General features: G+C 40.4%; 1 protein-coding gene and 1 long non-coding RNA gene across 2 annotated transcripts; one reads left to right on the top strand and one right to left on the bottom strand.

Annotated features, from left to right (window-relative positions):
* Positions 1 to 110,576: 110,576 nt before the first annotated feature.
* On the bottom strand, positions 110,577 to 114,642 carry LOC128059662 (uncharacterized). The gene is made up of 3 exons (XR_008200602.1): positions 114,554 to 114,642; positions 111,388 to 111,536; positions 110,577 to 110,821 (listed from the first exon to the last, which is right to left on the bottom strand). It is a non-coding gene; the product is annotated as an uncharacterized LOC128059662 (long non-coding RNA).
* A 684-nt stretch (positions 114,643 to 115,326) lies between these two features.
* On the top strand, positions 115,327 to 284,184 carry LOC128059575 (cytochrome P450 7B1). The gene is made up of 6 exons (XM_052651995.1): positions 115,327 to 115,451; positions 256,909 to 257,045; positions 264,557 to 265,144; positions 265,609 to 265,815; positions 275,159 to 275,334; positions 283,897 to 284,184. The coding sequence occupies exons 1-6, from the start codon at positions 115,327 to 115,329 to the stop codon at positions 284,182 to 284,184; spliced, it is 1,521 nt and encodes a 506-aa protein (XP_052507955.1).
* Positions 284,185 to 288,358: the final 4,174 nt, after the last annotated feature.

The following is a 288,358-nucleotide window of genomic DNA, read 5'->3' as shown; positions in this document are numbered from 1 at the left end:
TATAGCGTGTGAATATCTAAGAGGAAAGCTGAGGACACAGAGGATGTTCTTGGCATTCTGAAGGATCAGCAGAGTCACTGTGTGTAGGTCTAAGTGAGCTCTGTGAGGCCCTTGTTAGCCAAATCACCAGGACTTTGGCTTCTACTCTGAGCAAAGTAGAGAGCCATTGCAGGATTTGTAACAGAATGATATGGTATGACTTACATTTTAAAAGAAATACTTTTGCTGCTGTGTTGTGAATGGACAGTAGAGACACAAACTGGGAAACAGAGAAGCCTAGTTGAAAGGTCCTTGCAGTGTTTGTGATCAATGGGCAAGTGTGGTGCAATAGAGACAGCAAAAAGTGATTAGATTCAGGTAAATATTTTCAAGGTAAAGGACACAGAATCATATAAAATAATGATTATGAGCATGAAAGAGAGATAAAGAGGAATCTTAATTAACTAGAAAGTTTGGGACTGAGACACAGGAAGGGTAAAGCTGCTCTTCAGCGAGACAGAGAAAGCTATGGACAAGGCAGATTAGTGGGAAGAGTATCACGAGCTGAGTTTTAGTTTGAACTATGCGATTTTCAATAGATATTCAAATGAAGATACCAAGTGGGCAGGGGAACATAGGAACCTCAGAAGAAATATCCGAGTTAGAGATATAAATTTTGGAGTTTCTTTGCATAGAAATTACATTTTAAAACATGAGATTCAATGCCATCACCTGGGTGGGACTATAGAGTAATAAGAAAAGATAGAAATACGGGGAACCACAACATTAAGAGGTCATGGAGAAGCAGCAGCAGCAGCAAAGAAGATTGAGAAGTATCTAGCAGGTTGTTAAAACCAAGAGAGTATGATGTCCTAGAAGCAAAATGCTGAAAGTGTATCACAGAGAAAGAAGTTCTCCACTCTGGTAACTGCTGCTGATTAGTCAAGTATATAAGGACTGAAAACTGGTTATTGAGTTTATTTATTTATTTTTTTTTTAATTTTTATTTTTACTTTATTTTACTTTACAATATTGTATAGGTTTTGCCATACATTGACATGAATCCAGCACGGGTGTATATGCGTTAGAAATGTAAAGGTTATTGTCTGCTCAGATGCTCAGTAGAATCCGACTGTTTGTGACCCCATGGACTGTAGCCCTCCAGGCTCCTCTGTCCTTGGGTTCTCCCCCCAAGAATACTGGAGTGGGGTGCCTTTTCCTCCTCCAAGGGATCTTCCTGACCCAGGGACTGAGCCCACATCTCTTAAGTCTTCTGCATTGTCATGCAGATTATTTCACCACTAGCGCCACCTGGGAAGCCCATAAAGGTTACTGGAGACTTGGTAAGAAGAGTTCTGATGGGGAGAGTGGGGACCAAAGCCTGATCAGAGTTGACTCAGAGGGAATAAGAGAAGAGGAACAGGACACACTAGTTCAGTAAGAACAGGAAGCACTAATTCAGTAAGTTTCATCAAGAAGTTCATCAGTTAGGGAAGAAGAATGAAGGAATGGTAGCTAAAGAGGAAAGAAGAATCAAGAAAAGATTTTAAGATAAAAGAAATAACAGTACATGCTTTGTTGATGGGGAGGCTCCCTATTTGCAGGGCAGGAATAGAGACAGATGTAGAGAGTGCGCATATGGACATGAGCAGGGGGGAAGGGGAAGGAGAGGGTGGGACAAAGTGGGAGATTAGGACTGACGTATATATGTGACCATGTGTAAAGCAGGCGGCTAGCGGGAGCGGGAGGCATAGCACACGGAGCTCAGCTCTGACCCAGAGCGATGAGTTGGGAGGTGGGTGGGAGAGGGGTCCAAGAGGTGGGGGATGTATGTATTGGAAAAGATCCCAATGCTGGGAAAGATGGAAATGAAAAGGAGAAGAGGGTGGCAGAGGATGAGATGGTTAGATAGCATCACTGACTCAAGGGACATGAATCTGAGCAAACTCCTGGAGATAGTGTGGGCCAGGGCAGCCTGGAATGCTGCAGTCCACGGTGTCGCAGAGAGTCAGACACGACTTAGTAGCTGAACAACAACCACGTCCAGCTGGGTTAATGCTGGTATTAGAAATCTGATCAAGGACAAAGACACGGCATCTTTATCTAGGTAGCAGGGAAAATGAGCAAATTTGTGAGCCAGGCAGCTGCCCCAGAGCACTAGGATCTCAGGGACACATTGTTGAGGTGATGAAACACCGCTGGAGATGGAAAAAAAAAAAACACACAGAAAAATAAAATTTCCCCAAACTCTTCACAAGGGATTCTGTGGTTGTTAAAAAATATTCTTCTCAGATCTGAACTTGATTTTGTCAGTGGATCTTCATAATGGCTTCCTTCTACTCATTTTGATTTTGATTTTTAATATTATCTCTATGAGGGCTACTTAGGGATATATGGAGTTGTGAAGCATGGATATTTTAAGCAAAGCTCATTGTTTACAAGGATCCAAAATTCATTTTAGCTGACCCTAAAAATAAGGGATTTATTATAAAACAAACAAGCCAAAGAACATCTTTTCCCCACAAAAAAGAAAATCTCTCCTACACTCCTCATGGGTAGTGGCATGGGAAGAAACTCGAGGTTCTGTCTTGTCCAGCTCAGAAGCCATGTGGCTACAACCCTCTCTGATTCTTTCTACTCTTCCTTTCAGTCAATTTCATATTTACAAATGAACCAACCTGGCCTCCAGCCCTGGCCTGTTTGTCCTCAGAGGCCCCACAGAGATGCCACCGATGACCAAGGTCTTTGTGTCTCTCTATCAACCTTTTCAAGAGGGATCCTGTCTCTCACAATTACTCAGAGTAACTGGCTTGTCAACTGATAGGTTTCAGTAGATCAATGTCTACCAAAGGCTAATCTACCAGCTGTAAACAGAAAAAGCTCTGGTTACACAACCATGGGGCCATCAATGATGATTATTTCCAGAACAAAGGACTACAGATGCATAAACATGTCTATCACAAGAAAAATCAAAGGATCCCTTTTTAATATGCTTTCTATCAATGCCAATTTCATGTTTTTGATTAAGTAAGCAGGAAGAAATGTCTAAGCCATAACAATTCCACCTCTGGCCACTTCCCTTTCCCCTGGCCACTTCAGAATGAATTTTGTAAATTAGATTTTTTTTTGAGGTAACTTTGTATATAGACTCTCTGCTAAAGCTGTAGCCAATAAAGGCAGCAGAATTAAAATGAATCTAAGTTTTACCAAAAAGCTTCAAGAGGAACAAGGAACCCATGCAAGAGGTGGGGGTGTGGGAAAGTGCCTGAGTGAATATTTTAATTAACTCACATGTAATTTTAATTAAAAACATAATGTGTCAGGGAAATGAATAATGCCTTAGGGCAGTAAAATAGCTGAGTTTCTTGCTTAATCTTCTGCTTCATCTCTCTCATGGCAAGTGTATATTATTGTTAAGAAAAGATTTTCTTCTTCTCTTTCATAGTCAAAGAGAACCCCTGCTGACAAAATGAGTTGAACAAAATAACAAAGTTATACAGAAATATGCTGTGTGAGGGCTCTCCTTTGCTTTCTTAACTCAGAGTCCCTGGTTTCCTTTGGCTTGGTCACTTCCTCTCTCAGAACACACCCTTTCCAGAAAGCAGATAGCTGGATTTAACTAAGGCCTCTAACCTCATTCTTGACAAAATTTGTTATCCTTTTGTGATTAGGATTATAATGAAAAGGCAACAATCTCTTCCTTCACCCTAGAGGTTAAGCATCCAAGAATGTCTTGTTCCTAGTGTGGTTCAAAAATAAATAACCCTGACTTGGAGTTATATAATTTGGGTTTACGTCATCTCTTTTTGCAAATTCACTGTGAAGCTTCCTGAACTTTAGTTACCTACCAGCTATAGGGAGTAATTCCTACCTCCAAGGGCTGCAGAAAAGGGTATAAGGTACCATGGACATGGCAGTGGTCACCTCTCATTAAGGATTTTACACTGGTGTAATAGAAATATTTTGTTGCTTTGTTTTTGTATAACTCACCATTGCCTCCTAAGAGAGAGTGGTCTCAGTAACTGTGTCATTAATAAAGGGAGGAGGGGAACTCGGCAGAAGGTTCTGGGTACTGTGTGATGAAAGAACAGAGAAGAAAACTACTCTGGGTCCAGTTAGGGAGATGAAAGTTTCGAAAACAAACATATCCCATGAGCATTTTTAAATGATACAGTGTTGATATTTGTATAGTCTTCTCTTCTATTTCCCGGGTTAAACCTACAGAAAATTCCACATTGCTCACTATGGATCTACGGGTTGGTGAATTCCTTATGAAAACTGCATGGAGCTATTATACAAAGTCCTATCCCAAGAAGTCTGGTAGACGGACAGCTGACTTTTAGGTTTCACTAGAATTGTGATAAAAGCCTGACCCTTCTAACAGGAAGTGCTCACCATCGTGATATTCTGTCCTCTAACCCCAGCACCAGCACCTGTCGGCTTCCAGGGCCAAAGAAAAGGGGTTGTCCCTTACAGTCTTGCATTTTAGAGTTACTCTTGGTTCCTAGAAGTCCCAGGGTCCCTCTTCTACCACCTCTAGCAGCCAAATTATGGAAAATACAGTACTCAGCATTAATGATAGCCACTGTGATACTCGATTTGTCTCCAAAACTTGTGGTTAAGCCAGGAAGACAAATCTATGTTGTGTCTGTATAGTGCTTCTTCTTCTGAAAAGTTCTGAAGCCAGAGTAGAGTGAGCCTACCTAAACTGCCTACAACCACAAAGATGTTGCTACAAGAAAAAATGGACAAGATCAAAAGCTGCGCAGGATGTTAAGGCCTGAGAAATCAGAATTTGTGTCCACACATTGGAAAGTCTAAGAGATCCAGCCACCAGTAGTAAGTCAGGTCATTGAGTTAGCAATATGGGCTCCCAAAGGGTTCACTTCCTAGGAGTCACAGCTCTATATTCCTTGAGGAACCAACCATGGTGTAGCCTATGGGTGGCTTGGACTTGAATAAAGGGCTAGCATCACCTCGTCAGCTATGCCCTCTAATTTTTTAATTTGTAGCCACCTGGCCAGGTCCTTACTTTGCACTGAGGAGGAGCACAGGCTTCCTGGCTCTCCCTAGGCTCAAGGAGAGCTCCTAGAGTCTGGAAGGATGTTCTCTGTTCCTTACTCTTCCTCTGACCTCTTGTGAATCAGTGAAGTAATCACTCCAGTAAACCCAGAGGACTTGAGAAAAACCCCTCCTTACTTCTTTCCACATATTATCCATAAAGCACTTGTTCCAATTAGTTCTCCCATCTAGATTAGTTACCCTAAACTCAACCTATATATACTAAATTCTATCACTTTCTCCAAATTTCCCAAAGGAGACATACTCTATCTTTAAGGAGATCGTAGGACTGCCAATGAGCATGCACATAGTCTATTCACTATGTTGTGATAGTTTCAAGTATGCTGCGGCTGCTTAGTCGCTTGAGTCGTGTCGGATTCTTTGCGACCTCCTCTGTCCATGGAACGCTCCAGGCAAGAATACTAGAATGGGTTGCCATGCCCTCCTCCAGGGGATCTTCCTAACCCAGGGATCAAACCCAGGTCACCTGCACTGCAAGCAGATTCTTTACCACTGAGCTACTTGGGAAGCCCAGTTTCAGGCATACAGCAAAGTAATTCAGATATACATATACATATATCCATTCTCTTTCACATTCTTTTCCCATGTAGGTTGTTACATAATATTGAGCAGAGTTCCCTGTGATCTACAGTAGGACCTTATTGGTTATCCATTTTAAATATAGAAATAAAAGTTGATCCTAAAGTCTCTAACTAATCCTTCCCCTCTGGTAACTATAAGTTTGTTCTTGGAGTTTGTGAGCCTTTTGGTTATCTTGGAAGGATTTGATTCTGGTCACACTGCAAATAACTCTTAGTTTTCAGTCTCTACTCTGTAGTGTATGTAGCTAAATTCCTAAAAATTTCTTGAGCTCAGCTTTTGGTAGAACAAAAGTAGTGTGTCAGGCTCAGTTGAGACAGAATAGGTAGACATGTCATGAAGAGAAATGGTAGGAATTGAGGCTGGGGACGATGGGACTTGGTATTCATCACAGTTTTGAGTATGACTAGCCTGAAATCAGGGACTTCCCCAGGGAGTTCCAGTTCAGGGGACACTAAGAGCTGCCTTAGAAGCCATTCAAGGCTCTCTGGGACAACCAAGGCTCAGGATGGTGCTTCAGGACACCCATAGCTCCATCCAATGTCTTATTGCAGATAAAGCATTGCCATTTACTAAGGTTCCTATTTTTCTCCCATTACCAGAGAGGATGTTGGTGAATGGATACATGTTTGTCTGTCCCTTGAAACCATAAAAATGTGAACTGCCCTAACCACCTGGACCACACTTATGGAGAAAGGGATGCTTAAAGAGAAAAGTCTAAGGTATAGAAATTGAGAATATTCAGGCTGCTTTGGGTGTGGATTCTCATCACTGCCGTGGCAATGGGAATAAAATTATTTTCCAACACCCAGGGGACTTTCCACTTCCACTAGATATAAAGTAATTTTTATTAGATTATTATCATTTTAATGGATACTAATCAGCTGGTAAACATACGCACAAAGCTTACATCAACACCTGTTCTCTGCTGGTATGGCGATCTCTTTGCAGCATTCCACATACACGGGCTTAGTTCATTAAATACTAAATACTATATTAATAATTGACTTCTTTGGAAACAAACTAGCCCCAATGCTGTGTGTTCTGTTTTAATTTTCCTTGTAGAGGAGCAAAAAACACAGAAAGCTTCTTGTACAGGGTATTTTAACCAAGTAATCACAATTATTACTGCAAACAACAGTTCTGATGCTTTTTTGCTGCTTTCCAGGGACTTGTGAAAAATTCCGCCGTTATTCCCTTTGCAAGACTACTCATTTCATTTAGCTTTTAAAGGCTATTTCTATCATGTTTCAACTGCAGCATCTCACTTTTTGAAGCCAAAATACAATCTACATTTCTTTCTTTCTTTTTTTTTAAAGGCAAATAAGAAATCAGAATCTTATCTACTTAGTTTATTAAATTTACTGTCTGCAATTTGGATTCAACATTTTTTAAAATAATATTTAACTCTTAATTTGATATTTATTTAATCTATAAGAATAAGGATAAAAGTAAGGAAACCAAATAGGGAAATAAAGTCAAATGAGGCCAGGAAAATAGGGTAAACTCATTCTTAAATTTTTATTGGAATATAGTTGCTTTACAATGTTGTGTCAGCTTCTACTGCACAGCAAAATGAATCAGCTGTTTCTTTTTTGGGTTTCCTTCCCATTTAGGTCACCACAGAGAACTGAGTAGAGTTCCCTCAGCTATATGGTATGTTCTCACTAGTTATCTATTTTACACATAGTATCAGTTCAATTCAGTTCAATTCATTTCAGTTGCTCATTTGTGCTGGACTCTTTGTGACCCCTTGGATTGCAGCAAGCCAGGCTTCCCTGTCTATCACCAACTGCTGGAGCTTGCTCAAACTCATGTCCATCGACTAAGCGAGGTCATACAACTATCTCATCCTCTGCCGTCCCTTTCTCCTCTGCCTTCGGTCTTTCCCAGCATTAGGGTCTTTGCCAATAAGTCAGTTCTTCGCATCAGGTGGCCAAAGTATTGGAGTTTCAGCTTCAGCATCTGTCCTTCCAATGAATATTCAGGACTGATTTCCTTTAAGATTGACTGATCTCCTTGCTGTCCAAGGGACTCTCAAGAGTCTTGTCCAACACCACAGTTCAAAAGCATCAGTTCTTTGGTGCTCAGCTTTCTTTTACTCTCACACCCATACATGACTACTGGAAAAACCATAGCTTTGACTGGAGGGACCTTTGATACATAGTACATAGTATCAATAGTGTAGGTATATCAACCCCAATCTCCCAATTCATCCCACCCTATTGGTGTACATATGTTTGTTCTCTATGTCTGTGTCTCTACTTTTGTTTTGCAAATATCACTATGCCATTTTCTAGATTCCACATATATGCATTAATATATGTTATTTGTTTTTCTCTTTCTGACTTCACTCATTTTTTAACCAGTAAGTCACTGTAAGTATGTTCCTCCTGGGCTCCCGCTGGGAAGCGTAATATAATATAAAAATACTAACACTGATGATGTGGTGACTCTACATAATATACACTGTGCCAGGGTTGTGGTTTACATTTTTTTGTTAAAGCCTGTATGGTAGCTATTTTTATCTCCATTTTTAAGATAAGTACACTTAGGTTTGGGCTTCTCTTGTGGCTCAGCTGGTAAAGAATCCACCTGCAATGCAGGAGACCTGGGTTCTATCCCTGGGTTGGGAAGGGAAAGGCTACCCACTCTAGTATTCTGGACTGTATAGTCTATGGGGTCGCAAAGAGTCGGACATGACTGAGCGACTTTCACTTCACTGGATCACCTAATGCTTAAGTAAGTCAAGTCGCTCAGTCGTGTCTGACTCTTTGCGACCCCATGGCCTGTAGCCCACCAGGCTCCTCCGTCAATGGGATTCTCCAGACAAGAACACTGACTGGAGTGGGTTGCCATTTTCTTCTCCAGGGGATATTCCCGACCCTGGGATCGAACCCAGGTCTCCTGCATTGCAGGCAGATGCTTTAACCTCTGAGCCACCAGGGATGCTTGAAAGTGAAAATGAAAGTTTGCTCAGTCGAGTCCAACTCTCTGCAACCCCACAGACTACACAGTCCATGGAATTCTCCAGGCCAGAATACTGAAGTGGATAGCCTTTCCCCTCTCCAGGGGATCTTCCCAACCCAGGGCTTGAACCCAGGTCTCCCGCATTGTGGACAAATTCTTTACCCGCTGAGCCACCAGGGAAGCCCCACCGGAGATGCTTAGTTGTGTTTAAAAGTGACTTACTTACATGATGTTCTGAGAACCATACTTGTATAACTTCAGTTCTGTGTGGTGGGGTAGAGGGCAGACACCACATCAAGGTGTCCCAGTGGTCTTCTCACTGCCTTTTTGGTCCCAGGTCTCCAGACCCACAGGCAGCCAACAGTGAGGCTTGCAGCTTTGGTCTCACTTTTGTTTGAACAACTCAGGTCTACCCAGAAGCACTCTTTGAGTAGCTGGAGCCTGCTGCTCCGATGAGTGAACCCAGATGGTGGCACCCTCCTACTGATTCTTCTCTGTGGGCCACAATTTCTTGTTGTGACCTTGTCACCGCTTCTACAGACTGCAAGCTACTTGGTGTCTGAATTATTGTTAAGCTTGCCTTAACATTTGGACGCTTTCTTTGGCCTCTTAGTAGCACCTCCACAGCCGTCTCTCAAACCTATTCAATTCTTGTGAGCTACATTCACTGACTCTGCCCAAGGCTGCCTCAATGCTCATTGTCTCAGTCTCAAGATGGAAAAATAACTCTGCCCTTCTCACTCCACCAGTCTTGAGCATCTATACCGCCAATATGAGTCCCATTGTTGTCATTTTTCTCCCCATAGCATTATTTTGCTTTGGCATTTTATTTATTCTTTTTCTTTTTAACAATTTTTAATTTCTATATTGGAGTATAGTTGATTAACAATGTTGTGTCAGTTTCAGGTATACAGCAAAATGTATTAATATATGCAGCTACCATTGCAGTTATTTTAGTACAATTATTTTTCTTCTTTTCTATTAGCCTCAGTTTTCCCTGACATATTTGTCAAAATGAAGATAAAGTAGTTAAAAATCTCTGAAGAGAGCCTCTCCATTTTGAGCCTGGTATAGCAGCTTAGTTCTCCAGTTACACTTCCATGCATCCAACTAACAAATGTGTAACAACACTCACCCAGGAGAATTACAGTGGACTGAGGCTGCCAATTTATCGCTGCTGCTAAGAAGGTGTGAGGCAGTTGCTGCCCTTCTAAGCTAGAGCTCAATGAACAAAACAATCTTTCTCTATGTCTTCACAGAGCTTGTGTGACTGGCAATATTATTTTTATTTAATTAACTTTCAGTTAGTATTTCTCAAGGGTAGATAGGAATAAAAATTCTAAAATTTTCTTATAAGATGTGAATAATTCCTGCAAATACTTTTAAACAGTAAGAAGAAAAAGAACACAACTTCAGTATTTCATAGCTTTAGTTGTCAGTTCAGTATTTGTCTGCCTCATCAAGTCAAACCCACAGCTTTTTGATGACCACTAGGAGAAGGCAATGGCACCCCACTCCAGTACTCTTGCCTAGAAAATCCCATGGAGAGAGGAGCCTGGTAGGCTGCAGTCCATGGGGTCGCTAAGAGTCGGACACCACTGAGCGACTTCACTTTCATTTTCATGCATTGGAGAGGGCAATGGCAACCTACTCCAGTGTTCTTGCCTGGAGAATCCCAGGGACGGGGGAGCCTGGTGGGCTGCCGTCTCTGGGGTCGCACAGAGTCGGACACAGCTGAGCAACTGAACTGAACTGAACTGAAGCAATGTATAAAGCACCCATTCTGTACAAGGCACCCACCATATAAAAGGCACCCACCTTGTACAAGGCACCCATCATGTAGAGTTCTGATGGGATACTCTCAACCTAAAGCTCTGCCTCCTTCAGGTCAAACATCTGCTTCCTCCTTGTTTTCTCACCATGATACTAACTGACATGGCTCTCTCTCTTAACAGTCACCATAGCACCAGGGACAATTTTTGGAATTTCAGCGGCCATGTTGGGGAGTTTTTAACAGGAAAGAGATTATTTAATTGACATTAGCTTAGAACCAAAAGCAAAGATGCTTTTATGAGAAAGTTGTTTCCTTTGCCTAAAAGATGACTTTGTTTAACAGAGGGGACGAGCTTTCCTCTGTGGATTTTTTTTTCTTTTTCTTAAAAAAAAAAAATATATTCAGGGATTAGTAAATGCTGGCTTCCCCACCCACCCACCCCATGTGGTTTGTGGGATCTTAGTTCCCCAGTCAGAGATTGAACCCTAGGACATAGCCATGAAAGGGCCAAGCCCTAATCATTGGACTGCCAGGGAGTTCCCAAATGCTAGCTTTTTAATTGTTATGATGAAATTGTCAAGCTCTGTCTAAACCAGTTGTGGATCACTCTCTTGTGTACATGTATGTCAAGCTGTTATCTATATCCAAACTTAATTTCCTTACGCAGGAAATGTAATTGCTTTTGTATATTAATCTTCTATCTTGCAACCTTGCTAGAATCACCTAGTAGTTCCAGCAGCCTTTGTTGTTGTTGTTGATTCTTTGGAGGTGTTTCCTACATAGATAATCATGTCATATAATTACTTTTTACAGCAGTAATTTCATATTTTTATGAAGTTGAATCCCTCTCATTTGTTTTCTATTCCTCTTCCTTCTTTTTCAACTCTCTTAGGAAACATTCAAGGTTAACTGATATAAAAAGTCAGTACCCACTCAAATATTTAGTCCAGATAAATAGTCTAAAATGTCCCAAAGAAAGTAAAAATTAGTTATTAACTGTGTTTCTCTTTGTGTTTTGTTTTGTGTTTCTCTTTATATATTTTGTGTTTCTATTTATCTATATTTACATGGTAGCTTCGGTTACTATAGTTACAAGATTTTAAAAAAGCTGTAGTTCTGAGACAAAAGATGTGCATTAGTATGATTAAAAGACACTAAAAAAATTAGCTTACTGTATAAGAATAATGTTACAGTAAATTTCTTAAGATTTAACCGTCTTTAATATCCTACAATAGTTTGGTGAATTAAATAGAGTGTCACTGTTTTCATAACTTGTTTAAAATTTAAAATTATATAAAATTATAATCAACTAAATGGAGTGATAATGATGAATAACTTCTTTAAGATTTACTTGTATGAAATTCTTACAGTCCTGCAAATCATATGATTTAAGGTGTTAACTAAAATTAGTAATTTCTAGATAATTAAATTTAGATTTTAAGCAAATGATTAGGTTAATTAATAAGTAATCTTTGGAAGCCAATAAAATTTCTAAACAAGCAACAGATGCAAGCATTGGGTAGTTGAGTCTAATTTTAATTTACTCTTATTTATTAAAATGATAATTGATTAACAAAATATGTAAATAATTTTGAATGATGTTATACATATTAAAATAAATAGACAAATAAATATTAAAGTAAATATAATTTATTTATATAAATAATTTAATTTTTTGTATAAATTATATAAATAATTTATTTATATTTTTATAAAATAACATAATTTTTGACTTCTTAAATAAGTGTTCATGTAATAGAATAGCTAAACAATTTCACGATCTTTTGTTCTCAGGTTTTCTGTTGTAATGGAGAGTAAAAAATTGCTCTTTTTCTAAATAATTATTTTGATTAAAGATAATCTGTATAAATGATTATTTAAAGTAGGTACAATAGCTATAGACAAAGGCATATGTGTGTACAAGTCAATGGATTTTTTCTAATTTTTAATTTTAAAACATTATATGATATACTTGTGTTTTGCTGTGTTATATTATACTGTGTGTGGGTGTGTGTGTGTTCAGCTGTGTCTGACTCTTTCAACCCTGTGGACTGTAGCCCACTAGGCCTCTGTCCATGGGATTTCCCAGGCAAGAATACTGGAGTAGGTTGCCATTTCCTCCTCCAGGGGATCTTCTCAACCCAGGAATCAAATCCATGCCTCCTGTGTCTCATGCATTGGCAGGTGGATTCTTTACCACTGCGCTACCTGGAAGGCCCATATTATACTTCACATAATATTAAATAATATACTAAACTTCCAAGGCCCGAAAATTCCATCTTTAACTTTCATAATATTAAGACCAATCCTTTCTAGGATGCACAAGTTATCTTCTACAATAAAAGAATTACTCAGGCTTTTGGAAATTACTTTCAACTGTAGATTCTGCCCCTTTTCAAGCTGATAAGACTAATTAATTCAATAGACTTGTATGATACCTAAGGTTTGTCAGCAGAAAGTAGAAACTGCCTTTCTAAAACACCCACCTAAGTGGTCTCTGCACAATATACAGATTTGATCTTTTGAAAAAGGCACCAGAGAAAAATTGCCCTTGAGCCTTGATGAAAAAGAAGCTAGCAGGTACTATTAACAACACACATAGTAGTAAAACTCCAAACTGTTAACCATTGGGAAAATGTTTGCCAGCCCAAAGGCATACATTGCTTCCTCTTTACTATTGGACATTCATTCCATAAAAGGATCTTAAACAGAAGATTCTCAGGAAATCTGTACAAGTGACAACTGCATAAGTAGAGATCTCCAATCAAAGCTTTGGAACAAGCTGGTGATTGCAAGAGTAGACAGATTCCATGCAAGACAATGAAATAAAGCTGATTTTCTAATTCTTCAGCACTCTTTTCTAAACCTTTGCTGCTGCTAAGTCACTTCAGTTGTGTCTGACTCTTTGTGACCCCATGGACTGTAGCCCACCAGGCTCCTCTCTCCATGGAATTCTTCAGGCAAGAATACTGGAGTGGGTTGCCATTTCCTTCTACATGGGATCTTCCTAACCCAGGGATCGAACCTGCGTCTCCTGCTTGGCAGGCAGATTCATTACCACTGATGCAACAGGGAAGCCTGAACAATGCATCCTATAATATATAAAAAAAAGGATGGATTAACCCTTGTACAGGAATTGACTATGGTCTCTGGACACCCTCCTGATCCTGACAGTCTTGACAATGGAGAAAATTTGAATATCATGGATTAATAACCCATGTTCTGTCTGTCTTCCTCTGACTGAAAAGGAGGACTGATAAAGAAAAGCAGGACCTAACAGCTGAAACCTGGCCTGGCACTATTCATCCTCTGATGCTGCTGGAACTGGCCAGGCACTCAAAGCTAGGCATTGATGTTTTCCAGTTAGACATAAGCCATTCCACAGAACACCCATATTGGATCAGGCCACTTCTGTGACCATGAAGCATCAAGACAAAAACAAGAGCACATCCTAATCACGTCTGGACACAAACACAACATGAACATTTTAAAACCCCATCATTATCAAGCATTCCCCTCTCATGACTAATATATGTAAGCACTGATACTTTAGCAATTACAACTTTAACAGCTGTCTTTATTTTCCCTCTTTTAGATGAGATCTTTTAAGATTGTCCATCAGAATTACTTCTATTTCAACTCAGTATCAAATCCAAAATAAAGATTTGCTTCCCCAAATACTCCCCCAAAGCAACTAAGACAAATCCAAATGTGATATCTATCTATCTATCTATCTATCTATCTATCTATCTATCTATCTATAGAGTACTCCCCAAGGGACATGTTAGAGTACTGCTGCTGCTGCTAAGTCACTTCAGTCATGTCCAACTCTGTGTGACCCCATAGATAGCTCACCAGGCTCCCCCGTCCCTGGGATTCTCCAGGCAAGAACACTGGAGTGGGTTGCAATTTCCTTCTCCAAGGCATGAAAGTGAAAAGTGAAAGTGAAGTCACTCAGTTGTGTCTGACCCTCAGTGACCCCATGGACTGCAACCCACCAGGCTCCTCCGTCCATGGGATTTTCCAGGCAAGAGTACTGGAGTAGGGTGCCATTGCCGTCTCCACGTTAGAGTACTAGGAATAACTATATATATATAGTTATAACATGCCCCATGGGGAGTATTCTTTCTCTCTGGAATAGCAATAAGACCAACTATGGATGTGTTCTTGGTGGTCACTGGGTAAAGGACATTGACAGGGTCAATAAAACACAACTCTTGATTTAAGACATGTTCAGTCCAATGTGGAAACATGCAACTATTTACCAAAATTTATTATATGCAGTTGGGGTGTCCCTGGTGGCTCAGCTAAAGAATCCACCTGCCAACGCAGGAAACATAGGTTCGATGCCTGGGTCTGGAAAAACCCCTGGAGAAGGAAATGGTAACACACTCCAGTATTCTTGTCTGAGAAATCCCATGGACAGAGGAGCCTGGAGGGCTACAGCCCATGGAGTCACAAAGAATCAGACGCAACTTAGCAACTAAACAACAACAATTACATAAAGGTACATAATATGATAGGTTAAACAGTAAAGTGAAGTGAAGTGAAAGTTGCTCAGTCGTGTCTGACTCTTTGCAACCCCGTGGACTGTACAGTCCATGGAACTGTCCAGACCAGAATACTGGAGTGAGTAGCCTTTCCTTTCTCCAGAGGATCTTCCCAACCTAGGGATTGAACCCAAGTCTCCCACATTGCAGGCAATTTCTTTACCAGCTGAGTCACAAGAGAAGCCTGGGTTAAACAGTAGTACTACTGAACTCAGGGACGAATAGGATATATGAATTGAAGATCCAGAGAGAACCAAAAGCTAACTCTAGCATGAAATCTGAGGAAGATATAAATCCCAATTTAGATCTGTTAATATTGCTGTATGTTGGAGTATTCACCTGAGTGTATGAAAAGGCTTCTGGAAATGCAGATTTGGAATTTGGAAGAGAAGACTAGCTTGGAGAAAGAGATAAGTATGGAGGTCAGAAATGAAGATAAAGGTTCTCATGAAGAGACAGTAAAGTAAGTAGAAGGTTGAGGACTGAAATCTGGAAATTTGGAAAATCCCATCAGTTAAGGGTCAGACAGAGATGAAACAGAATGTTCAGAGAGATGAGAAAGGATACCCAGAACAGTTTATGGAGTGTGGTAAACACACAGTATACTTTTTTTCTGAATGAATACACAAAAGTTATCATTTTCAATTACAATTTTACCTCTCAAAATATCAGCATTTCTCCATTTTTGGTAGAATTTACTATGCTTTTTCTGCCACCTTCTTTGGTTAATCTAAAAATCTTGCCATGATCAGTGTCAGACTTTTAGACTTCTCTTTGAGAAACACTGGCAAAGCAAGGATACTCAATCTTATTTTATTTTAAAAATTACTTGCCTGTGTGGTACTGCCTGAGTAGTCACAAGAACCCAGAATATTTAAAATCCATAAACAGAGAAATAGGAAATAGTTAAAGCCTGCTTCTGCAGCAGCTTGGTAAATTTGAATAATCAAATGCATCTTGGAGTAAACTCTTGTGCACATGGCTGTAAACAGCAATCTCCATTCTTTTAAAAGCACAAATCGCTTATTACAACAATTCATAATCATTCTCATTTCAGGTTCTAGATGAGAATAAGTCATTATGAGGGAATTTGTACTTTCCAATTAGAGTGGAGTTTTTTAAAGCAGAGAAACAAATGGCGAATTACTACAAAGGAAAGGAAGTCTACAGTCCATTAATTGAAGAAAAAAAAAAAGAGAACTTAAAACATATCCACATCAAATGAGATAAAAAGTTTCAGTCCCTGGGGAAACCCACAAAGCACATATCCTTTCTCCCAGAATCCCGTGGGACTTTGTATAACAGAGGTAAGACCCTAGCTTGAGCTGTTGTGGAAGAGGAATTTGGTGGGTTGGCCATGCTTTGAAAAGGCCTCCATCCTGGGTGTGTGCCAGGTTTCCTGAGCACCCAGTGCACACAATTACTGCATTTGCATGTGTAAATTGGGTAATGGCGTGCCTAACTATCAGATTTGTATGTGAAAATGCTATCAGCATATGCACTATTGGTTGTGTGCCCACTCAAAGAGGACTTTTAATGGGGTTGCTTTAGTTGGGGAATAAAATTTCTAAGAATTTGAGAGTCAGTCCTACATCCCTGGATCCAGTGTCGATGACCCTATGGATAATTGGCACCCCTTGATAATTACTTTTTTGTTGTATATCCTCTCAAATTCTATCCGGGGGAGGAAATTCATCAGAGGACCATTTGACCAATTCTAATTAGCACGGAGCAAAATTGTACCCAAGTTACTCTTGGCACTGCCTATCTGAGCCAAATGAACAGACTGCAGCGTAACCAATCCATCCATCTTGGCCATCTTAACGATCAACATGGATCTATGCAGAATCGACTTAGACTCTTTCTGTCCCCTCCCTAAGATACAATATTTCTCAAACATATTTTTTGTCACATCATTTTACTTTTCTGAAGACTTCAGTGGTTCTCAGTGACATCATAGAAGGAAACAGACAGATCTATTTTCCCATTACCTTCTGAAATAGGTAAAACATAACAGTAATTTGTTCACCCTACTTTAGCAGGTTTCTTGCTTCCAAAAGTTCTCATGCTTATTAATCAGTACCCTAGAATGCAAAACCTAATCTGTCCAAGAATTTGCCCAAGAAATATTGTAATTATATTTCCTGAATCAAACATTATTGGTCTATATGGCATGGGGATAATAGAACTGACTGTTTCAAATTGGAATTTGATCAAAAAAATTCTGAGAGGTTTGGCTGTTGTAGCTCAAAGATGCCTTATTCTGAGCAGATCCCTTCTGATAATCCTTGCTCCCCCTGCCTTCCAAAAAATCCACCTGGATATAAAGCAACTGTTGTAATACTAATACATCTCCTAGAGCCCAGCTTTCTGCTGTCTGCAGCATAAATCGCTCATCCCAACTCAGGATTTAATCTCTTAATATAATCTTCTGTCAGACTGCTTGGGAACAGACCGATTATGTATCATTTGATCTTCTTTTTCACCCATTCATCTTCCCAGCAGTCTTTCTCAAAGTTTGTTCTGAGTAACATTTAATAAGAAATGAAAAATGCAGATCCTATGCCTCCTTTCACATCGACTGAATTAGAAGTTGTGGGAGGGCTGCCCTGCTGGCTCAGCGGTGAAGAATCCACCTGCCAAAGCAGGAGACAGGGGTTCGATCCCTGATCAGGGAGGACCCCACGAGCTGTGTAGCTACTAAGCCTGTGTGCCACATCTACTAAACCTGTGCTCTAGAGCCTGGGAAGCCCAGCTACGGAAGCCCGCATGCCTAGAGCCTGTGCTCGGCAACGAAAGAAGCTACTGCAGTGAGAAGTCTGTTCACAACTAGAGTATCCCCTGCTCACCACAACTAGAGGAAAGCCCTTGCAGCAACAAATACCCAGCACAGACAAAAAAAATATAAAAGTAAATAATACATTTTTTTGAAAACTGGGGAGAGTGAGACCCAGGAATCTGTAATTTAACAAGTTCCTCTGGTGACTGTTGCAGACCAAATCATGCATGTTGTGCAGTTTTATCTTAGTTGTGCTGTTTTCCTTCCATTTAGCTATGAGGAGGGTCTCAGTATTGAGTTGCAACCTATCAAAAGCAGGCATTACATACCCCTCCTTTAATGCAGACGGGATTGTCATACTGGTTTGTAGTTATGAGAAGGAAATCTTAGCAAGAAAACACAACATGAATATTCAAAATAAATGTCATAACATAAAACGGTTCTGTCCAGGGAGATCACTGCCTGACTCAATCTGCCTGCTTCGCCTACAGATCTTGTAGAGAAATGACAGTCTGCAAGGCCCCGGATCATCCTTAACTTAAGGTCTGCCATGTAAAGGGTATCTCTCAAGCAGTTATCCCTGCCCCAAGAATGCATGCAGTAGGTGATAAGAACGGACTGATTTATGATCCCTCAATATCGGCAAGGTGTAGCATCCCATTTCACAAATAGTATTCTGCTAGATTAGAAAGTATCATAAACACATTGGAGAATCCCCAGCCCAGGAACTATAAACCACTGTATTTTCCCCTCCAACATTTTAATTTAGCTATCTGTTTTGGATTACATAAATAAAAACGAGCCTGTATTTTCTTTATAAAATAAATCAGTCGCTCTACATAGGAATCGCTAGTTAGATGGAACATCAGGGCATATATAAAATTACATGCTTAAAAAACACGAAAACATTTCTCAATGAGAGAAAGCTGCTCACGGTGACCTTCACGTCGAACAGCGGCGGGGGGTGGGGGGGGGGCGGTCAGCACGGCACTAAATCATTTTGATTCACAGATGAGATCAACATATTCATATTTGTTTGCCAAATGTGTATTTTAATTTAGGCTTTTCTGATTGATGCGTGTAATTTATGCTGCCCAGAACTAAGGCGTCATATTTTTCTTTTTTCCTAACTAACAGGGGGAGACTTTCTTGGAAACAGATAAAGGAAAGAGTCCAGTAATTTGTAGCAATGTGACTACAGCCACACATGTCCTAGAATTAATGTTCTTCATTAGGGTGGGTAGGATCAGCTGTATGTATACATCAGGTTTTTAATTAACTCAGTCCCCACAACAGGAATCATGATTCAAACTGTTAGCATTTTTTTCTAAAATCACAAAATAAAAAAATTGGATGGCACATCTTTTTCACACACGCACACACACACAAAAGGGAAGGGATGCTCAGAGAATTGAAAGGCTCTTTGTATTATACTGAGAGTGCTCAGAAGATCTTTATAATCCTGTGTTAATCAGATAAAGAAGAGCTTGGCATTGGGTGATTCCAAAGAGATGCTGAAAACTCGACCATGGTGACAGTTTTCTCTCAGTAGCATAGATATGATTTCAGTTTATTTCTATTGATGTCTTCAACATTTGGGATTTGTTAGATATTTTTAATGGTCTTGTTCTTGCAGAGCTGACCTAGTGGTATTTTAATAAGACACCACCAATGTAAAGAAACTTCAAGAAAGCAGCCTGAGGAGCTTAAATGAAGGGTGAGGGGAGAAACTTTTTATAGCAGCTTCATTCTCTGAGATCATATTAACATAAATTTGACAGTTAATCTCCATATTGCAAAAAGGCTGCCCAGACTTATTTAATTAAACTTAGGAAAAATGTGTTTCTTTATTTGCCAGGTACAGCTTTTATCTTAAAATACCCACTTCCAATTATGATGCAAGGCTATGGTTTGGGGCAGGACCATGGGGCAGAGGATGGTAAGACCAGCACAGGTGAAGGGGTAGGCAGCGATGTAGAGAGCCTTGGTACCAGCGATGTAGCTCTTGGTACCAATGATCCTGAAGAGTCCATGAGAGAGGCTGCTCATTTGTAAAAGTTATTTCTTTGCTTTAGATTTTATTTTATTTTTATTTTTTTAATTTTTATTTTTACTTTATTTTACTTTACAATACTTTATTGGTTTTGCCATACATTGACATGAATCCACCACGGGTGTACATGCGATCCCAAACATGAACCCCCCCTCCCACCTCCCTCCCCACAACATCCCTCTGGGTCATCCCCGTGCACCAGCCCCAAGATTTTAAATGACAGAATTAAAATTCAATTGAGATATTTTTCTCAAACACATTTAGAATCTATTCTTTAATAATTATTTGTTGGATAAACATCCAAACTATTTATCCAGAGAACTATGGAGGAATGAGCCAGGGCTTTTGACATCAGAAGGCAATGAATTTATGCTTCGGATCTGTCTGGTATTGAACAGCCAAATGATTTAACTTTTATGAACCTTGAGCGCCTCTTCTGCTGAGATTATCCCATCATTTTTTGGAGAGGATAAAATGACTCATTCATTCCAAAAGAATTCATGAGACACCGTCCCTCTTCTAAGCAATAGTGAACAAAGTAATATTCCTGCCTTCCTAGGACTTACATTCTAGTGGAGGAAACAGGAATAGATAAATGGATTTTACCATGTCAGGCAGTTTTAAATTCCATGAAGCGGCACCACAGAATCAGAAGATAAAGGGGCAGTGGCCATGGGAAGGTGGTGTTGAGATAGGGCTGGAAAGGTCTAAGAAAGGGATGTTTGAGCAGAATGGATGGAAGTGAGAAAGCAAAGCCTGAGGATTAGGGGAAGGGAGTTCTCGGTAGAGAACAGTTAGCTCAGAATTACTGACTTGGACCTGACTTGCTTAATGATGTAACAGCTGGGTGAGGAGTGGGTGAGGATCCAGCAGGAGGAAATAGGCTTACTAAACCTAACTCTGGGCTGACTTTCTCACCTCCTTTCCCACTACCAAACCTTGCAGCATTTGGTCCGCCACTGATGGGATACCATGGAAAGACTGATGGCAGGGAAGTGACAGGATCTGGTTGCATTTTACAAACACTGTTTAGGCAGCCATGTGGAGCATGGGCTTGTAATATGGCTGGGGCCGGGGGAGAACAGGAAAGACAGATGAAAAAGATGATTGCAGTATTTTTAGGCAGGCCTTTACAGCAGCTGAGACTGTGGTAATAAGGACGGAGGAGACTAAAGTGCTCATTTCAGGATATATTTTAAGGTAGAACTGACAGGATTTGCTAATGTATTAGATCCCGTTTCTCTTAAACAAATTACACAGATAAAGAATATATTTACTTAAGGTCACTCCACTACAAAATTAACCAATAAGAACGTCAAATTGCTTCAGAAATGTGGCAAACAGGCAAGCCTTCTTGAGAAAAGCGATAGTATCCCTCAGCCATAAAGAGGAACAAAATTGTGCCATTTGCAGAGACGTGGATGGACCTAGAGATGATCAAACAGAGTGAAGTAAGTCAGAAAGAAAAATACCAATATCATATACTAACACATATATGTGGAGTCTAGAAAAATGGTACAGATGAACCTATTTGCAAAGCAGAAATAGGGACGAAGACAGAGAGAACTAAGCTGGGGAAGCAGGGGTGGGATGAACTGGGAGACTGGAATTCCCAAGTACATACTACTGTGTACAAAATAGAAAACTAATGAGAACAGGGAGCTAATAGCACAGGGAGCTCAACTTAATGCTCTGTGGTGACCTAAATGGGAAGGAAATCCCCAAAAGGGGGATATATATATACATAAAGCTGATTCACTTTGCTGTACAGCAGAAACTAACATAACATTGTAAAGCAACTATATGCCAATAAAAATAATAAAAAAGAATGACAGATCAAGTGGACCCTATAAAAAGTCATATAGTTGGGTCTCACACAGGACTTGTCGCACGGTTACAGTGATGTCAGGGTGATAGAAAGCCTCAGCCTTCGTTCACCATGTTAGTATCCTAAAGTTCAATGAAACATTTGGAAAATTCCTGCAGGGCTTCCCCTGTATGCACATACTATTGTGGTAGTAAATGTGGGATTCCACACTGAGCAAACAAAAGCAGTCATCTGAAAGTGTTAGTTGCTCAGTTACGTCCGATTCTTTGCAACACATGGACTGCAGCCCACCAGGCTCCTCTGTCCATGGGATTTCCCAGGCAAGGATACTGGAGCAGTTTGCCATTTCCTTCTCCAGGTAATCTTCCCAACCCAGGGATTGAACCTGGGTCTCCTGCACTGCAGGCAAATTCTTTACTAACTGAGCTACCAGGAAGCCCTTGCCATCTGAAATCAGAGACAATTGGATGGAAAGAACAAGATGCTGGAGATAATCTTCCCGATTACTCAGGAATAAGAGGTAGGAATTAATTCTGTAGAGTTTTCATAGCAACAGAGGGCAATCCTCCATGTTATAAATTCCAGGAGACTGGGACTGTGTTTGGTCTTCACATCATCAGGGCCCACTTCATACTGTGTGTGTGTGTATTGTTAGTCGTTCATTCCCTCCCCCATGAATTTCTGAGCGTCCCTTGCGCTGTGCTGTGCTTAGTGGCTCAGTTGTGTCTGACTCTTCTGCAACCCCATGGACTATAGCCAGCCAGGCTCCTCTGTCCATGGGATTTCCCAGGCAAGAATACTGGAGTGGGTTGCCATTCCCTTCTCCAGGAGATCTTCCCAACCCAGGGAACAAACCTGGGTCCACTGCATTGCACGTGAACTGTTTACCATCTGAGCCAGCAGGGAATTGCCTACTTCATGCTAGATTGCCGTGAATATTTGTCTAAATGAACAGAAGTGAAATACAAGGATTTTATTTATTTATTTTTAGGAATACCTCATAAAACAACATTCAGATATCTAGTCTCTACAAGCAACACTTTGGGTTTTGGTGAGGCTTGCAGTAATTTGCCTTTACCAGTTATAGACACAAAATGTTTGTGGTCTTTTTATTCCTCTCAATAAAACATCCTTCTGTCATATCATAGCCTGGGTGCTTGCACAATTTGGAACCATTGCCAATCAATTTGGATGCCCAGTTTTCATATTTCTCAGTATGGCCAAAAGCCAAGGCAAGTGTCACTTGCCCACAGAATAACTTGAACCCTCCATACCACACATGTCTCCAGCATGTGGCTTCTATTACCCTAATCCCAGTCACCTAAGTGATGAGCTGGAAGTTTTAACCCCAAGGAGAGAAGATGCACTGAGAAGATGTACTAGAGGGAGGTGAGTATCTCCCTTCAAGACATGAGTGGCCGGTCATGAACTTGGCTGCCAACACCCTGAAACAGACTGATGAGTTGTAAGCTTTCTGCTCCTTATTCTCCCAACTTCTGATTCTCTTGTCTGTTGAGTTTCAAGCCCCCAGAAATACTCTAATCTTTCCATCATACAGAGGATTGGCTAAGTAATTTTCTGGGGACTTCTTAGCCTCCTTCAGAGAAACTAGGAGGAAGAAAGAGAATTTTCTCCCTTCCGTGGAATAATAGTGAGGCTTTGTGTCTTGAGAATACAGAAGAGGACAGTAGAATGTAAGAATCAGGAATAAATTAACTTTCCCACTTAGAATAACATCCAAAGCAATGCATTTATTGTTTCTCACCAATTGGTGAAATTAATCTGGGCAAACGGTACCTTTACCTTTATTTTTGTTGTTGTTGTTTTAAAGATTTTTTTAGGTGGACCATTTTTAAAGTCTATTGAATCTGTTACAGTATTACTTCTTTTTTATTTTTGTTTTTCTTTTGGCCATGAGGCATATGGGATCTTAGTTCCCTGACCAGGAACTGTACCCACACCCTCTGTATTGGAAGATGAAGTCTTCACTACTGGATCACCAGGGAAGTCCCTCCCTTTACCTTTTATAGCATACACCACTTTACATTTGACAGAGTAATTCTGCATGCATTTACTTGTTTGATAAGGGTAGATGGGATGGAAACTGTTTCTGAACAATTTAGCAATATAAAATATGTTCATCCAGAGTAAGTGACATGTCCAAGGATACATATGCTATAATGAGGCCTGACTCTGACGTGGGCGTCATACTTGACTGGGTCCAGAAACTTTGGAGGGCTTTGCAACATCTATTGATGAAAGTTACCATATCACTCAGGGTTCTTAGTAGCCTGAAAGCAGTTTTGGCTGATGGAAGCAGAAAGTTGATTTATTGGAAGGCTCCTGGGTGGCTCTCAGCATTGCCAAGAGGGCTGAGAAATGATCCCATCTATGTGGGGTTGCAGAAAGTCAGACATGACTGAGTGTGCACACACACATGTGCCCAAAATCTTTAATGAAAGATACTTTTGTCACATCCAGTAGTAAAACTACCTGGTCACTAAATATCTGCTGGAAGGAATGCTTTTTTCAGAGAAATATTTAATTCATGGATTAGCTGAACATAATCTATCTTTTCCTTCCCTCACATAGTACTAGGTGATTTTAAAGGCAGAGGAACTCAATGAGTTCTTTCCCCTTTTATTCCCGCTTATCTAAACCTATAGAAAGCAGAAGATTAGGTATCTTGAAATCCTTTGAGTCCCAGATCAACACTTACTGCCCTTGTGAATTCAGATTTCTTACATTTCTTATTTACTTCAAAGAGTCGATTGTTCATTCATTCATAACCTTGCACTCATTTTTACCTTCCTGATGATATTTCATATTTCTGGTCTCCCCTCCTGGATGGCAAGATTCCTTACCATAGTCATTCCTCCTTTAACATTTGAGGAGAATGCCAGGGCATAGTAGGTTCAGACTGTGCCACGTGCTCCAGTGCTAAGATGATGTGTACAAAGCAAGCTCTGACTTTGATTCTGAGCTGCAAAAAGCCTTCTCCCTCTGCCACTGCTCTGAGTCACATCTGAATTCTTTATAGCGTTCATTCAGGACCTTTCCTCATCTAGCCTTAACTTACCGGTGGTTCTTCCCAAAATTTCAACCTACTGTTTCTTTCCTGGGAAGTACCCCCATCTGAATAATCTCTATATTTCAAAGCCCAGCTCAAAGGCTAACTTTAAAATTACTCAAAGTAGGCACATGTCTTTGCCTTGTGAACAAATAGAAATGTCAGTGTCCATAATATTTTTACTATCATGAAGTCATCATTCATTTGATTTCTTTGTCATCTCAAGGAGATTTACCTTCCAGGAAGTTGCATCTCCTGTGTCAGGGTGCCACGATGTTTAGGACAAACTCCTGAACATGAGGAAAAGTGAAAGTGAAAGTTGCTTCTTCATGTCTTGACTGTTTGCAACGCCATGGACTGTAGCCTGCCAGGCTCCTCTGTTCATGGAATTCTCCAGGCCAGAATACTGGAGTGGGTAGCCATTCCTTTCTCTAGTGGATCTTCCCAACCTAGGAATCAAACCAAGATCTTCCACATTGCAGGTGGATTCTTTACCATCTGAGCCACCAGGGAAGCCCAAGAATACTAGAGTGGGTAAGCTATCTCTTCTCCAGCAGGTCTTCCCGACCCAGGAATCAGACCAGGTCAAAGAATTCCAGGTGGATTCTTTCCCAGCTGAGCTTCGTAGCAGTGTATTAATGCCTGGGCAATCTATAGATTTTTAGTTCTTAAAGCTTATTGTACTTTTTATTGTAACAACTTTTCAAAACTTTATTACTTACATTTTATAGACAAAAGAGTTAATTCATGCTATAATAAAATCAGGTAATTATGGACTGCAGAGATCCAACCAGTCCATCCTAAAGATATCAGTCCTGGGTGTTCACTGGAAGGACTGATGTTGAAGCTGAAACTCCAATACTTTGGCCACCTGATGCAAAGAGCTGACTCATTTGAGAAGACCTGATGCTGGGAAAAATTGAGGGCAGGAGGAGAAGGGGATGACAGAGGATGAGATGGTTGGGATGGCATCACTTACTCAATGGACATGGGTTTGGGTAGACTCCAGCAGTTGGTGATGGATAGGGAGGCCTGGTGTGCTGTGGTTCATGGGGTCATAAAGAGTCAGACACGACTGAGCGACTGAACTGAACTGAATGATGAAAACAGGATTCAGAAGCCAGTCTCCCTGGATGTGAACTTTATATTGCTCATATTCAGGTTTTGTCTGCATTTCTCCTTATACTTATAAACAGAAATAGTAGTGTGTGTCTGACTCTGTGACCCCATGGTCTGTGGCCCACCAGGCTCCTCTGTCCATGGGATTTCCCAGGCAAGAATACTGGAGCTGGTTGCCATTTCCTCCTCCAGGGGATCTTCCCAACCCAGGGATCAAACATGCATCTCCTGTGTCTCTTGCATTGGCAGGCAGATTCATTACCACTGCATCACCTGGGAAGCTTCAGATAGTAATAACTGCAGAAAAATTAATATCCACAGTTGATTTGGTTTGTAAGTGACTATGTTGCTCCATTATTTTTTTCCTTCTAGGCATGGTATCTTCTGCATTCTACTTCATCAGATTTCCATCTAATCTTTGCTAAGGGCACAGACTCTGAGAAGCAGGTCACTTTTCATGAATGAAAAGGAACTTCCATGCAGCTAGAATAAAGTATTTTGTTATACAAATAGCAAGTGATGTTAAGTCCTTAAGATTCAAGGAAGAGTAAGATGGGAGTGGATCACAGAATACCTATGGGGATTTTGTGGAAATTTTCCTTTCGAATTGATAAAACAAGGATTATGAATCTCTTCTATTGCTGTCCCTTGTTATCAGGAGAGACATACTCCTGGACACTTAAGACTGATATAATAAGATGCTACAGTAAATCTTCTCTACAACTGGAGACTATGCCTGGAAGCCCTTTTAGCAGGTAAAAACTGGGTTACGTATATTCTTTGTTTAAGAAAGTTAGTGATGGGCTTCCTTGGTGGCTCAGTGGGAAAGAATCTGCCTGCCAATGCAGGAGGCGCAGGTTTGATCCCTGGTCCAGGGAGATCCCGCGTGCCACAGAGCAACTAAGCTCATGCGCCACAACTATTGAGCTTGTATAGAGTCTGGGAGCCACAGCTACTGAAGTCTGTGCGCCCTAGAGCCTGTGCTCTGCAACAAGAGAAGCCACCACAATGAAAAGCAGCCTCTGCTTGCTGCAACTAGAGGAAAAGACCTTGCAGCAGTGAAGACCCAGCACAGCTAAAAATAAATAAATAAAATTATTTTTAAAAATTCATTAAAAAATTAAAATTTGGGGTCCATTTTCAGCCATCAGGACAGATATGATCAATACAAGAATGGGGAGAGGATTAGCATTTTGGAACTAGGATTTCGTATATGTCTAGTTACCAATACCAGGGAATGTTGTCAAATATTTCTGAGAAAGCTCACACTGTCTCCGTAGGTTGATTAGATGAGCTTTCGTACACTGGAAACCTGACTACTTTCCAACAACTTGATTTCACAAATGGAAAAACAGCATCTGTTTTCCTGCAGCTTCACATATGGCAATCATTGTTGCTAAGACAAGCTGAAGCAGGTAGTCGGTGCGACAGTGCCCCTCCGCAGCGCTGCCATCTCCTGGGACCAGATAACACTGGTCTGCTGTGAGGGGCTTGGGCTCCCCAGGCAGTGGAAAGTGCATATTTAATCAACATATGCAAAGCATCCGTATGAACAGCAAATTACAGAAAAAGTGATCAAATGCAATATTTAGAACCTCTCTGTTTGTATTTGCAGTGGCTGATCTGAGTAGGTATACTTCATGCCACATTCTTTGAGTTTGAGTACTTAAAGAAAACAACCCAGCCAGTGGTCTGCAGAGGGAATGGAATTGAAATGCTTCTATATATGCAGGAAGGTGGGTAGTACTTCTTACAAGAGAATAAACTTTGTCACATTAGCCAGCAATGAAAAATAAAAAAAGAGAATCCATGTTGGCCAGAAATGGGAAATATATTTTGCATATAAAAGAGCAGATTCCTCTACAATTTAATTAAAGGGGCTCTCTGTCCCTCTGATTGTATTTCAAAACCCTCAATGTATATAATATAAATAAGATCCCCTAATCAGTGGCCCATTTGAGGGGAAAATGTCGTGAAACTGAACCACCAAACTTTCCCCCCCTCTCCCAGGATCAGTGTTTGTGTTTTGAAGGTCAAGAGATTGGCAGCAGTAGAAACTAACTTCCAGTCTCCATCCACCAGCCAGGTACATTGCAAGCAAATGCTCTTTTTCTGAAATTGCCATGTCCAGTGGCCTTAACCCTGATTTGGAAGGACAACTCAATCAGCTACAGAAAGGATAGCCTACAAGGATTCTGGAGCCATCTTTGACTTCCTAGGTGGCACAGTGGTAAAAAACCTGCCTGCCAATTCAGGAGACACAGCAGACGTGGGTTCAATCCCTAGGTCAGGAAGATCCCCTGGAGGAGGGCATGCTGACTCACTCCAGTATTCTTGCCTGGAGAATCCCATGGACAGAGGAGCCTTGGCGGGGTATATATAGTCCATGGGATCACAAAGAGTGGGACTTGACTGAAGCAACTGAGCATCCATGCACGCAAACTTCTGAACCAGAGGATCACCAAATTCCATTTTAGATTCAGTAAATTAGTCTTTTATCCAATCATTTAATCTCATAATCTATCGTCACTTGAAAATTGAAGAGCTAGCCTTGTCTGATGAAAATGTCCAGGATCAAGGTGAATTATAAGCAACTTGAGAGCGGAGAATACACATTTTAGTTCCTGCATACACACACACACACACACACACACACACACATATATATATATAATTTTTTCATGGGTAAATTGTACTGCAGCATTTAATACAATTCAATAAACACAGAGTGTCTGTTTTATACCAAGACCTTCTTATTTCCAGGGATGCAAAGAAAAGTCAGGCATTCTAGAATAGATCCAGTGATTGAATATTGGCAGCATGAAGAAATGAATATAAATAAACAAGAGGGAGACCTCAGGGCAAAATTTTAGCAAAGTTGACATGAGATAAAGATTAGCAACCCACTTAATACTATAATGTATTTTATTATTTATCTAAGTTTCAATGAAAATTAAAAACCTAATAAGATTGACCACACTAATTTTACCTGAGGAAAATTTTCCTTTTCTGGGTTTTTAAAGCCTCATAGAGGTCCCACATGTTTTATTCTATCCATAAAAAAATAATTTTCATGTCTGAAACTATTTTACCTGAACCCTAACTACTCACAAAATTTACAAACAAGTTAAAGAGAAGTTATGATGTTTACAGTGTCCCTCTTGAACTCCTCTTTGAAATATCCTCTGAGCAACTGTCTGTTGACTGTCTGATGATCCATTCTGCTCTCTGCATCACTAAGAAAACTCCAAAGGAAAGCTTTTCAGTTCCATCAAGTCTTACCTGTCTACTTGTTTTTCAGCCAGATGACTCCCAGAAACAGTGTCATGTACAGATATAAAAGCATAGCCTCTGAAACCAAACTATTCTTCAAATGCTTGTTCTTCCCTGGTTTCCTAGCTGGGAAGAACAGATTACAAAATAGCACAGTCATCCTGGGTATTCATAGGGGATTGGTTTCAAGACCCACTGGGGGTACTAAAATCTGTGGATGATCCAGTCCCATAGTCAGGGCTCCGTATCCATGGTGACTGCATCTGGATACAGGGGGCTGCCTATTCCTCAGAGGCTGCTAGAGGATATAGCAGATGTAAAACACTCAGAGTGCTATTGCACTTCAAGTGTTAGTCACTCCATTGTGTCCAACTCTCTGCAGCCTCATGGAGTGTAGCCTGCCAGGCTTCTCTGGCCATGGGATTCTCCAAGCAAGAATGCTGGAATGGGTTACCATTCCCTTCTCTAGGGGATCTTGCCAACCCAGGGAACAAACCTGATCTCCTGCATTGCAGGCGGATTCTTAACCATCTGATCTACCAGGGAAGCCCTGCTCTTAAGAGCATTCTAAATGCCGCAGCTACTATTACCATTATCAAAATCTTTCCCAAAAAATCAGTGAGTTCAGTAAGGGGCATGATATCCACATGGAAGAGTTCTCATACCTGCTTTAGGAAACTTCCACTTTCAGGAGACTGTGGGGCCCTCTGGCTGAAGAGTGATCTTCCCAGTGTAGGAAATAGCAAATGCTGGGGAGTCAATGTGCTTGAGTACTGGTCCTACTTCTACTGCACTCAGGAATCCCCAGAGATGCTGTAAAATGCAGACTCCAAAGTGAAAGTGTTCGTTGTTCTGTCGTGTCCAACTCTTTGGAGATCCTATGGACTGTAGCCCACCAGGCTCCTCCGTCCATGGGATTCTCCAGGCAAGAATACTGTCCATTTCCTTCTCCAGGGGCTCTTCTCGACCCAGAGATTGAACCCTATGTCTCCTGCATTGGCAAGCAGATTATTTAGCACTAGTGCCACCTAGGAAGCCTAATGGGGCTGCTTGCTCACAAACACATTGTAGAAATTAAATAAGACAATGAATGGAACCCACAGAGCTGGACTGGCACAGAGTAAATGGGTATTAGGTTCTTTAAGCTTTGTCCATGTATAGAATTAAATCATCAGAAAGCACAGGCAAAACTTTTTGGACAGTGCAGATGTATGCATCGACCTCTGTTGAGGAGTAAATGTCTAGATAATTTTGTTTTTTTCCTGAATCAGGAGTCCTTCATGTGGTGGGCTTGAAGGTAGGCTGAGAGGACACCCATTCTTCAGTAGTAAACAAAGTATATTGATGAAACTATTTGCAGGAAAGGAATGGAGACACAGAGGTAGAGAACGGACTTATGGACACAGTGGGGGAAGGAAAGAGTGGGGTGCATGGAGGAAGTAGGATCAATATACACACACTACCATGGGTAAAAAGATAGCTGGTGAGAAGTTGCTGTTTAACACAGGGAGCCCAGCCAGGTGCACTGTGATGATGGAGAGAAGTGGGACAGAGGAAGGGAGGGAGGCCCACAAGGGAGGGAATGTATAATTATGGCATTGTTGTACAGCAGAAACCACACAACATTTTAAAGCAATTTCCCTCCAATTAAAAAATAAATATTTTAAAAGAACCATAAATTTTTTTTGAAAGAAACATTGAAAAAAAATACAGTAAGTAGTGAGGCTGAGAGTGTATTGAAACTCTTTGTTGTGCTGAGGCAGAAAAACCACTGCCCTAAATGGACATGTATAATTATTTTTCCAGAAAATATAACTCCTCCTAACTTTCTCATACACAATACATAGAATGTCACCTTTTGCCACCAGCAACACCCATTGACCTACATCTGACATCTTATGTATTGTGCATGTAGAAGGCCGTGAGAGTTGGAAGGATTAGAAAGGGAGAGGGTTGGATATAAGGGAAAGATGAAAGAAGAATTTTACTCTTCTCCCCAGAACTTCCCCTTTAACCCCAAAGAGAAAACTTAGAGCTTGGTGTCATGTGCACATTTTTTTGGTATAGAGCTACTGAGGATCAGCATACGCATTTACATGTGAGCTTTTCCCCACCAATTAAACCAGATGCAATGAGAATTTTTTTTTCTAGCATATTTGAATGTTGTTCTTGGGGGGAGAAAAGAGTATCCAGACACTTAACTGGCACAGAATGTTAAAACGAGAGAGAATTTGTATGCATTAGGCAGCAATATGCAAAGAGTCAATTCCCAATGCTCTATGCCAATGGAAGATGCACACTATCGCAAACTGTGGATGATCTACCAGCCATTTGTGCTTGGCATTCATATGCTTTTGTAATTTAGTTTTGCCAGACATTTTTTAGTTTAGGCAAAAATGAAAGTGTAGTATTTCTTGAGTATACAGGAATGATCCATATGAATAACAGGTTGAAATAGGATGATTCAAAGCATATAATCTAGTCCCCATTAATTTCTGATGGAGGGGAGGCAGAGAAGAAAGTCATCCTTGGATGGCTGTGCCTTTTACATTCAGTGTATAAGAAAATCTAAAAAATAATCCTAGGTTAAATTTGTCCATTTTGTTAGATGAGAAAACTGATTCTCAAACAGTTTAGTTAACTTATTTCTACCATTTTCTAGACCTTATGTCGGTGAGGCACTTTTGTTTTATTTTGGGATTATTGTTGTTTGCATGTGTTGCTTATCTACAAAGTATTGGGCTCTGTGTCTTTTTCTTCCACATCCTTTTGTCTTTCAAGCTCATCATTGTCTCAGAGTGGGTCTGTGAAACCCCAAGGGCTCCAAGGGGCAGAATTGAAAACTAGACTATTTTTCTCTAATTACAATATAACTCTTAAAGTATTGTTATGATTTAATTTGAGAACAGTTTTAGGTTCATTATAGAATTGAGGGGAAGGTAAAGAAATTTCCCATATCCCCCGCCAGGCACATGCATAGCCTTCCCCATAATGAACATCACTCTCCTGAATGGTATTAATGTATTTTTTGCCAAAGATAAACCCACACATCATAATCACCCAAAGTCCACAGTTTACATTAAGAGTCACTCTTGGTGTTGAATAGTCTATGGGTTTGTACAGATGAATAATGACATATGTGGCTCAGCTGTAAAGAATCCACCTGCAGTGTGGGAGACATGGGAAACTCAGATTTGATCCCTGGGTCAGGGAGATCCCCTGGAGAAGGAAATGGCAACCCACTCCAGTATTCTTGCCTGGGAAATCCTATGGACAGAGGAACCTGGTGGCTATAGTCCATGCGGTTGCAAAAGAGTCAGGCACAGCTGAGCAACTGAACAACAAAATTAGAGTGAGCCTTCACATAGTATTTTTAGAAGTATACGTTGATGTTTATTTTCTTATTTCATGTATACCTGATAAAATATTTGTTTTTATTTCTTCATTGAAATTTATAGAGTTAGCTTTTCCCTACAAACATTGAAGAATTGATGCTTTTGAACTGTGGTGTTGGAGAATACTCTTGAGGTTCCCTTGGACTACAAGGAGATCCAACCAGTTCATCCTAAAGGAAGTCAGTCCTGAATATTCATTGGAAGGGCTGATGTTGAAGCTGAAACTCCAATACTTTGGCCACCTGATGCGAAGGGCTGACTCATTTGAAAAGACCTTGATGCTGGGAAAGACTGAAGGCAGGAGGAGAAGGGGACGACAGAGGGTGAGATGGTTGGATGGAATCACTGAGTCAATGGACGAGTTTGAGTAAACTCTAGGAGTTGGTGATGGACAGGGAGGCTTGGCGTGCTGCAGTCCATGGGGTCACAAAGACTTAAACACGACTGAGCGACTGAACTGAACTGAACTGAACAAACGTTGTAAGTATCTATTGATTTTCTTTCTACTCATATATTGCGGGTGAGGTTTGAGGCTAACCTGATTCAATGGTTTTAAAGATAAGCTGTTTTTACTGCATGAGTCTTTAGAGAATATTTTCACTTTCCTGGCAGTCCAAAAATTTCAATAGGAAATATGTTGGTATGTGCCACTTATTAAATTGGGCTTCCCAGGTGGCACTAATGGTAAAGAATCCACCTGCCAGCAGAAGACCTGGGTTTGATCCCTGGGTCTGGAAGATCCCTTGGAAAAGTAAATGGAAACTCACTCCAGTATTCTTGCCTAGGAAATCCCATGGACAGGAGCCTGGTGGGCTATAGTCTGTGGGGTCACAATAGAGTCGGACATGACTTAGTGACTAAACAATAACAAAAATTTATTAAATTTACCCATTTTATGGTGGGGACTTGCAGTATGCATACTTTTGCCTTCCTTTAGCTCAGGAAATTTCCAATATTATGTCATACTTACTGATATTTAGTTCATCTTTTTTTCTTCAAACACATTATTTGTATATTGAGTCTCCAGGCTATATCTTTGAAAACTGTCCCATCATTTTTATTTTTTACTTTTTCTCTGAGTTCTAAGAAGCCTACACTCCGTATTACTGGCTCTATTTTCTGCCTTGGCAATTCTGCTTTTTATTGACCCCATAGGGCTTCCCTGGTGGCTCAGAGGTAAAAAATCTGCCTGCCAATGCAGGAGATGTGGGTTCAATCCCTGGGTCGGGAAGATCCCCTGGAGAAGGGAATGGCAACCCATTCCAGTATTCTTGCCTGGGAAATCCCATGGACAGAGGAGCCTGGTGGGCTACAGTCCATGGGGTCGCAAAAGAGTAGGACATGACTACGCGATTAAACAAATGATGATTTTGCATTTCTTCAGCTTAATCTTTACTTAAAAAGTAAACTTATGCAGTTTGTATATGAGTTTAGTAGCCTGTTATAGTTTATGTACATATAATTTATACAGTTAAAATTAATTATTTCCCTAAGCCCTGATTAACCTCAGCCTGAAGCTCATTAATGAGTTTTCTTTCAGCGCAGTGCATTAACTTCTCAGGCCTATACTTACTTATTTGTTGTTCAATAATTTAGTACAGTACAGAGAGAGGTTAAGAAATGGATGCAGTGAATTCAGGTTAAATTAATACAACTGACGATAGGAAGAGCTATTTAGAGTCAAATGTTATTGTGACTGTTCAGTCTTTACAAGACAACTGAAGAATCTCTTGTATTCTGGCTAATGGTAAAGTTAATTGAGGAGGGAGAGAAGAGGAAAATGGCTTTAGAGGCTCTTAACTATACAAGAACACAAAATCAGAAAGTAAAAACCTACATCATGCCTTGGTGATAGATATTAATGTGAATATCCCAAATCCCATAAGTAACTTAGAAAACTGCTACAAAAGATAGAAGCCTGGAGTTAGTTTAATGGGGACATCATGAAGAGATAACTTGGAAATTCATGATTACAAGATCATTTGTTATCATAGTTTGGCAGGATCTAAAGGTATAGGGGTTTTACCAGCAATCTCAGCATTACAACACATTCTATTAAATTATCCCAAACACTTATGGTGATGTTTAAGCAACCACAACATGAAAATCCCCAGCCTCCCTCTCTCCCCATGGAGAGAGTTAGACTTAGAATGGGCTTTAGACATTGGGATTGGAATTGCAGCCTACACCACAGCCTCTAGCCCCAAAGCTGGGTGATTTCCCAAGTTTCGAAAATACCCATTTTCGGCTCGTTGCCCTTTCTATGTCTATTGCTCTTTTACGTGGGAAGCTGGACAAATTTGTAAAATAAACTTCAAGTTTCTTGCCTTTCTCCCTCTGCTTATTGCCACCATTTGTATTCCTTATGGAGTAAATATTTTTGAATCTGAGCTGGGAGTTAAAACAACTGGGAAACACTCACAGACTCTGAAAGTCATTGGCTCGCTCCTTTTCCATCACATTCTTATTCCTGTTTAGACTCTCCTCATACTAGGAAGCAGGGAATGAATCACTTCTCCAGAACTTTAGTGCCGCCCTTGTGCAACTTGATAAGGGCCAGCCAGGATGGCAGAGATCCAACAAAAACAAAAAAGGGCTAAAATAGGATTATTTTAGGGTTTTTTTTTTTTGTCCAAATATATAGAGGAGCCAAAATGCACTTTCACACACTGCAGTTTTTTGTTGTTGTTGTTTGTTTTTTTTGCTTTCACTGCCTACATATAGGAAAACACCTTGTCTTTCAAAAGGGGACCTCCACCTCTGAAATTATGGAACACTGACACAGCATCATTCATCTTGGCAAAAGTTGACTGAGCAGATGATGTAGATCCACTTAACTTGGACTCAATCAAAGGTTTTGCTATTTTCATTTCACAGGCCAGATGTAGCTCATCATCGGTTGGAATCAATTCCAGAAGAGGTGTTAGAGTCTGTTGGTCCAAGAGAAAGTCTGATCCAGACGCTGAAAAGAGCCATGAGGAAAATGGATACCATCTCCACTGATCTCCCAGCAATTTAGTTAGTCCAATATTCAGTTCAGATTAAGCAGTGGGATAATTGAGAAGTGGTGCTGTCAATATTTTAGTTAATTTAGAAGTTACTCAGTCCCCAGTCATTGTGAAATCATCTCCTACATTTTCTCTCTGTGATGATGCTCTCATATCTGAATGGATAGGAAAACTGAATAGTTAATAATACACACTCTTGGTTTCAAAAAAGTGTAGGAAGAGCTAGAGACCAATTACATGCTCAGGATGTGTTTCATTGGGTTACTTGAGTCATCTGTGTCAACTTGAATCTGACCACCAAATGCTTCATAATTTGTTGCTGCAACTCCTGTATCTCAAAAAAAAAAAAAAAAAAAGTTTAACTTATTGAATAGAATACAATGAGTCAGCACTACGAGATTGAAATAGAAGTTTAGAAACTTTTTTTTTCTGATGCACGTTCCTGATCAACTGTCATCTCATTGCAGCTTTTCCTAATAGTCATGTCAAATGCTACTGTTTTTATTCTCCATCTTAATTATATTATATGTAAATATATTGGTTTAATGACTTTCTCTTTCAATAGAATGTAAGCTTCAAGAGGGTAATATAAGGTTTCCCTAGCAAAGAGGCAGTATTTTGCAAAGAGTGATAATTTAATACATATTTGTTGAATTAGGAGCCCCATCCAAAAATCTTATGGTTTAACTCAAAGATGTTCAGTGACTAATTTCTTGCCCCTATCCTTTTATTTTCATTTTTTGCAAGGCTAGAATAATTGGAAGAGATGAAGTGAAACAATAAATAGATTTTCTTGGCTGGAAGCAAGGTAAAAAAGGTACAGTACAGAGTCATTTTAGTTTTAACTTTTTTAAAAAAGGTGAAGAATAGGACTAAGTCTTTGGCTCAGAGGAAAAAATGTGAAACAAGAAAAAATAATGTATCTCACCTTCGATATCCTTTTGTAAAGATAAAGTCAATATTTTGAATATGATTCAAAATTTCTAAGTTTGCTTTACATCAACTGCATTTATTTTTTTCTTTTTGACACCCTTCACCCATTTCTGGGGATGTGTTTCATTGGATTATAAGCAAGCCAGTCCTGGCTCCATTACTAGCCTTGTTATCTTAACCTTTGTAAGATGGGATAATTAAAGCAATTAATTCCAAGAGCTTTTCTAAGGATTGGATCAAATAATGCAAATGAAGTATTCAATGCATAGTAAATGCTCAGCACATGTTAGTTAGCTGTTGTTAGTTAACATATGAAGAAACTAAGGCTAATAAGGACTTCTTTGGAGGCTCAGATGGTCAAGAATCTGCCTGCAATGCTGAAGATCTGGATTCAGTCCCTGGGTTGGGAAGATCCCCTGGAGAAGGGTATGGTAACCCACTCTAGTATGCTTCCCTGGAGAATTCCATGAACAGAGGAGCCTGGCGCTACAGTCCATAGGGTCGCAAAGAGTTGGACACAACTGAAGCGACTTAGCATGCATGCAAGGCTAAAAGGTTACTTGTCTTTCAAGGCTAGTAGGCTACTAAATGGTGGAGACTGGATTAAAAACAGATCAGTCCATGAGGTTGCAAAGAGCTAGACACCGCCGAGGGAATGAACAACAACTCCAGTTTTGGAGTTACGCTTTTTTCTTGAGAACTGTATCCAGACTTCTAAGTTACATACTTAATAGCACAGAAAAAAAAGAGCATGTACTTCAAACATTTATTATCAATATTACCTGCAATAGTCTAATCATAAGAGTGTGTACATTACAAATAACACACAAAATTATAAGTCAAAAGAAGGCTATAAGAAATAAATACAAATTTAGTATACTTTCACTTCATATTATCACTCTTACTATCTCTCGGTAGGTGTTTGTCTAACTCTAGTTTGTGTCCCTAACCCTAGTGTAAAATAAAAAGCCTTGCCTATAGCAGATGCTCAATAAGTATGGTGAATAAGAGTATGAGCTTTTACTTTATGTTGTTATGCTCTGTGCTCACTGCTGTAACATGCAAACATATTCGAATGCAAATATACTCAAAAGCAGTGTCCTTGAATTGATTTTTAATATATCTGCTAGCTTTCAGCTGCGAAAGGTCAAGCTTCAGTCATCTTCCTCAGAGCATTAGTTAAAAGACAGAGTTTGTTATACCAGCATGAACAGCTGGTATCCCAAAAGGGATATTTACAAGGAAAAGGAGGAAGGTCCTCAAAGGCCTCCATATCCCATTCAAAATTGTTTGCTTAATTCTCCTATCTGTATGCCTACAGAAAATAAATGCTGTAGCTATCTCTTTAAAAACTCTAGATATGCTGGGGAATTTGTGATTGTTTTCTAACCATGGCTCTCAATCATTTTTTTTCCAATGAATGGAATAAACGATAAGTATAGATCTTCAACCTGGAGGTGATTGCTTGTGGACCGGATGGAAGTGTGTGTTTTATTTCCTTCTCCACCAGATGAGAGGGTATAAAAGCAGTCACCTGTCAACCCAGTCCAGCCATGAAATTCAGCAGCCTATTGTCCCAATCACTGCTCTCAATCACTCTAAACGGCCTCCAGGGGCCATCATTATTATAGGACATGTTCCTAAGAGTAGATAAATGGAACTCCACCTGCCAGCCTGCATAGGAAAAGATGGACATTCTTGGCCAAAAATATGAAAGGGCCTGGAGCTTTATTGACATTTACATCAAAAATAGTTAGCAATGAAAGCAGCTGTTGTGGCGTGCTTTCACCACGACGTGTTTGGAATATGCTGTGAATTGAAATACAGACCTCCTGACAAGCAATTTACCTTCTGTCAGTCTCCATGTGCTTGCGGCATTACAGGGTACTCACTGTGATAGGCCACTTAAAGCCACACATGTGTACAGTTTGGATGAAAGATTAACTACAATTTGAGGCAGGAAGTAACGAATTGTGGAGTGTCATTCATAATGGCTGACATTGTCATCTGCAGGGTGACACCATAGCAAGAAGGTGCCTCTGTGGTGACTGCCTTATGGAATCAGATGTCATTCATTCTAATGAAGTTCTGACTGCAATTCTAATAAGCAGAGTGTAAGACAGCTCAGGACTGGAAGCATTAATCTGCCTTGTTTGTTGACATTACAGTGATGACTAAAATGCCATTATGCAAGAAATTCTTTCAGAAGTGATTCAACAGGGGCGATTGTAACACAATGTATAACGGGCCAGAACAAAGGATGTGCCAGGAGTTAATTTCTGTATTTATTCTTCGCAGTTGATTCAGTCCATTGAATTCTCCCTCCCTTTAAACATTTCTACTAGATGAAATATAAGGATGCCTCATAAGTAAAGTACTGGCTGCTTTGGCTAAGCAAGATCTAGAATATCAGTCTTTTCAATACACAGTTCTGTACCAAGTTTTTGTGACAGTTTCAGAAAGCAGTGTAGCACGACAAATAAGAGTAGATTAAATATTTAGCTGTTCTTTCTCTAAAACTGTTGCCCCAAACCATGCTATCTGCCACTCTAGAAATAATCTTTAGCGAAATCGAAAGAGAATGCTAGGGGTAAAGAACCCACCTGCCAATGCAGGAGACATAAGAGACTCAGAATCTGTCCCTGGAGGAGGGCATGGCAACTCACTCCAGTATTCTTGCCTGGAGAATCCCATGGACAGAGGAGCCTGATGGGCTATAGTCCATGGGGTCGCAAAGAGTCAGACATGACTGAAGTGACTTAGCATGCGCACAACTGATGGAGTTTTTCCTCACTTGGACAAGGAGTTCATTTCCAACCTGATAAACTGCTCAGCAGTGTAGGGATTAGTGGGCACCTGTCAAAGCTGGTATTTCTATAAGAATCGAACATCTCCTGAGTCAGTATCAACATCCTGAGTCATTACACATTTCTTTTGAAAAGAGGACACAGAGGCAGGGTGTCATTTTCCTTGCTTAGTGTTGAGAAGCTGCTCTGTATTTCTTCTCTTCTTACTAACATCGAATTCTTTGGGTTCCTGGGGGTAGTGTCTGATAAGGAAATGATTCATGCCTGTTCAGGTCTTCACAGTTCAGGTAGGAAGAAGGCATTTGGTACAAATGATGTCTCAAATATCCAATGCATTTGTCTTATGATCGCATATCCAAGGTCCCTACAGTTGATAATCAATCCATGAACCATTCCGCATACAATTCTATCAATTGTTACCCCCCACTTTTGGCCCTAGAATCACAGACTATGTGTGTCCAGGGTTTCTATTTCTGCTTCAGATCAAAGAGAGGTCTAAAGTCCTTAATAAGCTCAGGAATCTAGCCTTTTAAACCTCCCGATGCTAATAACCAAACTGCTCTGGGAATCTAAAACTATCAGCAAAAGCAATTTTTGTTGTTTTATACTCTATTTTGTCAAAAAAAAAAAAGAGGTGGATATTAACATTGATCTAAACTTACTTCAGGTATATATTCCTACTAATAACAATTCCAAACATGTTCCCCTGAGTATAAATATAAGCATGTATTTTGGAGACCATAAATTCACGGAATCATGTGCTACAATTGGTTCCTGGGTGTTAGGCAGGTATTGCTGGCTCAACCCAGAAAAATCTATGTGAGGTGGGTTCTAACAGGTCTGGGTATATCAGAGCAGAAGTGATATTGTGGGTGACTCACTTTCAGTGAAACTGCCTGCATTGAGTGTTCTGGTAACTTCCAGCCAATGAAAGGCTGAAGGGAACCCCAGGCAGCTGTCTAGCTGCTGGCACACCCAGACTTCTGAGGCCGTTATGCAAATTAGCATGTTCCTGGAGCCTCTCCCCCAAAACAAATAGGTTGCAAACACCAGCATTTCTTTTTTTGTTTGTTTAATATAAGTTTATTTATTTTAATTGGAGGCTAATTACTTTACAGTATTGTATTGGTTTTGCCATACATCAATATGAATCCACCACGAGTGTACACGTGTTCCCCATCTTGAAACCCCCCTCCCACCTCCCTCCCCATACCATCCCTCTGGGTCATCCCAGTGCACTAGCCCCAAGCACCCTGTATCATGCATCAAACCTGGACTGGTGATCCATTTCACATATGATAATATACATGTTTCAATGCCATTCTCCCAAATCATCCTACCCTTGCCCTCTCCCACAGAGTCCAAAAGACTGTTCTATACATCTGTGTCTCTTTTGCTGTCTCGCATACAGGGTTATTGTTACCATCTTCCTAAATTCCATATATATGCATTAGTATACTGTATTGGTATTTTTCTTTCTGGCTTACTTCACTCTGTATAGTAGGCTCCAGTTTCATCCATCTCATTAGAACTGATTCAAATGTATTCTTTTTAATGGCTGAGTAATACTCCACTGTGTATAAGTACCACAGCTTTCTTATCCATTCATCTGCTGATGGACATCTAGGCTGCTTCCATGTCCTGGCTATTATAAACATTGCTGCGATGAACATTGGGGTACATGTGCCTCTTTCAATTCTGGTTTCCTTGGAAACACCAGCATTTCTATTGAACAATTTACTTTTGACTGTTAACTCAGGCCTGTTCCTAATTCCTATTGCTTCTGTAATAATTTAGTGACTGAAAACAATACAAATTTATTATTTATACTTCTGTAGGGCTTCCCTGGTGGCTCAGAGGGAAAGAATCTGCCTACAACGCAGGTGACGCAGGTTTGACCCCTGGGTTGGGAATATTCCCTGGCGAAAGGAATGGCTAGCCACTCCAGTATTCTTGCCTCAAGAATCCCATGGATAGAGGAGCCTGGTGGGCTATAGTCCATAGGGTTACAAAGAGTCGGACACAACTGAGCACAACAATATCAAGGAGAAGTTAGCTGTCACAGAGAGGACCTGCTCTTGTTTGATGACTTTGCTGGTTCTTTCCCATACCAGCCTCTTCTGCTTGAGTTTTCGCTTTCTCTGGCCTGTGAAGCTGGGTTTAACAGATAACACATCTTTCACTTCCCTTTGTTAGACCTCCTAGTTGCTCTTGGCCTATGAAGCACTCATGTACCTTAATCTTTCATTTCCATTCATATAACAAGTATCTTAAAAACAAATATTACTAATGAGGTAGTGTATTAGATTAAACTTTCTGGTAGACTGAAGGCAAACATTCACAGTATGACAATTCCAATCGTAGAATCCTGAGACCTGGATTCAGTTTTCAACACATTCTTTTCTATCTGGGTGATCTTGGCCAAATTACTTTGTGCGTCTCTCAATCTTAAGGGCTCTTTCTTAAAAAGGTGATAACTTGGCACTATTATTAATGATTAAAAAGGATGACATATGATGGTACCAGGTGTGTGGAATGGTTAACACATGTTTTTCTCCTTTTTCTCTCTTGTTGTCCAAGATAAACAGGAGAGCTGAATCATGGAATGAAATTAGAGATATTTGAACATAAAAAAAAGAGGAGAAATTGTATTTGACAATATTTAACATTGGGAATAACCCTAAAAATTTGGAATCTCAAGCAGAATGGCAGGTGCAGAGGTGTTTCTCGGTGAGCACCTTCCAGCTATTTGTCAAATTTCGTCACATAGGTGTAGATCCCAGATTGCAGGGTATCACAGTCATTCTAATAAATTACATGGGCGATTACTTCAGATATATGATTACAAAATGACTGTGTAATAAAAATTTCTTTTCTTAATACAGGAGAACATAGGGAAGTGGAAAATAGTAAAACAAAAGTCCTTGTCCTATCTCCATTTCATTCATTCATTTTTTTGCTTATGCATTAACTCACTTGATATTTCTTAAACATGTACCTGCGCCACTTTCATGAACCTGGGAATACCATGATTAATAAAACTAGGCTGTCTCGCAAGACGGCATAGACAAGCGTTAACAACTAAGGACAGTGAATACTATGACAAATAATGTCAAGATGCTTTAGGAGCAAAATAGAAGGGCATCCATTGTAGCCATTAAGGTAAAGGAGTCAGGGATGTCTTCTTAGAAGGAGAAAATATAATATGAGATCTGATCGATAAGTAGGTAAAGAGAGAGAGGAGCAAGGGTATCCTAGGCAAAAGCAGAGCATATACAGAGTCGTGAGGAAGCGAGCACGTGCCATGTTGAGGCGAAGACAAGATGGTAAACATGAGAGGGATGACATTGTATACATGCATGCTAAGTCGCTTCAGTTGTGTCCAGCTCTTTTCAGCCCCTTGGACGGTAGCCCGCCAGCCTCCTCTGCCCATGGGATTCTCCAGGCAAGAATACTGGAGAGGGTTGCCAGGCCCTCCTCTAGGGGATCTTCCCTACCCAGGGACTGAACCTGTGTCTCTTATGTCTCTTGCATTGGCAGGTGGGCTTTTTTTTTTTTTTTCCCCAGCAACACCTGGGAAACCCATGGATGACATTAGGAAACTCCAGACTGTGAGAAACTATGGAAAAACCACCTGGATTCCTTGATAAATTTCATAAAAGGTGGGGGAGAAGCAGGATTGAACAAAAGTAAAAATTAAAAGATATTTAGAATATCAAACAATTACAATCTAAGTTCTTACTTGGATCCTCATTTCAGTTAACAAATAAATTGTTAAATATTTAAAATGGCTCTTGGCCTCAGGGTTGGGAGCTGTGGTTTTAATGCCCACCAAAAAGGTGAGTCACAGGCTTTGTGAACCAGGGAGGTGGAGCTGGGCTTTCTGCAGTCAGGAGCCACCAAAAATCTGCTGGTCTGTGAATTAAGGACAGGAAATGCCTCTACAAACTTGGGAAATGGTAAGGAAGCCGGTTAATCTGGGGAGCAGGGTGGAGATGTGTTTCAAATTCACTGTATCCAAAATACTCTGAAATATTTACCAGAAGATGAATGTAGGATACTTCTTTAAAAGGAGAATAAAAATGTTAATTAACCTTGGAGCTGTCCTGGGTATATATATATATATCAAAAGTTAAAAGCAGCCATTGGGAGAATGAACAAGTCATGTATAACTTCCAAAGAGAAGGGAGCTTTCAAGTAGAGGAAAACGGAAGACAGAAAAGTCCATTAAGTCCAATAAAAAATAGGAAAAGGCAACAAAGAAGAACGATGCTTTTTTTCTTTCAAGCAGAGTTGAAATAATTTTTAAAAAATGACCATATATGATGCCCAACAAATATATCACATGGTTCTAAAATACTGGAAATTTGTAATAAAGATCTACTCCCCCAAGCCCATATATTTAGAAACTAAAGTGAATCTAGCTAATTAAAGAGAAAGAAAAATCATACTAGAAATTTCAAATATTCAGATTTCATTAATTGGTTACAAAAGAAGATGAAACAATTTCCTTGTTCCTCAGTCTTTTAAGAGCCCACTGTTTTCCCGAGTTTCGGTTTAATTTGCATCTCAGTGCCTCTTTTCAAGACCTCCGCCCTATCCAGGCTGTAGGTCCCCCAGCTTCTCAGAGCCCTGTGGGAGCTCTGACGACTGCTCTCTTTATAGCTCCTGATCTCTTCTGCCCTACCCAGCAGAGGTTCACCCTGTGTGTGCCCAGATGAGTACAATGACCAATCCAGGATCCTATGTGTCCTGGAGCTCTTTCTCTGTGGCCCACACTCCATCCTCTCTGGTTCTCTGATCCACAGACTCCAGTTCCCCATCCTCCCCTCCCTCCAGACTCTGTGGCCCTGAGTCTGCCAGTCAGCCAGTGCCCTGCATGCCAGGTAGGAAAGTGCCTCCAGGCAGAAAGCCAGGGCAGTCGTTCTCTGGGATCACAGTCCTGCAGGGCTGTTACTCAATGGCTGAAAGCAGGCCCATATATTTTTGTCCAGTTTTGATTATTTATAGCAGGAAGACAAGTCCAGACCCAGTTATACTCTCCTAGCTAGAAGCAGCAGTGCGACCCGTATTAATTTTAGCACATAGGATGAGAAAAGGGCCCTAGTATGAGACGTTTTCTTTCTTGTTGTTCCCCGCCACCCCCCAGCCCCAGAATTTCAAGGCAATTTGAAATTTAACTTCTTTCTTAAAAATTGAAGTAGAGTTGATTTATAGATATCCCAAGTAGCTCAGTGGTAAAGAATCTGCCTGCCAATGCAGGAGATGGGGCTTTGGTCCCCGGGTCAGGAAGATCCTCTGGAGAAGGGAATGACAACCCACTTCAGCATTCTTGCCTGGGAAACTCCATGGACAGAGGAGGCTGGTGGGCTACAGTCCCTGGGGTCACAAAAGAGTCGGGTACAACTTATTGACTGAAAAACAACAACAATGTAGTTTGTTTACAATACTGTGTTAGTTTCAGGTATGCAACCAGAATTTGATATTTTTACAGATTATGCTCCATTTAAAGTTATGAGAAAATACTAACTATATTCTCTGCTGTATATTTCATCCTTGTATCTTATTTATTTTATGCCTAATAGTTTGTACCTTTTAATGCCTTTTCTCCATCCTGTCCATCCCTCCACCCTTATCTTGTTGGTTAACTACTAGTTTGCTCTGTAAAGCTGTGAGTCTGTTTCTATGTTATTTTCATACAGTATCTGTCTTTCTTTGACCAACTTCACTAAACATAATACCCTCTAGGTCTATCCATGTTTACAAATGGCAAAATCCCATTCTTTTTTACAACTGACTAGTATTCCATTGTGTGTACACATGCACATGTCACAGCTTTGTCCATTCATCTACTGATAGGCTGTTTCCATATCTTGACTATGGTAAATAATGTGACTCTGCAAATATCTTTTAAAATTGGTATTTTTGTTTTATTTGGATATGTATATCTAGAAGTGAAACTGCTAGATCATATGGCAATTCGAGTTTCAGTTTTCTGAGGAACCTTCATACTGATTTGCATAGTGGCTGCATCAATTTACATTTGTACCCATAGTGGCAGGGTTCCCTTTTCTCCACATCCTCACCAACATTCATTGTTTATACTCTTTTTGACGATAGTTACTCTGAGAAGTGTCAGATAATATCTCATTGTGGTCTGGATTTACATTTAATAGATAATTGCGTTAGTCATTCAGTTGTGTCCGACTCTTTGTGACCCCCATGGACTGTAGCTTTCCAGGCTCCTCTATCCATGGGATTCTCCAGGCAAGAATACTGGAATGGGTTGCCATTCCCTTCTCCAGGAAATCTTCCCAACCCAGGTATCAAACCCAGGACTCTCACATTGCAGATAGATTCTTTACTGTCTGAGCCATCAGGAATGCCCAATAAATGAGTAGTGATGCTGAACATGTTTTAATGTGCCTCTTGGCCATCCATATGTCTTCTTTGGAAAATATTTTTATTCAGGTCTTCCACCCATTTTTTAAATTGGATTGGTTTTAGATATTGATTATACGAGCTCTTTATATATTTTGGATATTAACCCCTTATCAGACCTACCATTTGCAAGTAGCTTCTCCCATTCAGTAGGTGGTGTGTGCACGAGTGCGTGCACTGGCAGTGGCTGTCTCTGGCCTGATCAGAGACAGGACTGGCATCCACCCAGCTCTGTTCTAAGTGCACACACTCTCTTTGGCAAAGCAGCCTCTGCCTTAGTGGGAAGCAGCGTAGGAGCCAGAGAGTCTGAAGCAGGAAACTACTGTGTGCTGGTGGGTGCTTGGGGTGGTCCTGGCCACCTGGCCAGAGCACCAGACAAATGCTTGAGATATTTTTGGTTAAGGTCATAATAGCTTATATCACAGATTAAGCTCCAACTTGGTACCAGATAAATCTTTCAGTTTTGCTTGCATATATTGTCTTTTGCCTTATTTTAGTGGGTAGGTAGCATTTGGGAAGGTTTCAAGTTAGAGATGATTGAAATATTAACAATTGACTTTATATTGTCCCAAATCATTTTCTTGCATTTGCCTAAAAGACTGAAATTATGGCCTACGTCCCTTATTATTTTCAATTCTTATGGAAGAGCAAAAAAAAAATGTGTAACTTGTATTTATATACTCTCCATGGTAAAACATGGAAAAAAGTTTCTGCAGATAGAGAATATTAAAGTATAAAAGGTACCAAGATAAAAAAAGACTATTTATTTACTTATGAATATGACAATTAGAATTGTCTAAACTGTACAGATTTTTTTCTTATGAGATTCCCAAAGAAACTTCACAATAACATTTGCAAATGCTTCCATAAGAAGGAAAGTTTATGAAACATGTTTAAATATTTATAGAATGTTAAAACTGAGGCATTAATTGGCAAACAACTTAATTAAAATGCTTTCTCAAGTAATTAGCAACAAATACTTCCCTATCTGTTTTGCATGCCATTTGTCTTGTTGTGTTTGTTAAACCCGCCTGTCAGTCAAACTTTGCTTCAGGTAATTTTTTGGCTCTATGGGGAAAATCTTCAAAAATTACATCTGAATTTAAAATATTTTGATTATCATTTTTATCTAACAAATCCTCTTTTTCACTTCATCTTCTATATGTCCCAGTAAACCACCATCCTGGGAATTTAGGGCCTGAAGATGAAATTCTGCATCAAGGCAGAACTGAGTTTCCAAAAACACTCTCCAGAGAACAAACTGAATCAATCTAGAATCAACAAACAGTGCAGTTAATTAATGAGAACACCATAAGGGAGCTTTTTTAAACAATGTTGACGGCTGCTGCCCCAGGACCAATAGCACCAGAAGTTATTGCTGGTTTGAAAGAAGTGACTCTGAGGGGTCCCCCAAGGCACCTTGTGCTTACATTAGCTATTTACCACAACTTTTCCTTTTATTTGCACCCAAGGGGGAGTACACTTATTTCCTAAATTACTTTTTAAGTGATGCTTCTTCCTGCCAGTAGCCTGAGGGGCAGCGAAGGTACCACAGAGTGAAGAAACACAGAAACCAAATCTGAAAAAGCACAGAACAGTCTACCGAAAAACCCCTGTACTAGAGGGTTGTTTTCTAAACCACAAGTCCTGAGATGGCACAGAAAGTATAGGGGCTCCTTCCTCCAGTCTGGTCTAACTGGGGGTAGCGGGGGGAATGAACAGAAACGGCGCAGCTGGAGGGAGCATCAGAGACAGGTGGTAGTGTGAGGTGTGATGGATTAGGAAGATGTAAATACTTAGCTCACCACTCAAGCCTTCTTAACACTAAGGCAGCTGAAAGCCACTTAGACCTCATAATGAAATCTCACTACATCTTGTGGTTTAGAGGCACTGATCCACAAAACTTCAGTTCAGTTCAGTCACGCAGTCGTGTCTGACTCTTTGTGATCCCATGGACTGCAGCACGCCAGGCCTCCCTGTCCATCACCAACTCCTGAAGTTTACCCAAACTCATGTCCATTGAGTCGGTGGTGCCATCCAGCCATCTCATCCTCTATCCTCCTCCTCTCCTCCCACCTTCAATCTTTCCCAGCATCAGGGTCTTTTCAAATGAGTCAGTTCTTCGCATCAGGTGGCCAAAGTATTGGAGTTTCAGCTTTAGCATCAGTCCTTCCAATGAACAACCAGGACTGATCTCCTTTAGAATGGACTGGTTGGATCTCCTTGTAGTCCAAGGGACTCTCAGGAGTCTTCTCCAACACCACAGTTCAAAAGCATCAATTCTTCGGTGCTCAGCTTACTTTATAGTCCAACTCTCACATCCATACATGACCACCGGAAAAACCATAGCCTTGACTAGATGGGCCTTTGTTGGCAAAGTAATGTCTCTGCTTTTTACTGCCCACACAATATAAGTGCCTCAAAGGCAGGCAGCTGTCATTGTTCACTGGCAAACCCCAGCTTCAGGAACAGTGCCTGGGGACATCCCTGGTGGTCCAGTGGTTAGAAATCTGTCTTGTAATGCAGAAGACACGGGTTCAATCCTGGGTCTGGGAACTAAGATCCCACATGCTGCGGGGTGACTAAGCCAGTGTGCTGCAACAAAAGATCCTGCATGATGCAGTGAAGCTCCAGGTGCTTCAAATAAGACCCAACACAGCCAAATAAATGTTAAAACAAAGCAACAGCAACAAAAACAATGCCTGGCACACAATGAACACTCAAACAAAGGTTGCTGAATGAACGATTAAAGGCTTACTGACTGCAGTGAGTGGATTTGGTAATCACTGCCAGTGATTCTCCCAGCAATTGAGAGGACCTAAAGAAATCCTGAGATTTTAAAATTAGTCATAATGGCAACCCACTCCAGTAATCTTGCCTAGAAAATCCCTTGGACAGGAGAGCCTGGCAGGCTATAGTCCATGGTATTGCAAAAGAGTTGGATGTGACTGAGTGACTAAACAACAACATCAAGGTCTAATGCATGCTACAAAAAATAAGACCTGCAAGACTCAGTCATTCCTTGTTGTTCAGCCACCCACTCGTGTCCGACCCTCTGCAACCCCACAGACTGCAGCATGCCAGGCCTCCCTGTCCCTCACCATCTCCCAGAGTTTGCCCAAGTTTATGTCCATTGCATTGGTGATGCCATCGTACTGGTGTAAAACCTAGTTGACATCATGTGTTTTGACAGATTTGGGGATCAATAGTGATTAAAAGGCAACATGGTTCCTGCCCTGAGTTTGTGGTCTGATCAGGAAATCAAATAACAATCTAATAATTATACCAATATATAGTTAAGAAAATGTAATCAATGCCTGAAAAAAATACTGGGGTCTATGAAAGCATATAAAAAGTGTTCGGAAAATTGGAGTGGTCATATAAGGCCATTTTCTTATATGATAAAAATATCTTAAATGCAGAACAGATAATTTAAGGAAAATATGGGGTTTCAGTTCAGTCACTCTGTTGTGTCCGACTCTTTGCGACCCCATGAATTGCAGCACGCCAGGCCTCCCTGTCCATCACAAACTCCCGGAATTCACCCAAACTCATGTCCATTGGGTCGGTGATGCCATCCAGCCATCTCATTCTCTGTTGTCCCCTTCTCCTCCTGCCCTCAATCCCTCCCAGCATCAGAGTCTTTTCCAATGAGTCAACTCTTCCCATGAGGCGGCCAAAATATTGGAGTTTCAGCTTTAGCATCAGTCCTTCCAAAGAACACCCAGGACTGATCTCCTTTAGAATGGACTGGTTGGATCTCCTTGTAGTCCAAGGGACTCTCAGAGTCTTCTCCAACACCACAGTTCAAAAGCATCAATTCTTCAGTGCTCACCTTTCTTCACAGTCCAACTCTCACATCCATGCATGACCACTGGAAAAATCATAGCCTTGACTAGACGGACCTTTGTTGGCAAAGTAATGTCTCTGCTTTTCAATATGCTGTCTAGGTTGGTCATAACTTTCCTTCCAAGGAGCAAACGTCTTTTAATTTCACGGCCACAGTCACCATCTGCAGTGATTTTCAAGCCCCCCAAAATAAAGTCTGACACTGTTTCCACTGTTTCCCCATCTATTTCCCATGAAGTGATGGGACCAGATGCCATGATCTTCGTTTTGTGAATGTTGAGCTTTAAGCCAACTTTTTCACTCTCCTCTTTCACTTTCATCAAGAAGCTCTTTAGTTCTTCTTCACTTTCTGCCATGAGGGTGGTGTCATCTGCATATCTGAGGTTATTCATATTTCTCCCAGCAATCTTGATTCCAGCTCGTGCTTCTTCCAGCGTAGCATTTCTCATGATGTACTCTGCATATAAGTTAAATAAGCAGGGTGACAATATGTAGCCTTGACATACTCCTTTTCCTATTCGGAACCAGTCTGTTGTTCCATGTCCAGTTCTAACTGTTGCTTCCTGACCTGCATATAAGTTTCAATACGGGGTTTAAGGGTTCACAAAGCTAGAATATTCATCTCCCATATTTTCTTGTGAATTCCAGTCTCAACTAAACCTCTGAAATACAGTTGTTCAAGATGTCAATTGTTTCAAACTATGTCATGCAATTCCAAAACCTTTCAAAAGTTGTACACCCACATAGGACTATTTTAGTAGACTAAGTAGGCATTAAATTCAGTAAGTCTTAATTCCTTTTCCTATAATTAGGATTTTTAAATATCTTAACAAAAAAGAGATTAATCCTTTAATTAATGAATAACAAGCTTCTAAAAGTTTTGACTTAAAAAAAAAGTTTAGGTTTCATACTAAGCACAGTAAAAGGGGGAAAAATACTGCTTTTTGTGCACCAAGAACAATGCTAGTTTTTTACTCATTTTAAATACTTAATTGGGCTTCCAGGTGGCAGTAGTGGTAAAGAATCCACCTGCCAATGCAGGAGATACTAGAGATGCAAGTTCAATCCCTGGGTGGGGAAGATCCCCTGGAGGAGGGCATGGCAACCCATTCCAGTATTCTTGCCTAGAGAATCCCAAGGACAGAGGAGGCTTAGCGGGCTAAAGTCCATATGGTCGCAAAGAGGCAGACACAACTGAGCAACTGAGCTCACACAAATGTTCAATCATAGTTTAGTTTGCTTTCTAGACAAGATTTCTGTTTTCATACTCTTCATTTTACTTATTTATGTATTTAACTATCTATTTAATGTAAGAATGAATGAAGTGAAATAGTTCACATGCTGGTGACCATTTTTAAATGTTTAAAGAAAAATATGTATACAGACAAAGAAGCATAAAGCATACAGATCAGTGCATAAAGCATTAGGCAAATAAAGATGCTCCATTTTGGAATCAATAAGTGAGTTATCTGGAGATCCTCTGGATTTGTTGTTGTTGTTGCTTTTGACTGTGTGTGTCTGCGTCTTTTCAGGAGAAGTAAGGATGGGGAGGGGAATAGACAGTTAGTGCCTTACTGCTCACACTTCATTCTTCCTAGTTTCTTGATTTTGTAGGCTATTTGCTACCTAATAAAATTAAATTTCATCAATGATATAAGCTACCAGAATAGGTTAGGAGCTATATTTAAAAAATGATGGTGCCATGAGAACCCATGGTGGACACAGGCAAAGGTTAGAAGAGCCTATCTTCTAGGCTAGCAAGCTTCTAGGAGTACAGAGGGGCTGGGGATGCCAATCTACATAAATTGCTCTAACTGACTCCACTTCTATTCAGAAATACTCAAGTGCTTACGTCTTGGTGAACATGGTACTTCTCTTCACTTTGGTAGTCACACATCCTCCTGATCTCTTTCACAAGTCTGGGAATTCCACACGGCAGGGCAAGTTACCTAAATTGATAGGACATTAAGATTGGACTTGAATCCAGGGAAGAAAAAATCAGTAAAAGCTGGAGAGACAAAGATCTTACTTATTAAAATAAGTGTTTTTAGAAATAAAAACATACCTATTTGGCCTCCAAAGAATCTGATGTGTACCATTCAATGACCAAAAGAAGACTGAAGACCATAGGGAAATAAAAAATGTGTCACAGAAAAGTGGACCTGGAGAAGAAAACTGAAAATTAAGGCATTTGAAAAATAACTTTTAACGTGACAATATTTAAGAATAGTACTAAATGAAATACCAGACCACCTGACCTGCCTCTTGAGAAATCTGTATGCAGGCCAGGAAGCAACAGTTAGAACTGGACATGGAACAACAGACTGGTTCCAAATAGGAAAAGGAGTACATCAAGGCTGCATATTGTCACTCTGCTTATTTAACTTATATGCAGAGTACATCATGAGAAACGCTGGGCTGGAAGAAGCACAAGCTGGAATCAAGATTTCTGGGAGAAATATGAATAACCTCAGATATGCAGATGACACCACCCTTATGGCAGAAAGTGAAGAAGAACTAAAGAGCCTCTTGATGAAAGTGAAAGAGGAGGGTGAAAAAGTTGGCTTAAAGCTCAACATTCACAAAATTAAGATCATGGCATCTGGTCCTATCACTTCATGGGAAATAGATGGGAAACAGCGGAAACAGTGTCAGACTTCATTTTTCGGGGGCTTGAAAATCACTGCAGATGGTGACTGTGGCTGTGAAATTAAAAGACGTTTGCTCCTTGGAAGGAAAGTTATGACCAACCTAGACAGCATATTGAAAAGCAGAGACATTACTTTGCCAACAAAGGTCCGTCTAGTCAAAGCTATGCTTCTTCCAGTGGTCATGTATGGATGTGAGAGTTGGACTATAGAGAAAGTTGAATGCTGAAGAATCGATGCTTTTGAACTGTGGTGTTGGAGAAGACTCCTGAGAGTCCCTTGGACTGCAAGGAGATCCACCCAGTCCATCCTAAAGGAAATCAGTCCTGAATATTCATTGGAAGGACTGATGCTAAAGCTGAAACTCCAATACTTTGGCCACCTGGTGTGAAGAACTGACTCACTGGAAAAAACCCTGATGCTGGGAGGGATTGAAGGCAAGAGGAGAAGGGGAGGACAGAGGATGAGATGGTTGGATGGCATCATTGACTCAATGGACAAGAGTTTGAATAAACTCCAGGAGTTTGTGATGGACAGGGAGGCCTGGTGTGCTGCAGTCCGTGGGGTTGCAAAGAGTTGGACATGACTGAGCAACTGAATGGAACTGAACTAAATGAAATATTTGCTGAAACAAGTGTTAAGTGCTCAAGGATGGTAGAAATGCATAAAATGAAGACTGTAGAATAATAGAAAGGATATAAAATGTTTCAACAAAAGTAAGAGAGGAAAGTATTAAGACATTATTTTGGGACTCTTTCCATTTATATAAAGTGATTCTCTGGTAAAGGGGAAGATGAATGGGATGCCAGTAAGCAATAAACATGAACAGGAAACAAGTGTGCTTCAACAGTAACAATAAAAAGTCATATTTTGGTGAAACTAGTAATGACTAAACACTGTCCTCTTCTGCAGCAACAAATTACAAATCAAGGAACTGAATTAAGTAGCAGCCGACTTTCAAAGAACTAAACAGTAGCATTCAACTATCACATATCTTGGCACATTAACATTCAGTCTAAAAAAGTAGGAAGCAATGCCAGACACCAGAGATAATCTACAAAAAGAAGAACAAAAATAGAACTATTAACTGCAATAATATTAACCCAGATGATGTTTGGCAGTCTGTGTAAATATTAGTGTATAACTAAGTACACTTAATCTTAAAATAGAAGTTCCCCAAAAGTTTTACATGACAAAAAACAATATCCAATGTAATTGTAATTCTGAAAAAAAATCAGTCCAATTCTATATCATTCTGCAGATTCATTCTTGAATATGAAGGCTAGTTTTAAGTGCCTAGGGACAAGTGCCTATGGGACAAGCCTAAGTTATTCTTATATTACAATCTGGGTTATATCTTCTCTAAATCCATAAGATTCTTTTCAGCTTGACAGCAATATGTGAATGGGGCTGTGGATTTGTATCAAATTAGATTCCCAGATAGCCTCTTTCTTTGTGGGTAACTTGCTCTTTTCTAGAATTCTCTCGTTGGTGCTTCTCCACAATTTAGCCAAACTCCATGGTGGCAAGGACATCTGGACGTTTACCTCAATGTGTTCAACACGTTGTCAGATCGAGAGATATATATGCATCACAGAATGGAAACTTTTGGTTTCACAGAGCACTGGAAATACCTCCTAAGAAGAGAAGTGTCTGTTTGGATTAGATGGTTTCCAGTGAAACAGATGGGGTATCAGCCTCCTGGGTTTAAAACTGGCAGAACCTTTTAGGGCATTCAATAAAAGAATCAACAGTGTTTAAAGAGGAAGCAGAAACACTGGGGTCAAAAACATGACATATTTTCACGTGCCAAATAATAAAGTTAACATATCTACAAGTTAAATGTGCCAATAAGTTTGATAAATTTGATTCTTTGACAGAGTACAATTGCTTGAAGTAATGGAAAATTTGATTTACTTTTTAAGATTTCAATATTTTTGTCCTGTAGTCATTCAATTTAGCATATAAATTTCAATTTTATAGAAAACATTTACTTTCCTATAGTCTAGAATTAGGATAAACTAACCTAGAGTGAGTTCAACCAAGGCTCAACCAAGAGTGAGTTCAGGTTAATTTAATAATCACATATTGGCTACTTAATATGCTCAAGTTGGTATGCTAGTTTCAAAAGATGAGTAACACTCAGTCTCTGACTTTAAGGATTCACCATTTAAGAATAAGTTCCTAGCATTTTTCCTGTTTCCACATGCAGCACATGGGCAAGACATTCCAGAAGTGAGTTATAACCTGGAGGTTTTATTTTCTTAAGAGTCTGACAGACTGTGGGCTTCCATATCCTCCAGCTTCTTATCTAAATATCATTGATCTATTAGAATGAAACCAATTTAGACTCAGAGGTAAAGAATCCACCTGCCAATGCAGGAGACATGGGTTCAATCCCTGGGTCGGGAAGATCCCCTGGAGGAGGAGAAAGCAATTCGCTCTGTATTCGTGCCTGAAAAATCCTATGGACAGAGGAGTCTGGCGGGCTGCTGTCCATAGGGTCTCAAAGAGTTGGACATGACTGAGCATGCACGCACTTATAACAAAGGCTTTCAGGTGCTATGTAGAAATCTGAATCAAACACAGTTGAGGGAAGACAATGAATTCAGTTTTATATGTGTTCTCTTTGATTCTTTTGGGATATCCACATACACTATCCAGCATTCCAGCGTTCTGGGATTCCAGATTGAGAGAACAGCAGGGTCAAATACCCAGAATCTGTTTCTTATACAAGATACTTAAGCAGGCAAGTGAGGATAGGACGAAATGAAGCGGATGGGGAGATAACTGGAGATGAGAAACGGGAAGGGCCAGTCCCTGGAGGATTTCCTAGGACAATTTAGAATTTTGGCCTTTACTCTGCAAAAGAGAGGAGTCCTTGAGGATTCAGAGTAAAGGAAACCCTTGGCTGAGGTCAGCACTGAGGAAATGCAAGTGTTATTCAAAGGACAACAGTGGCCTGCACAACAGTCTTGCTCAGTCACATTCATGAGGTTACGAAGGATGTCCTTCAAGAGAGCACTATACAAAAGCAGAAGACAATTTATATCAAAGAAGACTTTTTATATCAATTACTAATTTTTATATATGTGGAGAATGGCTTTTATTCTTCCATTGAGTTTAATCTTTTGCCACAATCATGTTATCAGACAAAATAATAAAGTTACAATCACAGGCAATATATAGACAAAGAAAAAGGTAACAAAGAGAAAAAGCAATCTAGGATCAAAATCACAGAAAAAAGTAAAGGAAATAAGTAAAGAGTACAGGGGAAGGACTTGCTTTATTAGGCAAAGAACACACCTTTCCAAAAGACAGGAAGAAAAAAAGAAGTAGGAAACAGATGTGTTTTTAGGCATGTTGATGGGAGAGTTAAGGAATTTCCATTAAGAAACCCTTACTCTCTTCTGTAACATATAAAAGAGGTTAATTTGCTCAGAGAAAGATTCTAGATGTTGGAATTGGGGACTTGAAGGGGTTGGCAAGCATTTGAAATAGCTGTAATGGGAAATGGTGCTGAGAAGGCAGCTGAAATTGAGAACCATAAAAATATAATGTCACCATTGCTCACATTTATGTGATTTTTTTTCTCTAGCGGCCCCCCAGCATCTCAGAAATAGAAGTAGAGAAGGCAGATGTTTGGATTAAACGAAGTTTCAAAAAATGCATATAACAAGGGACAGGCTCTGGGAGACTTGAACTTCTGGCCATGATGTACTAACAGGGATAGGGTTTGCCCTCACAACTTAAGAAACTACATGTGTGTGTGTTAGTCGCTCAGTCATGTCCAGTTCTTTGCAACCCCATGAACTGTTGCCTGTCAGGCTCCTCTGTCCATGCGATTTCCCAGGCAAGAATACTGGAATGGGTTGCCGTTCCCTTTTCCAGGGGATCTATGTTCCTGACCCAGGGATCGAACCCACGTCTCCTGCATTATAGGCAAATTCTTTACCATCTGAGCCACCAGCGAAGCCCCAAAATTTACAATAGCTAGCATCTAATAAAAGAAACCCAGTTCAGGCAAAGAAGCAAAAAAGTAGAATTCAAAACCAGAAGATAGATCAATCAATATTAAACAGACACGGAAATAGCATGTTGAGAAAATTATCAGACTATTTAACACTTTCAGATAGTGCTAAATCCACTCTCTCAGATCTATATAATAAAAAAAGGAACTCATGAGCATCATGAGAACAGTAGTGGAGTACATGAAAGAGACTTCTGGAGTGAAACATTCTCCATCTCCCCATGGGATTGAGGTGTCTAAGTTAATCGTCATGCACGTAAGTGGTGCACTGTGACTTTAAAAGATGCAAACTTTATCACTAAATGCAATCTCAGAGAAAGTAATATTTCTATTGAAAAATAGAGCCAAACCAACTGATACAAAACTATATTTAAATTCAGCTAAACTAAATCTAAAATTACAAACATTTTAGAAAGAAGTAGAAGATCTTTAGGCAAATATTTCTTCGATAAATCACTAAAATCACAATCCAAAAGGGAAAAATTGATAAATTGATTTTATTAAAATTAACAGTGGGACTTCCCTGGTCATCCAGTGGCTAAGACTCCATGCTCCCAAGGCAGGGGACCCAGGTTCAGGGACCTGGTCAGGGAACTAGATCCCACATGCCACAACTAACAGTTTGCATGCTGCAACTAAAAAAAAAAAAAAAAGATCCTGCATGCCCCAGTGAAGATTGAAGATCCCACATACTGCAACTAAGAACGGGCTCAGCCAAAGAAAGAAAGAAAGAAAGAAAAAGAAATATTAAAACAATTATTAAGATTAACAACGTCAGTTCTTTGAAAGAATAAAAAGATAAGTCACGGATGAGAAGAATACACTTACAAGTTACATTATCTGATTAAAGACTCGTGTTTAGAATATATAAAAATGCTCAAACCTCCAAAATAAGAAAACAAACAATTCAATAAAAATGGCAAAAGATTTGAGCAGAGATACATATATTATCTTACCAGAGATACAAATGGCAAAAATACACCCTCAAAGATATTTAACATCATTAGTCACTAGGAAATGCACATTATAAATCACAAGATACCACTTTACACCTATTAGAATGATTAAAACTCAAAAAACCAACAATAACAACAAAAACTGCCAATACCAAATTCTGATGAGAACATAGACCAACTAGAACTCGCTTTCATTGCTGGTGGGAAAGCAAAATGGTAGATACTCTGGAACACAGTTTGATATTTACTCATAAAGTTAAACATGTGCTTATCATATAAAAGGAAATTCTCCTTTTTTTTTTTTGGTATTTTCCCAATGAATACCCATGTTCATGCAAAAACCTTTAGGCAAATAAAACAGCTTCATTTATAAACACTAAATCCAAGGAAAATTCAAATGCTCTTCAGCTGGCAAATAGGTAAGTGCTGGAACAACTATACAGTTGCATATTACTCAGCAATACAAAGAAATAGACTATTGATACGAGCAACTAGATGGACGAACTTCAAATGCATGATGCAAAGTCCAAACGCTACATACAGTTTGGCTTCGTTTCTCTGATATCCTGGAAATGGCAAAAATAGAGGAGTGGGTATCTGGGGAGGGATAAGGGTTGATCTTAGCGGGGCGTGAGGGAAGTTTTGGGTTGGTGGAACAGTTTTGCGTCTTGACTGTGGTGGTGAGAGCATAGCCACACATATGCATCAAAGCTCACGGAACTGTATACTTCAGCAAGAGAATCTCACTGTAAACTATACTCCAGTATCGCTGAGTGGAAAAAGAATTGCTGTAGAGACAATTATAAACAAGTGTGTGCCCTCTAGGCCAAAAGTTTTTGTACTTTTAAAAAGTTTTAATTCACCTAATAAAAAGCACACCTCCCTTGATGATTACTCCTTGGAATCTTTGATATAGATATTAACAAAAACACATAGAAATGTAAGTATAAGCATGTTAATAAACATGTCACTGTTTGGATTAAGAAAAAATCAACAGTTAATGTAGTGAAACATAAAGGATGAAACAACAACCATTAGGAGAATGGTTAAATAAATTATTGTGCGTGCATATACACACATGGGCCTCCCAGGTGGCTCAGTGGTAAAGAATCTGCCTGCAAATGCAGAAGCTGCAAGAGCCACTGAGTACATATGCACAGCTGGTGGCATCACGGTCAGGAGCGTGGACCTGGGTCAGATCTTTCTGTCCAAATGCTGGTTCTCCTACTACGAGCTGTGTACCTTTAGGCATATTGCTTCCTCTCTGTGACTCAATTTTCTCCTCTGTAAAATGGAAATAACAATAACAGTTTTGAACTCTCAGGATTTTTGTGAAGATTAAATGCTAATATATGTCAGTACATATAAAGCGCTAGGTACACCACCTGATACATAAACAGTCAATAAACGTTTGCTGTTGTTAGTAGTAAAAACTGAGATTTCAGCTTGTTCTAGAATCTCAAGAGATAAGATCATGATTGCTTCAACTAGAGGATCAGAATCTAAGCAAGTCTCTTTTTCTTAGTCAAGGGAAAGATTGAAAGATTGAAAGATTTTACAAGGGAAAGAGTAAAAAAAAAAAAAAAATCCATATACCCAAAACGAATAGGACTGAAATTGTCTTTTCACAAAAAGGAAAAGTACTCTCTACTCGTAATGTAATCCTGTAGATTAAGCCTGACACTTTCCCCCCTTTCTTCACCTCCTTATCCAAAACTGTGCCCAGGTGCAGAAAAAGGATTTGAGCTAGTAGAAGGGAATTCATTGCCATCTAAACTCCATATGGTCACAAGAGATACCAGAAAATGAAAGAAGGTTCAGTCAAAAAGACACTCGCAGTAAAACTGAATTTTTAAAGCTACATCTGTCATATTATTTGTGCCACATGAATCATTTGGTTGCAGTGAGGACAAAAGGAACTCAGTGCTAGAACTACAGGATGTGTGTGTGTGTGTGCGCGCGCCTGTGCCTTTCCCAGAACATATGTCATCCCACTTGGCTTTTGCCAAAGGTGAAATTGGATCTTGTACTAAAATATAGCAATACACAATCAAAATGTTGGGGCTTAGTCCTCGTTGGGAGAAAAAGCATTTGATTTGAACTTGGGTTAGGCGGCTTTGTTGACATTTTCCTATGAATGAAACAAACAAAATGATGCTTTTATCTTCTCCATATTAGTGCCTCTTCTTTCTCCCTCCCCGCCTTGTTTGTGGCATTCCACAACAAGAATGGAAACTTTGCAGGCAATCAATGCAGCCGAACCATGTGAAAAAATAAATAAATAAAATGGATGGAATGGAATCACTGGGCAACTCGCATGATATGGCTACAGCGAGGCAGATCCTAGAGTTGGAATCATATCATTGTAGCATCTGCAGCGGCCTCCTTAGAGAGTACACAGTAATCATCTCTCTTCATGGTCAGTAACCACATAAGGACAACACCAGACGATGCCAGTGGTTTTGGTCCTGTAGCATTTATATGCTTCCCCGCGAAGACAGTCATGCCAGATAATATTCGTCAACCTTGTCCTTGGTCTTCTCTCTTGATGGAGGCAGATGTTTATTCTCCATCTGTACTATATGTCAGTGTAACTGCAGCCTTAATCTGGCAAAGGGTGCCTCTGATATGATGAGGCCATCACAGAAGCTGCTGGAAAGATTACTCTGGTGAATAAAATCAGTTTATGGCTAAAAACATTTATTCTTCATTTTGATAAGCTCTTAACAAATGGAAATTTGCCTTCCTACACTTTTGCCAAGCATAGGACTATGTTTATTTCTCGCTATATGGGTCACCGAGGATTCCCAGCTGTTAGCTAGAGTCAGTTGTGCATTGCTGCACTCAGCAACATCTGTTTCGCAAAAACAGTATCCAGCTTTTAGCGCTCAAATGGAGGTTATACCATATGCCGGCAGACCACTTAGTTTTTACCTTGGGAACTAACTTTACTTGAGTCAAGGTAACAGAGGAAAAACTGAATATTTAAATGTTACCCGGCTTCAGTCACATCTTCATGTGTGCCTGTCATTTCCAACTATATATAGTAAAGTTACTTCCAAGCATACACTGCAAGCTGTTCCTCTGTTTAATTATTAATCGGAAGAAAGTTTGTTTGCAAAACAGTTGAGATGTATTTTGTGATAGATGTGGATGTTGAAAGTAGTGCCATAAGGTGATTTTGCTAAGAGAGCATTCTGTTAAAACGTCAATTATTAGCTATGGACAAAGGCAGATCAAGTGGATAGCCCCTAAGGTGTGCCGTGATGGAAACCTACAGCATGCCAAATATTTTCTTACATTACAGAATAGTCTTCATTGCTTGACTTTTCCCTTGGTTCCCTTGTCTTAGCCCAACATACTTTCCAAAGGAAAATAGAAAATAGAACTTGTGTTTTCAGTTTATAAGAAATTTAAACTTAAAACATATATTCAAACCAATACAATATTATAAAGTAAAATAAATAAATAAATTAATTGAAAAAAAAACAAATGTGTGTTGGTTTAAAGTTTATATCCCTGTTACTGTTGTTGTTTAGTTGCAACGTTGTGGCTGACACTTGTGGCCCCATGGACTGTAGCCAGCCAGGTTCCTCTGACCTTGAGATTTCCCAGATGAGAATACTGGAGTGGGTAGACATTTCCTTCTCCAGGGGATCTTCCCCACCCAGGGATCGAACCTGGGTCTCCCACATCGCTGGCAGATTCTTTCCCTGGTCTGAGCCACTGGGGAAGCCCTATAACTTTGGTTACCTTCTATTTTAAAGAATTTTCTGTTTCAAAAGCTAAGTGAAGGACAGTCCTAGGTAGAAATGTGAATTTATTCATCTTGGCCCCCTCTGTACCTGAGCTTGTCTCTCCTTTCCTTGAAATCTAAAGTTATCTATCTTTTGAGTTACCCTCAACGAACTTCACTTTCAACTATTCGTCAATAAAACTTTTCTGAAACATTTGCTAACAAAATTCAAGCCCCTCCCACCCTTTTTCCAGGAATAGTATTTTTTTCCCCTCACAGGTAACCCTGGGAAGGGGCAATGGTGAGGATGAGAGTGAGAACGGTAATAAATAACTAATAGCCTTGTCCACAAACAAGAACCAAGACGACCAGTGTGGCTGTTAGATACCTACAGTTTGAAAACTTTGATTATAACAGTAGAAATCTCGTTGTATCCAATGAAGCCAAGGCAGGAAGAGCAGATAGATCTGACAGTGAACTCAAGGTGGGAACCAGAAACTAGAAATCGAAGTCCTCTCCATTTCTCTGAGGCCATGCAGCCTTCGCTTTTCTCTGCGGTAGTGCACGTGACTCACAAACAACACATGAGCATGCCCTGTGGGAAATGGCTGTGTAAGCCTTGACTTTACACAGCCTCACTGTACAGTCCTGGTGGGGTGCTGATGCCAAACTCCTAGGATAGAGAACCTTCCTGGCCCAGGTGGAGTCATGTGTCCAAGGCTGATCCATTCAGAGACAAATGACCTCATAGAAATAACATCAAGAGAAACTTTGTTGCTGTTCAGTCACTCAGTAGTGCCCAACTCTTTGCAACACCATGGACTGCAGCACTCCAGGCTTCCTTGTCTTCACCATCTCCCAGGGTGTGCTCACTCATGTCCGTTGAGTCAATGATGCCATCCAACCATCTCATCCTCTATCACCCCCTTCTCTTCCTGCCTTCAATCTCACCTAGCATCAGGGTCTTTTCCAGTGAGTCGGCTCTTTGCATCAGGTGGTGAAAGTATTGGAGCTTCGGCTTCAGTATCATTAGCTACTGATTAATCTTTTTAGGCTAAATCTGCCTCAGTGAGTATGGTTCTGACAACACTGCTGCTGCTGCTGCTGGTGCTAAGTCACTTCGGTCGTGTCCGACTCTGTGTGACCCCATAGACGGCAGCCCACCAGGCTCCCCCTTCCCGGGGATTCTCCAGGCAAGAACACTGGAGTGGGTTGCCATTTCCTTCTCCAATGCATAAAAGTGAAAAGTGAAAGTGAAGTCGCTCAGTCGTATCCGACTGTTCTCGACCCCATGGACGGCAGCCTACCAGGCTGTCCATGGGATTTTCCAGGCAAGAGGACTGGAGTGGGGTGCCATTCCCTTCTCCATCTGACAACGCAGAAAGCAAAAATATTTCATAGGTTTAATCCTGCTCTTTCACAAAAAATGTATATCTGTATACTTTGATATAATTCAGTTAATATTCAATTAACAACCAAACTTTTACTGACCATTTACTATGTGCTACTGAGTGTTCAAGAACATTCCTTCTCTGGTCTTACCCTTTGGGAATGCACCAGCTGCTGGAGGGGTGAGGAGGGGAGTAGGTGGGTGATGTTTACAACATAACACTGGATCCTGCACAAGGTAGGGGAGGTGTTAGAAGTTCTGTAGAAAATTCAGAAAAACCCTTTCTTATGAAGGTGAAAATACTTCTGCTACTTTTTTAGGCTCAATTCCTCTTTCATCAGGACTTCCCTGGTAGCTCAGATGGTAAAGCGTCTGTCCACAGTGCGGGAGACCTGGGTTTGATCCCTGGGTCAGGAAGATCCTCAGGAGAAGGAAATGACACCCCACTCCAGTACTCTTGCCTGGAAAATCCCATGGGCAGAGGAGCATGGTAGGCTACAATCCATGGGGTCACAAAGAGTCGGATACGACTGAGCAACTCCACTTCACTTCACTTCCTCTTTCATTGGCATAGGTGGGGCTGTATGTGCACGCACACCTCATAAAAAATATGATGGGAATTTTTTTTCTGAAGAAAGCAAAGAGAGGAAAGAACTCTGTGATAAAGCAATTGATGGGCTCTAAAGAATTTCTGATTTTCTATGAGGCTTGGGGGCCCATCTTGGTCCAGGAGGAGGCTCACAAGCTCCTCTTATCTGTAATAAAATCAACTTTATAGACCAATGGTCTTTCCTTTCTTTAGGATCATTGGGCCCATGATAATCTGATGAAGCTGGAAATCCTCTCCTCAGGAAGGAAAAAAACTGTCACCTAATTTTTGCATATAATTGGAAGAAAACTTTTTCCCTCCAAAATTCTAGAAGAGTATATGGGCTCCTTGATATCCATCCACAGAATCTTATTTAAGAACCCCTATTTCACACTGAACTCCCACAAGGTGGGGAACAGGTGGGGGATGTCATCATATCCTCTTTTATTCCTACATCCTGGCAGAGGGTCTCCAAGAATTTTTAACAAATATTGAATGATAATAATAAAATTGATAGTTAACATCTAGCATTTTTCAATGATTAGTAGCAAAATTTTTCTCTAAGCAAACTATACCTAATTTAATCTTTATCACAACTTTAGAGGTAGATTTTATTACCTCCCTTTTATGGATAAGAAAATTGGTCAAAGAAGTTGCATAAGACATAAATGAATTAATTAAAATCCTTTCCAGGTCTCTTAAACCTAGAAGGCCAAGGCTTAAGTTGTATCTTTAAGTTCTTCTTAAGTACTTACCTAAATTTAGTTAGAGATAGTAACTCAGATTTCCTATTAAAAAAAAATTCCCATAAAGGAAATAACTTGTATTATTTCACAGAGAATTTAAAAAAAGAGGAAGAATGCCACAAAGTCCCACCTCTTCTTGTTCTACAGATTATGAACACCAGTAACATCCCCACATGGTTTCTCATTCATCCCTTATTATTAAAAACAAAAAATCTGTCCTGTGATTACCAAGGCAAAACTTCCAAACACCTAAGATAAGCAAATCTCACTATGGAGTTAACTTTAATGGCAGATCACAGATTCTTTCAAATCGACTGTCTAACATTTCTCAGAGAAGTGTACACTATTATTTGATTTTTGACTCCATCTTCCTTCTCCATTGGTATTTTTATTATGATTTGTTGTTGCTTTATTCTCCTCATTTCTTGTTCTATATTACTTTCATTTAAGTTCTCCCTAACCTACAAGCTTGATGAGCTGTCTATAAAGAAAGCAGGAAAGATATTAAAAATAAGAGGATTTTCCAGGTGGGTTCTCCCAAGCTCTCGGCTCTCTCGTTAGAATCAAGATTTTACAGTTACATCTGCATAGTTCTTTTTTAAAAAAAATAAAAAGTTTTATAGAGGGGAAAAATAGAAAAGGGTCCGAGATACCTCATTGCTCTTCACCCACCACCATCCAGCTGTGCACTGGCATCAGAGGATAGTACAAAGACCCAGGGTGAAACCACCTACGAGTACAATGGATCAAAGGACTCCAGCTCCCTTTACACAGGCAACAGGAGCATCAGTCTCTACCTGTCAACACGCCAGGCTAAAAGTCTTCATCCCATATTTATATATTGTATTACATCTTACAGAGATTCGACTAGTTAATAAGAATTAAGGAAAGGGCTTTCTCAGGTGGCTCAGTGATAAAGAATCTACCTGCCAATGCAGGAGACACAGGTTCTATTCCTGGGTTGGGAAGACCCCCTGGAGGAGGAAATGGTAACCCACCTCAGTATTCTTGCTGGGAAATCCCATGGGAAAAAGGAGCCTGGTGGGCTACAGTGCATGGGGTGACAAAAGAGTCAGACATGACGTAGTGACTAAACAACAACAAACAGCATGCATTTAGTGTCCAGAGAAGTGAAAGAAAATAAGGTGAAAATCTGTTGAACTAACTTACTGAAATACTCTTTTTCTACCTCTAGAATCAGAAAGAAAGTGAAGTGTTAGTCGCTCAGTTGTGTCTGACTATTTGCAACCCCATCGACTGTAGCCTGCCAGTCTGGGATTGGCTCCTCTGTCTATAGAAGTCTCCAGGCCAGAATACTGGAGTCATTCCCTTCTCTAGGAGATCTTCCCAACCCAGGGATGGAACCTGGGTCTCCCACATTGCAGGCATTCTTTACTGTCTGAGCCACCAGGGAAATCCCTTTCAATACAAATCTGAGTGTTATTTTAAATACAAGGGTCGGAGCGTCTTATTTTAAATTACTGATGGGATATCTTGATGAATGCCAAAGACTTTACTGTGTAGGTAACAATACACTGTGGAAAAATCTTAAAGAGATGGGAATACTGGACCAACTGACCTGTCTCTTGAGAAACCTGTATGCATGTCAGGAAGGAACAGTTAGAACTGGACATGGAACAACAGACTGGTTCCAAATAGGAAAAGCAGTACATCAAGGCTGCATATTGTCACCTTGCTTATTTAACTTATATGCAGAGTACATCATGAGTAATGCTGGGCTGGAGGAAGCACAAGCTGGAATCCAGATTGCCAGGAGAAATATCAATAATCTCAGATATGCAGATGACACCACCCTTATGGCAGAAACTGAAGAGGAACTAAAGAGCCTCTTGATGAAAGTGAAGGAGGAGAGTGAAAAAGTTGGCTTAAAGCTCAACATTCAGAAAATGAAGATCATGGCATCTGGTCCCATCACTTCATGGGAAATAGATGGGGAAACAGTAGCTGACTTTATTTTTCTGGGCTCCAAAATCACTGCAGATGGTGACTGTGGCCATGAAATTAAAAGACGCTTACTCCTTAGAAGGAAAGTTATGACTAACCTAGACAGCATATTAAAAAGCAGAGACATTACTTCGCCAACCAAGGTCCGTCTAGTCAAGGCTATAGTTTTTCCAGTGGTCATGTATGGATGTCAGAGTTGGACTATAAAGAAAGCTGAGTGCTGAAGAATTGATGCTTTTGAACTGTGGTGTTGGAGAAGACTCTTGAGAGTCCCTTGGACTACGAGGAGATCCACCCAGTCCATCCTAAAGGAGATCAGTCCTGGGTGTTCATTGGAAGGACTGATGCTGAAACTGAAACTCCAATTCTTTGGCCCCCTGATGCAAAGAGCTGACTCATTTGAAAAGACCCTGTTGCTGGGAAAGATTGAGGGCAGGAAGAGAAGGGGACGACAGAGGATGAGATGGTTGGATGGCATCACTGACTCAATGGACATGGGTTTGGGTGGACTCGGAGTTGGTGATGGACAGGGAGCCCTGGCGTGCTTCGACCCTTTTGCTTCATGGGGTCGCAGAGTCAGACACGACTGAGTGACTGAACTGAACTGAACTGATCCTGATGAAATCTTTAAATACTCACCTATTGGGTTAACTGGGCTTCCCTCATAGTTCAGTTGGTAAAGAATCTGCCTGCAGTGCAGGAGACCCGAGTTCAATTCCTGGGTTGGGAAGATCCCCTGGAAAAGGAAATGCCAACCCACTCCAGTATTCTTGCCTGGAGAATCCCAAGGACAGAGGAGCCTGACAGGCTACAGTCCATGGGGTTGCAAGAGTCTGACACGACTTAGCAATTAAACCACCAACTAAACCACCACCAAACCATCAGGTTAATTTAAGCTCCTTGATTCAGCATATGGAGCTCTATGAGATCTAAACCCATGTCTTGATTTTATTCTCAGTTTCACTTTCCACCTCCCACCTCTGCTTGGAGTTCCCTGCACACCCCCACTGCTGCACACACCTTGCCTTTGCTCAAATCTCTTCTGCCTAGAGTCCTTTGTCCACCTTCGTCTACTTCTATTAGATTCAGCAAAGGCAATGCCTCCTTCAGGAAGTTCTTCTTCTCCTGTTCCATGCTGGTCAGGTCCACTTTATCTGTGGTCCAGTAAGACTAACACCTACTTCTATCACTGGATTTAAATTGTTTTTATAAATAGGTGCTATTATGTCTGTTCAGTTGAGGTCAGTGATGTCTATTTTGAGTTTGTATTTTCTGTCCCTGGTACAGTGCTAGGCATATAGGGAGAGCTCAACACCCTTCTTTTAAATCAAAGAAAGAAACATAAAGATGTTTTAAAAATAAATTTTCCAGATTTATTGTCTTCTTTTAGGGGTCCTGGTGCTACTTATGCATCAGGAATCACATCTGAAGTCAAGATTTTATTATTTTATAATATGAAGATTTTCCCTCTAATTCAAGTCTTAAAATGTTTCCCTGTTGGTTAAATTCTTGGGAAAATATTACAGTTGCTTATGTTGCAAATTGCTTTTCATAACATAGAGAACTTTTTAAAGCACTTGTTTTAAAAAATGAATCTTTTGAATGCAATATTCATAGTATTCCATATTAGATAGTGATATTTCATCATTTAATTTAATCCCAGCATGTTAATGTAAAAAGGTTTACATCTAATTGGGGAACTAATGTTCAATGTATCTTAGGAAAATGGGAGTTTATAAATTTGAAATTTATAGAGCATTAATTATCATGCTTAGTGCTTTACATAACAGATGTAATCTTCAGAAAATGTCCATTATTTGAGTTCCATTATTCTAATTTTACAAATGAGGAAACAGTCTTAGAAAGGTTAATGAACTTTTAAAAAAATTAATTATTAATTAATTTGGTTGCACTGGGTCTTAGTTGCAGCATGTGAGCGTCTTAAGTTGTGGCACGTGGGATCTAGTTACCTGAGCAGGGATTGAAACCAGGCCCCCTGCATTGGGAGCCCAGAATCTTAAGCCCTTGGACCACCAGGGAAGTCTCTGAACTTTCTTAATGAAGGATTATTTATCTTTTCTTTCAGTGGTTAGATTTGTTAAAGTAAATGAGCTTGTTCATTATTATCTTCTATGCTTCATTCTTACCTCTGAAGCCACCCATCCTAGCCTCTAACTTCCTTCTTTTTCTTTCCACTAGGAACCCGATTATAGAGATAGAAAGGGCTAGTGCATGCAACCAATTCTTAAGAAATTGGATAGAAAATAGCATTTATTATTACTTGCTTCCAGTAAGAATGCCTTTGAAAAAGTCAGATAGACCTGTCCTGTTTCGGTGATCAGTGGAAAAGTCACTCTCAGAGAAAGCATGCATTGAAGTCACTCTTCCTTCAACACATAAAAGGTCTTTCTTTACAAAAAAAATTCCATCTCTCTTATGCAGAGCTCAGATATTAGCAGTCTTGATCCACCTAAACACAGTCAGAAGCAACTAAAAATACTCTGCCCTTGTCCACGGAAACAAGCAGAAGAGAAGAGACTTATTGGAGTTCACTCGCTCTACTGAGCTGTCAACCTCCCTTGGTCCCTCCAAGTACATTCACTCCTTGCTTTTAGCAAGTTTCTTTATATTGTTTCCAAGTCCACTTCACATAAATAGCAGAAGGTCATCAGGAGAAAAGTAGTCAGTCCTCTCAGGTATACTGACAATCACAAGAGATGGCAGCTGAAAGCAAGGGAAGACCCTGGGACACTGCAGAGGTGTGTAGAATGTTAATATTTACGAGTGACATATTCAAGAAGTTTGTCTAGGATCAACACAGTAGACTGACTTTCAACTTGAAATTCTCAAATAAGGTTGTTATAGGAACAAGAACTTCTGGCCAGCGATTACTGCCTCAGCTCAGAGTGCCACACACGGGTCCTCACTGGAAATGCTAAGTTGAATTTTTAGTAAAACTGTTTAAGACCGAGTATAAAACAGATCTCGAACAGTCCTGCAGTATTACAGGTTAGGAGTTGCAGCAGATGACAAATACCTTTAATTAAATAGGGATGCAAGTGGTCTCAATCTGAGTTTGCAGTGAACCAGGCTGCAAACATTAACTTCACAGGCAAGGTCCTCTCGAACACAGTTTACTTTTCTCCTTTCTCGAGTTTTTTTAAGTAGCTTTCTTCCTCTGTATATTGTGTGCAATTTCAGTGTGTTTTGTTGTTTTAAAAATACTGTTCAGTAAGGTGGGTACATGAATGTTTGAGTGTGTGTGTGTTTAATTTTTTGGTGGCAAGGAACTGCTATCTCTGATGAATTGGTTTCATTTAGCCAAATTAACTCTGTTAGTTATATGAAAAATTAGGCAGTATTATCTTATGCCGGTATGCAGAGTTACACAGAAGTACAAAATGTACATCAAGGGCCAATTACACATGAAGAACTACTGATAATTATGAGAGTTGGTTAATATTTCTGAATTATTAAGTCTGATAGCGTAATCCTGCTTTCTGTGTTGTTTGGTCTATTGATACCAGATGCTTAATGCATGGTAAAATGTGACAGTGCAGTGAAAGTTAATGCTATTTTGCAAAACAAGGAAAATTACTCTGTAAAACATGAAATGCAGCAGGCAGAAGTTAGAATTAGTTTTAAACAGAAAGGTGGCTCTATGTCTGAAGCCGTATTAAACTTCAAACACTGTTAGATCTTATTTCAGCACGGAGTGGCAGTTAGAGGGCTGCAGTAACCTTCCACCATGACACCTCCTTAGATACTATCCCTTCCCAGTGTCACTGAAATGCTTTCATCTTTGAGGACAATGCTTTTGGGGTCATGGGTCATTTGCCATCACACTGATGTTCAACAGTAATTCGTGATGGTGATGGAAAACTTTTTTTCCTAAGTACTCAAAACCACTTTCTACAAAGCAGCACCAGAGATAAGAGGGAACCATGCACACCATGCACCAGAGGAGCTTCCCAGGTGGCTCAGTGGTAAAGGATCCAGCTGCCAATGCAGGAGACCTGGGTCGATTCCTGGGTCAGGAAGATCCCCTGGAGAAGAAAATGCCAATTCACTGCAGTATTCTTGCCTGGAAAAGCACAGAGACAGAGGAGCCTGGCGGGCTACAGTCCAAAGGGTCGCAAGGAGTCAGACATGACTTAGTAACTAAACAACAACAACAACAACAACAAGTGATGCACGAGAGAAAACTGCACAAGGCCTGATTATGCATTATACACGATAGATTATTATAAGAGCAGATTAATACTCCTGAATTATTAACTCTGACAGTACAATCATGTTATTTTCTTGTTTCTTCTGTTGATACCAGATGTTTAATGCAGAGCAAAATGTGACTGCAACATTATCTGTATGTGTAGCTAGAAAATACAAAAGTATACACTATCATGAATGTAAAGACATATAAAACATAGAAGACAAACCATATATTCTTCAGGCTTTTTACTCTCATTTAAAGTAAGTGGTAAGGGAATAGAAATGGTAAGGGAATTTTCTATGACAAATGAGATAGCTCTTTCTCTCTTCGATTATAAAATATGTCACTTTTGTTAATTGGGCTTCCCCCGTGGCTCAGCAGCAAAGAACCCACCTGCAATGGAGAGCGGCAGGAGCCATGGGTTAGAGTCCTGCTTGGGAAGATCCCCTGAAGAAGGAAATGGCAGCCCACTCCAGTATTCTTGCCTGGGAAATCCCATGGACAGAGGAGCCTGGCAGGCTACAGTACATGGTGTGGCAAGAGAGTCAGACGAGCCTTAGCAACTAAACAATAAACAAGTTGCAGAGGTATGGGATATGATGTATCAGACTCTGTCCACATAAACTGAGATTTCAGTTGGTATCAACCCTAGACAGTGAAATATCTTAATGATATTAGCTATGCATGAATGCATGCTAAGTCTTTTCAGTTGTGTACAACTCTTTTCGACCCCATGGACTGTAGCCTGCCAGGCTCCTCTGTCTTGGGAGTCTTCAGGCAAGAATACTGGAGTGGGTTGCCATGCCTTCCTCCAAGAGATCTTCCTGATGCAGGGATTGAACCTGCATCTCCCATGGTTCTTGCTTTGCCAGTGGAGTCTTTATTGCTGAGCCACTGGAGAAGCCCAATGTCATCAGCTAACTAATGACATAAAACATGCTAAGTATATTTATGCATGCTATTTGGCTCTTAAATAATAGTATGCTTACCAATAGTTAAGCATACTACATGTATTTACTTAATTTTTATAGTACCCTATGAGGTGAGAACTAGCATTATCCTCACTTTACAGATACAGAATAGACAAAACCCAGTTAAGCAAGTTAGCCAAGATTATTCAGATATTAAATGGCAGAACTGAGGTTTGAACTCAGAGAATCTGGTTTCTGAGGCCACAAACTTAAAATAAATGTTAAGTTGAGCAGAAGAAGATGGTGGAGGAGTAAGATGGAGAGTTTGCCTGCCTCCCCACAAATACATCATGAACTCAAAATAGGGAACAACTCCTACAAATCAACTTCTAAACAACAGCGGAAGATCCCAGGCCTCCAAAAAGGCAATATTGTAAAGCAATCATCCTTCAATTAAAAATAAATAACTAAATAATACATGTTAACACTATCACAGTCCCCAGGCTACCTCCGACACCCTCATTTGACTCTCCCTTACATTCAGCCTAACTGTTGTTTAGAACATAAAGTCATGGCTCTAGCTGATGGGAAGCCTCTAGCTTCTTGTTAATAGGACATGGGGATTAAAAAATATGCAAATATTCATACATTACTGTATGCTTTTAATTCTTTAACAATGGTTTTTATACTTCACAGCATAAATGAGCTCTTTCAGGTGAAACAGGTTCTCTTACTTACCAGATAATTCAATGGCTAGAAACTTAATCCTCAAGTTACAGTTTTAAAAGAACCTAAGCAATAATAGGAACAGAAAATGCAGAGACCAGAGATGTTGTATTAATAACTGGTGTCAAGGGATCTGTAGTAGTTTGCCCTGTATAAATGGCAACCCTGATTGTATCAGCATTTGTTTAACTTGAAATAAAACAAAATAATAAAGCTCCAAAGAATTCTAGGTTGTTTATACACAAGATAGTCAAATCCCATGTTTTTTTGCCACTTTTGAAAAGTATTTTGACAAAAAAAATAAAGTTTCATTTTAGCAAAGTATTTTAAATGGTTGTGTTTTTCTTTTTAAAAAATATTGTTTATTTACTTATGTATTTATTTTCGGCTATGCTGGGTCTTCATTGCTGCATGGACCTTTCTCTAGTTGCTGTGAGTGGGGGGCTCCTGCCCAGTTGCCGTGTGTGAGCTTGTCATTGCGGCAGGTTCTTTTGTTGTGGAGTGACTCCTGGTCTCTAGAACACAAGCTCAGTAGTTCTTGCACACCAGTTTAGTTTCTTCGTGGCATATGGCATCTACCCAGACCAGGGATTGAACCCATGTCTCTTGCATTGGCAGGTGGATTCTTAACCACTGAGCTACCAGGGCAAAGTATTTTAATAAAAATAATTGCTTGGTATTTATAAGAGGATTATATATAGCGTGGGCTTCCCTGGTAGCTCAGTTGGTAAAGAATCCACCTGCAATGGAGGAGACCCTGGTTTGATTCCTGGGTTGGGAAGATCCTCTGGAGAAAAGACAGCATACCAATTCAGTCTTCTTGGGCTTCCCTTGTGGCTCAGCTGGTAAAGAATCCACTTACAATGCAGGAGACCTGGGTTCGATCCCTGGTTTGGGAAGAACCTCTGGAGAAGGAAAAGGCTACCCACTCCAGTATTCTGGCTTGGAGAATTTCATGGACTGTATAGTCCATGGGGTCGCAAAGAGTCAGACACGACTGAGCAACTTTCATTTTCACTTTATACATAGTATACTCTTTCACTTTATATATAGTATGCATATATATATCAATACTTCTTCAAATTTCTTTTTATGTAGCTTATATTATTAGAACAACTGTCATCAGAATTTCTTTTAGGAATCGGGATGTCTTTCTAAGCAGGCATTCTTTAGAGGGGAAGGAAGTGGTGAATTACTAAAAGGAAGGAAGAAAGGATGTATATTGAAGAACAAGTAGCAGTTTCTCTCAGACAACACTCCTCTCACTCTCTCCCCTTATTGCCAACACGGTCAGGTTGTGTAATAACACTCAGGAATGCTCGTACAAGAATGTGAACATCAAAGAAGGACTCAGTTTTCAGCCACAGTGCACATGGTTCAGGCACAGGTAACAAGAGGCACAAGTTAAAGAGCCCAGAAGGGGACTTCTCTGGTGGTCTAGTGGCTAAGAATCTGCCCTCCAATGCAGGGGATGCTGGTTCAATCACAGATCAGGAAACTAAGATCCCACAAGCCACAGAGCAACTGAGCCTGAGCACCACAACAAAAGATCTCCGGGTGCTACGACCAAGATCAGAAGCAGAATTCTGAGGATGCAAAAATCTTAAAGAAGGCTTTCAGTCACTACAGGCCACCCAGGAATTAAAATGCTGGAGGCTATTTCCACTGACCCATCAGTATAACTGAGCAGGATACTAAGCGGTCTTTCAGGGACAGGCCCTTCCCCATATCCTCTGCTGTAGCTCCTCTCTGAAGCACTTAGATAATAGTATCTGATGCATACTTCCTGAGTTATTTCAATACAATTCAGTCACTCAGTTGTGTCTGACTCTTTGCGACCCCATGAACTTCAGCACACCAGGCTTCCCCGTCCATTACCAACTCCTGGAGTTTGCTCAATCTCATGTCCATCAAGTCGGTGATGCCATCCAACCATCTAATTCTCTGTCGTCCCCTTCTCCTTCTGCCTTCAATCTTTCCCAGCATCTGGGTCTCTTCCAGGGAGTCAGTTCTTTGAATCAGGTGGCCAAAGTATTGGAGTTTCAGCTTCAGCATCAGTCCTTCCAATGAATTTTCAGGACTGATTTCCTTTAGGATTGATTGGTTGGATCTCCTTGCTGTCCAATGGACTCTCAAGAGTCTTCTCCAACACCACAGTTCAAAAGCATCAATTCATTGGCACTCAGCTTTCTTTACAGTTCAACTCTCACATCCATTCATGACCACTGGAAAAACCATAGCTTTGACTAGATGAACCTTTGTGGGCAAAGTAATGTCTCTGCTTTTCAATATGCTGTCTAGGTTGGTCATAGCTTTTCTTCTAAGGAGCAAGTGTCTTTTAATTTCATGACTGCAGTCACCATCTGCAGTGATTTGGGAGCCCCTCAAAATAAAGTCTCTCACTGTAACAGATGCTAAAACCACCACCAAATGATACCACCACTACTTGATGAGCATGTAGCTCCCAGATATACTAGCCCCTAAGCTTTGATCATGTGAGAGTGGGACCATAAAGAAGGTTGAACACCGAAGAATTGATACTTTCCAACTGTGGTGCTGGAGAAGAATCTTTAGAGTCCCTTGGACAGCAAGGAGATCCAACCAGTCAATCCTAAAGAAAATCAACCCTGAATATTCATTGGAAGGACTGATGCTGAAGCTGAAGGTCCAAAACTTTAGCTACCTGATGTGAAAAACTGACTCATTGGAAAAGACTTTGATGCTGCGAAAGGTTAAGGGCAGAAGGAGAAGGGGGTGACAGAAGATGAGATGCTTAAATGGCATCACTGACTCAATGGACATGAGTTTGAGCAAACTCCGGGAGATAGTGAAGGGCAGGGAAGCCTGGTGTGCTATAGTCTACGGGGTCACAAAGTTGGACATGACTTAGCTGCTGAACGACAGCAAGCACCCAGTTAAATGCAACCTGGGTCCCCTTATCAGCATTTGGAAGATACTGCAGTTTGTATAGACAGGCATTTGTGGATATGGAAGTTTTAGGGTACTCAAAGAACAGTGAACTAGAGGACAAACTAATTACTAACGTTCTGTGAAGGAAAAAAAAAACAAAAAAACTTAGGATATTTGAGAATTGCTTCTCTCTGAGAACAATTTTATTTCCAGTATATTTAATGGCATAGTACACTGGGCAACTGCTGAATTTGGAGGGGTAGCTCGCAATACTGATTGAAAATTATATTCACCTATGACGAGGGTGAATAAATTGCCATAGGAAGTGAGGGAGCCAACCTAGTGAACACCTGAGAGGCAGTTAAGGGTACTTGGCAGAAAAGATAGAACGAGGGTGAAAGGAATTGGATACACAGTCAAGAGGGATAATGTTGGGTCTTCTGGCTTATAGTGAAAACTCTGACTTTCATTCTGCTGTTTTTCATAACAAAAGCATTTTATTTGGAAAAAATAAGATTAGACTAAAATAAGGAAAGCACTGTTTGTATTGAAAGAAGATAGTTGATAACAGAACAATTATAGCAGAAGCTGGTATCTGATACGGTCACAATTTGAACTATTATTTTAAAATTTATTTTTAACTGGAAGATAATTGTTTTACAACGATGTATTGGTTTCTCCCATACAACAATGTGAATCAGCCACAGATATACATATGTCCCCTCCCTCTTGAACCTCCCTCCCACCCCACCCCTCATCCCAACCTTCTAGGTTGTCAGAGTACTGGTTTGTGCTCCTTGTGTTATACAGCAACTTCCTACTAGCCACCTATTTTACATATGATAATTTATATGTGTCAATGTTACTCAATTTGTCTCACCCTTTGCAACCCTGTAGGGTTTCCCAGGGAGCTCATTTGTAAAGAATCCACCTGCCATTGCAGGAGACATGGGCTCGATCCCTGATCCAGGAAGATCCCTTGGAGAAGCAAATGGCAACGCACTCTAAAACCGCACGGAGCCTGGAGGGCTACAATCCAGGGGGTCACGAAGAGTCAGACATGACTTAGCAGCTGAGTTTTGGTTTAGCTCCTTCCCCAACTGTGTCCACAAGTCAGTTCTCCATGTTTGCGTCTCTTCTCAGTAAGAAAAGAATCTGCTGAAGAGTTTTACGCAGAGGAGACATAATCAGACTCACGTTTAACAGAATCATTCTGGGTATTGTGTTGAGCATGACAGCAAAGGGACACAGGCAGGGAGACCAACAAAGAAACAACTGCAGTCATCCAAGTGAGAGAGGACGGTGTCTTGGATTAGGGTGATTTCTGATGAGGGTCTGAGGACTGGTGTTACCTACTTATAAGCTAATACACTAAACTCTGTTTCACAGATTCTGGCAGAAAACACGAGACTCTTGGGTCAGAGACAAAGGACTTAATTGCTCACAGCATAACAAGCAGCATGGGCGTCGAATTTGTGTTGGTTCCCCTTGTCCTGCCAAGTCCCTTGGAGGCAATATGGGTGGGCCCAAATGAATGCTGCATAATTGGTGGGCATGTGTTGCAGCTGTGGAACACTGAGCTTAGGAAATCCATCTCTCTTACAGCACTAAGCAGTAAGCCAACCTGTTCTTTATCCCTCATGCCATGACATTGCCCCATCCCTTCAGGTTGCTCACTGCAAACATAACCCTAAGAAGTGTCGTAAGTGAGGAGTGGGCAGGACCTGCTACTCTTGGGGTACTTGGGAAGAATGTACAGGGGCCTTCAGGTGGGTGGCTAGCAACTTGGAGTGAGAAGCAGTCAGATCCTCAACATATTTTTTAAGTAAAGTTAACAAGATTTTTCTGGGGCCTTTGTTCAAAATATTTTTCTAAATGATCCCTCTTTCATTGGTTTATTTTGTTTGAGAATAGTTTCATCTGCAAAGCTCTGGGAGTATCTTATATTCATTTCCAGTATACTGAATACATCTCACCCCACCCAAATCTAAACTTCAAAATAGTGCATCCAGGTCACAACATGCTTGAAGATTCTCAGATGAAAGAACAGATTAACATCTGAATATTTTACTTTGTCAAAATCTGTCAACTAGTAAGATAATGCAGTAGAAACAATATAGCTTATAAAAAGTGGAGAAATTATAATTTAATTTTTCTAACTAAGGAAAACATTATTTTCTTGTCACAAATTCTACTACTTGTATCATCAGCTTCTAGAAGATACCCACTTTCAAACCATGTTTTACATTGGTGTAAATTTCCAATTATAACCTTCTTTAGTTTCACTAGAGATTCAAATATCCAAATTTGCAAGCTAATACTTGCATTGTCTTTATTGAAGGGCCAAATGTATAAACTTGCTGTGTCATGCACTTTAAAAAAATAACAGGAATGATTAATATTCAAGTTGTTACAAGCAACACTGCAGAAAACCAAGGTGTGTTTGAACTTCTTAGTTTCTTAGTCTAAGTTTTTTAGTTCTCCAGATTACAGTCATACAAAATCAAAGAATAATGAGAGCTCGACCACTGGAGTATGATCAGTGAAAATCCTTATTAATATGTTCCACTGAAGCATGTTGTCCTGTTAGAACATTACTTTGTGCTGTTGTTCTCAATACTGACTAGACATTGAGCCACTATCTTTGAAAAATGTAGTCTGCCACAATTTTTGGGCTTCCCAGGTGGTGCTAGTGGTAAAGAATCCACCTGCCAATGCAGGAGACATAAGAGATGCAGGTTCAATCCCTTGGTTGGGAAGATCCCCTGGAGAAGGGTATGGCAACCCACTCCAGTATTCTTGCCTGGAGAATCCCTGTGGACAGAGGAACCTGGTGGGCTACGGCCAATGAGGTTGCAGAGTCAGACACAACTTAAGCTACTTAGCAACACTGATTTTCAAAGAGTAAAGTATAAAATTGGGGAGCACACATTTAGCAGTCTTCACACAGCTTGAACGAAGGCAAAAGACCCTGATTTTACCAGAGAAGAGTGTTCCATTAATGAGAACTTGGACTTGACTTCGCTACAGGAAAAGTTTGTGTTTTTTCCCCCAGGGTAAAGGATATTCTCTCCTCAAAACCATCCATTCCCCAGCGCTTTCTTTTCTCCCTTCACCAAATCACACATTTATTTCACTATCAATGACTTCAACAGAGAGTTAAAGTATTTCCTGCTTGACAAAGAAAATTAACACACTCTTATTTTGATTCACATATTCATCTTTAGTCACTTTATTTAGAATGAACCTATTCTGCCTGCTAAGTCACTTCAGTCATGTCTGACTCTTTGTAACCCGTTGGCTGTAGCTCAACAGGCTCCTCTGTCCATGGGATTCTCCATGCCCTCCTCCAGGGGATCTTCCCCATGGAGGGATCAAACTCACATCTCTTATGTCTCCTACAGTGGCAGTGGGTTCTTTATCACTAGTGCCACCTGATCGACTCTGCTCCACAGAAAGTCAAATTTCTCCTTTTATAAAACCAGAACCCAGTGACCCCACTAAAAAGCTACCAGCTTGTGAGGTGCCATATCAGCAGCCAACTGATCTTTGATGTCATATTTATCTTACCTCAACTTAAGATTCTAGGAGTTACAATGTGTATCATATTTTCTTATAAAATAGAAGACATTCCCTGGGGAAGCTGTTCATGTAGATAACAGAAAAATGTATTCAGCGTAGTATGCAGCCATAGTCACTTCAGAGTCCATGCATCTGGTTCTAGGATTTGATTCACTGAAAGCTTACATTTATGGAATTCTTACTAAGTGCTAAGCATTGTAGTAAATGCTTCATATGCATTATCTCATATGGGTATGGGTTCTATTATTCTCAATTTCTTACAGATAAAAATAAAAGCTACAGAAAAGGTAAAGAAGTTGCTAAAAGCCCCTTGGCTACTAACGATCCAGTGATTCTACTCATCTAATCATTTCCCTATAGACTACCTCACTTTATATTTCTTCTTGTTTGCAAAACAAATATGTAATGCTCAAGAAAACAATAATTGACTATAAAACTGTTTTCACCTACAATGCTAGTGTCAGCATTCAGTGTGTTTTTTTATTTTATGTAAACATACACTATTGTAAATATATTTACATAGAAATAATGTATAATTGAGGGCTTCCCAGGTGGCTCAGTGGTAAAGAATCTGCCTGCCAGTGTAGGAGCCGCAGGAGACTTGGGTTTGATCCCTGGGTTGGGAAAATCCCCTGGAGAAGGAAATGGCTACCCACTCTAGCTTCTTGCCTGGAAAATCCCATTGATGGAGGGGATGGCTACAGTCCATGAAATTGCAAAGAGTGGGACATGACTGAACACACATGAACGAATGTATAATTATTTATAAAATATGAATATTCATAATATATTAAAAAAATTTAAAGTCTATCAAACCCCCAACTAAAGTTAGCTAATTAGAAATTCAGCTTTCTTTGCTAATGTTATTTACAAAAATTACTGAAAGGAAGAGATTCTGCTATTTCTTCTTTCAGGGTAGATTATGGTCTTGGCAAGATTAGCCTGCCTAATCTGTTTTGTTTATACTCTGCTAATCTGGGGAGAGAAAGCAGAAGTTTTACAGCAGCTTAATTTAGCAAAACATTTGATTAAACCAGTTACTCTTTTGTAGTAAAAATACAGACGCTATCAGAATGTATGGTATCAGTGCTCTGATAGGACTTGACCTCCATGGGTTTGGCCGGGATCTGAGAAACAGATCTGTCTGGTATTTGGTAGCTTTTAGAATTCTTCCCCTACTCAAAATGCTCTGTAATCAAGTTGGTGAGAGGAAGGAGTGAGTGCGTGCTCAGTCATTAAGTTGCATCCAACTCAAACCCCATGAACTGTAACCCACCAAGCTCTTCTGTCCATGGGATTTCCCAGGTAAGAATACTGGAGGACACAATCAAAAAAGATTCTTTATTCATAATGCTATTAATATTTGAAGTGATGTTCTTCTCTAAAAAAATGAAAGTGTTACTAAATTACTGCTATGTTAAGACGCAGTAACAAAACTTTCATTCAAACTAAGTGGAAAAGCACAAGAATTCCTAAGAATCTACTGACGATGTACATGGGTATACCTAACTGCTAATTCTTTGTTGGGCATCTCACATCAACTTCCAGGAACCTTCTAGTTGCCCACTGTACCCCTCAGTTTTGAATGAGACTCTATTTCTGATCCATTTCCATAGATATGATTGCTTGAAGTAGCACTGTTTTAGTAGGGTTTCAGCCTCCATATGGCTGAGATTAAAAATGAATACAACTACACATCTGTCAGATGCAACTCATTTTTTAATGAGGCCTCAGAATGTTAAGTGACGTTTGTTTGCTCGTTTTGTGGTATGGCATCACTTTTCTTACGAGCTCAGGAAAGTGAGTATTTTCTTGTATATCTCTATTTTCTTTCATTTATTTCCATTAGTCTGTTGAAATCGAGCATATTCTTCTTTCCCTAAGGCATGCAACATGTATAAGTATGCATCATCATTTTACCCTCTCCTTCCTTCCCACTCTCTCAAAGTACCCACTATTTACAAAAACTGACCACTTTTCAGTTATTGGGTGAAAAAAAAAATTGCTTGAAGATGCTCAGAAGACAAATATGCAAATAAGAATCCTTAGAGAGATCTCACATGTATTTTTTATTCATAAATGAACAAGTGTGTTTAAACAGCAAGTGATTCTGTGAGTAGTTGAAATGTATAGTAACTAGAGGCATGTAAAAACAGCAAATCTAGATAGAATGCTTATAATCCAAAAATCACATTGGAAAGGATTTAATTTTCCATTCAGGAAAGTCTTCCTGTACTGATTATCCAGCGCTTTGCGGAAATTGGGGGGAGCAGAGGCAACCCAAGGAGGAAATCCATGAAAATTTATTGCTATTCTTGCACAAATCAAATAAATTCTTCTGCATGATCATCAACAACAGGATATAAACAAACCGTCTTGATATCTTTCCTTTTCTCAATATCACTTGGCAGGAATCTACATTCCAGCTGATGAGGATCAATCAGTCTAACTGAATAACAGGCTTATTTAACTCCCCAGTGGCCACCACTGGAAGACTTATGTGAAAATGACCTTTGTCTCTTTCACGATGGCTAATCATGCCCTGAAGACTGAAAGAATGACTGTTTCCAGAATTCATAAGAGATGTGTGATGTGATGTTTATTTCAATTTCAGTTAACACCGCCCATCTTACAGAGAATTTGCTGTCAGTTTAAACTTTGGGAAAAACTGCTCTTTAGTCATGCTGACTTAATCTTTCTTTCTCAGCTTCTTACAGTGATTAACCTATGTTTCAGTTTAGTCAGTTCAGTTCAATTGCTCAGTCGTGTCCGACTCTGCGACCCCATGAATTGCAGCATGCCAGGCCTCCCTGTCCATCACCAACTCCCAGAGTTCACTCAAACTCATGTCCTCCAAAACTAATATGTAAGTCAACAATACTTCAATCAAAAAAAAAGAAAGGTAAGTTTTTCTAGCAATTACTCTTAGCAAACGTTCTTGTATTCAGTTCAGTTCAGTTCAGTCGCTCAGTCATGTCCGACTCTTTGCGACCCCATGAATTGCAGCACGCCAGGCCTCCCTGTCCATCACCATCTCCCGGAGTTCACTCAGACTCGTGTCCATCGAGTCAGTGATGCCATCCAGCCATCTCATCCTCTGTCGTCCCCTTCTCCTCCTGCCCCCAATCCCTCCCAGCATCAAAGTCTTTACCAATGCGTCAACTCTTCGCATGAGGTGGCCAAAGTACTGGAGTTTCAGCTTTAGCATCATTCCTTCCAAAGAAATCTCAGGGTTGATCTCCTTCAGAATGGACTGGTTGGATCTCCTTGCAGTCCAAGGGACTCTCAAGAGTCTTCTCCAACACCACAGTTCAAAAGCATCAATTCTTTGGCGCTCAGCCTTCTTCACAGTCCAATTCTCACATCCATACATGACCACTGGAAAAACCATAGCCTTGACTAGATGGACCTTTGTTGGCAAAGTAATGGCTCTGCTTTTGAATATGCTGTCTAGGTTGGTCATAACTTTTCTTCCAAGGAGTAAGCATCTTTTAATTTCATGGCTGCAATCACCATCTGCAGTGATTTTGGAGCCCCAAAAAATAAAGTCTGACACTGTTTCCACTGTTTCCCATCTATTTCCCATGAAGTGATGGGACCGGATGCCATGAGCTTCGTTTTCGGAATGTTGAGCTTTAAGCCAACTTTTTCACTCTCCTCTTTCACTTTCATCAAGAAGCTTTTTAGTTCCTCTTCACTGTCTGCCATAAGAGTGGTGTCATCTGCATATCTGAGGTTATTGATATTTCTCCTGGCAATCTTGATTCCAGCTTGTGTTTCTTCCAGTCCAACGTTTCTCATGATGTACTCTGCATATAAGTTAAATAAGCAGGGTGACAATATACAGCCTTGACGTGCTCCTTTTCCTATTTGGAACCAGTCTGTTGTTCCATGTCCAGTTCTAACTGTTGCTTCCTGGCCTGCATACAGATTTCTCAAGAGGCAGGTTAGGTGGTCTGGTATTCCCATTAAGGTCCTTTATATACATGTCAGCAGCATTTGAAGCAAGGCAGGAAAATTATAGTTACGTTTTGTGGTAGACACAAAGGAGCACCACCCAGACTCCCTCTAGGGATGACCTGCTGCCTCACAGAAGGGACTGTGGTCAACGACAGGCTCTGGATCTCAATGTCTTCAGGATCTCCCTCAGCTGCAAAGAGAAAATTGCCCAAGAGCACATGCTTCCCAAGCTGTCCACACCCAGTGTCAGTGGCGGGTAGGGCCATAAAGGCCTGGACAGTTTTGACCCAACAAGGGACACTCTGATGGTTGAACAGTCATTCAGATTCCCAATGAGTTGACCAAGACTTTGCAGGTCTTATATTGATAGCAACTGAACTTCTTGTTCTAACCCACGCTTCCTTCCCCCTTTCCTTCAGTTAGTTCAGTTCAGTTCAGTCGCTCAGTTGTGTTTGACTCTCTGTGACCCCATGAATTGCAGCATGCCAAGCCTCCCTGTCCATCACCAACTCTTCCAGTTATTGATCCCTAATAAACATCTTGTGCCCCAAACTACATCTCAGGGTTTTCTTCTAGAGAGCCCACTCCATGATAATTACTTTAGCTCTTCCTGTTTTTATTGAAGATGCTTTTCTTATGACCCTCAAATTGGTGATTGGTAACAAAAGCTGAGGACAAAGATGCCAACAGCCAATATCGATGAATTACGGACCAGACTGCCTTCTTCTCGGTCTGGCTTAGAGTGACCACACTGGCCTTGTTATACCAACCTATCACCCCAGGACCCTCTCTCTACTCAGCTTTGTAAGCTGAAGGACAGCTGGACAGGGAGGAAACTTCTGGGAGGGCTGCTGCTCCATTTTCATCCTCTCCTTTATGCAAGAGAGGAGGGGAATATGCCCCTTAGAGAGGGTACCAAGAAAATCAGTCATGGAGGTTCAGGATACTTGCAAAGTAGAGACTCAGAGTCTATCCCTCAACTTTTCTGTCATTGAGCTTCTTTAAGAGGCAGGAACACAGGAAGAGATAAAATTGGAAAATAAAATGAACAGCCTGAACTAACACATTTCAGGTTGGCAAGGATGTATGAGTTTCTTGTTGGTCAAATGAACATCATTTGATACCAGCCTTGGCCCATCTTATGAGTTTCCCATCCCATCAAGAGGGCTGGTCACCTGGAAGAAGACCTATCAGAGAAAAATCTATGGCTGAGACCTTAGGGAATGGGGTTGAGAGGGCAGAGTTCCTCCAGAAAACATCTTCTGCCCCAGGTGCTGGGGAGCAGGAGCTCAGGTAGTAGGCAAGATGAAGTGGCAGCCAGCAATGGGTGATTCCCTTGTAGCTTGGTTGGTAAAGAATCTGCCTGCAGTGCAGCAGACCTGGGTTCAATCCCTGGGTCAGGAAGATCCCCTGGAGAAGCAAATGGCAACCCACTCCAGTATCCTTGCCTGGAAAATCTCATGGACAGAGAAGCCTGGTGGGCTGCAGTCCATGGGGTCACAAAGAGTCGAGCACGACTGAGTGACTAACACTTATACTAAGTGATCAAAGAAGTAAATATATTAAGGATTATAGGAGCTGTGTTTCTCAGAGTTGCCAAAGGGGCTACAGTTACAGAAAGGGAGAAAACAAAAATGAATTTGGCACTATTGGACTGGAATTAGATGTATACATGTGGACTCACAGTGTTCAATATATCAACTCACACCCAGTGCTGACCACTGAGATTATCTGAGAACAACTTCCCAACAGCAACTGATACTTAGCAAACAGAAGTTGACTGCCCAACACTATCCTCCTCAAAAAGAAACCAGAGCTTCTTGGAGGGCTGAGGCACAGAGTGTACAAGAAAGCCTGGAACATCTTGTTTGCCAGAAAGCAAAGAAATGCTCAAAAAAATGATAAGAATGTATCCAAAGAACACAGATTCCATCTTGAAGTAGTTTCCACTGGCCAAATGTTAGATAATTTGAGTCTGAAAGAGTGACAGGAAGGGAAAATAAAAGAATGACAAGAACAGAGTATATGTCTTTTAATAAATTAGGAACCATGCATCTACACTGATCTAAATAAATCAACAAATGAATAAATAAAACTCTGACAAAGAGTCGGACACAACTGAGTGACTAACACTGAAATTCTGACAAGGAATATAATATTTACAGAGTTTCCAAGTTTCTGCCAATAATGTGCATGCATGCTAAGTTGCTTCAGTTGTGTTGAACTCTTTCACGACCCCATGGACTGAAACCAGCCAGGCTTTTCCGTCCATGGGATTTCCCAGGCAAGAATACTAGTGAGTGGCCATGCCCTCCTCCAGGGGATCTTCCTGAACCTAGGATCGAACCAGGGTCTCCTGCATCTCCTGCACTGTAGGCAGAGTCTTTACCACTGAGCCACTGGGGAAATCCAAGATAGCCCTTCAGTTCAGTTCAGTCGCTCAGTTGTGTCCGACTCTTCTCAACCTCATGAATCGCAGCACGCCAGGCCTCCCTGTCCATCACCAACTCCCAGAGTTCACTCAAACTCACGTCCATTGAGTTGGTGATGCCATCCAGCCATCTCATCCTTTGTCGTCCCCTTTTCCTCCTACCCCCAATCCCTCCCAGCATCAGAGTCTTTTCCAATGAGTCAACTCTTTGCATGAGGTGGCCAAAGTACGGGAGTTTCAGCTTTAGCATCATTCCTATAGCCCTTAGCAATGCCGTTAAGGACCTCTTTCTCTAATTATAAAAAGTAATAAGAATAATTACTTTCTTACAGTGATTTTAGGAGAATACAGACATATATATATATATATATATATATATATATATATATATATATATATATGAGAATATAGACAAGTATACAAATATTTTAAACACTTTAACCCCCACCAGCCACTGTTAATATTTTGGTATGTTTCTGTCTAATCTCTTACTCTGGAGATGTAAATCCCTAAAACATTTCTTCTGTTTAACTCATATGAGCTTAATAATTAACCCTAAATACAAGTACAGACCACTAACTTTAGAACTAGTTATCTTAATTTTTAAAGTTACTTTTTTAGATCTTTAAAATAAATTCAAGAAAAATATATAGACTTAAATACAAAAATAAATGCTCAGTTCATTTATTGGCAAATCTTTAAGCATGCTTGGGACATCTTGGGTATGTGAATCCACTTTTCAACTGTCATTTTTATGAAATCCCGATGCAAACTCAGCACGTTGAAAAAAATTTAACATTCAAAAAAAGCAGAGATTTATAAAGAAGAGAACAATGGTCATTTGTATTAATAATTCGATTGGGTTGGCCAAAAATTTGTTCTGGTTTATCTTAAGGAAAAACCAAATAAATTCTTTAGCGAACCCAGTCCTATCAAGTGATAATCATTGGCTCTCATAATTTAAATAAATCCTTACATTCAACAAGGAAAGTCCCCACCCTACTACCTAAAACAGTGCAAGTTATTAACGCTAGTGTTCTGGTCTCGCTCAGACCACAGGTAACAAGGGCTACTCCACTCACACAAGGCATTGGTAAGCTCCTGCTAATCATTTTTCTCTCAAGAGAATTTAGGTGAAATTTCTCAAAGTCTCACACCAAAGATGAAAGGGACAAGATGAAGGCATACAGAGGACAAATGAAATACTTTCCTGACAACCAGACAGCCCTAGTCACACTTAATATGATTTCCTTTGCTAATTCATCTTGGAAGTTGAAGTCTAGTCATTGAAAACCTATCATTAATTCTTTAAAATAAAACTCAGATCAGTTAATGTATATAAATACGGCACTCTGAGAATCAATGATGTGGAGATAACTTCCATGTCATGTTGGCCTTTTTGTTTTTTCAATTGACAGAAGTGCAGAATTTCACAAGAATGAGGAGGAAAAAATATATTAAGAATGATTGCTTTTTTTTTTTTAACAAAGTCTTAACAAGAAAGTTTGGGCAATATCTAGAAAATACAAGCAATTTCCTTGGCACACCTCACTTTTCACACTCCTTTTTCCAGTTATCAAGCATTCCCTCAGTTGTGCTCTGTACTTAAAACAGAATAACTTCTAATGACTCCTTTGTCACCATAACCATAATAATAATTATGCTCTAACCCCATAGCTGGGGCTTCCCAGGTGGTGTAGTGGTAAAGAATCTGCCTGTCAATGCAGGAGACACAAGAGACGAGGGTTCAATCCCTGGGTCAGGAAGATTCCCTGGAAGGGGAAATGGGAACCCACTGTAGTATTATTGCCTGGGAAATCCCATGGACAGAGGAGCCTGGCAGGCTACAGTCCACGGGATCACAAAGAGTCAGACACAGTGGAGCAACCGAGTGTGCACACACACACACACACACACAACCCTGTGGCTACTCTGAGTTGCTCCAGGAATGTCGGATAATAGAGAGTTGGGGACAGGGGTTAGCTTTACAAAGAAATATTCAGCAACACACTATCAATTCTGAGTACAGAGAACATGGAATTCAGCAAGAACGTGGAAATTTCATCTTATGTGTCATCAGTGAGAGGCTAATTCCTATAAATAAAGGGGCTGTATATTTAACTCCTTTAAACCACACACTATGAAAACAAATAGATTTTTCACCCAATTTTGAGAGTATGTTTGGAATGCTTTGATTTATAATCTAAACTATATACTACGCACAATCATGCAAATTATGTATGGGGGTTGAGGGAGCATAATTTTAAATATTTCCATTATTTATGCTGTACATATTAAAAAAAAAAAAAACCACTTTATGTTTTAAATGAAGAGAGCTCCAAATGTTCACTGATGTTCTAATACCATGAATTTCAATGTTCTTTTGGCTACAGTCATAAGAAATTATCCCAGACAAAAGGCAAGCTCAAAAATGAGTAAATCTTAAATTCACATCATCAAAAGCCTGAAAACAAAAGTGAGGATTCTAAGTGAGTCCGAAGGTGGTCTGGAAAGGATAATCTCTTGAGGACACTTGGTAGAGGCATGTTTTGCCAAAGACACTGAGGCTTGAAGTTTGGTGTAAGGAATAGCCAACCACCCAGTGACGGGCATCTTCAAGAACCACTGAAACCCAGGCATGCCCATGTGACTGCCAATCCAATGGGCTTGCCACGGGTAGTTAAAAGTCTAGCCTGAGGGAAATTTGGCGGCTACTCAAGAGAGACATGCCATGCATATTAAGATTCCATGGGCAGAGAAAACAAACAATGGTTTTAAATACAAGCCCGGAACCAAGGAATGCAATATTGGTTCAATGGCTGCAGTGTGTCATTATCTGTAAATACTGAAAATAAAAGATCAGTGCAAAGGTTCCACACTGAGGTCAATTAATGAGCTTCCAGAACTACTGAAACGGTTACTAATAGGGGAAAAAAAACAGAAAAACTTTTTTTAAATGACATCAAGATCAAAAACATTGTATGAACATAGGGTGTAGTAAAAGGAAACCAGTGTTTTAGACGCTGCCTCTCACTGCTTCCCTTGGACCAGTTTTCCCTTTGTAAACCTCGATGGTTTCCGTGGAGTGTTTCTTTCACCCTGGACATGAGCAGGCCACAGCACAGAGGATACAAACTGCAGGCACTGGCTGTGACTGAGTTGTTTCTGTGTGTTTACGTGCTACACAGTAAGAATAGCATCCATGTGTCAGTCATACAGCAAATGTATGTATGTATGAAACCAACTTTTATAAAACTATAAATTATTAACTCTATCTTAATTTTATTATACTTATAGAAAAATATAGCCTTGACTTTATTTTATATAAAGATGGTTGAGTATCTTTTCAAAGAAAGCTGGGCAGAATTGCCTAGATATAAAGAGAGAAAAGCTTCCCTGGTGGCTCAGATGGTAAAGAACACGCCTGCAGTGCAGAAGACCCTGGTTCAATCCCTGAGTCAGGAAGATCCCCTGGAGAAGGAAATGGCAGCCCACTCCAGTATTCTTGCCTGGAGAATTCCATGGACAGAGGAATTCTATGGTGGGCTATGGTTCATGGGGTCACAAAGAGTTGGACATGACAGTGGAAACTATCAAAGAGAGAGAAACAAGAGGGAACAGGAGAAAGAAAGAAAGAGGATGAGGGGGAGAGGAGCAAGGGAGACAAACAGCATTGTAGGTGCTGATTCAGTTTTTTTTAAAAATTTTGTTGGAGTATAGTTTCTTGACGATGTTATATTATTTTCTGCTGTACAGCAAAGTGAATCAGCCATATATAAACAAATATCCTCTGTTTTTTGGATCTCCTTCCCATTTAGTTCACCACAGAGCACTGAGTAGTGCTATACAGTCGGTTCTCATTGGTTATCTATTATATACACCATTGCGTTTGTTGTTCAGTTACTAAGTCATGTCCTACTTTGTGACCCCCATGGACAGCAGCAGGCCAGGATTCCTTGTTCTTCACTGTCTCCTGGAGTTTGCTCAAAATCATGTCCATTGAGTCAGTGATGCCATCCGACCGCCTCATTCTCTGTCACCCCCTTTTCCTCCTGCCCTCTCTTTCCCAGCAACATGGTCTTTTCCAATGAGTTGACTCTTCGCACCAGGTGGCAGCTTCAGCATCAGTCCTTCTAATGCATATTCAGGACTGATTTCCTTCAGGATTGATTGGTTTGATCTCCTTGCTGCCCAACGGACTCTCAAGAGTCTTCTCCAGTAGTACAACTGGAAAGCATCAATTCTTCAGGGCTCAGCCTTCTTCATGGTTCAACTCTCACATCTGTACATGACTACTGGAAAAATCATACGCAGTAGTGTATATATGTCAATCCCAATCTCCCAATTCATCCCACCTCCCCTTCCCCCTTTGATGTCCATACATTTTTTCTCTATCTGTTGTCTCCATTTCTGCTTTGCAAATAGATTCATGTGTATTTTTCTAGATTCCATATATATGCATTAATATACAATACTCATTTTTCTCTTTATGACTTACTTCACTCTGTATGACATTCTCTAGGTCTATCCACATCTCTGTAAATGAAACAATTTCATTCCTTTTTATGGCTGAGTATAATATACAATATTCCATTGGGCACATATTCTTTATCCATTCAGTTTTAAAATATAAACTATTAGAAACTAATGAGCTGATTTTCTATAAGAAGATGAACCAGATACAGATTTTAGTTCATGGTTGAAAATTAAAGTAGACATTCCTACCCACAATATATTTTCTTTTCCTTTCAGTAGAAACCCTGCCCTTGCTGTTATTTTTTTACCCTTAACAAACATCCTTTTTTTTTTTTTTTTTTGTACTTTTGGTGAAACTACCATTTACAGTCACACAACTATTCCCAGAGACAGAAACACAACACAAGCTACATCAACCATACTCACCCTTGTGGGCTTTAAATAAGAGCAAAGATCCATAGATGCATAAGGTGTCCATGACTACATGATCCAATGGAATTATTATTATTTTTTTTTTACTTTATTTTACTTTACAATACTGTATTGGTTTTGCCATACATCAACATGAATCTGCCACAGGTGTACACGTGTTCCCAATCCTGAACCCCTCTCCCACCTCCCTCCCCATACCGTCTGTCTGGGTCATCCCAGTGCACCAGCCTCAAGCATCCAGTATCATGCATTGAACCTAGACTGGCGATTCGTTTCTTATATGATATTATACATGTTTCAATGCCATTCTCCCAAATCATCCTGCCCTCGCCCTCTCCCACAGAGTCCAAAAGACTGTTCTATACATCTGTGTCTCTTTTGCTGTCTCGCATACAGGGTTATCATTACCATCTTTCTAAATTCTATATATATGTATTAGTATACTGTATTGGTGTTTTTCTTTCTGGCTTACTTCACTCTATATAATCAGCTCCAGTTTCATCCAACTCATTAGAATGGATTCAAATGTATTCTTTTTCGTGGCTGAGTAATACTCCATTGTGTATATGTACCACCGCTTTCTTATCCATTCATCTGCTGATGGACATCTAGGCTGCTTCCATGTCCTGGCTATTATAAACAGTGCTGCGATGAACATTGGGGTACATGTGTCTCTTTCAATTCTGGTTTCCTCGGTGTGTATGCCCAGCAGTGGGATTGCTAGGTCATAAGGCAGTTCTATTTCCAGTTTTTTAAGGAATCTCCACACTGTTCTCCATAGTGGCTGTACTAGTTTGCATTCCCACCAACAGTGTAGGAGGGTTCCCTTTTCTCCACACCCTCTCCAGCATTTATTGCTTGCAGACTTTTGGATCGCAGCCATTCTGACTGGTGTGAAGTGGTACCTCATTGTGGTTTTGATTTGCATTTTTCTGATAATGAGTGATGTTGAGCGTCTTTTCATGTGTTTGTTAGCCATCCGTATGTCTTCTTTGGAGAAATGTCTATTTAGTTCTTTGGCCCATTTTTTGATTGGATCATTTATTTTTCTGGAATTGAGCTATAGGAGTTGCTTGTATATTTTTGAGATTAGTTGTTTGTCTGTTGCTTCATTTGCTATTATTTTCTCCCATTCCCAAGGCTGTCTTTTCAACAAGGCTTATTGTTTCCTTTGTTGTGCAGAAGATTTTAAGTTTAATTAGGTCCCATTTGTTTATTTTTGCTTTTATTTCCAGTACTCTCAGAGGTGGGTCATAGAGGATCCTGCTGTGATTTATATCGGAGAGTGTTTTGCCTATGTTCTCCTCTAGGAGTTTTATAGTTTCTGCTCTTACGTTTAGATCTTTAATCCATTTTGAGTTTATTTTGTGTATGGTGTTAGAAAGTGTTCTAGTTTCATTCTTTTCCAAGTGGTTGACCAGTTTTCCCAGCACTACTTGTTAAAGAGATTGTCTTTAATACATTGTATATTCTTGCCTCCTTTGTCGAAGATAAGGTGTCCATTGGTGTGTGGATTTATCTCTGGGCTTTCTATTTGGTTCCAATGGAATTATTAAAAATAGAGTTCTCAGGTTCCTGAAGCTGAAAGCCACAGGGATAGTCTAGAGCTTATCTTTCATTTTGTCAAGCTAATCTAGGTTCTGTACATGGATCTCATTTTCTTGCTTAAGTTATAGCTCCTTTTGCTTTCATAAAAGGGTGATGTATCTCCATGGATGCAGGGACCATACTGAATTTTACTCATTGTTAGATTCCATGTGTTTGGCTCCACCGAGTTCTTGGTAGGCATTCAACTATATGCTGAATCATGAAAAAACAGAGTGAATAAGTTCACCCAATGCCTAAAAATATTTCCCGCCTTTGCAATTTAACATTTTAGGGGCTTCCCTGGTGGTCCATGATTCCACTGCAGGGGGTAGAGCTTCAATCCCTGGTCCAAGAACTAGGATCCACCATGCTGCATGGTGTGGCCCTGGAAATTTAACATCTTAAATCTAAATAGTTGAGGTAGTTTTCATTAAACATCTATTAATAAAATAATGTGACAGTTCAGTTCAGTTGCTCAGTCGTATCCGACTCTTTGTGACCCCATGAATCGCACCACGCCAGGCCTCCCTGTCCATTACCAACCTCCAGAGTTCACTCAAACTCATGTCCATTGAGTCGGTGATGCCATCCAGCCATCTCATCCTCTGTCGTCCCCTTTTCCTCCTGCCCCCAATCCCTCCCAGCGTCAGGGTCTTTTCCAATGAGTCAACTCTTCTCATGAGGTGGCCAAAGTATTGGAGTTTTAGCTTTAGCCTCAGTCCTTCCAATGAACACCCAGGACTGATCGCCTTTAGAATGGACTGGTTGGATCTCCTTGCAGTCTAAGGGACTCTCAAGAGTCTTCTCCAACACCTCAGTTCAAAAGCATCAATTCTTTGGTGCTCAGCTTCATTCACAGTCCAACTTTCACATCCATGCATGACCACTGGAAAAAACATAGCCTTGACTAGACGGACCTTGGTTGACAAAGTAATGTCTTTGCTTTTTAATATACTATCTAGGTTGGTCATTACTTTCCTTCCAAGGAGTAAGTGTGTTTTAATTTAATGGCTGCAATCACCATCTGCAGTGATTTTGGAGCCCCAAAAAAATAAAGTCTGACACTGTTTCCATTGTTTCCCCATCTATTTGCCATGAAGTGATGGGACCAGATGCTATGATCTTCGTTTTCTGAATGTTGAGCTTTAAGCCAACTTTTTCACTCTCCTCTTTCACTTTCATCAAGAGACTTTTAATGTGACAGAGGTGAGTATTAATATGAAAATTGGATTTAAAAGGGCAGAAAGTTTTGACAAAAATTTTTAAAAATGATTTTTGTGTTGTCCATTATATGTCCTAATAGAATTAAAGTGCAATCCTTACTTACTCTTTGATGAATAACATTTTAACATACTTCTTTTCATTATCATCTGTGTACATTATTGATTATCTGCACAAATTGTTTTTCCACAGCCATCAATTCACTATTTAATTTTGTAAAGCACTGTTATGGACTGAATGTTAGTGTCCTCCTTGCAAAATTCCTAAGTTAAAATTTAATTCTTAATATGATATTTGGAGGTGGGGCCTTTGGAGGTAATTAGATCATGAGGCTACAGTCCTCATGAAAAGGACTAGTGCCCTTATAAGAAAAGGCCAGAGAGCCTCTTTCTAGGATATGAGGATACAACAAGAATGTAGCCACCTACAATTCAGAAGAGGGCTCTCAACAGAATCCTTGATCTGACTCTGTCTCAAGAAGTAAGAGAAATAAATTTCTGTGGTTTATAAGCCATAGAGTCTATGATACTTTGTTGTAGCAACTCAAATTGCCTAAGAGACAAATACAAAGGCCAATAATTACCAAACTCGGTAATATGCCTCTGAGTATCCATGAAGATTTTTCAAGAACTATGTAGGCAGTAGATGAAAATCCATTTTCATATTCTCAACTTTTTGCAAAAATTGATCTGCCTGAGAATAGGTCTGGGGTCAAGGCATCAATTTAGTTTATTTTTTCCATTTCCTTCTAACAATCAAGCTTCCCTCATATTACAAAAGAAAGGGTTATGTTTCACCCAATCCAAATTTTAGGGGAAAGTATCTGAAAACTTCCTCAACCGAATCAACATAAACTTTTGATAAGACATTGGTAAGGCTTATCTTACCCTTTCTACTATGTTTTTGTCTTCCAGACAAACTAGGGCATTAGAAATAGGGCATTCTGCCCATGTTGGAATATTCTGAAATCAGATATATATAGAGAGAGTTGGGTTAAAGAAGAAGTGACAATCATCTCTAAAGATCTATTTTCTCCTATACCCCTAATTCCTGTCAACAAAATTGTGGATGATGAGGAAGATCCTGTGAAGAAAGCAACAAAAGTGTGTCAGTAATAAATACTGAAGGGTATTGTAGGCTATTTCTCATAGAAACTCATAGAAAGGCTGTAACTAATTATGTCCAATGTCTATTTCAGAATCAAAAAGTTAAGATTTGCAAACATGCATGGTCCCTTCCCTCTCCCTATCTGATTTCCTTTTAGAATAACTGAGTCCACACACCAGTAGTTAGGGCAGAGCAAAATAACATGAAGAGGGGAAACAGGACCACACGCCCAGCACTGAGTGTCTGTCTGAGCATCATTCAGAGGGTGTCTGCATGGTGGCCAGGGCTTCCCAGGTGGTGCTGTGATAAAGAATCTGCCTGCCAAGCAGGGAGACACAGGTTTAATCCCTGGGTGGGGAAGATCTCCTGGAGAAGGAAATGGCAATCCACTCCTGCATTCTTGCCTGGAAATATCCCATGGACAGAGGAGCCTGGTTGGCTACAGTCTATGGGGTTGCAAAGAGTTGGACAAGACTTACGACTGAGCATGCATGCACGCTGCATGGTGGCCACATGTAGAATGTCGGACCTGAGAGGTGTGAGGCGCTTATAGTGATAGGGCAGTCGTGATGGAAAACTGTCCATAGGCAGGATTGATCAGATAAGTAAATATTTTATGGATGATGGAATCCATGTTTCTCACTGTTAGAGGAGAGTTATATATGCATATATATTCATATATATTATACATACTGGTTTCCCTTGTAGCTCAGTCACAAAGAATATGCCTGCAATGCAGGACACCCGGGTTTGATTCCTGGATCAGGCAGATCCCTTGCAGAAGGAAATGGCAACCTACTCCAGTACTCTTGCCTAGAGAATCCCATGGACAGAGGAGCCTGGCAGGCTACAGTCCATAGTGTTGCAACAGTCGGACACAACTTAGTGACTAAACCACCACCATTATACATATTAAAATGTACATTTCTAACTAAATTGTACTTTCAAGGTTTACCTATCAATTTCTATAAAATACTAAGTTTTTTAATCAATAATAAGCCAATAATAATTGTAATGATAACTTAATCCAGATGAAGGAAGAATAGCACTTAGGTCCTCTGGTCACAGAGAATATAAAAAAATTAATTTCAATTTATATACCTAATTTTATAGCAGAAATATATAAAATATGATCAATAAAAGACCATCAAGCATAAAAATATGTTCGTATAAAATTCTGTAGGAGAAATGGAATGGAAATATGAGTTCAAGGAGAAAATGGGACAATGTAAAATTTCTGGTTGTTAAAGAAGAGCTTATTCATGGATTTTTAAAATGAGGATGGTGGGCATAAAGTCACTATAGCATTTAAATTATATTGATTAGAACGTTTGAAAGGATGGCAATATGATTTCTATATCAAATGTCAATAATTAAAATATGCTGAAAGTCATGTCTTTTGATACTTTACCGTATGATGAAAATGTTTCACTGTTAATTTAATATTTGGGAAAAAGGTAAAATAGTTTTTTTAAAATATCAGAGGCATGCAAGCAATACCTAAATGTAAATATTTCATATGTCTTTTCTAACTAGATAAACAGAAATTCACAAAAATTAATTAAGGGTCACAAGTTCACAATAGTAAATGATGAAAGCAGGAAAAGTCTCTTTGACTCTGATCTTCTAAACTTACCACTGCACCTTCAATTTCCCAGATTTTCCTCACTTCACTTCACTTCCTGGCCTGTTTGTCTTTCCAACTGTTGGCCTGGCTGACCCACAGGAACCCCAAGATACCCCCAATGCTGGAGTGCAGACTTGTAAAAGCAAGAGCCACACAGAGGCCCCTACTTCCCATACACTTCTTGTGAGTCCATGTGGGCAGATGCATCCATGACTTCTCTGTAAGCTCCACCACATCCACCTGCCACAGTGCTTCAGGAGGCCTGGTTGTTGCTTTTCTCAGTGGTCCTCTGAGTTTCCCTTCTGTGCCTTCACTTCCCTAGCTCCTCCCATAATCATGTAAAGTTTAATCAGATTAATAAATTTCCTACTCTCACAGTATGCATGAGGCTCTGCTTCTTGACCAACACAATTATTTTTACCTAGAATAATTCCAGAGTAACAGGATCTTAGTATTAGCAATCTAGAATGGGTTCTTTGATCTGGCTGGATTTAAAGACCATCATGATCTTGTTTCAGAGAAGGAGATGGCACCCCACTCCAGTACTCTTACTGGGAAAATCCCATGGATGGAGGAGCCTGGTGGGCTGCAGTCCATGGGGTCATGAAGAGTCAGACATGACTGAACGATTTCACTTTCACTTTCTACTTTCATGAATTGGAGAAGGAAATGGCAACCCACTCCAGTGTTATTGCCTGGAGAATCCCAAGGATGGGGGAACCTGGTGGGCTGCCGTCTATGGGGTCGCACAGAGTCGGACACGACTGAACCGACTTAGCAGCAGCAGGATCCTGTTTCCAGTTACAGTGGTAGTCCGTGGCATGCAGCGGGAAAACACTACCTATATTTAAAAAAATTTTTTCAGTTAATTTATTTTTGGCTGTGCTGAGTCTTTGTTGTGGTGTGTGAGCTTTCTCTAGTTGCAGCAAGTGGGGGCTACTCTCTAGGTGACGTGTGCAGACGTCTCATTGGGATGGCTTCTCTTGCTGCAGAGCATGGGCTCTGGGATACACAGGCTTCAGTAGTTGTGGCACATAGGCTTAGTTGTGGGATCTTATTAATATTAATAGTTCCTGGATTATGGACTGAACCCATGTTCCTTGAATTGGCAGGCAGATTTTTAACCACTGGACCACCAGGGAAGTCCTTAAAGAACACTACTTAAAAGTATCACCTCTAGCCACCTGGAAAGACCTTGCATATCCAAGTGGTTCCTGCCATAGGACAATTTAGTGGAAATAAATGTGAACCTACCATGGATTGATTTGGTTGTTTCTAAATGTGCTGGGCAACATGGAACAGGGGGAAATGGGATTAGGGCTTTAAATTCGTAAATCAAGGTCTTGGTAAGGAATTGAAAACTTCTATAATGGCTCTTAAGGTGAGTTTTTTAAATCCTCTGAAATCAAAGAATTGATTTCTAAAAACTAAAATTGTAGTCAAATAATTGAAATTTCTAAAAACTAAACCCCAAATTCAATCCTGTGGATGGCTGAATTGCAAGGCAAATTTAATTCTAAATTCTCAAGGTCTTTAAAATTAATTAGAAATTAATTAGAAAAGAGTGAGTTTCTGAAATTTGGGAGGAGGGCACATACACAAATTCCAAGAAAGCTGAGGATTTTGAAGACCCAAATTCTACCATTTTCTTTGACAATCAAAATGAGATTTCTACCATTTTCTGAGATTAGTCACCTTTTATCTGAAGAAACTGTAAAAGATCTCTTATTTTCAGGGCATTACTATCATCCTTAAGCCCTACTCCCATCACCTCTCATTGGTTCTGATTCTACTGCTGCTGCTGCTGCTGCTAAGTCGCTTCAGTTGTGTCCAACTCTGTGCGACCCCATAAACAGCAGCCCACCAGGCTCCCCCATCCCTGGGATTCTCTAGGCAAGAATACTGGAGTGGGTTGCCATTTCCTTCTCCAATGCATGAAAGTGAAAAGTCAAAGTGAAGTCGTTCAGTTGTGTCCGATTCTTAGCAACCCCATGGACTGCAGCCTACCAGACTCCTCCGTCCGTGGGATTTTCCAATCTGAGATGACTCCAGAGTTTCAGCTACAAAGTATGACCCATGAGGATGTCCTACTAAGGGGTAGGAGGGAGAATAAAATTATTTTTTATTATAAGGAATTTGCTCTACTTGTGAAACAGTACGGTGTTATTTGTAAGTGGTCTTGAATTAGTTGTAAACGTGTATTGCAAGTTCTAGGAAAGCCACTAAACAGAGTAAAAGGAAGAACTATAATTGATAGGCTGAGAAAGAGAAAATGGAAATTCATATGAAATATTCAATGAAAACCTCAAAAGGCAGAAAAAGAGTAGAAAACAAAATAGCAACAAGGGCAACAAAGAGAAAACAGTACCCACACTAATCCTAATCCAAAGAAAGCTATAATAATTTCTGACAAACTGGATTTTGGGACAAGGAAAGTTATCAGGGATAAAGAGTGACATCACATAATGATTAAGTGGCCAATTCTCCAAGAAGGCATAACAATCTTTAAAATGTATGTACCTAGCAACAGAACATCAAAATACATAAGGCAAAATCTGATGGCGCTGCAAGAAGAAACAGATAAATCCACTACTATATGTGGCTTTCCTGGTGGCCCAGATGGTAAAGAATGCAATCTGGGAGACCTGGGTTCGATTCCTGGGTCAGGAAGATCCCCTGGAGAAGGTAATGGCTACCCACTTCAGTATTCTTGCTGGAAGAATGCTATGGACAGAAGAACCTTGTGGGCTACAGTCCATAGGACTGCAAAGATTTGGACACGACTGAAGTGACTTAGCATGCAGGCATGCACTTTTATAGATAAAGGTTTCAACATCCCTCCATCAGAAATAGGTAGATAAAGCAGACAGAAAGAACATAGTTGAACTCAAAAACACTGTCAATCAACTGGGTATCATGGACAGCCATAGACTACTTCATCCAACAACAGCAGAATATACATTCTTCCCAAGCTCACATGGAACATTTGCCAAGATAGACCACATTCTGGACCATAAAGTTCACCTTAAGTGAAAGTGAAAGTGAAGTCGCTCAGTTGTGTCTGACTTTTTGCGATCCCATGGGCTGTTGCCTACCAGGCTTCTCTGTCCATGGGATTTTCCAGGCAAGAATACTGGAGTGGGTTACCATTTCCTTCTCCAGGGGATCTTCCTGACCCAGGGATCAAACCCGGGTCTCCCGCACTGGAGGCTGACGCTTTAACCTCTGAGCCACCACCTTAACACATTTATAAAGATAGAAATATTACAATGTCAGCTCTCAGATCATGATGAAATTAAACTAGAAATAAAAAGCAGAAAGACAGCTGGAAAATTCCCAAACACATGGAGATTAAACAATATACTTCTAAATAACATTTGGGCCAAAGAAAAAGATCGCAAGAAAAATTTTAATATATTTTGAAGTAAATGAAAATGAAAATACAGCTATCAAAATTTTGAGATGCAAAAAGCAATGTTTAGTGGGAAATTTATAGCATTGAATGCATATATTAGGAAAGAGGAAAGTTTAAAATCAGTCATCTAAGGAAACTAGAAAAAGAAGAGCAAATTAATCCAAAATAAGGAGAAGAAAATAAATAATAAGAATTAGAGTAGGAATCAATGAAAGTGTCAGCAGAGACAATCAATGAAATTAAAAGCTGTTTTTTTAAAGAAATCAACAAAATCTACAAGCCTCTAGCCAGGTTAACTAATTTAAAAAGAGACAGTATGCAACTCACTAACATCAAAAGTGAAAGAGGGGCCATCACTACAGACCTCACGGGCATTAAAAAGATGATTAAAGAACATTGCTGCTGCTGGTGCTACTAGGTCGCTTCAGTTGTGTCTGACTCTGTGTGACCCCATAGACAGCAGCCCATCAGGCTCCCCCATCCCTGGGATTCTCCAGGCAAGAACACTGGAGTGGTTGCCATTTCCTTCCCCAATGCATGAAAGTGAAAAGTGAAAGGGAATTCGCTCAGTTGTGTCCGACTCTTAGCGACCCCATAGACTGCAGCCCACCAGGCTCCTCTGTCCATGGGACTTTCCAAGCAAGAGTACTGGAGTGGGTTCCCATTGCCTTCTCTGTAATGAATATTATGCCTCATCAAAAACATAGAGAAGGTAGGAGTGGTAATTCCTACTGTATCCCCATTTCACTTGCCTATGTTGACTATGCAGGACACGGGTAAATCCTCAAGAATGACAATAGTGTACTGTGAGCTTAATAAGACGATGACTTGAATTAGAGCTGCTGTGCCACGTGGGCTTCCCTGATAGTTCAGTTGGTAAAGAACCAGCCTGCAATGCAGGAGACCCCAGTTTGATTCCTGGGTCGGGAAGATCCCCGTTGCAGCACATCAATACATCCCTGGACACAGCAGCTATTAATCACAGAAATGCAGTTTGCTTTCACCTAGAAGGGTCAGCAATAAACAGTCACTGTCCCATCTGTTATATCAAGTCTTTCAGTTCAGTTCAGTTGAGTTCAGTTCATTTGCTCAGTCATGTCTGACTCTTTGCAACCCCATGAATTGCAGCACGCCAGGCCTCCTTATCCATCACCAACTCCCAGAGTTCACCCAAACTTACGTCCATCGAGTCTGTGATGCCATCCAGCCATCTCATCCTCTGTCATTCCCTTCTCCTCCTGCCCCTAATCCCTCCCAGCATCAGAGTCTTTTCCAATGAGTCAGCTCTTCCCATGAGGTGGCCAAAGTATTGGAGTTTCAGCTTTAGCTTCAGTCCTTCCAAAGAACACCCAGGGCTGATCTCCTTCAGAATGGACTGGTTGGATCTCCTTGCAGTCCAAGGGACTCTCAGGAGTCTTCTCCAACACTAAAGTTCAAAAGCATCAATTCTTCAGCGCTCAGCTTCATTCACAGTCCAACTCTCACATCCATACATGACCACTGGAAAAACCATAGCCTTGACTAGATGGATCTTTGTTGGCAAAGTAATGTCTCTGCTTTTGAATATGCTATCTAGGTTGGTCATAACTTTTCTTCCAAGGAGTAAGCGTCTTTTAATTTTCATGGCTGCAATCACCATCTGCAGTGATTTTGGAGCCCCCCAAAATAAAGTCTGACACTGTTTCCATTGTTTCCCCATCTATTTGCCATGAAGTGATGGGACCAGATGCCATGATCTTCGTTTTGTGAATGTTGAGCTTTAAGCCAACTTTTTCACTCTCCCCTTTCACTTTCATCAAGAGGCTTTTTAGTTCCTCTTCACTTTCTGCCATAAGGGTGGTGTCATCTGCATATCTGAGGTTACTGATATTTCTCCCGGCAATCTTGATTCCAGCTTGTGCTTCTTCCAGTTCAGCATTTCTCATGAGGTACTCTGCATATAAGTTAAATAAGCAGGGTGACAATATAAAACCTTGATGTACTCCTTTTCCTATTTGGAACCAGTCTGTTGTTCCATGTCCAGTTCTAACTATTGCTTCCTGACCTGCATATAGGTTTCTCAAGAGGCAGGTCAGGTGGTCTGGTATTCCCATCTCTTTCAGAATTTTCCAGTTTATTGTGATCCACATGGTCAAAGGCTTTGGCATAGTCAATAAAGCAGAAATAGATGTTTTTTCTGGAACTCTCTTGCTTTTTCCATGATCCAGCAGATGTTGGCAATTTGATCTCTGGTTCCTCTGCCTTTTCTAAAATCAGCTTGAACATCTGGAAGTTCATGGTTCATGTATTGCTGAAGCCTGGCTTAGAGATTTTTGAGCATTACTTTTCTAGCATGTGAGATGAGTGCAATTGTATGGTAGTTTGAGCATTCTTTGGCATTGCCTTTCTTTGGGATTGGAATGAAAACTGACCTTTTCCAGTCCTGTGGCCACTGCTGAGTTTTCCAAATTTGCTGGCATATTGAGTGCAGCACTTTCACAACATCGTCTTTCAGGATTTGAAATAGCTCAGCTGGAATTCCATCACCTCCACTAGCTTTGTTCATAGCGATGCTTTCTAAGGCCCACTTAACTTCACATTCCAGGATGTCTGACTCTAGGTGAGTGATCACATCATCATGATTATCTTGGTCATGAAGATCTTTTTTGTACAGTTCTTCTGTGTATTCTTGCCAGCTCTTCTTAATATCTTCTGCTTCTGTTAGGTCCATACCATTTCTGTCCTTTATTGTGCCCATCTTTGCATTAAATGTTTCCTTGGTATCTCTAATTTTCTTGAAGAGATCTCTAGTCTTTCCCATTCTGTTGTTTTCCTCTATTTCTTCTTTCAAGTCTTTAGCCCTTGTCATAATCACAATTCTATTAGGAGAGACCTTTATTGGTTCTTCATTCACATTCACATATTCTTCATTCATTCCTGATCCACTACACTGATTGTTATCATGTTGATTTGACATTATGAAGAGGAAATTAGACTTTTCTAGAGATCCCATTAGACACATGTATGCCATCTTGATGGACTTTTTAAGGGGATGGTGATCAAGGGTCAAGAAAAGCAGGTTGCTGCCTCTGATTCCTCCTACCTCAAGGAAGAAGCAAAACAGTTACTGAACATTTTGGATTTTTAAGGAAAACAAGTGTCTCATTAGGGTTTGATACGCCAATATGTTTACTGAGTAACCCAGAAGCCTGCCAGTATTGATAGAATTCAGAGCAAGACAAAGTCCTGAACAGGTTCAGACTGTTAAGTAAGTGACTCTGCTGCTGGGTTCATTCCATCCAACAGGTCCAACAGTGTCTGAAGTGTCTATGGACAACAGAGATGCCCTCTGGAGCCAATGGCAGGTCTCTGAAGGTGAGTCACAGAAAAACCTATAAGATTTCAGAGCAAAGCCATAATTCTCTGCCTATAACAATTCTTTTGAAAAACTTTTGTCTTGCCTCTGGGTCTCATGGAAACAAAACATTTGACTATGGCCAGAAAATTACAATGCAACTTGAGCTGCCCATGGAGAATTGGGTCTGACTCATCGAGCCATGAAGTTGGATGTAGAGAGCAGTACTCCATCATCAAGAGTAACATGTATATATCAGGCTCAAGAAAATCGTAAAAGCACAATTAATTTCTAGAACCAATTCTCAGATTTCTGCTACATTACCTCCTTTCACAACCTACCACAATTTTGTGCAGTCTGATGACTTAAAAAGAAAAAAAAAAAAACCTCAGCCTGCTGTATAAAGAGTATTGCATGATATGGTGACACCACCCAAAAATAAATGGCTGCAACAGTACAGCCCATTTCACAACTGAAAAATGGTTTGAAAGTAAACCCTCTAAATGGACAGAACTTCAGGCAATGCACCTGGCGGTTTGTTCTTCCAGAAACAAAAGATGACCAGAAATACAGATCTTCACTGAGTGATGGGTATGAGAGTTCAGTTGTACAATCAGTTATTCAGAAGAAAAACGATTGGAAGACTGTTGACAAGAGGGCTAGGGCAGAGGTATGTAGATAAGCCTTGCCACATGGTTATTAACTGTAAAAGCATTTTTTTTGTTTCATATTAATAACCTCAGATATGCAGATGACACCACCCTTATGGCAGAAAGTGAAGAGGAACTAAAAAGCCTCTTGATGAAAGTGAAAGAGGAAAGTGAAAAAGCTGGCTTAAAGCTCAACATTATGGCATCTGGTCCCATCACTCCATTGCAGATAGATAGGGAAACAATGGAAACAGTGTCAGACTTTATTTTTTTGGGCTCCAAAATCACTGCAGATGGTGATTGCAGCCATGAAATTAAAAGACACGTACTCCTTGGAAGAAAAGTTATGACCAACCTAGACAGCATATTCAAAAGCAGAGACATTACTTTGCCAACAAAGATCCATCTAGTCAAGGCTATGGTTTTTCCAGTGGTCATGTATGGACGTGAGAGTTGGACTGTGAATGAAGCTGAGCGCCAAAGAATTGATGCTTTTGAACTGTGGTGTTGGAAAGGACTCCTGAGAGTCCCTTGGACTGCAAGGAGATCCAACCAGTCCATTCTGAAGGAGATCAGCCCTGGGTGTTCTTTGGAAGGAATGATGCTAAAGCTGAAACTCCAATACTTTGGCCCCCTGATGCGAAGAGCTGACTCATTGGAAAAGACTCTGATGCTGGGAGGGATTGGAGGCAGGAGGAGAAGGGGACGACAGAGGATGAGATGGCTGGATGGCATCACGGACTCGATGGACGTGAGTTTGAGTGAACTGTGGGAGCTGGTGATGGACAGGGAGGCCTGGCGTGCTGCGATTCATGGGGTCGCAAAGAGTCGGACAAGACTGAGCGACTGAACTGAACTAACTGAATGCTTCCCAAAGACCAACTTCAGCATATCTCAATAAACAGCCTCTTTTCTCAGCTATTCCTATTGTCAATCCATGAGTTCACGGACAAGATGGTCATGGTGCAGGAATGGAGATTATATGCCTGCAAGTTATTCATCTTCTTGTACCTGTTTTCTCATATTGAAAATAGAGATTATAAAAGTACTAACCCAGTGGGGTTATTGTGAGGGCAGATGAAAATACACACGACAGAACATAGAACAGTAAGCAACACATAAAAAGTGATTAATAGATATTGAGTGATTTTCTATCTATCTGTCAAATATGTATAAAGCACTGACTATACTGAAGGCCCTGTGTAAGGATGTTGTGAACTAGACAGTCAAAATCCCTGTTTTCTGAAGCCGACATTCTTGTGGAGAAGGTTTTCAACCGTTCATTACCATAACTGTTATTTAATGCTAATGTCATAAATGCTAGCAAAATGAAATTCAATACTCTAAGGAGGCAAAGAACAGGTTGAGATGTTTTCTTTCTAAAACAGATAGCTTAACTAAGCCTTAAGAGAGACTGTTGTTAATCATTCCTGTTATTTTGACAAGCAACTCTTGTCGTGTCTACAAACCATCTATTCTAGATGATTTCTTTAGAAAAATAAAACACACAAAATTACCCAGCCTCTATCCTTAAGGGCCCCTACTGTCTGTTCTTTTTATTTCTCAGAAACAACCAACCAAACCTACCCTTTGCTCCCTCTAAGCTAGTTCTGTAATCATGATGTTTTCCTCAAATTAAAGCTTTGATATTGTGTAAATATTGACCCAAGATCTAGAAATATCTCTTAGAAAAGAAGAAAAATCCTATGGTAGGTTGATATGCATTATACATAGTACATATTTATATTTTCTAGAAATAATCTAGAAATGCATTAAATATAGTGAGGCAACCCTACACAGTAGAAAACGTGCATAAAATTCAGATTTTATTGAAAATCCATTTGCTTGCAGAATCTAGCTCCTGCAGTTGGTCAACCTCATAGGAATATTGTGTAGATAAAATGTAGATGAAAATATTTAGATTGGTGATCAGCCCATTGTGGGTACTCAATAAATATTCATTCTATTTCATTTGTGAAGATTAGTTTTCCAATGTTCATTCATTTAACAAGTATTTATTGAGACTCTACTAAGTGGCACATACTCTGCCAAGCATGGTGTGTACACTGGTGAGACAATCAAGGTTCTTGATGGCAGGGAAGTTATCAGGTATGTGTGTCAAGTGAAGATAATAAGATTCAGCCAGCTAGATTGTCCAGTGGTCACATGAGATGATGTTTGACAAACCAGCAAAGAACTATGCTAGTTCATTTTCGGACTTCTAATGACCAAATAATTATGTTCTGATTCCTGATGCAGAAATGCAGAGAAAAGTAGGTGGGTAGAATTCTAACCTATTCCTTAATTTCTGTGTGAGCATAGAAAGTTCCTTAAAGCATTGTATTACACTTTTCTTGGCTTGGGGCTTGTATACATGCTAGAGGGCTAAGCGGCTTACTGAGAAATGGCAGATAAGAAATCTAGGTAAGGGATAGATTTTCAGGCTGTTCAAAGAACTGATACAGAAGAAGCGAAAACCCAGGAGACATGAGAAAAGAGTATGGGATTTTGAGATTCTAGAATACCAAAGGCAGAATGAGGAAATTCTGAAAAGCTAAACTGGCCCTTGGACCTTTGAGATTAAGAATTGTTAAAAGTGGTGGGAAGTAACAGGTAGAGAAAAGACATAATATGTCTGTAAGTGGGACTCTCTGAGACACCTACCAATGCAGAAGGGGCTCATGTGATTATTTGTCCACCAAGTATTCAGTGGATATCTGAATATTCACTGGAAGGATTGATGCTGAAACTCCAACACTTTGGCCACTTGATGTGAAGAGACGACTCGTTGGTAAAGACCCAGATGCTGGGAAAGATTGAAGGCAAAAGAGGAAGGGAGCAGCAGAGAATGAGACGGTTAGAGAGCATCACTGACTCAATGGACATGAATTTGGGCATACTCTGGGAGATAGTAAAGGACAGAGGAGCCTGGGGTGCTGCAGTCCATGGGGTCACAAAGAGTCAGACATAACTCAGTGACTGAACAACAAGGCGCTCTGATTGACCAATCACTGTCATCACAGTAACTTCAAGGATGGGAGAGAAGGAACATTATTATTCTCTAATTTCCTTAAGTGAAGTGAAGTCACTCAGTCATGTCCGACTCTTTGCGACACCATGGATTGTAGCCTACTATGCTCCTCCATCCATGGGGTATTCCAGGCAAGAATACTGGAGTGGGTTGCCATTTCCTTCTCCACTAATTTCCTTAACATTTACTTATATTTTTGAAAGACAGCATAGTTAATTTTGCTTTAAAATTTTTTTAATTGATATTTTGATGATGATAATTGTATTTTGAAAATATTATATGCTCATTGTTCAGAAGAAATTTTTTTATTGCTTCTTGACATGAGAGTGGTTGGCACAAATAAATGGTGTGAACTGAACTGCTCGGCTTCACAAAAGCAGGAAGTGTTTGATATTTGAAGAGGAAAATTCTGGAGGGAGAGAAGAACCAGAGAGGCTGGCCTCCATCAGGGGGAAGAGGAACGTATATAAGGTTGGACATTTTGGGTGTCCACTGGGGGTCCTCGAAGGTATCCCCTCTAGATAAGGGGCTTACTGCAGTCTACAGGCTTTAGTCTAAAGGTTTTTTCTTTAACATTAGAAGCATTTAACAAACATGATTGCTATATCATCACAGAAGCTGAGAGGCTAGTGTTATTCTGGTTCTGCTAGTAAGAAATAGAGCAACTCCAAAAGGAATGAATACAGGAACCATCACCACCTATTGCCACCTGCCCTGTTATATCTCTGTGGCACTGGAGCAGACACTGCATATGTACTGGTCACTGAATATATGGTGGACACTGTGTATTCAGTGGTCACTGTGTATGTACTGGACACTGTATTAGTGAATAATGCATATCTGCTCACTGGGTTGTGTCACTCAGATTCTGTCAGGGTGGGAGGACCTGTGCTCCCAGCTTCTGGGAGTGTCACCAGTTGCTTTAGGAACTGCCTTCAGATAAAGAGAGCTCCTTTCCAAGGTTTTCCCCCACCGCCCCCCCACCAGCCTTCCGTCACCCTGAGGGCAGTTCATAGCCAATGGCATGTTGCTACTGAGCTCTGAAAGCCTGGATCTTCACCCTAATCTTGGGACAATTCTAGGGGCAGTGTGGGCTCTAGATATCCTTGTGGGCTGAGTCTTTGATTTTAAAAAAATTTTTAATTGGGGACTAAATTGCTTTACAATGTGTTGGTTTCTGCTGTAAAACAACATGAATGAACCATAAGAATATATTAATATATATCCCCTCCCTCATGAGCCTCCCACCCCACCCCCAACCCCGAGTCTTTGGTTGAGGTTGCATCCCGAGCCAACTTCTCCCTCTGTCTGTCTGTTTCAACCCCCTGGCACTTATCCTCAGACTCTGTCCTAGTAAAGTCCTATGCTGGTCGATCTCTCTCTGTCTTCCTGGACCTCTTCTGTAACAGGGAGAAACAGCAGAACCTGGTGGTGGTGGAGAGGTGGTGTAGATAGACTTTATTTCAGACTAGGACTTTTGTGGCTTCTCTAAGAACCAGCCTGGCCCAAACCACCCAGAAAAGAGTTTTTGGGTGTCTATAACTTCCCCTTAGTGAACAGAGATAGTTGGGGGGCATGGGGGGAAATCTAGGCTCAGAGGCTAATCAGAAAATGAAATGTTGGAAAAGCCAGTGAATCAGAAACAGAGATGGAGTCTCAAATCTTGGCATGGGAAGTAGGGTCAGATCATGAGAATGAACTAAGGTTTAGCACGGGATTGTGAATTTATAAGCCAGAGTATTCAAAACTCAAGTGTGAATAAGGAATGCCAAGACTATTAAACAAGAAATGACAAAACTCTTGAATCTTTTCCTTCCTCTTGGAGATAATCAGAGCCATCTGTTCCACCATTTTCAAAGCTGCTTCAAAATAATTACATCCAGGCCTTACCTAAAATTGTACTTTATTAAGAAAAAGATTTACATTTAACAATGGTCTCTACTATTGGGTCACTCTTCAGTCAACAGCAATTTTTTTTTTTTCAATAAGCATTCTTGCTTGCCATGTCTGTATGTGTAAAGTGAGTGCTAGGTTGACATTATAAACTGGCTTCTTAGGAGAAAGAGAAACTAAAGGAAAAATAAGTGCAATTTTTTTAATTTTAAAGAAAGAATAAGAGGAAGCATTTGTGATTTAAGATATTTTTGGTCAGGTCCAGGGCCAACAGCTGAGGTGCCTTGCTATTTACTATGTGGTAACTAAACAATACTAACAGCAGTCTCAGGATATATATATATATATATATATGTATATGTGTGTGTGTATATATATATATATATACACATACTGTCTCAGATGTAATCAGAATAGCCACCTTAAGCAAACAAGAAATGGTACATTTTACATTTTAATTGGGCAGAAGTAATTATCAACAAGCTAACACCTTAGCTGGGCTGAACTTGTCTGATAAGCTCATTTCTACTTATACCCTCTGCCAATGGAGCAGAAGGTGCTCAAATATGAAAAAAAAAGGAGAAGCACCAGGCATTTTGACTGTCATTTATTTACTGCTCACAATTTCATTCTCATAAATCTACAAGGAAAGCAGTCTTCTGCCATTTTTCAGATGGAAAAACCAAAACTAGCCTCCAAGCTAATGAGAGAGCTCTAAGGTAGGCCCAAGGTATAAAGCAGAGAACCAATTGTCCTTGTGGGGTGCTATGGTTATGGACAGCTCAGGGTAAAAACAGTATCCCTAAAAATGGAGGCCAGAAGGATTGGGTGGGAAAGGTTCGTAAAAGAAAGCTCTAAAGAAGACAGGATGGTACTCTGGAAGGAGAGATGACTCTATAGTACAAGCTGAATAATCATGGGTAACCTGAAACTCTTTTGAGTCTTGGTTTTCTTTTTGTGTGCATGCTAAGTCGCTTCAGTTGTGTCTGACTCTTTGGGACCCTATCAACCGTAACCCACCAGGCTCCTCTATCCATTGGATTCTACAGGCAAGAATACTGGAGTGGGTTGCCATGCCCTCCTCCAGTGGACCTTCCTGACCCAGGGATTGAACCATGTCTCATGTCTCCTGCACTGGCAGGTGGGTTTTTTAACTGCTAGCACCACCTGGGAAGCCTAGTTTTCTTTTGCCTCTAACAAACAGTAATGTATACATCAGACGCTGGTTTTGAAGACCAGGAAAAACATGTGAGTAAAACACGAAGCAGTACCTGGCACACGCCAGGTCCTCATTTTCTTCCCTTCCTCTGCTTCACTCTCTGGCCCAGAAGCAGTCTTAATTCTAACAGGGGGCTAGGAAGTCAAGGTTAGTTAAGACAAAACTCATGAGGAAGGGGAGAATGGTAACTACAGTCATTCTTTTTTAAAGATATGACTCAAACTCAATCTACGTTTTATGTCAAAAGTTAACAGGAACTTGCAGGCTTGAGTACTCAAACCTGCTTCTAAAAGACTGCCAATTTTTTAAAAAAAGAGAATATGTGGAATTCTTCTTTGTCAGTTCCCACAGTGGGACTTTCAAATGTTTCCCAATAACTGGAGCCCACAAGCCCCCCTTTTCCCAACACATTATTTGTTTCCCAGGAACTCATAAGATTGCAGCCATATGGGTGCATGTTTTAAAATTCCCTTATCTCACCCCACAATCTCATGTTGACCAGCCTCCTTTCTTTCTTCCTTCCAATGTCAACCCTTCTAGTCCTCTTAGATCCAGCTCTTTGAAAGAAGAACAATCTCAGCCACTTTTACAGCTCTGGAAGGCCAGGCATAGGGCCATGGACACAATGTGCACTAAACAGAAGTTACTGACCACATAGGGGTGGACTTGGAGGTCTCAGTCACATAGGGGTGGACTGGGAGGTCTCCAGCCAATGTATTTGTATTTTCAAAGTCACAGCAGGACTGGGAATTCCCTGGTGGTCCAGGAGCTAGGACTCCAAACTTTTACTGCCATACAGCCTGGGTTCAATCCCTGGTTGGGGAACTAATATCCCACAGTCAAGCAGTCAAAAACAAAACAAAACAGAGCAGGGGGATTAGGACATAGACATTGAAATCCAGGGACATGGCCATTTTTCAAGTTTGGGTGATTTCCAAACATGCTTTATGTAAAAGAGAAGGCCTCAAGGGAAGCAGGGCCAAGATTCAAGCCTTAACCATAGATTAGAAAGAGGACAGCAAAAAAGGCAGACAGTTTAGGCCACCTGGTGGATGAGGGTCAGCTGGGCTGGAGGCAGAAGGCTTTGGGGTACACCCTGTCATCTGGACCTTTACGGCTGTTCCTTTAGAGACTCCAGTTTAGCACCCTCTCTCTTTACTTCCTCTGGTCCTACTTCTGTTTTTGCAGGTATTTTTCTCTCTCCATGTGATTCATAATCAGTATTTTCTGAAGATAGATGATTAGGCTGCTGCTGCCGCTAAGTTGCTTCAATCGTGTCCGACTATGTGCGACTTCATAGATGGCAGCCCACCAGGCTCCCCCATCCCTGGGATTCTCCAGGCAAGAACACTGGAGTGGGTTGCCATTTCCTTCTCCAATGCATGAAACTGAAAAGTGAAAGTGAAGTCGCTCAGTCATGTCCGACTCTTAGCGACCCCATGGACTGCAGCCTACCAGGCTCCTCTGCCCATGGGATTTTCCAGGCAAGAGTACTGGAGTGGGTTGCCATTGTTAGTTGCTATCTATTCTGAAAACATTTCCATATCTTGGTCTTTCAAAATCTAAAGGCCACCCCATGACCTTTAGACCTAACTGTTGATTCTGGTGTAATTAGCAGAGCCAATGTACATAAGACACTAATGTTGGTAGCCAGTGTTTGAAGGAGAAATTTTTGGCTGATTTCTGAAGGGGATGTTGGGCAACTAGAATTTTACTGTTGCCTTACATGGATGCCTTATGAACTCGTGTTGAAATTAAGCTAGTTACCGGATGTAGCAAAAAACACAAAGGATCCCATTAAATCTGAATTTCATATAAACAACAAACAACACTGAATGTAATATTTGGGATATACTTATACGTGCTCCAATGGCTGCCTGGCTTCCAGGCATAGTGTCTATATTCTAAATAGCAGAAAAGAGAACGGAAGTAAAGGGCCTGGCCATGCCTATTAAGGACGCTTGTCTGAAGTAATACCTTAAACTTGGCATACTGGTGAGAATTCGGTCACAGGGTTATATCTACCTACCTATACAAGGAAGGCTGAGAAAGCAGTCTTTGTAATGGACAGCCATGTGCTGAGTTAAAAATTGAGGACCCTTATGAGGAGGAACGGGCAGACATGGTGGGTCAACTAGTCATCTCTGTCAGAGAAGTGATGGAAATCGAGGCATGCTTTGGAAGTAAAATAAACTGAACTGGATTGAATATAGTGATGTTGACACAGGGTAACAAAAGCAAAAGGGGAATCAAAGAGGTCTTTAGATTTTATTTCAACCAGGTTAGTTTACAGTATGTGTGTGCTAGTCCCTCAGTCACGTCTGATTCTTTGCAACCCCATGGACTGTAGCCCATCAGGTTCCTCTGTCCGTGGGATTCTCCAGGCAAAAATACTAGAGCGGGTTGCCATTCCCTTCTCCAGGGGATGTTCCTGACCCAGGGATCGAACCCAGGTCTCCTGCATTGCAGGTAGATTCTTTACCGTCTGAGTCACCACAGAAGCCCCAGTTTACAGTATGGAGTCCCCTTTTAGCAGAAATGGCAAACCTAAGAGAAATACATATTCAAAATGTATTAAGTATATACCATAAAGCAGTGGTCGCCAACCATTTTTGGCACGAGGGACTAGTTTCAGAGTGGGGATGGTTTGGGGATGATTCAAGCACATTACATTTATTGTGCACTTTATTTCTAATTTAATGCTGTCACTGATCTAACAGGAGGTACCAGTCCAAGGCCTGGAGGTTGGGAACCCGTGCCATAAAGCATTCTAAGTAAGATACTATAGCGATATCACAGGAAGATGACCCAGTTGCCAACCATATTCAATGGGTTGACAGTGTAGTCTTCCTCCTTCCACCTACCTAAGACACTGTGATTAACTGCTGGCATTGTCTGTTATTAATGTTATAAAATAAAAAGTTTAGCACGGTGCCTTGTCCATGGTAAACATTCAATAAACTAATGTTGAACATTTTAACCTATCTTTTCAAACAGAAGAGTCATCCAGGAGTCAAATGAAAAACGGAAGTATAAAAGCTGAGGCTTCTTGTGAAAATTAGTGAGAGAGCTTTTCTTCAGTGGATACAGAAAGGTGAGGCATTGATACATACCATCCTGTAAACTGATTCTGCGGGCCAGGTAGCGATGGAAACCAATTTGCTTTTTCTCAGAGGAGACAGGATAGCTGTTGGCTCACTGTATGCTGACTTCCTGGAAAACTGAATCTATGACAGGAGATAGGAGGGGCAGTAGAAAAACCCTGTAATAAAAGCACAAGATAAAGAAGCTCAAAAACATTAGAGTTCTCCTGCTTGCCCAGACATTCCCAGTTTTAAGGCCAAGCACAGCAACACAAGTAATTCAGTTCTGGACCATGAACTAAGGGCCAGGCACATGTAAAGTCATTCCAACTATTAGGTTAGCCAAAAAGTTCATTTGTTTTTTTTTCTGTAAGATGATTCTAGAAGTGTTTTGTTGTCTTTAACTTCATTTGAAACAATTTTGTTAGACTGTATTGTGACAACAATATCAGCCTGCATTAAAAATAAAGGGTGAATTTTTGTATAACCATTTTAATATTGAAGGTGGAAAAAAAGCAACATTGATATATTATGCTTTATTATTTCTTGAAGGATATGGAGAAAGTGCGGTGACTGATCAAATGGGTCAAAAGTGGCGATTTCTCGCTGGTTGATGCTCCATGCTCCAGAAGACCAGTTGAAGTTCATAGTGATCAAATCAAGACATTAATTGAGCACAATCAACCTTATGTCATGTGGGAAATAGATGACATACTCAAAATATCCAGATCAAGCCCTGAAAATCATTTGCAACAGTTTCGTTAGGTTCATCACTTTGAATTTCTGTTCCAAAAAGTTCTTGATAGTATTTCTGCATGCAATTCTGTACTTAAATGTAATGAAAACATGTTGTTTTTAAATCAAATTGTGACAGGGGATGAAAAGTGGATACTGTACAAAAATATAGGACAGAAGAGATTGTGGGGCGAGCGAAATGAACCACCACCGACCACACCAAAGGCTGGTCTCCAACCAAAGAAGGTGATATTGTGTATATAGGGGATTGGAAGACAGTCTTCTAATATTCTGGAAAACCAAGGGCTTCACTGTGGCTCAGCTGGTAAAGAATCTGCCTGCAATGTGGGAGACCTGGGTTTGATCCCTGGGTTGGGAAGATCCTCTGGAGAAGGGAATGACTACCCACTCCAGTATTCTGACCTGGAGAATTCCATGGTCTGTGTGGTCCATAGGGTTGCAAAGAGTCGGACATGACAGAGCAACTTTCACTTTCTTTCTGGAAAACCAAATGATTAATTCCAACAAGTACTGATCCCAATTAGACCAAACTGAAAGTAGCATCGAAGAAAAGTGTCTGGAATTAACTGACAGAAAACACATAATCTTCCATCAGAATACCACAAGACCACGTGTTTCTTCGATGACCAGGCAAAAACGGTTAAAGCTTAGCTGGGAAGCTCTGATTCATCCAATGCGTTCACCACACATGGTACCTTCAGTTTTCCATTTATTTCAGTCTTTACAAAATTCTCTTAGTGGAAAAAAATTTCCATTCCCTGGAAGACTGTAAAAGGCACCTGGAACAGTTCTTTGCTCAAAAAGATAAAAGGATTTGGGAAGATGCAATTACAAAGTTGCTGAAAAACGGCAGAAGGTAGTGGAACAAAACAGTGAATACACTGTTCAGTAAAGTTCTTGGCGAAAATGAAAAATGTTTCTTTCATTTTTACATAAAAACTGAAGAAACCTTTTGGCCAACCTAATACATTATCTCAACTCCAGGGTCGGGGACCAGGGCAGTAAGGGGCAGAGTGTAGGTGCAGACAAGGTTGTCTAAAAGCGTGTTCTCACCTTCTATAGCAGGTGAGACAAAAGTAACTTGCCTTGGGAAAATGTGAAATGTGAAAATTCACACATGTGTATTTACACTCCACACCAAACTTGGAACGCAATTTTCAGCATTGTGTTAGAGAACATATAGGGTTTCCCTCGTGGCTCAGTGGTAAAGAACCTGCCTGACAACGCAGGAGACGCAGGAGACTTGGGTTTGATTCCTGGAATGAAAAGCAGAGAGTGTTAACAGTCTGGAAGAGGGAAAGATTAATTATAAGACTTGTTAGTAATTTCTACCAGGAAGTGGTATTTGGGCTGGGTCTTGACAGGTAGGTATAGTAGAATTTAGGGGAGAGAGGAAACTTTTTCAGGTTGCGAATGTCATAAACAAAGGTGTGAAAAGACTGATTGTGAGGGACACAGTGGCTCAACCATTCCAGTATACGGACCTGTCCTAGCCATAGATGGAGGCAGATTGTGGAGGGTTTCTCATTTCAGGTCCAAGATTAATGACTTTATCACAAAGGCAACCAGTCAGAGTTCTGAACAGGATCAAAGCTGGATAAGTCTGTGTTGTAGGGATGTGGCAACTGGGAGACAGGCAGAAAAACTCAAAGGTCAGAGGTATGGAGACCAGTTTTGAGGCCACTGTAATAGTGTGGAGAACAGTGAAATAAAAATCTTACCTAAAGGAAAGAGCATGATGGGACTGGAATAGTCCTGGTTAGAATGGTTATCAGTTACTTAACTGGGTGGCCAGGGGTAAGTTACTTCACCTGAAAGTTAAATTGTTAGTCACTCAGTCCTGTCTGACTCTTTGTGACCCCATGGACTGTAGGCCACCAGGATCCTCTGTACATGGGATTCTCCTGGCAAAGATACTGGAGTGGGTCACCATTTCCTTCTCCAGGGGATCTTCCTGACCCAGGGATCCGACAGGGTCTCTGGCATTGCAGGCAGACTCTTTCCAGTTTGAGCCCCAGGGAAGCCCTTAACCTGAGCCTCATTATATTTTCTCTTGCATACCTGCTCAGTCATGTGGGAGTCTTTGCGACCCCATGGCCTATAGGCCACCAGGTTCCTCTGTCCATGGGATTCTCCAGGCAAGAATACTGGAGTGGGTTGCCATTTCCTACTCCAGGGGATCTTCCGGACACAGGGATAGAACCCAAGTCTCCTGAGGCTCCTGCATGGTCAGGCAGATTCTTTACCACTAAGACACCTGGGAAGCCCTGTATGTTCTCTAACACAAAAAAAGTACTGCTCCAAGTTCGTGTGGAGGGTAAATACACATGTGTCAAGCAATGCGAATGATCGTTACTGAGGAAAAGATCTTTTCAAAAGTTTCTCCCTTATCCTAAGGACAACTTGCGGGGGCTTGTACCACTTCTGCTGTGGTTAGTACCTTAGCGTCCTTTTGTAACAGCTCGTTTCACATGTCTTCTGTCTTCTGGAAGGCTTGCCCCATCAGGGCTTCTGGAGGGTCCCATCCGGGTCCCTTGCTTTTGGGCCCCTGGGACTGGCCCGGGTGCCCAGCAAGAGCGGGAGGGAGCGCGGCGTAGACCAGGCGGGCGGAGGGCAGCGCGACCCGCAGGCACCCCGCCGGATGGACAGGGGCGGGGGGTGGGGGAGGCGCGTGGGGATTTCTAAGTGGTCGCCGGGGCCCAAGCGCAGCGGGCACAGTCCCAAACCTCCTCGAGGGCCAGCGCGGTCCCTCCGGCCGGGGGCGCGGACTAAGGGGTGCCAGACGCAAGCGACTCACTTCCAGCTCAAAACTGAAATCCCCTTCTCTTGGGCCTTTAGCGGATCCAGCCGGGGAAATCCCAGCCCCTTCCCCCTCGGCTCTAGCCCTTTTTCCTTCCTACCCCCGGGCGGTGACTGAGGGCTGGGGGTGGGGTCGAGGTGGGGTGGGGGTGGGGGGAGCCGCGCCGCGTTCCAGAAGCGCCAGGCGGGAGGCGATGGCCGAGCGGGGCGGTGCGTGTGGGGGAGCGGGGGGGAGCGGGGGGGGAGTACCGGGGGAGGCGAGTCCGGGAACTTTGAGACTCGGCCCTCGGTGACACCCAGGCGGCGCCACGGCCTGGCCAGCCTCCTGGGCCCTTGCAGAGTCGCGGAGCCGCGCCACTCGGAGAGAGAGACCCCGGCTACCCTGATCTGCGCGCAATCGGGACAGCGGAAGACATGAGCGCGGGCATGGGTGGCTTCTGGCCGGAGCCGTGGCTGCCGCAGTCGCTCGGCTCCCCGGGCCTGGCCCTCGCCGCGGGCCTGCTGCTGCTGGTCTTGTGCCTGAGCGCGCGGCGCACCAGGTAAGCGCCCCGCCGAGCCCGCGCCAGCCCGGGCCACGCATGCGTCCTGGGCCCAGAGCGCCCTCCACCATCCCCGGCGCGCGGGCTCACAACTTGTGGGCACGCCGGCGTCTCTGGGGGTCGAGTGTTGACACAAAGCTTCCCCTGCCTGTTTCTCAGGCACGCGCAGACCGTGTGCAAGCGTGGGCACCGAATTCGAATTCGATTCGCTGCTTCAGGCTCGGTTGTAATCAGCCCTGGGGTTGCGGTATTACACTCTAGGTGTCACGCATGGTTTCCAGACACGTTTTGGTGCCTTGCTGCAGTGAGTTGACGCTTTGTGGCCTAGCCTGCGAAGTATCTCAGGAGGGGAATTCTGTTTCATTTCATTTTGTTAAAAGTGAAATGTTTTCGGAAAATCCCAGTGTATGGTATGAACAGTACCTCCGGCTGCCTCTCTGGGACTCAGTTTACCACTGGCCGGCATCTGGAAAAAAGAATAGCAACCCCTGGGATTTTTGTGGGTTCTTAATGAGCTTGCAGGGGCTTCCCTGGTAGCTCAGCTGGTAAGGAATCTGCCTGCAGTGCAGGAGACCCGGGTTCGATTCCTGGGTGGGGAAGATCCCCAGGAGAAGGGATAGGCTACCCACTTCGGTTTCTTGGGCTTCCCTGGCGGCTCAGACTGTAAAGAATCCGCCTGCGACTGGGGAGACCTGGGTTCAATCCCTGGGTGGGGAATGGTCCCCTGAAGGAGGGCATAGCAACCCACTCCAGTATTCTTGCCTGGAGAATCCCATGGACAGAGGAGCCTGGTGGTCTGCAATACATGGGTCCCACAAAGAGTGTGGGAAGAGTCCCACACAACTGAACGACTAAGCACAGCAGTGAGCTTGTAGTGTGTATTTTATACACTTATTCTGTTATTTTTATTAGAACAGAAAAAACAGCGTATTAACAACAACAAAACCCAGAAGTGCATCACTTGGTTATCTGATTTGAAAAAGGGAAGGAGAATGGAACATAAAAGCACTCACTTTGAAATCTACTTGTCTTTTCTTGCTGCGTCGCTTTTTCATACCACTAGGTTCTTTGTAGCTTTTTTTCCCTCTCCCTTGTTTTTTGTCTGATCATCTGGGTGGATCTCAGTCAGGTGGGGAAGTTGGGGAGATCAATGATTTTGTTGGGGACATGTTAGATCAGTAGAGAAGTCTGTTTCTGGTGCTTGGTGGCAAGGTCCAGGGAGGATATTTAATTATAAAAGTCACAAATATGAAAATGGAACATAAAGTCATGAGTAAGATTGGTCACCTTGTGAAAGAATGATGAAGAAGCAGGGGTCCCAGGGCATTCTCCTTATTGAAGAGCCGGGCAGAAGAAGATCACCAAAGAAGACTGAGAAGGAGCGCCAATGGCATGGGAAGAAAACCCAGTGAATGTGGTATCCTGGAAACGAGATAGAAACATGTTAAACAGGTAAGGGAGTTATCTGTGTCAGATGCTGCTGAGAAGTCTAGTTTGTTGAGGACAAAGGACCATCAGAGTTGATAAGACGGAGAATCCTCCTGTGATGTGGGAGACCTGGGTTCGATCCCTGTGTTGGGAAGATCCTGTGGAGGAGAGCATGGCAGCTCACTCCAGTATTCTTGCCTGGAGAATCCCCATGGACAGAGGAGCTGGTGGACTACAGTCCATGGGGTTGCAAAGAGTCGGACACAACTGAGTGACTAAGCATGGCCACAGCACAACACAGAACTGATAAGAGTGAAACTGAGAGTTGATAGACATCTAGCCTGTTTGAAGTGGATTTAAACACTGACAGTCCTACAGTAGTAGCTCCTAAGGTTTTATATTCAGATGAGAGTGCAATGTAGTATTATGTTTCATATCTCCTGAGGCAATAATTCCAGTAATTTTATTTAAAGGAATTTCTCCTGGGGAAGTAGTCATGAAGGTCCTTAAAGATTTAATTAGCACTGTGCTTATTAGGGCTACTTATAACAGTGAGACGTTAGATAAAAACCGTTTTCCAAAAAATACTGTTTTAGTTAAAAAAATTATTGCATATCGGAGTCATAGAAATTTATGTAGCCATGATGAAGACATAGAAATCTACATTCAAGATACAGTAAGTGAACAAACTTATGAAATAGAATATGTTCATGTACATGGTTCAATGACGTCCAGCCAAAGACCACTGGGAACACATCTGTAGTGGAATAAGTTGAATTATTGCTTATTGCTATGAGAAAGAACACACACCATTCGTTCTGGCTAAGAGTGTTAGAAGGACCTATTTATGGGATTTGGGTTGTGTTATGTGATTTTGGGGACAGTTCAAGGAAGCAAGGTTTTGTTCTGGTGGTAAGATACTCTCAGATGGTCGAGGCTAGTCTGTGATTGGACATCTTGGTAAGTCTCCTTGATGAGGCAAGAGGAATGCATTGAGGCTGAATCAGTAATTAGTGAAAAAGCAACAGACACTAGAATTAGTAATGTTTGGGGGATATTTAGTCATTTTATTGATTTAGACCGTTATTTCTGTCAGTATTTAGATATGATTTCTGTCAATATTTAGATGTGATTATGGATTGATCTCATTTTTGACTTTGTAATAGTCATGGAGTGGCTTTCTTTGATCACGTAATCAAATGTTTGAGTAATAGTGGCTTCATGTTTGCTGAGCAGAAGAGTGAAGTGCCATAGCTATTGTTAACTGAAGAGAAGTGCACAACCTAAAGTTATAAGTTATGTTGTATCTGGAACCTTATGAAAACTATATAGCCCAGTAGACAGCTTTTCACATAGCTCTGAGGAACTGTTCCGAAAAGGCAAGGGAGGAGCCAGGATATATAGGAGTTTTTGCTGGGGGAAAAAAAAAAATCCATGTACATCGAAAGGTTACGGCTAATCACAAAAAAATAGACATCTCAAGTTAATGATTTTAGTTCTCTTCTATATATGGGAAGGGGCGTTCCAGGTGGCTCACTGGTAAAGAATCTGCCTGCCAAGCAGGAGACTCAGGTTTGATCCTTGGGTGGGGAAGATCTCCTGGAGAAGGAAATAGCAACCAGTCCAGTATTCTTTCCTGGGAAATCTCAGACAGAGGAGCTTGGCAGGCTGTAGTCCATGGGGTCACAGAAGAGTTGGATACCACTGAAGTGACTGAGCTCGCATGTACACACATTCTAAGACTCTTTGTGGGCATATATATTTAGTTATTTCTTGGGTTAAAATCCTGAAACCTTTGAGAAGGTTGATGGGTCATGGGGTAAAGACTTATAACTGTCTTGGAAAAGGCCGCTTTTCCAAAGTATGCTGTTTGTAACACTTGCACCGGTACATACTAACAAGAGTTCCAGTTGCTCTATATCTTCACCTGTATCGGATGTGGCCGGTCTGCTGGTTTATAAACCCAGCTTTCTAGATTCTGAAAGTTTGTCTTGCCCTGAAGAGTGTTGAATTTTGTTTTAGGGTGCAGATGTATTTCTCTTGAATTTGGGAAGCTTAGCTTTATTTTTTAATAAAGTCTATGAAAAGCTCCATGTACTGGGAAATCCACTTCTGATGGGATTGCCAGGGAAATCCAATGGACAGAGGAGCCTGGTGGGCTACAGTTCATGGGGTCACAAAGAGTCGGACATGACTGAGGGACTAACACACACATGGAAAGCTCAGGATATTTTCTAAGCGTCTTTTCTTCGATAGGATTCAAACTCTAAACTCTTGTCCCCCAAGCAGTGGGCAGCACCTGAAACCTCCGCTCAGTTCTTTGAATCTTCCAACTGATTCCTTCCAAAGGGCTCTTTGAAATCTCCACAGATCCACCCTTCTGAGTGTGGCCAACAATTTGAGGGGTGATTATATGCATATTTTTCTAGGTTTCTCTTCTGGATTTACACCCACTTCCAACCCCAAACTCTGACACCTCGACCAGTAATATTGTAGCATTTTGCTTGAGTTTCAGCTGTCTCTCCCTCTTGCAGATGTATCAGAGGAAATGCTGTGTACCCTGGACCTAATTCATTATGAGTCTGTTGTTTAAGGGGTGACTTCCCTTCAGCATCTGCCTTCTTTTGCTTGCTCTTTAGCGCATTGAAAACATTTTTTTGTTTGTTTATTTTGTATTTTATTATCTGTGAAAATGTTAGGTTATTTTAAGCTACTTCACCATTCTTGCTGTGTCTGACTCTTTGTGACCCACCAGGCTTCTCTCTGTCCATGGAATTTCCCAGACAAGAATACTGGAGAGGGTTGCCATTCCTTCTTCAGGGGGTCTTCCTGATCCAGGGATTGAACTCATATCTCCTGCATTGGCAGGCAGGTTCTTTACCACTGAGCCACCTAAGAAGTCCTACTTCATCATTAACAAGAAGCTAAACCCAGATTTCTAACAGTGATTGTATCTAGGTGATTTCTTTTTATGGGATGATTTTTTTATCTCCTATTTTATGCTTATATTTTCAAATTGTCAAAATACATATGCCTTTTTTTCATAATACAAAATAAACAATACGTTTAAATAAAACTTTGAAAAATTATTTTGAAATGTTTTTAATCATTTTTTCTTTTTCAAAGAACCAGCATTCTGGATCAGTGGTAGTGGTAGGATCCTAACTTAGAAGATATGATTTGAGTGGTGCTAGGAAATCCAATTCATTTCCAGAACATCATTAATAACGTGATATATGTTTTTGTCCAATAATTAGCTACATTAAAAAAAAACACTGTCTACTAATAATAGACTTAAGTACAGATACTTTCCAATATATTTTAGAAGACAACATTATATAAATACAGAGTCTGTGTAGCAAGACAGAGTTGAAAACAAACACATCTCTGTTGTTCTTTCCCTACTTCCCCATCCCTTGTAAAAAGGACAAAAATCAGTCCTACCAAAAAATATAAAATACATATAAAATTGTTAAATTGTTTTAAATGAGATAAAAGTGGCACTAAATATCATGTTTCCTGAAGAGGACACATAAAACAGAATCAAAAACTTTATAATCAATCAATAGGGGAAAGTGTTTATAGAAAATGTCATGGGGAGAGGGCAGTAACAGATTTTTAAAATATTTATTTATCTGATTACGCCGGGTCTTAGTTGTAGCATGCAGGATCTTTACATGTGTAACACAGGTTTTTTAATCTTACAGTTCAGGATATGAGAAGTCTGAAAATGGGTGTTACTCACCAGTCAAGGTGTTAGTAGGCTGCATCCTTATGGTGGATCGACAAGAGAATCCATCTCCTTCCTTCTTCCAGCTTCTAGAGGCCACCAGAACTCAAATCTCTTTTTTCCTATTATGACACTCCTTTCTTCTGAGAACCTTTGTGACTGCATTGAACCACCCAGGATAATCTTCCCATCTCAAGGTCCTTAATTCAGTCACATTGGCAAAGTCCTTTTTGCCATGTTAGGTAACATATTGAGGTTAGGGATTAAGGATTAAGACATGGACATCTTTGGTTTTAGGAATTAAGACATGGACATCTTTGGGGGACGCTGTTCATCCTATCACAGAGCTCCCTCTGACCTCCAGAGATTTACGTCCATTTTACATGCAAAATACAACCACCCTATGGCAACATCCATAAAATTCTCTAACAATTACGGCATCAAATCAAAGCTCAAAATCTCATCTAAATTTCATCAGCTTTGAAGTCCCAAGTTTCATTATTTCAGTCATCTAAATCAGGTGTGGGCCTCTGGGTATGATCTGTGCTAGGACAAAAATTCCCAAGAACCTTGTGGGTCTCCCATGTATGTCGTAGCGATTTATTCCGTCAGACAAGAGGCTTTTGCACAGGTATTTTCTGGGTAACACCATTTATATTCCTGGCTTCTTCTGAGATGCCTGAGGGAAAACATGAGTTACGTTCCTAATGTTTTCGATGACTAATTATATATGAATGAATGTGTATGACTGAACATGTCAACCTTTTGACTCTTCCCCTGTGTGCATGCTAAGTCGCTTCAGTTGTGTTTGATTCTCTGCGACCCTATGGACTGTAGCCCACCAGGCTCCTCTGTCCATGGGATTCTCCAGGCAAGAATACTGGAGTGAATTACTGAGCCCTCCTCCGGGGGATCTTCCCGACCCAGGGATCAAACCCACATCTCCTGCATTGCAGGGAAGCCCTGATTCTTCCCAGGCACTAGCAAAACTTGTCCCAGCCACATCCTTGACTTTCCGTTTGGAGCACTCTTTCCTGACAGTGAATCTTCTAGTTTTAGGGTCTCTTGCAATCTGGATAGGCTGAGAATTTTCCCCAAATTAATACCTGTGTCCTTTGTACAATGCTTAACAGTTTTCCCTTAATTTGTATCTTTCCTCTCACACGCTCATATAAGCAACAAGAAGATACCAGTCTGTCCTTTCAACACTTTGCTTAAAATATCTCCCCAGCTAAATAGCCAAATTCACTGTTTACGAAATCTACTTTCCACATAACTGCAGGACACACTGTGACTAAACTTTCTGTAGCTATATGATTAAGATCCATTTTCTCCCGTTTCCAGTAACAGGTTCCTCATTTCACCTGAGCCCTCAGCAGCAGTGCCCTTAATGTTTGTATTTCTACTTAGTTTATTTGTGACAAAGTAAGTGTTCTTTAAGATAATTGTTTCAATATATATTCCTTCTGAGTTCTCACTAGTGGAATTGTTGATATCCATATTTCTCCTTGCAATGGCAAGGCGATCAATTTTTTTTAGAGGAACAAATTATTGATACTTTATTTTTAAACTACTTTATTTATTTATTCATTTTGGCTGCACCACTGAGCATGTGGGATCTTAGTTCCCCGAGCAGGGCTGGAACCCATGCCAGCCTGCAGTGGAGGCTGGGAGTCTTAACCACTGGACCACCAGGGAAATCCAATCTATGTTTTTCCTATCATCCTCCTCAAAATTCTTCTAGCCTCTGCCCATTGGCCAATTCCAAAGCCACTTCTGTGTTTTTAGGTTTTTGTTTACAGCGGCACATCACTTCCAGATGTGGTGATGTTAAACAACACAGACGGACTCTCTCTTAGTCTTAGCGGTCAGAGTCCTACTGGGCTGATATCAAGCAGTCAGCAGGGTGAGACCTTTTGGAGGGTCTAGGGGAGAATGCTAGATTCTGAGAACACAACTGAACAAGTGCTGGCCAAGAAAAATCTTCAGCTAGAGAAAGACCCCAAAGATTGAGCCCAGGAGAGGACACCTCACCGAATGACATTCTCTGGATGATGTCATAGCGAGTTCCCCTCCTCAACAGGATGTTCAAAGGATCCATAGTCCAATGACCACGGAATCATCTTCCCTAACAGAAAGTGGAAGTGACAGCCACCATACAGGTAGATATGAGAAGTGAAGTGCACACTTTGTAAAGTGTGAAGTCACTTGGAAGACAGTTGGCTTGCACCATCAGTTTCCTTGGTATTTCCCAGAAACACTTTTCTCCTCGTTGCTGTTTAGGAGGAAAAAAGTAGAATGAGTTTCCTTCCCTTTTTCATTCTTCTCCCCTAACACACATATCCCCCCCAACCCCCAGTGCTCTCATTGGTAAGAAATCCTATTTAAATATTTTAAGATAAATTTTAGTCAATGTAAACAATCTGATTTTTTTTAAGTTATAAGATGTCAAGGTTATATAGATAATGAGTTGTTTTGAAATGTGGGTTTGTTGACATCTCTGTAGCACACAAATCAATTATTTCCTCTTTCTAATTACTTAATTACTCCCCAATGAGACCCTGATGCTCTGGATCCCTCACACTGTTACCACTGCCAAGAGAATGAGAGGAACTAGGTTGTCGTCATTAGGGGATGGTTTTCTTGTTTCTTTCCCTCTTCTCATGACAGAATGTGGGAGAAGGATGTGGGCACCTGAAACCAAAGTCATTTTCTACTTGAGAGGATGCTGATTCAGCAGGTGGATTTGTGTGACTTTTACATAGAAGGTGATAGGAAGCTCTCCAGGCACATCTATGACCCTTGACTAATTGATCAGTTAGAGGTTGCTACACTTACCCTTACTAAGCCAGGGAGCTTGGTGCTCTTACCTTTTGTGACCTTTCAGGCTGCATCACTATCTTATTTTGTATCTTTTTAAAAAAGGGTCCTGAAGATAGCCTTGCTGCTGCTGCTGCTAAATCGCTTCAGTCATGTCCGACTCTGTGCGACCCCATAGACGGCAGCCCACCAGGCTCCCCCAACCCTGGGATTCTCCAGGCAAGAACACTGGAGTGGGTTGCCATTTCCTTCTCCAATGCGTGAAAGTGAGAAGTGAAAGTGAAGTGGCCCAGTCCTGTCCGATTCTTAGCGACCCCATGGACTGCAGCCTACCAGGCTCCTCCATCCATGGGATTTTCCTACTGTGTAATTAGGGGAACAGCTGAGTTTTGGAAAATGTAGTACTTTGCTGTTTATTTGTGTGTCATTCAAAGAGACTATTGTCTGGGTCTTGGGAAGTTCCAAACTGCTGACAGGATCCACACTGAGGATTGCTCAACCCTGGAATTACAATTTGCTGATGAATCCTGGCTATCCCTTTAAACAAGGGTTCTGAACCTCTGAGCTTCAGTGCCTGATGATCTGAGGTGGAGCTGATGTAATAATAATAGAAATAAAGTGCACCATAAATGTCATGTACTTGTAATGAATCATCCAAAACCATGCCCCTCCCTGATCTGTGGAAAAACTGTCTTCCGTGAAAGTGGTTCCCTGGTGACAAAACGGTTGACGACTGCTGCCTTTGAATATTCAGACTTTCTGCCAGATCAGCATAAATCTCTTATCATTATCAGAGTGAAATCTTGAAGTGCTTGCCTTAGTCATGAGGGATAAAATTATGTTTGTAAAGTCATCCATAGCTCAGTGTTCCCTAGTAGTGGGACTTTCTCGTAGAAGATGTGCAGTGTAAGGCAAGGAGCAAGCCTGTGAAGCTGTAATGGACCGGGGTCCAAAATCCTTCTCCACCCCACTAGGATGCTGACGTTTGAGAGGAAGGTAAGGGAAGATGGAAATGAACATACCAGGCTCTGTGCTTAGCTAGTTTTGCACAGATTGTCTAATTTAACCTTCCCTACCGTTCATGAGATAGCTGTGAAGCTATTTTTTCAGAAGAGATGAGCACAATGAGAAATGAACCAGTTTGCAGGGCTACCTGGGTAGAACTGGGTTTTTGATTCCAGGTCCATTATAGCTGTGGTAGACAGACTAATACCTGCTTAATCCCCAAATTGTTCCCACCTTAATCTCTAGAACCTATGACTAAGTCCCTTGCCGCTGCTGCTGCTGAGTCACTTCAGTCGTGTCCAACTCTGGGCAACGCCATAGACAGCAGCCCACCAGGCTCCCCTGTCCCTGGGATTCCCCAGGCAAGAATACTGGAGTGGGTTGCCATTTCCTTCTCCAATGCATGAAAGTGAAAAGTAAAAGTGAAGTTGCTCAGTCGTGTGTGACTCTTAGCGACCCCATGGACTGCAGCCTACCAGGATCCTCTGTCCATGGGATTTTCCAGGCAAGAGTACTGGAGTGGGGTGCCATTGCCTTCTCCTTGGCAGAGTGGAATGAAGGTTGCTAATCAGCTACCTTAAAACGGGTGGTAATCCCAAACTGTTTGGTGGGCCCAGTGCAATCACAAATTAAAATGGGGAGAGGGAAGCAGAAGGGGAAGTCAGTTGACCATTGCTGCTCTGGAGATGGATTAAGGAGTGCAAAGGCCAAAGAATGCAGACACCTCTTAAAGCTGGATAAGCAAGGAAATAGAGCCCTTTCTAGAGGCTCCAGAATGGAGCCTCACCCTGCTAACACCTTAATCTTCACCTGGGTAGAGCCACTTTGGACAACTGGCCTACAGAACCATCTGATAATAAATTAGTATTGTTTAAGCTACAGATTAAGGGTTCCCAGGTGGTGGTAGTGGTAAAGAACCCGCCTGCCAATGCAGGAAGTGACGTGGGTTCGATCCCTAGGTTGGGAAGATCCCCTGGGGCAGGGCATGGCAACCCACTCCAGTATTCTTGCCTGGAGAATCCCATGGACAGAGGAGCCTGGTGGGTTATAGCAATGGGGTTGCAAAGAGTCAGGCATGACTGAAATGACTTAGCTCGCTCACATGCAAGCCACAGGTTCATGCTAATTTGTTATAGTGGCCCTAGAAAGCTAACATAGCAGCTTCTTGCAAGGAAGTTCAGAGGGTGGAAAAGACTGGAACTGGGGTCACTTTTCTGGTTGCCCATGAGGAGCAGGATAGAAGGTAAACATTTGAAAATACTCTCTATCAGGCTTCTTTGATGATCTAGTGGTTAAGAGTCCTCCTACCAATCCAGGAGACACGGGTTCCATCACTGGTCTGGGAAGACCCCACATGTCTTGGAGCAACTAAGCCCATGCCCTGCAGCTATTGAAGCCTGTGTGCCTAGAACCCATGCTCCCCAACAAGAGAAGCCACCACAATGAGAAATCTGTACATCACAACTAGAGAGTAGCCCCCACTTGACACGACTAGAGAAAAGCTCTCAAGCACCACAGCTAGAGAAAGGTCTCTCACAGCAACGAAGACCCAGTGCAACCAAAAATAAATACATCTTAAAAAAAACTTAATAAAAAAAAATACTCAGTTTTTGCTAATACATAACAATTGGAGATTACCATGAGCTATTCATTGATGTTTCTCTTCCTTATCCATCAATTCACAAGTAAGGTTTATTGTGTATCTGTGTAACTCCATGCATCTTTTAAATATATATATTTTGTAATCCAAATGCACTTTCTGTATTGAAACCGCTCAGCAGAAAGGCCTGAAGCCCAGAGTGTTGGTGATGGGCTGGCCTGGCCTACTGATCCCTGATGCCAGGGAGGGCTCCACAACACTCCTACAGACATGGTTAGGCACACCAGTCACCAAAAGCAGAGAATAAACAAAAAACAAAACACACTCAGTAGATTTCTCTTGAAGTTTCCAGAGTTTCTGGACCAACTAGTCCCAACCTTCAAAGCCAGGAGCAAGGGATTAAAAACACCCCTCACCTCCACCAGTGCCAACGGGAACCCAGTTTTAAATTTTAAAAAAGTGAATATATGTCTTAAATTCTCTTTAAAAATCTCACAATTTGAAAATGTATACATTTTTCTCTAACATAAAAGTTTACAATGTATGTTAAAATAAAGGCTCAGGAAAAATGGTTTTCCAGAAAAAGGAAGAAAAAGCTGAAGGTATGAATTAAACTTGAATTTTTTTAATCCTGTTGTTGAACCAGTGACTTTTTTAAATGTATGCTGATAGGTGGTTGTTGCTGTTTAGTTGCTAAGTCATGTCCAGCTCTCTTTGCGACCCCATGGACTGTAGCCTGCTAGGCTCCTCTGTCCATGGGTTTCTCCAGGCAAGAATACTGGAGTGAGCTGCCATTTCCTCCTTCAGGGGATCTTCCTGACCCAGGGATCAAATCAGGGTCTCCTGCATTGGCAGGCAGATTCTTTACCACTGATCCACCAGGGGAGCCCACTGATAGGTTAAAGAAAGGAATATATTTTTCGAAAGTGTGATGCCGACTGGGGGCACTGAGGTTCATGCCTGTTTGCTGCTACCTGTGGCCTGGAGGAGAAACAAAGGGAGAATCTGGGGGAGTTGAAGGAACCTGGGTGGTAGGATGCTGTATGTCCCTGGTTTCCCCCAAACTGAGAACCATCAGCTGCAGAGGAAAGATTAACGGCTTCTTGGAAAAGAATATTTTTGTATTTTATCCACAGTAAAACCCCACTGAAACAACTTCAGGTTACTGTTCTGTGAAAGGCAAAGGACAAAATTATAGAAAGCTGCTTTGCCGAGTAAGAGAAGGTGACATCTATTATATCATGCATTTTTATGGCCCAAGTGCTCATTTTTATGGCTTTGGCATTTTTTTTCAACAATGAAGTATTTGGGATTGGATCTTTTTTTTTTTTTTGGTCTATAGTGAAGTGGAGAGGATTCATTAAGTCTGTAATTGCTTAATACAAAAATTAATAGAAATTTTATTAAAAGTACAATCATAACAGGATTTAAGTCCATTGTCATTTCTCTTCATAACTGTATCCTAAATAATTGATAATAACGAAGAAGAAACTTTGAAAGGTTGACTTTAGTTTTTGCACGAAGCACAATATCTGACGGTCCTTGGTCAATACTTATTATAAAAAAGGATGAGGGAAGGGGTTTGGTGCAGTAATTGTTATTTATTTCAATATAACTATTTTAGATTCATAGGTATTGATATCAAAACATACAAACTACATACAAAAATGATAAATGTCAATATGTATCAATTTTTCTGCAACTTTAGTAAAAAGATTTCAGAAGCGAGTGCTTACCTAGCATGAGTCTTTATAAATGGAGAACATATATTGGTGCAATGATAATTTTTTAAATTTTATTTATTTATTTTTGGTTGTTCTGGGTCTTCATTGCTTTGTACAGGTTTTCTCTAGTTGCAGCGAGTAGGGATTACTCTTCATTGTGGTGCACGGGCTTCTCATTGCAGTAGCCTCTCTTGTGGAGCATAAGCTCTAGATCACAAGCTCAGTAATATCGTGATGCTTGGGCTTAGTTGCTCCTCAGCTTGTGGGATCTTCCTGGATCAAGGATTGAAGCCGTGTCTCCAGCATTGGCAGGTGGATTCTTTACCATTGGACCAGCAGGGAAGTCCACTGGATTATTTGATTATTCTTTAGTGTAAACCTAACTGAAAACATAGCAACTAGAATGCAGCCAATTCCATTTCCTGCTTCTGAAATTCAGCATTTAAAAATACGGATTGTTAACTTCCAGATCTAGGCACTGGATTCGTATAACTGTGCTTATGGTTCCTCTCCCCTCTGTTGGTGAATAATGTGCTTTGTTGAACAAATCAGAGCTTGTTTGTGAAAGAGCAGAGACTGATTTGGGTTAAGATTCACACACATTTTGGTCTTTAGTACCCCGATCGCTAATAATGGTGGGCTGATTACTTGTAAATATTAAAGAGACCAGATTTTCTGTTTGAAAATCAGCATTGCCCTGGTGAAAGCTCTGCTTTGTATCAGCTGCTCTTTAGCAGTCTGGTCCCCAAACCACTTTACTCCAGAAGGTTGTTGTTTGGTCACGTCTAGTCGTGACCCAGCGTTTTGGCAGGGCTGTACTTTGGGGGCAGGAAGTGAAGGGATTAATATCTTTGAATAATGGACAGTTACCTGGTGGAGATGTTCAGCTACTTCGATATTACTGACTTTCCAGTCTATTTTTGTGTTCTGAGTACACACTCCTACAGAATGTTTGACTTGTAATAATGGCGGCCAACCCTTCTGAGCACTTCCTGTGTGCCTAAGAGACACTGAGGCAAGGACTTTATAGCCATTGGCAGAGTGAATTGATAGAGTCCTCCCTCAGAATAACTTTCCTCATTTTTATAGGGGTACAAAAGTAAGTCTCATTGAAATAATGTTCCCAAAGCCACATAGCTAGAATACAGTGCAGTTAGGGTTCAAAGCCATAGTGCTGACTTCATCTTTTAAAAATTTAGCATTTTTTTCCCATGTTCTTTTGAAGTTTTCTTGCAATACTGTTCTGGCATATGCCCTTACCCTTGACTAAGAATGAAAAACTTAAGATCTAATACGACTTTTAAGCACTTCTAGTAAAAATTTAACTAAGATTTGAATATGTACACTTGGATTTTTAAAAGAATATATTAAAATTGAAAAAAAAAAAAGCAGGCAGTGCTAGTCTGCTATCTCCTTCTTGCATTAGATTGTATGAAAGTCACATTTGTTGGCCAGTGTGAGAAGACATCGCTTTTTCCTTTTTCTATTTACTGGCTTTTGCACCCCGTCACTTAATGGCTTAGCAGAGGAATTGAGGTTCACTGTGTGTCCACATCGTCCTTTGTTCAGAGACAGTGGAGAACAGGACAGATCATGCAGGACCCTGTCTCTCTCTCTTCTCTCTCTCTTTTTTTTATATTCAATGTATACAATTTGATGAATTTGGAGATAATTATACATCAATGAGGGCTTCCCTGGTAGCTCATCTGGTAAAGAATCCGCCTGCAATGTGGGAAACCCTAGTTCAATTCCTGGGTCAAGGAGATCCCCCAGAGAAGTGATAGGCTACCCACTCCAGTATTCTTGCCTGGGGAATCCGCATGGACAGAGGAGTCTGGTGGGCTGCAGTCCATGAGGTCACAAAGAGTTGGACACAATTCAGCAACTAAGCACAGCACAGCACATACATCAGTGAAACCATCACAACAACATGTGTCATAAAAATAATCCATTATCTACAAAAGTTTTCTCCCACCTACTTTCTTTGTTAAGAACACTTAACATAGTATCTACGTCTACCCTCTTAGCAAATTTTTAAGTATACATGACAACCTAGACAGTGTATTAAAAAAGGGAGACATCACTTTGCTGACACAGGTCCATAAGTCAAAGCTGTTTTTCCAGTAGTCATGTACGGATGTAAGAGTTGTACCCTAAAGAAGGCTGAGTGCCGAAGAATTGATAACTTTTGAATTGTGGTGCTGGAGAAGACTATTGAGAGTCCCTTGGACTGCACGGAGATCAAACCAGTCAATCCCAACAGAAATCAACCCTGAATATTCACTGAAAGTACTGCTGCTAAAGCTGAAACTCCAATACTTTGGCCACCTGATGCAAAGAGCCAACTCACTGGAAAAGACTCTGATGCTGGGAAAGATTGAGGGCAGAAGGAGAAGGGAGCAGCAGAGCAGAGGATGACATGGTTAGATAGCGTCACCAACACAATGGATAAGAATCTGAGCAAACTCTGGGAGGTGGTGGGGGACAAAGGGGCCTGGGTGCTGCAGTCCATGGGGTCACAAAGAGTCGGACATGACTTAGCGACTGAACACCACCACCACCACCACCACAATATTAATTAGAGGCACTATGGTGTACAGTAGGTCTCTAGGACTTATTTATCCTGGTGTAACTGAAACTGTATCTTTTGACTAATACCTGTCTGTTTTCTCCTCCCTCTAGCCCCTGTTAACCTGAATTCTAGTCTCTTCTACAAGTTTGACTATTTGTGATTCCTCATATAAGTGATATGACATGGTATTTATCCTTTTGTGTTTGGCTTACATGACTTAAGGTCATTTCCCTGAGGTTCATTCATGTAGTCACAAATGGCAGGGCTTCCTTCTTAAGGCTGAATAACAATCCATTGTATGTATAAACCCCATTTTCTTTATCTATTTGCCCATTGATGAACATTCAGGTTGCTTCTGTGTCTTGGGCTATTATGAATCATGCTTTAATGAACATGGAAGTGCACATATCTCTTTGGGAAGTACACATATCCTTATTTCAATTTTGGGGGGGACATATACCCAGAAGTGGAATTGTTGGATCATATGGTAGTTCTAATTTTAATTTTTTGAGGAACTTTCTGATTTTTTAGAGTGACTGTACCAATTTACATCCCCACCAACAGTATAAAAATTCCCTTTACTCTACATCTTTGCCAGCACTTGGCTTTTTTCTTTTTAATAGTAGTCATCCTTACAGGTGTGAGGTTATATCTCATTCTAGTTTTGATTTGCATTGCTCTGATGAGTAGTTATGTTGAGCACCTTCTCACATTTGTATGAGAAGGACATTTGTATGTCTTCTTTAGAAGAACATCTATTCAGTTCCTTTTTGCATTTTCAATCAGGTTGTTTATTTTTTTGCTATTAAGTTGTTGGAGTTACCTATAGATATTGAGTAGTAAATGCTTTGTCAGATATATGGTTTGCAAATATTTTCTGCCATCCTGTAGGTTGCCTTTTCGTTTTATCAGTCGTTTCCTTTCCTGTGCAGAAGCTCTTGGGTTGGCATGGCCCCGCCTGTTCAGTTTTGCTTTTGTCACCTGTGCTTTTGGTGTCCTATCCAAGACATCATTGTTAAGAAGCTTTTCCTCTGTGTGTTTTCTCGGGGTTCCTACCTACTGACAGGGCTTCCGTGGTGGCTCAGACAGTAAAGAATCTGCCTGCGATGCAGGAGACATTGGTTCTATCCCTGAGTTGAGAAGATCCCTTGGAGAAGGGAATGGCTACCCACTCCAGTATTCTTGCCTGGAGGATTCCATGGAAATAATAATGAGCAGGCTGTTACACCTTAATCTTTTTGAAAACTTGTAAAATCTGATTTAAGATCACTGTTTTCCAAAGAAAAATCATGTTGGCTCAGTGGTAAAGAATCCGCCTGCTAATGCAGGACACCCAGGTTTGATCCTTGGGTGGAGAAGATCCCCTGGAGAAGGAAATGGCAACCCATTCCAGTATTCTTGCCTGGGAAATCCCATGGACAGGGGAAGCTGGCGGGCTACAGTCCATGGGGTCACAGAATCAGACATGACTGAGCAACTGAACATCGAAAATGACCTCTTGACAGGAAGAATAATGAGCAGGCTGAGTGTCATAGCTTAATCTTTTTGATTGTAAAATTTGATTCAAGATCATATCACTGTTTTCGAAAGGAAAAGCATGTTGAAGGAACCTGAAATCCAAGATGAAGGATATTTTCACCCTCTGGAATCCATTAAAGATAGATTAGTGTATTTTCCATTTTAACACTGTTTCCTAAATGGATTCTACAACTTGTTGTGTGGGGCTGCTGCAGTTATTATTGCACTTAGAGAAGCAGCATTAAATATTGTGTGAAAAAGTGTTACAGGCGGTTCAAATATTACCTGATACTGTAGCAAAGCATAGGGGTTTCTGTTGTGTCTCTTGAATGCTTTCAGGCCTATAGTGAACTTTCAGTCTTGCTTTGGATTTTGAATGACCTTTATCCACAGGGACAAAGAAGCTCAGTTCTGTATGCAGAGTGTGTCACTTTGCCCTTATTTCTTTGCAGGCATCCATGCAACTTCTTTCACTATGCATGCAGTGTATGTGTGTGTGAATATATAAATGTATAAATATATGTGTGTATATATGTGTATATATTTCAAACTAGTTCTACCCTTTTTGCTTGTCAGTGTGTTATACCATATGGTATAGAGCATCTTGCCAAAAGATAAAAATATTCCTAGAACATATGAAATCACCAGTCAACTGAAGAAGGGGAAAGACTTTTGACCACAGCACTTGTGACTCTGATACATCTGTGGGCAAATGGCAACATGGCTTAATACTGCAATTCTTAAAAAAAAGGACATATTTTGAAGTTAAAGTGCCTCTTTGTATTTAAGGGAATACATCGAAAAGTGAGGTCTTTCAAATTTTTATTTTTCTGAAGGAATTGATTCAAATAAGTGTTTTTCTTTCTCTGTTGAAATTTTCCCGTGTGTATTTACGGAACTTTCCCCTCTTATTTTAATCTCTAGATTTACCGTGCAGGGAGACACTGGAGGTGGAACTCACTCTATTGGTGGTTGGAGTTGAAGTCTTTGGACTGCAAATAACATAGCCACCACACAGCTTTTTCTAACTTATTCCTTGGGTGAGATGTTTCAACCTAAAAAGAAAGGTATAGAAAATCAAATCCTACAGTGTTCATAGGGACCATGGAAAAAAGTCATAGTGTCAGTGTGACTCAGGGCTGTTTGAGTCCCAGCCATAAGCAATAAAGAGTCTGCAGATGACAGAGACTAATGCCTTCTTAGTGTAGACTAATGTCTGATTGTGCTACTTAGATTTCACTCATTTTACTTGTCAAGTAGACTCAGGTTCCTTTGCGCTATGTTGAATATTGTTTCCAACTACTTAATTAAACAAAAATAGGGGGAAAACTTTAGCAGTTAGTTTCCTAGCCAAGGATTGAGTATATATATATTTTTTACTAGAGAGATAAGCTATCACAGAAAATAGAGGAAGTGCCATTGCCATGAAATTTCTGGGTAACAGTTCTGTAAATAGTTCTCATGTTATTTGACAAAGATCCAACCTTAATGTTTCATCTCTTCACTGATTATGTTTCTTCTTTTGTGTTTAATCAGCTCTTCTATTTTTCTTATTTTTTTTTTACAAGATAGCTCTGCCTGGGCTTGATTTTTACAGGGTGGATCTATAATAGAATAGTATTGCTAGACCAAATCTTAGCAGTGCCCTTTCTCATTTTATATGACTTATGTCTGAACCCTGTGATAGTGCAGTTGACTTCCTTGGGCAGTGTTTGTCTTACCTTGAGAACAGCACATAGATCTCAAAAATGTTCAAACAAAAGTCTTGATCCTGAAGCATCTACATGTTTTATTTTCTCTTGTGCTTTTCCGTATGTTGAAATCTACTCTCAAGCAGTTTCTTTAGTTCCAAACATAAGTTAATAAAGTTGTGTGGTGCTGCTGCTAAGTCGCTTCAGTCGTGTCCGACTCTGTGCGACCCCATAGCAGGCAGCCCACCCGGCTCCCCCATCCCTGGGATTCTCCAGGCAAGAACACTGGAGTGGGTTGCCATTTCTTTCTCCAATGTATGAAAGTGAAAGTGAAGTCGCTCAGTCATGTCCAACTCTTAGCGACCCCATGGACTGCAGCCTACCAGGCTCTTCTGTCCGTGGGATTTTCCAGGAAAGAGTACTGGAGTGGGGTGCCATTGCCTTCTAGGTAAAAAAGTTCTTAATTACATTGCCTTGCAAGATAGATGAAAATTGCCTTCCACTTTATAGGCAACTACAATATTTTTAAAGGGCTAATTTTTCCTCTTTTTAGATGCCAAAGTGACTGATTAGTGTCAATTTTCTCAGTCTGCTTTACTGGGAGTAAGATAACTCAATCCCCGTTTGAAACTCTGTATTTGTACTCTTTTAAGACAGTCATATTTGAGAAGAAATGCTGGCCGAATAGAACCAACAGCTGAAATAGCGTCTGTTTTTGGACTTTAAAACTGTCACTGTCTTATAAAAAAGAACACAAAACTGGAGCCTTAAGCACTGTGTTTCTGTGATGGGAAAGAGAGCCTTTTAGTAATTGAGGATGGTTCATATTCGAGGCCATCTCATGACATGGGTAATACATTTAGAATAATACTAGGTTATTCAACCAGTAAAAATGGATCATTCTTGATCTGTCAGCAACTTCGAATACTGATAGTTTTCTAACTGTTTTGTGATAGGTATAGATTTATTTTCAAATCCACCCCCTTCCTTGAAACTATTATCAATAAAAGGAAAACCAAGGAAGAAACGTTGCAGGAGCATTGTTTCTGTGTGTCACAGGATGACGGAAAATGACTGGAATTTGGATGATATCCAGAGCATACTTTTCACAGGGTCTCTGAAACCTTGGGACTGAAGAAGAATACAGAGCAGTGGGAGCTTTTTAATTTTTTTTCCAACTGCTATTTCCAAATTTACTAAGATGCTACCATTGCATGCAGGTCAGGAAAATAACCTGTGTGTGTATATCTGTATCCTTATTCAGAGAGAACAAGGATCATGGTATTTATGAAATCCCACAGAAGAGGAAATGGTATAATAACATTTCTCACTGCCTCTGAGCCTCAGTTTTCTCATCTATGAATGAGGAAGTTAGAGGAGATAATCACTAAGGAAGTGATGTGATTCTACCAGGAGTCTGACATTCTCAAATTAATTCCCAAAATACATGTATTTCAGCTCTACAGAAGGTACCTGTCCTCAAACACAGCATCTCTATCTGTTTTTAAAAAGTATTTTAAAAAAAATATGGACCTCTTTTAAAGTCTGTATTAAATTTGTTAAAATATTGCTTCTGTTTTTATGTTTTGGTTTTCTGACCGCAAGGCATGTGGGATCTTAGTTCCCTGACCAAGGATTGAACCCTCACCCCCTGTTTGGAAGGCCAAGTCTTAACCACTGGACCACTAGGGAAGTCCCAGTATGTCTCTTTCTGATTCAATTGTCATACCTTTCTTTCTGCCCTTTTGGTCCCAGTGTCAAAGCTCCATCTCTCTGGAAATTTTCCAGATCTTTCCCAAGCACAGTTTGCCATCTCCTCCCTTAGCCTCTCCCAGCATCTCAGAATTCACTTCACAATGTGTCATAATTATCTGTCAATATGTATCGCTCCCTAGTCAGTGTGTCAGCAACTAGTATGATAATCACTTTTCTTTTCATTCATCTCTGTGTTCTCAGCACTTAGAAAAAAATGTCTGGTGCATTTAGTAATATAAGTAATGCATTAATAATTTAAAGATAGAACTTCCCTTGGAAAGAATCAATATTAATCATAATACGGAATTAAAAGACTATGAACAATTTTCTTTGTAGTCATTATTGGTTCACAAAATGCTGAGAAACTGGACATACAGAGTTGGCTATGAAGAGCATAACCTATGACTTCACCTGAGTCAGAGCTAAGCCAGTTAACAGGAATTCCCCTTTGACAATTATAAGCTATAAGAATAGTTTCAGGGCCCAACATAGAGAAATCACAAGACACTGAATCCCAGAGTAAGTTCAAGGCTATGAAAAACAGCATTCCTGAAGACTCAGAGCAACACTGCTTCTGAGAATTAAAGCAGAGAGTTGTTTGAAAGGGTTGAATAAGGACATTTGGAAATTAAAGCATGTCCCCAGAACTTAGAGCAGAGACAGGAAGGCCATTTCAGGAAAAATCGGATGAAACTCTTGGTTCAAAACCAGAATAGAAGAGAGTGAGTTACTTGATCATTTACACTTGTTCAGAATACTTCCCAAGTGGCAATATATCAGAATGGTTCAGGCTATAGAACGAAAGAGAAGAGTTAAATTTCTAGTTCTGCTACTTATTTGAGGTAAGACTTTTCACAAGTTATTTTACCCCTAGGTATAGAAATAGTATTGGAGGCAGACAGGTGAGTTTGAAAAGGTCTCATTGCTCAGGCCCTTAAAGGAAAGCAGGTGTTCACTGTTCAGTGATTTCAAGTGTGAAAAACCCTGAGGTCAGTAGACGTCAGAATAAGACACCGTTTTTGCCTCCAGGGAGTTTATAGTGGAGTTAGGAGACATGTACAAATAGGTCCCAGTCTTCAAAGTTCAGACTTCCCTATTCTCTTAAGTCCATATTGCTTAACACCTTTATTTGCCATTGTGTACACTTCTGTTTCCCGCCTTCACTTCCCTTTGGTTCTCAACCTCCTGACACCTGGTCCGCCATATTCACTCTTATCAGAGAACCTTGCTTCCTAGTTTTCGAGAGGACTGAAGTTATCTGAAAAGAATTCTCACAGACTCAGCACTACACACACCTGCCAGTTAGCTCCCAGTCCTTCGTTCTGCCTTCCTACCCCATCCTGTGAGGAACGGTCAGTGGCCCTGTCTAACCCGGCCCTCCTTTTCCACAAGAGGTCCATTCGGGAGAGATCCACCATGATGTCAGCTTAGAAAGGCTCTGGTGCCCAGATACATGGTTGAGCACTATTCTAGATGTTTCTGTAAGGGTATTTTTGGATGAGGTAAATATTTAAATGGGTGGATCTCAGTAAAGCAGATTGCCCTCCATACTGTTAGTCAGCGTTAATCAATCAATCAATTCAGTCACTCAGTCATGTCTGACTCTTTGAGACCCCATGGACTGCTGCACACCAGGCTACCTTGTCCATCACCAACTCCTGAAGCTTGCTCAAACTCATCTCCATCGAGTCGGTGATGCCGTCCAACCATCTCATCCTCTGTTGTTCCCTTCTCCTCCTGCTTTCAGTCTTTCCCAGCATCACGGTCTTTTCAAATGAGTCAGTTCTTCACATCAGGTTGTGTTAAGGTTGTGTGTTTCTCACCCTGCTTATTAAACTTACATGCAGAGTACATCATGCGAAATGCAGGCTGGATGAAGCACAGGCTGGAATCAAGATTGCCAGGAGAAGTGTCAATAACCTCAAATATGCAGATGACACCACTTTTATAGCAGAAAGCAAAGAACTAATGAGCCTCTTGATGAAAGTGAAAGAGGAGAGTGAAAAAGTTAGCTTAAAATTCAACATTCCAAAAACAAAGATCATGGCATCCAGTCCCATCACTTCATGGCAAATAGGTGGGGAAACAGTGGAAATAGTGACAGACTTAATTTTGAGGGGCTCCAAAATCACTGTAGATGGTGACTGCAACCATGAAATTAAAAGTCAGTCTTACCCACTCCGTTAAAGGTGGGAATTGTTATCCAGAAGCGGGGGAGTGAGTGGAGTGGGGCAATGTGGCGGGATTCGGGATCACTTGGGCTTGGGGTCGTGAACTGAAGGGGAGAGCCGTCAGCATGAAGGTGAGTTTTGCTTTGGCCACACTCACTGCAGTGGGTCTGGGTGGAGAAAGCAGAGCTTGCATTTCTGCTCACCGCCTTGTGTTGTGTGAGAGGGACAGGATTGTCGAAGGAGTAAGTCAGGGAGTGGTTATGATGTCTGGCTGTGGAATTTGATGGCCAGAGGGGCCATCAAGTGAGAGAGGGACTCAGAAAATAGGGGGTCTCAGGGGGATGTTCTGAGGCGCCCCATCCCTGCTTCCTGTCACTCATGACTTCAGTTGCATGAGCACATTCCCCTCTGAGCCGAAGAAGGGTGAGTTTTTGTCTCTTGCAGTTGAAAAAGTCTTGCCAGTTGGACAGGAAACAGAAAAAAAGGGAAGGACCCAAGTGACGAAACTTCCACTCTTCAAACATACGGTTCTCAATTCTCAGTGTGTCAGAATTATCAGAATTAAAGTGATGAATCAAATTAAAATTAAGTGATGCTCAGATCCCATCCCTGAGATTCTGATTCATTTGGTGGAGTCTTAAGGACGTTGTTTTCAACATCCCCCATAAAATCCAATCTTCAACCTGGCTTGAGAATGTTAGTTCTAAATCCTCTCAATTGAGCTCTTTCATGACAGCTTCAAATTATTTAGATGCTACAAATTAATCTTTGAATTCAATGATTGATAATTTTTGGATTATGTTGGCCTGCTACTGGGAGATTTATGAGGAAAGAAAGAGGTGCTCAGATTTCCCCTGGATACATTTTACAGCTCTAGTGCCCAGCCACGTGCAGGGCCAGAGGAGGCTGGCGATGGACGGTGGGGTCCCCCACAGCATAGGTGTGACCATGAGGATAGAGGTGTGGCTGCTACTCCCCGGGAGCTTGCCATGCATTTTTTGTGTTATTGTTTGTTTAATGTTTATTGTGAGGAGTGTATTGGTTTTAGGTTTATGGTTTAGTAGTTCTGTTCTGCATTTATTCTGAACACTTTATGCAAATTAAGGCTCCTGAAATAATTGGTGTGTAAAGTATGCCCTTTTAATAGGCATTTACAACAGGACAGTAGTATTCTATGGACAGAGGAGCCTGGAGGGCTACAGTCCATGAGGTCGCAAAGAGTTGGACATGGCTGAGCGACTGACACGTTCACTTTTCTTTTGCAGTAGAATATCCTAGAAGGAGCTTTGGTCTGTGTGTCAACAGAGCTGTGCTCGAGCTCTGTTCCTGTCCCATCCCAGCTCTGAAATTCAGGACAAGTGCCTCACCCCTTTTGCGTTAGGGTCTCCACCTGTAAACTGAGGGGCTCCAAGATTCATTTCAGCCCTAAAATTCTATGACGTAAGCCATAGTTTCTCCCCCATTTTTTAAAAAGATACAGAAGTGTTTCATATATATACATACGTATATATTTTGCTTCACACTATTGGCCTCGCCTGTGGCTTATTGTCACGCCTTAGTTTTGGAGTGTCTTGGACGGTGCCCAGTGAAGAACGTGAAAAAGCTTGGTAACAGAATGCTTTCCAGTTTTCTGGTGTGGCTTTTAGTGATGCATTGTGGTGAAGAGTAAGGGCATGTGTTCAGAGAACAGCATCATTGGCAACACTAAGCGATGAAGATGGGTAAAGAAGAATGGGGAGAACGTGAGCTCCTGGTGGACTTCTGAAAGGAAGAGGAGAGCACTGCTTCCTCGTTGGTCTGGGAACAACCCAGGGAGGAGGTGGCAATTGACCCAGTGTTTGCAGGATGAGCTGGATCTCAGTCTTCAGGGAAAATAAGACTTTCCCTTGTGCACTTGGCTGGGGCAATGGAATGGAAGTGGAGATGTGGGCAAAGGCGGATGAAATTTGAGGGATGGAGGAAGAAGATCAGCTTGCCTTGGAGGAGAAGGAAAGGCTAGAAATACAGAAAGTTCAGACTGCCCACGAGTGGTTGATACTAGTATGAAATGTAATGGATAGAGCACATTCAAGTATTTTAAAAATCTTTTTTTAACGTTTTATTTTATATTAGAGTTGATTAACAAGGTTGTGTTAGTTTCACGTGTACAGCAAGTGGTTCAGTTGTATATATACAGGTAACTATTCTTTTTCACATTCAAATATTAATATTTAAATATTTTTATGAAAGGTTGAAAAACCAAAATGTAACAGGGAATGGAAATGTAACATGGGATAAAGCAATCTGTATTGAAGGATTGAGGGTAGAAGGAGAAGAGGGCATCAGAGGATGATTTGGGCTGGATGGCATCACTGAGACAATGGACATGAACTTGGGCAAACTGTGGGAGGTGGTAAGGGACAGGGAGGCCTGGCGTGCTGCACTCCATGGGCTCACAAAGAGTCAGACACGAACGGGTGACTGAACAACAACAACAAAGCAATCTTTAGAAAAAGGGAATAAAAAACAGCTTTTGTACATCCCTTGGAGGACAGGCAGAAGATGGTGTAAAGGCAGTCTGCTTCTGGGCTCTCTGCTTTTACATACTTTATAAACTTTTAATCTAATGGTGATATGCCTGAGACATGCTTGGATGCCAAGGAGTCTGCCTTTTCTTTAACAATCTTCCCACTCTTGCTGACTCTTACCATTGTCTCAAAGTATAAAGATCTCTTTGTTGAAGAAAAAAGAGCAAAGATTCAAAGTATCTGTGTTTGTCAAGTCTCCTTTCATCAAGGCACTCTACCAGCCCCTCCCATGCATTTCTTAAGGGATTTGTTCCCAATTTTAAAGTTTAATAATGTATTAAAATGTGTAATGGATTTAATTTGTTTTGTTCAATGAGTGATGCTAATGATTTTATAATTTAATGATGGTTTAACCCAGAAGAACATGTTTAACAGAGTATGATGGTCATGATCATGAAAAACAGTATTTTAAATTTTAATACACATTATACTTTTTGCAGAGATGTATAGTGGGGTGATGTATGAAAAAGCTGACGTGTAGCTCATAATTCTGTGCAACTAATCTCATATAGTTTGCAGTCTGTTTTGGAAAATCCATTAAGTATTAGAACCACTCAAAGGTAGGTGATTCTTTTATTGAGGAAATTGTTTCGATTGGGTTTGATTTTTCAAATTGTCAAGTCAGGCATGTGAGTTATAAGGCTCAGACGGTAAAGCATCTGTCTACAATGTGGGAGACCTGGGTTCGATCCCTGGGTCGGGAAGTTCCCTGGAGAAGGAAATGGCAACCCACTCCAGTACTCTTGCCTGGAAAATTCCATGGACGCAAGAGCCTGGTAGGCTGCAGTCCAGGGGGTCGCTAAGAGTCGGACGTGACTGAGCGACTTCACTAAAATCAAATGAATCTTTGAATTCAAGCATAGCCAACTATTGATTATATAATTTTATTAGTTTTATAATCTTTATCTCATAATCTCTTAAATTACTTCTTTGGGCCTCAGTGCTTTCCTAAGTAAACTGGGGATAATAACACATACCACAGTTTTGATCTGAGGAGTAAATGGGATCATGGTGTTAAATGCTTAGTATAGTTTCAGAAGACTGTCAGTGGACTTGCTCTTTCTTGCTCTCTCATTATATGTAGGAAATGTGTGTGTGTGTGCGTGTGCTCAGTCTCATCCAACTCTGCGACCTGCCAGGCTTCTCAACCCACGGGATTCTCCAGCCAAAAGCACGGGAATGTGTTGCCATTTCCTTCTCCAGGGGATCTTCCAGACCCTGGGATCAAACCCATGTCTCCTGCATTGGCAGTTGAATTTTTTACCACTAGTGCCATCTGGGAAGACCATATGTGGGAAACTCAGGTTGATTATAGATCAATCATTAATTTAAATATGGCTTTAAAAAGTAAACCTCACTTGGAAAATTATTATTAGAAAAAGTGATGAATGTATTCATTTTTTTTAAAAAGAAAAGATTGGAAATGCATCAAAAGAGCAAATTAGTAATTCCTCCTTGAAATATAAATAATAACTCTTAGTTCCCCTCTTGTAGTTTAGATTTTTATACATTGTTTATCTACTTGCCTATCTACCTTACCAGTTTAATAATGTTAGATATACCTGAAAAACATTTATTATTCTCTAATAACCATAACAATGAATAATAGAACATGGAGTCTTTTGGTTAATTTAGATTCATAAGATTAATGCATATAACAGTTATCTGAAAGCTCATTGGAGGGATTTGAGCTTTTACATGAATAACGGCCACCAAAACTAGCTTCCTCTTGAAAAGGATATGAACTATTAAAATAGACACCCTTAATACTGTGTCAACTTGTACTGTCATAAATGGTTGGTAGCCCTATTCACTGAATCATTTAACCAAGGCTTCAGAGGCACTATGAGAACTAAGTGAAATAATGTATTTTCTTACCTATTTGTGTTAATCTTCTCCAGCTAATTCTACCCAGGTATTAATAATTCATTGTTTTAATTCCATTGCATGTAAATTATTATCAGTGTTACAGAAATTCTAGAAATTTGGGGGGCTCATTATTTGGTTAATATAAATAAAATTGACCTAAATTAAGCATGCTACTGAAGAGGAATTTGAAAACAAAATCAATATGATCACTCATGAGCAGGTAAGTTTATTCTCATATTGTATCAAAAATAAATGTAATACATCCCAGTGACCCTTTCCAGATGTCTATAGACTTTTTTTTTACCAATATATAATTATTTATCTGAGATAGAATTTCAACTATAATATTCTTGACGCATTAAGAAATTTACTGTAGTATGTTTTTGAGCTGTAATTAGGATAGCTACCATACTGTGTGATTCTCCAAAAGCTGAATGTATATGTTCTGTGCTATCATTTATAACAGTTTTTGCAAACTAAAGAAATTTTCACATCTGAAAAAATTTGGAAAGCAGTTCAGAATCTCAACTTTGGAACATGCCTGTCTTTCTCATTTCCTGCCTCTCTCACAAACCCTGCCTTCCTCCTCACCGTGGAATATGCAATAGGAACCAACGAACGGGCTGAAGACAGTACTATACACAGTTCGCACGAGGTCTTGTGAAGAAGATGGGACCCCATCTTCAACCATATGGAATACCGGAATTTTTGGGAGCAACCCAAAATGGTAATACGAAGTCTTATTTAGGAAACAAAGCTTGTGTGACTAGAAATAGACCAGCCTCTAAATATATTCTGGTTTATGTGCATTCGGGTAGAAACTGCATGTCACTAAGTAGAGTTTTAGGTGGTCAGCAGAGGGCAAGCATGTTTTTTACCATAAAAAAAAAAAAGTGTCTACCAGTCCAAGAACTGATAATATTCTTTTTCTTGTTTGATCATTTCAAGTCTTTTCTAACCCAGTGACAAATCTGTACTTCTATATACATATTTTAAAATATTGTCAGTCCCTTTGAAGAAGTAAATGTTCATTTCAAGACCATTTTGATCATGAATTTTGACTTCAGAGATCTCATTTCTACATTTAATTTTTAAAATTATCATATAAAATATTCTGTGAAATATCGATCCTCTCATGGGCTTGCCCAACTGAAAATGAAGTAGTAAACTGTTGGAATTTCTTTATTTTTCCCCAGAATAATCCATGTTAACCTATGATATGTAGGTATGCTAGAGTGGGTTCACATCGCTAGACTTTCAAACATCGATATTTTTCTTATTTGTTTGCTGCTTCATCTTAAAGCAAATTATTTAGCCACTCTGAACTTGTGTCCTTGTTCATAGAATGAAGATTATGTATTTCATAATCTCTCAGACTTCTTGCAGTCTGAATTTCTATCTAATAAAAGTCTGATATCTTCTACTCACATTATAGTTTGATCATTTTCCACAGTTTTTGAAATAAATCACTGGCTCGCCATCCTCTTTGTTTGATAGTTCTTATAATTTGGCATATGATTATTCTTTGTTGCTGGCTGTTTCTTTAATTTTTCTGATACTTTTCTTGTGTAGCTAATAGATAAAAGGGAACCTTTTGAGTTTTTGTAAAATAATGTAAAAAGTATAGTTATTTAGAGATGTGTCTGACTCTTTGTGACTCCAACGGACTGTAGCCTGCCAGGCTCCTCTGTCCATGGAATTCTCCAGGCAAGAATACTGGTGTGGGTCCGTTCCCTTCTCCAGGGGATCTTTCTGACCCAGGAATTGAACCCAGGTCTCCTGCATTGCAGGCAGATTCTTTACCGTCTGAGCCACCAGGGAAGCCCATTTAGAGATGTAAGTGATCATAAACATCATCAAGCCCATTCATCAAACAGAAGAAAAGTGATGGCAGAACTGTTCACGGCCTTGATTTTGGTTTAGAGGGAGGACCTTTGGAGCCGGAGATTAGCAGCTGGATGACCTTTCACGTTTTATCATGTACACCTCCTTTTAGCTGTAACGTCAGAAGTAACGTCTCTCCTCTCATATAAACACTGGTTGTGACATTTAAGAATAAATCTTTTATTGTGGTGAGCTACAACAGTTTCAGGTTTCTGTAGTCAAGACTCCAGATTCTTCCCCCATCCCTGGGTTGAGAGCTGACCAGGCCAGGAAGGTCACCCTAGGACTTACTGAACGTCCTCCTCCTTCCCCTTACCACCGTGCTGCAGGCCCCCAAGATGCTTGGAGAACTCCTTGGTCAGTATTTCTTGATCAACAGACCCTGCCTTGGGCTTGTCTTGCTGTAGATGGTGGTCCGGTTTGCCTAATGCCCCAGCTGGGAGGCAGTGCAGTGTAATAGATTAGGGACTGAGGGTTCTGCCTTCAATCAGGTAGGTGACATTAATCTCTGAGCCTCATTGTTTTAATATGAGGGTTTGTTTTGTTATTACTCAAGTATGGTGAATGATGCCACACTGGGGTGAGAGTCGGGGCACCTAGAGAAGCACCAGAGTTGGTCAGGAGGCTGAGAGAGCAAGGGAAAAGATTAGGAAGAAAGCTTTTTGTGGTTTCTAGAGGAAGGGACTGGAGAAGGCAATGGCACCCCACTCGAGTACTCTTGCCTGGCAAATCCCATGGACGGAGGAGCCTGGTAGGCTGCAGTCCATGGGGTCACTGAGGGTCGGACATGACTGAGCGACTTGACTTTCATGTTTCACTTTCATGCATTGGAGAAGGAAATGGCAACCCACTCCAGTGTTCTTGCCTGGAGAATCCCAGGGATGGGGGAGCCTGGTTGGCTGCCGTCTATGGGGTTGCACAGAGTCGGACACGACTGAAGCGACATAGCAGCAGCAGCAGCAGCAGCAGAGGAAGGGATAGCAAGGCAGGGTAAACAGGCTTAGGATTGGCTAGTTTGAATGATTTTAGCAGGCTCTGGGGCATAGGGGCTGTTACTAGCTGTCTGGTGCCAAGCCACAGGGTAACTAGGGCAGGGGAATAGTCACCCAAATTGTGAGAATACAAAATAAAGGAGGTGGTTGCAGTGTGAACTCTGGGTTAATGAGTTTGCATATGAAAGTTATGCTTGCAGGTGAGCCATATGTTATTACTAGATAAGAATGGCTGGGTAATGCTGGGAGAGGCGGTACCTCTAGTATCAGCGAGGCCCCAGATGTCAAACCATCAAAAACAGAATAAAAAGACATGATTACTACACTCACTAGCCTTAGAATTTTTCATTTGAAATAACATGAGTAATGGTATTATTACTAACTTAATGTTTGTAATAATCCTGATGTTTGTAATAATTACTGGAAACAGTCCTATGATCTAATCACTATGTTGTTTGATTCTCCCTACAATGAGAAATGGCATATAAATTACTGTATCCTTTTTACAGATGTAAAATATGGAGATGGGGTTTCTTGGCCAAGTTTACACAATGAGTCACTGTGTCTGTACTTCCCCTGCTCATTGTATTTTAAAATAAAAGCAAGAGAGAACAGAATTACATGTATTGTGTATGTGCCAGATGTGTTTTTAGGTGCTTCAATATGTTAGGTTGTCGTTTGGTCACTAAGTTGTGTCTGACTGTTTTGTGACCCCATGGACCGCAGCCCACCAGGCTCCTCTGTCCGCGGGATTTCCCAGGCAAGAATACTAGAGTGGGTTGCCAGTTCCTCCTCCAGGGGATCCTCCTAACTCAGGGATTAAACCCGCATTGCCAGCTTGGCAGGCGGATTCTTTACCACTGAGCCACCTGGGAAGCCCTGTGTTACGTAATTAAATATTAAATAAATAAAAATTCCTTATAACACCATGAAAGAAATTATTGTGCCATTATTATGCCCATTTTGTCAATGAGAGAAATGAAATTCATGGAAGTCAGGGAAGTTATTTCAAGGCTACATAAGTAACAAGTGGTAGAACTGAGAATTGCCCCAGCTGGGTCTGCAGGACTCAGGGTAGCAAATGAATTTTACCTGGAGCATCAGCCTCAGTTAGCTGATGGAGGCTGCCTGAAGCAGTGCCGAGAGGATGCTGAAGCTGTGTCTGGGCTCGTTGGGAGAGAGTGTCACACTGAGTTAGTGACCTTTGTCACGGGCGTGAAGGGCACAGAGCAACACCCAGCCATTTATTTCTCATCCTTGAAGTAAACTCTCTTTCAAGTCCCTTTTCAACTCCACAAACCTGTTATTCTGGGAAACCAGGGGAATAGGTAATGTCAGCCTGCATTCCCCTGAAAGCAGAGCCTGAGACAGAGGCTTGTGTGCAGGTAGTTAATTTAAGAATGTGACCCGGGTGCAGGAGCAAAGAATGGGGACAGAGGGAGAGCCAGGAGAAGGGAGTGTTATGGAGGTGGCCACCACTTGTACTCAGTTTGGTGCAACCTCCTGAGAGGCATTGTGAAATGTGTCTGAGGACTCTCCACGGGGGAAGATCACGGGCAAGCAAGAAGCATCAGCACAGACTCCTGGGTTTTGGACCAGGGCCGTTCTGCGAGTGTTCACTCCTCTGTCCTGCCTGGTGTGTGAGGGGGTGCTTTTGGGGTGTTCTCTGCTGCAGATAAGGAAGCTCACAAGTAGAAAGCAAGAACGGGCAGTGCATCTTGGTGAGAAACTCTCGAGATGCAGCCAGTGAGGCTGGTAAAGCCTAAACTTAGTCAGCTCAGTAGTGGCTGGTGTGAGCAGTAGGCTGAGAGGATCTTGAAGTGGTGCCCAGGAGGACTCTGACCAGGGTCGATGTCTGTAACTCCCTCAGACCTGGGGAGACTCCAGGACCCTTCTAAAGCCTGTAACTAGGCTGTGCTTGCTCAGTTGCTCAGCTGTATCCGACTCTCTGCCCTGTGTTCATGGGATTTCCCAGGCAAGAATACTGGAGTGGGTTGCCATTTCTTCCTTCAGGGGATCTTCCTGACCCAGGGATGAAACCTGCCTCTCTTGCATTGACAGGCAGGTTCTTTACCAGCTGAACCACCCAGGAAGCCCATAATTAGGCTAGGAGAGTACTAATAACATGTCATCTGCAGTACTTCTTGAACTTTCCCTCTCTCCATCCCTCTTCTGACTGACAGAAACTTGGGCTCATAAATATCAGTCTGTTTCTAAGAGACCAAGTTTGTTGAGAATTAGCGATTCTGTTTTGTTGAGTATCTGTTATGTGCCAGCCTGTATGCTAGACCATGTAAGCCCACTTGATCTTTTATTTTTTTCTAAACTTTGTATTTTATATTGGAGTATAGCTGTTGAACAATATTGTGATAGTTTCAAGTGGACAGCAGATTCCCCCATTGGCTCAGTGGTAAAGAATCTGCTTGCAATGCAGGAGGTGCGGATTCAATCCCTGGGTCTGGAAGATCTGTTGAAGTAGGAAATGGCCACCCACTCCAGTATTCTTGCCTGGGAAATCCCACGAACAGAGGAGTCTGGTGAGCTACAGTCCATGGGGGTGCCAAGAGTTGGACACGATTGAGCAGATGAGTATGTGCACGCACGCACACACACACACAAATACACACACAGGTGGACAGCAAAGGGACTCAGCCGTATATATACATGTGTCCACTCTCACCCAACTCACCTCCCATCCAGGCTGCCGTATAACATTGAGCAGACTTCCTGCGCTATACAGTAAGTCCTTGCTGGTTATCCATTTTAAACATAGAGGTTTGTACATATCAACTCCCTAACTATCCCTTCCCCTCATTCGTCCCACTGTAAGCCCACTCAGTCTTAGCCACAATATTGTGAAGTGTGTATTAATTCCGTCTTAGACAGGAGGAAACTGAGGCTAAGAGCTGAACTGAATCGCCTAAGGCCACTTCTGCGGAGCTGTACTTCAGGCGCCCCTCCAGCTGATGCCTGAGTCCAGATTCATTTCACCCTGCGGGTGTCTGATGGGCAGATGTAGTAAGGTCTTGGCTCTCGTTTGACAAGGGCTTGAGCTCTCATCCTGGGACTCTACAAAATGAGCTCACTTTGGGGATTCTGGCCTGTCAGCATCCTCCAAGTGAGTCAACTGGGGACCTGGCCCGTCTCCACGATAAGAGCTGGAAATTCCTGCGATGTCTCTGACTCAGAGGTGCCTTTCTGAGCCCACAAATCTTTATAAACTTCCTGGGAAAGTACACACTGAAGTTGAAAGTTCCTAGAAGCTGTACCCTTTTCCCCCAGAAGTACTGAAGGCCACGATCTCTCTAATATTCAAAAACATAAAGTTAAATAGAATGTCAAAAGTTAACAAAGAAAGGGATGTTCCTGATGGTTCAGGGATTAGGACTCCTCGCTTCCAAAGCAGGCAGCGCTGATTCAATCCCTGGTCAAGGAACTAGGAACTAGGAACACAGCATGCAGTGCCACCAAAAAAAAAAAAAAGGAATCTAGAAAAATGATACAGATGAACCTATCTGCGGAGCAGGAATAAAGACACAGAAGTGGAATGGATTTGTGGATATAGGGGGGAAGGAGAGGGTGAGAGAAATTGAGAGAGTAGTGTTGACATATACATACTACCATGTGTAAAATAGATAGCTAGTGGGAAGCTGCTGTATGGCACAGGGAGCCCAGCCTGGTGCTCTGTGATGACCTGGGGAGCAGGCTGGGGGTGGTGGAGGGAGGCTCTAGAGAGAGGGGATATATATATACACACACACACACACACACACACACACACACACACACACTTATAGCTGATTTAACTTCCCTGGTGGCTCAGACGGTAAAAAAATTCTGCAGTGCAGGAGATTCAGGTTCTATTCCTGGGTTGAGAAGATCCCTTGGAGAAGGAAATGGCAACCCATATTCTCGCCTAGAGAATCCTATGGACAGAGGAGCCTGGCAGACTATGGTCCATGGAGTCATAAAGAGTCAGACACAACTGAGCAACTAACATACACACAGCTGATTCACACTGTTATACAGCAGAAACTAGCACAACATTGGAAAGCAATTATACTCCAATAAAAAAATAATAAATTAAGAAAAAAATTAGCATCAACCTCTCTGCATCTCAGTATTCTCATTTATGAAACAAGGCTGTGGCATCCAAGATAGATTTTTTGAGACTGAGGCTCCGCTGCATTGGATTAGGAGGAGTTAGACGGCAGGGGCAAGGCTGCACTGGGAAACTGCTTACTCAGTATTTAGCGCAGAGTAGATTCCCAATCTGCATTTGCCAGATGACAGTGAGATGCGAAATGGACAGGGCACCTTTCCTCTGTGTTTCTTTCCTCTACTCCTTGGTCTTCATCCTATTCCAACATCTATCAGTTTTGCTTCCAAGACAAACCTTGTGCTGAACAAATGGTTGGGCATTTAGTTGTGTCTTCGTGTGCAGGATCTGAGGTCAGTGTATTCTCCTCCCCAGGTGCATTTGCTTATTGAGATTTATAGTTAATTTTGAAATTAAGGAAATGTCACCCTTCAGCCAATTTCATGTTTGAGAGACAGGACTCTTCTGAGGCTCTGAACTCACCCCGTGAGTGCATGCGTGCTCAGTTGGGTCTGTCTGACTCTTTTGTGACCCCATGGACTATAGCCTGCCAGGCTCCTCTGTCCATGGGATTTTCCAGGTAAGAATACTGGAGTGGGTATCCATTCCCTTCTCCAGGGGATCTTCCCGACCCAGGAATTGAACCCAGGTCTCCATTGCAGGCAGAGTCTTTACCATCTGATCCACCAAGGAAGCCTCCCTGTTACTATAGAACAAACCTACATAATAGAACTGACTTTGCCTCTTGGTCCACAAAGCTTAAAATACTTAGTATCTGGCTGTTTATGGAAAATGTTCGTCAATCTCTTGTTGATAGGAAAAGAAATCAGACAATAGGAAGAGTGATAGATGTGGGAGAGGATAAAAGGGAAATGGAGCACAGAAAAATGATGTCACATGTACAATGGAATAAGTAGAATGTTCTTTCTCTAAGCACGTGAAGTACTTAAGTGGATCTTTTAAGGACTTGCCCACTTTGCCAAGCTCAGCAAAAAATGATCTTCTCTGTGTGTAACTTAAAACACATACACAGTGTGCATGTGTACTCACACACACACACACACACACACACACACACACACACACACACACACTCACTCCTTTCCTCACCCCAGAGACGGGCCGTGGCACCAGGGGTGGTCTCTCTGCATGTCCAGCCAACCGATGCACGCTGCCTGTCAGACACCAGCCTCCTTCCTGAACCCAGTACCTCCCTGTCCAGGTCTGAGTCAGCTTGCAGCTTCATCTACCCGCATCCTCAGTTCGTTCTCTCCTCTCAGCTCTGCTGCACTAACTTCTAGTCCTTCAGGGCCCCATCAGCCTTGATGCCTGCCTGTTAAATAGGTCATGTTGAGCATTTGAACATTGCTTTAAAGTTCATGTATCAGACCATCTTTCTAAGCACTTCAGGTGACTGTCGAAGCAGTCACCACTCTGGTTTTGAGTCCTCTTGCGGATCTTAAATAGCACAAGGATCAGTACATCAAGTCTGCATGAATATTCCAGTGCTGAAGTCATCCCAGTACTAGAAAGGAGCTCCTGCACTTTCTGCACAGGCTTTGTACAACTTAATCATGCCATGCATGTCAGGCCCCTGCTTCCGATTCTGCCAGGCTTCCTGTTTTCCTCATCGGAGAGTGCACATCCTAGCTAGGGTGGCAGGGCCCTAAGAGAAGCCTTCTCCCATCCTCCCCTCCCATACCAGGTCATGTTCGGGGCACCAGCTAAACTGATCTCTTGGTTCCTTGAGTATGCCAGGCTGCTTCCCCTTACACCCTTGCCCTTTAGGCTGGGACTCGGCCCCCACATTTTCATCACGTGTTCAGGCTTGTCATCCAAAGTACAGCTCTAATGTCATCTGCTCAGAAAGGCCTTGTCACCCCGTGTAAAGCTGTCCTCTCCCCCTGTTGAATGAATCCATTGTGTTTCCCCGATGGACTTATCACAGTCTGAAACCTTCTGGTTCGTGGTTTGTGTACTTAGTCCCATCTGTTTACCACGACCAGAATCCGAGCTTCATGAGAGCAGTAATCTTTTCTGTTTTGCCATCGCTAGGCCCCCTCAGTTGTCCTGCTCTGTCTTTATTCCTTTAGGATGAACGTGCAAAAATCAGTGCAAAAGGTCTCCTTCTTTCCCTGCGAGGAACGGGTTGCTTTCTCTCAAAACGAACATTAACCATTGGTGCGACAGGGTTACACATTTGGGTTTTAAAGAAATTTTCTCTCCCTGGTGGCTCAGATGGTAAAGAATCTGCCTGCAATGCGGGAGACCCCGGTTCCATCCCTGGGTTGGGAAGATCCCCTGGTGGAGGGCATGGCAACCCACTCCAGCATTCTTGACTGGACAATCCCCATGGACAGAGGAGCCTTGTGGGCTACAGTCCTTGGGATCACAAACAGTTGGACATGACGGAGTGGCTGACACACACACACATTTCCTTAAGACAGACAAGAAGTCAAGTTTGCTTGGAGAGCGGTGGGAGCTGAAGTAAGGATGTTAAATGTTGGCGGAATGTTTCAGACTTCAGCCAAACAAAATAAATATTTTGTAGGCTATCAGTAAACTCACATCAAGAACAGCCCTAAATAGTGGATATTTGGCATTGCTTTTTCTGTTGTTTTGAAAAATTGCTGCAATGCTTTCATGAGAAATTCCTGTCAGTCTTTCCAAATGTGAGTCCATCATCTTCATTTTGAAGAGTATTAACTTCTTAAAGAGAACTCTTGAATTATGGAAACTTCTAAGCCAAAGGTCTTCTCTTTAAATCTTCAGTGGAAAATAACATTTCAAACACTGAAAAACCTTAGGGATTCATATTTGACCTTTACTTTGTGCTCACCGTGTTAACTTTTCCAGATTATTCATTGTGTGTGTGCTATCTGTAGATTCTCTCAGATTTTTCCTCATCCCTTTAACATGTAACAGAAGTAGTATATTGGCTTCCCAGCTGGCGCTAGTGGTAAAGAACCCACCTGCCAATGCAAGAGACATAAGAGACGCAGGTTTGATCCCCAGGTCAGAAAGATCCCCTGGAGGAGGGCATGGCAACCCACTCCAGGATTCTTACCTGAAGAATCCCCATGGACAGAGGACACTAGCAGGCTACAGTCCATAGGGTTGCAAAGAGTCGGGTACAACTAAAGTGACTAAGCACACGCACAGAAGTAGCATATGCATAGTGGATTTTCCAGAACTTTTGTAATCCCTGGCTACTGGTGCTACTGCTACTGCTAAGTCGCTTCAGTCGTGTCTGACTCTGTGCGACCCCATAGACGGCAGCCCACCAGGCTCCCCCGTCCCTGGGATTCTCCAGGCAAGAACACGAGTGGGTTGCCATGTCCTTCTCCAATGCATGAAAGTGAAAAGTGAAAGTGAAGTCACTCAGTCGTGTGCAACTCTTAGCGACCCCATGGACTGCAGCCCACCAGGCTCCTCTGTCCATGGGATTTTCCAGGCAAGAGTACTGGAGTGGGGTGCCATTGCCTTCTCCGATCCCTGGCTAGAAAACCCAAATCAAGGTATTTGGTAAGAAGGCACTGATGGGGACCTTTAAATTATAGAACTTTCTCAGATTTTACTTTTTTTCCTACATTGCAAGAGAAACTATAACAAAAATCACACATATGTATATATTTACATATAGGGTCAAAGTTTCTTATATATATAGACTTAAGTATATATAGACATACATATATAGAAAAAGACATAAGGTTTTGCAGTTTCCTTTCAAATACTGTACTGTATAATTTCACACAGCGAACATTAGAAAAAAACATTCTCTCCTTGAGTCCCATTCTGTATCTCTTACCACCTACCTCAGCTCTACATAATATCCCATATGTCTTTCCTCATTACCGGCATATTTTAAAGTCATTAGAACTCTGTGGGTGGCAGAGATACATTGGAGAACCGCTCATAATTAATATAAACCTCCTGGGGAAACTTGAGAGTTGATCTTGATACATACATATACGTATACACACACAGAGACACGATTTGTTTTAACAGAAAGTTGGACATGACATTTAACTATGAAATTCTATGCCAAAGTATGTAGCCTTGCTTGTAAGTAAACTCTCTTTACATCGTTTTTACATAATCTCAGCTGTGTACCATGTGTGATCTAGCTAGAGCACTGATTTGCTTATGGGACCTGGAACTTAAACATTTTCTTTTTTTTGCTGGTATACATGATGGATCAGGTACTGGCATCTGCTGGCAATGAGTGATATTGCTTTCTAATTCTATAGGCGGCCTGGCTTCCCGTAACAGTGCATCCCTGGAAAGCAGACCATGGTGTTGTTTTTTTAGAACAAACATATACATGAAAGGATAAGTAACAAAACAGAGTGGTGATGATCATTTACATACTGGCTGGTGTGTGGCATATGGAAGGAAGAAAATGAACTTTTGTTGTGAATGTGCTGTGCCCATGTGGTGGTGTGTTCTTCCCCATGCTATCAGAGAGGTTAGAGATCAGAAACTTGGAGAAACTGTCTGAGCTCACGGGTTGAATGCAAGGGAAAATCTATGCCTGTGGGAAATAGTTAGGATGACCTAGTTTTTGAGGCAAAAAAAGAAAAGGCTATTCAGATGAGAAGGATTTGGACAGCAATGAACAATCTTATATACTGCCAGTTGTAGGGTGTTTTGTTTCCATTTTTGGGGGGAATGACAGTTTTCCTGTATGCAAATAAAGACTTAAAAATGTGCATGCCATTTGACTAACCAATTCCAATTCTGGTCATTTATCCTCAGAAAATAATCAGAGAGGGGCTTAAAGATTTATTAATATATGTAGTTATTGCATCTCTCTCTCACACACACATATATGCTATATGCTTCCCCAATGGCTCAGCAGTAAAGGATCTGCGTGCCAAGCAGGAGACCCAGGTTTGATCCTTGGGTCAAAAGGAGGAGGGCAAGGCAACCCACTCCAGTATTCTTGTCTGGAGTATCCCATGGACAGAGGAGCCTGGTGGGCTGTAGGCCATATGGTGGCAGAGTTGGACAGGACAGAGTAGCACACATGCACATACTATATGCTATAGCATTTACTATAATCATGAAAATAAATGATCTAAATAACAGCCAGTAACAAAGTGTTGTTAACATAAATTATAGTAGATCCCTAAAAATGAATTATATTCATCCATTGGAAATGTTGTATAGGAATATTATTGACATGAAAATTATTTATGCCATTAAGTGAGGTCGCTCAGTTGTGTCTCTTTGCGACCCTGTGGACTGTAGCCCACCAGGCTCCATTGTCCGTGAGTTTCTCCAGGCAAGAATACTGGAGTGGGTTGCCATTTCCTTCTCCAGGGGATCTTCCCAACCCAGGGATCAAACCCAGGTCTCCTGCATTGCAGGCAGATGCTTTAACTTCTGAGCCCCCAGGGAAGCCCCATTTATGCCCTATTATTAGGTAAAAAAACTGGTTTATGAGGTCATATGATGCAACTTTCCAAGTAAAACTCTATATGTGTAAATGTGAGTTGTGTGGGCTTATATAGAAGATTTATCAAAATATCAATAGTAGTTATCTCTAATAACTTGGCAGATCACATTTATTTTCTTCTTTTCCTCATCCCTCTTTTATAAATTGTCTTCAGTGAAAATACATCATTTAAAAAATTTAGTACAATTTAGGGACTTCCCTCATGGTCCAGTGGTTAAGACTTTGCCTTCCAATCCTCGGGGTGCAAGTTTGATCCATGGTCAGGAACTAAGATGCCATATGCCTCCAGGCCAAAAAAACAAAACATAAAGCAGAAACAATATTGTAACAAATTCAATAAAGACTTAAAAAATGGTCCTCCTAAAAAAATCTTAAATATTTAATAAAATAAAATTTAGAGCAGCTTGTCTTCTAAGAGAATTAAGAATATGATAACAGGAAGCAACCAGGGGACTGAGACTACAGAACCAACTGGGACAGAAGTGCAGAGGGACTGGTATCCGCAGCAGGAAGTTAATAGGAAGTGAGGTTAAACAGTGAGGACTTCCGGCATTGATGGAATTGGTGGCTTCCTGGCTGTGGTAAAGGGAGGGCCTAGAAGTGCTTGCACAGGTAGCGTTGCGTGCATGCATGCTAAGTTGCTTCAGTCCTGTCCAGTTCTTTGCAACACTATGGACTGTAGCCCACCAGGCTCCTCTGTCCGTGGGATTGTCCAGGAAAGAATTCTGGAGTGGGTTGCCATGCCCACTGCTAGGCAATCTTCCCGATCCAGGGATCAAACTCACATCTCTTATATTTCCTGACCCAGAGATCGAATCCACATCTCTTACGTCTCCTGCATTCTTTACCATTAGCGCCACCTGGGAAGCCCACCAGTAGCATTGGGGTTGTTTAAATGGCAACTTGGTGACTGCAGAGTAGCCCCCAAGTTAGAAATTGCTTTTGTCCTAGAGAAGCTGGGGGGCCAGCAAGAGGATAAACGATAGGAATGAGGGCTGGCTCTGGGAAGAGAGGGTAAAGCCAGGGCAGAGAGAGAGACAAGTCCAACTTGTTAAATGACTGAACGACTGTCCCAGCTCGCCGCATTTCCCCCTGATCATGCCCCAGACAAGCTTCTTTCCCTCTTCCTCCCTCACACTTGAGATTTAGAGAGCCGTTTGTCTGCAGATGGAAGAAACATCATATCCAGTGTAATAAAGGTTGCTTTAGGCTATTAACGTACTTGGAACGAGTTGGAAAACATACAAATAAAACTAAGCCAACAGATGAAACCAATGTCTTTTTTTCCTCCCACTTAACTTTTCCCTAGGAAGCAAAGGTGATTAAATTCATTCCTTTGACTTCAAACATGCCCTTAAATTGGGATCATTTGCAACATCTAGATGTTTGAAACCTTGCAAAAAGTTTTTGATTGCGAAGTTTGGGAAAGAAAAAGACCATTGGATTTGGGTCAGTGGATCTCGATCCTGTTTGTGCTACCACGCCTGACTGAGAGAGTCACTTCAGTGCCTTAGATCTTAGTCCTACAAAGTGAGATAAAGGTAGAAGATCCTGCCAGCTCTGAAACTCCAGGACTCTCCTGACCTGAAACTATTCTTCTTTCCATGACCGTATTGACCTGAAACTGTATTCTTCTTTCCATGACCGTATCTTCTCTCATATCTACCTAATCCCAGTCCTTAAATAAAAGAGCTACAAAAGAGAAACATCCCCCACAGAAGGTCATACTGAGGGGAGAGACAGTTCTTTTTTTTTTTTTTTCCTGTGGTGTCCTTACAGACTGACTATTTAGGTAAAAATCCAGGAGCATTTTAACATTTGCTTATCCATCTATTCACTCATTCAAGAGATTGCTGAGCACCTGGTTTTGTCTCATGTAGTGTGCTGGGTCTTAGGTAAACAAAAATTTAAAAGATCCTGCTGTCAAGGAACTTTCTGTGTCGTGAAATCTTCAATTTTCTTGCTGTATATTCCCCTGGAGGTTTTGAACCTCCTCCTTCTTCTCCCCCTTCCACCCACACTGCTTTTAATAAGATGTATAATGACAGAACTTGATTGTATTTATGGATTGTATGGAGGTAAAGAAATATTGAAAACCACTGGCCTGATGCAGGAGATAGACTCATATATAGGCAATTACAGATCACCATCATATGATCTATGAGTGCCCAGTGGCTCAGTTATGGCCAGCTCTTTGTGACCCCATGGACTGTAGCCCGCCAGGCTCCTCTGTCCATGGAATTTTCCAGGCAAGAATACTGGATGTGTTGTGTTAGTTGCTCAGTCGTGTCTGACTCTTTGTGACCCCATGGACTGTAGCCTGCTAGACTTCTCTGTCCATGGAATTCGCCAGGCAAGAGTACTAGGGTGGGTTGCCGTTTTCTCCTCCAGGGGACCTTCCCGACCCATGGGTTGAACCCATATCTCTTGCATCTCCTGCATTGGCAGGCAGGGTTATTTACCACTGAAACACCTGGGAAGCCCCACATGATCTATGGCAGGGTGATATTTTGGGGCCACAGAAACATAACTGTAGGAATGTACTGACCCTGACCTCCCATCTCCTATCCTGTTTCCAGGAATTTCTTACATAACCGGGGACTTGGGCTCAATGAACAAGTATTATAAATCTATTTAATAAGTTGCTCTAAAATGCATTCCATTTCTTTCAGCCCCCTACTGCCTCTCCCATAATCCCATTTTCCATCATTGTTTGCATGGGTCACCTCCTACCTGGTGTCCCTGCCTCCTGGGAACCCGTTTTTCACATCACAGCTAGAGTGATCTTTCTAAAACACAAGTCTGATCATGTCTCTCTCCTGCTTTTCTACATGGAAACCCTTAGTGGAAGTTAGGTGAACCTCCTCTGTGCCTTCGTCTCATTCAGTCATCATTCAATTGCCTGCATAGTCATCGTTCTCCTCGACCACACAGAAAACTCTCTGAAGGTGGAGACTAGTTTATTCGTCAGTAGATGAACATACCAAGGACTGTACCAGGCACAGTGTAAGGGCTGGACAGTATCTCTTCAATGAATGGAGGATGCCGATGTTGAAGTCATATTTAGTTGAAGTCAGGTGTAGATGATGTCTGGATTAGGAGTTGCTTGGTAGGTAAGGGTTTTGTTGAATGAACAGGTAAATAATGAAGGTTATGTGGAGCTTCTGTGGTGGCTCAGGTGGTAAAGACTCTGCCTTCAATGTGGGAGACCTGTGTTTGATCCCTGGGTGGGGAAGATCCCCTGGAAAAGGAAATGGCTACCCACTCCAGTATTCTTGCCTGGAGGATCCCATGGACAGAGGCCAGGCTACAGTCCATGGGGTCACAAAGAGCTGGACACAGCTAAAGCAACTTATCACAAAGGTTAGTTGACTAAAGACAGACATAGACAGTAGAACCCTAACACTTATATTTCACTGCAAGGTAGAGAAGTGTCAACTGTGAGAATGCTTGAAAAGATGGGAAGACCCTCAGGAGAGAATGCAGGAGGGTTTGGAGAAGCCAGAGTCTCAAAAAAGAAAATAATGCTTCTTTGTATTTGCAAGGCCCAGCACAGGAGTGGATGAAGAAATGGGTTGGATGAATGATGGTCAGGAGATTCAAGTTGAAAACCACAGGGCCTGAGAAGAGCCCGCTGGGTCTGGCAGTTAGGGCATCCTTGGTCATCAATGGGATAATTAATTGCAGTTTTAGTGGAGTGTTTGGTGCGAGAGCTGGGGGAAGGGGGCAGTGCGAGTGAGAAGGGAGAGATGGTGAGTGGAGAAGGAAGGAAAGGGAGGGCCCTCTTGGAGAGGAAGAAAAGGGAAGGAGAACTCTTGGAAGGAAAACTCTGGGGGCAGTTTCTTGCCCAAGAAACATCTCGTAGACCCCAGAGGAGCAGTTGGCAAGAGGGGACCAGCACTGATGCTAAGGTCATAGAGATGCTGCTTCTTACACAGTAGAGCATAAAAGGTCATAACCTAGATTTTTTCCCCTTTCAAGTTCTCAGCCTTGCTACTGGGTGACATATTAATAATAGCAACAGACTTTCTCCTGAGTACATTTTCATTATGTTTCTCTCATCATGATAATGATAGTGGTGGTGATAGTAATAATAATGGTGAGCAAGGTACTGTGATAAGTGCGTCTGTAAGTACCATCTAATTTAATTAGGCTAATAATGATATAGATAAAATTATTCTCCCCATTTCACAGATCAGTAAAATTAGTTGAATAAATGAGTTTTTTTAAATTAATTTAGAAATAGAGTCGATCAAATCAGTTTAAAATAGGGTCAATGAAAACACAGAATTATTATTATAAACTTGTTTTTCACTCGAATCTGAGGAACCAGATCTTTCATAAAATGAAGGTATACTGTAATGTTGGAGATTTCTCAATGCAGATTGAGATTTAATACTTTCCACAGGAAGGAGTTGATAATGAGTATGTCAAAATGCCCTTTTCATCTCTTTTGTGTCTTTAGAGTATTAACCATATAAGCAAAAGGTATTTAGAAAAATATATAGCATTGGGTATATTTTAAGTAACAAAAAATTAATTTTAACTTGTTTACTATCCTGTTTCTAGTAAGTTATTTTTGAAATGAAAATATTTCTCCTGGCTAATGGGTAAAAATTTTCTTGCTTTTAATCCTTACTATAAACATGCCGAAGGAAAATAATTTTGAGATGATAGCTCACATATAAAATAGAGTTATTGTTTCTTTTAAGGTACCAAAATGTGAATGCATTTAGAATCAGTACGAAAGTCTTCATAGCCATTGGAATGGACTGACTGCAAAATGTTTTAATATAGCCTATAAGTGAATGATGACAGCACACCAGCATGTACACAAGCACGACAGCATCTCTTGTGTTTGTCCCTATCCATCACTCAGAACAGAGTTTTCTCGTGGTAAAACAAAACCAGGGACAAAAATGTATTGCTTTTAAAGTAACCTTACAGGCCTGCTTTAAATAGACAACAGAAGCTTGGGAGATCAACGCTGAGGAATCTTAGCTGCATTGTTAATCTACCTTTTTGTGTTGCGGAATTACTACACATAACATACATGAAGGTCTTCACTGCAGTTTTAACAAAAGACCTTGGCTATACTGCCTTAAGAAAGGGATTTCATTCTCACCTCTTAAATACCCACTTCTTTCTTTTTAATTCAACTTAAATTCAGCAAGAGAATTCAAGCACATTTGAAAATTTTAGTGGAGAGAAATACTCCTTCATATCAAATAGATTCAAAAACACACATTGAATGGTTGACTCAGGGGCTTTCACTAAACTGGCCATGAATGCTGAAACCATCTGTTTTTCTGGACGTTGTCAGGGTGAGTGTGGCGGAGGCAGCTGTTTGCAAAGGGACGCTTTGGATGATGAACCAGCCCATTGTTCCTAAGCAATTCACTTGCTTTCAGAGGCTCTACCCAAGCGTACTATAGAGCAATCAAAATCAAACTATTGTTTGTACCAATCATATTGATCTGAAAAGAACGTGGTGGGATGACCCCATTGTAGATGCAAATAGTTGTTCTGAGCAGCTGTATGCTGGCCAATATGTACCTCAGTAGGAAACAGGCTTGGAGGCTAGAGGGCTCCCTGTACCCTACTGGGGGAAGAAAAAAGATTATACCAGATTAAACTGCAGTTTAAGGGGACTGGAGGGAATGGAGACACAGGTCTATTGGTATTAGTGGCAATTTTCTCTCACAAAAACATTGTCGACATTAGCTCTAGGGTGGTAAAACTACTCTTGTGTATGAAAGCTTTATGCAAACTAGAAATCTAAATTCTCCATAAAATTAGATAAGGACTTAAAATGATAGCACAAAACATGATTTGCTTCGGTTGGAAGTGTTGAGTCCTTTAGTTCTGCAAATTTTAACACTGCCTAAAGTTTTACAATTGACACACAACTCAGAAAAATGTCAATACAATCTTGATATTGCAGTCTTTGCATGACTATTAAAAAAGACATTTTGGTCAATGCAGAGAGCAAGTGGAAGCACACAAAAGGAAAATTACACTAGCTAATTTTTTAAAATAACCTGAACGCTATCCTTTATCCATTAACTTTTAAGCTTTTTGGTTATCCTTGTCACTTCATTGCATGCATGCTAATATCTTCTCATATAAAATTTAATCTGTTGAACTAAATGAAGGAATTAGTATCTGAAAGACATCTTTCATTAAGCAATTAACGAATCTCTCCAACAAATCTACAAAAGCATATGTGTTTATATTTAATAGTTATTTGTATGATCAGCCACTTATAACACTTGCATACGTTTTGTTTTAGCCGTGATAGTACTACACCTAAACTTATTGTCGTTGTACTGTAGAGTGCTAATAAAAACGTGGCTACAGCTGGTTATTTGCTAAAGGATATATATACATATATCTGTAGTTTATTGCCTTTAAAAATTCCTCTGTAGTTCATTATAGAGCAATGACAAGTCCCTCAAGCAGAGCTATTTGGTATTGGATGAAATTTTGCTTTCTGTTGCAGCATAAACCAGAAATAACAGGGTAGATTAAAGAAATATATAGGTTGGTAGAATATGATTGAAAAAAGACTCAATACCATATGTACCAACCAACCTTTATTGTCAAATACAGGGGCCATGATAAGATTTATGAGTCTTTCTTAAGAAAATATCTTACTCTTTATTTTAATTTCAATTAAAATACTTTAATTGGCAACCTACCATGCTTCTGCAGAATATATTAGGTTGTCTTGGTGTCACTGTGAGTATGGCGTGGGGTGGAGCCTACAGAGCATTCCATCATGGCAAATTCAGTCCACCACTAGGTTAGCAGGCCTATGTATGTGAAAGGAAAATACTAAAAGCCATTTCTCAATTAAATCTTTGATTTTTACTTGAATTGACTTATACTTGCAGATGGAATAGCTAGGAAATTCCTGTCAAATAAATGTCATCCAGTATAATCTCAACTTATTACATCTGTAAAGCCTCTATTTTTATTTTATTTTTTAAATTAAATTAATTTATTTATTTTAATTGGAGGCTAATTACAGTATTGTAGTGGATTTTGCCATACATTGACGTGAATCAGCCATGGGTATACATGTGTTCCCCATCCTGAATCCCGCCCCCCACCTCCCTCCCCATCCCATCCCTTAGGGTCATCACAGTGCATCAGCCCCGAGCACCCTGTCTCATGCATTGAACCTGGACTGGTGATCAGTTTCACATATGATAATATACATGTTTCAATGCTATTCTCTCAAATCATCCCACCCTTGCCTTCTCCCACAGAGTCCAAAAGACTGTTCTTTACATCTGTGTCTCTTTTGCTGTCTCGCATATAGGGTCATCATTATTATCTTTCTAAATTTCATATATATGTGTTAATATACTGTATTGGTGTTTTTCTTTCTGACATACTTCACTTTTAAGAGATTAAGACCAATTATAATTTTTAAGCCAGTATAAAGAGTTTATTCTGTAAAGTAATTTCCAAGTTATATTCCTTGTATGAATAAACATTTGGCCATTTTCCCCTCTCATATCTGTAGAAAGAACTTTTGCTGTGATAAGTGATATTCACAAGGATGACCTGAGGGGCCATAAGGACACATCACCCACCAAAGAATAATTACATAATGTTCATAATATTATACTTGACAATAGCTAATTATGATTGGGCTTTTACCCGGTGTCCATGGTGAAGTTTAGCTTCTTTACAACTTACTGCTCCAAACTAACAAAATGAAAAGGGTATTAGAATATGTTGTGGGCTGAGCTGTGTTCCCGCCTCCCTCCAACTGATGGCTCACCAGTGCAGGAGACACAAGAGATGAGAGTTCAGTCCCTGGGTCAGGGAGATCCCCTGGAAGAGGAAATGGCAACCCACTTCAGCATTCTTGCCTGGGAAATTCCATGGACTGAGGAGCCTGGTGGGCTACAGTAAATGGGGTTGCGAAAGAGACAGGCAGGACTTGGCAGCGAAACAGCAGCAGTAGCGCAAGTGGTGTTTCATATGGCATTTGCCTTTTTCTGACTGACTGACTTCACTTAGTGTGATCATCTCTGGGTTCATCCATGTTGCTGCAAATGGCATGATTTCATTCTTTTTTATGGCTGAGTAGTATTCCATTGTATGCATATACCACATCTTCTTTGCTCATTCATCTGTCAGTGGACATTTATGTTGTTGCCATGTCCTGACTGGCTATTGCAGATAGTGCTTCTATGAACATTGGGGCACATGTTTCTTTTCAAATTAGGGTTTTCTCCAGGTATATGCCCAGGAGCAGGATTGCTGAATCATATGGTAGCTTTGTTTTTAGTTTTTTAAGGAATATCCATACCATTCTCCGTAGTAGGTGTACCAATTTACATTCCCAACTGTGTAGGAGGGTTCCCTTTTCTCTACAACCTCTCCATCATTTACTGTTTGTAGACTTTATCATGGTGGTCATTCTGATCACTGTGAGGTGATACCTCATTGTAGTTTTGTATTAAATAATTTGTGATGTTGAGCATCTTTTCACGGTCATCTGTATGTCTTCTTTGGGAAAATGTCTGTTTAGGTCTTCTGCCCACTTTTTGATTGTGTTGGTTTTTATTTTTCAATTGTTTAAGCTGTTTGTTGGAAATTAAACCCTTATTTGTCACACTGTTTGCAGTTATTCTGTGGTTGTCTTTTTGTTGTGTTTATGGCTTCCTTAGTGCTTAAAAGCTTAAAAGTTTTATTAGAGTCCATTTGTCTATCTTCACTTTTATTAGAGTCCATTTGTTTATTTTCACTTTTATTTCTATTGCTTGGGAGACTGACATAAAATATTTCTACATTTTATGTCAGAGAATTAAACTTGGTTTTGAACCCATGTTTATATGTCTTCAAAGCCTTTCTCTTAACGATTCATGCTGCCCCCTCTCTTAAGCAGGTGGTCTATCAATATTATTTAGAAATGATTTCAGTGATAAATGTAGAACTATCTCCTCTAAATTTTTAACTCTCATTATTACAAAGGCTAGTTCTCAAAAATGGTCTATTATCCAAGAATTTCATTAATAAAAGTTAATATTACATATTAAATAATTCATCTTTGGTAATTTTATTTCCTTGAGTGAATTTACTGGAAAAAGTTCCACTTGTATTGATTCTCTAGTGTATAAATGTAACAAGATAAATTCCTCCAGGACATGCTAACAGAAAGAGTTTAAGTTTATAAGAAAAATGTGTTACTGATAGAATATTATAAAATAAATAATTTAGGAAATTAATAACATTTTTTAATGCAGTCAGTGTGTTCAGCTTCTTTCTAAGGAAAAGAAACAGTTTACTGCTCCAGTCTAGCAAAATGAAAAATGTATTTTTATTTGAAAACCATGCCATTTATTCTGTTTTTCTTTTTTATTGGGATGAACCATATGATTCTGGGATGGGTTAGAAGTTGAAGCTGGGAAACAATCAAATGAACCTATGTAATCTTTGGTTATAAATTCTGCTTGGGGAGGGGGTAGTAATTTATTTAAAAAGACTGGACATAATGATACATTTTCTGTTTGTCCTCTTTAATCCTGCCATCACCTGATGTCTTAATATTAATACTTATCATAAAGGAAAACATTTTCTGCTGCTGCTGCTGCTGTCATGTCAATCGTGTCCGACTCTGTGCGACCCCATAGACGGAAGCCCACCAGGCCCCCCCATCCCTGGGATTCTCCAGGCAAGAACACTGGAGTGGGTTGCCATTTCCTTCTCCAATGCATGAAAGGGGAAAGTGAAAGGGAAGTTGCTCAGTCGTGTCCAACTCCTAGCGATCCCATGGACTGCAGCCTACCAGGCTCCTCTGTCCATGGGATTTTCCAGGCAAGAGTACTGGAGTGGGGTGCCATTGCTTTTCTGCATATAGATCCTGAACATGTTTTGTTAGATTTATACCTAGATATTTCATTTTTGGTGCTATTTTAAATAGTATTATGTTTTCATTTTGAACTCCAGTTTTCATTGATCATATATAGGGAAGCAGTTGCCTTTTATATATTGATCTTGTGCCATATAACCTTGCTATAAGTGATTATTTGTTCAAGGATTTTTGTGTGTGTGTGTGTGTTCGATTCTCTAGGATGTATGCATAGAAGATCATGTCATCTACAAATAAAGAGTTTTATTTCTTCCTTCCTCTCTGTCTCTCACAATCTGCATACATGTTGGATTTCCACCATGATATTACATGGAAGTATTGAGGGGTATGTTCTTGCCATGTTCTCTGTCCTAAGGGAGCATGTCCAGTTCTTCACCATTAAGCTTTCTTCCTTTCTTTATGTAGGTCCAGGTTTTTTACCTATATCTTTTTCCTTTTCCCTGAAGAAATTCTTTGAACATTTCTTGCAGAGCAGGTTAGCCGGTGATGAGTTCTTTCAGTTTTTATTTGTCTGAGAGAACCATTATATCTCCTTCACTTTTGAAGGTTAAGTTTGGTGCATATTGAATTCTGGGTTTTTTTTCAGCACTTAGTATTTCAATCCATTCTCTTCCTGCTTGCATGAAGAATTCTGCTATAATTCTTATCATTGTTCCTCTTCAAGTAAGAGTTTTTTCTCCTCTGATTTCTTTAAGGACTTTGTCTTTAGTTTTCTTCAGTTTGAATATGACATGGCTAGGTGTGGAATTTTCAGGATCACTGCTTGGTGCTTTCTGAGCTTCCTGCATATGTGTGGCTTGATATCTGTCATTAATTTAGAAAATTCGTAGAAGAAAATGAAAATATTTTTTGTTTTGTTCTCTCACTTCCTATTATTCCAATTATGCATTTGTTAAACATTTTGAAATTTTCCCATGGATCTTGGATGCTTTATTCTGTTTTTTTCATTCTTCTTTTCTTCAGTTTCATGAGTTCTGAATTGAAGTATCTTTAAGCTCACTGATTTCTTCCTTAGCTGTGCCTATAGTTGAGCCCAGCAAAAGCATTCTTCTTTTCTGTTACACTTTAAATAAAAATTTTGTAGTATTTGTTTTTGATTCTTCCCTAGAGTTTTCATCTCTCTTGTCTACATTATTCATCTTTTCTTAAGTGCTGTATATTTTTTCCATGAGAGCCATTAACATATTCATCACAGTTATTTTTGATTCCCTGTCTTACAATTAATTCCACAATCAGTGTAATACTGGAGTCTGGTTCTGAGGCTTGGTTTATCTGTTCAGAATGTTTTTCCCATTGATTATGAAGACTGTTTTGTAGTTTGGTTTATATAGTTATCTCTGTGTTTCTGAACTACAAAGTGAGGACTGCCTCTGTGTGTATATATATGTGTGTACGTGTGTGTACGTGTGTGCACATTCTGCTCAAGTAATGAAGTACTTAACACAGGAAGTTTTCCCTTTGCTTTGATGTATCAGATAATATAAAGCCATCTGAGTGTCTATCTTTAAATTAGTTATTATCTTTCAGCTTCTCTTTGATTTAGTTGTGGGAGTTTCTTTCCTTAATCTGATTGTTATTGAGCTAGAATTCCTATTATGAAATTTTCTCTCTTTTTTGTTTTTTATATATTTTTTAAACTTTAAACTTTTAATTTTGTTTTGGAGTATAACCAGTTAACAATGGTGTGGTAGTTTCAGGTGAACAGTGAAGGAACTCAGCCATATGTATACCTGTATCCGTTCTCCCCCAAATGAAATTTTCTCTTGTAACAGACCTTTTCTATGATTGCATTTTGAAGAATTTGGGAAATAGAAATTCCCTAAACACTTTGAAGTTAATTTCAGTTGTTTCCCTGAATTTTTAGAAGGGTGTGATAATTTCCTAGAGTTTTTCTTAATGATAGTAATAATTATAATAATCACATCTATTTACTGGATATTTGTTATGTGTCTGTTTCTTTGTACAAGTGCTTCATATAGATTATGAGAGAATATAATGTTTTTCTTAAAAAGTCTTTTAGACAGCATTACTGTTGTATCTTAGACTTTTTCCTAGCTGAGGCAAGGGGCTGACAGAGTATAGGGAAGGGTCTTATTAAGATCTAGGCATTTCCCGTTCACTGCATGAGATGAAGTGGCCCCAGTGGCCTATGACTTGCCCTTCGGAGAAGAGCTGCAGGTGCTGACCGCTGAAAGCACCAGGAGGATCTAAAATTCGTTTTTACATTATACTCAGAAACAAAATACTTGGTAACTTGCTTGTATGATCTAAAAACTTAAACACAGCCCCAGTTTAGAAAAGGAACCAACCTGCTGCCTGGAGATACAGGCAATGAATGATAATCATATTCTCCAAATTCTCCAGTAGAAAACTCGATGAGCTGTATTTACTTCTTTCTGGCATTAGAAAAATTATGTATCCTTTTATGTGCAGAGACAGTTCCTTGGGGATGAAGAGTTATGCATGCTCATTAGCAGAAGAATATGTACCACAGCAGGCACAGCATACGCAACCCAAGACTTATGACCCTACTGTCCACGTGAGTGGCAGGCATAACTTCTGTGTTGTGGTGGTTAAATGAGAGGATGAAGAGGTGATGAGGAAATGAAGGATGATCATTTGAATGTCCTTGTCCTGGACTTTAGTTAAATATTCAAATACCTTTCAAATTAACCATGCTGCTTCAAAAGTTGGAATCCAAGTGGGATTAAATCATATAACATTACTTTCTTGCTGAATTTTCTATGTTTTGAAATGGAAGATACCTTTGGAATTCTCTCATAGAATTGGCAAAGCACTTTGCCCTGCTATGAACCTTGATTATTGGTTTTACATCTTTTAATCCAAAAAGACTTTAAATTGTTTTCATTGTTTTTTCTAGACTAATTTTCCCTGACTCTGTTGGCAAGTATATTAGCATAATCTTTGCCAAGAGATTTTTACTTTGATGTTGGAATCCTCATGATAATTATTCTTTTCAAGAATTCAGGTCCTTGGTGTCATTTACTCTTATGATCAATGCACATATTGTGTAAAGACCTGATTCATGAGAATGATCATGAAAACTGGTTCATTGGCTAAATATACATTGAAAGATCTCAAGTGAACAGAAACTAACTGTGAAGAACAAATAATTTAAGGAAAACAACGAATGCTCAGCATTATGTCCTTAGGAAATCTCATCAACAACAACAACAAAAAACAGTGAATCATTACATGTAGTGTTTAAAAGAAGAGATATGAGAACTTAGGCTCTGAAATTAAGTAAAATAAGTTATAAGAGACTATAGATCTTCTTAGATCGCAGTCCTTGGAAGCAGAACTCCTGTGCAGGAACTCCCAGGGGAAACCTTAAGGGAATGGGAAAAACCAGTCAGTGGGGGAGAAAACCATGGAAAGAGATTGATCTTAGGAAGAATCTCCCAAAGGGTGGACTTCAGCCTAGCCCTACAGAAGACCTCTGGAATATGAATTACGTGTTGAAGGTTCATACTCTGTCACCACATAATCACTTGACTGTCTCAGGGTGTATAAGAAGGTCACAGCCCCTCAGGTCCTTTCCACTTTTTACACCTGCAGCCAGGTAGCCCCAGCAGCCTGAGAGTTGTCCTCTGAAGCACTGCAGGCCAGGCCATCGAAAACTCCAGATTTCTTTTTTATACATTTTTGTAACACAGGATCATCTGTTTAACAGACACTGTTGACTCCCTCTTATTCCTTTTTACCATTTCCGCATGCACCCCACCTCCTACATTACTGTATGTATGTAAAATAGATAACCAGTGGGAGTTTGATGTATGACACGGGGAATCCAAAGCTGGTGCTCTGTGACAACCTGGAGGGATGAGGTGATGAGGGAGGTGGGAGGGGAGTTCAGGAGAGAGGGGACGTATGTATGCCTATGGCCGATTCATGTTGATATATGACAAAAACCATCACAATATTGTAAAAATTATCCTCCAATTAAAATAAAATTTTTAAAAAATGTGTAAAAATTCATGAAGGATATTTCAAATCTGGATAATTTCTCAGATTAAAGAAAAAAAATCAAATTGACCATCCCAAGAATCCTTGTGTGTTGTTTTGTTCTTAATCATATAACAAACACATGAAACCTGCCATTGATTGGGCTCCTACCAGTCACTAGCTCTTTGATTCTCAGGTCAGTGAAAATAATTATTATTTCTCTCACTTCAAAGAGAACGGAAACTCTGCCAGAAGCCATGGTGCACCAGAAATGATTTTTGAATGAGCAAATGAATGGCCACACCTTTTTGAATTTAAGATGGGGCTTCCCTAGTGGCTCAGATGGTAAAGAATCTTCCTGCAATGTGGGAGACTTGGGAGATGCGGGTTTGATCCCTGGGTTGAGAAGATCCCCTGGAGAAGAGAATAGCTACCCACTCTAGTATTCTTGAGTGGAGAATTCCACTGACAGAAGAGCCTGGTGGGCTACAGTCCATGAGGTTGCAAAGAGTCTGACACGATTGAGCAACTAACACTATTGAATTAAAGATAGGCCGACATGTACTTTTATTCCATTTATCTCGTTAAAGTAAGTAAGTAAATGGCTCACTCAAGACACAGTGTCATCTGTCTGACTCTAAAGCCCCGGGTGGTTTAATCTGTTCCAGTATACAGACGGTTCACGATTTGAAATGGTTCAATTTAACGATTTTTTAAGTTGACAATGGTATTTAAGTGATAGCACATTCTGTAGAAACTGTGCTTGAATTTTGACCTTTTCTTGGATTTTCCTGATGCTGGAAAGCAGCAGCAAGCCTCAGCTTCCCATCAGCTGTGCCATCACAGAGGTATAACAACAGATACACTTATCCCCATTCTGCACCTGGACAACAGTGCTGTTTTTCACTTTCAGTACAGTATTCAGTGAAATTACACGAGATACTCAACTGCTTTATTATAAAATAGGCTTCACGCTAGAGGATTTTGCCCTGCTGTGGGCTAATATAAGCATTCTGAGCATGTTTAAGGTAGGCTTGGCTAAGCTCTGATGACTGGTAGGCTAGGTTATTAAATGTATTTTTGACTTAGGATATTTTCTACATATAGTGTTTATTAGGACATGTAATCCCATTGTAACTAGAGGAAGATGTAAATGCCTTTTCAAAAGAAAATTGTTTTTAAATACCTTTAGTCTCTATTTCCCAAACAATAACAACTCCCTGTATTATTACAGCTCCACACAGTTCACCCAGCCTTTCACATCCTTAGCCCATTTCATCTTCACCACCACCATTCTTACAAATTAGACGGCTGATATTCAGGGAGGTTGGGTAACTTACTCAAGGTCACAGAGCCAAGAAACAGTAAGGCTCATGCCAAAGTCAGCTCTCTTGACTCCAAAGCCAGTGTTCTTTTCAAAATCAGTTGTTTTGAGCATGCACTTTTTTTTTTTTTAACACTGTGAGTTTCCCCCTGGGATTCAAAGTGTTTTACAGAATTTGTGTCACTATAGGGTCAGTGAATACATATTTGCTAAGCTGGTTGCCATGAAATTGCATTCAAACAAAGGACTTTCTGACCCCCACACCAACATATATTCAGTCTCTATATTTTCTCAGATACATAGACCTCTATACCGGTGGTCTGTGGTTCATTTTAAATCTCTTCTGAAACAAGTCTGATAATTAAAAGATGAAAAGGTTAAGGAATAAGAGAAACAATAGAAGTTTTTGGTTTACATTTTTCTTTTAAGGATCAGAGGACTGGAAAAGATTTCTTATCTTACGTGCTCCTCCCATAAAAGGTATCTATTTTTCCTTTGGTTTCATCTCAGGAAGACGACACCTTAATTAGACTCCAGTGGGCTAGTTTAATTAAAAAATGTCAGTCAGATCCTCATAAGGGGACCAGATATCCATGAAACGGACCGTCTGTTTCCTTTGTGATTACTCAGAAATCTCTGACCCTGCACCCAACAGGATGGCATGCGGGGGGGTGCAGGGGTGGGGTAAGAGCTTGTGAGTTTTCCTTGCTGAAGGTAGAGTGGGCTCTTGGTAGGCCAGTGAGGGAAGGAGAGAAGCCAGGTAGATCATCAGGACCCAGATTTCAGTGCTGAGAGACCTTCTCTATTGCTGTACTGAACTAAGGGATTCATGGTCATGAGTTCTATTCTCATCACTATGAAGACACCTAAGAATTTAGCCATTCTTCCATCTCTGTTCCACTTTCCCACCTGTCTCCCTGTCTCCCTGCTTTCCTTTCTCCCATCTGTAGGCTCAGACCCTGTACTTTCGTGTATACGTGTCTGAGAACCATTTAGTGCTTTTTCAACTTGAATCCAAACAGCCCTGTGAGCAAAGAGGTCACCTCCCTAAACCCTAGGGCAAGCGTGGTGAAGGGTTTCATAACTATGATATATTGAGGTCATTCCCTCTTCTGGGTGTTTTAAAGACATGATTTCATTTAATGTCCACTTGATTATTACCTCACTTTCCACAGAAACGGAAAATGGAGGCTTAGAGAAATTAAGAGATTTCCCCAAAATTATAGAACAATCATATGGAGAAACAAGGAATTGATCAGCAGAGCTACACATGACTTGTTAAGCTTCTAACTCCAGGTGTTTCTCAGCCATCTCTTCTTTATTTATGAAAATAGCCTTAATCTGATTCTATACATTACATGCTTATTTGAAAAATCTGGTATATTGGAATAATATGCTGTTTTCACTGAGGATCTCTTTTAAAATATTAATAATTATTGTTATTAATAATAATAATTCTTATTCGGCCAACCTTTACCAATGTCTCCTACTTGTCCCCTCTACCTCCAGAACCCTTCCATACCTATATGAAGTGACACAGCCCTTCAAATGTCACTCTAAGAAAATATAATTGGAACGAATTTGCAGGTGTGCACACAGCATGAATAGGGAGTTTGTTCATGTTAGTTATTTTTAAAATATATTCTCTTCATCTTTCCACTCAAGAGTAACATCATAGAAAAACTTCCTGGCCAACTGGTATAACTAACACATTCTTTTAAAGGCATGTAATACTACATAGGAGGCATGATCTATAGTTTTTCTACTTTGTTTCAGTTTTTTTTTTCTTTCTCTTTTCCCAAAGAAACAATTTTGTACTAAATATCTTTGATTACATCTTATTTCATATTGGTGCTTTTATTTCTATGGGCTAGACTTTCCCAGAGGTGAGGTTTTTTGGGTTGAAGAGTATTCCTTTTTAAAATTTTAGTATCTCCAGATTGCCTGAGCAGTTTCTAGGACATATGAAAATGCCATTTATCAAAAACCCATCAGAACATACGTAAGAATGGACGCATGCGTTCCCAACTCTAATTTGGCCATCTCAAACCCTGACTGTCCCTTATCAAATGTGTTATAAACATCCCAGTCCTGAATTAGGTACAAGCCAGACTCCACAGGATCAAATTGAAAACAGTTCTCCAGAGATAATATGTTTCCTTAGGTACGCCTCTACTGAATGTCTGGGTTACGTAAAACTCACAAAAGTTCTAGAGTTTACTTACAGGACATTTGGATAGCAGATTGTTGCTGAGAAGATCAATTTGTGCATTTGTGTATAGGAACACCCCCTATGATGTATCATTATAGAGTCATGGGAATTGAGAGCTGGAACCGTTCAACTGATGATTCCTTCACAAATTGCATAGAATCTTCGAGAATGATATCTTGATAGCGTATGCCTTTGGTACGTGCTATGATGCTATCTCATTTTTGGCGCTTTCCTGAAAGCCTATTTTCAACGTGTTTTTCAAAATGTTCAAATTTTTTAAAAGAACAAACCATGTATTTAAAGTTATTTTAAAGACCACTGATTCAGGGCTAATGGTTGTACAGTTTATTAATCAAATGTATTTAGCAGGAAAAAAAACCCAGTTACAATTCACTGACAATTGGGGTTTTACTCTATTTTAACGTTATTTTAATGAGCTACAGATTTGAATGTGGCCTTTGTTCATCTGTTGCTTCCGCTCAATTGCAGTTTCACCCTAAGACGACACAAGACAGATTGATCAGGCTTCCAGTCATTGTGAGGCTTAAATGAAGTGAACAGGGCCTTATGTTTCTCTAAACCAAATGAGAGGATTAAGGCAAAAAGAAGGCAAAAAAAAAAAGTTCCCCCGCCCCTCCCCAAAACACTCTAGACTAGACATTCTTTAAATCATGTTTGCTGTTCTTAAATCTTCTGCTTCAGTATCTCTGTTTTCCTAGAAGAACGTCAGAAGATGACATCATAAAAATGAAGACTTGCAAACATCCCAAATATTAGCAGGTATATAAACGTGAGGGGAAATCTGCTGTCTCATCTCATTTGTGACACATGACAATTTCAGCACAAATGAGCATTTAAATTACATTAGATCTTCTTTAGTAGATAACAGTATGTCCAAACTTTAAAAGCTATTTATCATCTAAGTGAAGTGAAAGTCTCTCAGTCGTGTCCAACTCTTTGTGACCTCATGGACTGTAGTCCATGGAATTCTCCAGGCCAGAATACTGGAGTGGGGAGCCTTTCCCTTCTCCAGGGGATCTTCCCAACCCAGGGATTGAACCCAGGTCTCCCGCACTGCAGGCAGATTCTTTACCAGCTGATCTGCAAGGGAAGCCCATTATAGCTTGTTAAAAATTGTTCCACATTTCTATGGCATATTGAAATGAAAATAAAATTCCTTTGTATTAGTAATGATTCTTTGTGGTTAATGTTTTCAACACTGTACACGATTGGGGTAACTTTTCTGATGAGCTGCCATGTAAGGTCTGGCACGTAGTATACCAGGTTTGGCTGCTCTTCTTCCTGTTTATAAGGACGGTCTGCAGAGGCCATAGCTCCCATCATGCACTTTTGCATTGTGTTTATCACTCGCTATGCTGCTTGAGTGTGTGTGTTAGTCGCTCAGTCGTGTCTGACTCTTTGCGACCCCGTGGACTGTAGCCCACCAGATTTCTCTGTCCGTGGAATTCTCCAGACAAGAATACTGGAGTGGATTGCCATTCCCTTCTCCAGAGGAAGTTCCCAACCCAGGGACTGAACCCTGGTCTCCTGCGTTGCAGGCAAATTCTTTACTGTTTGAGCTACAGGGAAGTCTGTAATGCTGCTTGAGCTGAACAAAGAACTTCACAACCAGAAAACAGAAGTTAAGAGTGGTCTTAGAGCTGTAGGAAGCTATATGGCAGCTTGGACCAACCTCATTCAGTAAGAAATTAATCATAGTTTCTGAACTTTCACGACTCAGTCTTTGGAAATTGAGAGCATTTGCGTACCCACATTATGTTATTTAAAAAAAATTTTTTTCCCTTTGGCCACAACTCAGAGCATGTGAAACTTTCCCAACCAAGAATCAGTGCACATCCCCTGCAGTGGAAGCACAAAGTCTTAACTACTGGACCACCAGGGAAGCCCTTATGTTATTTTTTTAAATTATAAATGGTTTATATTGAACGTAAGTTTCATAAGCTTAGGCAAGAACATCTTTAATTAACAATAATCATAGTTTTATGAATTAGCATTCTTTAGTGGAGCAATCCAGATTCATTGGACTTATTTGAACAGTACAGTAAATGCAAAAAAGTAATACTTAATAATTCTTAATACTTAAATATTATTGTATTATACAGGAAATAATACAGTATCAATATAAATATGAAGTATTTTTTATATTAGATGCACTCAAGTACAGCTGTAAGTAACATATATTTTTTAGCTTTTTATTTTTTATTGGCATATAGCTGATAAGCAATGTTGTGACAGTTTCAGGTGTGCAGCAAAGCAACTCGGCCGTATACACAGCTGCTGGTGCTGCTGCTAAGTCACTTCAGTTGTGTCCGACTCTGTGTGACCCCATAGACAGCAGCCCACCAGGCTCCCCCGCCCCTGGGATTCTCCAGGCAAGAACACTGGAGTGCGTTGCCATTTCCTTCTCCAATATACACAGCAAGTAACATATATTTTTAAAACTGCAAATTTCAACGAGAGTCCGCTACTGAAAAATTCCTATTGCAAGTGCTGCGTGTTACAAATATGAATCTTTTCATCATCCTTCACCTTCATTTATATGCTGATTTTGTTTAAAGCAAGACAGACCTATTTTGCTTTTGTTTAAATCAAGGCACACCCCCATTATGTTATTTCCTGGAGAGCTTGTTGCTTATTTTAATACTGTTTCTTTCCTTTTGATGATAGGAACCATGTAGTAAGACCAAAACCATATAAAATAAAATATAGAAACTAAGGTGTTTTAAAAAAAGGAGTGGGGAAACATTGTATCTATGGGATCCTAGAGAATTCACTTAGAGTTTTCTAACAGCCAGAGCAGATGTGTATCTTGTACTTGAACTTGCAGAGTCACTTGGTGAATGAATGACAGGGTTGTTTGTGATTTCGGTGAAGGTAAGTTTTGTTTCATTGTTTGCTAGTTAAAATTCATGCTGAAGTGTTAATGCATTCTCTATTAAAAGAGAACACATCCACAAAACAAACATGCAAGAAATGTTGCAGGTAAAGAACCAAGAAAGAGTCATGTATTTTTCTGTCATTTGTCATTTGTGATTATGTGTGTGTGACTTTGTACTATTTTAGATTTTAATTTTGTTTTCTTTTTAATAATTTTTGGTCCAAAGAAAAACATTTTATTATACATTTCATTCTCAGTACCTTTTTGCATAAAGGAAAATACCTATTTGGAAGTGATTTACAAATAGATTAAATTCAAAATATAATTGACAGCCCTTTAGTAAACTGCTGAAAAAATGTGTTGAAAAAGTCTATATAACACTTCCATGTCACAGAGACCATAATGTTAGTTATTAATTGTGATAAAATTTGAAATTCATCCATGTATAGTTTTGTTAATTACATAATTTAGAGAATATTTTTATCAAAGAGATTTATATTTTTTAACTAATACATCTTTTAAAATATGCACATGAATTACATTCTGGCCTCAGACAGAGATGGATGACTTAAAATTGTGTAAAATAATGACACACAACCAATTTTAAAGAGCTTAATTTCCTTTTGATGGCATGTGTGTACAACCATTGTGTGGATGTTTTTGCATTGCTTTGAGCATTAACATTTTCTTTGAATATTCTGTGTATCTAAGTAACCATGATTGTGGTTCATTTCACTTAATGGTCATTCATATAAAATTAAAGCTTTGAGAATATTACTTGCTTCAGCTAATACCAGCTATATTACTGTTTTATAGGATGGCTGATATTTTCACATAACAGAGATTTTCCTGTCTCTTGACTTTTTTCATTTTATTGTACCATTTCTTTTACTGAAAATAGACTCATAATAAGTTCAAGGTGAAGTTTTCAGGCTCAAAGCTATTAGTCAGTTTTCATGTAAACAATCAGCCGCAACCATCTTTGACATCATCTTTCTATTCATTCACCTTTGCATCCTGTTATGTAAATAACCATACCTGTGTGCTTTTAAAAATCACTATTTCTAATGGGCACATTAAAAAATCCTTAGGTATTCAATGCTTTTCTGCAAATAAATGTGAAGTGGGTGTATTGCGCTTTAGATTAAAGGCCAGTGAGGCAGACAAAAGGGACACCATTGCAAATTAAACCATAAAGGTCTGAAGTATTATTAGGAGGTTCACAGATACTATGTTCCAATCAGTCTCAATAAGGGCTGAATTCCTATTATGTTTCTAAAGCCTTCAAAAAGACATGGGAAGGGACCCAAAGTTAAAGTCATCAAATAAAACGCACTTAGGCCAAGAGCACATGAATGTATGACTGGGTAATGGGCCTTTCATCTTTGAAATAAAAACAGTCGAGTTCAATTGGAACTGAAGTTTCCCCCCTTTGAGAAAGTTTATTTTAATGAGTGTCCATTTTATGCGTGGGCTGCTCTTTAATCCGGCCTATGCCATTGAAGTGTTACCCAATGAAGACGCAAGACAGATTGTCCAAGCTTGCGGCTATTGTTAGGGGTTGATGAAGTGTATGGGCCCTTATGGTTGATAACAGAAGTAGATGGTCAAAGCCAATAAATAAAACTTTAACTCTGATTGTTGGGTGCTTTCTGTTGAAAAGGTTTCCATTAGCATGGATCTTTGGTTTTGAAGGACTTGTGAACCCAAAGGCAGCTTGTAGCTCTGTCACAAACTTAAGTCACTTAGACAAGCAGCAATCTGTCCTGGCTGATCAGCTCAGTTTGGCTTTTAAAATTCTAGACCTCATTTTAGAAATCAGCCCTGTTAATATCTTGACAGACAGTTCTATAACTTAACAGTATGTGAGTATGCTGCACTGTTGATTTCTCACATACATGGTTTAAGGAGGAGGTTAGTTTGTGCTTTGCTTTATGGGGTCTTAATAATTAAAATTATAGAATGAACCATTTAGTATATTTTAAGGGGTTAATATTTGAGGCTGGGGAGGGGAGGAGGATATTTTACAAACACTGTGAGTCACAAGTGTGACTCATCTCAAGTGTCCTAAATGTTGGTTACTCACCCTTACGACATTCATAAGCTCTCTCCAAATTTTTATTCTTCTAAATTTCATTTCATCTAACTTTTTTTAGTGATGGGTATGATCATTTGAGTACTTACAGTTGTCCTAAAGGGCTTCCCTGGTGGCTCAGTGGTAAAGAACCCACCTGCCAATACAGGGGATGCAGGTTCGATCCCTGGGTCAGGGAGATCCCCTGGAGAAGGAACTGACCACCCATTCCAGTATTCTTGCCTGGAGAGTCCCACGGACACAGGAGCCTGGTGTCCAGGAGTCCATGGGGTTGCAAAAGAGTCAGACATGACTTCATGACTGAACAGTAGCCGCAACCGTTGCCTAAAACCTGCCAAAACCATTTGTCGTGAGTCGCAGTTCCTTGAAAAGCTTGCCCTAGTGACCTCAAAAGTATGCAGCACCAATTTAGGGCTTTAGAAGGCACTGCATCCTGGGACAGTCTAAATCATGACTGCAGCAGTGTCACAGACGGACCCGTGATGACCTTGAAAGCGTAATCCTGCCCTGACTGCCTCACCACTGGAAGGTTAGCTAGGGGCTTTAGGGAATCTCCCATATTCTCCTTCCCAGTTACCCCAAGGAAAACCCACCTGTGATTTATTTGAGACAGAGATACAAGTGGTGGCCCTCAGCCTGCGTCCGCCACACCAACGTGTTCTTGCATGTCTGGAATAGACTACTCAGCCCATAGGGAGCTCCACTGAACTTTTCCCCACCCCAAACAACCATTGGCTAGCTAACCACAGACCTAGATGGAACATGATGGCTGCATTATGGAAAAGTGGATGTGGGATTCTGGACTGCGGCAGGGTCTTCTCTACATTTTGTGGTAAATCTCTGATTGAATAAAGTGACCAGCAAGGGTGACTTTGCTGGTGTTCCAGTGGCTAAGACTCCACGTTCCCAATGCGGGGAGCCTGGGTTTGATCCCTGGTCAGGGAAATAGGTCTATAAACCCTGGTGCAGCCAAATAAATTTTCATTTAAAAAGTGACCAGCAAGTATGACACTGAGAGGAGTCAGGGGCAATGAGGAAAGGAGAAAAGGTGGGTTAAGAAGCCTAAAGAGAGAGTAGCATAGGTGTTGTGGACTAATTCATGCAAATTACCCAAAGGGTGTCCTTTTTTATCCCTTTTTTTTTTCAGTGATAAAGTGTATAGTTTATAACCGTGCTCACAGTTAGTGATTTCCTATCTGTTCCTCAGTAAAGATTGTGGTTGTCATCTCAGTATATTTCCATGGAGTCAGACATTAAAAAGATCATCAAAAAGGTTCCAGCATATTTCTCTTCCAGAAAGGACAATCTAAGTATGAATTTTAAAAAATAGTGGGTCTTTTAAAACAATGGTCTTTGAAGAGGAACACAAATCTTCATTCCTACCAAATTTCATGGTAGATATGTACAAATTTCCTTCTAGAATTCTGGTCTGTAATTCATGAGTTCCAGGCCTTGAGAGATATTAAGGTCTCCCATCTTTTACCCAGGTCCCCTCTTTCCTTATTCCTACATTTGGTTATTTCATGCTTTGCATTCCCAAATAAGGAGTATGCCAGCTCTATTCAGACATAAGGAGAATGAATCCTACTTCTTTCTAAACGGCATCCCTGTTCTTTATATCATTGGAGTAAATATTTGTTGAAAATATGCTAAAATATTGAGTTTGTCCTGGTGTTTTTTTTAAACCTTTAAAAATCTCATCATCACCGCTTGCAGCTATTCGTCCTGAGAGCAGAGTGATGGGGGCATCCGTTTTCATACGGTATATGACACAGAACCAGAAACGGGACGCTGTCGTGTCCGCATCTGTCTGTCACCGAGGAATGACCTTAGACTTCCTGATCAATTCTGACAAGTCACTGACAGTGTGCAGGAGAAGCACATATGTGACAAAGGACAAGCAGGGGCTATACGTATTAGCAAGAACCCTCCGATTCTGACTAGATGGAGTCAAGTTGCTGACAACTCTGGTATGTGGAGGCTCTTGGTTTTCTTGTTAAATATGACTTCAGAAAATCACAGGTTCTCACTCTTCCAGACAGGCAGGTTTTCTGCTGATAGAGTCCATGACTAAATGGCAGGACACACTGATTTCAGTGCTAATGTGTTCATGGTCTTTTTGCCAGTTTGTGTATAAATTTGCACACATTTATGGACATAATTCTGGATCTTGAATGATAAAGCATAAATTGATGTTAGTTATAAAAACTACAAATGAAGTGTTTTAAAACCATGTTTAGCATAAAAATGGGCACTTTTTGCTCAAGTTTGTGTCTTAAAGTGTTAATATCTGTCCCTTTTGCAGATGTAACAGAGGCCACATAGAATAGTGGTTAGGAGCTTAGATATTGAAGCCAGATCTCATGGGTTTGAGTTATGGATCCACTTAAGAATTGGGCTATGTTCACATGGAACTCTGCTCAATGTTTATGTGCAGCTTAAATGGAAAGGAGTTTGGAGGACAATGGATACAGTATATATATGTATGGCTGAGTCCTTTTGCTGTTCACCCAAAACTGTCACAACATTATTTGTTAATCAGCTGTACCCCAATACAAAATTAAAAAAAAAAAGTTGAGCCATGTTGAGCACAATAGCTGATATTTCTGGGAGTCAGTGTGTCCTTATCTATAAATCAAAGATAGCTAGAGCTCATTCTTCACCAGGTTGTGAGGAGTATGTGGGTTACTCCCTGTGAAGCTGTTAGAACAGGTCTAGCACCTGGTAGTTCAGTTGAGTTCAGTCCCTCAGTATTGTCCGACTGCAACCCCTTGGACTGCAGCACGCCAGGCTTCCCTGTCCATCACCAACATGAGTGTCCAGAGTTCACTCATGTCCATTGAGTCAGTGATACCATCCAACCATTTCATCCTCTGTCATCCCCTGCTCCTCCTGCCTTCAGTCTTTCCCACATTCAGGATCTTATGGTGGGTGCCACATAATTATTTTTAAGTTGAGTTGCTGAACTGTTGTATATTCAATATGCAATTTTTATGAAATGACATGATTTAAAAAGAGAGGGTCTCTGAGTTCATAATTTCGATCGAATTTGGGGAAAAAATGAAGCCATTATCCCTTGAAAATTCTTTCGTTTGCATCTCTCTTTCTTATCCTTTTGGAATTCTAATGAGTTACATCGTTTAGACCACTTTTTACTGTCCAACAGGTCAATACAACTGTTTTATTTCTTTTATACCTTTTTTTCTTCCTTTTGGCTACTTTCTGTTGCTAATTCTTCAAGTTGACTGGTCTTTTCTTCTACAGCATCTAATAAAATTTGCTGTTGATCTCGTCCAGTATAGTTTTGTTTCAGATATTTTATTTTTCATCTCTAAAATTTATATTTTAAACCTCCCATTTCTTTTGAAGTTCATGTTTTACCTGATGTTCTGAGTGAGTATGGTATGTCATGTGCCAGTTTTTATTCTCTTTCATGTTTTTGTGGCAACTTTTATTGATTGACTTTTTATCTGTATTTTCCTACTTCTTTGTTTGCCTAATAGTTTTTCTGTGTGCTGGACATTGAGGATTTTATTTGGGGGCGTCACATTTTTTCTGATAGTGTACTTTGTTCTGGCATGCAGTTAAGTTTCTTGGTATCAGTGTGATTAATTTGAAACGTGCTCTTCAACTTTATAACTTTGGTCCTGAAAGGATCATTTGACAAGTCTCATACAACACACTGACAACTTTTGTTTGATGGTGCTACTTATTCAGTAATTTATTAATTAGCTCTCTGTTTTATCCATTCACCTACCTACTTTATTAAATTTCTCTGATATGGTTAAGTTGAATAAGTATCCTCAAGGAACTTAACCATTCAGGAGAGAAGATTCATGTAGAGATATCGTCAGGCAGTGATGCATGCAAACTGCTTGAGAATCTGCTAGTATCTTTCTTTTCCTATGTGTATATATGGTTGTTCAACCAAAGTTGTACTCTTATACTGAACTTTTTTTCTCTGTGATGCTTCTCTCTTGGCTTCACAGTGTTTAAGAAAATTTCAGTATTATAAAGATGGATACATATATATATATATATATATATATATATATATATATATAGTAAATATGTACATTAGGAGGAGAAATTTATCTACTTTTACAACAATTCAAGCATTGAGTCAACCAGTATATCTTGATTGGCTACCGTGTGTCTAAAACTGAAGCTACAACCATGAACAAAACAAAGTCCTTTCAAAATGCAAATTCAGAGAACATAATCAAGGAGTGATAATGTATACCAAATTACAAAACCATGACTCTGTATTTATCTTCCTGCTTTAAAAGTGACATAATGATTCTAGCATTGATTTACTGGTAGAAAAATTGCCCTTGGACAGGCCAGCTTATTCCCCATTCTGAGTTCCAGATCCTAAGTGTTGCTGAAAATGGCTAGTTCCAGAGAAGTGTTTTTAAAGAGGATTGCTGATGAATCTATATTTTTACCTGTGCTGCTGCTGGTAAGTCACTTCAGTCGTGTCCGACTCTTTTGCCTGTGAAAGTACTATTATTGTACATACAAATTGGATTCCTTTTTGTAGAGTTCCTGGGTATGAATTCAAGAAGGTTCTTAATTGCAGAAGAAAGGCCAGGCTAGGAGCTCCTAGCTAACATTTGGAGCTCCTAACTCCAAATGTTTCTACTATTCCTGCTGCTGCGATTTCCTGAGTATCAACGTCTGCTGGGGCCCTGCTCAGTATTCTGTGAAGTTCCCAACTTAATCTCTTGTCATCCTTCAAAGAATCGTAGGATGTGAAGAATAATAATACGGAAGAGAAAAAGTGAGGATGGCGATAAAATCCTTTTTAAAGTATTTATGAAAACGAGACATATCAAGACAGAAATAATTTTCGATCTACATTATTGAAAGTGCTATAACAAGACTATTAGCACATACTGTGCTGCAGATTGTAAACTGCAGTTAGCATTGTTGTTTTAAGCTTCCCTGGTGGCTCAGATGGTAAAGAATCTGCCTGTAGTACAGGAGACCCAGGTTGGATACCTGTGTCGGGAAGAGCCCCTGGAGAAGGAAATGGCAACCCACTACAGTATTCTTGCCTGGAGAATTCCATGGACAGAGGAGCTTGGTGGGCTACAGTCGATGGGTCTTTAAGCCTTTCCTTTCCTGATGCCACCATGGCCCATTCCCAGGGAGTGAAGCGGGGTGGGCTGACCTGCAGTGCCTGATCCCAGGGTGGTGGGGCTGCAGATGCAGACAGACACCAGTGGGCTTAAAGTGCAGGCATGACTGAGCAACTAACACTTTCACTTCTTTCATTATTGTTGGTTTGATGACTGAGTAGATGGCTTTCTGAGCAAGGCTTATTTGAAAGATTCAAATCAAATTCTACATGGTTTTCTAGAAGGAAGGCATAGTGTAAGAATACTGGAGTGACTTCCCTGGTGGTCCAGTGGTTAAAACTCTTGTGTTTCCAATACAGAGGGCAAAGGTTTGATCCCTGGTCAGGGAACTACATTTCCCACATGCTGCACAGCTTGGCCAAAAAAGAAAAGAATGCTGGCAATTTAAAATAACTCACAAGAATGTCTCTAGTATTTCCGCATTCCTGAATAGCAAATACCCCCCCCTTAGCTAGTTTTCCCAAGAATTAACTAAAAGCTGAGTGGTAGATAAGATTAAAATGGTCAGGGGACATATGCCCCAGGGTGGTTTTCACACACCTTGGCTTCCTTCTCTAAGGCAGGGGCTCCTTCCAGAAGGAGAGAGATGACAAGATCCACGCTGAGCAGCCAGCCTTTCCTGATGCCACACCTGTTGTGCCACCATGGCCCCTTCCCAGAGAGCGGAGGGGATGGGCTGACCTCCAGTGCCTGGTCCCAGGACGGTGGGGCTGCATATGCAGACAGACACCAGTGGGCTTAGAGTGCAGCTGGAAAATCGTTTTGACTCAGCTGTGAAGTGTCTGAAAACAAGAGAGCTGGTTTGCAGCTGATTCTGCTGTTCAAGAAGTTGTATGTAGCGGATCTGTGTCTGTGCTGAGAGACAGAGAATATTACGAGTATTGCTGGAACTAAAGTTTCCTCTGGCTTTGTCTTCTGGTGGATTACATTTTCAAAGATTTACTTTGCTCTATCCCTCCTCCCAGCTCTATACCTTCCCTCCCCTTCTAAACATGTGAAAGGGAAAGGGACAATGTGCAGTGTGCTTTTTTTCTAGATAGGCAGTTTGTTATGCTGGTAGACAAGGTATTTTTAAGTTGGAAAAGATATGTGTAGTTTTATTCTTTAAGCTCTTTAGGGAGAGTTCCCATTTTAAACTGCTACAAAGTAGGTACTTCCTTTTAATAATTAGGTTGCTTGAAGATTTTATACAATGTTTAATATTAGGTTAATTTGAAGATAAGATATTTTGTCTATTTTTATAAGGTGCTTTATGCCTCTATATGTTCATATTATATATATTTATATAAACATAATCCAAATAAATATAAAAATATATATTTTGCTGGCTGCTTTGTATTTATACATCTGTAACTAAACCATTGACTTAGCCATTCATGAAATTTTTTGAGTTCCTACTATGTGCCACATATCAGCCCTTCTAAAACCTGTTAACACAGTTTGCTCTTAGTTTTACTTTTATTATCTATTCTGGGAATTTTTCATGTGTCTTTTAATTTTATTATTTTCATCTCTCCAGTTACCTGCTGAAAACTTCAGTATTGGGTTTGAAATGGTTAAATGAGAGGGTATCACAAACAGTATAAAGCAGCAAGAGGAAAGGTCCAGGGTGTCTAGTAATTCTGATGATACTGACTTTACACATTTTAAAAATGTTTTGTTTATGCCTTTGTGGTTTGTCCTGAGAGACATCTTTCCTTAAAGATCCCATGTACAAGAATATCATGCTAAGTAGGTTTCCCAGAGTACCAAAGAAGAGTTGGTGGGATATTGGCTCGTCGTGAGAGTGGGAGAAGGGTGGCTTGCTGATGAGTAGGGTAAACTGGTAGCAGCAACAGGGGCCAACCAGAGAGCAGAAGACGATGGCACAGACCCACAGACCGCCAAGGTCAGTATATTTAAGAGAGTGAAGCTAAAATTTCATTCAAATCTTTTGTAATCTTAAACAAAATATATACATTAGGTCACATTTACACACGAGACTCCAAAGTTTAGTCTAGATAAGATTTACACTCAGTTGTCCAACACTTGTTTACTTGGTGTTGAGACAGACTGACAGTCAGATAAGGAAGGAAAAAGTGTTGCCTTTGCCTCTTTCTGCTCATGGCCAGTGTTCCCAGAGGCCACTGTGTGTTTGGATAGTGGGAAATGACAGCAGTCTTGCCTGCATTAGAATTATGTCTCTGGGCTTCCCTGGTGGCTCAGATGGTAAAGAATCTGACTGCAATTCGGGAGACCCTGGTTGCATCCTTGGGTTGGGAAGATCTCCTGGAGAAGGGAATGGCTACATGCTCCAGTATTCTTGCCTGAAAAATTCTGTAAACAGAGGAGCCTGGGGAGCTACAGTCCATGAGGTTGCAAAGAGTCGGACACGACTGAGCAACTAGATTAACACTTTTACTCACTTTCACTTTTTCAGGGACTTCCCTGGTGGTCCAGTGGTTAAGACTTTGCACTGCCCATGCAAGGGGTATGGGTTTAATTTCTTGTCAGGGAACTAAGATCCCACATACGGTCTGGTCAAAAAAAAAAAAGAAAAACAAATAAAGAATTATATCACTAGCACTTCTGATCCCCAGTGTAGTTTCCCTCTGCCTTTCTTCCTCCCCTCACTGCCCATGTACCCAGAGTATATCTCTTTCTTTCTGGTTATACTGTGATAGTGAATTATAAAAAATAGCCACATCCAGTTTCCTATTGGTAAGTATTTACCAATAAGACCTTCTTCAAAAGTCCAGAGTTTATCATGGGTCAAATTTACAATTGATTTTGGACTTTTAAGTTTTTAGAAAAACAAGTTAGAGGTCAAGAAAAATGGTGGGGGGGGGGGAAACGAAGTTAATAAAATGTTAATGTATCATGAGAAAGGCTGGGCTGGAAGAAGCACAAGCTGGAATCAAGATTGCCGGGAGAAATATCAATAACCTCAGATATGCAGATGACACCACCCTTATGGCAGAAAGTGAAGAGGAACTAAAAAGTCTCTTGATGAAAGTGAAAGTGGAGAGTGAAAAAGTTGGCTTAAACCTCAACATTCAGAAAACTAAGATCATGGCATCTGGTCCCATCACTTCATGGCAAATAGATGGGGAAACAGTGGAAACAGTGTCAGACTTTATTTTTTGGGGCTCCAAAATCACTGCAGATGGTGATTGCAGCCATGAAATTAAAAGATGCTTACTCCTTGGAAGGAAAGTTATAACCAACCTAGATAGCATATTCAAAAGCAGAGACATTACTTTGCCAACAAAGGTCCATCTAGTCAAGGCTATGGTTTTTCCAGTGGTCATGTATGAATGTGACAGTTGGACTGTGAAGAAAACTGAGCGCCGAAGAATTGATGCTTTTGAACTGTGGTGTTGGAGAAGACTCCTGAGAGTCCCTTGAACTGCAAGGAGATCCAACCAGTCCATTCTAAAGGAGATCAGCCCTGGGTGTTCTTTGGAAGGAATGATGCTCAAGCTGAAACTCCAGTACTTTGACCACCTCATGTGAAGAATTGACTCATTGGAAAAGACTGATGCTGGGAGGGATTGGAGGCAGGAGGAGAAGAGGACGACAGAGGATGAGATGGCTGGATGGCATCACCGACTCGATGGACGTGAGTTTGAGTAAACTCTGGGAGCTGGTGATGGACAGGGAGGCCTGGCGTGCTGCGATTCATGGGATCGCAAAGAGTCGACATGACTGAGCGACTGAACTGAACTGACTGAATGTTTTGGTGAAATTGTTTACCAGTATAACTTGGGAATAACTGACCCTCCAGCAAAGAACAGTACAGGAGAGACTGTCCATTTTGAATCACAGATGAATTCCATTCCCAGTGATTGAAAGTCATGTTTGCAGTAGAATCTATTAAGATTTTAACCAGGTTTTCTAGTCTGATATGAGTTTGAGCAAGCTCCCAGAGCTGGTGATGGACAGGGAAGCCTGGAGTGCTGAAGTTAATGGGGTTGCAAAGAATTGGGCCCGACTGAGCAACTGAACTGACTGACTAGTCTGATTGGGTTGGTGAGGTCTCTGTTGGCTCAAAAGAGAGGAAGAGGTTCCTCTTCAGTCCCAAATATATGCCCCTGGATTACACGTTTGCCTAGAAAAAAAACTTTCACCTGGAGGTGACATCGGAAAGCTGATTGACTAGTCAATTATCAGGGGAATGTGGACTTGAATCAGACAAATATGTTGGAACAGATAATAGACTCTGGAATTTGGGAAATAATGTTGGCTCGGATATTCATTTTGTTGGCCTCTAGGGACCCTCAAAACTAAATGAAGATGAACTCCATTAAGGATGAAAGCATTATCTTAGTAAAACTCTGAGGCTTTCATTTTCTCTCTTGAAGGCTTGTTTGCTACAACACATATGTTGCACAGCATATGCATTTTGAGTTATTCAGGTGTAGATTCTAAGTGCATACTAATGCATTCTGTTTAAAATGGAATTCTTCAGGGTTCCTAATGCAAATTCTGATCCTATGAACCACTCAATGACATTAAACAGATATATTGTTCAATTCCACTTTTGATAGTGATCTAAATACTTTCTTTTAAGAAAGCATTTTTCTGATAATAATCTTTGCTCTCATTTCTAGGGGACTTCCTATGTGCCAATGAGGCATTACTGTTACTACACTACTTTAATAGAGATGCAATTCAAAGAGGTGAACACATGTAATGTGAATAGCTAAGACAGGTGCAACCCAGGTCTTCCTTGAAAGCCTATTCCTGGTGGTGGTGTTGGAAGGCCTCTCTAACAAGCAAGATTGTTGTTTATCGGGGTTATTATAATATTTTTGGCTTCACAGATGGCGCTAGTGGCAAAGAACCTGTCTGCCAATGCAGGAGACATAAGTGACACGGGTTCGATCCCTGATTCAGGAAGGTCCCCTGGAGGAGGGCGTGGCAACCCATTCTGGTATTCTTGCCTGAAGAATCCCAAGGACAGAGGAGCCTGGCAGGCTACAGTCCATGGGGTCACACAGAGTCAAACACGACTGAAGAGACTTAGCACGCATGCATATAGTATTTTTAACACAGGATGAAATGGACGGGATTAAATCCGGTTGATGAGAATCGTACGTGGGCATGCTTAGACACTCAGTTGTGTCTGACTCTTTGCATCCCCAAGGATTATAGCCTGCCAGACTCAGACTCCTCTGTCCATGGGATTTCTCAGGCAAGAATACTGGAGTGGGTAGCCATTTCCTTCTCCAGGGGATCTTCCCAACCCGAGATTGAACCCACAACTCCTGCATCTCCTGCCTTGGCAGGTGGGTTCTTTACCATGGCGCCACCTAGGGAGCCCCGATGAGAATACTAGAGCTATTATTTAGGACAAGAACTTATTTCCCTTGTTCTGAAGCAACCAAGATTTCATGCTGCAACATGTTTATCAGAAACCAAATACAGGAAAGAAGCTTTCAGAATTGCTAAACTTTTGACAACTATTTCTATTTCGTTAGAATTAGAATTGTAATGACCAAAGTTAAAAAGCTTGGAAGTTACACAGTTAAATGACTAATAATTTAGTACGTTAGTCTATGGGAAATTAGTATATGAGAAGAATAAATATTTGTAGAATAATTGTCTTCCTAGCTTAAGGGTATGAAAGAGCCCCTAAATTACATTTTTTTCTTAGTACTCATTATTGGTACATTGTACTCAGAGTCTCATAGTCAAGTTTACCATGAACTCTAGCCTCACCTTTGCACCCTACAATTTCCTTGAATCAGGGTCAAGTTTACAGCTGTATAAGATATACATTTGTTTCAAAGATGATTCTACTGAATATATCGCCCAAGAAAATATTACCATAAGCTTGAAATCTGCTAGCAACTGACTAGAGAAATTCTTAATACTGTTTTCTTCTTCTAGCAAAGTATTTTCAAATAGGTATTTAATAATAAGCAGTTCTTATATAACTAAAAAATTAAGGCTGACTTTAGACCTCCTGGGTTATAATAACCCGTTGGAGTCAGAAGGCTTATATACACCACAGTGTTAAGTGCTCCAGACATCAAAGTGCCTGGATTTTATTGTTCTCGCTGAATCACTGTATTATCTTGATACTTTCTAGCATTTTCAGTACAATTATTGAAACAGTTATAGTGGCTCTAAAGGAATGTAATTGGAAAAGAAAGATGGCCTGTACTTGATGAAATTCTTAATTAATCTTTCACTGTTAAATTGTTCAAAATTAATCAACTATATTGCCTATAAGAGGCAACTACACTTTACATACCTCAGTATTATCATCACCAAGTCATATATTAAAAGTTAATTTCTGATTTAAAAGTGTACTTTAACTGCAAAGCCATCAATCCTAAATAATTCCATTACCAAAAAAAAAAAAGACCAAAGAACATGATAGAGTACTTTTGCTTAACATTTTAAGAGTTTATTTTGTTGTTGTGAGCTTCACAACATCACGTTAGGATGTTGGTTCCTACAACTAACCTCATTTGGGAATACTGTTCATTCACTCATGGATTCATTCATTTATTCCTCACGGATTCATTGAAAAAGTTAGATTTCAGGCATTGAGAATAATGACTATGAAATGCAATAGCAATTTTCTGGTGTGTCAGGAGGCAATAAACAACTTGAGTTCTAATCGTATTTGTGGATAAATATCCTTGGGGCTATTTGAGAAAATTATGAAAAGGTGGTCTCCCTCCGCCCCAACTTGTTTTGAATTATGCAGATTATACTCTTCAGTGGTTCTCAATATTTTTACCACCTTAACACACCATAGTGACAAGACACACCCCACCAGACACACTTGGCCCCTCGGGCAGTGCTTCTCAGCTGGAGAAAGAAAGTCACTTGTCCCTTTGCTGGAGCTGGAGATGAGTGAGTCCCTTGGCTCGCTGCCCTGTTCCTAGGTTCAGAATCACCAGTAAATGAAATTTTGCTTAATTATGGAGCAGGCCACAGAGGTAAATACCTCAATACATCCAGTGTAAGGTCCGTATGTTCCTAATATCGTCAGTAGAACTACATAACTTTAGTGGATTTTTTTCCCCTAACAAATAAACTAGTTATTTAATTCAATCAATTAATTATATTTTTTTGTGTTAGTCTTCCCTGTGGTTCAGATGGTAAAGAATCTGCCTACCAATGTAAGAGACCCGGGTTCGAACCCTGGGTTGGGAAGATCCCCTGTAGGAAGAAATGGCAGCCCACTCCAGTATTCTTGCCTAGGAAATCCCAGGACACAGGAGCCTGGTGGGCTATAGTCTCTGGGGTCGCAAAGAACTTTATGTGTTTCACAAGACATAATGTATATAACATTGGCTGGGCACTTTGTAAACATGTGATTGTGAGCAGGAGCATTTTTTCTTGTTATGATTTTATCATTTCTTTTTTAATTTTTAAAATTATATTTATTTATTTTTAATTCGTGATTGCTTTACAATATTGGTTTGATTTCTGTCACACATCAACGTCAGTTAGCCATAGGTGTACGTGTGTCCCCTCTCTTGAGTTTCCCTCCCACCTCCCCACCCCATCCCACCCCTCTAGGTTGTTACAGTGGGGTGTAACAACTCAAAGCCGTTTTGATCTCCCTGAGTCATGCAGCAAATTCCCATTGGCTATCTCTTTTACATTGGTAGTGTATATGCTTGCATGCTACTCTCTCCATTCACCTTACTCTCTCCTTCCTCTCCCCACCGTTGTCCATAAGTCTGTTCTTTACATCTAAGCAAGACCATTTTAAGATAAAGGTGTAACAGATGTTCCTCAAAGCCAGACTAGCGTGAAATACTGTATTTCATGGAATGTAGTCAGATCTAAGATGTTTTGATGATGGACGGCTCTTGATCTTACCAAAGATGTCAACAGTTGCCACTTGGCTGGCAGAAACTATAAGGAGCTGTTTCAAAAACGTTAAGATGTAAAGAAATGTGCTGTTGTTCTTAGAATCAATGACATAAGATACTAGCTTTTCCTGAAAATTTTGTCTGTATTCTGATAAATACTGTATTCTTATTTTTTTCCAATACTGTATTCTTAAAACCTACTTGTAAAGCATATAAAATCTATATATTAATAAAGACTTAAGTTACTCAGCTAAGGAGTATCATATGTATCCAATGGGCTACATTGATTGAATGCCTTCAAGTTGGGTAAAATCTTTTCTATAGTGGGCTAGTCATACAATTAAGTGGGATGATGCATGAGTAGAATGGACTTTGCTTGTCTTTTTATTTCTTCACCGTAAGAATTAACTCAGCTTTGCCTCTTTCAAATAGATATGTTTCCTGAGAATTAACCTATCATATCCCTAACAGCTTAGTATGAGTTAGTTTTTTGTTTGTTTGTTTTCTCTCCTGGCTGTGAATTAGAAAAACGCAGCACACAAAAGGATGCACTGAAGAAAAACTTGTACTGTTTCTCTGTTTTGCTCAGTCTCCTATAAAGACTTCATTTATCAACTACAGCATCAGCTTTAGAAAACCACTTTGCGAAACTGGCAAACCAAAAGTTAAATGAAGATGGCATCTTTTAAAAGTTAAAATGATGCATGTACTTTAAAATGTGACATTAGATGATCAATTAAAATACTTCTTGAAAAAGGCAGACTGTTACATTAATTATTAGTTCAAGCATCTGTAAAATTTCCAAAATATGTACTCTTACTGTGTAAAGATTCAAAGGCTAAATTAAAACAATCAGGTGTGCCAATGAAATTCATATATTTCCTTCCTTTTCTAAATGAAGGAGCTGGGGAACCAACAGCTGTTTCTATTATGTATCAATAGTTTGGGATGCACTGCTTTCCCTCGTCACTCTCTAAACTGTGAGGGTTTCTAATGCTTCATACTTGAGTCAAGGGATTTATCCTGATGGCCTTGCTGTTACTTAAGATTTTCCTGGTTTCTTTTGTATGGTCTTAAATGTGATTTAGTGGTATCATCAAATTTCATTTGCATTACGGGCACAAAATAAACAAGCATGCAAGAGTCAGACAGTTTTATACAAATAGTAGAGCATCATGGTGGGGGAGATTTCCCCATCCTTCTGTTATGTAAGCAAATCATGCAAACCAAGATAATTTGACTTAGAAAACTAGATGATTCTTTTTCTCCTATTGAATAGAGGCTACCTTTTATTTTGTTCAAAAATACATCTTTACCTTGTATTTTGGAACAGAATAGAAACATTGAATGAGATAGCATTTTGTTGAACAAGACAGAATTATTGAAAGAAATAGAAGACAAAGCCCCCAACCCCTTCAATAAGCTCCTTTCAGCCCATCTCCAACATGGTGACATTGCTACCGACAGGATTTGTCACCCATAAATTTCCAGCTTATTCCCATCTCTTCATAAATTGACTAAATTTTTTGAAAGAAAAAATATATATAGGTGTATAAAATACCAGTTACAGGTTGTGTTCTATTTAGCCCTTGATTGAAACGTATTGCTCCTCAATATCTTTTCGCTATGAAAATTATAATATGGAACAGAGATTAGAATGAAATTATCATGGCTAGAAGGCATTTACTCAGTGGTGGCAGCCGCATAAACCTGGGTCCTGAGAATGATGATAATGTGTTAGGTTCTGCATGCCCGATATTATTGCCGTACATTATGTATGTTTCATTTATACTATTTCGCACACACCAGCAACGCTGACAGATAGGTAATTACTCTCTGCGCCAATGAACAGTTATCAGCACCACCACTGTTTATTGCTGGAATGAAGTGCGTTTGTCAGTCAAGGTCACTTGTTTGTGTGTCCTCTCTAATAGTTCCTTCACAGTTGTTGAACTTTGCATGCAGTTCTTATGGCAGTGTTCCTGGAGGTTGCTCTACTACTTAATGTGTTTCTCAGGTTACCAAAGTCACTTGTATTTATCACTTTAATTGATAAACAACTAAGTTGCGGGAAGCAGAACTGAAGATGTGAAAGAACATATTTTGCTCGTCAGCTGATCCCACGAGGTATTCAGTAATGAATGACCGACCCCATACAGATGCTTTCAGTGCAAACTCTCTGAGCCAGTCTGAGCTGGTGAAATCTCATTTTATAACATTAACCTTAATTTCAGCTGCTGATGGATACTGACACCATTCCATAACTACTACGGACCTAACATTTGCACCCTCTAGAAGGATTTTTCTTTGTTCATTTCTTGTGAGATGCAGAAGTGATTTTCATGCTTAGTATACATAGGTAATGGGCTAAATCCATTTGGTTTGACTTTAAACCAGTCATGTTTTTTTTTTAGATATGTGCCATTAAGCCTCTCCGTCCCATAAAAAATATTATCAGTCTAATGCTGGTTATCATCGTTGTGTTTAAAGCACCGGTCTTGTTCCAAAATGAACATTGCATGGTGCATCTTTGAGAGTAAAAATAAATTCGATGCTGTTGTGTCTATTCTGGGCAGCCTGTAATTTCATCTGTTATAAAATAAAGAAAACGGTTGATCTTTTTTATTTTTGTTTGTTAGCTGCAGTGCTTTATTAGAAACTGGAATAACCTCTAGGATATAATAATTTATCCAGTCAAGATAACTGGAGCTATTTCCTTAAGCCTGTGATCAGCTTGAGTTTGTGTGTGGGGAGATTTATACTGCCGTCGCTTATTACCAAAGAAACAGTTAAAAAGGATTTATGGGGCTGCACATTATGTGTGTGTCTGGAATTTTTGTATACTTAACTTCTCTCCTTGCCTGTCTCTGTTTATCCTTTCTTAGCATTATTGTCAGATAGAGAGCATATCTATACCTACTATTAAGTGTAAATTTTGTTCTGGCATTTAAGCAGAATCACGTCCATTCATTAAACCAAATGATTCTCTTGTTTGAAAAAATGTATCAGCGCAAGGTAAGATCACCCCCCCCTTTACCAGGGACTTTAGTTCTCTGGTATTGCAAAAGTTTCCTGTTTCATTATTAAAGGATTAAACTGTGGTAAAAGGTGCCTGGTGACTGTGACTGTTTTAGTTAATTTGATTATACCAATAAAAATAGAATTTAATTCCTTAGCAGTCACTGGGTCTTTTCCCTGGCAGTGAGATTGCAGTGTACTGAGGAACTGATCTTGTCCTGGGAGGGGCTGACATTGCCATTTGGGCGAGGCCAGTGGGGAGCGGTGAGCAATTTAGTTCTCTCATGAACCCAGGTTAACACCATGCCTCTACGTTTTCAAAATGCTTCCTTTTCTTAGTTCTTAGTTACCAGAGTGTTACAAAGAAAGGGTTTTGATCTCATGTAGATAGCATAGCATTAATTACCCTGACACTAATTAAACTGCATCAAACAAATACCACCGTGTTCCTCAGGGGGACAACAGAAGGCAGTTTAAAATAATTACTGGAGCTCCATGCATGTGTGAAGTTTTCATTACTCTTAGGACACAAGCAAAAGAGATTTGATATCATTAAAATAGCCACCTTTTAGTGATTGCAACAACCACCAAAAAAAGTGACTAAAATTTCCTGGGAGCATATTGATGTCTAAATAGTAATGGCTTCAATCCTTGGGAATGGTAACTTTTCCTTAAGAATTGCAAGTCTGCAGAAGCAGGAACAGGTGTTCCAGTTCACATTCTGGTATGATTATGTATTAGCTTATGTTTGTCAGACCATTTCATTAACCACCTACTGCTATCACATATACATATACTTTGTTCTTTCTGAACCATGAAATGAAATGCATATATCTTCACTAATGCTTGCTATCAATGTAAATGAGAAAAAGAGGCTTAATTACCAATCATAGTTGCTGTGAAACCCACACCTCTGTACACGTACAGGTAATAAACATCTTTTCATAAGTAGGACCTGAGATATATTGAGTTCTGCCTATAATAAGAAATGGGCATCTTGTCCTACTTTTGTGTTAATGGATGGTATTCCCTATACATACTTAGACACACTGCAACGGGACCATGTTGGAGCAGGCGTCTTCTCTCCAAACTGGAGGTGGTCATTTATTTCGAGCTCTTTTGTCATTCTGGAGGTAAGCAAACCTTTATGGTCGCAGATAATGGATTTTTTTCCTGCCACTGGAGGAGTGTACCAAAACTGTAGCCATGATGATTAGGATTGGAGATGGTCTCTGTAAGAGTAACTCGAGGAAGGGATGGTGGGGAAATGATTAAAGCCTAGCTAAAGGGAAAGGTGAACAGAGCAGTGGAAGGGATCAACCAGATTGTGGACAGTTACGGTGACTGTGGATGTTGCACGTCTGAGTCCTTTCAGGTCATGTGTGTGCATGCCCGTGTCCCTGCACATGTGTGCATGCGTGCGTGTGTGTGTGTGTGTGTGTGTGTGGTGGGTCAGATGTATTCTCCCCTGGTCTGCGCTATATGTGCACACACTGCATAGTCCCTGGTCCTTGTTCACAAGGTCGCTTCCCCTGTTTATTTCAGTGACGTATAAACAGGGGGATTCGAGTTGCCTGGCTTCCAGCACCAGATGCCAGCCATCCTTCCTGAAGGGTGTTGGGAATTAAAACGAAAGAGTGGTCATTGCCAGATTTATGCGTCTCATATTTCATTCGGTGAATGAGTTTTTGAATGTGATTATGGAGTAGTTCTGTGTATGCAGTACTGCATATTATACGCCATTTATTTTTTTTACTTCCTTCTGAAAGCAATAATTTAAGGGAATTATGTACTAGAAGGGTTTTTCAGCAATTAAAAAAAAAATTAATATAATGCCAGATATTTTCAGAAACCTGTTTAGGAAAATAACAGTGAATTTGTGTTTTTAAATTGTCACACTAAGCAAAAAAAAAAAAAAGGATCAGAATTGATCATAGAAGAATAAAATCTAATCCAGTTGTAGAAATTTGATGGGTCCAAAAAATATGCAAAAAATATACTTTTGTTCCTTTATAACCAGATGGTTTGTCCTATTTTAAGCTGATAGTATCTTCATACATCTCTCTTGAATGTCATTGGTTTTAACTGGCAGACAGTCTACTATTAGAATTTTCCTTATTCCTGGATGATCTAAAGTATATTTTTGGAACATTTGGATGATCATACAGTACACTAGGAAAATTTTTTCATTACACTTAGCTCATACTCGAAGTGTTTATATAATTTAAAAAAAACCTCTAAAAATGAACAGTTCTTTTGACATGATGTTGACAGAAGTCACTTTGATGTAGTTTAGAGTCATGAATTTTCTATCTGTTCCATTTTTCCTGGGGCTCCATCAACTCAGACATCCTGATCTGTCATTTTGCAACTCTTTGTGAAGGCCTTGACAGATAGAGGTTTTGACAAGTGCTGGACATCAGCAGCAGTGCAGAATAAGCAGTGTATATTTCTCCAGGTAAAGTGACAAAATGTCTAAAAGCGTCAGAATGGTGCAGTCTTCAATCATCTAATATTCTAAAGCAGGGCTTTCTTTACTTTCTGTGTTGCAGCATCATATGATGGCCAAGATTCGAAATTTCGTTGGAACCTGAGATTACAGACCTTTTGTTTTATTTAGGAGTGTTTACAATAACGAGAACAATTGGGGTTGCTCAAAACATTGTTTAGATTCCTACTGAGTGAATGACGGGAATTGAAGCAAAATGTGATTGGGCTCTTTAAAACTGTGGCATGCCATTAGGTATTTCTCGCAGTACTGATATGAGGAATTCTGCTTGATTGAAAAATCCTTCCTCCTCCTTCAGAGTCAATGGTTTAATTGAAGAGAGCCTCCACTGGACACTAATTAGACTTACTGGCCAGGACGCTAACTTTTCAGATGTCAGTGCCTGTCTTAGTTCCATCTCCATTTAATGACTATGGAATAAACATAAACGTTGGCCTGCCAATGTTTGTTGTTCTTTTCATATAATTATTTTGCGTCTGTACTCACTCAAGAAACAGCTGTTGAAAGTTGAGTGGGATGCAAAATGGCACCGCCCGAAGATGTTCTTGTTCATGCGGCCAGCTCCTTTTTGATGTGATGCCTACTGGCAGGGTGGTGTGGTGACTTCAACTTCTGTGACAGCCGTCAGTGCAACTGACCAGAGGTTTCAGGTTTTCTAGTGAAGGCAAAGAGTTAGGGAAGGATTCCATAATTTAGTTTCTCCCCCCCTGCTGCTGGATCTAAAGCTTCTGCCAACAACCATCTAAATCAACACCATGCCGATGTGCTCTGCAGACCGAAGGTCACCCCAACATCTGGCCCCACTGCCTGCTTCTTTCAGGTTGGTCACTGGGCAGCATCTGTTATGGAGTCTGATTCAACCTCCCTTTGATCTCTCTGACAGTAAAAAGAAGCTTCTATCACCCATCATGTGTTAGGATTTTTTTTTTAATTCCAAAGCATGGAAAACTGGTGGGATTTTTGTATGTCTTCAGCTCTTTTTTTGTTTGTTTTTAAGCTGGGCTTTCTGTTTGACAGAGACACAGAGTAAGGTGATTCTGCTCTTAATTTCCAAAATATTGTCACAGTTGGTACGTCTAATATGTGATGATATCTAGTCTGAGTGAGCCCCGACATGTTCCTCTTGGTCAGCCTGTGAAGAATGAAAAGTGAATCGTGCAAACTGTTTTTCTGTGTTGGTTTTGTATTGACTCTGAAGAATTGGTGTTGATATCTGTTGTCTGTTCTTTTGACATTTCTACCTGTGGTTAAGAGCTCCTGCATCTCTCATCCACCAGTTTGGGATGTAGGGGGCAGTTTAGGGATGCTACATAATCTGTGGGTCCGTATTGGTGCCAGCTGTGGTCAGTGTTTGCCCATCTGAAGAGTGAAGTCCCAGACTGAATACCCTTCCCCAGCCACTGGTGGTTGGATCGCATGCTGTTTATAGAGGCTGCAAAGCATCTCCATCTTCTTTCAGTCCTTCAGCCCCTTGCCCTTCAGGAGGGCTCTGATGATTTCTAGTCTGGAGTTCAAATTTAGCAAACAGTCAAGGAGAGCCTACCCTGTGCCTGAGTTCATCCTATGAGCTGGGTGTACAGAAGAGGTCAAGACAGACATACTCTCCTGGTCTTTCAGAGTTTATAATCTGGATTGATTCAGGGCTTAGAAGTGTTCATGTCAGGAAACAACTCAAGGATTCAAAATGTGTTTGGCCTTCTGTAAGAACTGACAGCGCATTGGTGCGTGCGTGCTAGGTTGCTTCAGTCGTGTCCGACTCTTTGTGGCCCTATGGATTGTAGCCTGCCGGGCTCCTCTGTCCATGGGATTCTCCAGGCAAGAATATTGGAGTAGGTTGCCATGCCCTCCTCAGGGGATCTTCCTGATGCAGGGATTTAACCTGCGTCTCTTATGTCTCCTGCAATAGCAGGCGGGTTCTTTAGCACTAGCACCACCTGGAAAGCCTCTACTCTATTTGTACGTGACTATATAATTATGATAGTTCACAACTATGATTATAAGATTTTAATTCTAGTCCAAATCAAATGTCCAAACTCTCAGGAAGAAGTTATAGTGCCTTTTTCAGCACCTGACACAGCTGCTCGATACACATTTGTGGAGAACATTTGAATTTCTTCTGTTTTCATTCATTTCCTAAAATGATTGTCAGTTTCCTTCTGTTTTTCTTCATTTTCCAGAATATTATAGCCTTAGATAAAATCTTTTTTTTTCCCTGTGTGATTTCACTTTGACTAAAACAAAAATTTTTTAATCGCATTTATAACAGTTTTCAAGGTACTTTTACTAATTTGGCATCATTTTTCTTCCCCAAATCCCAGAAATTTATAAGAAACATAAAGTTTAACTCTTAAGTCCATGGTAAGGAGGAGATCATCAGGACCAGGAATATGCATACATTATTGTTATTATTAATTACTAATTTTTACTTTTCATTCCATTTCCCTAGGAGTTTGTTCTTTCAGTTAACAAAAAAGTGCTTAAGTAATCAACAAAATGTAAAAAGTTGTAAATGATATGTCTAAAGGAATGAGATTGTTTCATATGGGAATCAGCCTGCATATGTTATAGTCACAAGTCCATGCAAAGTGCAAACTTAAGGGGAGGATGCTAATAAAACTAGAATTATTTCTCCTCAGTCATATGTAGTCAAAACAGAGTTGTGATCCCCAGATGCCAGCTCCCTCTTCTGTTTCACTAGTTCGGTGATCCAGGAGCAAGTCATCTGAGCTCTCTGGTTCCCAGGTTTTTATATTTCACCTGTAAAGCAAAGTCTCAGGATCAGATGGCAAAAAAAAAAATCATTTATATCCAATTTTTTGCTTTGCAATATAGCATTTCCACCTCTATTATCTCCTCTAACCAAACATTTCAATTCTAATGTTTTAGGAATCTGTAATTTCACTTTAAAGGGTACACTTTTGTCTTGTAAAACAAAGCCCTCGTATAAGGCATCAGATTATCATGATTCTGTTTAATGATACCTGTTTTAGAAAAGTATCTGTCTGTGGAAATTCAGTCACCAAGATGCTAAGCCCTGGTAGTGGTAAACAATAATCATGGCTTTGTTAATAAATGTGATAATGAGTCTTCTTTGTTCTGAACATTTAATATTATAAATGCAGGAGGATGAATTTGTGTCTGATCAATTATAAGAACTCTAAGCTAAATATAACATTTATCATATACACTTCAATACTTTAAGAATAAGATCTTCATTTTACAGTTTCTTAGATTTACATACAACTGCTGCTGCTGCTGCTAAGTCGCTTCAGTCGTGTCTGACTGTGTGCTATCCCATAGACAGCGGCCCACCAGGCTCCCCCATCCCCGGGATTCTCCAGGCAAGAACACTGGAGTGGGTTGCCATTTCCTTCTCCAATGCATGAAAGTGAAAAGTCAAAGTGAAGTCGCTCAGTCATGTCCGACTCTTAGCGACCCCATGGACTGCAGCCTACCAGGCTCCTACTTTATTTGAAAAAATAGTACAAAAAATTATCATCTCTCGAAAATGCAAGAGCTAAACCCTTTTTGTCATCAAACCAGGGAATTTACATATTGCTATATTATTTTGGCCACTAGAGGGAGTCTGCCTTGTCACTAACTCCCAAGAAACCCAAGAGAACAGGAAACAGGCTGTATTAGAGCATTGATCATACATCCATTGTCTCCCCACGAAACGAATGCATGCACGATGTCATACAAAAATCATGCCAATACAAAATAAATCAATTTTATCAGGTCCATTATTTTGCTCCCCCCCACCCCAACCATGGAAGTTTTCATCATATGTTATTTTGTTCTTGGGGAAAAAAAACAAGTGCAACTTTCAAAAGATGATAACTTCACAGGCTTCCTTCTAAGAACGGAGATTCCTTTCCTCTCTCCACACAAAGAGCAGCTGTGCTGGCGTTTTTCATGCTGACCTACTGATATCCATCTTCCCTAACCTGCGGGGACTTCTTTGGAGGGCGAGAGGGTAATTGTGTCTCATGTCGGGTCAGTCCTCAGCTCCTCTTCTGAGACCACCAAACAAGTGGCTCTGTGTGTTTGCGCAGAGCCGGTTTATAAATGAGGAACTGAGGCGAAACCACCTGCTCACTCCACTGGGCCCCAGAAAGCCGAGGGAGAGCGAGGGCCACACTCCCTGCTCATCACAGCTGGTTTTAGCCAGCAGAGTTCAGATTTTTAAAACTTCTGGTTTTCGACAGGGCCCCTTAGCTTTTGCTGAAATAGCTCACCGTACCCCTTCGTGACGTTTGATGTGATTTATTCTTGGATTACTTGCTTCTTACACATGGGCTTCCCAGGTGGCTTAGTGGGTAAAGAATCTGCCTGCAATGCAGGAGACGCCGGAGATGCAGGTTCAGTCTCTGGTCCAGGAAGATCCCCTGCAGGGGGGCACAGCAACCCGCTCCAGTATTATTGCCTAGAGAGTAGAATCCCATGGACAGAGGAGCCTGGTGGGCTACTGTCCATAGGGTCACAGAGTCGGATGCGACCAAGCACGCACGCACCCATGTATGTAGAAGTCAGAGGATCACCGTACTGGGTGTTATTGACAACACAGGTGATTATTACAGATATGTGTTGATATTTAACTTACCAGTTGGTTAGTTCTCACCTTCAGATAGAGTTTTCTTTGCTATTTTAGGGAATCATTCTTTTCCTCTCAAACAAAACCCGATTCAGAAGCCCTGGCATATTTGTCCAGCACAATGTCTCTCAAAGTCTTTATGGTGATAGACCCATTCTTTTATTCCTCTTCCAATTGGTTGTGAATCAATACTTCTGTCAAGTACGATAAAAATAAATGACTAGACAAACGAAATAAGCATTGGAAATACTATCTAGTTTTTTCTTATTACATTCATTGGACATAAAACTACTCTGAAATTTCTATAAGAGTTTCTAAACAATGTCCCTCAGGTTCTGAATCTCATTGTGGACCAGAATGGACAGTCTTAGGCCTAGTAGCATCTTTGTTTTTTTCACAGCTTCCTGGTGATCCAGTCAGAGAACAGGTAACCTTGTCTTTCAGAGTAGCAGAGAACAGCAGCTTTAACAGAACTCACTTATTTGCCCTTATCCAGAGCAAGGGAGGAGCTGGAAGGTTTTGCTTCTGAGCTGAATATGTGTGTTAGTCGCTCGGTCATGTCTGACTGTGACCCTCTGGACTGTAGCCCACCTGGCTCCTCTGTCCATGGGATTCTCCATGCAAGAATACTGGAGTGGGTTCCCATTCCTTTCTCCAGGGGCTCTTCCCGACCCAGGGATTGAACCATGGTCTCCTAAACTGCAGGCAGTTTCTTTATGATCTGAGCCACCAGGGAAGCCCAATATAAGGTTAGGGTAAATAGAAAAGGGGCTGTATTAAAAAATTAAAAAGCATAGTTGATGGCAGTGCCAGTTTAATGAAAATAAGCCTTCAAATGTTTGACCCTGAGCGTATAATTAAAAGTTTGTTGCAAATGATATTTTCTAATCAGCTTTCACTATAAAAGGTTTGAAATTAAGTTATTTTTGTCTTTGAATTTGGGGCAGGAGTGAAGCAATTAAAGGAAGTCTTCATATTCATGAAATATTCAATAGGTAAAGAATCTGGAGAGCCTAATAAAATAATAGACTTGACCACATTGCCTTATTTCTCTCTTTCTTATTAGTTGCCTTTTGGACAGAGGACTAAGGGTAATTTTGTCTCCCAAGCCTCAACGCATATTGAGGATAGATTAACTAAACAAATATGCTGGACTGGGGATCAAGAGACTCGGTTATCATCTTGTCACTGTTAACTAGCCATCTAGCCTTAAGCAAATCACTTTAGACCTCGGTTTTCTCTTCTTAACATGGGAAGACTATTAGTATATTTTTGTCTTCCTCACAAGATTCCTAGGAGGACCAGGTTAATTAGGCAGTTGGCTTTGGCAGGCATCAGACATGTTATCCGCATGCAAATGTGTGTGTGTGTGTGTGTGTGTGTGTGTGTGTGTGTGTGTGTGTGGCATTATTCTTCCTTTTCTACTGGAGTATAATTGCTTTGCAGTGTTGTGTTTGTTAGTTTCTGCTATACAACAGTGTGAATCAGTTCTATGAATACACATATCCCCTCCCTCTTATTCTTTGTTTTTCTTAATCAAACATTTATTTTCTTGAACTCTCCTGAAATACACATTTTAAGTTCCTTGTTAACTCATTCCGTGTATATTTTATGGTCCTTTCTATCTGGTGGCTCAGACAGTATAGAATCCACCCATGATACAAGAGACTCGAGTCTGATCCCTGGGTTGGGAAGATCTTTGAGTAGAAATGGCAATTCAAGATCCCCTTGAGTAGGAAATGGCAACCCATGCTAGTATTCTTGCCTGGAGAATTCCATGGACAGAGGCACCTGGCGAGCTACAGTCCATGGGGTGCAAAGAGTTGGACACAACTGAGCAACTAACATTTTCACTTCATTCATTGACTCATCTATCTATCCATTCAAATATTTATTGAGCACCTGTTAGAAACCAGAGTCAATACTTTGTGCTATGTAGACGGAGGCAATGAAAAAATAACCTGGGTCCCTGCCCCTGAGAATCACAGATGGTTACAATGTAAGGAATGGCTTCGGCAAACTTCTCTTCTATGTATATGCAGCTTGATAGAAGAAGTTGTAGAAAACCAGCTTGGGTTTACATTTACTTTGCCACAGCTACAACTGTGAGTCATTCCGTCCGCTGTGATGAGGCTTCTGCTTTCTCTCTGAGCTCCTCAGAGACATTCTTCGAAATGTCTCTGGCCAGTTTCTGTTGTTACAGACAGAGCTAGCAGCTGGCAGCCCAGAGCAAGGTTCCAGCTCCATTTTTGTGCTCCAGGGCCTGCTTCTTGCTGGAGACAGACCCTTTCAGAGAGAAAAAAAATTAACATGTCCTAATCAGGACATTGGGGTAACTTGAGATCCCATTGGTTTTCCAGTGGGATCTGTTTTTCATGAATCAGAATCAGGAGCAATGGAAGCTGGATAGTCCTGGGACTGTCGTGAGCAGGTGTCAATTGTCAGTGTATTGTGTATTCATTTCCATGAGGCTTGCTCCTCTCTGCATCTGTGAGTTTCTTTTCTAATAATATTTTGCCCACAGAGTACACGTGTTTAGTGCTGATTAGTTTTGGCCCCTCGAGACAGAGTCTAAATATGGACACTGCGCCTTGCAGTATAAACACCTTTGTCAGGAAGTACAGCCCTGGGGGGTGTTCCCAGAGATTCTGTGATAAGCGTGGTTGGTACTGAGGAGTCCTGATCTAACAGTTATGAAGCAGGATGCTTACAACCGTGGCTTACCTCCTCTGCAGGTGGAAGAGGCGGGGTTGGGGGAGGAATAAGGACCTGTTGAGCCTTGTTTCTCTGATGACCTCTAGGCTGTGGTGCCATACACAGACTTGTTAATTCCTTAGGCTACACGAAGGTGAAAGGTACTTTTTGTGTTATTATCATTTCACTGAAGGTGTTCCTTTATATGCCCATGTTGCTTCTGCACTTGAGAGTCAGAGGCTAGCAGAAACTAGCCTGTTGCATGTAGATGTGGAAAGGACCTGGAGGCCACCTTGGACCACCAGCGTCCTCCACCCCCGCGGGCATAACAACCATAAACTTGTATTATATTGGTGTTGGATGCATGATGCATGTGACAGTGGGTCTCCTGCTTTCCTGGTCTTCTGGAGCCTTTGAGAGTGGAGAGAGGTGAGAATAGGAGGAGGTGAATATTCCTTTGGCTTCTCTGTTCTTTATTTTAGAGCTTTAGGGAAAGCTGATGTCATTTTCTTCTGTGGTCACCAAGCCAACAGTCCCTAAACTCTATCCCCTAGTTAATAGATGCATTTGCTTTGATATATGAGGAAATTGATACTTTTTGGTAAAGACTACAACCTTGAGAAATGTTTATGTCAATTTAGGTTTGAATGTTGTTACTGAAGCTGAAGCTCCAATAGTTTGGCTACCTGATTCAAAGAGCCGACTCATTGGAAAAGACCCTGATGCTGGAAAAGGTTGAGAGCAAAAGGAGAAGGGGGAGACAGAGGGTGAGATAGTTAGCATCACTGACTCAATGGACATGAATCTGAGCAAACTCTGGGAGATGGTGGGTGACAGAGGAGCCTGGTTTGCTGCAGTCCATGGGGTTGCAAAGAATTGGACATGACTTAGCAACTAAACAACAAAAACATAAAGCTATTGATGTTGCTGTAGAATGTTTAAATAACCTAAGCTATTGATATGACTCTTCTCACTACTGTTGTTAAGTTGCCTCCATCCCCCACCCCAAACAGCGATTATTCCGGGAGGCACTCCATCTCAAAACACTGAATTGTTCATAAAACCAGGAGGGGGGATGGAGTGGTGGGTTCCATGCAAAAGTGGCACATGTGTGAGCCCTTCATACCGTGAGAATTCAGTTCCATTTCTTACTGGAAGGCATAAAACTAATTGCTTGTGTGCATGTTTAAACCACAAAAACGTCCTGGCAGAAAGTGAATGCCTGGGGATATTTGCATCCACAACCCACAGTGGAGTGAACAGGAAGAATAGATCCAGCTACAGGAGAAGCACAAGGCAGCCTCGGACATTCTCTTCAATTTCCAAAATGTATTTTCTGCATTCTTTTTTTGAATAGAGCAAGTCTCAAATATTTCTTCAGCCACGGCTCTGCATGTACATGTTATTGAAAATGTGTCTTACTCCTTCAAATCTGGGAAAGAATAATTCTTGGGGTGGGGTGGGGTATGTGTGTGTCTTTAACCAGTATTTTCTAAGCAGAAAGATAGGATTACTGATTACAAGGGTCTTAGAATTTCTTGAGTTTAAAGAAGGCTGAGACGAGGAGTAACTCTCTTATCTCTGCCCCACCCCCATATGCAACATCTGGATTGGTGCATGATTTTTGAAATAGAACATTTTGTGGCACTAGTGGTAAAGAACCTGCCTGCCAGTGCAGCAGACGTGAGAGACGCAGTTCGATCCCTGGGTTGGAAAGGTCCCCTGGAGAAGGAAACAGCAACCCACTCCAGTGTTCTTGCCTGGAGAATCCCATGGACAGAGGAGCCTGGCGGGAGACGGTCCTGGTGGACTCGCAGAGAGTCAGACAGGATTGAAAGCGACTTAGCACTAGCACTAGCATCATAAACATGGAAAACTGGATGGTGTCAAACAGTTGGTTTTATTTTCAAGAATATGTAGTGTTGGGACATCCTTTTAGAGTTCAAAAATAAAAAAGTATTAAAAAAGAGTAAAAAAAAAAGAGTATTACATCACCATACATTTCTCCTTGTTTATGTTGTTTATGAAGGGAAGATATATTTTAATGTAGTAAGTACACAGCTGCAGTTTATTTGAGGCATTTTTGAGTGAAGATGCTTTTTGAAACCCAGAATCACATGATTTTTTTTGGTAGATGGTTATCCAGATTGGGGTTGTGTATAATCGGTAGAGACAATGGATATTTCAACGAGAACTGATTTAATTAATAAATAATAGGGAGAGTGTTATGCTTTTTATTTGAGGGACAATAACCTCTCTGGATATACGTCTGCTGGTGTCAGTTTAGAAGGTAGAGATCCTAGTGGTTCCTGTCAAGGAAGTAGGGGCAACACGTGGGTGCATTAGGAAGGAATGCAATTATTCACATGTCAAAGAAAAACCTAGAAATAAAATTGAATTTACCATTCAGTTATGAGTATTTTGAATTTATATGTTTACTTCATTATTTCTTTAAATGATAAGTACCGGGGAGATTGTAAGTAGATTTTTTTTATATTTTATGAAACTTACATTTTCAAGTTTGATGTTCATATATATGTTAAAGACTTTATCTCAAAAAGTATGTAATATATTTGGAAACAAATACTCCAATACTTTGGCCACCTCATGTGAAGAGTTGACTTATTGGAAAAGACTCTGATGCTGGGAAGGATTGGGGGCAGGAGGAGAAGGGGACGACAGAGGATGAGATGGCTGGATGGCATCACCAACTCGATGGACATGAGTTTGGGTGAACTCTGGGAGTTGGTGATGGACAAGGAGGCCTGGCGTACTGTGATTCATGGGGTCGCAAAGAGTCGGACACGACTGAGTGACTGAACTGAACTGAACTGAAGTACTTTTAAAGGTAAAAATGTTTATACAGCTATTTTATAAAACCAATACTAGGAAAGGAATGAAAGACTACTAAAACTTAATGACATACATCACAAAATCTATTTTTAAATCAACAGCTTTTTAGCACCCAGTGCCTAGAAAACCAGAACCCCAGAAACTTGCACATCAGCCAAAGTTGGACTCCTGAGAGCTTCCTGGGAGGGGTGCATTTTTAAATGAAGTGTAAACTGCTCATATGTCATTATTGTTATTGTACAGTCACTAAGTTGTGTCCAACTCTCTGCGACATGCCAGGCTTCCCTCTCCTTCACTGTCTCGAGGAGTTTGCTCAGATTCATGTCCATTGAGTCCATGATGCCATCCAACCATCTCATCCTCTGCCGTCCCCTTTTCCTTTTGCCCTCAGGGTCTTTTCCAGTGAGTCGTCTCTTCACATCAGGTGGCAAAGTATTGGAGCTTCAGCTTCAGCATCAGTCTTTCCAATGAATATTCAGGGGTCATAAGTGTGTCTTTTTCATTCAGTTTATCAACATCCAATGTTATGTCTGACATTTAGTCTATAAATCATCAATATATGTTGCTAAATAAATGAGTGAATTAAAAAAAAAAAAAGTAGGGAGAAAAGAAAGGTCCTGAAAAATGGAAAAGCGTCACAAAAAAGCTAGTTTTCAAGGCTTTACATATGTTAATTGTAGCCACGACAGTCCCCGCCTCTAAAGCTTTGCTTGGCGAGGCGATAGGGGAGAACAGGAGTGCTCTATTAGAAGCCGCCAGGACACTGTCACAGGTTCTGTGATCCAGCTTGAATTCGGGATCATATGGGCAAACCTCTGTGTTATCACCATGGCTGTCACTGAGTTGGGAAATGAGTTTTATGCTGATGATAGGAGCTGAGAGCATAGGAAGGACGATTGAGTATAATTATTTGGTACTAAATGCACTTGTCTGCATTGAGATGCTTGATGAGGGAGCTCTGCAAGCCCAGGAGGCGGCTGGGAAGGGCACCGTGACCTCCAGGGTGTCCTGTCTCATCCCCTGTACCAGCAGCCTCAGTGAGCTCATGCTGAAGAGACTGTTGTGGACAACGTAGGATAAATCCACTGGAATGTGAGAGAGATTTTCTCCAGGGAAAAGCCTGCAAGGAACAGAGTGAGGCTTTTATTATCTATTACTCCTTCCACAATGTTGAAAGCAGGTGGAGCTGTTTTCCCAGCTATCCAGAGTGAAAACACGCACGTGGAAAATAATTGAAGAAACTTTGAATTGGCCAAGGAGTACTTTTTAAAAGAAAAATTTACATTTCTTGAGCATCTATTATGTGCTGCATACTTTTAGATGCTATCGAATTTGTGAGGGGATGCATTTATTTTTTTGAGATATAATTTGCACACCATAAAATACATCTTTTAAAAATGTACAGTTTTATCAGTTTTCGTTATAGTCACAAGACTGTGCAGCCCTTGCCACTATCTGATTCTGGACCATTCTCATTACTCCACCACCAGCAAATAGCTTGGTAAGCTACTCCCCATTCCTGCCTGCCCTCACACCTAGTTGTTGTGTAGTCCCTGTCGTGTTCAACTCTTCTGTGACCCCATGGACTATATAGCCCACCAGGCTCCTCTGTCCATGGAATTCTCCAGGCAAGAATGCTGGAGTGGGTTGCCATTTCCTTCTCCAGCGGATCTTCCCAATCCAGGGATCAAACCCTCGTCTCCTGCCTTGACAGGTGAATTCTTTACCTCTGAGCCATCTGGGAACAGCCGAAAGGAACCTATCAGGAAAGAAAGACTGTATTTAAAAGGAACGCTCAACTGGTGAGACAAACTAAAATAAGCATGTACAACATATGAGAGAAAAATGAAGATGTGATGAAAGAAAAAGTGGGCGGTTTCCCACAAAATGAGGACAGGAAAAGAGCTGGTTTTCTTATCCTCCATTAAGCATAAATATAAAAGCTACTATACTTAAAATAAGGGGAAAAGTTTTCGGTTCCCTTTAAAAATAAAAAAAATAGAATTAGAAATTAGTAAGCAAGAAAAAAAAGTTGAGAAACACACGACAACTGCTATAAAAAAGAATGAGCATCTCTGCTAGCATTCACTGAGCCTTTTGCCCAAAAATGTTTTCTGTTTTTCTTTTTTTAAGAATTGTATGTAACTGATAGCAACAAAAATATTTTCAAAAGCAAGAATATATGTTTAAAGATTTTTTTCGTCTATCGACATAGCACAGATCCTAGGAAAGGACTCCTGTTTGGTGGACTGTGGGTCTTGGGGAGTCGCCACCAGCGGAGGTCAAAGCTAATAGATTTGCTTACGGGGAAGTGTGAGGGCTGACGTCTTCCTTTAACAAAGGGTTTCCTCGTTGTTTCCTGTCCATCAGCCCTGATCACTGGCCAGAGAAGCAGTGATGATAGAAATCCCTGTCCACTTCCACAAGAAGTCAGTAAGGTCTAGCGCGAAAAAAACTGATTTTGGTCAACCCTTCCTCCTTCAAGCTAACTGTTGGAGGCATGAATGAATGTGGGAAAAAATGGGCATTCTAGTTGGATTATCTTAATAAGTTGAATTTCAGCCAGAAGGTTGTGAAAGTTTTACAGGTCTATTAATCATCAATTCTACCTTTTCTGCCCCCCTGAAGCTCAAAACACACAAGGACTGTCATAGGTGTGCAACCAAATACATTTTCAAGAGTCTCTTGCCCAATTGCCATTACACTGTCCTGCTTTTCAGAAGCTGTCACCAGAGTCTCCTTGTATCTCTCTCTCCGACTCCTAAATAGATAGATAAATAGATAGATGCATGCACACACACACACAAACACACATGATGGTCTTGGATATATGGCATTACTGTTTAACAAAACCAGTTTCCTTAAGCTCTATCAGAGTTCTGATTTCTGCTTTCTTTGTATATGAAAGGTCCATACAGATTTCATCATATATGAAATACTGCAGTCTTTGCATACAGATGTGGCTGTCAGTGTATATTCTCTGTCTCAAAGCAGTATTTTCCTCTTTATTTCTCTATGGATGCAATAATCATCTCCAGTGATTGTCATATGGCCACATACTGATGGTATACCTTGTTTTGCTCAGCTCTGCACATCACCACATTACCCCACCTCTTGGTTGAAAAGCTCATCTTGGCTCATCTTGGCTCCTTGACTCCTTGTAGGTGAGAGGCCCACCCTGGACCAATCTACTGTTTTTGTTAGACCCAAGATTGGGTCATATTATGGCACTTGGTGAGGATGGTGGGAGCAGTGGTTCCTGGATGTCGTGGGTGTCCACTGAATCATAGCAAATGAGCCAGAACTTTATTTGTAACTAATAAATTGGCTTTGTTGTCACAAGAAGGAGTTTTCTTGGGGGGAACAGGATAGCTACTTTCTTTTGTTCTAATGGCTTTTCTAGGGGAAAAGAGATGATGCTAAACAAATCCTGCTGGACTAGTGATCCCCAAGAACCCTGTGAGGTCTAACTCTTTCATAGGGCTTAGGGCAGGGCAGTTGGTGGACTCGAAACCTTTTCTAGTGAAATGAAATTCACTCATCGAATCCCCAAACTCTGGTCCTCAACAAGCAGGCATTGGAGCCTAGCCCTGGGCTACATGTGTGGGAGGTTTTGTTCATAGTCTCAGATACAGAGAGAGACAAGGGCAAAGTCAGGGTGAAATGAGCCATAAAGGCAAGACATACAGATTAGAGCCTCGGCCCTAAGCATTTAGGCAGAGAGAGGGAATTTAGGTAGAAGACAGGAGCTTAGAATTAGTGCACCAAAGCAGAATAAAAATATCCAGAAAGGAGTGTTAGAAACAGAATTAGCTAGAATTATGGCTTAGCCACAAGCTGTCCTTCTAGGGGCCCTTTAAACCTTGGGAGGGAACCATGAAGGCACTAAGGGAGCTGATTCTGACATCACAATAATAATAACAATCATAAGAGCAGCTAATGTTATCAGACGCTTTCTGTGTGCTGACATCCGAGCTGACTGCTTTATAACAAGGATCTCATTTGGCAAGACCAGGTTTTATGTTGAGTTTATTTTAAAATGTAGATCCTACGATGCATTTCTCCGTGAAGAAACCCAGGGCTGTGACTCCTCTTTATGTATTCTTTCCGTCACATAACCTTTGGGAATATTTTGATGAATCCTTAATTTTCTGACATGCGATGATTTTAGATTAGGTTTTTAATGCGATGGTGATAGAGCTTTTATGCTTTTATGGCTTGTCCTCCTCAGTTGCTTGAGAATGTTCTGGCGAGCAGTTAGTTCTGTACTTGTATGTAATTATCATTTCTCTGGCAATTGTCTAATATAGTCATGAGGAAATCATTGCTTTTTTAGCCCTTCAAAATGTGCTATTTACCTCCTTTCTATGGGTCTTTGGTAAGAACTTCAAGTTCTTACATAGCTGTTGTTTGCATGTTAGTGTTATCTTTTATGACAAGTTATATTGAAGCATATTATGTTGGTCAGCTTGAAAAGGTTTTGCTTTTTTCTTAAGATGTTTGATTGTCCAGTGAGCACAAGACAGCTTTGTTCTGAATATTAATGACCAGTTAGGGCAAGAAGCATCACTTTTTGTCTTGAATCTATTTTGCCATGCGTGTGTCTTTTTTTACCCCCTGTAACTCAAAATATTGTATGAGTATTAGGCTTCTAAACCATCTTAATTCCAATCTTACGTGTAAATATATTTTGTCTAGTGGGCTTTTCTGTTAACATTTCAGAGTTTTTGTTTTCGCAGCGTAATATGCTGCCTTTTACATTAGAACAAAAGCCCCCAAATGTCGGTTCATCAGCTGACAATACCAGTTTTGTCTCTTAATTAGAAAAGAGAATAAAGCTGTTTAGGGGTGTCAATAAAATGACAGATGCATCATTAGCAGACGGTGATGGTGGATCAGTTCTGTGCAAATACTTGGAATGGAATTAATAGGAATTTCTGCAAGCATATTTAAATCACAGGCTGGGGGCGTGTAGTAAGCAGTGTTTCAGTGCAGTGAACTAGTAAAATAAAACGGGAGTGCACGACCATTTAAGAGTGAATTAAGAGTGCAAGAGAAATCCGGTTGCGGCCGAGACTGTATTCCTGAGAAATTTATATATTATTAATAGATCACAAATGAGCCATTGTGGATATTGTATGATTAATTCATTTAATAAATATTTATTGAGGGTCCACAACATGCCAGGTGGTAAATTTAATGAGAGTACAAGCCCCAAGTCCAAACCCAATGTGACTGCCCCTTGTAATTAGGAGGACAAAATTGCAATCCAACCATAAATCTCTGAAGAGGTTCTTCAAAGGTTTTGCATTGGATGGTCTCAGACTGTGTAAAATCCAGGTCACTCGGTGAGATTCAGGGAAAATTCCATGTAGTCCACATTTCCTGAGTGGCTAGCAGGTACATGGGAGTGTGTCATGCACGAGATGTTATATCATGGTATTCGGTAATCAAGAAACACTTAACTCATGAGACTAAACATTGTGCTTGTCAATTATTACATTCCCAGGGCTGAAAATAGTGCCCCCAAAGAGTAGGCACCTATCGACATTTACCAAAGAATGGGTGAGAAAAGAATACATATAAATCTGAACACAAACAATAGACTATTTGGATACAATTTTAAGAAAAATATAAATTATCATGGTAGAAGACCTTTGTTTTATTTGAAGTCTATTCACTTGCTTATTTATTCTGTTGACACACAGAACATCAGAGCTGTCCCATGCACTGTGCTTGGACTGGGACTTGAGAAATGAAACACAGTCTCTGCCCTCAAGGACTCCCCAGTTTTTTTTTCAATGCATCTCCTTTTTAAATTGAAATATAGTTGATTTACAATGTTATGTTAGTTTTAGATGTACAGCAAAGTGATTCTGTTATATATATATTCAGTATATATACATACATACATATATATCTTTTTTTGATTCTTTTTCCTTATAGGTTATTACAAAATATTGAGCTCCTTGTACTATGCAGTAGGTCCTTGTTGATTGTCTGTTTTATGTATGGTAGTGTGCATGTATTAATCCCAGACTCCTAATTTATCCCCCCCTTTCCCCTTTGGTAACCACAAGTTTGTTTTCTATATATGTGGGTTTATTTCTGTTTGTATATAATTTCACTTGTATGCTTTGTTGTGTTAAGTCGGTAAGTCATGTCCAACTCGTTGAGACCCTATGGACTGCGCACACCTGAGCTCCCCTGTCCTTCACTATCTCCCCCAAGTTTGTTCAGATTCATGTGCATTGAGTCAATGATGCTATCTAACCATCTCATCCTCTGTTACCCTCTACTCCTTTTGCCTTCAGTCTTTCCCAGCATCAGGGTCTTTCCCAGTGAGTCAGCTCTTCGAAACAGGTGGCCAAAGTTTTGGAGCTTCAGTTTCAGCATCAGTCCTTCCAATGAATATTCAGAGTTGGATTGACTGGTTGGATCTTCTTTTAGTCCAAGGGACCCTTTTATAAGATTCCACATATAAGCGATGTCATATGGTATTTGTCTTTCTCTAAGGAGCCTCCAGTTTAGCCTTTATAGAATGAGTCATTGGGTCACATTAGAGATCTGCCTGTATTCCCCCATGACGTAGAAGAATACAAGATGGCACAGACCTCTGAGCGTTGGCCTCGGAGCCGTGTACAAAAGTAAATTTTTTTGGTAAATCTCTGTAGGAAAAAATGCGTCCACCCTTAGGCAGGACCTGTGTATGTAATCCTGTGGGTGACCTTGAGATTACGCCTGCACATCTCAGGGACATCCTCTTAGGTAGGACCTGCTCCCTCACTCCCCATGCCAAACCACCTTTGCTCCAGTGTTGGAGCAAGTGTATTTAACACTCTCAGATGTGATTTTTTAATATTTCTTCTTCTATATGACACAGTCATTGAATAATATTAATAAGTTATATTTAATATTATACTTTGGCCACCTGATGCAAAGAGCTGGCTCATTGGAAAAGACCCTGATGCCGGGAAACATTGTGGGCAAGAGGAGAAGGGGGTGACAGAGGATGAGATGGTTGGATGGCATCTCTGACTCAATGGACATGAATTTAAGCAAACTCCAGGAGATGGTGAAGGACAGGGAAGCCCAGTGTCCTGCAGTCCATGAGGTCACAAAGAGTCAGACACGACTGAACAAGTTATATAATGATCCTTCATAAGTATAAGTTAAAACTTGCATTTACCAAATGAAAATATCACCCCTTGCAATTTGTACCATTTCATCATTTAAATTTTTGAGCGTAAATAAAAATTCCAGGGCATCCATAGATGACAGAACTGTAACACTGAATCTGTTTCTTCACCATTGTAACCACTGTGCTATCATGTTTATTTAGAATCCACTGTGGAAACACAGAACTATATAGAACCACTGGGTTAGGAGAGATGAATTATTTTCAAAATGAGTTTATATTTTTTTGCACAGTGAAGAATTTACTCTTGAAATAAAAGCATAGTGCTGAGTCTGGGTGGGTCAGGAGAGAAGATTGTACAACTGGTAGTTCTCCTGACAACTTTCAGGTAGAAGCCCATGTTCATGAAGGGAAATGTAACAAAAATTAACTAACTTGAATAGGCCCAACACGTGCTTAGAATTTAAGGTCAACAAAAGGTTTTTAGAGTGAGGAGTATGTTGTCATGAACATCATTTAGAGTTGCTGGTGGCTGGTGATAGTTAAAGAGTAGGCTGATGCTTAGTAGTTTCATCCTTATATTTCAGTTCTCCGCACAGCATCCTTCTTATTGTCTCTGCCCCAGATGGACCCATCCCATCTCTCTGCCCTTGAGCTGCCACTGCACCTGACCACCTGCCCCCACCTATGGGCCCAGGCCTATCTGAACAGCTGAATCACTTTGCTGTACCCCTGAAACTGTTGTTGTTTAGTCCCTAAGTCGTGTCTGACTCTTTTGCAAACCCCATGAACTATAGCCCGCCAGGCTCCTCTGTCCATGGGATTTTTACCTTCCTGACCCAGGGATGGAACCTGTGCCTCCTGCATTGGCAGGTGGATTCTTTACCACTGGGCCTCCAGGGAAGCCCACACCTGAAATTAAATTATTGTAAATCAATTCTACTTCAATAAATAAATGAATGAAAGAAAAATTTAGAAAATATTCTTCTGCATAATACCTAATGCCATAAACATCAGCTTGCTTAGTTTCTGCAAGCTATGCACATGACAATGCCCAGTTCACTTTACCTTTGTTTCTTTTCACATAATAACCACAAGGTGAGGAAAGTAAGCTAGAGTATCAGTGACATCAATTTTTAAAAGTTATAATGACTCACTCATTCATGCATGTGTGTGTCACATACTTGCCATATACCAGACCTTTGCCAGGCTCCAGATAAACTGGACCAACAAGGTGGTGGATACATAGGGAAATATCCCCTCTGGTATAGCTTGGTCCAGGCCAGTGTCCAAAGGTGGACACACTCAGCTCTGGGAATGTAGGTGCTTTTGGAAATGGGAAACACTGGAGCATACAAGAGAAAGATGGAACTGAATTTAAAATATCCATCTCTGTGTGCATTATAGCTGGAGTCAGTACTCAGCTGTTAAATCCGGCAAAAATTCCATTACTTTAATTAATTTCTTTGTGCCGATTCTTCCTAGTAAGCCTTAATTTTAACAAAGTTAATTAGGTTGAAGATTAAAAATCCCATTAGTGTCGATCATTCACTTCTTGGCTCTGTCAACAAGGTGCTAAAAACGTTGCTCAGTTCCGAAAGGGCAGAAAGAACACTCAGAACACTGGCATTTTTTCGAATCAGGTATTACATACCATTTTTAAGGCTTTAGATTGATATCACTTTAAAGCATATTTTTGTACTTTTCCAAATGTTATGTGTCTCAGATCCTTTAGACTTGTAGCTATTTACTTTCCGAGAGATCTGTAGCAGTGGTGTGTTTGCTGAGAAACTCTATCCCATCTCCTCTGATGATCTAATTTGCAGGTTTGCAGGGCATGGATTTTTAATCAAGGGCCTGTTTCCACTGTCACCTTGTCTGCCCGTTTATTATGGTTAAAGACTCAATGGTGGCTAATACCTCACCCAGAGCAGGAAAGAACAAACAATTAATAGACTCATGAATTACCTGCAGGTCATAATTCTGTTCAGAATACTGGTTTGAGTTATGCTTTCTGCTTTGGCTTCTACATCCGACTTACAATGGCAAAAAATTGCAGAAATACAAGCACATATTATTAGCACGGGCTCCCAGGAAGTGGCTATAATGCCCATGCAACAGTCATGCAGGCAGAAGGGGAACAAGACCAGAGCAATGAAGCACCAGCCACAGGCCTAAACCTATTATCTTGTTCATGATTGAAAGTCAGTAACAGAAAGGAACCCAAGAGTGTGGAAGAGGCAGGAAGCCGTCTGACATCGGGTTCAAACAGGGGTAATGCAAAGGCATTCCACTTCCTGAAAAGAAGTCAAGAAGGAGGAGTTTGATCAAGGGTTAGGATTATAAAACAGAGTGAACATTATGCAGAACAGTATTTTCCAAATAGATTCATATAAACATACATAAGATGAGGGGAAATCAGAACACGGTACAGCCCCATAAGATGTGTGCGACACCAGGGCCCATGAAAGATGGAGAAACTCCAAGAGACCAGAGCAAATGGGTGTCTAGATAAGTTACTTGAACCTTCAAGGTTGGGAGGAAGGCAGGGGGAGAGAGGAGTTGCATTGTGTGTTAGTCAGTAGGGTCTGACTCTTTGCGACCCCACGGACTGTAGCCTTCCACGCTTCTCTGTCCATGGAATTCTCCAGGCAAGAATATTGGGGTGGATTGCCATTCCCTTCTCCATAGGAACTTCCCAATCCATGGATCGAACCCTGGCCTCCTGCCTTGCAGGCAGATTCTTTACGGTTGGAGCTACAGGGAAGAGAAGCTGCAGAGCAGCGCACCAAATGTTCTGCACGTAGAGGATCATCCGCAATGTTGGGCTCACAGGAAAAGTCTAGTGTCTTTCCATGAGCTGCTGCCTATAAATCCCTGCCCGTGACATCATCACTTGCTGTGTGCTCAGCTGTGTCTGAGTCTTTGCCACCCCCGCGGAACTGTAGCCCACCAGGCTCCTCTGTCTGTGGAATTTTCCAGGCAAGAATACTGCAGTAGATTGTCATTTCCTACTCCAGGGGATATTTCTGACCCAGGGATTGAACCTGTGTCTCCTGCATTGTCAGGTGGATTCTTTACCATTGTGCCACCTAGGAAGCTCATTATTAGCCTGGTGGCTCAGAGGTTAAAGCGCCTGCCAGCAATGCGGGAGACCTGGGTTTGATCCCTGGGTTGGGAAGATCCCCTGGAGAAGGAAATGGCAACCCACTCCAATACTCTTGCCTGGAGAATCCCATGGACAGAGGAGCCTGGTGGGCTACAGTCCACAGGGTCGCAAAGAGTCGGACACGACTGAGCGACTTCACTTTCACTATCATGTAATAGCTTGAATCAGTGTTAATAGGTAGGACACATGAAATGCAAAGACAAAAACAATAAATAACAAAAGACCACACCAGGATTTTATTTATAAATGGTCTCTTGCTATAATATCATTGAGAACCAGGATCCAGGCAAGCACTGTAGAGATGGCTTCCTGTTAAGAACCTATTCAAAGACTTGGGTAGCCTCTACCTGAGAATAAAAGTACCTACTCATGGCAGAAGAAAGGGATTTCTTTGAATGAAAGGGGTTTCTCTTTGGGCATCAAGTTCATCATTGAAATAATGACGATGAGAAACTGAGTTACTTTTGTGGTCCATTTTAATTCTACAAAATCTATGATTCTTGACTCTGAGAGTTGTTATCTTTGTATCACTTACCATAGCCTTTCCTTTCCCCCTCTTCTTTGCTGGAAAAAAAAAAAAAACAAAAAACCTCTTCAAATCCATCTTCTATGACCTCACCCCCAAAACATGGCCCCTCTACCTTGAAAATCCTGTTCAGGCTGGTTGAGCAAAGTATTCTGTCTGTTTCTCAGAGCACAGATGTTAATTAAGTCTTTAACACCACCTCTTATCTCCTCACACACTCCCTAATCTGGTCAACCTCTACTGCCTGGGAGCTCTGCTTGAAAATGCTCCAAAGAACCTTCTATATTCAGAGCATCAGCCTCTACTCACAGTTTTTGCGTCACAGCTCAAGAGAGGAAGTAAAGAGGTCTCAACTCAGTCCTTTCTCACTCAGTTAATCCCTCCCAATAGGTGGAATTGGTATTGCAAGACATGATATCTCTCCTTGAAACTTTTTTTACCTTAAAAAAACCCATCATCTTCATCATTCCAAGTATCCTGTTCTGGGATGGCTTCACTTGGCTTTATTTTGTCTAGACGCCCAGGTCTTGAGCTGGTGTGTGGCAGGTACAGTGCTTCTTGAGATGTAACTAGACACTTTGAGTCTGACTTTCTTAGGTCTAACTTCTGAAATGGAGGTTGTCATTTTGCCACTGTACTTCATTTACTTTTTCATTTTCTCCCTTTGAACATAACTACTCTGTTCATATTTGGCCCCTGTGAGACCCAGCTGAACAGAATGAGTATTTTTTTAAGCAAAGTTAACATCAGTTCTCACATAACATTGGAAAACCTGCCATCCAAGAACAGTGGAGAACAGACAGAAGAGGGCGCACTAGCTGAAGGTGGACCTCTCTGTGCCTTGTTTGCTCACCAAGTTGTGTCCGATTCTTTTTGACCCAGTGGACTGCAGCACGCCAGGCTTCCCAGGCTTCCCTGTCCTTCACTATCTCCTGGAGTTTGCTCAAATTCATGTCCACTGAGTCGCTTTGCCTACACTTGGTCTTTAGTCATAACCGAAACAACAACGCCTCATTAGCTCATACTAGAAGTCAATTTGTATGTGCTAAGAAGCAGAACCTTCAAGTCTGCATTTTTTGAAAGGCAACCCTAGATCTTACTGTCTCATCTGAAATGGTTGTCTATGCAGATCTCCCTAAGTGATATGAGTTACAGCTGTTGGATGATAAGGACATCTCTTAGGCTAAGATTTGGGTGAATCTCAACTTTCTTCCCTCCCAAATTCTCCCCCTTCACACACACACAGACACACACACCATTCAATAATAAAAATAGTAAATGTGAATTCCAGAAAAACTTCTGCTTCATTGACTACTCTAAAGCCTTTGACTGTGTAGATCACAACAAACTGTGGAAAATTCTGAAAGAGATGGGAACACCAGACCACCTTACTTGCCTCTAGAGAAACCTGTATGCAGGTCAAGAAGCAAGAGTTAGAACTGGACATGGAACAACCGACTGGTTCCAAATTGGAAAATGAGTACATTAAGGCTGTATATTCCAAATTGGGAAAGGAGTGCCTCAAGGAGTACAATATACAGCTGGGACGCTGCTTATTTAACTTATATGTGGAGTACATCATGCGAAATGCCAGGCTGGATGAAGCTCAGGCTGGAATCAAGATTGCTGGGAGAGATATCAATAACCTCAGATATGCAGATGACACCACCCTTATGGCAGAAAGCGAAGAAGAACTAGAGAGCCTCTTGATGAAAGTGAAAGACAAGAGTGAAAAAACTGGCTTAAAACTCAACTTTCAAAAAACTAAGATCTTGGCATCTGGTCCCATCACTTCATGGCAAATAGATGGCAAACAGTGGCAGACTTTATTTTTTGGGCTCCAAAATCACTGCAGAGCATGACTGCAGCCATGAAATTAAAAAATGCTTGCTTCTTGGAAGAAAAGCTATGACCCACCTAGACAGCATATTAAAAAGCAGAGACATTACTTTGCCAACCAAGGTCCATCGAGTCATAGCTATAGTTTTTCTAGTGGTCATATATGGACATGAGAGTTGGACCATTAAGAAAGCTGAGTGCCGAGGAATTGATGCTTTTCAACTGTGGTGTTGGAGAAGATTCTTGAGAGTGCCCTGGACTGCAAGGAGATCAAACCACCAGTCCTAAAAGAAATCAGTCCTGAATATTCATCGGAAGGACTGATGCTGAAGCTGAAGCTCCAATACTTTGGCCATCTGATGCGAAGAACTGACTCATTTGAAAGATCCTGATGTTGGGAAAGATTGAAGGCAGGAGGAGAAGGGGATGACAGAGGATGAGATGGTTGGATAGCATCACCGACTCAATGGATATGAGTTTGATTAGGCTCTGGGACTTGGTGATGGACAGGGAGGCCTGGCGTGCTGCAGTCCATGGGGTCACAAAGAGTCGGATACAACTGAGCAACTGAACTGAACTGAAATGTGAATGGCTAGATAATAGGAATAATGGACAAGAAAGATGAAATACAGAATGTTTTCTCCATGATAAATAACCCATCACATCTTGTGGGTTTAAAGTAGTTGAGTGTTTATGTGCTTTGAAGAAAAAGAGGAGAAAGATGTAAGAAGAGACAGAATAGGGTCAGAAAGGGATCGTTGTCCTGCTTTGTACTTTGTCTCCCAACTCTGTTATATCTATATTGTTTTCAAATTAGTGCAGGTAAAAGGAATTGCATACCCAGAACGACTTAATCAGTCACCTCCATTCATTAATCAAGCCAGAAACAAGAGCCTCCAGCTCCAAGCTGATGTAATTTCAGTGTAAAGACTTTCTTCTCATTAAGGTCTTCAACTCAGCTTGTTTTTTTGTTACCTAAAATTAGAACGGCCAATCTTCCATAAGACCTTATTATTAATCTACTCATTATTTATTCAAAATAGTATATTGAGTGCATACTATGTAAATCACTTTATACAAGCTCTATGGAAGGGACAGAAAAAAGTCAGGAGAGTATCAACTCCTGTTTCAGCATCAATGTCATCGCTTCAGAGACGCCTTCCCGAGTCGGTCTAAGTGGAGGTCACCAGCCATTTGCAAAAATACTCATCTTGTTTTATTTTCTACACAGCCTTGTCCCTCAGTCTATTTCTTTTGATTAGGAGTGTATTTAAGTGATTATTAGTTTGCCCCTGCTGCTGCTGCTGCTGCTAAGTCGCTTCAGTTGTGTCTGACTCTTAGCGACCCCATGGACTGCAGCCAATCAGGCTCCTCCACCCATGGGATTTTCCAGGCAAGAGTACTGGAGTGGGTCGCCATTGCCTTCTCCGAGTTTGCCCCTAGAAGACTGTATCTTCCATAACAAACCTTAAATATTTTCAACTCTCATAATAGTCCAAGTTTTCTGGAGAAACAAAACCAATAGGATAGAGATACACATAATAATATGCATATATACACACATATATATGTTATATATAACGTATATATCTAATGTGTATATGGGATATATATAATGCATGTATGTATATAGTGTATATATTTATATGAGATTTATTTTAAGATTTATTTTACATTTTCTCACAGGATTGTAGAAGCCATCAAGTCTAAAATCCATGGGATAGATTGGCAGCCTGAATATTTTAAGACAAGAGCTAAGCTGATTCTATCTTGAGGAAGACTTTCTCAAGGAAAATTCAGTTTTGCTTTTAAATCCTTTCAACTGATTGGATTATTAAAGTCAATGGACTGTTGTAATTTGATGCTATAGCTTAGCCAAGTTGGCACATAAAACTAACCATCACAGCTCTACGTCTCTAGCACATAGAGCAATGCCTGGCACATTAATCCTCTTGCCTCTGTAGTAGTTAATTCATTGTATAGACCTTACAAGAAGCCCTGTAAGATACAGCCCCACCCTCCAGTGCTTATGATCTGGATGGGAAAACACATTCCACTCAAGGAAACAATTAAGCTGCAGCAGTGGACAATATGTGCTGGGTCAGTGGTAAGGAATCCACTTACCAATGCAGGAGACACAGATTCGATCCCTGGATCAGGAAGATCCCCTGGAGAAGGAAATGGCAAGCCACTCCAATATTCTTGCCTGGGAAATCCTATGGACAGAAGAGTCTGGTGGGCTACAGTCCATGGGGTTGCAAAGGGCACAAATGATTGCTTCAACAACAACGATGAACAATGTATGATTCAGAGATTAAATGAGTGATACTAACACAAATTGAAAAAAATAAAAGGACTAGGCTTTCAGAGAAGGGAACATCCTACTTAGCAGGAGGAATGAGAGAAGATCTATTTGTGGGTCTGCCTGTCTATGTTGGGCTGTTAGTTCATTGTCATTTTTCATTGTGTGACAATAGCTAACAGCCTAGTGGGGTGGGTTTGCCTCTGCCCTCGCTGGGTCTGGAGTTGTCTGTCTTCATCTCTACTGATGAGAATGGCGGTGAGCTGGGAGGACGTGCTGCTGAGGTTTGGTTCCTGTAGAATGAGTGGCCCTTTTGTCTCCTCTGAGCGGTCGTTCTCTTGGATCTTGTGGGGTCGGCTCTTCATTGGGTGGGGGAGGTGACTCATTTAACCTACTTTGTGCTTAGCAACATTAATGTTATATTTTTTTGACGGTAATAAATGTCATCTTATTCATTAGTTTGGGAGTCTTTTTATCTTGAGGAGAATAGTGGAAACCAACCTTTTTCTTATTTTTGTACTTACTCAGATCATCTCCTAAAGTTATCTCTCCTAAGGAACCTAGATGACTTGAAGCAATTATACGTGTGTGCGCGTGGATGTGCACGCGCACATGCCCGCACATGCTCAGTAGCTCAGTTGTGTCTGACTCTTTGCAACCCCATGGACTGCAGCCTGCCAGGCTCCTCTGTCCACAGAATTTCCTGGGCAAGAATACTGGCGTGGATTGCCATTCCCTTCTTCAGGGGATCTTCCTGACCCAGGGATTGAACCCGAGTCTCTTGAATCTCTTGCATTGGCAGGCGGATTCTTTGCCACTGAGCCATCTAGGAAGCCTGTTTATCTATGTATGGTTTTAAAAGGTAAATATAAATATTTAAGCAAACATGAATAGGAAAGCTGGTGTAGGATGAGGTTCAACTTTGTCCCTACTGCTGGTTGCTTTTGATTCCATGTGTGGGGCTGTGAGATTGGGGCTCCCTGCGCTTATGGAGAGGCCTTGGGTTACAGGGCATTGGGGAAGGTGGAATTCCTACTGTTCTTTAGGGTCTGCACTCGTGTGTGGCTTTGGGCAAGTTGGGTTGTTGTCATTGTGGGAACAAATTCAAAATGGAGTGGGAATAGCCCTTCAACATTCTATGAAAAAGACATGTTTTCTTTAAAACAGTAATTACAGAAAAAATAGGAGGACATAACTTCCTATACAAAGTTTAACTGATAACAGGGGTCTCTGGGCAAAGCGCCTTCATCTTGCACCCTTCCCCACTCTCCCCATCATCACCCCAAGCTTTGTTGGGAGTTTGGTTTGAAGCCTGTCAGATCTTTATTTTTGCATTTATTTTATATATGCATGAGAGAAGGGGTCATTTATATAGATTGGACCATATTAGAGTTACTATTCTATGACTTAACCTCTTTCACGCAACAGCATGCCTTGGAAATCTTTATGTATCAGTAAAATATACTAAATTCAAAGGATAAAAGGGTATGAATATCATCATTTGCACCCCGCTATCAACAGCACTGGAAATTTTCAATCTCTGAAATGTTTCCTATCTGAATGGCAAATTTGAAACCTTCCTGTTGTTTTAATTTATTTTCACTGCTGTTTCATTCATTTGAGTTCGGTATATTGGCCATGTACCTTTTCCATTACCTGTTACATTGAAGATTGCCTAAGGGGGTGAATATTGCTTAAAAAAGAGTAAACATTTTAACCATGGAATCTGTTTAACAGAGTCCTTGGTTGTTACGTTCATATGTCTCTGATAAGAAATTTAGGCTTTGTAGCCTATAAAGCAATTTTCTTCTGCAATTCAAACATATTTTGGTGGACTCATAGTCATTAGCGGCCTTGGTGAAGACCATTTTATCAATTAGAGGAAACTTATTCTTGTGATAAAATGTAGATAGAATCATCATTCCCCCCTTGATTTAAATTGCCATGTCCAGAAATCCTAGAAATCTCTTTTTAAACCATTTTTTTAAGTCAATGTGCATAGTTGCCAATTTAATAGAGGTTTTTTCCTTTAAAAACAGTACAAAGCAAGACAGGATATCAGGCTCCAGCTTCTTATTTCATACACCAACCAGTACGTCAAGTAAGTTGCCAACCCAATCCATCATAAGGAGGTACAGATCTCCTAAGTAAATGCCAGTAAAAAGAAATAGATTTAGTAAGATTAATAATCACTTTAATTTATAGCACTCTGCCCCCCAAAGACACTTGGGAAGCTTTGCAAACGTCTGAACCAAAGTGCAGTTTAAACCACTGGGAACCTGATATGTAAACTTGCTAAAAAAATAAAATATGAGCCTCATATAGTGGTCCTTCATATTCAGAGATGACACATTCATATTATATAGTTATCAGTTCAACAAGTTTTTACTGCATTTTATTTGTTCTCCCCAAAGCCTTATTTTTGATAGATGATGCCTAAGATATACAGGGAGCGTCCTTTCAATATCGTGTGAGTGATGAAAAGCAAAACAAAACAATTTATCAAATCACACTGCATACATCCCTATAAATTTGGAGAGTGATGAATCTGTACACCCATAGAACTTGGCATGTCATGTATTCATCAAAAGGTAAAGCCCCAAACATCGCAAACACTGCTGGGGACAGGAAGGCCGATCTTACTTGGGGGGTTGAGGAGGGGAGTAATTACCCTCTGAAACTATTCCTATATGAAAAAGATTCTTTAAAAGATGGAACAGTTGTTTGAAGAGTTGTTTGAATTGTATAGAGATTTTGACATGAATATTTGCACAAAAATTTGCATATCTGATATGAATATTTTTTCTATTTAGCAAAGTTAAGTGGGTTTACCAAAGCAATCCAAAGCACCTATTATATATTATCCTATATCTAATATTTATAGCTGTGGATGGAGATCCAAATAAAACACTTCTTTAGGTTGTTAAAAAAAAGGACTAGATAATCATTTATCCCCCATCCTGTTTAAAGGAAAACGTTAGTCACTCAGTTGTGTACGACTCTGTGTGACCCCATAGACTATAGCCTCGCCAGACTCCTCTGTCCATGGAATTGTCCAGGGAAGAATACTGGAGTGGGTTGCCATTCTGTTCTCCAGGGGGTCTTCCAAACCCAGGGACTGAACCCAGGTCTCCAACATTGGAGGTAGATTCTTCCATCTGAGCCATTAAGTTTCAAGGAACCAAAACACAGTTCTTTTTTCCCATCACAGATATTTTGCAAATGTCTATAAGAAACATATTCACCTAAGTTACTGTCTCATGGCAAGGTGTCCAGTTGGTACCTCATTAGAGGTGAAGCTTATCTCCTGTAATTTGGTGAGTAGATTAATGAATCATTCCAGTATGCTTTGGTACAAAAGGATCAGATGATAATTATCTTCCTGTCTGCTTCGAGAGCTCAAGATTTTTACAGATCACTATTTTCATCAAGTCCTGAAAAACTGATGTTGTTTCCTGCGAGCAGTGGAAAAGTGGTGGCTTTTTAGGGTTCTCGGTTTGTTGTTATTGTTGTTGAGTCGCCAAGTTGTGTCCCACTCTTTTGCGACCCTATGCACTATAGCTCGCCAGGCTCCTCTTTCTATGGGATTTTCCAGGCAAGAATACTGGAATGTGTTTTCATTTCATTCTCCAGGGGATCTTCCCAACCCAGGGATCGAACCTGTGTCTCCTGGGCCTCTGCGCTGACAGGTGGATTCTTTACCACTGAGCCATTAGTGTTCTCTGGGCCCATGTACAAAATAAGAGAGAATTAATCTTCCCTAGCTTCTGGCCTGGCTCTCTTAAGCCAGGGTGCTCCGAGGAACCACCTACTTCTCTTCTGTAAGGGGATTTATATGGTGGCCCCTGAGGGAATTCTGCCCAATTTCAAATTAGAGTTGACCCTTGAACAAGGTGAGGATTAATCCTTATATAACTTGTAGTTGGCTCTTCACTTCTGCATCTGTGGATTCAACCAACCAAGGACCATGTAGTGCTGTAATATTTACTGTTGAAAAAGATCCATGTATAAGTGGACCATGCAGTTCAAACCCGCATTATTCAAGGGTCAACCGCACTTAGTTATTATGAGACCCTCACCTCAGAATCTTTCTCTTTACTTTTTTTATCAAGTATGTAATTCCACTAACACAGCTTAGCACATAGTATTAATAGTAGGGTTTGGTTTTTTTCCCTTCTATTTCCCCCAGTCAAAGTCCCCCCTCTCTTTGAGAATGATAGCTGCATTTAATTTAGGAATATATCTTTCAAATAAAGCAGAAAGTTTACTTTGACAGATAGTCCCTGAACCCATGAGAACTCTGACTTTTTTCTATAATATCCAGTAACTTTGAGGTTGTCTGGGTGAGAAGCTGGATAGAAATAAAGGAATTAGAGTAGAAACCTCATCTTATAAGGCCTGTATAAAGACTTGAGAAGTAGAACAGATGAACATTCTAGCATGTGTGTTTTCACTTGAATTTCTCAGATCAAATACAAATAACTACCTTCCCACAACTCCCTTTCAGTAGCCAACAGCGTTTGTTATTTGGTGGTACATGTAATATTTTTAAGGCAGATAATGATTATAGCAAACCAGCTCAACCATTATGTTAAATAATGGATAACCAGTAGAGTTGAAGGGGGAATAACTGGATAGTGGACTCTATTTTTCTCTTCCACTGAGTATTCTGGTGAGTTCTACTCATTCTTATTCACTAAATCAGCGATAAGTTAGTGTCATCAAAACTAAGCATTCTGCAGAAGACAAATGCACTCTCCTAGGTGGTCACTTCAGATTCTTCTCCTCCCATTTGCATTTCCTCTGGGAGATCGGCCTTTTGGGTTATAAAATGCATTTGTGATAACAAGAAAACGTAGGCTCTCCTGGCAGTGTAAAATACATTTGTTTAGCCTGAGCACCAGTTAAATTGAATGATGCTAACCTAAAACAACGTTTTAAAAGAGAAAAATGGTATGTATGTGCATGTGTGCTTGAGTGTATGCAGGACTTTATTTATACAAGCTCATTTCTTTTGTATCAAAAATTGATACCCTGGGACTTTCTTGGCGGTCTAGTGGTTAAGACACCATGCTTCCAATGCAAGGGATGCCAGTTTGATCCCTGGTCTGGGAGCTAAGATCCCACATGCCATGTGGTGTGGCTCCCTCCCCACCCCCAAAAAAATAAATAAAAATAAAATTTTAAATAAAATTTTTAAAAGGACAGGACTTCCCTATAGCTCAGATGGTAAAGAATCTGCCTGCAATGCAGGAAACCCAAGTTTGATCCCTGGGTCAGGAAGATCTCCTGGAAAAGGAAATGGCAACCCACTCCAGTATTCTTACTTGGAGAATCTGGACAGAGGGGCCTGGTGGGCTACAGTCCAAGGGGTTGCAAAGAGTCGGACACGACTAAGCGAGTAACACACCAAAAAAGGGCAGTGCCTGGCATGTACATGGGGTTTTATTTGTTAAATATAGACGTTACTGAGTTACTAGCTTTGATGCTTTCTCTAAAGTAACACTTTAAAATGCGAATTTAAAGTAAGTTTTGTGCTTTTAACTGTTTACCAAAGAATTCATCTTTATTATTGCAGATGTGAAAAACGTGGAAAAGCACAAAGAAGCATTAATCACAGTCCCACTACTCAGAAACAATCATAGTTAATTTACCGTTTTGGTGTGTATATAGCCTTCACGTCTTTTCTCAGTCAGTGCATATATTTTATAAAGCAAATCATTTTAAAAAGAACATTAACATTGTTGCAGAAACAGTACATTAACTTTTCAAATGCTTCATGTGTAACTTCTCTGTGTTAGTGAGAGCTAATATATTAGGACTGGGCAGTCATTAAAAAATTTGAAGAAATTTTATTAATTTTTTAAATTTGCTCTACAGGTGAAGCAATTTGTTTAGGTTAAAACAGTTTGCCCAAACTCAGTTTGTCTAGTTTCATTTATATCACTTGTTAAAAATCTCTTTTCTTACACTGCCTTTCTCTAACATTCCTGCCCTTTTATATGAAATGCCCTCTCACACCAGTCAGAATGGCTGCGATCCAAAAATCTGCAAGCAATAAATGCTGGAGAGGGTGTGGAGAAAAGGGAACCCTCCTACACTGTTGGTGGGAATGCAAACTAGTACAGCCACTATGGAGAACAGTGTGGAGATTCCTTAAAAAATTGCAAATAGAACTCCCTTATGACCCAGCAATCCCACTGCTGGGCATACACACCGAGGAAACCAGAATTGAAAGAGACACATGTACCCCAATGTTCATCGCAGCACTGTTTATAATAGCCAGGACATGGAAACAACCTAGATGTCCATCAGCAGATGAATGGATAAGAAAGCTGTGGTACATATACACAATGGAGTATTACTCAGCCGTTAAAAAGAATTCATTTGAATCAGTTCTGATGAGATGGACGAAACTGGAGCCGATTATACAGAGTGAAGTAAGCCAGAAAGAAAAACACCAATACAGTATACTAACACATATATATGGAATTTAGAAAGATGGCAATGACGACCCTGTATGCAAGACAGGAAAAAGACGCAGCTGTCTATAACGGACTTTTGGACTCAGAGGGAGAGGGAGAGGGTGGGATGATATGGGAGAATGGCATTCTATCATGTATACTATCATGTAAGAATTGAATCGCTAGTCTATGTCTGACGCAGGATACAGCATGCTTGGGGCTGGTGCATGGGGATGACCCACAGAGATGTTATGGGGAGGGAGGTGGGAGGGGGGTTCATGTTTGGGAACACATGTAAGAATTAAAGATTTTAAAATTAAAAAAATAATAATAATAAAAATAAATAAATAAATAAATAAATGAATGCTGAAAAGAAAAAAAAAAAAAAAAAGAAATGCCCTCTCCTTCTTGAAGCCTTTCCAGATCCCCTCGTAAGAACACGACCTTGATCTCCAAAATTCAAGGGTACTTGGTACTCCATATGACCTCACTCTCCCCACCTTCATCATATTGTAAGCAGATGGGGTAGGAGGTCCTTAGAGGAAGAGAACCAGACCTAAACTTTCAGAACTAAGAGAAGCCATTTTAGGCTGGAGCTATTTTGTGATCTTGGCTACAGTTCTTTGCAGAATAGTCTCAGTAGTCAATGATTTTAAGGCAACGAAAGAATGTAAAAATTAACAACTATTACCAAGTCAGGGAGATAACCATATCAGAGTGTCAGAAGACAATGGAACAGTTGTAAAGACTCACAGTTCTCTTTCAAAGGCAAAGATTAGCCTGAAGCATATTTTTGAGCTCTTCTGCAGAATTCAACCCCCGCCCCACCCCTTACTCCTCAATCATCAAATCGACTAGAACCCAAAGAATGACGAAGCTGACCCTTTCTGATGCTCATAACTTCTTCAGTCATCGAGAGCTGAACTGTATCATCCTTTGCTGCAGTTCTTGGCTGAATTCTCCCCTGCTCAAGACCCTTCATGAATATGCATATACCATCCAAACCCCTTCATGAATATGCATATACCGCTAGCTTAGAACTTTTTTTTTTTAAGTGTTTTCAATTTTGTTGTTTAAGGAGACACTACTTTGGGAAATATCTGTGGTATTCTTACTTGCTGCGAGAATCCTTCCTTCTCCCACTCTGGCTTGGTTGTATCTTTTGGCTTGACAACCCCGAGTCAGATTGGAGTAACAATCTGATTTTTTCCCTCCTTTCTAATAATGGCCTCTTAAGGGAGGGCAAAAATCATAGCTTTTTATCCAAACATTGTACCCAGAGCCTGATTCAGTGCCTCTGACACAGTAGGCATTGTCTGCTGAACTAGGCAGCATTAATGTATGTCCCATGGACAGTAATGAGCTAGTGTCATTTTCATATATGACACATAGAAAATAATTGTATGAGTTGCCAGAGTCCAATTCATGGCCAGCCGTGGTCTGGGTTTCTTTTTATGATGATGCCAATATGATTGGCAGAGACAAATTTTAATTCCATGTTTAAAGCCAAATTGCAGTTGGCTTGGGTTCCTTTGGACATATGAATGATGCCATTGTTTCTGTTGGTGTTTCATCTCTACATTCTCTCTCAGTTTTTCTCATGCTTCATTGCCTTTAGGACAGATGAGAACTGGTAAAGGACAGGTGCAATCAAGGTTACTTCCCGTGGAGATAAAGGCTCAGCTCATAGCACTGTCCTCACCCCGGGGTCTCCCAACATCTTGCACTCCTGGCCTTTAAGTCTGCGGCATCAGCCAAAGTCAAGGAAACTGAGTCAGAGGGCGTCAGCTTAATGGAATAACAATCCTGGGGCATGGTTTCCCTGTGCCATTCAGGAGGGAGGGTGAGCTAGGAGCCCAAAACCTATCTTCTGATTCAGAGGTGAGCAGATCATTCAAATCCCAACATTCCTACTGTCAGTGGGAGACAAGTTTCTTACTTCTCAAGTCTTGGTTTCTCTCTCTGGAAAAGAGAGTACAGATAAAAATCTGTTTCAGAAGCTTATTGTAAAGATTCAGTTCAGTTCAGTTGCTCAGTTGTGTCTGACTCTTTGCGAGCCCTTGGACTGCAGCACCCCAGGCTTCCCTGTCCATCACCAACTCCCAGAGCTTGCTCAAACTCGTATCCGTGAAGTTGGTGATGCCATCCAACCATCTCATCCTTTGTTGTCCCCTTCTCCTCCTGCCTTCAATCTTTTCCAGAATCAGAGTCTTTTCCAGTGAGTCAGTTCTTCACATCAGGTGGCCAAAGTATTGGAGTTTCAGCTTCAGCATCAGTCCTTCCAGTGAATATTCAGGACTGATTTCCTTTACGATGGACTGGTTGGATCTCTTTGCAGTCCAAGGCACTTTTAAGATTCTTCAACACCACAGTTCAAAAGCATCAATTCTTTGGCACTCAGCTTTCTTTATAGTCCAACTCTCACATCCATACGTGACTATTGGAAAAGCCATAGCTTTGACTAGATGGACAGTTGTTGGCAAAGTAATGTCTCTCCTTTTTAGTATGCTGTCTAGATTCTTCCAAGGAGCAAGCGTCTTTTAATTTCATGGCTGCAGTCACCATCTACAGTGACTTTGGAGCCCAAGAAAACAGTCTCACTATTTCCATTGTTTCCCCATTTATTTGCCAAGATTAAATTGTAAAGATTAAAGGAGGTAATTCAATGCTTTTAGCACAGTATCTGACAGAAATGTGTGTGTTAATCACTCAGTTGTGGCCGACTCTTTGTGACCCCATGGACTAGAGCCCACCAGACTCCTCTGTCCATGGAAGTCTCCAGGCAAGAATACCGGAGTGGGTTGTCATTTCCTTCTCCAGGGATCTTCCCAACCCAGGGATTGAACCCGGGTCTCCTGCATTGCAGGTGGATGCTTTTCTGTCTGAGTTACTAGGGAAGAAATGAATTCTATTATTATTAAAATTGAACAGGAACCAATAATTGTGTGTGTATGTTGTTCTTGTTATTGTTCTGTCGCTGTCAGACTCTTTGTGACCCCATGAACTGCAGCATGCCAGGCATCCCTGTCCTTCACTGTCTCCTGAAGTTTGCTCAAGTTCATGTCCGTTGAGTCCGTGATGGTATCTAACCATCCTATCCTCAGTTGGCCCCTTCTCCTCCTGCCCTCCGTCTTTCCCAGCATTAGGGTATTTTCCAGTGAGTCAGTTCTTCGCATCAGGTAGCCATAGAATTAGAGCTTTAACTTCAGCATCAGTACTTCCAATGAATAGTCAGGGTTGATTTCCTTCAGGGTTGAATGGTTGGATCTTCTTGTAGTCCAAGGGACTCTCAAGAGTCTTCTCCAGCATATATAAGGTGTGACCTGAAAAACGGTGAACTCCTGTTAGCTAGATGATTCATACTGCAAATAGGCCACATCTGAAACACTGCCCCACCACCACAGGGACACTAAAACCCATGACCTTGGGCATGGACAGGGTGTAACCTAAGATACAGCAAGGAGGAACAGTATGAGCAACTTTTGCCCTTCCCTCACCTGGGTGGCTCCTGAAACTGCCCAGCTGCAATCTGTATCTCCAGCCTTTCTAGAGGATTCTGAGGGGGTCTGACCAGGGAGAAGAGTGGCAGGGAGGGTGCAACTGAGAGCCAGGGAATGCTGGGCAACTTCAGAGGAAAGATTGGGTGTCTGGGGAACAGGTGGGTGGGATGTATGATGCTGCCAGGTTTAGCGGACTGAAATGAAATTCTTGGTCCTTATGATCTAGGGCTGAAGTTGAGAGCAACTTGGTCTCTTTAAGCCAAAACAGTGGCTGGAAAAAAAAGCACTTGGAACTTAGCCGAGAAAGGACAAAGAGGGCAGTCATCTATGTATGGTTGTTTGGAACTGGGATACTGGTTGAGGTGAGAGAGCTTAAGAACTCAGGATGTGAAGGGTCTGTGCTGTGTTGCTGTGCTCAGTCATGCCCTCTGTGGACTGTAGCCTGCCAGGCTTCCCTGTCCATGGAATTCTCCAGGCAAGAATACTGGAGTACATTGCCATTTCCATCTTCAAGGGATCTGCCCAACCCAGGGATCGAACTTGTGTTTCTTGAGTCTCCAGAGTCTGCTTTATTGACAGGCAGATTCTTTACCACTGTTCCACTGGGAAATCCCATATAAAGGGTCACTCTGTTGCAATTACCTAACAAATGTTTCCTTTGTATTTGAAACTTTCCGGAGTTAGAAGGGGTCCTTGGAAATTTAATGCATTTTTAAAAATACGATGTTTAGATCAAAGAGGCCGTGTCCATGAAAGGAGAAGGAAAGTGAATCATGGCAAACCATATTTCAGGAGCTTTATAATCTGATTCAGAAATGACTACTGTGGATTCATCTCTTACACATTCCTGAGTAGAGTCTCCATCCACTTAGTCATTCATGCATACAGTCATTGTTTTGGACTATTTAAGTGTCAGGCACTGTGCTAAGAGCTGGGAAAACAGAGATAAATAGAAGACACATCAGTAGGCATTCAAGAATAATTAGTTGTGCAAAATGAATCAATATACGATTCCCCATAACTATCTATTATAAATAAATATTTATAATAAGGTAGCAGCAACCTCACAATTATTTACAAAGCATCGAGGTAAATAAAATAGTTATCATCTTCCAGCCAGGAGAGGGTAGAGGGAGGAAGATCAAAAAATGTTTCATAAGAAGCAGTTTGTTTAAGCCGAGTCTTAAATGATGTCTAGATGAAAGATAAATGCATTCTGGATACAAAGAAGAGTATGTTTCAGAAATTACCTTTTATCTGAATTATATGAGTGTAAGAGTTGAATGAAGGGTAGGAAAAGGAAGAGGGGTAGATGAAGTCATGTGAGTTGGAGGAAAAAGGTGGAGTGGCTGACGGGGGAATATGGGACTGGAGTCTAATAGACTGAGTTTGAATCCCATCTCTGCCAGGATGAATGAATAACTGCTTTGTGACCTTGGAAATCATCTCTAAGATTTCCTGTCTTCATCCATTACCATGAAGAACTCACAGTATCTTGTGGGGTTGTAGTGAGAAGCTGTGGCCATGTGAGTGAAATTCTGGATACGCAGAGGTTACTTAGTATTTAAACACCATGAGACTTCCTTGGTGGTCCAGTCTAAGACTACGTGCATGCTCCCAATGCTGGGGGCCCTGGGTTCAATCCCTAATCAGGGACCTAGATTCCACATGCTGCAACTAAGAGTTTGCATGCTGCGCTAAAAGACCCCACATGCCACAGTTAAAAATAAATAAGTAAATAGACAGGATGCTAAGGAATTTGTGCTTCAGTTTGCTTGTTCCAAGGAGCCAATAAGGATTTTAATCAGCAAAGCAGCCTAGCGTGCATTCACATTCTGGTTTATTGAGAAAAATAGAACTGACACGATATGAGCAAGTTGCTTAACCTCTAAGTCTTTGTTCATCTAGAAAATGGAGACAGTAATAGAATTTACCTCCTCACTTTATTATAAAGATTAAATGAAATCACGAACAGCCTTTAGCACTGTGTCTAACTCAGTAGTAATCTCTCAATATGTATCCATTATTATCTTTATCTTCTATATAGGGATGAGGCTGAAAGCAAAAAGACCAGCCATCCAGGAGGCCTTTGTTAGGGTCCAACTAGGAATCGAGATGGGGCCATACCTTGTGAGATGGACTGGGTAGCCAGGTAATGGATATTTAAAAAGTAGAATCAATCAACAGGCCTGGAATCACTGAATGTGGAAGATAAGCGTGTTTCACAGCATGCTTTTCCCTCTATGGCATAAAAACTGTAGCTGAACTAATTTTCCTAAAGTATGTATGTGCTCAGTCACTCAGTCATGTCCAACTCTTTTGTGACCCCATGGACTATAGTGTGCCAGGCTCCTGTGTCCATGGGATTCTCCAGGCAAGAATACTGGAGTGGGTTGCCATTTCCTCCTCCAGGGGATTGTCCTGACCCAGAGATCAAACTCGTGTCTCTTGCATCTCCTGCACTGGCAGGAGGATTTTTTACCACCTCGACACCTGGGAAGCCCTCCTGAGGTATGCATTTCTGTTTAAAGGCATCCATTTCCAGTCAGGTCTACATTTCCTGGAAGTCCCTATTAATGAACCATTATTTCTGAGTGTCACAAAGGAAGGGGTCGCTTTGAGTTCAGCAGAATTGGAACAAGTAGGAGAGACCACAGTTGGATTGAACAAATCAACAGAAGTCCAGCAGGAGCTGTGACTTCCAATATGTACCAGACCTGCTCCCCTCTACCCTGCACACAAATCTAAATATATTAGAAGGATTATTAACAACGTTGAACAGTTTAACAGAAATCAGCCTAAGCAATGCAAACCATCTGGATATAGCTAGAATCAACTGTTCTGTCTTCACTAGAAAAATGGTTTAAATTATCTCTGGTTCTCCAAAAGAAGGAGATTCAAAACAGAAACTGGCTTCCTTACAAATAAAGAGCCATAAGTCAGAGTCGTTGAACTGGCAGAAACTAATTTCTCAGATCACTACAGTGGCCTGATGTGGAAGATTTGGCCACCTCCTCCCAAACTTTTACAAAGCCCTAATTCTTGTTGGAACTTTAATCTGGAAGAAACTTACAATATCTGATGCAAAATCCCTTACATTCAGGATGCGCCACCCTCACACTTCTCAGACCTGTGAACATGTGTGAATTTCCAGGATTTCCTATTCTTATCTTTGACCACAATTCTTATTAAGGCCTTATCCTTTATGAAAAGGATATATGAAACTCTGCATGTTACAGTTTAAGGCCACCCCGTTTCACTCTCATTTAATCAGTTAAGAACTGCAGATCATCATACATTCTGTTGCAGTGCTGGCCTCTAGGTTTTTTTTTAGAGACTTTTTTGAGGTTTGTTTTTTTTTTTTTTTTTTTGATGTGCACCATTTTTAAAGGCTTTATTGAATTTGTTACAATGCTGCTTCTATTCTATGTTTTGGTTTTTTGGCCCCCAGGCATGCAGGATCTCAGTTCCCAGTCAGGAATTCTGCATTGGAAGGTGAAGTCTTAACCACTGAACCACCAGGGAAGGCCCTGCAGCCTCTTTTAAGATTCTGCTCAGTTTTCTAAAAGTTTCATAATGTTTTTCCAGCCTCTCAACTATTTGTGAGTTTTCTGTCCCATTGGCTCTTCCTGAGTGGGTCTCATATATCCCAGAATTTTACTTTCCCACTGTGTGCTAATAACCACCAAGCTTCTCATCTCTTATAATCTCAAAATGTGTGCATATTGTTGCCTGTGGAATAACTATGGATCTGTCCCACCCACAGGTATCTCAAAAGTCCTAGTTTTCCTCCCAACCGGACAGTAGCTATTGCAACTGTATTCTGCTTGAGAGGAATCGTGATCTAAGAACCTTGTTCTGATTAGGGGTAACCAAGAGTGTGCTAATCTTTTAAGACAATCATCACAAGCATACAGTGATCTATATACAAAGATACTCATCATAAGGTAGTGGTAAAATTGGGCTTCCCAGGTGGCACGGTGGTAACGAATCCGCCTGCCAATGCAGGAGACACAGGAGACTCAGGTTCAATCCCTGGGTCGGGAAGATCCCCTAGCGGAGGAAATGGCAGCCTGCCCCAGTATTCTTGCTGGGAAAATTCCATGGACAGAGGAGCCTGGTGGGCTACAGTCCATGGAGTCACAAAGAGTCAGACTCGGCTGAACACACACAGGGCTAAAATTAGGAACTGTCCTGGTGTCCATCAATAAGAAATCAACTAAATTGTGCTCATAAATAATAATGAGAGTGAAAGTGTTAGTTACTCAGTTGTGCCCAACTCTCTGCGACCCTATAGACTGCAGGCCACCAGGTTTCTCTGTCCATGGGATTTTCCAGACAAAGATATTGGAATGGTTTGCCATTTCCTTCTCCAGCGGATCTTTCCAACCCACGGATCGAACCTGAGTCTTCTGCACTGTAGGCAGATTCTTTACTGACTGAGCTACCAACGATTAATAATAATAATAATAGTTTGACATTTACTTAGTCCTTGCTAAAGTTGACTATGCCAAAGCCTTTGACTATGTGGATCACAATAAACTGTGGAAAATTCTGAGAGAGATGGGAATACCAGACCACCTGACCTGCCTCTTGAGAAATCTGTATGCAGGTCAGGAAGCAACAGTTAGAACTGGACATGGAACAACAGACTGGTTCCAAATAAGAAAAGGAGTGCGTCAAGGCTGTATATTGTCACCCTGCTTATTTAACTTATATGCAGAGTACATCATGAGAAATGCTGGACTGGAAGAAACACAAGCTAGAATCAAGATTGCTGGGAGAAATATCAATAACCTCAGATATGCAGATGACACCACCCCTATGGCAGAAAGTGAAGAGGAAGTAAAAAGCCTCTTGATGAAAGTGAAAGAGGAGAATGAAAAAGTTGGCTTAGAGCTCAACATTCAGAAAATGAAGATCATGGCATCCGGTCCCATCACTTCATGGGAAATAGATGGGGAAACAGTGGAAACAGTGTCAGACTTTATTTTGGGGGGCTCCAAAATCACTGCAGATGGTGACTGCAGCCATGAAACTAAAAGACGCTTACTTCTTGGAAGGAAAGTTGTGACCAACCTAGATAGCATATTCAAAAGCAGAGACATTACTTTGCCGACTAAGGTCCGTCTAGTCAAGGCTATGGTTTTTCCAGTAGTCATGTATGGATGTGAGAGTTGGTCTGTGAAGAAGGCTGAGAGCCAAAGAATTGATGCTTTTGAACTGTGGTGTTGGAGAAGACTCTTGAGAGTCCTTTGGACTGCAAGGAGATCCAACCAGTCCATTCTGAAGGAGATCAGCCCTGGGACTTCTTTGGAAGGAATGATGCTAAAGCTGAAACTCCAGTACTTTGGCCACCTCATGCGAAGAGTTGACTCATTGGAAAAGACTCTGGTGCTGGGAGGATTGAGGTCAGGAGGAGAAGGGGACGACAGAGGATGAGATGGCTGGATGGCATCACTGACTCGATGGATGTGAGTCTGAGTGAACTCCGGGAGTTGGTGATGGACAGGGAGGCCTGGTGTGCTGTGATTCATGGGGTCGCAAAGAGTCAGACACAACTGAGTGACTGAACTGAACTGAAAGTTGGCAGGCCTAGTTCTAAGAATTTTATATATATTGTGCCCCTTAAATCATTACAACTGTTTATATTTATTCAGGGGAATTGACACAGCCCATTTTAAAGGATGCTATAGATCTAACTCATATTGAAAAATACTCTTGGAATTTTGTAAAGTGAGAAAAAATTACGAAGGTATATGTAATAGCACAGTATTAAAACACATCTAAGCTTAGATGTGGATATATACAATAAGTAGTTTCTCATTACAAGCATTTTGCAGTTTCAACATGAGCAAATTTTTAGTTACCATGTCTTAGTTAAGTAACACTGATTCCCCAGCAGCGCTTTTCAAATGTCAGTTGCTAAAGTCTATTACTGTGAAAAGTGAAGTACAAACTTTGCTGCTAATTCTTCACTCCACAAATCACCATGTAAGTAACAGATACAAATCCTGTGACAAATCACATCAGTCAGTCCTTTCAGTGTTGATCAGTGATTGGCCATTGCATATTTGTTATTAAGTCCATGCAAGCATGTGACATTACTTTGCCAACAAAGGTCCAACTAGTCAAAGCTATGATTTTTCCAGTGGTCATATATGGATGTGAGAGTTGGACACATCCAAAGAGAGCTGAGCACTGGAGAATTGATGCTTTTGAACTGTGGTGTTGGAAAAGACTCTTGAGAGTGCCTTAGATTGCAAGGAGATCCAACCAGTCCATCCTAAAGGAAATCAGTCCTGAATATTCACTGGAAGGACTGATGCTGAAGCTGAAATTCCAATACTTTGGCCACCTGATGAGAAGAACTGACGCACCGTCCCCTGATGCTGGGAAAGGTTGAGGGCGGGAGGAGAAGGGGATGATAGAGAATGAGATGGTTGGATGGCATCACCAACTCAATGGACATGAGTCTGAGTAAACTCCAGGAGTTGGTGATGGACAGGGAGGCCTGGTGTGCTGTGGTGGAAGGGGTCACAAAGAGTTGGACACGACTGAGTAACTGAACTGAACTGAAGCATATGGTTGTGAAGGGTACAATGTTGGAACCTGATCCAAAATTAGAAAAGAATGGAACAGTTGGCCAAGGAGTAGAAAAGATGCTCACTCCATATCATATAACTTATATAACAAGAAGCAAGCAACTCCTTGTCAAACTACTCTCATGTTTTTTATCTGTTTTAAAAAAAGGGACTTCTCAGTGTTTCTAATGTTTTAAATTACAGTGTACTAAATAAATATCAACTTTATCACTTTTTCCATTTCACTATACATTTATACCAAAGCCTTGACAAAAACTTTTAAAGATCACAAAATAATCATAATTTTCCCCATTGATTATTAAGATCACTTTAGAGTTTTATGGCCTTCATGCCTGTGAAAAGCAAGGATTGCCTGTGTATAGTAGTAAAAAACAAAAAGTCCTTTAGATGACATTAAGATGCTAACAAGATTATTTGGGGATGGTTGCATTACTGATGACTTTTTTATTATTATTATTTCTTCTTTATATGGTGAAGGACAGGGAAGCCTGGCATGCTGCAGTCCATGGGGTTGCAAATAGTTGGACACAAATGAGTGACTGAACAACAACTACAAGGAATAGAGATGTTTAAAATCCAGCCTAGTTAGTTAGGCATCTGTTTCTTTAAACATGTATTTTTGAGTTTCAACAACTGGAAGGAATTTGGTGAGTACTGAACACTGAAGAAAGAAAAAGATGAAGGTCACGGAGCACTGCAAATATCTGCCACGTTACACACAATTTTTGCTCTGTATGTCAAATATAATAAAGATACAAAAAAAAAAAAAAAAGGAGACTACTGGAGAGAAAGCTAGGAATTCCTTCTGGAAAAACTGAAGAGGGCCTCTGGCTTCTTATACTCTAGAATTAAAGTTTTCCCCTCAAGGAAAAATGGATCCTAATCGGCCACCAAATTTTATCCTGGGAATTACTAAAACCTAGAGCCCGTTTTCTAGAACTGATTTTAGTTCTGGGTCTCACAAACAAAAAAGGCAAAGCTAATAAAGTAAGGGGAAAATGTGTGAAATCTTTCACCAAAAATTATTCAGATACTGATTCCTTCTGTCATTGAAGCTGGACCACAGGGAATTCATCCTGATTTGTCTTGGTTTTTGTTTCCCATACCACTTTTTACACAAGCCAAACATTTTGTAGTCAGAGCGTTGAATAGCCAGGAGCACAGATGCAGCCTGCCCTGCCCCTGGGCCCAGAGATGTGACTGACACAGGCTGCTCCTGAATGCTGCCTGTCTGCCTATCACTCCTTATGTTTTGCCTTCAGTTTTCAGAGTTTTCAAATGAAAGTTTTATGTATTTATATGGTGGTTTAAATTTTAGCAATGTCCCCAAGCACATTGCAGTTGTGAGTGACCTTATTAGAAGTCTTATTATTATTATCTCTTATTATAAGTCATTATAAGACTGACAGCATCAAGTAGGGACACCTTCTAACATCAGTAAATGGAATTCAGAAAGAAAATCTGAATACTGCATGAAAGAATTGTACAACTGGGCTTTTTTTCTGATCTCTTCAGTGAATTCTTGTTGGTTAATCTTTCACTTGGGGACCTCATATAGAGCACTTTTCTTACCTGTTGAGAAATGATGATAAACGAAGAGCTTCACTAGTGTCTTGGCAAGGGAGCCTCTCTGATGTTTGCTCCCGAGAACCTTTCTCTAGGAAGCAATGTAGACAGCGTTTCCCAAAGTGTACTTTGTGGCTCCAATGGTAAAGAATCTCCTGCAATGCAGGAGACTTGATTTTGATCCCTGGGTCAGGAAGATTCCCCTGGAGAAAGGAATGGCAACCCACTCCAATATTCTTGCCTGAAGAATTTCATGGACAGAGGAGGCTGGAGGGCTACAGTTCATGAGGTTGCAAAGAGTCAGACACGACTAAGTGACCAACACTTTCACTGTCACTGTGGCAAGGAGGTAATATCAGTTGAATCATCTAGTGAAAACTTACCCCTTGGCAGTTTTCTTTAAACCTTAATTTCAAATCCAAGTCTTCAATCCCATGAAAGTGAAAGAAAGATGTGAAAGTGTTAGTTGCTCAGTCGTGTCCAACTCTGCGACCCCATGGACTATAGCCCGCCAGGCTCCTCTGTCCATGGAATTCTCCAGGCAAGAATACTGGAGTGGGTTTCCATTCCCTTCTCCAGGGGACCTTTCTAACCCAGGGATTGAACCTGGGTCTCCTGCACTGCAGGCGGACTCTTTACTATCTGATCCACCAAGGGAAACCCACTCCCCATAACGACTCACTAAATCTTTTTTTTTTAACCAATAATAGGGTCCAAGCTTGGACCTCTCAGCAGACTAGAATATCCAACTAGAATTTCATAGCAATGTTTAGTTTTGTTTTCTTTCTGTGTGGTAGTGATTTATTTATTTTTAAAAAGTGAGGGCTTCCCTGGTGGTCTAGTGGTTAAGAATCTGCCTGTCAATGCAGGGGACATGAACAGGTTCAGTCCCTGGCCTGGGAGGATCCCACATGCCTTAGAGCAACCAAGCCCACGCACCACAACACCCGAAGCCCGTGCATCTAGAGCTGTGCTCTGCAACGAGAAAAGCCACCACAGTGAGAAGCCTGAGCTCTGTAACTAGAGAGTGCCCCCTGGTCGCTGCAACCAGAGAAAGCCTGTGCAGCAGTGAACACCCAGCCCAGTCAAAAATAAATAAATAAGCCGTTAAAATAAATGAGTTCCTTTAAAGATAGATATTGAGAAAACAGTATGAGCCAGTGTTTCGTGAATGTAGCTAAACATTTTGCCAGTGGTCTTTGAAGACCTAAAGTTTGGAATATCAATAATTTGAACAAATTGTAGGCTAGGCGTCAAAAGGCCTAGATTTATATTTGGGGTCTTTGTAACTTTAAGATGGTTGCAAGCCCTCAGCCTGTCTGTCTCAATGTTCTTATCAACTAATTTTTAGGTTAGGCTGTATGTGATTTGCAGTAATAGCTAAGAGACTTTCCTTTAAACTTGAATGTTCCCAAATAATTTACATACACCATTGAATCTTCACAACCACATGATAAGGTAGGTTTGCAGAAAATGGAGCCAAGATACGGAAAGATTTTGCCCCAAGAGAATATTTTTTTTTCAGCTTATTTTTGGCCGTGCTGGGTCTTTATTGCTGCGTGGGCTTTCTCTAGTCGCTGCGGTGAGCGGGGGCTACTCTCGAGTTGTGGTGCACCGGCATCTCATTGTGGTGGCCTCTCTTGCTGTGGAGCATAGGCTCTAGGTGTGGGCAGGCCTCAGTAGTGGCAGCACATGGGCTGGGTAGTTGCGGTGCCTGGGCTTAGTTGTTCTGCGGCGTGTGGAATCTTCCCAGATCAGGGATCGAACCTGTGTCCCCCGCATTGGCAGGCAAATCCTTATCCACTGGGCCACAGGGAAGTCTCCTAAGAGAATACATGGAGTAGTATGAAACCAGGAATCAAATGCAGATAGTCAAGCCCTAGACCCCATATTCCTCACTGTGAAGATCAACAAGGTAGGTTCTCAGGAAGCTCTGCAACATTTGTTTTAAATTCCAGAGATTCAATGTGCCCATCACCTTCCTCCAGATTATGTTCCAACCATACCATTTTATGTGGTGGAAACTGCATCAGCCTTAACGTGGACCTGATGGGTGAAGCAGTGCAGATGAGTGGCCTGAGGGGGAAGATCTGTCCATCTGTTGGCTGCCCTTCTGGCTGCAAAGTGGAAGAATGAGCCACCTCTTCCCAGTGCTGTCAGAAGGGAGAGACACCATTTCCATCCAAAGCCAGGGAGCTTTGGATGTTGTGGGATCACTGAAAACATTCTCCAAGTCCTATTTCTCCAAAGTGCAGATGATCACAGTGCATTATGGATAGTCTCTGCCGTTCATCCTCATTTCCCACATCCGCTCCCAGGAGTTGGACAGGGAAGCCTGGTCTGCTGCTGTCCATGGGGTCACAAAGAGTCAGACATGACTGAGCGACTGAACTGAACTGAATTCCCATCAAATACACCTGTGTATATCTTTATGATCTAAAGATTAGTAAATCATAATTGCATTTTATACACCCAGTGAAAACTGTAAAAAGTATCAGCTTTTCCTTGGCCTGACCCCACTGCGCTCTGTAGAGGAAATTCTCAGGCACATTCTAGAATATGGCATTTTTATCTGGTTAAAAGGCCTCATGAAGGCCAACTAGCAAATTTTCTGTTGCTATTAGTTTACACACTGAAGTATAAGTGTCTCAGAAGGTCCAAATTTAAAAAAATAAATTTCAAAGCTATTATAATTTAAAACTTAAAAAAAATCTTTGCCAGGCTATGTTAGAAAATGATTTTATCCCTGGTGTAAAAAATTAAATATTTCTATATAGGCATGATCCATGACTTTCTAATTATTTTTTAAGGCAGGAAGGCAGTTTTTAGTAATACATCTAGTTTTGCCTATCTGCTTCATTTTATTATTAGGAACAGATACACAAGTTTCAGTAAATTTGACCCATACTGAGCACCCAACATATATCTTTTTTTGGGGAGTTGTGTTATTAGAGAGAAGCCTCTGTTAACTTATGTCCTTGTTTATTTTGAAATTAAAGTATAAAGTAATTTTATTCTAAACATATGCACAGATTGGAGAAAGCAATGGCACCCCACTCCAGTATTCTTGCCTGGAAAATCCCACGGAAGGAGGAGCCTGGTGGGCTGCAGCCCATGGGGTCACTAAGAGTCAGACACGACTGAGCGACTTCACTTTCACTTTTCATTTTCATGCATTGGAGAAGGAAATGGCAACCCACTCCAGTGTCCTTGCCTGGAGAATCCCAGGGACGGGGGAGCCTGGTGGGCTGCCGTCTATGGGGTTATACAGAGTCGGACATGACTGAAGCAACTCTAGCAGCAGCAGCATACACACAGATTCCAGAGCATGTGGGCATGGAAGGCTGATGCTAATACTTATTGGCATGAAGGTACTACTCAGACTATTATTTTTTAAATCTCAGATTACTCTGGGAGACTGACAGTTGATTGTTTTAAAGTGTGGAATTTACTAATCACTTGAATCTCCCATATCTCATTTAGCGGAAATTGGATTTCCAGGGAATTAAATTTTGAGAAAAGGTGTATAGTATTCTATCTTCTAGAGCAAACATAGGAAAAGTATTCCTATACTTAGTTCTCACTAAATACCTTTGACATAACCTGCTTGTGATATGAGTATTTTACATCAGAAGAAAAACAGTTATGAAGTTTCCAGTGATTAGCAGAGGCCAGAACAAAACAAATATTGAATCAAATAATCTGATTTCCCACTTCACAGAGATAGCAATGAGAGAAGGGCCATCAAAACACCACTTAACAAGCACTGAAGTTAAATAATGTGTTGAAAAAAAATGTGAACACATTCTGCAGGATGGTGAATAAACCACTCTGGGAGTTGCATGTTTATGTGGGGATCTGAGCATAATTTCACGTGACCAAGGTAGATTCAATTGTTAAATATCATTCTTTCAGTTAAGTAACAATATTCCTTTCTTGAGGGTGTATGCAAACCAGATTTACAGGGTAGAGGAGCAGATATGTGGTCTAGGGTTTTAAACTCAACAGAGTGATGACAAGGAAAAATAAAGTACAGAAGCTTTTCAGAAAAACGGAATCAAACTAAGAAGTGAGTTATAAGTGAGAACACATAACTCCGTAATTGGTAATGAGCTCTGCCGTTACTCACATGGCAGTGCATCTGGGTTATCTCCGGGTATATAGCTGACCCTCAGCTCCGGAACACTGAGCCCTCCCAGGGAAGATCCTGTGTCTGTTTTTCTTCCTCATGTCCTTGTCACCTCAAACAGCATCTGACACAGATTGAGTACCAAGTAATTGTTTGAATTAATGAATTGATTGATCCATTGATGAATGGCTGACCCAGGTAATTGAGATGGCTACGCAGAGCCAAAATTCATTTGAAATTATTGGCACCTAAAAGGAATGGTATGACCAGATAAGAGACAATTTTAGGATCTTCTGTGACTCGGAGGCCAAATTAAGGTGACAGGTTTTCAGGAGTGAAAGCATGCATGATAGTATAAAGCAAATATATGTCCTAGTGATTTATATGAAAGTTGATAATTAAATGTATGTTATAGCAATTTGTTTCAAACTGATCTATAGGCTTCTTGGGTGGCTCAGTGGTAAAAAGTCAGCCTGTCAGTACAGGAGATTCAGGTTCTATCCTTGGGCCAGGAACGTCCCCTGGAGAAGGAAAGGGCAACCCACTCCAGTATTCTTGCCTGGGAAATCCCATGAACAGAGAAACCTGGTGGGCTACAGTTATATGGTCACAAAGAGTTAGACATGACTTAGCGACCAAACAACTTACTTCCATCTGCCAGTGGGGATTAAAAAAACAAACAAACCGACATTAAACTAGACTAAGGTTCAATTTCCTAAGTTTCTAGAGATACCCCTTGGAATGTGGAGATGGAGAAAAGGTATGGATGAGATGTGGGACTTGAAACCCTTTTGCTACCACACTCTGGCTGGTATCAAGTGGCTCATTTTGTTTCCAGAGAATTAATGTTGTTTCCAAAAATTAGCTCTCATAAGGCTCATTCAGGTAACCAGTATTGAATATGGAAATGAGATTTTTGTTCATACAAGTCTATTACATTATAGTTTATGAATCACAGTGGCTAGGTGCCAGACTTCCTTTCAAGCTAAGCAGGCTCTTTGCTCTGCTCCTCCAGCTGAGTCTTTTATTTGAAGTGTTTCTTCATCTTGGCTCATTTAGCCACCAACAGAAGTTGCCCTATGGGAGATAACATCTTATGTTTATTTACTTTATAGCATTATCACCTCTGGGCTCATTGCAAGTGAAAAACGTATCAGAAAAGAGAAAAACCTGATTTCAGAAAGCCACAACTCCCTTAACCCTGACGTTGTTTTTGTTCATGCTTATTATTCTACTGAGAGCTAGCACATTTGCCTTCTGATGGGTGGTCTGTGCAAAGAATTAAATGTGTTACTGACATTGGCATCACTTTGGGCAGGTCCAAGTTCAAAATACAGTTACATGTGTGCTTGCTCACTTACACACACACACACTCTCTCACACACACACTTCTTCAAATGAACAAGAAGAATCTTATCAGTACCTCAGTTCTCTCTGCCAATTCCCGTTAATCCTCCAAGCGTCAGAAACAAGATAATAGCATTGATGGGAGTATTGGAGTAAGTTTGGAAACAATGCAGTGAGCTAGAAGCATCCCTTACTTCATGCTGGAATTTTACCTGAAACTTGTATAACTATACACCCCATCATCTTTTCCTCTTTTCTGACTTTTAATGTTAACACTACATTTTCTTATAAGATCGCCTATCTGTTCTCACCTCCATAAATAGAAATGAACTCTAAAAAATTTTTTATCTGCAAATATTACTCCAAATGACTTTGGCAATAATCTCCACAAAAAATAGAATTAAGAAAAATTCAAAAAATTGTTTAATGTTAACTATTTATAGGAAACAGATTTGCATATGTGTGCATATACTATGTTCTACTCCCAAAGTCCCTAAAGCAAAATTAGAATTCATCAAAGATAACAACATCCTCCACTTAACTGGTAGAAAGGCAGCTCATTAAAATGATGAGGCCCCCTTCCAATCGTGATATGGTGAAGTCCACCAGACTCACCAACACACACACTGTGTTGTTTTCAAATGTGAAAGGAAGCTAAGTTCATGAGCCATTGATGAAAGCTTCCATCATAAAAGACAGAGACTATGACAAAGAAACAGAAAAAAAAAGAGACAACTTGGGGACAGAAAAATTCCCCCCAAACTATGTGTAGTCATCTTAGAAACATAGGAGAAGAAATTGCATTTATAAAACAAGAACTAAATGTAATTTCTATAAGGTCTAGCAGAGAGCATAAAAGACCTCTTGCAAATTAGAAATCTAAGAGTAGAAATAAAATAATCTTTGAAAGGGATAAAATCACAAAAGTCTCTTGCTGACTGGAGCAAAATAAAAATTGATGGAAAATCGGAGAGGAGCTATATGAAAATTACAGGACCATATGTCTGACCATATTGAGAGTGATTTTAGAGAGGACTGAAAGAGATTGATAAGAATTAGTGATGGGTACACAGAAAGCAAGGCAAAAAGACAGAAATAAAGCAATTGAACACTACCTAAACAGTGTGCCTGGTAAAAACACTGTTGATTTCACAGAACATGGGGAAGAGTACATAAGAGGAACAATGTGTGCAAAGGACACTGCAATAATATGTTTAAAATATGTCAAAGGTTATCTTTAATAGAACTTTCAAATTTGCAGGATACTATTAGAATTATCTCTCTGCAAATAATCTGTTTATGTCTTCTACGTCCTATGTTCTAGTGTTAGTGATAATGGAGTTCCTGGAGTAGTCATCCATTCCTTTTATGCAGTAACTTAAAATCAGCAACCAAAGTTAGGAACCAGTGTTTGGAAAAGAATGGTGTTTTTCCTTTCTAAATGCCCTCTAATTCATGACAAGATCAAAACTTTGCCTTTCTTGGTGCTATGCTGTGTTACAAATGTACAGCTACTATTGGCTTTTGGTATGTTAATGTTTTACCCAATTTTAAGATATGGTTTTGTATTATTGCATTATATACACCATGCAGTGTATGGTCCACAGGCTTTTCATTAGCTTCCCACCTTAGCAAACCAGAGTACCCTTGAATTGCCTTTCCTATGGTTCTGATAAGCTGGGCTTGATTATTTTAGTGCTGGCTGTCAGAATTTGGAACTTGGTTTCTTCATGGGCTTCAATTGATAAACCATCGTTTGATAACTTGACAAAGCACTTCTGTGTTGTTGACATTTGTCTCTATATTGTCATTACCAAGGCTGTCTGGGCTGCTGCTAAGTTGCTGCTAAGTCACTTCAGTCGTGTCTGACTCTGTGCGACCCCATAGACGGCAGCCCACCAGGCTCCCCCGTCCCTGGGATTCTCCTGGCAAGAATGCTGGAGTGGGTTGCCATTTTCTTCTCCAATGCGTGAAAGTGAAAAGTGAAAGTGAAGTCACTCAGTCGTGTCGACCCTCATCGACCCCATGGACTGCAGCCTTCCAGGATCCTCCATCCATGGGATTTTCCAGGCAAGAGTACTGGAGTGGGGTGCCATTGCCTTCTCTGGGCTAGTTCTCTGTAAAATTTAGTTTTCACACAACTGTAGGTTCTGATTTTTGATTAAATGTTTCAAACTCAAATGATTTAATCAAATATAAGAAATGATGAGCTAATGGAATTGATATCTCTTCCATGGAGTCCAATCAAATACTGTCTGTGAAATGCAACTGATCATCTCAGAAATTACAAATACAGTTGCATGGCTTTCTATTTTAATTAAGGAGTTGAAATAACATTCCATTATGAATCGATTTCCCTGTTTTAGAATTATCTAGGCCATTTCACGGAGAAGGCAATGGCACCCCACTCCAGTATTCTTGCCTGGAAAATTCCATGGACGGAGAAGCCTGGTGGGCTGTAGTCCATGGGGTGGCTGAGTCGGACATGACTGAATGACTTCACTTTCACTTTTCACTTTCCTGCATTGGAGAAGGAAATGGAAACCCACTCCAGTGTTCTTGCCTGGAGAAGCCCAGGGACAGGGAAGCCTGGTGGGCTGCCATCTCTGGGGTCGCACAGAGTCGGACACAACTGAGGCAACTTAGCAGGAGCAGCAGCAGGCCATTTCAACATTCTTAACTGGCTCCAGAGCTCTTATGAACCCCTTTTGTTCTTTTGAGTGTGTTTATTCAGAGATATAAAACCTGAAAAATGTAGGAGGGTGATTCTGGTGCCCCATTTCCTTGTCTGAAAATCATAAATGGCAGCACTAAACTAAAATGGAAATTAGGCAAATAAAGGAAGTATGCCAGCAAATGAGAATAAAATGTCTTAAAAAATGGTATTCTATTGAAAACTTTTAGGAAAGAGAAATTAGGAGAAAGTGGTGATTAGATTTATGTTGTAAGTGATCCCAGTAGTAATATGAAGATGATGGTGAAGACGATGAAAGCAGCTAATACTTAGTGCTTACTATCTGAAGTCATTGTCTTCAGTTCTTTTATGTGTACTAACTTATTTAAATCCCACATGAGGAAAGTACAGTAGTATTTCAGGTATACAGTAAGTAGTATTTCAGGTGTAAGTACAGTAGTATTTCAGGTATACAGTAAGCAGTATTTTAGGTGTAAGTACAGTAGTATTACAGGTGAGGAAACTGAAGCATAGATAACTAAGTTGGTCAAAGTCACCAAATTGGTGATTGTCTGCAGAAACCCAGATCTGAGCCCCAGAGTGTAGCAAGATTAATCAGGAGTCATTGTAGCAGTGAACATGGGAGCAGATAAGGGCTGGACCTATGCCCTGCTTAGCCCAGGGTCAAGTTCATTTAAAAAAAAATGGTATTCCAATATTGTGGTCATTAGGAAGCCTGCTTGAGACTCAATTAGGTTTTAAATTATAGTTTTATGAAATATGCCTTGACATTACTATTCCCTGGTGCCAACCTGGGCATTTCTTCTAGCTTAAAAAAAAAAAAAAAAAGGCTCAATCATAGACTTCTCGGAGTAAAATCCTATATGGATGTGGTTTTTCTTATTTAGCCAAAGAAGCATTTATAAATCACTCACTTGATCAAGCCATTAGTATAAATCTGCTAATGGAATCGAGTTCAGAAAGGCACACTGTACAAACAAAGCTTTGTTCAGATCACACGATTGCAGAGATGAACTGACAGTTAAAGATTCAACTGGAATATGGCTTGAAGAGTTATGCTCTGGGGTGTGAAAATACATCTAGTCATGTTAGTGTTAGTTTTGCTCTGATTCCATGCTGATAATGGAGAAATTGGTGACCATTGAGCATTGGTTGCTTTTACGTTGCCGTTACATTTAATGCTTCGATCAAAAGTGCTTGAACTGTGAATATCTTTGCTACTGAGAAATCATGTCAAGTTTTTAAGTCAGTTGTCATCCTGACAGAGGAAAAACATTTCAAGAATAAAGGGTCTTGTTTCTGACCCCCCAGATCGTCCTAAAGTGGTAACAAAATTTACCAAAGAGCAAAGATTAGAATCGCTGATAGACTGAAAAGTTGCATTTTTTTATCCAGGAATTTTTCATCTATTTTTTGTGAGGCAGAGGTTGTGTGAACACCAGATGCCAATCACACGGCACCAGTGGATTTGCAAGATTATCGGACTGGGGAAAAAATGAAGGTTAAGCACAGGGTACAGTGGAGATTACTTATGGTAATGAATTGTATAATTTTTCTAGACAGCGTTGGATTAATGTTCATCCTGAAAAGAGATTACAGGAGATCTGTTTCTGGCAGTAAACAAATATTAAGGAGATCATACATGTACAACATATGAATTGAAAGTCCTGAAGGACATATGATTTATCATTTACACGGGGAAAGTTAACCTGTTCTCTACTGCGCAGATGAGAGTCACTGGAGTCTTGTGAGGGGTGGAGGCAGTGTCCTCGGAACCACGACACTTCTTCCTCTGAGTGGAGCCTTGAAGAAGCTATCAAGGTGTCATAGCCCGACACCTGCACCTTAGTTGTGACAGGCACCACTCCCCTTCCCGTGACCATCATGGAAGCCAACTTTGCCTGCCTCACTTGCAGGTCGCCTGGACCCTGGAGGAAGTAGCAGGGATCCAGATGGCACCGTGCATCCATACTTTGTACACTCACAGAGTCTGATCCCCGGCGTCTACTCTTCCTTTTTGGCTTGTGGTTGGCGGTGTCGGGGAGGAGATAGAACAGGGTAGGGGGAGGGAGGTACTGAGTTCTGCGCTTGCTGAGGGTGAACCTCCACCCTCCCAGCCACCCCCCACAGTGGGAACACTGTGCTCATTTTTAGAATCAGCCTTTGAGTCCTTTGTGGAGAAGGAAATGGCAACCCACTGCAGTATTCTTGCCTGGAGAATTTCATGGACAGAGGAGCCTGGTGGGTTACAGTCCATGGGGGTCGCAAAGAGTCAGAAAGGACTGAGTGACTAACACTTGATTTATTTGTAGAGTTTTTGCCATCAGCTTCTTTTTCTTTAATTAAACACATTAAGAAAAAAAATTTTTTTTGGCCTCTCAACATGTGGGATCTTAGTTCTCCCCACCAGGGATGGAATCCTTGCTCACTGCAGTGGAAGCATAGAGTCCTAACCCCTTGATCCACCAGGGAAGTCCTCATCAACTGGTTTTTAGAAAATGGTGCCCTGGGCACCTGGTTTTCATGTTCACACTAAAATAGCATTTTCTTAAATTTCCAAAGCAATACACTGAGAAGGGCACACTTCTGTGGGATTCTTTCCAAAACATCTTACGACCTCAGTTTAATCATGCAAAAGCATCAGACGAGCCAAATTGAGAGATGTTCAACAAAACCAATGACGCATAATCTTCATAAGCACTGTGTTTCTGTCTTGCAAGTCAGAAGACCAGAGGACCAAATCTCTGTAATTTCACCACCCCGAAGTAGTGACCATTAACATCTTAGAGCAGACTAGACTCTGCATTTATGTGTGCTTCGCCACTCAGTCGTGTCTGACTCTTTTCAGCCCTTTGGACTGTAGCCCACCAGGCTCGTCTGTCCTTGGGATTTTTCAGGCAGTACTGAAGTGGGTTGCCATTTTCCTCCTTGGGAAATGAATCTTCCTGACCCAGGGATTGAACTCACATCTCCTGTGACTCCTGCATTGCAGGTGGATTCTTTACCCATTGAGCCATCGGGAAAGCCCATCTTTGCATTTCCATTCCCATATTTTCTTTAGGAAAATAGTATTATTCTGTTGTGCTTGTGGTTACTTAACTGCTTTATTCACTTAAAGGTGTATTGTGAACAAATTTCTCTGAGAAGTAAGTGTGCATGGCCTCTGAGATGAATGCCTCTGTCTGTGGATAAGGACTCAGGGCTGATTCCTTTGCACCATGTCATTGCTGTCACTCTTCTTCACACTGTGGAGCCGGGGATGCCACCAACGCGAGCCACCGAGAACATTGTAGTCGGGGAGTGTGTGTGTGCTAAGTCGCGTCAGTGGTGTCTGACTCTGCAACCCCATGGACGATAGCCCTCCAGGCTCCTCTGTCCATGGGATTTTTCAGGCAAGAATACTGGAGTGGTTGCCATTTTCCCTTTCCGGGAATCTTCCCGACCCAGGGATGGAATCCACTTCTCTTATGTCTACCTGCGTTAGCAGGCGGGTTCTTTACTAGTAGTGCCGCCTGGGAAGGTCAGGGGATGGCCTCCTGCAGTTTAGTTTCCCGTCTACTTGAGCTGCAGGCATCCAGGGAAAGTTCATGATTTGCTTTGCAAAGTGCCTCCCTTGCTGGAATTGAGAGTGAGAAATTTCTTGAGCAGGTTTTCACATTCAGTGAGGAGATACGGTGAATTGTACTCAGTAACGTTCCTTCTGTACCTTTTAAGTTCTATCCATCTAAAGGCAGGGATCTGTGTGATCAGTGCGTTTAAAGAATGACTCAGACCCCACATATCTGCTGCAATGCCATCTTAATTTAGGGGCTGACCGCTCAAGGGGGTGGGGTGGGGCTTCCACCTAAGGCATCCCACTTATTGCCCAAGGTGAATTTGTGACTGAAGCCAGAGTCTGCCACCTTGATGTTCAAGTCAGCATCCAGGGTGGATTGTCCAGCTGCAATACTCTCTGGTGGACATTCTCTGGCAGAAATTGCCTGAGGCCTGTTTCTCTTTCGTGCTGCCACGATCCCTTGGTTGATGGAGCATCCCTCCTCTGCCAGCACACTCCACAACAAAGCAGAGTGTTTCCTCCGTGTCCATCACTTCAGATAGCTTCATGATGTTGGGGTGATCCAAGACCTTCATTATCTTGACTTTGTGGGACAGTGTCTGGAGCCCCAAGAAATTCTGCTGGCTCTTGTGAATGATCTTCACAGCCACCTCTTTCTCCGTCAGGATGTGCCAAGGCCACCTCACCTTGCTGAAGGTAACCTTGCCAATAGTCGTTGCCCATATGGGTCTTCTCCTCAGCAGAGATGGAGGCAAGAGGCCTTGAAGCAGATTGCCTTTGCTGTCGAGATAAGGTGCCCCTGAGGTCAGCTTAAAAATGGAGAAACGCTGGGGAAAAACTGGATCCAAATCACCTTAAAAGAGAATCCCAAAAAGCCCACCTGAAAAGCTGATCTTTATAACAGAGTCAAAACACAGAGCTAGACAAAAATGAAGTTGAACGGCAATTATTAACAAACTGGTATTTTTAAGTAAGAAAAGTCAATTTTTTAAAAATGGGGTAAAGAATAAAAAAGGAAAATGAGAAAAAGAAATAAAAGGAAAATGAGAAAAATCAAAAAGAATAAAGAAAAAGTGAAATAAAAAATAATAGCAAACAAAATTGCCCAAAACCCCACAATGCCAAGGAAGAAACTAACTTTGGTCAGAGTCCCTCAGGTCACTGGAAACCAGCTTCCTGAACTAAAAGATACAAAAACACTTAGTCCGGGCAGGGTCTTAAATATGGTTGGAGTCCCGTAAGAGTGGCTCCTTATTAGGTCATAGGAAGAAATGTACCTAACATGAATGAGAATCATCCACAGCCAATAGTCTCATGTTTTGGTTTCCAGAACTCTTTACTCTTAAAAAAAATTGGGACTTCCCCAGTGGTCCAGTGGTTAAGACTTTGCCTTCCAATGCAGTGGGTAGGGGTTCAAACTCTGGTCCAGGAACTATGTTTCCACCTGTCTTTTGGCCAGAAAACCAAAACATAAAACAGAAGCAATATTATAACAAATTTGATAAAGACTTTATAAAATGGTCCACATCCTGCCCCCTCAAAAAAGAGAGAGAATGTGGCAAATTGTGTCAGTTTACATGACCAATCCTAAAACCTCGAATTGCCTATCTTAAAAAAAGAATCTCTTTAGCTTCTTTTAAAAATGGAAACTGATAATATATTTCATGCTCAAAATTCATTATATATATGCTTTATCTTATCGGGCAGTTTGAGGTTCACACAAAAAATGAGAGGAAATTGCAGAGTTCCCACAACCCCCTCCTGACCCACCCAACACTTTTTTTTAACATCCCTTTTATTAACATCTTGCATCAGTGTGGTACCTTTGTCACAACTGAGTCAACATTGGTTCACTACTACTAACTAAAGTCCTGAAGTTTACATGGGGGTTCATTTTTTGTGTTGTATATTATGTGGGTTTTGACCAATGTATAATGACGTGTATCTACCATCACAGTGACATACAAAATAGTTTCACTGCCCTAAAGCTCCTGTGTTCCACCTATTCATTGTGTTCTCCTTCCCTGTTAACAGCTAGCAGCTACTAATCTAGCAGATAGCCATCGTTTTACCTTTTCCGGGTCATGTGGTTGCACAGTATGCAGCCGTTTCAGGTTGTCTCCTTCCACTTAGCGATATGCAGTCAAAGCTTCCTCCAAGTCTTGTTAGGACAGGATAGCTATTTCCTTATATGGTAAATACCGTTCCAATACATATGGACTTATATAGAAGTTTGTCTATCCATTCACCAGTTTAAGGACATCTTTATTGCTCCCAAGGGAAAACTAACCATACTCTGTGTACCAGCTACTTTCTAATACTTTACCTCAGCCTGATGGGTGAATCTCTAAACTGAATATCTTTATTCTCATTTTCAGGTGAAAAAACTGAGCATCTAGCTACACATAGCTAGCATATGGGATTTGCAGTCTCCTAGGATGAGTCAGATGTGCAGAAATGTAATTTTAATTCTTTATACCTGAACTCAGATTTCTGAGCCCCTGTTTCTGCTTATAGCAGAAAACACTGAATATTTCCAGTGAAAAGTGGCTCAGTCACTTCTCCTTTAAAACTTGGTCTCTTTTGTACCAGGAATAAATGAGATTTGGGATTCTCTCTTCCCCTTCCTTTCTGTTGATCTGGTGAGCCCTGTTGTACAGATGCTCATGTGGTTCATCGACGGCTTCCCGGAGGTGCCTCCTGGCTAGGGTTTTGGGAGCAGTCCTCCACCTTTGCATCCCTTACTGAAGTTCCCCAGCTGATTTTAACTCACTGAGTTTCTGGAGAAAGCGAGGCATGTGGTTCTGGGCTTGCTTGGCCCCACCTGGGTGCTCCCTGAGGTTGCTCCAGCACATCTTCCACGCGCTCTCTCTCGGGACCTTTCATCCACAACCCTGCGATGATGCTCCCTCTCCACAATGTCCCAAAGGGCATGGTGATTCTCTGCTTTTCAGAGCTGCAGGAACATTTTTAGGTATCTTGGTGCCCCCATTGGAGCCAAAAAAGAATGGCGGAATAGAGGATCTTTCAAGAATACAGTTCTAAGAGACACAAAGAGGCAGATGACATTTTGCAAATAAGTAGTTTCCAAAATAAGTCAGGGAAGCATGAAACAGAGCAACTTCCAAAGTGCCTTGCTCAACAGCACAGTTTGTTCAAAAGATCAGTATTATCTTCAGATACTGCAATGCCCTTTAGTTGTGTAATTTCTGAAATTTAACCACCTACACAAAGAAAATATTAGTTAGGAAAAATTTAAAAAATTACTAAGGTACTGTTCCAGATATTAGGTGACCTGATACAAATGTATTGTCTAGAAAAACTTCATCAACATGTAATTTTATTTTTTCCCTAGATTGTTGTGCACGTATCAGGCTTGCTCCCTACTTGCTTAGAAGGTTGTTTCAATAACTGAGATTCCTAGCCTAGAATGATCATGGGAAAAATGGAGAAGAAAATACTTTGACACATGTAGACTGCTTTGGAAAGTGCTGGCTCTAAATGTCCAGGGGTACAATATGTGGAATGTCAAATCGTTTACCTTGTTTATTTCATGGAAGGTGTAGCATAAAGATGAACTTCTTGTATCATTAGAAACCAAGTATTCTTTATTGGTCCACTTTTAAATTTTATATGCTGCTTTCTCACCAAAGGGAAATGTCTTTAATGTCTTTTGTATTCTATAGCTATTTTATGTATTTAGATTCTTTTCCACTGTTTACTTCCAGATAAGTCTGGACCATACTGGCACTTTGCCTGAACTCTAAGATGTGTCCTACAAGTTGTAAGGAAGACCTTATGAGCAGTGATGCTGTGGTCTCTGCATAGAACTTGGGATTAATCATTGAGATTCTTTGTAAGCTTTAAGTTGTATAATTTACAGGATATGATCTTGTAGTCTCTAAAATAGTAAAGAAGGTATTTGAGTGTTTATTATTTGAGTGGGGGAAAAAGAGGGATATGGACTATAGATTTGAGGGGAGAGGTTGGTGACCCACCATCGCTTCAGGACTTGTTCCTCTTAAGCTTTGGAACTGGAGCATCCCCAATACGCATTAAGCATCCTATCCCTTCACTCAGCAGTGAGCAGTTGGTACTTCATTTTCAAAGTCACAGAGCATGAAAGAGACAGAGAGCCATGTTTGCGCAGTGCCAGGTGTCAACAGGCCTTTCTGGATCGTGATGATGATGTCTTTCCTCCCTAAATAATTTTTACAAATATAGTGATGAAGACAGATTTCTGTTAACTGTCTTTGAAGGGTCATAAGTTGAACTAGCACTGTATTTTTTTTTTCCTGAAAATATGCATAGCTGTGACATGGTATTTAATAGTTAGGACTTCCCTGTAGCTCAGACAATTAAGAACCTGCCTGCAATGCAGGAGACCAGGGTTCAATCCTTGGGTTGGAAAGTTCCTCTGGAGAAGGGCATGGCAATCCACTCCAGTATTCTTGCCTGGAGAATCCATGGACAGAGAAGCCTGGCGAGCTACAGTCCGTGGGGTTGCAAAGAGTCAGGCATGACTGAGTGACTAACACATACACATTTAATAGCTCGAGGCTTATTTCTACCCAAATGAGCACAGCTGTAAGAAACGAAGACCCTCCCATCTTAATAGCAATAAAATGGCTTCCTAATGTGTTTCCCTGCTTTTGAATTTTCAGTTCATTCCTCTGGATTTCCGAGCTCCATCCTTTACCCTCTCGGAAACCCTGTGAAGAATGTATGACTTCTGACCAGATGACAAGCACAGAGGATGAAATCAGTTACATTCAATTATGATATGACAAAAAGCCTTTCAAAATCTTTGTCACAGTGCAGCATTCAAGCAACATTAAACATAACAGAGTAAAAGTAGACCGAGGAAGAGAATTAATATTTTGACAGGAAGTTCTGTGAACTAAATCACTTGCAAGTTTCAAAAGAGTCGTTGATGAATAGCTTTGGTAGTTTCTAACTTGGGGGCCTACTTTCCAATCATATGTGCAATGTCTTCTTATTGATTAATCTTTGGACTTAACTGTTAAACATTATTTTCTTGATACGCTTTTATATTTCTCAAAAAAGCAAGTCTCCATTGCTGAGTTGCACTCAAGAAAATAACAGGGAGTGAGGTGAAGAGTAAGATATACGTTTCTTTTTGGGGAGGGGGTGGTGGGTTTTTTAATTTTTTACTTATCTGTTTATTTACTTATTTATTTGGCTGCATAGGGTCTTAGTTGTGGCACATGGGATCTCCGTTGTGTCCTGTGGGATCCTTCACTGTGGTGTGTGAGCTCCAGAGCACCGTGGTCAGTAGTGGCAGCAAGCAAGCTTAGTTGCTCTGTGGCATAGGGAATCTTAGTTCCTCAACTGCGTTCCCTGTACTGCAAGGCAGATTCTTAACCACTGGACCCCCAGAGAAGCCCCTAAGACACACGTTTCTATGTTGTGTTCCCTGTCTTCCTATTCTAAGTATATGTGTTTAAACAACAGCTTGTATTTTGTAAATTACTATAAAGATAAATTTTTCCAGTTTAATTCTACCATATTGGGTTGTGGGAAAACAAAAGCTTTTGATAGGGTTAATCTAGCTACATAAAATTCCGTGCTGAGTATGATCATAATCTTGGTCTTTGATTAGATCTGAGCTTGTAATATCTTGTGATTAATCAAAATGGGTTGTATTGCGTGTAGTATAAGTCATCTTCACAGATGGGATGGGGAATCATCAGAGTTCTCTTGAATATTTGTTTTAATCCCTTGTAGGATAAAATGGCTTTGGATTTTTTTTTTTAACTTTAAATCAGATTGAGTTCACCAAATAAATGACTGAGAAGAAATTTTGAAGTCCCGTTTTGCTAGGATTATGGGTCAGAAAAGAAGAAACTTGGTTTTTAATTCACAATATTTCAGTGATTCATTGAACATACTTCATATATTTAAAAAATCTAGTAAAATTTAATAAATATTCCTATTTGTTTATAGTTTGAATAAAAATCTTCATAAAAGAATATAAAAAAACCTTTCATAGGATAATATTGAGGTTTTTATTGTTTTCAACAACACAAAAGATTTTTCAAGATTAATAATTGCCCCTCTTCTAATTATTTAATTTCAGTCTAATTGACATCTGATAACAAAGAGCTTTACTTTGGCAACTAAACTACCTGACATCTAACCCCCAGAAGCACAGCAGGAGCGCTCACACACAAAATGTTTACTGAATGTGTCTGTCATTTCAGCCAATTGAGTCTCACAAGACACAATTTCTCACAAATGTTGCTCACCAAAAACTGTAAATTGAACTGTCTGCCCCAGAGCCACACACATGAAGGGGCTCAATAAATACATGTCTAAGATTATATAAGAATCACTGAATAAAGCGCTTCCCAAGTGGTAAAGAACCCGCCTGCCAATGCAGGAGACATAAGAGACAGGTTCTATCCATGGATTGGGAAGATCCCCAGGAGGAAGAAATGGCAAGCCACTCCAGTGGTCTTACCTGGAGAATCCCATGGACAGAGGAGCCTGGAGAGCTCCAGTCCATAGGGTTGCAAAGCATTGGACATGACTGAAGTGACTTAGCATTCACTGAATAAAAGAATTGGAAAAATAAAAAAGCTGTAAAGTTCTTCCAGTCTACTTCTAGACTGGATAAATGACCCACAGGTGTTAAAATAAGAATGATTTAATTTTTTCTTTTATTTTCTTTCTTTTTTTTTCCCGATAGGAGACGTGGTGAGCCTCCATTGATAAAAGGCTGGCTTCCTTACTTTGGACAAGCCCTGAAATTACAAAAAGATCCTCTGGGTTTCATGACTACTCTTCAAAAGCAGTATGGTGACATTTTCACTCTTCTCCTTGGAGGTAAATGACATCTCTTTTAAGTTCCTTACTTACAATTTCTCACCTTTTCTTTAATGTTGTTATATTTTTCTCTAGGCAAAATTGGATTATTTGTATATTATTTTACTTGTAGAGCAATACAAAAGAAAACTGTTGCTTTCGAGTGTAGTAATCCTAACGTTAAAAAACAAATTATAGAATTATCTTGAGAGTGCCTGGGGAATACCACTCTCCTATTGTCACATGTTACTGGGTTTGGTTTAGCTTGCCTTTAAGCATTGTTTTTTTAAAAGCCAGAATGCATTGAACACACTTGGTTTTGTGGAGCAGTGTTAGGTTTAGAGAAAATTGATCAGACAATACAGACAGTTCCCATATATGCCCTCTTCTCCCTGGTCGTAACGTCCCCTGTTCTGAACATCTTATGCTAATGTGGCACACTTGTGCTAATTGATGTGCCAGTGTGGATACATCGTCAAGTCTGTGGTTTGCTCTGCAGTCCACTCCTTGTGTTGTCCAGTTCCTTGGGTTTATCCTGTTCCTTTGTGGGTCCTGTTCCAAAATGCCTCATGTCATGTATCCGGCATTATGGTGTCACAAGAATAGTTTCATTGGCCTGAAAAATCCCCCGCATTTCCCCTATTCACTTCTCGCCCCTTTCTCCTGAGCCCCAAGCACCCACAGATCAGGATGCACCTTTTAAGATTATTTATTTATTTGGCTGTGCTGGGTCTTCCTTGCTGCATGGGCTTTTCCCTAGCTGTGGCGAGTGGGGACTGTTCTCTAATTGCGGTGCGCGGCCTTCTCACTGCGGTGGCTTCTCTTGTTGAGGATCACAGGCTCTAGGCCATGCGGGCTTCAGTAGTAGTGGCTCCTGGGCTCAAGAGCACAGGCTCAGTAGTTGTGGTACACGGACTTAGCTGTCCTGCAGCAGGTGGGGTCTTCCTAGACCAGGGATCAAACCTGCGTCTCCTGCATTGGCAGGCAGATTCTTTACCACTGAGCCTCCACGGAAGCCCACATTTTGGGGGCAGGGGGGCGGCACGCCATGTGGCATGCAGAACTTCCCTGACCAGAGATTGAACCCATGCCTCTTGCCCTGGAAGCAGGGAGTTTTAACCACTGGACCACCAGAGAAGCCCAGAAAATATTTTTAACTTAAAAATATTTTTTATGATTCTAACTTCAAGAAGATGTTTACGAAACAAGAAAAAATATACACAGCAGGATCACTACATAGTCCAACATCATGGTGCTGATGGGAAAAGCTGGAATGTTCTCAAATCATCTTCCTTTAAGGCCCAAACTCTCCTGCTGTGTTAGACATCTCTGGGTGCATAACAAACCTCCCCCAGATGTAATGCCTTGAACAACAACTGGTCTTGCACAGGTCACTTGTGTGGCTTGAGCCATTTGACTGGGGCTAAATGTCCCAAGATGACCTCATCACATGCCAATTAGGACCTCCTTGTCGTCATGATGTTTCATCCTCAAGATGATGTCCTTATGTGGCAGCTGATATTTCAAGAGGGTTGGAGGAAAGCTGCAAGGCTTCTCGAGGCCTGGGCTCAGATGTCATAGAACTTTGCTTCCACCACATTCTGTTAGTGTGAGCAGGTCTCAGGCCAACCCAGATTCAAGGCTAAGAAAAGAGACCTCCACTTCTTCCTGGGCAGAGTGGCAGAGTTGCAAAGGAGCACATGTAGAAAGAGCGAAGAAATTTATGGTAGCATGTTTGCTCACAGTCTTCCACATCGGCTTATCACCTGGGCTAGCCATTCCTTTTCTTGCTTTTGTCTCCCATGTATGTCTGGGAGGCTGATCTTTAACACTAGATTGTCTACACTCCTCTGCCCTCCTCCTTCTGGTCGAGTGTGCAGATAGGAGCTCTGTTCCAGCTCTCTATCACTGGTCTCTGATAACTTTCAGTTTCTTTCCCAAGAAAATTGAAGACAACAGGTATGATCTCACTCAGATCCCCACATACCTATCAAATGCACTGGTGTTTTACAGTGATCCTTACCACCTCCCCATGTTATGTCTGATGCCTCTTCTCAAATCACTCTTAGTATCTCTTTTGTCATACCATTTAATAAATTGTGACTTTATTGTTAACTCACAGTATCTATTTCCCTTCATTATTATCTGACTCCTCTCTTGCCCACATTTAGTTCACAGCTCAGAAAAGATTGATTCACAATAAATATTTAATGAGGAAATTCTCAGTACCTTAGAGCTGATGAAATACTGTAACACAAATAAAGGCCATAGTTGGGGCTTCTAGCCTAAGTGAACTATTCATTTCATATTACATGTCTTCACTTAGAAAAAGTAATTCTTGGGGAGGGATAAATTAGGAGTTTGGGATTAACATATACATACCTTTATATATAGGGCTCCCTGGTGGCTCAGACAGTAAAGAATCAGCCTGCAAGGCAGGAGACCCAGGTTCAATCCCTGGGTCTGGAAGATCCCCTGGAGAAGGGAATAATGCAATTCACTCCAGTATTCTTGCCTGGAAAATTCCATGGACAGAGGAGTCTGCCAGGCTACAGTCCACGGGATTGCAAAGAGCTGGACATGACTTGGCTTCATAATACAAAACTATATTCTTCACTTAAAAAAATAATTCTTGGGGAAGGATAAATTAGGAGTTTGGGATTTACATGTACACACTACTATATATAAAATAGATAATCCACAGGGACCTTCTGTATAGCACAGGGAACTCAGTCTGAAAAATAATGGATATATGTATAACTGAATCTTTTAAATGCACACCTGAAGCTAACACAACATTGTAAATTAACTATACTCCAATATAAAACAAAAATTAAATTTTAAAAAGTCACTTTTAACTTTAAAAAGTAAACCTTATATTCTAATGAGTAGATACAACAAATTATTGACATTTTCAGTTTTCCTTGCTAATACATTCTACAAAAATAACCTCAGATGATTAAGCAGAAACTTTAAGGCAAATTAGAATAATTTTATTCACTTTTCAGAAAATAACAAATTTCTGCTGACACTTCATTTCTTCATCTTAATTTCTAATATCTATTGACCATGGTTATGTTTTTAAACTCCACAATAGACAACCAGAGTTGAATACATACTACTACTTCCCTTTGGCTTCTTCCTAGAGTTTGAATAAATCCCTGTCAAGAAATCCTTTTCATGTACGTGCTTCTAATGATCAGTTGGCAAAATAGCTCATTTGGAAAATGTTAAACGGGAAACAGTGTCTCCCACCTTTGTCCCATGATGTGATTTCCCTGAGTATATGTTCTCTCATGATGAGCGAATGATTGTCATCCCCAAAAGTCTCAAGGGACACGAATGTCATCTTAATAAAGAAATTAAAAGGTACATCTTTTCATGGGAAACCACGTAAATTCGTGACCTGTCGCAGAAAATAGTTCTCTAATTGGTTTTGTGTGGTGGTGCAGCGGAATCGTTTTCCCTAGATGTCACCGCAGCGAAGCACCACTGTACATCATTGTCAACAGCTAGCGAAATCTCCCTAATAAGAGCGGGAGGATAATGTGGTCATCCTTACCAAATAAAAATTTGGCTCATAGTCCACTCTTCCAATGAATATTTTCAGCTGGAGATTTTAAAATGGAGAGCCAGGTATATGTGGAGATTAAAAGGTGATAGTAATGGAAAATTTCTATAAAATTGTAGTTTATCTCTTATTTATTGAATAGACATTTCTATTCCAAATAGTCAAATGGTTGTTCTGAATTCCCTTGGAGGTCTTCCTGTGCAGCACCAAATATATGAGATGAAAACATCAAAATTCAAGTTATAATGATCCAGATGTCAAACTTCTTGTGTAGAAGACATCAGAGTGAATGACTTTTTTTTTAACATTTAGTGACATATTTATCATTATGTTGCTTCACCTTCCTAAAAGAAGTAATTTTGCAGGAAGTGAAACGGCTCTTAGGTTAGTAACAGATCATGTGCAGGTTATTCAGGAATGATGGAGTTAATATGTTTATGTTGAGCCAGTTCCTAAAAAAGGAAGACAATGAAATGTTTGGTAAAGAATATATTAAAAAATGTGACCCCATTTCAAATTTACTGCTCAAAAGGATGATTTTGTATATATATATATATACACACACACACATATATATTATTTTGCAGAAGTGAGCCTCATTTTGACATTTATTCTTTGAAATTCTTTAAATCAATATTTTACATCAACTGCTGATAGCTTTCCTTTCTCTTTTGAAAACATGGCAAACGATATTGTTTCTATCTTGTGATCTTTGTGAACTAGATGAGTTGCCTATTGACACTCGGCATTCACTTACATAAAAGCACACTGGAACAAAAGTTAATTTTGCTCCAAGAATCCATGGCCTTCAGAATAACTTTTCAAATTTCCTTTGTTAAGAAATTTTAATTCATTTTATGAATGTATATGTGTTTTCCTAACTGTCTGATTAAAGAGTACAAAGAAACTCTGGTTTTGCATCTCACATTAGCAGATGGTGGACAGATGGTTTAAATTAATATTAATTTTGGAAAACTTAGCTTAAATTGTTTATACTGAAGATTAAAAGTTGGAAAGCCAGCTAGCATCTCCAGTGTTATTAGTACTTCCAAACCCACTTGAAAATTAAAATCCAGAGAATCAAAATGTCTTACTCAGCAGTCCACATCTTATTTGGATAAGAGAGTCAGTAAAGCATAATGCCTTGATATTGAAGAAAATCAGAATAAGAACTGAGAAAAAAATACAGATCCTGGAGTGTAAAGAGCCTTGAAAAGAGTGAGAATTTTATCTACAAATAAATTGCATTAAACTAATCAGTAATTTTTTTTAAAAAAGAATCTATGTGACAACTGCCTATTAAAAAATAAGCAGTTATTAAAAATCAATTAATACTTGGTTGCTAATCAGACACAGTTTTCCACATTTAGCTTTTACTGTTTTTATTTGATATTAACCTCATAATTTCTTCCCATTTCCTCACCCTCAAGGTGAGATAGAGAAGGGGAGAGAGAGGGAATACGTGTGTATTCATGATGAATTATAGATAAAAATCTCTGAAGTACATGAAGCTTCTACTCCAATAAGTCGGTGACTAGTGGCTTCTACTGCCATGACTGAATACAGTTTTGTCCTTCTGCTTAGATTTTGATGAATACAGACAATTGGTAACAAAAAATTCCAACTATTCTCTAAAATTATGTTTTACAAACTGAGCCTTTTATGCATTCTCTGAATTTTAGTGATGAATTTAAAATAAATCTGTAAAGGTATGTAGCAAAATCCTTTCATTTAGTGAAAAGAGAAAAGTATGAATCACCACCTGTGAAAATACACAGCCTTGCCTGAAATTATATCTTTTGCAACATAAGAGAATTGACTCTTTTTTTTCAATTATTTGTTAGGCAGATGCTGGTAATTTTATTTAATTAAGCTGCTATGGTAAAGCAGGTGTCATAAAATATGCCCAAATCCAGTTGAGTCGGTTTTGCTCTCCTGGGGGGTTGGGAATCCAGTTTATTTTGTAGATATAGCTTTGGGATCTGATCAGAATGAGTAGTCACTTGAGTTTTACCCTCATTCCTGAATTGGCTCACCTTATTAACTAAATCAAGGGGAAATAGAGTGAATACAATTCAAGTCATATAATTTATTTTTAGGGAAAAAGTTGTAGCACATGTATATTTATGTACACTAAAACTTTAAATTATGCCTTAAGACTGAAAAGCAAAAAAATTTATCCTATTTCTAGGATTAGGTGGAAAATTATTCAAAACTTTGTCATAAAACTTGTCCCAAATTGAATTTAATTTCTGTGATGCTGTTTGAGTTATGAGAAATAATAAGTGAGTTGTTTATCTAAGAAAGGTTCACACACACACACAAACACAGAAATGATGACGTGAAGAGCTGAGCATAGATGATCTGACAGTTTCATGTCCAATTATTTATCGTTTTCTAGAAGACAGTAACATAAGCATTACAGTTTGTAGGGTCAACTAAATTTCAAGTGTGTTCTTGGAAAGGAAGGCTTATTAAAGCTAATATCGAGGATTGAATGCATATGACTTCTCATTAGCAAGAGTCTTGAAGCAACCTTTGAGTGAGAAGGAAAGAGAAGAGTGCCAGGAAAAGCACAGTGTGGGGACTGTTTTCTTATCTAGGCTCTGCCACTAAAAAATGGCAACACAATCCTGGCCTTTAGCTTCTCCTGACTTTCTTTCACTGGTAAATGCCCGGGGTGGTGGCGGGGGCAGGTTGCACCCAGGAATCTCCAGGGTCCCTGCCAGTTTTGAGAGCTAGACCGCAGTGAGTCTGTGCCTTAGTGGTGCTGCTGGTGTTGCAGTGCAGTCACTTAGTCGTGTCCAGCGCTTTGCGACCCCACGGACTGCAGCACACCAGGCTTCCCTGTCCTTCTATCTCCCGGAGTTTGCTCAGACTCATAGCCATTGAGTCAATGATGCCATCCAACCATCTTATCCTCTGTCACCCTCTTTTCCTCCTGCCCTCAGTCTTTCCCAGCCTCAGGGTCTTTTCGAATGAGGCAGCTCTTTTGCATCAGATGGCCAGGTTCCTTTGTGTGCTTTCTTATAAGAACCACTTGAAAGACTTGTAGGTCCCATCTCGGAGCCATCTGTTCTGTTAACCAGCACCTTAACTTTGGACCAATAAATGGAAAACGCCAAATGTCACCTCCTGAAAGAACGCTTGTTGATTACTCCAGGCAGACAGAAGCGGATTCCACCCTTCCTGCTGCTCTTCGTTGTGTCCCCGCCTCTGCTCTCTTACTGTCCATAATGATGCAGCGGTTCCTTTACATCTCTATCTTAAGAGGAAAGAGAGTCAACCAAGTACCTGGATGTCAATAAATGTCAAGTAAATTCATGAAAGCTTGAATGGATGGGTTCTAGTTTTGGAATCTTCTTTGGATCACAGATCAGTATGATACTTTAGCCATGTTAGTGAATCTCCCTGACCTGCTATACTCTCATCTATAAAAATGAAAACATTGGTATTTGTGACTTGTTAGTGTTGAATTAGATGTTCATTTGTGAGTACTTGCTTCACACCAAATCTTCATTTCAGGTAAAATAATTGTATTTAATCAAAGCTAAGATAATATACTTTACCAATTTGAATTGTTTGTTTTCTGATTCTATTATTGAGGAAAAATATGAGAAGTGTTTAAGTCATGAGTGTTGAGACTATTTAAAAGATAACTTAAATATCTTGGTAGTTCATTAAAATAAAAATCTGAAGAATAAGCTATCTTTTTGAAAGTTATTAAGAATTTCAGAATATTTAACTTCAAACTTCTAGGCTTCTCCTACTATCTTCCATTTTAAAAGGAAACATGTAGTGGAATTTTGAATCAAATAGATTTTTATTGTACTTTGCATCTTTTGAGATATGAGTTATTAAGGTCTTTCTAATTTTGAGTAGGATATTCTCAAATTTCAGATATCTTGTTTTCTTTTGTTGTATGGCCACATGAATTCATATTCTCATTTATTTCTTTTAGGAAAGTATATAACATTTATCCTGGATCCTTTCCACTACACGTCAGTGGCAAAAAATCAAAAATTAAGCTTTCAAATATTTACTAATAAATTCTTAAAGAGAGTATTTTCTATCAAAAAGATGATAACAGATTCTGACCTCATCGACGAGATTCATAGTACCTATCAATTTTTACAAGGGAAGCATTTGGACATACTGATGGAAAGCACAATGCAGAATCTGAAACAAGTTTTTGAACCCCAACTTTTAAAAACCACAAGCTGGAGCACGGAATATTTGTTGCCATTCTGCAACTCAGTGATATTCGAAATGACATTTACAACCATATATGGAAATGTTCTTGCTGATGATAAGAAAACATTTATTACTGAGTTAAAAGATGATTTTTTAAAATTTGATGAAAAATTCACACGTTTAGCATCAGGCATACCCATTGAGCTTCTAGGAAACCTCAAGTCTGTTCGAACTAAACTTATAAAAGACTTGACAATAGAAAGCTTAGCTAAGTTACAAGGACTATCTGAAGTTGTTCAAAGAAGGAATGATATCCTGGAGAAATACTATATGCCCAAGGACACTGAAATAGGAGGTAAGAAACTTCTGAATGATAACTTGTCTAAAATAAAATAATTTACAATAGACCTTTGAAATAAAAACACAAAATGGCGACCTTGAGAATTTTTATGCTCTTTCTAATTGGCTAATGATAAAATGTTTTACTCTGAAACAACCCTTTGTGATAATTGATTTTTTTTTTTTTTTTTGCTGAGATGGTAATGCAAGATACTTAATGGTGATAATGAGAAAGAGTATAACTAAGCTGCATTTACTCCCCTTATCTCGTCTCCCTCCTCCCCTCCCCCACCACACACACATTACATTTTAAACTATTCTCATTAAGCAGAAAATTAGACTTCAGAAGCCTATTGGTCCTCATTAGCATGCACTGATCCTTGGCTGGGTCTGTGTCCTAACATCTTTTAATTAGCACACTGCAAATCTAATCAGTGTAATAAACGCTATTAATCTTCCTTTTCACTTATTTTCTCCCAGCACATCATTTAGGCTTGCTCTGGGCCTCTGTGACAAACACTGTTCCAACCATGTTCTGGGCAATGTATTACCTTCTACGGCACCCGAAAGCTATGGCCGTGCTGCGTGACGAAATTGACCATTTGCTGCAGTCAACAGGTCAAAAGAAAGGGCCCGGATTTTCCATCTACCTCACCAGAGAACAATTGGACAGCCTGGTCTACCTTGGTAATTTATTTTTATCTGTTATGAAGAAAAGAAGGTACCTCTCTGCAAACTCAGTTTATCACTCAAAGCTGTTTACCAAGAGGTGGAGGACACAGCTGCCTAATTGACATAATAACACCCATTTACATCAATTATAAATTATGTAGTTTATAGCTGTAGATGCTCTCATTGCATGTAAACATTAAGGCCTAGGTAATTAACTATGTAAGGTATGCAAAAGGCTAAACCAAAGCTTTGCAATTATTTGAAAAAAAAAAAAGTTTATGCCTATTAAGTCATTTGATTCTGAGCGTCTGTTGGTGTGCTAATGCTTTCCAAACACTGCAGTAGTATCTTAACAAGAAAGGTATTTGGAATTGAAAAAGAAAGTATTTCAAACAGGCAGCTTCTGTGTAAAACATACTTACTTTTCCCTAAAATGGTGTCTTTTTTAGGCAGAGATTAGGATGTCATATACAGCTTACAGTGTATGATTCTCCAAAACTTAGTAAGTGATTTTCCCTGGAAATTCATGATTTAAACATACTTGGGGAAGAAAAAAAAAAAATGAAGGAAGAAAAGGAGGGAGTGAAGGAGGGAAAAGAGCAGGCTACAACTACAGATTACTTCATGTGAAATGTCCATGTTTTATAAAAGAGTCACTGATTCATGAGATATGTGTGGTCACCCTTTCAGATATGTTTGAAGTCAGAAGTGACTAAGTTGCTTTTAAACATCTGTGTAGGTTTGTATGCCAGTAACAATGAGCATTTGATGACAGTGGATTCTCCTTTCCCAGTTTTGATAAGATGACTGTCATCATGTGAATAAATTTTAATTCCCAAAGTTAAATTCCTCATCAGTGAATTATTCTGGTTTTTTTTTTTTTTTTCCTGTATTGACCTTTCTTCCTGTAGCTTTCTTTACACTTTATTCCAGGTCCCTTTGGACAAAGATGTTTGTTGTTTCACTCCTTTGACAATGTAACAATTATTTTAGCCTGCATTAGTCTACATTTTTTTTCATATTTTAAAAATATGTTCCAGGTTCTTTGATGGGAACTTCTGAGAGTAGAGGCCCTACAGGTCTTGATCAGTGTTGACCATCAGTTGACATTAAAAAGACTGGTCCAAGTGTTTGAGAGATTGTTCCCCCTGGTTAGGATAAGGCCCATCAGAGGCAATAGCAGGAAGCTTGCCTTGTAGTGACAGTTGGCTAGCTTATTCAGTCATGCTGTTTTTAGCATACATTATCAAAGTAATTTTATATTTGCTTGGAGAAGGAAAATAACCCCAGCATTATTAAAATATGAACATTATTATATTTTTCTTTTTCAGAATTACTGGGGACCAAATGCACAAATGGGGCTTCCCTGGTAGCTTAGATGGTTAAGTATTTGCCTGCAATGCAGGAGACCTGGGTTTGATCCTTGGGTCGGGAATGCCACCTGGAAATGGGAATGGCTACCCACTCCAGTATTCTTGCCTGGAGAATCCCATGGACAGAGGAGCCTGGCGGCTATAGTCCATGGGGTCACAAAGAATCAGACCTGACTGAGCGGCTAACACCCTTCCTTCAAATGCACAAAATTTACATCAAGTTCTGGGTAGTTGCTTTCACATGGATCTACAGTATTTTCTGGGTAGAAGATTTATGGTTCGTATGAAGATCAAGGTTGCATTTCCCATAAATTCAAGTAATTTATATTGCATTTTATGAAGCAGATGATATATACCGGGAAATAAAGCAAATAAACTTTAAGGAGTATGTGTTTGTATCCAGTACAATTTAGTTGAAATTCATCAGCTCTCTTTTTACTCTCAACTTCTCACTATTCAAAGAAAAGATTATTTTAAAATTGTGCTATTAGAGCTGAGGGGGCTTTCCAGGTGACTCAGTGGTAAAGAATGCGCCTTCCAATGCAGGAAATATGGGTTTGATACCTGGGTCAGGAAGATCCCCTGGAGGAGGAAGTGGCAACCCACTCCATTATCCTTGCCTGGAAAACAGCATGAACAGAGGAGCATGGTAGTCTGTAGTCTATGGGATCCCAAAGAGTTGGAAATGACTTAGCGACTGAACAACAACAACATTAGAGCAGGCAAGTTTAAATTTATTTGAGCAGAAGAAACGGCAAGTTCCAGAGCCATAACTGGGGCCACTAAAGTCCATCACTAGAGTAGAGACCTCATCATTCACTTATCATCAATGAATGGACCACCACCAACCCCAAATGCCTGGAGATCCACCTGAGTACAGGCAGCACCTTCAGCGATCCAGAAGGTCGACTTTGCTCATCACAGCCTCAGGTACCAGCAGAGGCCAGTGTTGCTCATTACTAGAATTGAATCTTCTAGAAAATCGGGTCCATTTTTTTTCTTTTTCCAGATGACAGTTTAATGCAGATTGAAGCAATTTCTTTAATATGAACAGTCCCAGAACAGATGACCTCTGCATCTAGTCATAACTGTATCATGGGTAGCTCTATCAGAAGGGTATGAACTATAAGCTGAAAGGCAAGATTTACAGAATTAACTATTTACAGTGCACTTCATGGACTGAGTGTATGTGCATCTCATCTCCTTAAGAAAAGAGTTTTATGTATTCTAAATATAATTTCTTTAAAGATAGATATCTTGAATTTTTATTATTGTAAGAAAGAGGATCACAAGGATGAAAGGAATGCTAATTTAGTCTAAACCAGGAAGGAAAAGTTTTATATTAGTAGAACATGCAGAGGGAAGGGAGTTTTTTAAAAAATATTTTAATTTATTTAGTTGTTTGCTGCACAGGGTCTTAGTTGTGTCATGCAAGACTGTTCCTTGTGGCACTCGTGTGCAGTAGTTGTGGTGCATGGGTTACTTGCCTGTGGGATCTTAGTTCCCCAACCAGGGATCAAACCCATGTCCTCTACATTGCAAGACAGATTCTTGACCACTGGACTACCAGGAAAGTCCTCAAAGGAGTTTTTTGTTTTTTGTTTTTTTAATTTGTCCAAACAAAGAGGGGAGAGGAGTTCTTTGTATCTTGATTCATCAAAGCCAGCTGTGATGTGCACGTAGAAGAGACCAGAAAATGTGAGCTAGAAGGTGATAGAGTTAACTATATTCTTAATTTCAGAATGAGACAGTATGAATGACAATATTAATAATTATTATTTTATTATGTAGCAGACTTATTAGCTTACTTCATCAAGTATTAACTTACTTATATACATGTAAGTAAACTCAAGTATAACTTATCTAATCCTCAAGTATATTATCTTCATTAATTGTTGGGTAACAAGGTGCAGAAAGATTAGTTAACCAATCTAAATCATACAACTAGATAGTGGCAGAGCCTGAAATTAATGTCAGGTCTGCCTAATTTCAATGCCAATCCATAAACATTGTCAACTCAGGGAAAAATGCTCTAGAAATGTACCAAGACCTTGACCATTTCACAGGGATATATATCATGAATTCTCAAATGCAGTTGAGTTTGAGGGTAAGGTTGGGGTTAGAGGTTCACATTATAATTTTGTGTTTTTTTTCTAATAAAAATAATTTTTTATTTTAGAATAGTTTTAGATTTGCAGAATAGTTACAAAGACAATACCCATATACCTCACACACACACAGTTTGCCTCACTATTAACATCGAGAAGGCAATGGCCCTCCACTCCAGTACTCTTGCCTGGAAAATCCCAAGGACGGAGGAGCCTGGAAGGCTGAAGGCCATGGGGTCGCTGAGGGTCGGACACGAAAGCGAGTGACTTCACTTTCACTTTTCACTTTCATGCATTGGAGAAGGAAATGGCAACCCACTCCAGTGTTCTTGCCTGGAGAATCCCAGGGACTGGGGAGCCTGGTGGGCTGCTGTCTATGGGGTTGCACAGAGTCGGACACGACTGAAGCGACTTAGCGGCAGCAGTGATGTATTATGTTTGTCATAACTGTGGGTGTTATTTTGAAAAAGCTTATTCATTATTTTAAAAAATAGTGTATTTTAAGAATTAATAGTGTCTATAATTTAAACAGCAATAGTAAAGTTTAACAAAATCCTCTCTTCCAGTGGGGCTATACAGGAGGTACATATTCTACTTCATGTTAGAAATTTCCAACTGGTGGAGGGGAGAGAGGCATCTCCCACAAGGTGTACACCAGAAATAAGTGATGGTAATTTTGTAAGTAACAGAAGGAGACAGTGGTTAAAAAGTGAAAAACACTGGTTTAGATGTTTATCAAGTTTTCAACTCAGCACAAAGTAAAGAGGGCTAGATAATATAATGAATGGTGGAAACAGGTGTTGAAAGGATTGAAAGGGAAATATAAAGAGAATGCAGATTATTGTACATAGGTCCAAACATCAACTGCGTAAGAATAGGATAAGGAAAGAGATGAGTGGCCCGGCAGAGGAGGGTTTAGGTTCAGAGTCATTGTTCTCAGGAACTTTCCTGGTGGTCCAGTGGTTAACACTCCATGCTTTGAAGACAGGGGTATGGGTTTGATCCCTGGTTGGGGAACTAAGATCCCATGTGCTTCTGCTTTTGGAATCATCTGCAGAGCTTAAAAAAATACTCACATCTGGTCCCACCCTCAAAGGTTCTGATTTCAATGGTGAGAGTACAGGCTGATGGCTTTACAAGCTCTCAAGGGGACTCAAATGTGCAACTAAGGTTCAAAACCATGAATGTAAAGGTTTTCCTAATGCAGTGGTTCTGACGCCATTGGCCTGAGATAGAGTGGTTTTTTTTTAAACCACCTCAGGTGATTGTAAGCAAGCCGTCAGAGTCGATACTTCTGGGACATCAGAAAGCTTAACACAAGTCCATGGTGATATTACTTCAAAAACCTGTTGTTCGTATGCATCCAACAAAATATTAATAGAAGTGTGGTATCTAGGGCAGACAAAGTAATTCCTGTCTACTTTCCCAGCTGAAATACCACACCCAGCTCTGCCACATTTTAAGAGGCACGTTAACTAATTGACTTAAAGATTAAAGGCTGTTATCATCTCTGACATACAATTAAAAAATGACATGATCATTAACATGTCAAATCTTTAACATAAACAAATCTTTAAATATTTTTAAAGGGCTGTTATATATAAGAGAGATTCAAAATTTTTTGCCTTTGTGTGTTCTAAAGGGAGGAAAATGTCAGCCAATACGGAAAATAACTTGCTAACTAAATGGACTTTCGGAATACCATCATTGGAGTTATCCAATCAGAAATTTAACAGTATCTTCGGTAGGACCCTGGGGAACATCCATAATCTCTGTTCTCTTTTCCACCAACAGCAGTGGCCCAGTGTCCTGAGCAGAGAAAGACCTCGATAGTCTATTTATTGACTCTATGAATGTTGAATTTACATTTCTGTGTTTTAGCAGTGAACCAAAAGCTGTGTCTGCAGTGCAGAGTGAAAGTAGGCATGCGTACTGATTCAGATTTATTTTTAACTTTACTTAAAATATACAATTGTTGAGCCAAAAAGTAGTTATTTGGCTTCAGATTATCTGATGATGATAGTGTCTTATTTATTCAATAGCTTCTCACCTGTCTTAAAGGCAGTTACATAAAACTGTAGCCTCACTCCATTTCTCAGTCTTCTAGAACACTATCTGCAGAGCCCCCCATCCCCTTTCCTGTCTACCTTCTTTTTAAAGACCATCCCAGCCCATTTCAGCAGAGGCTGGCTGTTATTTCACTCCAGCCATCATTGCTATCCACCGATCACCATGGCTAATCAGATGGTGTGACAGTCTGCACCAATCATTAAGATGACCCAAATTAACAGCCTGGCCATGTCACAGTACATTCATTCCACACATCCAGACATGGCCTAAGTGTGAGGCAGAAACTTGGATGTGCTTGTTTGTGTTTGCATTGTAACATGCATTATTGATTGTCATAAGCGGCTTCAGCGCTTTAAATCTGCAAATGAGAATCATCTGTCAATTATTACAGCCAGAATTGAGATCTGAGGGCAGAAGAGAATGTGTATATATCTTTTTCTACCTGCATTTCCTTTTCTTTACCATTTTCTTTCCCAGTCACATTGTGATGCTTCTTAGCTCAACATACTCCTCAGCTCTTTGCTTAGAAAAGATACTTAATCAGAATATTTTTACATCCTACAAATAGAAACAAATCTCTCCTAGTCAAGTGAAGGAGACAGGGCAGGCTCAGAATTATAAGTTCATTGTGGAAATTCTGCAGTCTAATTTCCTGGGGATACTGGTCAGTAAAATTCAGTTCTTCATAAAACATCAGCAGCCTTATTGTATTCACAATTGCAATTGTTGGCACCTTGCAGTGGCTGGTATAAATGATCCTCCAAATATTTGCATTCTTGATAGCCATTTCTCTACAGTGCATTTAGTAAGTAGAGGGTCCTATTACCTGCTAAATGTAAGTATAAATTAACAACCCATTATGCACAATAAGTTTTATAAAACATTTACAGATAGAGATCACATTTAATTAAAATTAACTTGCCTATGAAAGCCAAGTGCACTAATGATCACAATGACCTTTTATTACCTGCAGTCCCTTGTTTTGGCTGGAATGATTGACAGCTTGCTGTTTGGCTACCATGTTGAATTTCAGCTGACAAGACTTTTCATTTTAACTCAATTTGCCCGCCTATCACAAGCTGGTGGCAGGCCAGACCCAAGTCACCCAGCTTTGCCTCAGCAGCTTGCTCTAGTTCTCATTAGTACGCATTTATTCAGTGGAAATTGGAAGACAAATGCTTGAAGGCATGTGAACTAAGTATAGCAAATTAGGTTTAAAGACTGAATATTTATAAGTGTATGGAAAGTTTTTTTTTTTTCTTTTAATTCTAGAGCGAATTGAGAACTGAGTGCTAGCTTTGGTATAAAAGAAATGAAGATAGAAGGGGGGAAGGAAGATTCTAAGAATAACAATACTATCAGGTTTTTCTTTCCATTTTGGCAATATGTAAACTCTCTCTGACAACACCTTCTCAAACCAACCTGGCCCCTCTTTCATGGAGTGCTTGCACAATGAAGTTTAGCACCTCGAGTGTGAGAAGGGGGAAAAAATGAGGGTCATGTTCATCTGTTGCTTGGTTATCCCTTGGTATGTTTTCAATTGCCTTGTTTGTTCGGCACTAGCACAGAAACAGATGTTGCTCTGGCGTGTAGGATAATTTACTCTACCTCCTGGTGCGGCATGGACGGCCTCCCAAGGCCCAGCTGGTCTGTCAGTGGCACTGGCTGGTGTCTGCTCAACTATGACAACTACAAGTCGAGGCTGCAATTTTTTTTTTTAATTGTGCAGTTGTCATTCTCAACGTATAGCCCTGCCCGTGTTCTTCCTGGGGCCGGTAGCAAGGCTATGGCTTTTGTGTCTGTACCTTATGACGCAGAGCCATGGAAGCCCCCCTCTCCTCTGAGGATAATAACGTTCATGACTTGTGTCCTCTGATGATGATCGCATGACTGCGCAGACCCAGAGCCAGCCTCAGCTCATGCACATAACTGGTACTGGAAGGTAAAACAGATTTGTCATTTGCGATCCAACCGCTAAGCCACACTTTGGGCTCCATTATTGTGATTAACTTCCACCTAAGATACGCTTGCCCGATTGTCATTTGTGATCCTGTGGTGGCCGCAAGCTGCCACGCTTCCCCCAGAGCACGTCAGCCAATGGGATTTGACCATGCTATTCGGACCGTTCGATGCCTGCCCTGTCACAGTGGCCAGCCCGCAATTTCCGTGCTTTTGTGTTTCTACCTCCCGCACCCTTGCTGGACCGGGTGGGTGCCCAGCTCTGCTGCATATGTCAGCTACCATCTCACACCACAAGCTGAAATGATGCTGCGCTGCTGTTGATTCAGCAAGAGCCAGCAGCAGCGCATGGGAAGCTGACCCTTGCTTTGCACCATGGAAATGTTGGTCGCTGGTGTCCTGCCAGCTGAAATCCGTCGTGTCAGGTGCCTTGTGGCTATCTGCAGTAGAGTCCCCGTTCCAAAACCAAAGTTCTTTTCTGGCCTCATCACCAACAAAGCGATTTGACTCTGCCTGATTATAATAACGAAGGCAGTCTAAAAGAATATGCACAGTCTCACTGTGCGTCACATCGAATCACCACACTGGCCACACAGAGCTGACCGCAGCCTCATTTCTTTAGACAAATGCATGCTTAGGGAAAAACCTCCTGGGAGAAGGTCCCGAAAGCTGTTAGATATCCCCATGCAAGCTGTGCATAGATTTCAATTTTCGGGAAATAGCATTTATTTTTATTTGTTTGGCTGATGCAAGCCCTCCCTGAGTGGCCTGCTTCTATCATCTAATAATTAGTCATTCTACATTTCAGAGCTTTACTGAACACTAAGAAACTGGGCTCTGTGTGTGTGTGTGTGTGATTCTCAACGGCAAGCCATAAACACAACCATTTGTTACCATGTGGAGGAGGGAGAAACGCTCAATTTGGAGCTCTTCTTTCACATTGCTGATTAGAAAGAATCAAGCTTTTTATTCTAGGACCCATTCGCGCTGGTGAAAACATAGTCAGTTTTGATTATGAAGGCAGAGATGCAGACCTAGACAGCAGCTACATGCTGATGTGCATGCTATCAGAATGATTTATGCAAATTATGCATATTATTCCCAAAGGAATTCCTCCTCAAACTGCCAGGATAAATTGCCGGAAATTAGCCATAAAATCTGTCGTGCTAGGAGCAAAAGGTGAAGGCCACTGGGAAAGCAAGGACATACAGCTTCTGGAATCTTCCAGGTTATGATGGTGGCTATTATTTTCCCTGGATGCCACGGAGAAATCTGGTTTTCTTCTGAATACTCTCAAAGTATTTTCCCTTTGAAAATTTTCCAGCAAATGCTGACTCACATTTTATTTACAGCTAGCATAAAAGAAATTAAGTGTTAAGCTGTCTCAGAAAGCACTACTACAATTATTTTACTATTAACTGCCTAAGTGGATATTAAATGCCTAAGCCTGGCTTTGAAGGCATCGCTGTTCTTCAGAAGGTTGGTGAAATAACTCACCAGGGGTGTACTTTAACTGGGATACGATTTTAATTTCCAAAGTGTGTACCCCAACACAGCTTTCCTGTCTTGCAGATCAATCTTTCCTACAAAAAGTCCTAATTAATGACTTTCTGTCCCAGTACAGCAGAGTTGTGACTTGCCTGTGAAATGCCCCACAGTCTCACCCCTCCCCTCCTCCTCTCCCATCCAGAGCCTGCACTGGCTTCCTCTTGCTGCTCAATGGATCTGATTGGGAAAGGATTTCCCTGTCAATTGAAGTTATTGGTAATGAGCTTTGATGGTTAAATGAGAGTACTTTTCAAGAGCAGTCTTATTTTAATAAAAATGATGCTTGCTTGTTTCTTTCAGAAAGTACCATTCTTGAGGTTTTGCGACTCTGCTCCTTTTCTGGCATCTTTCGTTTCGTTCAAGAGGACTTGACACTTCATTTAGAGAGCCAGGACTGCTGTCTGCGAAAGGGAGACTTTGTCGTCATCTTTCCTCCCATCTTACACCACGACCCTGAAATCTTTGAAGCTCCAGAAGTAAGTAAACATCCAGCCAGCATCGCTCCCTCTTAGATGCTGCAAGCACATTCCTTCCCTCATGGTCTCTCTTTCTTTTGCCACCTTGTTCCAGAAAGAATTTGAGAGAGCTTAATCACTCCAGTTTTTCCTTCCAATGGAAACATCATCCTATTTACTGAGAGGTTCTCTTAAGGACCTCTCTTTCAAAGGTTTTGTGATCTATAAATAAAAATACAGAGATGAGACTAAACTCTAGTTTCATCAAGTGAAATGAACATTGATACCATGATGGACACTATTCACTTTAGGCCAAAATTAAGTCTTGCATGGCAGAGATGTGTTACAAAACCCTGGAGGGCTAGCTATTGACAGGTCACTTAGAGAATAAACATTGGTAGACTGTTCTGCTAAGTGTTTCCAGTGTGGGCTTGGCTGTCCCAGAGTCCGATACCATCACTGCTACAGTTAAGCTCTCTACTTTTTCACCTCTTACTAAAGGCATGTGCCCCTCTTGATCAATTAGGATGGCACTGTGAACTTGAGATTGTAAAGCTGCTGCTCACGGGTGAAGCTCTGAGGGTAATTGTGTCATCTTCTTGTATTTTTTTCTGAAGCTGGAGTTAATGAATATCAAAGACTGGAAATTAATCCACCCTGGCTCATCCCTTAATACCACTTCAGAGGTTCACCACCTGCATGCAAATTGCAAGCAGTCATCTTCTGCCTGTGCTTCTCAGGGAGTCAGGTTGTTGCTGCAGTGGTTTTTATATGTTAAATGCCATGTTTCAAAGAGAAACTTCCATGTGCTTTCTGAGCAGTTTAGAGCTGAACCATTTCTAAACCCAGTTTCTAAGGTGTTTGACAGCCAGGCTGGTTTAAAATCTGGTTGTATTTTGGAAATTAATTAGAAAGGGACAGACTTCAAATGTAATGAGATAGTTTGCATTTATTTAATCAGCAAAGACAAAATTTCCTAAGTGAGGGGAGAATATACGTATAGTTTCTGTGTGTTTCAGAAGAGGTCTTACTTAACTAATGATGGCAAATCAGAAGTTGGGTATTAGTGAGTGAATGAACATTGTGCAGACAACAAGCTTCATCTCTATATTTGTAAATATAAAAAAAAATTTCCACACATAGTTAGGTGTCCAATAAATAAAGCAAGTAAATAGCTAATCTTTGAAAAATACTTTAAAATTTGAAAATAGTTTCATTTCTATCTACAATTTTTAATTTAATTTCCACTTTGTATTTTTATTTTATGATTATTCCACTGTCATTAAATTTACCATTCATGTCATGACAGTAAAATCAACATTCAAGTCATCAACAAATAATAAATGTTTACCCAACCACAACTGTCATTAAGAATCTCTGGGCTCCTCCTCGTCTGTATCCCCAGCCTTACCCCAATGAATTAGACTCATGGGTTAGACTTTTAGGAAGTTAAACATCTTATGGAAAAACCCAAACAAAATTTTTGGTCAACCCAGTATCAAAGGTAAACATTGGAAGTGTGCTCAATTATATTTTTTCTGTACAATGCTAAATAGCAATCCCCAAACTATACATAATAAATAGTAGTCAGAAGGGTTTCAGTTCAGTTCAGTTCAGTCGCTCAGTTGTGTCCGACTCTTTGCGACCCCATGAATTGCAGCACGCCAGGTCTTCCTGTCCATCACCAACGCCTGGAGTTCACTCAGACTCACGTCCATCGAGTCAGTGATGCCACCCAGCCATCTCATCCTCTGTCTCCCCTTCTCCTCCTGCCCCCAATCCCTCCCAGCATCAGAGTCTTTTCCTGTGAGTCAACTCTTCGCATGAGGTGGCCAAAGTACTGGAGCTTCAGCTTTAGCATCATTCCTTCCAAAGAAATCCCAGGGCTGATCTCCTTCAGAATGGACTGGTTGGATGTCCTTGCAGTCCAAGGGACTCTCAGGAGTCTTCTCCAACACCACAGTTCAAAAGCATCAATTCTTCGGTGCTCAGCCTTCTTCACAGTCCAACTCTCACATCCATACATGACCACAGGAAAAACCATTTGCCTCATACTAAATTGGTGGGAAGAACAAAATTGCAGTACTGTGAACCCAAAGTTAGCATCATTAGGACAGCTCTAACTTGACTTGATGAGCATTCTGTACTATTTACCAGACTTAACCTTAGTCAGTTATGCCTGACTAATGTTAAAATCAGCTAGGTAAGTTTTGTTGTGTTATTGTTCCCTTGAAATTAGTTGTGGAATGGTGAAATGTGATAGCTACTGGCACAGAAAAAAAAACAGTATGGGGCAGAACCAATTTTATATGTTTGGCAAAGTCTTACATAATCATTCATTCTATAAACATTTACTGAGCACTCACTCCTCTCAGGCTCGTGGGTTGATTTCTATTGTGCTTAATAACTTAGGATAGCAAAAAGTAGATGCTGTTGATGTTCATAGAACAGATGCCCATCCCCAAACCATCATGTGCCAAGAGTAAAAAGAAGAAAATTCTGGAAGGTTCTGTCCTTGGTTATTTGTCACTGACAGCATTGTCCCAGGAGCTTATCAGAGGCTCATATTCCTCACTGCCTGATTGGTACCCACAGATATAGGAAGACCTGGCCTTCCTTAGATACAGAAAACAACCACTAGCTGTTAGGCCAAAATCATGGAGAAGACGAACTCCAGATAAAAGTATAGTTATTCTTGGAGAACATGGAGACTGAGAATCCTCAGCAGAAGATGGGTTCCTCCTAACCAGTGAGGCATGGTTTCAGGATGTTCAAGCCCAAGAGACCCTGGAATATTCTACAAGTAGGCCACCTCTTTCCTCACACATCTCTCTATTGTTGAATGTCCCTCTTGACTTGTCTACCGAGAGACTCCAGTTGACTTCACAAGACTATTATTCATCATCTTTGACAATGTCCCTGATTTCCACATCATTCCTCAGAGAATCTGCCACTGCTCATTCTGGCCTGTGTAGCCTGTGTGAGGGGGCACACCCCACAGTATCTTGCAGTGACTTGTTTGCTCATGTGCCCGTATCCTGTAAGTTCTTAGAGCAGAGAGACCCTGTCCTCAACCTTCTCTGATTTCTCAGTGCCTGGCATGCAGGAGGGTACCCATAGAAGGAAGCAAATAAGAAGTGCTGAGATGGGTGAGTGTTCTGAAAGTGAAATTATACTTCAGTTAAAATGTTAAATCACTGCAGAGAACGCACACTCAAATGCATCCTGGGCCTAATTAGATCCAATAGATAGGGCGGCTTGTGTGTAAATATTGCAATACCATTGGGAGTGGTAAAAACTCTGGTAAAGGACCACCCAAGAGGCATGTGAGATCATTTGGCTGCAATCCTCAGTTCTTATAAGCACATAGACCTGATGTACCCAAGTCATTTTTATTATTAGTTTTTTAAACTTCAAAAACAGACTTTTGGGTGAAAGTTAGAATTTTTAAATGTTTGGAAAAATTAAGTCTAAACACAATGTGCGCTAAACAGAAAATGTTTGGAGACCTAATTGGGCCTATAAGCTACCAGCATGTAACCTGTACTGAGAATTATTTTTTCCTAAATGTGGGTTCCTTAGCTTATTGTGATGTTAGCCTGTCAGGTGGCACATGCTGATGTGGGAAAACAGATTGGCAAGTGAAATTTAAAACAGTGGGAGAGAACAAAGGAAACCACCCTTCCCAGTTCTTTCTTCTTCCTTCTTTATCCATCTACATGCCACCCAAGAAAGTCTGGATGATCTCTTAATTAACTCGGGATTGGTACCTTTTTAAATGGGTACCTTTAAAATTTTCTGGAAGCTTCCTCAAATTTATGTCAATTGTCAACCAGAATTCTAGCCACTGGCTTTCAAGTAATTAGTAACTGGTGATAATTACTTTTCTGGCAAAATGAAGCATCCAAAAGTAGAGCTGTGGAGAAGACCAAATGTATTGGTTGGTTTCTCTGTGGAGGTGCTAAGGTATAAAGGGAAGCAGGCCCATAGGAAGAAATGGCCAACATTTTAGATGGTGATGCATTTCTATAACCAAATAGCCTCTAAAGAAGGACACAGTGAAACAAAGTAATTACAAAGCCACTGGAGTATCCCCCTACCAACTCCAGAGTTCTGAGTTAATGTCATACAAGCCTTCCCAGTCTACTTCTCAGAGGCAAAGAGATTAAAAAATGATAAATGAGTTTGAAAGCCCTTAAAAAAATTCTAAATTACTGTAAAAATTGTTTCATCAATATTCTTTGGATTATTGTCACTGTTATTAAAATGCACAGATCATGACAAATGTGGAAACAGTCTCAATGATTTTGTGTCTCTCAAACTGAAATAGAGATTGTGCCATTAGTACATTTCAACAAAACAAACCTGTATTGAGCATCTACTATCCAGAAAGCACATTGATGGGCATAGTGGGTGATATAGATATAACAAAGGTCCCTGTCCTAAGAGCTTATTATTTAGGGATTTGTCCTTATGATGTGGCTGTGTTCTCATAACCACGTGCTCCATGTTGAGAGGATTTCTGGTCCTCTAGTGAACTGGAGTTTGCATTCCTACCATGTTGGAACCAGCAATGTGCTGGCAAACCAACACTCTGCAAAACCCTGATTTTGTCAATTGTCATGGTGTAAATGCTCTCATCTTCACTGATTTCCTGCTACCAACGTGAAGACCCTGAACACAGTGTGGGGAAGAGATGTGTATGTACTCTCTTGCTGGTACAAACTGGCCACAGCTCACCACTGATTGGAATCCAGGTCACGGAGATAAAAAAAGAAATCTCTGTACTTAGTCATCTTGCTCCCAGGAGGTCTGGCTATAAACCAGGGCAAGTGTGCAGCCTCTTAGTCATACATTCAAAATAGTGACAGTTTTTATTTCTAGAAAGTCATATCTTTTATCTAATCCAGATTCCTAAACCCAACATGATGAATTGAGTGAATACAAGAGCTGATCATATGGATATGAACACCTATAACTACTCCAACAAGACTCTGTTTTATGTCTTTTACTTTTTAAAAAGATTTTCTTGGCCACACCACACAGCATGTGGGGTCTTAGTTCTCCAACCAAGGATCAAACCCACACCCCTGCATTAGAGGCATGGAGTCTTAACCACTATTGACCACCAGGGAAGTCTCTATGCCTTTTTAGACTTTAGTGCTTCCTTCACATGCTGGAAATGCTTTAAAAAAAAAAAAAAAAAAAAGCTGTTGACTTGAACTAAACATAATATTTGGAGAACTCAGATTAGGGTGTTGTGCAGTGTTCCTCAGTCACTCAGACCCAAAATTCTTCTCTATCCAGGAAATTGTATCGTCTACCCAATCTTTATTTCTAGCGCTAAATAGTATACCACTTTCTATTTGTAAACATTTTCTATTTGAATATTCATCTACTCTTCATTCTCCCCATCTTTATTTACTCATTCAATATCTCTGTTTTCTGCAAAAGCTTGAAGATTGCTTTTAAAATATGCTTTATTGTCATGTATTTATTCATTAATTCAACAAACATACAGAGAACCTCACTATGTGCATAGCGCTCTGGTGGGGACTTTGAAAATATGGAGATAAATAAGACAGTGTGACGAGTCTCATCTCTTGGGAGTTCTTGGCTCTGCCATCTCCTGTGAGTTAGCTTCGTCTTCAGCCTGGTGACAGAACAGCTGCAGCCTTGCAGGGATCTTATTCTCATGTAACCAGATCCAGAGTAGGAAGAGTGGTGAACCGCTTCATCGTGTTTTTCCTCCTTCATGAGAAGGGATGTTCTCCCAGATGGCCCCACAGACTCTTCACCTGTAGCCCTGAGAGATTGGTTCACACACCCTGTGCTGAATCAGTCAGAGGCCAGAGCAATATGATCACCATGATGGGGCCTCAATAGGTCTCACACAGAAGAATGATGATGGGGAGCAACCCGTGGGGTAGACAGTCAGCAGAGGAGCCATGGGGAGTCTCGGTGCCTAAGGCTTGTCTCTCAGGATTTCTCTCTTCTCATCCATTGAATAATACTGCATTTAATGGGCCCTTAATTGTGTAGCACTGACCTGTTATGGTAGTGTACTGCCACGTGATGGATCCTGTTTTCATTGTGTTCCTGATCAAAGATCAAGGCATCTCAAGCTTCCTGACTTTTCATTCTATGTCACTGTGACCTCAGAATCTCTGAAGTGTGACTATTACACCCCTTCTTTTATTAAAAAAGAAACAGACTATATTTCTAGCAGCTGTCACAAGCGCTTCCTAATAACATGGAACCTGCTCAGGTTCTCCATGTCCTGGCAATGGAAAACAGACTGAAAAGAAATTTTAACACAAAAAGCTGTTTATGGGGACTTCCCTGGCAGTCCAGTGGTTAAGACTTCACCTTCTAATGCAAGGGGTGCATGTTCAATCCCTAGTTATAGAGCTAAAATCCCACATGCCTCATGGCCAAAAAAACCCATAAAACAGAAGCAGTATTGTAACAAATTCAATAAAGGTTTTGAAAATGGTCCACATCAAAAAAAATAATTGCTATGTGTTTCCATATTGCCTTTGAGATTGATGGTAGCCACAGAACAAAAGAAATTGGTCTTTTCCTTTCTTGGTCCATAATATAAACAATTAATTAGGAATTTCTGTGATATTTATTGTGAGGAAATTGACTGGGAGCTGATGGAAAATTGGACAAGTGATATTACTGATTGACTAGAAGTCTGAGGGAGTTGCATGTGCACTCACTGAAGGCAGCAGGGGAGAAGGAGGATTTAGGCATGTTTTTTTGGTCACTGTGGCTTCTCAGCTTTATATCCATGTATACAAAAGAAAATCAAAATGCCATAACAGTGTCTGGCTTATTTATGATATCAGCATACTATGAAGTTGTAACTCAAGCTAAATTTTCCTTCTGTATATTGACTTAAACTATGAGACTGACTGCAGTGAGAGCTTTTCAAATGTAAAAGTGATATCCACTGGTTTGGCCTAGGCAAAGAACTCTTGAGAAGAGCATGATCTTAGATTGGTCAGTGAGAAAGAGGAAGCAGCAGTATTGAACTCAGGCAGGCAGGCCTGGGCTCCAGTAACGAAAAAAGATTTCCTGAGATACAGTGCCAAGTTGTAATTCCATCTCTAGTAACAAAGTCGATGTCCAAAGAGAATGTCCTTATCCATGCTACAAGGATGGACAGGTATTTATAGGTTAGCACTGGTAGATCCTATTCAGATACATCCCAGAACTATCTATGGCAAAATATACTTGCATTCTGATGCAGATTAATTTTCCCATTATGATCTCATCAGCTTGCAAGTTTAGGGGGCAGCGGTGGAATAGAACTACCCAAGACATGTTTTAAAAGCTTAATTAGTTATCAAAATCAGTATCCCAGGTAAATGAGGGTAAAACCAATACTTTTAAAGGAAATGGTTTCACCAACATGAATATTGGCATTGAGCGAGAAAATTAGATCATTTGTGATAGATTCAGAATCTATCTGTGTACTGTGGGGTTTTAGCTATAATCTGAATGTCTTCAGTGTGACCTGCTTCTTTGCCTCTGGCTTCATAGTTCATGGCAAAGTTGTGTGCTGAGCAGGTCTAATGCTAATGAGCACGGCATACAGGATAGACTTAGTAGTTTGTCATGCATGCCACGTGCGTTAATCTAATCAATGGTTTAATTTACCATGGGCTGAAATAAGGTCGCTCAGTGTCCTCTCAGAAACTCAACTGAGAATAAATTAAGATGGCGGACCAAACACTTTCCATAAACCAGTCCCATAATTTTCTGTAACAAATAATATAACTTATTTATGAAAACATATCAGAAACCAAGAGAGTTAACCCAAAGAACACTCATTCTAAAGAGAACTGTCATAGAAGAAAGTCAATAAAACACAAAAAGCAATCCAGACAGACTTTGAATCTTAGTGCTCTTCTTTTCTAGTGCTTAATGTGAATCTTATTATTTCATATCTGTTTCATCCAAACATAAGCACTGAATCCTAAACTCATCCTACTTGTCCATCTGTAGCAGCCTCTTTGGTCAGTGGAATTCACTATTCCCTGGTAACCGTGGAGGCCTTGCCCTTCACTTTCCCCCAGCCTCGGTATTTCAGGTGTCGTTAAGTCAAGACCCATCTTAGAGAACAAAAACAGAAATACTGCCTCTATCCCTGTGTCGGGAAGATCCCCTGGAGAAGGAAATGGCAACCCACTCCAGTACTCTTGCCTGGAGAATCCCATGGAGGGAGGAGCCTGGTGGGCTACAGTCCATGGGATTGCAGAGTTGGACACAACTGAGTGACTTCACTTTCACTTCACTTTCACTTTCATACTTAGCATAGGAAAAAAACGTGAAGAAAAGTCCTACAGAAGAGTCTGGATTTCTGTTTGATATGAGAGGAGTAAATGTCTAATAACATTGGAGATTTTTGAATGTTCATACCTAATTTGCACTTAGTTAAGTTTTATTTCCTGGTGTTTGCTAGATTAAAAGAAACCTTTTAAGATGGGCAAGGAGAGCTAGCATCCTTGTGAACTGAACTCAGACTTTTTCATGGAAATTTTTTGTTTTAACATGCTGTTTTCTTCTTTACAGGAGTTTAGATTTGATCGTTTTACAGAAAATGGTAAGAAGAAAACCACCTTTTTTAAAAGAGGGAAAAAGCTGAAGTATTACCACTTGCCATTTGGATTGGGAGTCAGCAAATGTCCAGGCCGATTTTTGGCCATGGTTGAAATAAAGCAATTGTTGGTTGTGCTTTTAAGTTACTTTGATTTAGAAATAATTGATAATAAGCCCTTAGAACTAAACTATAGCCGCTTTTTGTTTGGTATTCCTTACCCAGACTCTGATGTTTTATTTAGATACAAAATAAAATCGTAAGCTAAAAGGAAAGGAGAGAAATCTATCTAGAAAACTAACCTAAATGTCCTCAGTTCATCTATTTGTTTTTAATTTCAAGTGTAATTGCTTTGTTTGTTTTAAAGATGCCAATTTCTATTTGATCTGAGATCAGTCCCATCTGTACTTGATCACAAAACCCATCATTAAAAAAAAAAAAAAGATGGTAGCATGAAAATGGACATCAAAATCAACATAATGATAAATTTAAAGTAGCTTTTTTTAAGTTTCTACATATTGTGATTTGCAAATGTCATGGTAAATGTGCCTTTACAGTAATAGATCTGACACTGTGGGATTTTGTTAAGTCACAAATTCTTCTATAATATGTAAAAATATACTTTATGTACTAATGGAAATTTATGCTGTAAATGGACACAGTCTAACAAATTTCAAGTTCTCAGAGAAGAAGGAAATTAAATTTCCATGAGATACACTGGATGAAAATGTTCCCTTCAAGTATAATATCAATAATATCTATATTGCTGGGGTACGTTTGCATTAAATGAGGTTTTCGGGAGATTAAATGCTTCAACTTCACTTCAATATTTAATCATCCATAAATGTACTTTATTACTTTGTATACTGTGGCTCAGTAGAACAAAATTTCTTGTTATATAAGGCTACTCATGTTCAAGTTAGATACTGATAAGATTTATCAGTATAAGAACACACAAAACCTATTATATATTCAGCAATTGCCCTAGACATTAGTATTAGGTTTATTGTAGGAGTAAATGTTGAGATCATTACAGGATTGATTATAGCATTTGACTGCAGTGTGAACTGTAAGGGTTATGCCGGTGTTGTAATTAACTTTCCTGAATGCTTTATATCAAGCATTTATATCAACTGAAAAACTAGATAGCAGTATTTGTTCTTGATGCCTCACCTCTTGGACTGGGATTTGATTTGTAGTATTTGAATTATGGCATTATGTAATGCAGTGTAATTCCATATGCCAAAATGCAGCATTGGCTGGATGATTCAAAGATTCCTAATATCAGATTGCCAAATGATGGTTTGTCATTCAACTTGAATGCTGATGCCATATAAAAACAGGCAAAGCAGGTAAATAAGCCCAGTTATTTCATGGGAACTTCTAGTTATAACTTCTAGTTATTTCATTGAAACTTCTAGGATTTCAGAAATTTGCTTTTGTTTTTGAAAAGGAAATTTATCTTTCAAATAACATTATAAAATACTGAACCATATTTAGTAGCTAAATAGCTTTTCTAGCATCTATTTTTCTCCTTCCTGAAGTTCATGCACTAAATGCTCCTTAGTGAAGGTCTGTCCATCTGAACTTCGTTTTTGCCAATTTGAAGATGCTTTCCTTTTTGTCCTCATTCCTTAGTTTGCCTTTTTTTCCTGTTTTGATATCTCATATTGTTAAGAGGTTAGCCTTCATTTGGTTTAATTATTCAGCAGGTAGTCAACCTCTTTTCTCTGACAGCTTTAATATGCTCTCTTTGTCTTTGCCGTTCTTAGTTTCTGTTTATAGTGCTTGCATGCCATGGTGTCTTTCATCAAACGTAGAATATTCACAATCATCTCTTTGAATATTTCCTCTTTCAGCTATGTATCTTGTTTATAGTCCATGTTGTTTAACCTTTTCTCCTTGTATTTTTTAATCTCTAATTTATATTCTAGGCCATTTCTTTGGATCTTTATATCGCTTTCAGTTTATTCTACTCTTTAACTCATCCATTGGGTTTGTTTCTTCTGTCTTTTTATTTTAACCTTAGGTTCATAGGATTGAGTGATCACATGCCTTATACCCCTTAGTTCACAGTAAACAATTATAATTGGTCCAAACTAGGCTTTATTTACTCATTCTATTCTATCCCTAAACCCTACTATTATACCCTTCCCCATTATCAGGAAATATTCTAATGTGTTTGGTATGTATCTTTTTATTTGTAGGTGTTTTTATAGAACATATGTTATTATCTTGGTTATATGTGTTTTTTAATTTTCATAAATGTCTAGTCTATTCATCATATTCTTCTTAATTTTTTACTAAGCACTATACTTTAAAGGTATTACTTTAAAGTATATTACTTTATATGTATTTGATCTATCACCTCTAACTACTGTATAGTATCTCATAATGTGTACCCATGATGTTTCAATGCTCTATTCACCCAGTGATATAAACTGTGTTGGTGGGACAGTTAATTTGGGGGAAAGGCCAAAGCAGAACCAAAAAGCCTTGCCCCCGCCCATCCTCTCACTACTTCATGCCCCACCCTCCGCCCTGGGCTGCCGGAAGCCCTGTTGCCAGCACCACCCCCCAACATGCGCACACACACAGGCAAACAGTCCATGACAGCCTTCACTCTCTGAGATGCTCTAGACTTCTTGTGTTTCATGCTCAGATCCTCACTACCCTCTCCCTTCTATGGGGTCTCCAGAGCTGATCTGAGCCAGGGTGCCAGATGTCAATTTGTCCACTTTCAGAATTTCAATTCCCCTGAGTCTGATAAATTTAGGGGTTACATTTTCAATTTGAGAATTCTCTTTTGTTCCTCCTATCTGCCTGGTCATTTTTGACAGTATCTTGTTCCTTCATCATATACTCAATATCTTCTTTCATTTTAAAAATATATTAAGAAACTTTATTCATATCTGGTGTTTCCACATCATCAGTGTTTTATGGGTCTGATCCTATAGTTTGTTTTTCTTTTAACTTTTCCTTGGAATTGCTTGTTTAGTGGACTCGTTCTTTGGAATTTTATCTCTGGAATTTTTTTTTTAAGACCCGAGTTTAAAGTTCACACCACCAGAGAAAATTTGTGTTTGCTTTCACCTGGCTGCTGTTACTCTCAAATTTGGATCAATTTAAAATTTCACCTTGAGTATTTTGAGAGGGGATGGGAAACTACATGGGCTTCCCCAGTGGCTCAATGGTAACAAATCCGCCTCCAATACAAGAGATGCAGGTTCGATCCCTGGGTGGAGAAGGAAAGGGCAGCCCACTCCAGTATTCTTGCCTGTAGAATCCCATGGACAGAGGAGACTAGAGGGCTACGGTCCATCAGGTCTCAAACAATTGGACATAACTGAAGTGACTGAGCACACACAAATGGGAAACTGCATAGATAGGGTGAGTTCTGGCCCTAAGTCAGGCAGATTGCAACCCTATGAGTAGGGATAAGCAAGAATACCCAGTCCTCTGTGGAGTGAGGTTTCTTTCGAGACACCTACTGAAGATGTTGCCTCTGCAAGTTCTTGCCTTTGTGCACAAGTCTTGGATTAAACACACACACACATGCACGCACACACACCCCATGCCCCTTGGGCTGCAACCTTTATCCCGTTCTGCCACAAAGCAGAGCCCATTTGTTTTGTACTAGGACATCTATTCCACCATATTGCCTGATGTGGAAACCTCCAGATTGTTAAATTCATCTTAGTAGCACACTTCTGTGCTGCTGTAGCAGAGAGAGCACGGAAAAGCACTCCATTCTAATTTCTGCTTAATTTACAGTGAAAGGAATTTAGGGTGGAAACATTATATAAAAGCAATGGATGGAGTCTTGTGACAGGCTTAAACCTGGTCATCAAAGATTGTCTATGAATAGAATAAATGTCATAGAGAAAAAGTTAAAAGACATGAAATTTAGCTACGACACAATTGATTTACTATTATCAACAAGTCACTTTGCCTCTCAGTGTTTCAGTTTCCATATTTGCAAAATAAAAATAATACAGCCTTTGGATGTCAGGGTTCATTATGAGGATTGAACACAGTAAGATGTGTGAACTTATTTTGAAAAGTGTAATGCAATATCCAAATGTAAGTTGTAAGGAGATACTTTGACAATGCTGCGCCTTTTAAATTAAAAACTGTTTGTGTATATTTGTTAAAGGGAAGCATTTTTTGTTATTGGTTAAATGATTATTCATTTATTCAGTCAAACATTTATTGAGCATTTCCTCTTAGATTGATACTATGCACTGGATTACCCTTCTTCAAGAACACACAGTTTATTAGAGAAAGCAATATATACCCAAGTAATTTATTATAAATGTAGTTGTAATAAATTCGTCGTCCTAAAACTGTTTTAAAATTCTGATTCAACACTCGTTCTAACTGACCTTCCATCACTCATTCCAAATTAGTGTTCTGCAATGAGAAATTACTATGTGC

Source organism: Budorcas taxicolor, chromosome 14 (genome assembly GCF_023091745.1).
Source record: "Budorcas taxicolor isolate Tak-1 chromosome 14, Takin1.1, whole genome shotgun sequence".
NCBI classification, from domain to species: domain Eukaryota; kingdom Metazoa; phylum Chordata; class Mammalia; order Artiodactyla; family Bovidae; genus Budorcas; species Budorcas taxicolor.
The sequence above is the reverse complement of the archived record's forward strand: the minus strand, read 5'-3'. Positions and strand labels throughout refer to the sequence as shown.

What these genes read in the sequence shown, in the direction of transcription:
- LOC128059575 (XM_052651995.1), top strand. Translation starts at nt 115,327, where the DNA reads ATGAGCGCGGGCATGGGTGGCTTCTGGCCGGAGCCGTGGCTGCCGCAG. An exon ending in TTTCACTCTTCTCCTTGGAG is followed by an intron (nt 257,046 to 264,556) that starts GTAAATGACATC and finishes TATTTCTTTTAG; the next exon opens with GAAAGTATATAACATTTATC. An exon ending in AAATCTTTGAAGCTCCAGAA is followed by an intron (nt 275,335 to 283,896) that starts GTAAGTAAACAT and finishes TCTTCTTTACAG; the next exon opens with GAGTTTAGATTTGATCGTTT.